This window comes from Tyto alba, unplaced genomic scaffold (genome assembly GCF_018691265.1).
Source record: "Tyto alba isolate M040663 unplaced genomic scaffold, T.alba_DEE_v4.0 Super-Scaffold_38, whole genome shotgun sequence".
Lineage (NCBI taxonomy): Eukaryota > Metazoa > Chordata > Aves > Strigiformes > Tytonidae > Tyto > Tyto alba.
This window is the reverse complement of record NW_024881313.1, coordinates 11,914,107-12,202,464: the sequence shown is the minus strand read 5'-3', so window position 1 is coordinate 12,202,464 and position 288,358 is coordinate 11,914,107. Positions and strand designations below refer to the sequence as shown.

The 288,358-nt window shown below is 36.0% G+C and overlaps 2 protein-coding genes across 8 annotated transcripts; one reads left to right on the top strand and one right to left on the bottom strand.

The window, feature by feature from the left end:
* Window positions 1–86,227: 86,227 nt before the first annotated feature.
* On the bottom strand, window positions 86,228–89,828 carry NDUFA4 (NDUFA4 mitochondrial complex associated). The gene is made up of 4 exons (XM_032991716.2): window positions 89,632–89,828; window positions 88,861–88,949; window positions 88,474–88,534; window positions 86,228–86,449 (listed from the first exon to the last, which is right to left on the bottom strand). Exons 1-4 carry the CDS (start codon window positions 89,671–89,673, stop codon window positions 86,393–86,395), a joined length of 249 nt encoding a protein of 82 aa, XP_032847607.2. The 5' UTR covers window positions 89,674–89,828; the 3' UTR covers window positions 86,228–86,392.
* Window positions 89,829–110,828: 21,000 nt separating this feature from the next.
* On the top strand, window positions 110,829–284,546 carry PHF14 (PHD finger protein 14). Of its 7 annotated transcripts, XM_032991475.2 has the most exons (20): window positions 110,829–110,984; window positions 111,571–111,681; window positions 122,163–122,809; window positions 127,648–127,792; window positions 138,384–138,543; window positions 147,166–147,277; window positions 149,483–149,620; window positions 151,482–151,628; window positions 153,790–154,060; window positions 154,632–154,738; window positions 156,213–156,308; window positions 157,876–157,979; window positions 159,437–159,568; window positions 167,888–168,056; window positions 183,799–183,849; window positions 184,033–184,154; window positions 226,380–226,497; window positions 248,867–248,980; window positions 250,638–250,720; window positions 283,701–284,546. In XM_032991475.2, coding segments are annotated over exons 1-19 (2,817 nt in total). In that variant the 5' UTR covers window positions 110,829–110,983; the 3' UTR covers window positions 250,710–250,720; window positions 283,701–284,546. The 7 variants fall into 7 exon arrangements, with proteins under 7 accessions (XP_032847366.1, XP_032847365.1, XP_032847367.1 ...); XM_032991474.2 differs by lacking the exon at window positions 250,638–250,720; XM_032991476.2 differs by lacking the exons at window positions 250,638–250,720; window positions 283,701–284,546 and adding an exon at window positions 249,977–250,019.
* Window positions 284,547–288,358: the final 3,812 nt, after the last annotated feature.

The window sequence follows — 288,358 nt, the reverse complement described above, 5'->3', positions numbered from 1 at the left end:
CAGGTCGTTATAGTAGGTTTTGAATAGACACGGAGCTAGGAAGCTAGTCTCTCTTCTCAAGAACTCTCAACTGCAGCATACATTTCAAAACATATAAAAATACAATTCAAAAAATACAAAGTAGAATTAAGAGTGTTGGGAGGATGAAATATTTGTGTACACCGGCTACACCACTGACTTCTGCAAATGGTAGTCTGCATAAGGACTTGTAGGTAGAAGTAAGAACCTGGAGTTTTTTAATAGGGATTACTTTTCCAAGACTGTAAAAACAAAGCTGATCAAAGAGTGGAAAGAAAAAGAATACTGCATAAATTAACCTTCAGTTTTTATAAATACACAAATAGTAATTATCCATCCACAGAGTGTACTGTATTGGCACATGTTACCCATGAATATAGCATTTCAACAAATCACCAATAATAACATCTTTACCATATCACTGAGAGATAAGAATGTGTCTCTGTACACATTAGAAATCAAAAGCTTAAATCCAGAGAAAAGCAAATTGTTCAAGGTCACACAAGGAGTTGGGGGCAAAGCTAGACTTTTTTTCTAGCCTTAGATATGAAACCCTGCTTCTTGAACAAATATTGTATAAATTATTGGCTCAGTTAAGAATTAATGAAATAAAAAGTTATTAAAAACTATTCTAAAAATTTAAGTTTCATTGTCTAAAAGAAATACGAGTTTTGATAGCAAGTTCCTATTTCTTAGTCATTCATCAGACTTCACTTCAATCATGTTTCTTTTTCTATGGTGTTTTCTCAGTTTTCCTGAATGCTACACATCAGATCTCTTCTACTATTAACGTATGGCCTGGTCCTCATTTCCCTTTCCTTTCACACTTACATAAATGTTTAAGTTGTCAATAACACAAACCCCTTCATAAAAGATTCCATTATAATTCTTTCATCAGAACATTTTGATAGTCCTTGCGCCATATTTCTTACATTTGCATTGTAAATTCATATATCTCTAAATGACAGGTTTTCCATTTTGTACAATTTTATATCCTTTCTCCTGATTATATATTAGCAAAACTCCAGAACCAATTATAAAGCATTTCTTTAATTTGGAAGTAAGTAGTGCTCTCAAATTTCCAAAGCAGTCTCTGTAAAAGCTTGGACAAAAAAGGTTGGAATTTTTTAATTCTTCTGTGTTTTGTACACCTGTGGTGTACATGAGAGTTCCATAATATCATCTGGGAAACCAGTCACACTTTTACTCCATGGGCTACCAGATTAGATGAAGTATATCTTTAAAAGTAATAACAAAGTTGTTCAGAAAAAAAAAAAAAAATCATTGTGTGATTTATGCAAAGATTTCAAATATTTTCAGTTATCAGTGGTTCTCCACTCTTCTGCATACTATTCAGATGTAGAAGCTGAAAGGTCCTTCATCCCTGGTACTCAACATTATTCACATGTCTTTCATATCAGTAAGACTTACACTAGGTGCCTAAAAGAAGTCAAAGAAGCATGGTCAGCAAGCTCATGAAACGGATGCACCAGTCCAGGAAAAAATCATGCTCTTCCTGAGCCAAGCAATTACCAAGATCTCGCACTGTTAAATGTAAACATTCTTCCCAATCAATTGTCACTGCAGGGAAGTTATGCAATTTGTTTCACACATGATATAATCCATGGGTCCCACAAACATAGCAGAGAGGATTAAATGTTACTGGTAACCAGGCAAGTAAACTGATAACTAAGGGATGGGCTATGAAAAATTTAAAAAAAAAAAAAAAAAAAAAAAAAAAAAAAGAATAATTGTAAATACAAAGCTGCTAGCTGCTTTGCCTGTCTGTATTATTTAAGAATGTACCACGAGTTTCAATCCATTATACTTATAATAAAACATTGTCTCTCTACAGTTAAAAATGACACTGGGAAATATTTCTCCTCTTTTTTCACCTTCTTCAACCATGTGACATCGTTAATGCAGGGGAAAAATAAATTCCAGAAACCAAAGTCATGCTTTGTAGTCTATTAAAGCCCAGCTGTCTGCCAGAGTTAAGGAAATGATTGTGCTGTTTGTGCCATTTCTAATTAATAATAACTAAGGATTAATAAAGCAATTTGGAAAAAGAATGTACCAGGTAAGGATTTATAGGCAGATGAAAGTCATTTTATTGTAAATAATCATGGATAAAATTAAATGGGAGCTAAGACATTTTATGGTGCAGCAGAAAATGTTTAACACATTTTTTAAGCTCTGCTTCTCTTGGAAGCATGTTAATGGAGGTGGAGGTACTGAAAAGTCACAGTTTCATCCCTGACAAATAGATAGTTAGCTCAGAGACATTTGCAATGTTTAGCTGCTTTCTTCGTTATTGCAAAAAGCATGAAAACTGGTCTTATAACGGGACTTTTCCCTGTCCATTGTGCATTAAGTCCCTTAGAGGTTTCACAGCATGATGGGCAACTTCTAACTACACCGCTGAGAGAGAAATGGTTTGGGCCTTTCCAGAACTACCCTCAGGAGCTGCCATAAGGAATTCCTCTTGGCCTACTACAGGTTTATTAGGTCTTCTACCAAAAAAAAAAAAAAAAAGTATAGTTACATTGGTCATGAGTTCTTCTGAAAGAGCAATTCCCCGTTTACCTCCTAAGGCAGCTCAACATGCACGACTATGAAAATATTCAGACATAGGTCAGTGTGCCACAGCTGCCCCAACTAGAGCCCATCCTGCTCCATGGACCTTCTGCAGGCTGCTGATTTTTACATCCATACTCTAAACATGTGTCCAAACCCACTGTTTAGTCCTGGCCTACCCATCCGTATGGCTTACATACAGCATCAGCTCAGCTTGGGTGCTTAAATTAAACTCACCTCACACACATCACAGGCAGACAGACCGTGGCTTCTCTCCAAGGTAACTCGCAGCTGGGCCTTCATGAGCTGCTTCTCAACCACCCCGACGGATACTGCCCTCCCACACAGCTGGGCACAGCCAGTGGGCCATGATCATGGAGGGGTTGTGGGGTGCCCCATCTAGGAGGAAGGCCATGAACCTCCCAGCCAGCTCTGACACCAATGTGAGTGCCCCATTGCCTGCCAAAACCACCACCAGATGAGGAACACTTGGTGCCGCTCTGCAAACAGGTGGGAGACAGAGTCCAAGGAGACCCACAAGGAGTCTTCCTGTGTGGGAAGGTGATTGGGAAGAGTTGGACCAGCTCTTGCTCCAAACCCCTGTGCCGGAGCAGCAGCCAGCAGCTGGAGGAGCTGCCCTGGGTGCGTTGCTGCTGGGCCTCAGCTGCCAGTGGAGCAGCCGCTGAGCTGGGAGTGACAGCCCCAGCGTGGGGACCTGACCCCTCAGGTGAAGAAACTGAGGGCTTCGGGGTTGTTGGAGAGTGACATTTTAATGTCACAGAAATTAGGAGCCTATACTGATAATGTGTATAATACTTTGAGCCCAGCCATGGACACAGTCTGCACTATGAACAGAGAGCACAAGTGTAACACCCTTAGGGCTTGTTCTTAACCTCTTTTCAATCTCAGGCCACAGATGCAGCCCAAGTCTAGTCATTCACTCCCTTGTCAGACCCCAGGTTCTTCTCTCTTATGGATGGTCTCTGGCTTACCAGAACAGCTATGGAATAGTTAAGGAGCCAGAAATTTATTTGTAGTCACTCAAAAACCTGCAAATTTTGTTTGCAGTAATGTGTACTGATCAGAACTGGTAAAACGTAGTAGTGCCCTCAGAACCCTGACAGTTATATTGTGGCCAGGAGTTTGGGCTGAATTAATCCCTCTTTTACAACTCTTACATAGAGTATTTCATTAGATCTTGTTGTCTTACATGGCAGATACTGGCTTAATCACCTATTGCCCTATTGGAAAAAACTCAGATAATTATTTGATGAGAAAAATGCAAAACATGCAATAACGTTTGTAGAATAGACTGCATGACATTATGGAGCTGCATCCGGTCAAAATCTTGTGAGTCTGCATCAGGGCCCTAATTTCCTTCTGAATGTACAGTTCTATACCTTTCAGAGCATCACTGCTACATATAGCTTTTAGATCAGTGTCTGAGATCCTGAAAATACATTTTGCAGACATCTATGCATTTCTCTGCCAAGGTTTGGAAATGGTATCATATCATCCAGTCAGTTAAATTGTTTGTTTTAAAAACCTCTAATTTATTTTTAAAAAATAAAATAATAATAATAATAATAATAATAATAATAATAATAATAATAATAATAATAATAATAATAATAATAATAATAATAATAATAATAATAATGATAATTAATAATCATCATAATGCTCATAATGCTCATAATAATCATAATAATCATAATAATCATAATAATCATAATAACAACAACAACAACAACAACAACAATAAATAAATAAAAAAACCCACACAGATTCTGGTCCACTGTCTGCCAAGGAGTTTTGGAAGATTTAGTCCCTGGAACAGTTAGTCCTGGTTTATTCTATGGTTTACTTATATATTTATATATGTATGCAAACCCACATGTATGCAGAGAATAATAGAGCCTTGCAGCTAGGAGACTGCACAGTTCCAGTTTGAATAATAAAACCACAATGCCACAGGAAGGATTAGCAGAAGAGTTCAGATTGGCTTTATCAGTATCTATTTATATGTCCATTCTGTAGTAGTGGGACACAGATATTCATTGCTACTAGTGTCAATTTTCTGGAATTACTTTCACCAAGAAGAGAAGCTTTATATCATTTAAAGGTGAATTTTTACACATGTGATAAATCTTGACCATGAGCTGATAACAAAGAGCACTGATAAATCTGTCGAGCTGTAAATCTTTTCTTTTTAACCTTGAAACCTGCACTGAGGAAACAAATTGTTATTTTTCCTTCTTTCATTTTCATGGGCAGTTGTAATTGTGCTATGGGTGATTTCTGCTTTTTTCTGTTTCCTTGATTTCTCTATTCACAAGGTAAATGCTTAGACTGTCAGCTGGTCAGGTTAATACTTTGCAGGACAATAGGATAAGAATCAAAGCAAACAATTTATTTCTTTCATTAGCCATATACCAAACACAGCTGTAGTTCTACCTTCTGATTATATATTTTTGTCTTTTAGAAATAGCTACTAATTCTTAACATAAAACTATCCAAATATAAGATTATAGGGTAGATTAGAAGGGAATAGTGTGGTCAGTTTAAATAAAACCAATATTTGTCTCAGCAAATTTATCATCCTGTACCCCATCTTAAGAATATTTTAAAATGTAGGTCAAAAAACTTCATCATGTGTCAGTTCACATAATCTCAGAATTGTAGAATCACAAAATGGTTGAGGTTGGAAGGGACCTTTGGAGGTGATCTTATCTAACCGCACTGTTTAAGCAGTTGCACCTAGACTGTGTCTAGATGGCTTTTGAGTATATCCGAAAATGGGTATATTCAGTCTCTCAGGGCAACTTGTTCCAGTGCTCAGTCACCCCGACAGTACTTGGAGGAGGTTACTTTTTAATATTAACCAACTTTCTTGGTCCCCTCTTCCCTCTAGGGCCTTATTCCATGGGACTCTTCCAAGCAGATCCTTAAGGACACCAAAGTCTGCTCTCTGAAGTCTAGGGTTATGATCTTGCTTATTGCCCTACTCTACTCCCTCCTCTCAGAATCCTGAAGTCCACCATCTCACAAGCACTGCAGCCAAGGCTGCCTTCAACCTTTGTGTCTCCAATGAGCCTTTCCTTGTTTATGAGTATGAGATCCAGCAGAGCACCTCTCCTCATTGACCATCTATCACTTGGGTCAGGAAGTTGTCACTGATCCTTGCCAGGAACTTCCTTGATTGCTTATGCCCTGCTGTGTTGTTCCTCCAGCAGATAACAGGGTGGCTGAAGTCCCCCAGGAGGACAAAGGCCTGTGAATGTGAGCCTACTCATATTTGTCTGTAGACAGCCTCATCCGCTTATTCTTTCTCATCAGGTGGCCTTTAGCAGACACTACAATGTCACTCGTACTGATCTGCTCTTTAATCCTTACCCATAAGCTTGCAGTTGGTTCATCATCAATCCTGAGGCAGAGCACCATACATTCCAACTGTTTTCTCATATAAAGGCCAGCTTCCCATCATCTTCCTGGCCTGTTTCTCCTGAAAGCCTGTATCCCTCCATTGCAACACTCCAGTCACAGGAGCCATTCCACTAAGCCTCCATGATCCCAAAGGGATTATTACCCTACAACTGCACACAGATCTCCTCATGTTTATTCCCCATGTTGTGTGCATTAGTGTACATGCACTTCAGAAAGGCACCCCAGCATGCTGATTTCCCAGAGAGGGTTGGGGGAAGAGTTGCCCCAAAAAAGGCACTGTTTTGCTTACATGGAAATGACGGAGGTGGCCACAATTAAGCTCCATGTTGCTGATTTTGTGTTCACCTCACTCCAGGTCCTTTGCTTGTCAGCCCAGTCCTTCACCCCCTCACAAGGCCGCTGTTAACTCACTCTTGGTTATACCACCCTGCATATTTAGAGAAACAAATTTGTAAAATTACATACACAGAGAGGTTAGAACTACCTGGAATTTTTGTTTACTCATTTTGTTATTTGTTTGTAATTTAACTAATTCTAATGAAAAGTGTACTTATCTGTACAGAGTGACTTTTAAAAGCAGTTACTAACATTAATTCAGCCTAACCTTGTTTCAAAAAGCATTAAGAAAACACAAATGGTAATAAAAGAAGCACTATTAACCAGTCATTTCTCTTAAAAAACAAAATCTTGGACCGGATAGGCAAAGCAGATGAACTATTCTGCTTATTTTATCTAGATAATTGTACCCATGGGCAGCAGTAGAGCTCCACAAATTTACACCAGCCAAAGACTGATCTGGTTTTCCTGCCTCTTTCACCCTAAGATTCTCATTATTTCTCTGTCAGGGTATAGACTATTTAGACAAATTTTGTCCAGCTCTTTAAAAAGTGAATAAAGTCAGATGCTGATAGACTAATGGCTGGTGCAGAAAAATGGAGAGGGGTGCATGCTGTTTGCTCCATTAGGAAAACTCACAGGCCAAGTTCCAGCTTTGGGATGATTCTCCAAGCAGCAGCAACAGGTAAAGTAGTAAGGGTGTCCCATCCAGTAGGAGCTCAGGGTCACTTCAGCTCAGGACACAGGCTAACAAAATTCAGAATTTAAAACAGAAAATACATAGGAGAGTTATAATTTTGCCATTCCTCTGTTGCTGTCAATATGAATACACTTGCAAGTACCAGTAGATTAATTCCACATATGTCTACTGCTGACTCTTGTGATGAGGAAACATTAGACTTGGAGTAAGAAAGAAAACTGAGAACATTATAAAAACAGGGTATTTGTTTTTCATATTTACTTAATCCTTAAATTGTCAGAATTTCACTATCAGTAATGTGTTAAATATACTAGGCATTGTAGAAATGCAACTTTTCTGCAAGAATGTGACCTGAATTGAAAATGATACTACAACAAGCTAATTGTTTTAGCAGTAGAGAATACTTTTTGACAAAGAATAACGGAAAAATCCAGGTACAAATCACATTTTTCTGTGAGGAAACTGGTTCATACTAATATATAGGTAAATAAGAAGCATATTAAAAACTAATGTCGTGATACGAGCTCAGAGGGCAACTGAGCACCACACAGCCACTTACTTCCCTTTTTTCTCCCTGTGTTGGGAAAAAGAAAGTAATGCAAAAGGCTCAGGGTTCAAGATAAGGACAGGGATGGATGACTCACCCATTACCTTCATGGGCAAAAGACAGGCTCATTAAAGGAAGAAGAAAGAGCATAAATATAATAAGGACACTAACAACAACAACACTTAGCAGACAGAGTAGGACAGTGAGAAGTATTACCACATATTGAAAACACCTTCCCCCATCCCTCCCTTCTTCCCGGGCTCAGCTTTGCTTCCAATATCTCTACCTCCTCTGCCCCAGTGGCACAGGGGAAGGTATGGGTGTTATGGTGAGTCCTGACACTTCTTTCTCCTGAGGGGGTTGTAGGGGGGAACACCTTATATTTTTCCCCTGCCCCAGCATGGTCACCCTCTCACAGGAGAGAGTCTTCCACAAACATTCTCCAACATGAGTCTCTCCCACAGCTCTCAGCGTTTCCCAAGCTGCTACAGCATGAGACACCCCCATGTTTTCCAATCCTCTCAGAGCTGAACTACAACAGTGGAAGCTGATTCTTCCCTCAGAATCCTGGCCTCCTTGGGGTTCACTCATCTGCTCCAGTGAGTGTGAGGTCCTCCACAGACTGCAGGTCGGCCTCTGCTCCACTTCAGACCTCCATGGATGGCAGAAGGGCAGCCCTGCTGTCTCACCATGGGGTACAAGGGAGTTCTGCACCAGCATACCTCCCTCCACTTCCTCCTCCTTTCTTCCACTGACCTCAATGTTTGCATAGGTGTCCTCCTCACAACTCCTCCTCACAAATCCCAGGTCCTCCTCCCAGATTCCCCTTCTTAAATACGTTATCGCAGAGGCACAGCCACCATCACTAATTGACTTGGCCTTGGCCAGTGGCAGGTCTGACTTGGAGCTGGGGGCGCTTTGAGAAGCTTCTCACAGGACCCACTACTGTAGCCCCCTCCCCTGCTACCAAAAACCCCATCACACTCAAAGCCAGCACAACTCTTCATGTGGGATTTTTAGAATGTCACTACAGTTGTTAATTGCTACGAACATGCACTTCAGTGTGAAGGTAAAATACTGTTTGCTACAAGAAACAGGGGAACAAGGGACAGAAATTAGGAATTTGAACCTTAACAGTCTGTTCTTGAAGAAAAATTTAAAATTAGGTCTTTATGATCTTTCCAATCTTGCCTACATTCAAAGTATCCAACTCTTGGAGTAAAAATTCTGGGCTTTGTTGACATGTTTACTTACATAAGATCTACTACACATGACCAAAGGAAGTAAAATCCTCTTCATAATTTGCCACGTACATGAGGCCCTGGATAATTAATATAATATAACTCCATAAAGAGTGTAATTTGAATTGTTAAAGATGAATTATTTTCAAAGCTAAGTAAATTTCCCTAGAGTATCCTTTCGCATCATGCTGCTATTCTATAAGTGGGTTACCAAAAAAATGAATCCTTCCAGGTATTGCATGGCTTGTCAGTGGCATGCAGTATGCTTTCAAGATAAGCATTTTTCAGATACAGCATTAGCAGTAAGGTCTGTGCTAAATTTATGCTGTTGGCCCAATTTCTACAAAGGTTTATTTTACAAAAACTAGAACTCAGGTGCTGCTGTTCTTCAGCACTTTTATAACATTAATGTGGGTCACTGACATGATGACAGAAAACTATGATTTCATGTCAGCAGGGTTAAAAATTAAGGCTTGAATAAAATGTTTCATTTAGAAGGGACAATACTGTCAATGAACAAAAGACATTTCCATTTATCTTATCTGATGATAGAAAATATGCAGTGTAAGGAAGTACTACAGGAGCACTTGCTAGCACCATTACAACTAAAGAGGACTTTCACACCAGGGAATGTTTTAAGTATTTTACTTATAATATGGATTAATTTCCCTTGCAATTACCTTTAAGGTGATCTATCAGTTTATCTGCTTCCAATATCTACTTCTACTGATGTATGCCCTCTGTTTCTCTTAGTCTATCTTGCAATTACATTAAAATATAAGTTTTATTGGCATCAGAGACAGTACTTGATGTACTCTGATGTCAGAATTAAGCCTTTATTCTATAAAAAAATAAATAAAATAATAATATAATAATATGCGATTAGAAATTATATTAATATATAATGATTATAGTAATATGCAATCTATAATTCTATTATTAATAATAATATGAATAAAAAGTACTTGAACAGGTTTTCCATTCTGAAATGAAAAAAAAAAAATAGTTAGTAACATAGTATATCTTTGCTGAAGATCCAAAACAGAAAAAAAATGTGATCTATAGGTAAATTGTACAGAATTTTTAAACTTCCCTCAGTGAAATTACTCCCAAGTAAATCTTCATATATTCACCCTTAACACCAAAATGGACAATACTTTTTTTACTGTATTATCTCTATCCCAGTCTGGTGGAGATTTTTGCAGGTGACTCCATTGTTTCCAATTAAGAGATGATACAAAGCTCAGCTTTCTACTTTGTTACTCCTTATTTACGCTCACAAATTCACAGTCATTTAATAAAAACTAAAATAACACAGTGAAGAATGAGGTAGAAAGAAAATGCTGGTAAAAATTAGGAACACAAACCTTAAACTGTGTTTAGTTTTTCCAATTAAAATATGATGGAAAAGTTTCCTGGAGTCTATGTCTAGCAGCCATATATTAGTGTCCCCTCACATATGCATCATAAGCTGCTAATTCACCCAAAATAATTTAGTGTGGCATACTTCTGCCCCTAACTAGAAATTTATCATGGGCTGCTGAAAATAATAATAACATTGATAACCCAAACCTTCACAAATCATGTAAGAATTGCATGGACTGTTTTTTTTTTTAATTATTATTATTCATTATTGGCTTTTGAGAATTAGTACAACTTTCCTTCAATTATTTATATATTGTCAGTTTGTCTTTGCTGTGCCTGCCATGCCCTCTCCCACCAGAGAAATTGTTCTTGGCTTATATACAGACTCAAACCATGAAAGGAGAGAGACAGCCTGCCAGGGCTAGATATTCTGAGTTCCCAGGTTTTACAGGAGAGCTTGGTCCAATTTGCTTTACTGCTTTAGGAAAGAACTTAGATTTGAACCTGACCTTGCACAAAGCTACAGTGATGATAATACTAATACCAATATTAGTGATGTTGGTGATGACGGAAGGCAGAAGTTACTTTGCCTTCTTTTTGTAGAGAGATGATGATGGCAGGTATGTAAGTTAGCTTGGCCAAATTGAAATCTGACATATGCAACCTTTCTGTGGCATTTACTACTGGTTTTCACAGGACAGAAAAGAAAATCTACAGAAATGTGCAAAAGACAAGTTTCAGCAGGACAGAGTTTCTGCTGATAAATACTTGATCCTGCTTTCACCTACACTCAGAGACATTTCTGTGGAGCTGTCAGAGTATGACTGAAAGAGATTCACAATTCAGTACAAGTTCATTTTTGATACCTACAGTAGGTTACAGGAAATGCTAGAAATGTCTTATTAACAGATCTGATAGTTGCCAGTGACACCATTAAATCTCTTGTACAAATGAAAAACTGCGGACTTAAATGCAGCAAGCTCAGGTATGAATGGCAGTGAAGCCATTCAAGCTTGGCTTTAAGCCATGGCAATTCAGGATTCAGCTGCTGGGTAAGTACAAGCAGCCTCTTGTGTCAACTCTGCTGAAATTGCACCTGGTGAAGGGAAAAATGCTGTCAAACAATATCAAAACAACTCATGAAAAATTAGAACATTTCCTTGTGAAATGTTCTCATTTCAGCTGTTCCTAACTTTGTATTAAATAAAATGTTACAAAACTGAAAATAATTAAGTTCAAGACAAAGTTCTGGTTGACTTCAGATGACCAGGTCCTCTCTAAAAGCTTCCAAACCAAAATATAGCATTAACCACTTAACAGTTTGAAAAAAAATATCACTTCCAAGGTCAGTTCTATATGCTGATTTTTACTGTAAAGGGTCACACTTTAACAAATTCTCACTTTATGAAAAAAGTCTTTAGCACATCCCACAGAGCAGGTAAGAGACATGCTCCAGCTGTTCTGACAAGGTTATGTATTCATGAATTGCTGAGTCACATCCAAAGATAAACCCCAATTCCCTGAAATCTGTAATTGAAGAGCTAACATGAGATCCATAGCAAGTAAGGAAAGACCGGACAGAACAATAAAGAAATAAACTGTAAACCTAATGCCATTATATGCAGCATAAATACTCAGCTATTTTAAGATAGGTAAAGTGTCTTTTGTATATATTATAAAGTATATACTTGGAGAAGCTAAAGGGAAACAGTGTAGCTATCAGTGCTAAACAACCATATAAATTCTGGAGAGCTAGCACCAGCTAAACCATGGCCAGCCCATCTGTAACATCTTTGTTGTCATGACTTAATTCACGTAACATCATGACATTTTAGATTAGCTTCATATGTCAATCTACTAACCATTTACATGCCTGATCATGTCAAATAGTTACAGTCAAGTTATCTGTCAAAAGTGAATAAATTGAAGACATTCATTCCTTTGTTCTGAAAAGAAACTGAAGGAAACTGTCATGGTAATTCCATATTTGTTCTGATAGAAATACTACTAGTGAAAAATGAGAGGTTGTTTAGTCCTGTGCTCCACAACAGAAGCAAAACTATTCTATTTTTGCTGTTGTTGATTTTTCAGCAGAAACACAATGCAGATTGCAAACTTCCAGCCAGATTCTGGAAATATTCTGGAAAAGGTATGATCTCCAACCACTTTTCTTCTCAGCGTGGAAATGTCCTATGCCTTGGATCACCACTGACAGTTACAGGGTCTTGGAGCCACAGGGCGTGCTTTCTGATTACTTTGAGCACAGTCCATGTGGCAGCATGGCCTCTGTCACTCTGTAACTGCTTGCATCAGTCTCAGCTGTTTTGGCAGCATCTGGCAGTTGGAGAAGGTGAGATGGAAGCTGTGGGAGTGCAGGTAGTAGTCTTGTCTGACTATTGTCCCTGTGTAAGACTTCTACACTGCTTGGGCAAGGCTGATTTTCTCACACAAAACCTGGTCTCAGATGGGGTCACTGACCACTGACAAAGTAATAGTAGTCTAAATAAGTTTCAGGAATCTGAACAATTAAAGGATGTGCTAATTAGAGACTACTCATTTGTGACATGACCCATAAGTGGTTTAAAGCTAGCTAGTAGAAATAAATGGATTTTTGAAGGGCTAATATTGTATTTTGCAGAAAAGCAAACAATCAGAGAAGGAACTCAAGAGCATATAATTACAAGTGTCATAAAGACAAAATACAAGAGTAAACAAAAATTGAGATTAGATAGGTTTGCAATAAGCGTTGAACTAATCGCAGCACAAAATAAAGGTACAAGAGGTTCAGAGTTGTTTATTCAATAGAATTTCTTCTGATGTACTTGAAAGCACAAACACACAGATTAGTTGTAATGTACTCCGGTGCACATGTGCAGAACCACTTTCACTTTGTCACAGCCACAGAATACATCACCAAGCCTCACTGAACCCCAAAAGCCTAATGTGTTGGTGACTCTGCAGTGACTCACCGGCACTTTTTAAAAATGTCTTCTCCTATGATTGTGCAAATTCAAATTGCTCAAGTCCTTCACTCATGTTTCTCCCTTACAACTTTCCCCTCAGACTTATATCCTTATATGTTTTATTCTTCACTTTTTCACATTAATTCTGCTCCACTTAATTTCCTTCCAGCATGCTCTGGTACTGCAGTCGCTTGTCATTTTAAAGAACCAGATTTCCTCTCTTACCTTGCCTCTTAATGCTTCCAAATGATCCCAATAAGAGTGGTTTCCTTAAAGGCTGTGTCAAATAGCCTCCAATTTAATTTGTGAAGTAGAAGCCTTGTCTTTGGGATTTTGACTGGCATGTTCTTTCAGATGTTAAGATTTTCCTCAGCAATAGTCTTGTATCAGTCTTAGCATTAGTCTTATAGGTAACAATTTCCTACAGAAAATCATTGAGTAACTGTGCCTTCATTTTGATATGACAATAAGAGACAATATATTGTAAGCTTCAGCTCAATTTTTTTGTCAGGGTTAACCTTAAATGAAGCTTAGTGACTAAAACCTCACTTTTGAGAGGTCAGAAGCATAAGCACTATTAACATATAGAAGATGTTGCTTCTCTTTACACGGGCACAACTCAATGGCTTCTGCCAGGTGAATGAAAAAATTTGGTCTATTTCATTCATTTTATACTTACTGATTGAATTCAATTGTTAAGCCTATATAAAGTGGTAGATTTTCCATTTTCGGGACAAGTACATGCAGTAAGTGTGCTCTTCATTTAGTAAAATGTATCATTAACAATTGATGTGAAGTGGCATAATAGGTATTACTGTTGTTCTTTTGCATCTAGTGCTGGGTTCAACTGGGGAATAAATTGCCTCATGTCCCACATATTAATAATTGCTAAGGCTGACATTTATGAGTGTAGCATGAAAGATATTTCAGGCTTTCAGAAGAATGTCATTTCAGAGACTGTGGATTATATGTTTACATGCTCAAATGGCTGCTAATAATTAAAATGAACTTCAATTATTGGATGTACAAATATCACACCTTTCTTGACAAATATTAATAAGGTATATGCAATGCATATATTAGATATATATAGTATCAGTTAGGGCAGTTTTTCAGCAATAAACAAGATATTTCTATACTCAAGTGCAAAGTCATATTAGGCAAAAATATTATCTGCTACTTAGTTTAATATTTTTTAAAACACAGTCAATCCCAGTTTCTTCATACAGAGGGGATACAGTTTTTCTGCTTTCATAATGGAATGGAAAGTAATGATGCATTCCAACAAAGACATAATTCTTTCTTTTGGTGTTTATGATCAACTTCCATAAATACAGCAAAGCACTAAGATCAGAGTCTAATACATGAATCCTGTAGTAGCAGAGATGGAAGTGATTATGCCTAAAGAGATATTAGCAAGTAAAAATATATTGCCTGTAAAATTATTTCTTCATGCTGTAAAGCTGTGTGTTACGATGATCAACTTTTTCCATTTCTGCTGACATCCATAATGTTATGTACCTATGTTGCAGACTTTGGATGAAGTATTTCCCTTTCTGCCATTACCTTGGTGGACCAGAGTTTAAAATTCACTTTGTTCCAGTTTCATTTTCCACCTTCTCTGCCCATCTAACATTGGCCTGCTCCTTGTATTGATCAAGCAACTCCATGGCCTGGTGCATTTACTTTTCCTTCCAGCATTCCTGGTGTAGCAACTCAGAAAAAGGAGTTTTGATTTCAGAGCAGGTCAGTGTAAGTGGTTTAGCTGTAATCTTGCCTTTGGATATGCTGGGATTAAGACTAGACCTCCTGAGTACTCAGAGTCCCAGTTCTGCATTGCAAAACTTGAAGTGAAGCTGAGCTGCCGTGGATTCATTTTCTATGCTTAAACAAGCTAGATTAGAACTGTCTCTGGTGTAACACTTCTGCTGATATTTCTTAAAGACTGTGCACCTGCTTGATGGCAGCTGGGCAAAAAGCTGCCCTCTTTAAATAGGAATTTTCTAGCTCATTGTAAGTGATGCAGTATTTTTTTCATCACTATTTGTTCTCTTTTTCCTTCTGAGATTGATGGACTCTGGATTTACAACACTGAAACTGAGGATACTGCATATGAAGAGTTGCACTGCATTACTCCAGTCACTTGATATGGAAACAAATCTTGTCACTTGAACATATTAATGTAAAGCAGAAACAGGAAAAAAACTAAATGTGGTCAGTAAATTTTATGTATATAGTGAGAAGAATATCAATCATATCTCATGAAAGAAAGGAGGACATGTGAGATTTTAAGAGTCTGCTTATATAAAACAACCCAACTAAAATAGTAGTTTCTTAACACCCTCCAAGTGACAAACTGACCAGACTTATTTTTAAAAAGGACAATCAGGAACTGAAAAATATCAGAGAGAAACATGTTTCCAGTTCCATGCTCTACTACACCTAAAGTATACACTCATTTACTCTAAATTTAGAGGTAACTCCAAAATTCCTAAAGAGATGAGTATAGCTATAGGGGAGATAAAACTCAAATAGACCTTCCTTAGAACAGTTTTTTTAAGTCTTTAAAAACTAACAGTGCCATCTTGAAATTATTCTACTGTTATGGGTAGCCAACTTAGAGAATACTGGAAGGGGGTCATGGTATCAGAGTTGCTCAGACAAATAAACAAATACATTTCTGCATTCCAAGAAGCTGCAGAGAACAGAAAACCCTGCATAAGCTATTAGATAAGTAAACATGCCTTTTGGTCACAAGGGCACATATTGCTGTTGTGAAGTTAAGCACAACAGAAATAAATCCAAAGTAGGTTTTTTAAAACTGTCCAGTTGGGGACTTTTTTCTTTTTCCTACTAGAACTGATACACTGTTTTCCATGAGAGGAGTTTGTTTATAAACAATGCTGAGGTTTTTGGCAGTTTGGCACAGCATACTTTCACTACCACGTTTTCCCTGTGGTAGTTGTTCTCACAGGTGCCGACAATGATATAGGCCAGGCAACATGTGGCACATTATGAACAGATAACACCATCTTCAACTGTAAAGGTTTCATTGTAAGTGTAGTCACAAGCAGTGGTTTTTTACAGGCCTGTTGTCTGAAGTCGTGTGAGGGTTCTAGATTTTATCTTCTTTGACAAACAAATAATCTAAAACTACTTTTCCACTCCTTGTGTCTATGGGGAAGAACTTTACGATTTAACGATTCAAAAAACAGAGAAGTACTAACAAAAAGTATGGATTTTTATCATGATTTTTATCTATTCCTATGATTTTTTTAAAGCTTGGGATTTTATGCTATTAATGTATCAACACAGAAAAACCTGCAATTACTATTCAAAAGGTACAAATAGGAAACAGAAGTCCAGACAGTTCAATGGACTTGTTCAGATCTTCACAGAAAGCTGTAGTCTGGCCCTAAATCTGAATCTTTTAAACCACAAATCATTTATATATGAGACTATCTTTACAACTTGTGTAATGTTTACTTAAAAACAAAACTAAGAAGAATAACTCACTGATGAAACCAAAGTTTCTGGGGATAAGTATTTTATATTAAAATTACTTACAGATATCTATGCAGTGAAATAAAGAGTCAATAATAACCTGTTGATCCCCAAGAATAACAAGAGAAAAGCTTGTAGAGGAAATCTCAGTAACATTTCCCATGATTTTATCTAATTTTAATATCTGAAGTATTTCTTCTTATTCACCCCAAAGCTAAAACAAAGTGCTCTTCATTTTTTCAAGCTTCTTTGTTACAGAAGACAGATAGAAAAGATAGAAATCGTATTAACAAAGAGTTTAATTTTGTTGAGATTAAAAATTTCAGTGAACTTGCACTGTTAACACCTACATTTGAACCACATGAGGGTGATTTGGGGAAAATCAGTGTACAGACCATGGCATGTAGACTTATTTTGTAGTACTACATATGGAAACCAAACGTAACTGTAGCAGAAAATGGACAATCTTGCAGTGATTATGTAAATGTATTGAAAGTCCCTATGTTAATGAATGTTTGCTAAGCCCTCTTTTATATCTTCTCTCTAAATATCTTCACAAGGAACTGTCTTTACTGATTACTACTACCACAACCACTACTGTGGGTAAATTGGTGAAAGGCATATTACATACAGCAAGTATTGAAAGGGATGAATTTAGGAATAAAAGTAGGTTTACATAGCATGTACTTCAGGATTTATAGCACAATTGTCTTTTCAAGGGTCACTTTGCAATACAATAGTTGTTTCATTTATCTTGTGCTGAGTTACAATTGAGAGTGGACTCAACGTTGATTTAAAATTAAAATGGACTTTATTCAACATAATGGTAAAGGATGCTACATAAATTGAACTGACTTTTCCATTCTTTTCATCACACTCTGCTCTCTGGTTTCTTTTCACATACTGATATTCTTAAATGCCGGACATTTTCTAAGAATTTAAATGTTAGAGATTAGAAGAGCTAATTGCTCCCAGGGCTAATGGCCATTATTACATGGAGCATGACTGGAACATTCTTCTGCTTCATTTGGTTCTCTGATATTCCTTTCTTGTACAGTGAGGAGGTCACCTGTTATATTTGTATGGTATAAAAATACAATGAAAGTATTTCTTACTCCATAAATTTCATAAAAATATACAATAGAAATATATTTGTATTACATAGAAATGTGATGGGTCTCAGCACATGAAAATTTACAGAGTTGGACTTCACAATGAATTCATCCTTAATGCTAGCAATAATTTTATTTGCTAATAAAAACAACCTCCATTTTTTTGTCCTCCAATTACTTCTTAACATTTTACAGTGTAATCACAATTACACAAGGTCCAGCAAGTCATTGATAAGTGAAGACGACAACTAAGACCATTTTCTCAGAGGATTAGGTAAGCAATGTAATTTCTCAGATGTAAACTTCTCAAAACTCCAGATGATTTTGTCAGCCCTACCCTTACATTCAGTTTCTTTGATAGTCCTATTCATTCTAGGTAATTAAAGCACTTAGTTGGAATTTTTATCCACAACACCTGTAAAGATCTAACTCCAGAGGCATTTTTTTCTAATACATCCTTATCTTCTGGAAATGTGACTGCGTTATTTTGAATATGGTTTAAGTTTCTCCTGTCCCAATTTTCCTAAACTATTATTAAATATTATCATCAGATCTACTGTCTGTACTGTCTTGTTACATAAAACAGCTTATTGCCAGTAAGAAACTTCACGTGCCTTTGATTTTTGAATCATTATTTTTTTCTCATAGTGTGGTATCTACTACCTACCTTCAGAATCTTCTTACTAAACATCATTAACATTTCACCATTTTGAGTTTTCTACTTCACACTATTACTATTTTTTTATATGTTCTATGGAAAATGAAGCTGTTGATATTGATTTGTTGTTAATATTTATGTCTATATCAAAATAAAAGATACCGATAGGTGCTTTTATTGCTTTCCTGTGAGGCTCTTTATCACTAGAAATCATGTCATGAAACACAGTAATTTCCAGATAGCAAAGGAACTACTCAAAATAGTTCACATTAGAATACCCTAAGGTCCCAGAATATTCATGGTTATCCCTCTTTATACTTCCCTTTTCACAAGGCCTTGGATTTCAGGTCAGCCATGTGCAACAGTTTTTAAGGTCAAAAAACTTGTTAGGTTATTAAATTGAAACAGCTTCAAAGTGGAAAGGCCTGAAAATCACCCTTCTTCAGCATAGCCTCTGTTAAAAAAAATCCCTTATAAAGTCGGAACTTTATAACAGAGTGGAGTAGAAGAGAGAAAGAAAGAATTACACATAACAGATCCCAAAATCCTCACTTAGTGCATGTCATAGCAGAGATCTGAAAATCACCAGAAACCACAAGTATAGATAAGCATAAATATCATAAAACAATAAAATTAGGCTTGAGTCTGATTAGAGTGAGTGGATGTCGTGGTTTGAGCCTGGTCAGCAGCCAACCACTATGCAGCCACTCTCTCTCCCTTCTCTTCTGGCAAGAAGAAGGGACAGAGAGCCAGGCTTGGGGTTCAAGGTAGGACTGTGATGGGGAAAAATTCCCCTTTATGGTCACAAGCAAAAGGCAGACTCATTAGGGGAAATAAAAAAGAACATACATTTATTACAGACATTAACAACACGTAACAGAGTAGGACAGTGAGAAGCATTGCCACACCTTGAGAACACCTTCCCCCTTCTTCCCAGGCTCAGCTCTGCTCCTGATATCTCTACCTCCTCCCCCAGCTGCGCAGGGGCAGGGAATGGGTGGTGCAGTCAGTGCTGTCATTTCTTCCATCTTCGTTGGGGGGAGCTTCCAGAACTTGTTCCCCCTGCTCCATCGTGGTCCACCTCTCACAGGAGACATTCCTCCACAAACTTTCTCCAACATGAATTCCTCCCACGGGTGGCAGCATTCCCCACACTGCTCTGTCGTGGGTCACCAACTTTCTCTGACTGGATTCCCTCCCATGGCTGCAGCCCTTCCTGAGCTGCTCCAGCATGGGACACCCCTCCTCCCCCATGCTGCAATCCTCCCAGCGCTGAATTACAGCAGCGGGGCTACCTTTTCGCACAAGACCCTGACCTTCTCTGAGCACAGCACCATGATCATTCAGGCGGAAACCACAGGCCATAAATCAGTCTGTTCCACTGTAGATCTTCATGGGTGGCAGGGGGGGCTGCCTTGCCATCTCACCACAGGATACAGAGGTCTCTGCTCTGGCACACCTCCCCCCTCCTTTCTTCCTCCGTTCCTCCACTGACCTTTGTAATCACGTAGCTGCCGCAGCTCCTCCTCACAAGTCCCACTCCTCCTCACCACGTCCCTTCTTAAATATGTTATCACAGAGGCACAGCTGATTGGTTCAGTTTTGGTGCAGAGGTGGAGCTGACTTGGAGCTGGGGGAACTTCAAGAAGCTTCTCACAGGGGGCTGCCCCTATAGCCCCCTCCCCTGCTACCAAAAAAAAACCCACCACTCACTCAACCCAGGACAGTGGAAAATGTAGACGACAGAGCTACAAGCAAAAAAAAAAAAAAAAAAAACAGACTCAACAGTGTGGGTCCTTACATATACTGGAGTCAACTCATATCAACATTATTTTGTGTGATTCTCTTTTATACATTATATAGCTGCAAATTCGACTTTGAAGCCTCTCTACTTCTCATATTCTTTGCACTGTAGCTTATTTCCAACACGTAGTTCTTCCTCCCCATGCAGCTTCCCATTGTATGTACAAAGTATTATGTTTCGGATCGACCTATCTTTGCCTTGACTCTGGGATTCTCTTGGATGGGCTTTAGGCTTCTCAGGTGCTTTCACCTGCTCCTTTTACAGCTTAGCAGACTGTGCCATTTGGAAGGATTTCTCTAATTTATTTGGAGGTATCTGCATGAAAATAAGGTAGGGCATAAATAATAATTTATTGTTAATTTTTTGTATATTTTCAAAATTTTGCATGTGGGCCATGGTGATCACTGCCATCTGCCTAATGGTTCAATTTTTCTGCCAAAGACTTCATATAAAGAAGTATTTCATTGTTTTGTCCTCTTGTTTAGGATCATAGTATATTCATGACATCTTTGGCACTTCTTATGGTGACTGTGCAGAATTTGCGCTGTTCATTCTTTAGTTCTTCCACTTTTTTCCTCATTTTGAACAGTAAAGTCTTGATTTCTTTTCTTGCAATCTTTTTTTCACCCTTGATTTGTTCTGTGTAACAGTTCAGTTCTTAATTTCACCTTTTAAAACCAAATTAAAATCCAGCTTTTTTAGTGACCGTTCTTTATGTCTCTTTGCTCTTCATTTAATTCCAAATAGTGAGGAGTGTGTTTTGAAGTCATCAGCCTCCTCATTAATGCCTCTTTATTACATGACATGGTCAAAGCCACAGAGTCACTGAGCATCTGGCCCCATCAAACTCCATTATCACTGGGTAAGAGCTGCCTTGTCGTATGTTTAGTCTCACAGAGGAATACGGATTCAGACCACTGTGGGTACAAAAGTGTGCAGACATTAGATAACACATAGCAACTGCAGCCACAGAAGGGTTACTGTTAGACAATAAAGGAGGTGTTTACATCAGGGACCTGATATTGGGCACAAGTGCAGAGGTCTGCCCAACAGGAGACCAGGGAACAGTGAAGAATGTGACAGGGCGAGGAGGAAAAGGAGAACTGTAAAACTAAGATATGAAAAAAAGAAGAAAAAAAAAAAAAAAGTGAAAAGAGTCAGGGGACCTATATGAGACAAACTATCTGGTGTTTAAGTCCCCAGAAAAGGAGAATGAATTTCTCTAAAATAGACTTCAGGTTGGAGCTTGTCAGTTCTGCTTATCTAACGTTGATGCTTAACTCGTCTGGAACTATACTAAAGAAATCAAACTTAAAGGAACTTATTCTTAAGCTTTCCAAAACCATGTTAACCTTCCCAAATCAATAAACATACGTTCTCATTTGAAAGCTTCCTAAATAGTTCTCTACCTCAGATAACTTAGACTACAGCACTATAAAGTGGAATTTGCAGAGATCTGTGAATAGAATAACAGTGGAAGGCAATGTATACTGTATGGAGTGCTGCCATCTTTTGGTTATAACAAATTAAGATTGTTACAAAAGAGATCTGAATATGTTTAAGGAAGTGAATACAGTCTGAAAGCATAATATATAAGCTAAGTATTATTAAATACAATTACTATTGTTACTAAAATGACTAAATTTGTTATTATAATCTCACTCTGAAATATAAGATTACTACTTAATTTGTCATTTCATTTAGACTAATTTTATTTTTTTAAACATTTTTCTCTTTCAAATATCTGTATAAGTAGAGCAATTAAAGTTTTCTTCTCTTGTTGAACAGGAAGTTAAAGCAGCATTTAAAGTGTATAAGAAATTACGTTAGTTAATCATTTCTGCAAGTCCTTCTATTGAAACCAGTAGATTGAAAGATAATATTGTAGTATCCGTAAGTAGGCCTAATTTTACTTAGCTAATGATTTGCAATTGTTTTCAAGATTTTTAAAACAAGAATCTCTCCTTAAAATATGACATTTTGTTATGTTTTAGAGATATTATATATTTCCATAGTCCCATAGCAGAACATTAGGCAGTCATTTTCAGCTATTTTTATGGTAACCAATAGTGATTTCATTTATTAACGGTAATTGACAAAGAAATAACCATCCATTTGAAGGAGATTTCTAGCAGTTTGTTTTTACTTTTTTATTTCATGTAAGGATGTAACATCATTTTCTTTCTGTGCATAATTCTTTTGAATTATTGGTAAACCCAAGTTTCATTCTCATCAGAGACATGTCTGCACAAATTACTATCATATAGTTACTTTCCTTTTGTATAATTTCCACAGGTGAAAAACTGTATGCATAGAGCATCTGTTCAGCTTTAGTAGAGCTTAGAGATGGAGGGAGTTGTTTCATTTTAAAAGAAGTGAGCCACTCGCCCTTGAGCAAAGTAGTCTTATTTTGATTTTTCTTTCAAATCTTTAATGTTTCTTTTTAGTTAAGTTTATTTATTTAAGTTTCTGGTTTCATGGCTAATAGTGAAAGGTTGAAAATGTGACTTGAAAGGCAGGAAAATCAATAGCCAAATAAGATTTAAAAACAGATTATTTTCTCTGGACACTTTTGAATATTCAGGTTTATAAATTTAAGATTTTAATTAATCTGGAAATGTATATATTTTCCCTCAGATTTCTTTGCTTTTTCACTGTAGGCTGACAGCTACAATGGAAAAAGAACAAAAAACAGCCACCAAACCAAAACCTATTACTCATTGTATTGGCTTTTTGTGTTGTTTTCTGTGCAAAGCAAGTGTTTACTGTACCTAATACTGATATTTCTCACTTTTTCAAAGTGTTTTATTTACCTATTAGAGAACCAATGGAACATCTCCTTGGTTTAGGCTGTTTCTCTGGCGCACTTTACAAGCTTCCAGCTGATTCAGTTTTGTTTTTCTTATATGTGTGTGTTTTCTTAGTGCAAAGACATTGGCATTCACTCTTCCACATTGTGTATGTTTTGTCATTTTCTGGTTCTGCTGATGCAGTGATATGTTTTCTGTCAAAGGCACTTTACAGGCACGTTACCTTGCTTGACAGGAACAGCAAGCTACAAGGATTTCCTGAGGAGAAACTTCCAGATGCAATGTGTGAGATTTCTCATCTCCCTACTACATTAATTGCATTATCTCCCTTAAACATTCTAAATGAAATCATTCACTGAAAGTCTTACACATAGTCCAGCTGCCTGGACTTCTCTAATGCTTCTGTCATCTATAAATAATTCACAGAAAGCCAACTGGGAGTCTGCATACTCATTTTCTGCTCTCTCAATATCTGCCAGTCATGGGTAAGAAAAGATTTTCAACCTAGCAGCTGTGGGGAGATAGAAGTTTACCAATTCCAAGTCTTCAAAAAATCTCTAGTCTGGTTTTAATAAAAAATAAAACTGGCCTTAAATAAATAAATGAATATTTTTAAATAGATTTTTTAAAATATTTTAGGTTTTTTTTTTTAATTTATTTTGAAGTTCACTCAGGTCATATTTTGACAAGCTTTATTATAACCAAGAGGACAAGAATTTTACTTTAAAAGGAAAAAATCAGGTGATTTTTATATAGTCACACATCTCTGTAAGCTGGAGTTTTCAGAAAAAACTGTAAGATGAAAAACATGAGAGCTGGAGTAAAATCATGAGAATTAACAACACTGATACAGAAAAGTTCTTAACTTGAAAATACAGAGCAGTCTATTAGAACAGAACAATATAATTCCTTCCATAGGCAGAAAGATCATATATATTGCTGCCCTCAGTAGTTAAATAACATGGATGAAATGTGATATATACACACCCTGAAACTATATCTAAAAGGACTGGTTATTTAATTTTATATGTGTTTTCTTTCCACATTAATGTTATGGAGGAAAAATTAATTATGTCATCATTAATAATATAATTCCAGTGAAAAGATGAGGAGGCTAAACTCAGGTGTGGTGTAATTGAATTTGTACTTACACCAGTTTCAGATTTGGCTCTTTATTTGTATTTTCATGTTGTGTCAAGTGGCAAAAATACTTTCTGACCTTGTGATCAAAGAGAAACAAAAACACTCACAATTTCCCTTTGAAAGACAAATGGGACATGCAGCGCCCTGAGTTATCTTTTTTTTATAGTTCCATCCTACAAACTTTGATTATAATAATGGGAATTTTGACTGAAGATTATAGTATTAGAACAATCATAGACCTAATTTAGCTCCAAATTGATACAACTCATTGAAAATAATTGGTTGCATCTATTTACACCCAAACTGATTTTGGATCAGTTCCTTTGAGAGACTGTATTTCCCTTCAGCTATTAGAATCTTGTCTCCCAAAGGCAGAGACATTATCATATTATTTGCACAAAGGATCAACATGAAATGCTGTATATATAAGAATGGAAAATTAAGTTTTAAGAGGGCTTCATGCTTCTTTCTTTAAGGACTTTGAGAAAGAAAGTATACAAGCATGACCCTATATTCCAGTATCTATGGGATGCTCCATGGAATGGAGAGTCCCAGATTCCAGTTTGCACATTTTTGCTTTGCTTACTGTAGACAGTCTCTCCAAAAATCTTCATTTAAAACATTTAAAGACAGGAAACTGGTAACACCTGTAGTGATAGAAGTACTTCAATATGTTCTTAAAATTGCTGCAGAAAAAAAAAAAAATAAAAATGCCTTGATACCCTTTTGGAAAATACACAATATTTGCTGTTACCATCACATCATGGTAAGTGTTCTTTCTGTATCTTGAAGTTGTGTTGTGATTTTTTTCTCTCTTCATTGTCTTGCTGTAGGTATTGTTTTCCTGTTTCCTGTGGAGCTGAAATGAATAAAATGCACAAAAGAATGACGGTTAATGAGAGTAAGAGTGAGAATGTGGCAATAATAGGAGTAATAAAAGGTGAATTTCAGCTCAGAGAAAACATAAGTATCTCTTTGTAGTATTCTTGAGGATAGAATTGAAGAAACAAGACTCATTCAGAGGCTTGACAGGATTAACTTGCTAACAAATATCACCTTTTAGTGCCTCAGTACTTTTATGAGTCTCAGAACCAGCACTTACGGTGCCTGAATCAGTGATCAGTTTCTGCATATACAGAAGTATTATTGCTTTGGAGTCTTGCATGGGAAAGTCTAACAATTGATATAAAGTTAAGATTTTAATTCCTTAAATTATTATGAGACTTGTATTTAGACACAAAATGTTGTGAATACGCCACCCAAATACTCTTTGATGGAGCTTTATACTCTGTGGCGCATCCCCTTTAGAATATAAGGTCAGATTTGTATGTTTTCTCTCTCCTGAAAGCAGGAGTTTCTACTTTAGAAGTAACACGCATGCTCATCAGACAATTGAAGAATGAAGACCTGAGATTTTTTGTCAAATATTTTTAAAGGATAATTTCAAATGCTTTATTAAGGTTTAAAAAGGTGTTTGTTGTTTTTGTTTGTTTGCTTGCTAGTTTTTTCTCAAGGGGAGGGGAAAAAGGAAGCTCATTAATATAACTATGTATAGCTTTAATAACATACTTTAAGAATTGTTGCATTTCATAGTATGAAGAACATCTCAAGTAATGACTACTTATATACTCTTTCAAACAATTATTCCCTCTTCTAAAATGTGATATATGGAAAAGTAATTTTTCTTAATTTTTCTCAGGATCTGGATACCAGCCTGATCTTTCAGCTAGGGAAAATGATCTGTTCTTACAAGAACTAACCATGTCTTTTATAATCTCTTAGCCACTTGGTTGTTAGAGTATGTCTACATTCACTGGAGGCAGGGTTCAATGCACCAAATGTAGGCTTATCTATTTAAGAGACTCCTAAAGCAGCTATCTAAAAAAAGCCAGAAGAATCAGTTGTGACCATCTGTCCATAAATAAGTCTGAAATCTGCAGAGTTGGATAAGAGGGATAATATTGGTACCACAAAATTTTTATCTGTATAGGTACCATAAACATGTTTCCATCATTTTTATTTAAAGCCATTACAAAGATTTTGTCTACGAGATAAATTTTATTTCCGTCAATTATTCAGAATCGCTAAACAAAACATGATTTCAATCAAAAATTCACATAACTAATACCTATTTGAAACCACAAGATTATATGCAGTATTATGCCACATAATTGACAGATTCATTCTTAATCATATTATTTTTATGATAAAATTTCTCAAACAAGTTTTCATAATGGATTGTTGAGCAGTCGTCAAAATGTCACAGGTTCTACATATAGTGATTTCTTTAAAAAATGTAAGTGTTGGACTTAAGGAGAAAATAAAGATTTGTCTACTAGGACTGACAAATTAAGGCTAGTGTTTGTCATGTGAGGTGAATTGTGGCACTGTTCCTTTCTCTGTCAGAATTTATGGATCTCTTCTTCTGTTGTCTCTGTTTAAGTTAAAATTCTGAAGATCTGTAAGCAGTTTGTGAAAGGAGCATTTTCCATTCTTTTTGATACATGATGTGTATTTAGGGCAACTAGAACATGATGCACAGTGATCTCACAGCTAAAAAAAAGCAATTATAAAGATTTCCACAGAAACAATACCAAACACATTTAGTATAGTTGTCAAACATAAAATCTCTTTCCTCTTGCTATTTCAATCTTCATTTCATCATCATGCTTAAATATCTAAATCTGGATAACCAAGTCTATGAAATTCCAGGTAGTATAGATGCTGGATGAAATTTTGATAACTGATAAAGTTGCTGATCTAGAAAGAAGACTTTGACTCTGATAATAGTCATAAGATGCACTTCTTGACCATGTCCCAGAATTATGTTTCTAAAACTTTTGTTTAACACCTTTCCATCTCAGATGGTCCCCAGATTTCACTAAGCAACTGGTTAGATTAGAAAGTTCACTGAAGAGTGTGATTCTGATTTTGCATTTGCTTAAAGTTTTTCTAGTGTGGGCATCTAGATCTTTTAAAAAGCCAAAGCTAGAAGTTACACAGAATGGCAGCGGTGTACTTAGAGGTTTCAAGCCCATGGAAATATTCAAGGGAGACCTACCATATGGGTAAAACTGGTGCCAAAATACAATAGTATTTTGTTAAGCTTCTTGTTAAAATACACACACTAAAAAAGAGTAAGAATAAATGGACAATTTTTGTATCAGCAGTCATTATCAGTGGAGTTAAGAATGACCCTGTGCTATTCAGCAGACTCATAAATTACTCAGAAAATGATGAACACAATAAAAGTTTGACAATGACATATAATAAACACAAAAAAACAACCAAACATACAGACTTCTAAGGAGGACAGTGGTTAACAGTGGCAACAGTTTCCTACCCTATTCCTTTGTGTGAACAATTTTCCCTATGAAATCTGAAATACAAGTTTATTTCAGGTTAACCCTCATGAATTGCATCAGGCCCAATTCTTTCCTTCAAGACTTTGAAGTCTTAATGAACCTAAATAATATTGTCTCCAATCCTGCAGTATTCAACTCTTTATTGAATAATATTAAAAAATTGTACTGAGCCTCAGTCCAAGGACTAACCTCTAGGACAACAGACATTTAATATCTCATTCTGCTAAGGATGACCATTTATCCTTATTCTTGTTCTTTCCTGTCTTTCAACAAAATCAGAATAATTTCTCCTTTTATGTCATGGCATCAAAGATAACGAATGTCTACATGGGGTCTTTTCAGTTTTATTTTCTCTCTCTTTTCTCTCCAATCTCTAAATTAACCTGAATAATTTATTTTACTTCACTTTCTTTCTACCATCTGATTACATTGCCTACTAATCTACATTTTCTCTTCTTTACAAGAGATTAGTACTTCCCATTTTGAGAGCATCAACCAAAACCTCTGTCTGTATAGGAGTAACAGCAACAGGCTACATAAGTCATATGTAGATGACATAATACAGTGTACTCACTACATCAAAGAGAGAAAATTCATCTATTATGCATGAGATGTATTTGTTTGAGTTCTTCATGCATAAAGATGTATCATCATGATATTAGCTGCAGTAAATGGTTTGGACACAGTGCATCACTGACAGGGACACTGATCACGGCCCCAATTTGAGTCAGCAGTGCTTGGTATCTTCCCATCATGTCAAAGAGCTACATAACATGCCCATAGCTGTGGGCCTAGACAGTTTCTGGTCCCAAGCTACTCCCCAAGTAAGGCCTATGATAGTCATCCTTTGTGCTGCATTATATAAGGTCAAATATGACCCATGAATTCTCTGGAAGTGATCTGATGCTAGACATTCTTTTGCCACATTAATATTGCAATTTAAAAGAGCATCACCTGCTGGCCATGTAGACATATTAGCTTACATTAAATTAAATGATATTATGTGAAGTAAAAAACTCTCTTTAGAAAGACAAAATAAATAAAAGTAAATTATTTAAGTCCTTCAAAAAACAGAGGGTGACACATTTCTGAGATATTAGAGACAGTCTTAGAAATAGTTTAATAGTTTTATCTCTTTACATTCTGAAATGATTTTTCATGTCTTCTGAATCTCTCCCTTCTTCTGTCTCTTTTTTCTCCTTCATTCTGTTTATTCATAATTTAGATCCAGCAAAATATAGATCCAGAAATTATATACATGTGTTTATCTATATTTTTCTCTTTTAGTTCATCACTACTGACCTATTACATAAAGCAGTGCCTTTTCTACCAGTGACTTCTTTTCCTTTGTTTCTGACTTTGGATGTCGTGAATGGCTATGTAATTTCCTTTGCTATATTAAAACTAGCCTTTTTTTTTTCCTCTTAATGCAGCACAACCAAACAAAGGACAGTACAAGGACATAGAAAACATCATGAAATGCCTTTTATTTCACAGCTCTTTTCATCTATTCAACAAATAACAGAAACCATGGTTAATCATTGCATACTTCTGGTTCCCTGGGCACTCATGGAGCTCTCCATATGGTCTGTTCAAAATGGAGGCACTTGCATATATCAGATCTAAATTATGCAAAGAAATATGATCATATAGTGGAACAGAGTAATAATAGAAAAGATACCTGCTCAACAAAAACAGAAACCTAGCTAATAATCACTCTACATTTGCAACTCCCAGGGTAGGAGAACATTGTACTAAATACATAAATCTCCATTCTGACATTAATTTCATAATATTTAAGACATACTCGATCTTCAGTTTTAAATATTGTTCCTTCTTGCAAGAAGCCCAATAGCACAATGAATAATTATTTTTCTTCATTCCTGTCTTCTTTTTGTCTTTTTTTTTCACCTCACTCTTGATACAACAAAGCTCCTCTAACTCATCTTCTTTTTCTTTACTATTTAGTTTGTTTTCCATTCTTATTATTATTTTCTTCATCCTTTATTGTTTTACTACTTGTTTTTAATTTGCATCCCCTAAGATAAGCAAGGTTTCTAAGCAAATGCAGTGTATTATTGTTTTCTACAGAGAAAAGTTTAAAATAATTTTATTCAGGTACTATAGGCATCACATCGAACAACCTATGGAGAAGGTTACAAATAAATGTTACCAGTGAACAAAAGTAGTCTTGATTAAACTTTTTTGCTTCAGCAGGTTTTGAGATGGTACATTAGTATTATGAACCAGGGGTACTATTAAGCAAAGAAGGCAGGTCAGAGGAAATAAATGAGTCCATTCCTAGTTGGCAATAGTATGCCAGACTCTCGGCTGGTGTAAACTAGCATCAAGAAGGTGATCAGATCACTCACTGTGCAGCTACACACCTGGGTGTCAGGTGTTGTTATCAAGGGCAATGAATAAATGCAACAGCTGCTGCAGATTAGCCCATTCAGTTAACGGGAAATTATTCAAAAAATGTTAAATTTTGACACAAACACAGACACAACAGAAAAAAAAAAAAAAAAAAAAAAAAAAAAAAGAAATGTAAAAGAATATTCTGACTGAAAATTCAGAAATCAAGAAATGCCAAAACTACTTCCCTGTTAATTCAGCCTGTATGTGCTGTGGGCCTAAGCCTTATCCTGATTAGTGTCAGTGGAGGACACTTAGCAAGCTGAAGAGATGTGCAGGAAAATTATATGTGCCTTAATTTGAAAAGTAGTACAGATGGTATTTTACATCTAACAGGGAGTAAATAAGAAAATAAATAATAAACTTTCTTTTGTTTGGGTTCAGGTTTTGCTTGCTGCAGCTTGTAACTGGCACATTAATCACATATTAGCACATTTAACAAAGTTCATCAGATCAGTTAAAAATGACTGGAATGAAAGTTTGGAACAGTGAGTTAATTAAAAACTTTGGGGAGCTATGGGTATGATGTGAAGTGGAGGTGATAAAAAGAATACACACACAATCTAAGACACTAGTATTTGCTTGGACCTTGGCAAGAGATCCCCAATCATCCATCTAATAAACATTTAGGTAACGAGCATTAAGTCTTGCCAGATCCCTCTTCTCCACTAAATAAAGTTTTTCCTTGACAGCTATACTGTAGTGTTTCTTCAAAGCAAAAGGACTTCATTTTCTTATAGAGGTAGCGGAAAACGTGTTATTACACATAGTCTTAAATTAGGTCATGGGACCTAAGCCTTTTTCAGCACATAAGATGGGCAGATACCTGGACATGAACCCGAGTTGTGCAGTGGGAAGAAGAAAAAGTAAGTAAATACAACTAAACCTTGTGCCAAACCCAGCAGATCAGCTGGTGCTCTAAGATTTAAAGATCTAGAACAAACAAGGAGGATAATAGTAGCTGTGCAACTACAAACTTAGAATCAGCAATGTTAGACTGAGCCACCTGCATCAGTGGGTTACTAAAGCATACTAAAGGAGACAAGCCAAATTCCTTGTGTTTCATTCCTGTGACTTTACAACGAGGTGCCAATCACTTTCTGAATGGTAATAATAGTTTATACTGTTCTACCCACTTACAAGAACTGTGAAGGAATTTTCTGAAACACCTCTTAATTTAAATTTAATGTAGTTTTAATAGAAAATATATACTAAATTTTGTACACTTTTTTGCAATATTCATAGCGTTGCTTTTGTTTTTAAAATTCTATGTTAAAAAGGTAGACTTATGGGTTTTTTAAATAAGTTGATTTGGGATTTGAAGCTCTGAATCATAGGATGAATTTTCTCAAAACCAGAGTTTCTTATTAATGGAAGATATCAGCTATCAACTTAGGGTTATGTACTGTTAAATATATAGTAGATCTGAGCCCTTTTTTAGGGTACCACCTTTATTCAGAACAGACCCAGGTAAACATACTTTTTCTTAGACATGTTTTAATGTGAAACTGATCTTGGTACTGCCAGATAAAAATCTACCTAATTGTATGCATTAATGCATTGGTCTATGTGCTGACGGGGACTAATGCTCTGGGAGCTAGAATCAGTTCTGAGACTCTCCCACAGTATCCCTTTTGCTACTAGGGAGTGGAAGCCAGAGTTGTCCTATTTTGGATACATCCTGCAGTTCAGCCTTGCAGTGCAGATTCACTCCACTGGAATATACTTTCAGCAGCTGCACCTGTATAATGTGTCCCCTGTTTAATATGTCCAAATAATTTTGGACATGTTTAATTTCAAGCTTAATTGTCTCTGGCACTAAGCACAGGTAAGACAAATTGGCTAAGACTTTAACATAACAGATCTAAACATGCAAGGGACTTAAACAGTGTTTTCATCTCGGTTTGGTTCTTCAGCATTCAAATGAAGATTTGAATTCCATGTCCTGTGCTTGGTACAATGCATCTTTCACCCCAGGGAAGTTAGGATTACCACAATTAAATGAAAACTGTATTTTATGAACATCACAATAATGTTGTCACATTGTTCCAGTCCTAAAAGTGACATATAAAGAAAAATCCTGCCTCCTGCTGGCTCTACCAGATATATTATTAGTAGAGCCTGATAAAGGCAGTTCTTTCTCTAGGACAAGGGACTGTCATTTAGATTAACCAGAAGCTAGCCCTTTGCCTTACAAGAAGTGTCTAATTCAACTGTATCCAGTACTTTGTAGATTGTTTTCCCTTCCATTTTCCTTATACACAACTATCACAGTTTGGTCAGTGAGCAGAGTGACAGTATTCCCATGAGTGTCTTCTCACACATGCACACACAGAGGCAAATACACACACCTGCTTCATAATACCAACATGAATGTAGGAGCAGAGAGAGATTATGCTACTCCACAGCAGTTCCTCACCTCCTCTTGCTGGCTAGAACTGAAGCCCTCTTACAACACTAGATTTCCACTTATCTTCCTTCTTTCCCACTTGCAAATCTCTATCTGTCTGAGAGGCTGGTTTCTTCTCAGCTATTTAAAGAAATCTTTTTTTTTTTTTTTTTTTTTTTTTTACCAATAACTTTCTATGTGGAATTAGTTTTTATCCCTTTTTTAAATGTTCTTCTGTCCCAACATAGTGAGCAAATGTATATTGCTTTCTACCTGATTTTAAGCCTGTGGCTCTATTTTAGGGCATCAGATGTTTCTCTGCATGAAAATAGTCTCAGGAGGTCACTGATTTCCAAGTTATTCCATTCATTTTGTTTCAAAGTTCTGAACTGGACATGGCAATACTCAAGAATCAGCATGGAGTGGAATTCATTAGAGATATGCTGATGTATACTGACTTGGACTGCAAATTGCTGCAAAATAACTGAGCATGCATTTTAACCACAAATGTATTTAGAAGTGTTTCAATGTAGATAATTTTTAATATTTTGTTAATAATAGAGGGAAAAAAAAAGTCTAAGGTTTTCAGATATGAGTTTTAAGAAAGGCTACAGGTAGATGGTGGAGAAAACACAAAGAGATAATTCAAGGTGAAAAAACTCGGGCATATGGAGCCATATGGGGGATGGCCTAGATAAGAACAAGAGAAAAATTCAAAGCAATTAGTTGCGAAGCTCTGGGAGACCAGCATGGATATGAATTTATGAATGTTGCTTGTCTCAGTCTTGATTTGAATTCAATTTATCCCTTATCCCCTTCTCTTCTTACTTGCTTTAGTAATGCAGAATAATAAAAAGAAATAAATCTTCCTACTCTTTTTCTATTTTGAATAGGAATTAATCAAATCGACTAGTTGTTCTGCATAATACATTTTGTTGTGACAGTTTTTGCCAACACATGCAGATTTGATGCACTGTGTGATTACTGTTTCTGCAAATCTCAGACACCTAATAATTTCTTTTCTCAAATATAGTGAGAACAGATAAGATTCAACTAGACTACTAAGAAAAGTATGTGAACTTATAGACATTTGGTGCAATGCTTCAATATTATACATATCCATCCGTATACAAATAGTGAGCTGCTTCACTGGAAAATGGACCTGAAACTTCTTGTACTGTTAAACTGATGTCAGGGAAAGTTTTGGTTAAACTGAATTTGAGAGAGATGTCAAAAGTTGCTGTCCTGGGTTTTTCTAGAATAGAGTTAATTTTCACAAGAAGCTGGGAGGGGACACAAGGGAACTAGCAAAGAGGGTGTTCAATAGCATATGACATCATGCTCAGTATATATACTGGGGGACCTGGCTGGGGGGAGGAGGGATCAAGGCTCAGGATTGAGCTGGGCATCGGGTTCAGGTGGTGAGCAATTGCATTGCACATCATTCACTTTGTATATTATTTTATTAGTATTATTATTATTATTTCTTCTCTCCTTGTGTTGTCCTATTTAACTGTCTTTACCTCAGCCCATGAGTTTTACCTTTTTCTTCCAATTGTCCTCCCCGTCCCACTGTGGGAGGGAGGAGTGAGGGAGCAGCTGCATGGTGCTTAATTGATGGCTGGGCCTAAACCATGACACTTGGCTGTGGGTTATCAAAATATTATAGTGAAATGATACATGTCCTAATAAGGTTATAATTCTTCATATTGGCTTGACAAACCCAATATTGATTGAAGAAAATAAAATCTATACAGATTTTCATTAAAACAATGAGATCAGTTTGAATTCACAATCTTTGAAATTTCCATCATGAGTTTGAAAAGCTCTAAATCTAACTATGACAAGAGTCAGGATAAAGTAAGTGGAATACTGGCAGAAAAGGGTACAAGTACTTTTTCCATGTATGTTAGAATTTGATTGTGTGGTCTCAAAAATATGCAGAACTGTATGGTACTTTCTCAGTCAGTCCCTGGCTACGCCAGGCAGCTGTGTCATTTAGTGCCTCTCACAGACTGATCATTTCTGCTTGTAATATTATCTACCTATAAACTGGAATATCTGTCTACAAACATGTTAAAAGGTTTAAATAATATTTGAAAATGTTTTGAGATCCACAGATTACAGATACTAAGGAAGTCCAGAACATTTAGGAGTTGTAACAGTGTTGTATTTATCAGTGTCTTTCTCTCGTACTTTGATCCTCTCAGTCACTTTCCATTTCAAAGCAATAAAGTACTGAACAATTCTCTCAGATGTGGTTTCTGCATAAGAATTCTCAGTTATTTCTGAGACACCCTGCATGACAGCCCTGGGATAACAAATGGACATATGGCTGAATTGTGAAGAATATGAATTATATAAAAGCAATTAAAAATATGATATCTGATTTCCTTATTTGCTCTGGATAAAGTCACTGTTAAGCAAACAGTTTGCATTTTTCCTTACTTAAAATGTGTTTTAACCAGGGGTGTAAAGCTAAAGGTATGCTTAATTGCTTGGTTAATCAAGGCCTTATGTATACATCACCATAAAAAAAGAGTAAGGCTGTATGACAACATGTTTACATTTCCCTTTGTATTTATTAGCCATCATATGATCTTACAGTTTATCAAAGATCCCACTGGTTTTGATTCCCAGCCAATGGTTGCAAGGCATTGACTAAAAGACCAAATGCCACTCACATTTATTACCTGTGTGGCTCCATTAATTTAAATGGACCCACTTACATATGTAAGGTGAGAAGCATTTGGCCCATAAACTGTATAACTTCAGTACAACAACTCCTTAATTTTCCAGAAGTGGCTCTGCTAACCCACAGAAAAAGGAGAATTGTATTCAGATCCAATATTCACGTACTATGTAATTTATTTGTATATGCTCATTTATAACTGCATAGATAGCAAAAATGAAGATACATGTTGTCATAACACAAACAGTATTAGAATGCTTCTCTGGCCTGCTCCAGTGTCTACATTAAAATGCAGAGGAGAAATGTCGTAAGTACACTTCTTGAAATAGAATAGCACATCAGTAAGAGTGTTTAAAGAGACTCTGTTCCAGAAATGAAATGTTCATTTCATTTACACTGAACCTGAGGTGGGTTTTTTTTCATGAGTGAGGGGGAGAGAAGATGGAATGTTGCCAAGTGAGCAAAGATGGGGACAGTTGCAAAGAAACATTTAGTCAGTAAAACACCACGCTTTCTCATAATGTCATGCATCTCACTCACAATAATTCTTTCTTATTAACTGCTTGGGAACAATTTATTTTCCTCTTAGGCTATGAAGGCAAGTGCAAGTGTAGCAGACTCTGGCTGGAGCTGATAAGCCATCCTATAGAAGGAACACTGCTGGCATGATGAGATTTGTTAAGAGGACAATATCCCATTGGCTCAGACAAACCATGCTGTATATCAAACCTATCAACAATAATATCTGCAAAATAATGCCTTTATGTATCTGCCAGCTGCCACAGAAAGCTCTCTGGTATTCCTTTGGAAATGTGGTTTTAAATTTTTTTTTTTTTTTTTTAATTTTTGGGTTGACATACACATCAGTTGAAGGCTTACCCAGTCTCATTTATATTTTACAGTATTTTTAAACTCAGCTTCTAAAAACACTAAGCATAAAATTGCATTAATTAAAATATAAAATTATCAGTCACTGCTGTGAAAGATAAATCAGCCTTTTCTTTTCAACATAAACAAAATTTAAAAAAATCAATATATTTGCATTGTTAAAATATTGTTATATCGTTGTTTAAAATGTTTTAACTGAACTGTATGATCCTAAAAGAGCATAAAAAAAGCAAAAAACTTCTAATCTCATTATTAAAACTATATCTCCATTATCTTCAACAATGTTTTTGAAATACTCTTTTTTTTCAAATGATTCTGTTTACTATTTATAAAACTGTTTCAGATAAACACTGAGGGAAAAATTCCGCTTAGATTTCTTTTATATTAAAAAAGAAAGTTCAACTGTTTCTAATGAAAATTTATGTTGGTCAAGGTCAGCAGGGAAATCTAGTTTTAGTTTGAGAAAACTACTATCAAAGACAATAGAAGTTTGATCATAGGAAGAAAATTTGCATGTCAAAGAGTTATAAAAGACAAAAAATAAATGTGAAAGTTATTTAAAACTACAGGCTGAAGCTTACTTTTATGTACTTAATATTCATATTCTGGTAGGAAGAATAAATATGTCATAAAATTTCCAGAAGAGTATTTCCTGCCAAATCTGTTGGTAAGTCTCAAGTTAAGCAGTTCAATAATAGTTTCAGTGGCAATATCATGAACAACTCGGACAGAAATTCTATTTTTCTCTCTACTCATTTCATTACAAATATTTCTGGGAAATCAGTACTTATTTGAGTGGACTGCTCAGCTTAGATCATAAATGCTGGACTCCCTGAAGAGCTTAATTTTTTAAAAAATAAATTTCTTGCTGCAAATTTTGCAAGTATCTCACATTTCAGTGTAAAACACAGCTTTCATATCTGTAAAATGGGAACATGAGTATTTCTGCACTGGAGGATAGGGAGGCTGGATGTGAGAATTCATGTGTTGAGTATAGGAAGCATTCCTCTCACCATTCACCAGAGCAATGTAAGAGCAACGTGTAGGCAGATGGACAAGCAGACAGGCATCTCCTATTACAGTGAAAATTAACATAATATTTCATTCTTCAAATACTATTTTCCTGGGGTGGGCAGGAGTCTCTCCTGCTCAATAGCTCCTGTCTGTCACTCCTGCTGCAGTCTTAATATCTAAATCCTACCTACTGTGCTGCAGCTCCTCTCCAGTTCCCAGAACCTACCTGCCAAATTTAATCAACCAGAGTGAAGCTTCAATCAGTTGGATCTATGTAAACAGGGGATGGGGAGGCTAGGATTAACAAAGAAGTAGGACTAAACCCACTCCACAGCTGAAATCCCATGTTGCTGACTGTTACAACCCAGACTGGGTAGCCCAGAGAGTTGTAAAAGGTTTTGTGATCCCCTTGGGCTAAATTAAGTTGAAACACCACCAAATGAACAGTTAAAATGTTTAATTTGAGATAGAAACAACTTAAACTTGGAAAAAATAGTAAGTGATCTGGACTCTTATTGAAAAATCTATAAGAAAAAATAAAGGAAATAAAAGGAAAAGAGAGGAGAAAAAGAGAGTCAAAGAATCTGGATCACTACCTCGGGTTCCAGCATTGTCTCAGGTACGATAACTTTGGGTGGTGGGTGCACACCCAGTAGTTTTCTGTCACCTCTTACTGTTTGTCTTATCTGGTGATCCCCATACTAGACAAAGAGGGGTGGGATCTTCACAAACTCATTTGCATGAGAGATGAGGAAAAGGTGGAACATGGGTTCTGTGCATGCATTGAGAAGGGATGGAGTGCATTAACCCTTTCACCCAGTTGAGTCAGTGGTCATGATCTCCCCCTGCCACTTTTACCCTTCCCACAGTTTTTGCTTCTTGGTCAATCATCCAGCCTTGGGCTCCTTCTGGGGCAGCATGTTTCCCTCTTAATAATTTTAAAGCTCTTCGTCAAGGGTATAGTTGTTAGCAAGGCCTGCATTGCTTATACAAAGTATCAGGCTTACACAATGGAGCCAATGTCTAGCAGTCCTCCTTAGAAGATCAGTGCAGTACATTCAATAACTTGGCAATACATCCACAATAAAGTCTGTTCTTTTCAGTGGTCCCAGACAACAGGTTTTGACCATGAGCTCAGATGGTCCATTTAATCATGATGGACAAGGTCTGAGGCTCACAGCTCTAGCCCCATTGTCTGAAAAATTACAGAAGAAACAATGTTTCATGAAGTTCAACCGTTATGCTGCTGGTTGAAAGCCTGTTTTCCCCTGCTTCCCACAGATATCCAACAACCAACACATAATGGAGCATTAGGCAGCTCCACCTCCTCCTGGTGAGATCTACTGGTTGGAAACATTCAATAAGGAGCTTTTAACTCCCCTCAATATTTGGGCTGTGATCTGTCATCCTCTTTACATGGGTCACTCAGGTGGAAGAGGCTTTTTCTAATTTAATAAATGAATGCAACCTTTTCCAAAATGAATCTTATTTACTAATTAACATTTTCCAATTAATGCAAGCAATTTATGAAGATTATACTCACAGTGTTCAGTTCAACAAAGCACTTAAACTCATGTCAAACTTTAAATTCATCTCTAGTAAAACACGTTAAGAACATAATTTCCTTACTGTTGTAGAGCTGATACCAAGAAACAAAAGCAAAACTCTCTCTGTTAAAGGATACTTCACACTACTGAAACTCTATCAATAGCAAGCAAACAATCCATAAGCAGGTTGAAATTTATCTGTATAAAGAGATAACAAAATATATGACTAGCAAAGTAACTTCTAACAATCCCAGCTTGATACCACTTTTGCACTGCAGCTTAAGTTCTCAGCTGCACTAAATGGCAGAGAGCTAGTCTGGAATATTTGTAGCTGAAATTGTGAAATTCCTTTTATAATAGTATATTGTCTGTATTCAGCCTCTAAAGAAAGTATTCTGTATACTCCTGGATCTCAAAGTTTGTGTTTTACATTGCTTACAGTCTTAAAGAATCTTTCACACTGTCTACGAAATGCAAATTGTCCTTCTGGCAGCTACTGCTCCCAAAGCCTTTCTTAGTTTTCTCTCCTTGTCTATAATGTCTTTGGGATTTCTGTCAGTAAGTAAAAATAAACAAGAAGAGTCAGGCATTGGCATCTTCATACCATCATCCAAGCAGTGAATCCTACAGAAGAGATTATATATAGTGTCATGCTCAAGCTTCCCACATAAGTGTATCTCTAGTTTATCCCAAGACCTGAAAAACTGGCATATAGCACTGTTAACCGGCATACTGCCATACTGACAGATGGGCATGAGTTTAAGCAGCCAAGAGAAGGAATATGATATTTAATGTGTATTTCAATTGTTGCCTTCCCAGCCAGGAATGTCACATCTGCAGCTTGTTCCCAGTGCTTATCCCTATGGCTAAGGGGATATACCATCACTAGTTCAGCTCTGAGGCATATTCATTTAGAAAACTAATGTCTGTTGTGCCTGGCATGAGACATGGTTTCAGAGATTTAGGATTAGCTGTCTACGGAGGAGTTCCTTTATCTTTGACTCTCTACCAGTGACTTCCATGTAAAACCCACAGTATGTCAACTGAGAGGGTGAGGAAGGTGTCCAGAAGTATTAGCAAGATAAAATTAAGTTTTGAAGCAACTGTTATTACTGATCAATAGCACTGAATGTATTATGCAATGCAAAATCTTTAACATGTCAACAAATTGCAAAGAATCACACAGAATCATTTGGGTTGGAAGGGACCTCTTGAGATCATTTCGTTCAACCTGCCTCCATGTACTGGGGAGCCCAGAACAGGAACCAGCACTTCAGGTGTTCCCCACCAGCCCTGAGTAGAAGGGAAGGATCACCTCTCTTGGCTTGCTGGCAACACTCCTGCTAATGCAGTCTAGGATGCTGTTAGCCTGCTCTCCCATGAGGGTGCACTGCTGGCTCATGGACAGCTTGTCATCTACCACGACCCCAAGGTCCTACTCTGTGGTGCTGCTTTCCATCTGGGTGGCCCCAGCATCCTCCCCAGATGCAGGAATTTGCATTTCTCTTTGTTGAAGTTCAAGAAGCAACTGTCGGCACAGTTCTCCAGCCTGCTAAGGTCCCTCTGGATGGCAGCCCAGTCCCCAGATGTATCAGTCACTCCTTCCAGTTTTGTATCATCTACTAACTTGCTGAGGGTGCACTCTGTCCTGTCCTCAAGATCATTGATAAGGATGTCAAACAGCATTGGTCCCAGTATCAGTCCCTGTGGTATACCACAAGTGACTAGCCTCCTTGGGCCTGACCATTCAGCTAGTTTTCATGTCTAACACTTGCATATTTCCAATGACCATTTTCAGAAGCAAGCTTCTACACTATACGTAGAAATGTACACAGCTTTTTTTCTGGCTGCAGTACACATCCCCAGAAGCTAAACTATACTACTGAGTCCAAGCAATGCAGAACAACATGATGGTGCCAAGATGTATCCTTCTAGAAAGAATTCATTTCATTCTTATTGGGTAGTTATGCTAATTCTGGTCCTTCTGTTCATATACAATTGTACTAAAGTAAGTGATAACTGAATGTGATTTAACTTTTCATCCACACATGACAGTAAACCAGAGCAATAAATTTCATCCCAGAGAATTTGGATTCAGCTGCCAAACACAAGCAGAAAATTGTGAAATGTGATTTGCTAAAAGAATTTCAGTAGAAAAATATTTATAACATGCAAAATGAAAGGTCTGATGGTTCCCACTAATTAAGTCTCAACCAAAGTATTATTGTAGCTCCCATTAACTTGTCATCTTTCTCTTTCAAATTTAAACTGAAGTAGATAATTTGTGTGAATTTTAAGAAATTTTTTTTTTTTACCAGGTGAATCATAGTTTAATTATAAGGATAATATGCTCTCAGCTATGCTGTCATCCATATCAATAATTTTTATGTGACCCATCAAAAGATAAAATTTAATGTTGCTATTCTATTCTTTGGCCATATTAATTTTTTTTCCTGAAGATGAATTCGTGAATGCTCTCTGAAATGGCACTGTGTGGTTTTGACTCTCTGCAAATCTGGATCACTACTTTAATACTCTGTGCTGCCTTAAAAGGAATCCACATCAAAGTGGTAGGAAGCCTACCTTCTGCTACACCAGACAATAGAGTTGCTAAAGGATAACAATGCCCCCTGGGAAGGAAGTGAAAATGCATTCCTAAACTCTTGCAACTCAGACCATAATGGTAATATTTTCTCTATTTAGAGGCAGAATAACATCAAGAAAAACTATTGGAAAGGGACTTGTCAGATACCAAGCACAAAGTGCAAGTTATCAGGATCAGAAAAAGTTTTATTTCTATTTGTCACAGTTTCAAAGCAAATAGCTCCACAGAATTAAAAAAAAAAAAAAAAAAAGCAGTAACTTTTAAGTGGGAGAAGAAGACCTTGTATCTGGAGAATTAGTGTATTATTATGCTCTGTAATCCATTTGTATATGCAGAGATATAAACATATATATCAAAGCAGCCAAAATAGTCCTCCACATAGGTTTATAAAATGATAACACATCATAGAGCTATGATATTTATTGAATATAACAAAAGTGACTTTTGAGTATTTTTTATCTGCTATACTTTTTACTGAATGATCAGCTTTTAATATTAAGAGGAAAGTCTTACAGAAGACAAAGCTGTAAGAGGAGTCATAGATTCCAATAACCCTTTGTCCATCTAGAAGCTTTCAACCCTGTATTTCTTTTATTTCCCAGATGAAATGAAATGCATCAAATCCAGTTCAGTTTCTGCCTTTTAAAATACTGAAGGTGAAAAACAGGGAAACTGTGGACAATGTGGTAAGCAAAAAAAAAAAAAAAAAAAAAAAAACCTAATCTCTATGAGAAAGGAATCTTTGTTCTATATCAGCCATTGTCCGAAAAGGAAATTGGCTGTTGAAAAGAGAAACGAGAGACTACATTTTCTTTTTAAAAATAAGGGATAATAAGTTCTGCAAAATTACATGTGCGATATGTAGATCTCCACTGAAAAAGTACTGTAACAGAAGTAGGGGGTAGGGGTGATGATGGTTATGGTATTACAACAAAGGCAGAAATATTGCACAAGGATATCCATATGAATATCAGTTGATTTGTGTCATGGTTTGAGATCAGAGGGCAACTGAGCACCACACAGCTGCTCACTCCCCTCTTCCCCCCCCTGCCTCCCCTGGGGGCTGGGAAGTAGAAATTAAGCAAAGGCTCAGGATTCCAGAAAAGGATGGGGAGAGATGACTCACCCATTACGGTCATGTGCAAAAGACTCATTAGGGAAAGTAAAAACAGAACATAGATTTAATACAGACACTAACAACAACACTTAACAGACAAAGACAGTGAGAAGCATTACTACATCTTGAGAACACCTTTCTCTACCCCTCCCCTCTTCCTGGGCTCAGCTCTGCTCCCAATATCTCTACCTCCACCCCCCAGCAGCACAGGGGGCAGAGAATGGGGGGTGCAGAGAATGGCTGCTGCTTCTGTCATCTTGTGGGGGGGAACATCTGGAACTTCTTTCCCCTGCTCCAGCATGGTCCCCCTCCTACTGGATCCTCCACAAACTTTCTCCAACTCAAGTCCCTCCCATGGGATGAAGTGTTGCCCGAGCTGCTCTGGCATAGGATATCCCCACATGCTGCAATCTTCCCAGAACTGAACTACAACAGCAGGAGCTGCTTCTTCCCACAGGATCCTGGCCTCCTTCAGGTACAGTCACCTGAGACAACATAGGAACCCCCCACAGGCCACATGTCAGCCTCTGCTCCACCACAGACCTCCATGGGTGGCAGCGGGGGCTGCCCTGCCATCTCACCACAGGTTACAGGGGGGTCTCTGCTCCAGCACACCCCTCCACCCTTTCCTCCTCTGTTTATCCATAGGCCTCAGTGTTCACATAGATGTCATAACTCCTCCTCACAACTCCAACTCCTCCTCCCAGGTCCCTTCTTAAATACGCTATCACAGAGGCTCAGCTGATTGGCTCGGCCTTGGTACAGAGGTGTGTCCAACTTGGAGTCGGGGGAGCTTCAAGAAGTTTCTCACAGGGGCCACTGCTGTAGCCCCCTCTTCTGCTATCCAAAAACCCCACCACTCACTCAAACCCAGGACAACTGGATAGTACCAAAAATACTTCCAAACAACTTCTGAGGATATAAAAAACATGGATATTTCACTAAGCAGTTAGCAAAATTGAAGTCAATGGCCAGATTTTTGCTAAGATCAGCTCTTCTGTGTTTAGCTGCTATACTCATAATTATTTATCATCTCAAGAAATTTCCCTTACCAGAGAAGGCTTCCCATACGAGTCAGGGCATTTGCTGCAGCCCTCTCATCAGCTTGACCTTCAGTTCGTTGCAGGCACACATAGAGAAAATGTATATACCATTCCTGAGGCTTACTGAAATTCATGTCTTACTGGGGACCTGACTGTAGTCCTTACATGATCTCTCCCACAGACTGACCTTATCTTTTTCTAGAATGCTTTGGGATATTCTTCTTGTTGGTCATTCATATTCTCTGCTTTTGGATACTGTCTTGCCCTCCATCCTTCTTTCCAATAGACATGGGATCAAATACCATCACAGGAGCCTTCCTACAGGCACTCATCTATTCTCTCTTCATTATTGAGGCCGAGCTGGGTTCTGCTTTTTTGGCTATATGTGGACTTGTACAGACTTCCTATCACTTCTTATTAGAGCTTTCTCTCCCTATATTACTTTTTTGGACACAAAAAATCAAGTGCCTTTTTTTCATGTACTTTTCTTCCCTAGCAAAGTGACCAAGTTCATGTTCATATGGAAGACTTGGCCTGGTACAACTAAAACAGGGTCTTTTTTAGTAGCTAAATAGAGGTATAATTCTCCACATGTGGAAAAGAGAAGAATTCAAGCTCTTTGTCCATGCATAAACTTACTCCCTCACAACTTTTTGTTAGTAATTAATGGCCCTAGGTAGCAAATTATCTCAGTACTGAAATTGGGGGTTATAACTATCTATTTAGACTCATCCAAAATCTGACAGCCAGCCATCAAATAAAACAAAAATGCTTTTCCTTGGTTTTGCAGCTTTTTTTTTGAGCTAAGGATCACAACCAAGACAATGTAACCACTTTATTAAGAGCTTCTAAATTATTTTTTTATATCTCACAAGTCATTGCATGGGACCTTATTAGCTGTTTCTGAAAATTATATAATAATATGTGTATATTCTGGTTGTATTTCTTACTTCTCTCAAGTAGTAAATCAATTTTAACATCTTCAGCTAGAATTCATATAGGTTCTATGATTATCTGAATTATATTGTCTTTCTAGGATGAATTAGTCAATGTAAAAGGACCTCAGAGATAGGCTGTTGTCAAACATAAACAATAACAGAATACCTTCACACTTCTTCCATTTATCTTCCTTTTTCAAAACTGTATATATAGCCCCTTATATTTGAAAAGCTCTCTGGTTTCTTTTCAAACCTCCAAATAAATTAAATGAATGTGTAGAGAGTTTGTTTGACTTCTCAATCCGTGTGTTTAGTACTTCAGTGGAATTCAGTAGGTTGATACCAGAAGCTTTGTTGTTTGAACATTCCTGATGCTTCTTGGAGCTTGTCAAAATTCAGTTCCTCAACAGTGAGTTCAACCAATGGCTGTTCATATTTACTGAGCTCTTCATTAAAGCATTCATCAAAATATCTCACCATCTACTTACAACTGTATTCTATGCAAATGTATATTTTATTCATGTGATAATTCCATTTTTGTCCTTTATTGATCTTTGTTGTTGTTAATATTCTTGCTTCCATACGGTGATATCCTCATAGAATGACCTCACCTTACTAGTATTTCTATCCTGTTCCATCTGTCCTACTAAGCTAGGCAAGTATTTCCATTTGCATTGTTTTATCAGTCTCTTGGCATTTGTTTTATCTTGATCATATTCCTCAGCAGGAGTCTGACTCCCATTCTGAACACATGCTGTTCTTACACTGCTGGCAGACAGTGTAAATAATTAACCTTTTTACCATTCAGTTTTGTCCGCAAATATGGCTTTAAAAGGCACTTACTCTACCCTCCTTTACACTTGCCCAGAGCAAGAAATCACAGACTGAGTCTCTCTGTTGACCTTATCGCACAGTGGTACCAGACACGCTGGAATTAACCAGAATTTCAACCATTGGCCTGATCACAGAGTAGAAATTACATGTGCTTCATGATGGGACCCAGAATCCAGGAAATACTGAGTGTGAGTTTTATCCCTCTTTCTATTTTCACATTTAAGCAGAGAAGCAGCTGACTTATTTTTGGCCAACTGTACCTTTCACAAGTATACTTCTCTTTAACTACAGCAAACTCTAGAGCACTGATGGCAGGTGATAAATCCTTCATCTGCTCAGACGTAGACTTATTAAATAACACATTTTTCTGTTCTTCCCCCGTATTCCCAGATAATTAGATTCTTGAACCAAGGATGCAACATGGCTTTCCCTAAATAAAATGTGATCTTCACCTGGGATATTAAAGCAGCACAGCTCTGCTGACATCACTTTATAGCAGCTGAGGATCTGGCCTATTGAGTCTTTATTGAGACTTGAGTATAATCAGTACCATTAATATCTTGCCAGAAGGCACTAATCCTACTTTTACAGCTTATTGTTTTTTGTAATTTTTTCAATTGTCCTTGCTGATGATTGAAAGAGGATGTTTGTATTACTGATTTCAATGAGGCTTAGAGGAATAAGAATGAAAAAAAAACAGGCTTGCATGTAGAGACACTTCTGAATTTATAGTATATTTGTTGGTTTATCTAGACTACATTTGGGACAATGAATTGGTGCGTAATTTGGGGCAATTCTATGAGCTGTTTTGTGTCATGCATAATTTTATCAGCAGATAAAATTGTTCTATATAAAAGTAGAAAGCCTCACACTCTTCACCACTTATTTAACAGTCAAAAGTAGGCAAACTGTGAAAGAAAAAGCAAGTGAAATAATGTTTTTTTTTGAAAAAAACAGGGTATTATTCAATAAACAAGCTAACAGATGAACATTGTCCAATCATAAATATTGTAGGACAACAGAAAGATACTGCTGAATAAAAAACAATTATTTTACAGAGATAGTTGTTTTCTGTGTTGTTCTGCACTCTTCTGTTCTTAATTTTCCTTTTTTTCCTTCCTGCTTCTAATTTGACTTTCCCTCTGTATGGGGTGAATAAGACCTTCATTGTTTTTTCCTTTTTCTTCCCTTTTTTCTCTACTTTTTCTTTTCTTCCAGCTACAACTGGATTTATCTTCATTACATGATCAGTTTTCAACTGTAAGAATATTTTTAAATGCCTAGTTTAGAGGCATTTTCTGTCTTGAACAAATGCAGCTCCAATTGCATTACATGGCCACTATGTGAAGTAGAAGGAAACCAAATATGACAAGTCCTAAGAGCAAGTTAGGAAATCCTGCAGTCTTTCACAGACTCAATTGCCCTCGGAAGAGGTGAAATATCTGGATTTACTGAGTCAGTATAAAAATGAGGTCTCTGAGCGTGCATATTTCCCTTCCCACATCCTACAGCACACATGCTTAGAAAACATGGGACACATTTCTAATGCAGTGATACGTAATGTTCCCACTAACAAGGTCAACAAGTTTCTATCAGTTTGAGCTCTGGGTGTCCCACACTGCATCCATGACATGCAGACTGCCAACCAGGATCAGGAAATACTTTTTCCCTACTGAGGACTGGAGCAGGGTTTTCAGTCTTCCTCAGCTGGTGTTCAAACTGTACATAGTAATATCCAGCACAAACCAACTGTCTGTCACTGGGTACCTTATTAGTGTTAAACTGGTAGGGAAAGCAACAAGTTATCTAGCCCACTTTCTTGAGGAATGTTGTGAATTCCTGAGGAAGGCAGTGAGGACCTCTACTAGTATTTAATTAATTTCCTGGCTTGGTAAAATGTGGCAAAAGGCAGACTTTTCGGCTGTAATGCCTTTGGTGGCTGCAAAGGATGCCATGTGGGACACTTACAGTATTTCATGAATAGGTTCCTTCCCAGTCAGCATGGTGCTGCATGTGGCCAGCTCTGAAACTAGAGAATGCATACATCACCTTTGGGTATGGCCGGGTTTTATTCCCAGCAGCATCCTGGCAGTAGGACATTGTACAAGTTCTGCCAAAACAGTTTTTCACAGACATGTGGTGGGACTCAGCAGAAAGAAAGATGGTTGCATATTATCAGTTGAGGCCCACTGGGAAAGCAGCTACATAGACACCAGCCAAAACAAAATATAAATTCTATATAAAATGCCCAAGTATTTTGATAGCCTAGCTTAAAATGAGAAAAAACAATGAAAGGCAGGGTTTAAGCTGCCACTTAATTTTTCATTAATATTTTTGTACCAGTCCAGGTGTCTTTGCCTAGAAGTTTGCACAATAGTAGACTAATGGAAATAAACTAATGATGGAGCATGAAGTATGACCAGCATTTTCTTAAAAAAAAAAAAAAAAAAAAGAAAGAAAAAAGCAAAAACCATGTGGCATTTTAACAAAAGTAGGTAAACCAAACCTGATGTATTTTATTACCTCCTTTGTCATAGTATAATCAGGTAAATTAAGACAGTATTTACTGACTTAAAGGTATTTCAGTGAAGCATTAGGATTTCTGGGGTTTTTGTTTAAGGACTGGATGGCAGATTCTTCAATATATTTCCAATGTCATTACAAATGAAGTGGGAGAGATATCTGTTGATTTATCTCAGATGTTTATGATGTAAAATTGTGGAGAAGTTTTTTGAAATCATATACACAAATATATATGATACAATAAATGGCACCTGCCTAATACAGCCTCTAAGTGCTCCACTAGGAACACTGTGCCTTTCTCCTTTGATTTAATGGAAATTTGTTACATTCAGTAAAGTACAGTGAAGTGGAGACACCCGGTTCTTTCTTAAATGGGGGAAAATACAAGCCCCGTTACCTTTACGTTTTATGAGTTGCTTGCTCTTTCGTGTTTGGCAAGACAAATAGAATTACATACTGTGAGTGACTCAGAACAGAATTTCACTATCAATCACCTGCCTGACTCTGCACAAATTCTGTAGGGCATTCGGGACATTCTGTTGCCTATGAATATTTCAGACAAGATGAATCCCTAAAAGCTTCCTGATGGATTAATACTGGAAAGTAGGACTTTTTCTTGTCTCATAGCTGTTTGTCAAAATACTATTGCCAATACCACTCAGCAGCAGAAGCATGTCTCTAAATGAAGGAACTAACCCAGTGGAATATTGCTGACTCCCTTTATCACAAGTCATTTGAAAGTAATGATATTTAATATATTAATATTGTATAAAATATGACAGCAGAAAATGGAGAGCTTATTAGTTTCTAAGCCTTTAATATGTCACTAATGAAAGTGAACTACAATGGATGCTTTAATAAAACCACATCAACAGCTAGAGTCATCCAAAGGTACAGGCTATGGGCCTGGGCCTGTTGTGAATCTCCAAAGGTTTCCCGGCAAGCGCTATGGGAGGAGAGTTCCACACACTCTACAGGAAGATTGTCTAATCCCAATAAAACTGTGTGGTTGTTGACTGTCTTTTCATAATGACAAGCCACTTTTCTCGAAAGCTTTCACTTCCAGAAACTCTGGAAAGGGATTATTCTATATACAGATATGACTCTGATAATTCCTATATACATGCTCATCACTTCCAAAGCACATATGCTGGAGAATTGCTCTGTGTACACACTTATCTGTCCAAAGACCTTCAATAACTATTGCAAATAAGACCTCCAAAATGTCTAAGATACCTCTATTAACAGAGATCTCAAAATATGAAATTATGTTATTTTGACTTTACATTGACATCTTATTAGAGAACTAAAATGACAGCTTTATTTTAAATAAATATTACTTCTGCTCCTCCATGCACCTTCAAGAGACTCTTCCAAAACTAACAGAATAGATTTGCTCTGATTTGTAATGCTTTGCTCACACTGGGGACATCAGAAGTACCATGTGATGCATCATTTTCGTCAAAATACAATTTTGTTTGCATCTGATTCATTTAATTATTTGTGTCCATCTAAGTACAGAGGAGACATTCATTAATAAAGTGTCTTTCTCTGATCAATTTACAACAAACTACTGTAATTATAAGCCAGGCATATGGAATCATTATATAGTCAACAGAACATTTGCCATTATGTCCACCCTTCAACCAACCTTGCATGCAACACCTTTACTACTGAAATTTCCTCTTGCTTTTAGCTCATCTCCAACTTTAAACTGTGCTTCCACCTCCTGTTAAACAGCTGCTACATGCCAGTCCAAGGACAGCTGCATTTCAGTTCTCGTGAAAGAATCCCTTTATCTCCCATGACTACCTCTCCAGGTTGCTATAAGTATTAATTAAATTTTGCAGAAGGCTTAGAGACATTTGGATGCCTGCAAAGTATTATTAATTACAACCTCATGTTAAAAGTAGATATCTTCAGACTTACACAAGTCACAAACAAAGTCATATGTGCCAAAGCATTCTTGAACTTTGCAGGAGTTTTCAGAAAAAGATGAGAAATTTGGAGGTCAAGTATAATTTTAGTCAAAATATGAACCTTTGCAGAACAGAAAGAAAATACACTAACTTTTCTCATTTCAGACTTTGTCAAATGACAGAATATTTTTCTTTATTAGCACAAATATTAAACATGATCTGACTAGTATCACTGCAGTACATCTGTTGTAGTAATGGATATGAATTCGCCAAGCTATTCTCTCACTTTGTTGTAGCAAGAATAAAAAGCCCAGCCCATTAACAAGAACAGGGTAAATGATCTCACTTCATCATTTTCAAAGGGACTGATGGAATATGAAATGAGTTTCATGGCAGTAAAGCATCATGGTATTACAGAAATTGTTTGAAATTACATAGATAAATGGACAGATAGACAGCTGCAAACCAGTCTTTTGCATATTTCTGTGCATAGATATATTTATATATATATGCATATATATACACACATTTTTATTTAGATTTGAATACAAAAATAAGATAGCACTGTTTAACTTTTATTATTTATACTTGTGACATTGTATACACCTTTATCAGACACATACTCATCTTGTGACAAATCAAGTTGGTGTAAGTAGTAACTGCTTTTATCATCAACTGACAATCTGGCATTGCATGTGTGCGTGTGTGTATGTATGTAAGTATATATAGAGATACATGCATCTATATCTGCCTGTACTAACATATATCATAAGGAAACTTGGAGTGAGAGCAGTTTAAGAGGGGTTTTTTTGCATTATTAAATATTCTATGCCCTTTTTATGTCTTCTACCTTCTTTGATGTATCAGGCAAAAATCAAGAAAGCAGAGAAAACATTGATGGAAAAAAAAGAAATGGCTTCGCAATTATGTCAATGTTTAGCTGGGGGTTTATTTATTTATTAAACGTGGTTAAAATCATGGTTTTTCCTGCAGTGGCTAGTTTCCTCAAAAAAGTTTTGGCCATTTTCCCAACACATACATAGTCCAAGGTTGCTCCCCTCATGATATGCTATACCAGACATGCCACAAACTGCTAGAAGTTGAACAGTGTTTCTGGACATAAACCCAGGTTTGCCATCCTTTTGGAAAAAAAAAAAATATTTATCTTTAAAGCGCTAAAAGAGACCTATTAAGGTTTTGGCTATCCTAACATATTCCCTATAAAATACCGTGAAATACCAACTTTCTCTTGGCACGTTGTTAAAATGCTGAAACTCATCACAAATGTGTTATAAGTTTAAAGCCCACAGCCAAATGAGAAAAAATAGGATTGTGGAGTTCTGTGCTTTCTTTCTTTTAAGAAAACTAAGAAATAACACTTTAATTTCTGCTGTAAACACTGGGTGGTTAGTTTTCACAATAACAGTTTCATGTTTAAAAAGGGTTAACAATGTTTTCCCCAACACTGGACATCTTTAAGATTTAGCTGGACAGGGTGCTGGGCCATCTTCTCCAGATCATGCTTTTGCCAGAAAAGGTTGGACCAGATGATCCTTCAGGTCTTTTCCAACATGATATTCTATGATTCTATAAATATGTGCTTTCTGCTTCTTGATGTAAAAATCTTATAATGGCTTAACTGATTATACACTATTTTTACATAATACTTTGGCCTCTTAGTGCATCCTAATTTCTGTGAACATAATTTTACAACCTAAATAATATTTATTTTTTTTTCTCCTACTCTTACATGTTCCATAACATAAATGCCTCTCGCATCATGACTTGCTTCCATCTCCCTGTCCCTCAGGGAGCAGAGGACCCTCACTGCGTCCTGACAGAAGGGTATTGATAGCTGCAAAACAGGAATGGCTGCCCCTGGCAAAAACCGCACTGAGTTATGAAGGTCATCAAAGAAGAATTATGTTCAGATTTTCTTATTTGCTAATCAAGCAAGAATACTTTGCATTTAAGCAATAAAAATATTTTACAGTCAAATCTGTTATCTTTGTTCACCTAAGATTCCCACAGAATTCAGCAAAAATATGGAGATGTTCAATAAATATGGCCCAGAAAAAAAATAAATTAAAAAGAAGTGTCATCAATAACAAATGATAATCAACATCTTAATGTTAAAATACAAATGTAACAAATTTAGTAAGCAGCTTCGGACAGATAGACAATAATATTAATATTTTAGACATGTAGGCCCCAATTTTCAAGATGCAGACTATCATCTTCCAGGCATAAATGTGAAATGATCCCCTATTTCCTAAGAAACCTACCTATTCAAAGCAGCATATTTCATCCCACATAATATATTTTCTAATATTTTGTAAATTAAATGTATGAATAGGTATTTCAAGTTTTAGTGTTGGAGGTGTGAAATTAGTTCCGTACTCACACGTGTTTTCAATTGTTGGGGATTTAGAACATCCAGAAGCTTAGCCAGGAAAAAATTGCTCCAGTTATTTTATACTAAAGTTAAAGTGATCCATACAGAACAAGAATGAAATCAGAATAGATTTTTTACAGAACATGCCATGTAAAATTAAACAGTGATATTTTTAATACTGTTTTGGGTATTCAATGGAATTTAAAGAAACCCTTGTTTTAGGCACTAAACATGGTAGTGTGCCTCATTTCACATAGCCTCTGAGCTTCCTTCACATTGCAGTTAGCACAAATTCTCTGTAATAACAAGATCATTTGTTTACAAAACCATAATGTTGCAAAACATTTGCATCACTAATGTAATTAAGTACTTGTGCACATGCTAATGTGTTCTACCTAATCTTAGGTTAGCAAATTTTCAATTCTGTGTAAGGGATAGAATTATAATTTTTTCCTTTTTGTAAATGCTTCAGGGTTTAATGACAAAAATTAACTGGATAGCATTAGTATATTCCAAGAGACAAAGAAAACTAGGCTGCAGGAAATTATCCTGCCACAAACAAACAAAAAAGTCTTTCCATGTAAATTTTACATGACTAATTCTATGTGCTGAGCTTTTAGGAAATAAAATTGTTGTGCTATGTTGAACCATCATTTCATGCTCCAAACTCAGATAAAGTGAATAACTGCTAATCAAGTACTCCTAATCTAAAACTCATTGTTGTCAGTAGGAGATATTATACTTGTTTGGCAGTCTATTAAAATGTAACTAGTACTCTAGAAGCACGAGCTAAAACACAACTCTGCCTGAAATGTTCTGAATTGAGACTGGGTGCTGTCTGTTAAAACAAATTACTTTTAGGCATCTATGCTATACCCTAAGGTGGAATACCTACTCATTGTTATATTAAAAGCTCATGATTCCTAAATAGACCCTTCATTAATTACTACCTAAGAAAACAATTGGCCCGAGCTAGACAAAATGCAGAATAATTATCACTGTCAAAGTCCTCAGTCTCTTGTAGGACTGGATCCTCAATATGGCTATATAATACACTGCTGATGAGGCTTCATTAGAAAGCACCCTTTCATTCCAAATAATTTCTGCATTCACATTTATCAAAATTAAATACAGGTTTGTTTGGTTTTCTGAATAAGCCCTTTCCATGTTTTTATCTACAAAAGTCCTAAATCTGATTACTTATTTCTTCGTGTTAACCTGCATGTAATACTTAAAATAGTTGGCATTTACCACACAGTCATTGAGAAGAAATAGGCCATATATTCTTTGCCTTAGAAGCAAGAGTTTCCAGGGTAGAGACAACAGTCAGATAAATAAAACATGATAAACATATTGTCAGAATAGCACAAAGAAGAAGACTCAACTCTTCAAGTATGGCCAAACAGTAATCCATGCAAGGAATGAAGAAACAGGATTTTAAGAATAATAAACAAAAATTTAAGCCCCCTCTAGAATTTCCTTTTAAATGACCTAATCAGAAATATGTCTCAGTTAGAATCCTTCCCCAATGCTCAGCTGAACTGTGCTGGAGACCAAAGAACCGGGTTTATGTATGCTTTTATCTCCTCAAGATGTTCAAAGTATTTGAGTGGCCAGAAGGTGACTTGGATATCCTATCTTCTCATGCACCTAAGGTCTTTTATTTGTGCAGTTATAGTTACAGTCACTGCAGCATTTGCTGTTTCTGAACATTTTTAGTGTCAGGTCCTAGGTGAGCAGGCTCCTACTGATTTAGTGTTTCTGAAGATGAAAAGATTATTTAACGGTTAGACTTAGAGATTAAATATTACAAAAACAATATTCATAAGAATTTTTCAAGATTTTAAAAGTCCTGAACATAACATTTGTCTTTCATTAGTTACTAGTAGTGAACACTTTGTGAACAATTTCTTCTCCTAGAGTGTTTGCCTGCTCTTGGTACAAAGCCTCAGATTTACATTCAGATACCATTAATGAACTAGAACAGTCTCTTAATTAGTTATTACTCATTACCTGAACCTGTTTTCTTTCTTCTCCTGTTTAAAATACTGCCTAATTCAGACACAAATGCACTATCATGTTAGCTGAAGGATCAGCTAAACTTCAAGAACAAATACTAACAGTGGACATGACTGAATTTTGTTCAGTTTATTGCTAATTATTTTTATTTCCAGGGACTGCTCAAGCAATAGGTCACAACACCACTGCTCACAGAAGCACAGATCTTATTAGAAAAGGGGGCTACTCAGTTGCTTAATAAATGACTAACAGCAGAAGGAGTGATAAATTCTGCTGCACACTGGAGAGTCTTTATTTTCAAACACTTGGCTTTATAACCTTAGCATTGTTGTCTTAACATCTTTTTTTTCTGTGGTTTTATAATGAAGATACTTACTGAATATTTAGAGCTTCTCATATCCGTTTAGAGTGTACTTAAGTATACTTCAGGCTACAGTGAAGCTATATTCATCACACTCTAGAAGTGGAAGACAAGTAGTAAAAATACAGTAAAGGCAAAGCATTATAAAACTATAACTTTTATGAAGTCCATATGAAACAAACAAAAAAATAATTTATAACTTAATAAAAGCTGTTTTAATAAAACATGTATCTATACTTATGAGCTTTGTATTAATACATAAAATAAATGATATTGCAAAATTATTTAATACTGATGTAGAAAAATAACTGTCAAATAAGAAATAAAAAATATACTACTATACCACTAACATCAGCATTTTACTGTTGTGAAAAACATGGGTCCAGTTTCTCACATACTGAAGTTAATAAAGACTGGATTTTTGTTTAGAGTAAATTTCAACCTTTCTTTTGTTTCTCTGAGGCATATAGTTAACAAACAGTGCCAAATTAAGATAAGCTTCTAACCCTTTTTTTCCACTGATTCCTGGAAGCCAAGTCTGTTTTCTTTCACTGCTTTGCACTATTCACCATATTAACAATTTTCCTATTTGTATCTTCACAAAAGCCGTATCAGAAAAAAAGCTCATGTAAATTTATAATGTTTACAAAACGAAACTTCAGTGTCCAAGTTCATAATTGCTGTCCTCCCTCCTGATGGTTTCCTTTACGCTCTTCCCTGTCACCAAAGACTTTGTCAACCTGGCTGATGTGATCTCCTGTCTGGTTTTCTCTTACAGCCTTTGGAAAATCTTTCATCCCCTTGCATAAAGGAAAGGGCGTCTAACTATGACAGACAGAGCAAACCAGCTGGTTCCTACAGGGTCTTGGGCAAGGAGGGAGCAACGTACAAGAAGAGTAAGGCTGCGTACCAAAGCGCTCACACAGAAGCAGCTCGGACAGGAAACTCACACCTGCGCCGAGCAGGGCTGAGGAGGGCTGACTGCTACGCTGATCCTGGAAGCTCTTCTTGAATCAGGCATTTAACAACACAATGGGTGGAAAAAAATGACAAGTCCCACAGATTAATGTAGGTTGCTTGTGTATTTTTTGAGAGCAGAAGCATGTTAAAGATGCTCAGATCATTTGCTTTATACCTCTGCTGTTATGTTTTTCATTATTCATTGCAGCTTGCAGTACCTATGTCAATCCCTTCAGGATTGTCTCCTCCTTTTAGAGAAAAGAAAAAGCAGTACAAGTTGTAAAAACCCTGGTTATTCAGACGTGCATGCAGAAGCTGATTTATTTTTAATAGAACTGCAGTACTTTAGGTTTAAATCATATTAATGTAAAAGCATGTTTCCTAGCCCATTAAAGCTTAAATTGTGCAGATTAATATACTTCCTCTACTACTGCTCTAGTTTGGAAAGCAACCAAATTGAAAATTCAGTTCAGTCTGAAACAAACATATTTTTATTATTATCCTTGCTATAACTGGTCCTGTTACTAACAATATATATTGCCAGTGTAATTTGAGGCAATTGAAACAAATGAGGGTATAGTTATACCAGATAAAATATAAGACCATTTCATTTCCTCTGTGAAATGTCAAAGTTTATGATTCTGGTGTCTAGAATAGAATAGAGTTGAGATAACCACAACCCACACACCAGTTTCATTTGTGGGTTGCAGACACTCCTTGATCTGTGCCAATAGATTACAGTAGCATGCTTTTAAAGAGCTCATCATTTATATAAGAAGACAAGAGTTAAAATGAAAATGTGTAGAGGAAAACAGCCCTCATAAAGTGAAAGAAGCCCAAGATAGCTGTAAGGTGACATAACATCTATCAGTGAAATGAAACAGCTGTCTCAAGCAAGACAGATAAAAAGTAAATGACTTCAAAGCAGAAGAGAAGAGTCAGAACCAACCCTGGATTCCTCAGTCTTAAGGCATGTCAATAATGAAGAAAGGGGTTTGAATATTAAACATTAAGATTTTTAAAACCACTCCTCATCTAGAAGCTGCTGGACAAGTATTGGAGTAGATGGTACATTGCTGGGATTCAGTATGGTAATTTTTGTTATTCTTTGTAATCTTGGTATGCATATGAAAAAACAGATTTTTTTTTTTAGAGACAATTTAGAGATTTTTGAAAACATCACTCAATGACATTTTAAAAATTTCTGAAGGTATTTTTTTCTAGAAACACCACACTAAGACAGAGTGATATATATAAAAAAAAATCAGTATCTGTCTTAAACACAAGAAGTCATTATGAAAAGTTGAAAATCACTGCTGAATGCTGAAATGTTGAAGTACTTTAGAGTTGAAAATATTGGCATTCCAATTAAATGAGAATTAGTGCCTGTTTCCTTAAAGATTCCCATTAAATTAAGCAAGTGAACAAGAACTAATGTAGTCTAGCCTGGAAGAAAATATAATTTTTAATGCCCTGCAGCAGATCAAGCAAAATAATCCTATTTCAAACATGATGTCATTAGAGTTGAACAGGATGATTAGTTCTGATTGGGCAAAAAATAGCCTAGCACCAAAGTAAATTATCTGTTCAGATGGAATAATGGAGAGCTTTAAAATTGTTGTTGGCTGCTCGGTATTATTATTATGCAAAGTGAAAATTGTGCACTTATAACCATGTTTTATGTTCCTCATTATCAGAAGTCTCACTTCCCTACATTTGCATGTGAACTTAAATTTCTGACATAGTTCTGAACACCTATCAGTGAACAGGTCCATCATAGCATGCATAAATAGAAGTGAAGGTGCTTGAACTCTTCATAAAGCTAAGAAAGATACAATTAGAACTGCTAATTAACACCCAGGAGGTGTCTGATTGACTGTGAGGTAACAACACAAGTATTTCTCCTGTCATCAGCCCACCAGATCACTGTAAATAGTAGCAAAAGGTGCAAGACTTTGTTTATTCTCTTCTTTGTTTGTATTTGTGCTGGAGGTGGGTTTTGCCAATTATATTGGCCCACAAGCTATTCATAAATACAAATGTAATTTGTGATATTCAAGCAGTGTGATATATTCATATGATGGATATTTACTAAAATAATGCTAAAAAAAAATTTCAATTATAGGCTAATATAAAAATAATTATTAGGTGCAGTAGTAGCATAGCCCATTTTGCTAAATATTGAAAATAAAAAACAGTCTTACATATGAAGAAATTATTAAGACGACACAGCAGTAGAAAACCATGTCTACAAACCAAACAGGGCCAGAACTTATGGTCTAGCACATGTTAGTGCTGTCACATTGCCAGTGAAGTCCAAGGGGCAGTTTCAGCTCAGCACCATCCCAGGCCATGTCTAGGCATGGAACTGGTTTTAACTCAGGCCAGGGAACAGTCCCATCAGATAGTGTAGATGCAGTCAGACTATTCTGAAATGTTAGTTTAGTTGTAACGATGTGACCCATAAGCTGACAACTGGCCTGAATTTGGAGATGTGTTCATGGTCTGCTTCATTTACGGGCATGTTTTGCTGCCTATCATGCACTTACTGCTGAAAAATTCAATGGTTACTGATATAGTGTCCTCCAAAGCAAATTATCCCTTAAGTATTATTGTAAGAGAGAAGGGGTGCATGCTGTGTCTTCAGAAACATTTACCACTGGAGCATAGCACGTTTTGAGAATGGAAAGCAAAAGCATGAGGATTCTCGAATAGGGAGATATTGGGTTTTTAGAGGCTGACTTTGAGGTGTGTGTCTCTGCTGTGGAAGAACTGTGCTGCTTCATCAATGAGAATGGCACCAGACAACTACGGCTTTTTTCCAGCCTCCACCCTTGATTGACCTGATTAGTCTTTCACTCATCTAAGGAGGGTGGTGATGATGATGATGATTAAAATGCAACTGTTCAAAAAAGAGGCAGCAAGAGAGCTCACTGTAAAAGGTTTACTTTGGGAAGCATCTTTTATAGACTGATCAGCTGCTCTGATCCACACAGCCAGCTTCCAAAAATTCCATTGACAATCCTGCTGATGCTACTCCAGCTTTGCCATTCTCTGTGAGGTATACTGTCCCCATCAGATAAAAGACTATATATTTGCCAACATGTTGTTTGCTAGTGTCTTTGATATCCTGAAGGACAATTCATTGTTTTAATGCATGATGTAATGTAATTCATCATTCAGCAAGAACAATACTAATCACCCTCCCTGTTTGCATCAGCCATCACTCTTCAGCCCCTATTGTATCTGAATCAATCTGAGCTCGTTTATATTAATCATGAGTTGTTTGTATAGAAGAAAGCCAGTTGCAAATTTTATGCATAGGTACCATACTGCAGAGAAATATAGAGAAAGTTGAATATTAGAGAAGATAAAAATAGGAAATGAGAAGGATGTTTTCTTTTCTTAGGTTTATAAAGCAAATAAATAGATTAAACAAACAGCATATAACCAAATGTTGCAGAGAGAAAAAATACATTCAGTTACATAAAAATTACATTCAGGAAATGTAATGTGAAAATCCAGATAAGCTCATTTAAAAGAAATTGAAGAAGTACTTTCAAACTATCAGAAGACCTAAAAATTCCTTTCCAATTTGCACTCTTGAGGAACTGCAATACAAACACTATGAAATGTTGCATATACCTTTTCAATGGCAGTCTCTAAGATATAGCTCTGTGTCAAGCTCAATGCATTTGCACTGAAATTTTTCAACCTCCTCTCCTAAGCGTGCAAGCTGGACATTTATTTATTTTCTCTTCCATTATTAAGTGTTTCATACATTATACATCAGCTACTGGCATGAATATGGTATTCTATTGCTTATAAAAAAACATCAGCTTTGACTCTTTGGTTTACAAATAAACCAAAATGTAAAATCTTCTTGCATTTATTTGTTACAAAATATATATGCTTAATTTTAAGTAAAAAAATAATTTTACATTCAAAATAGTAACACTGAAATTAAGTGTGCCATCAGAAGTGAACTATATCCTTAAATAATTCTCTGACTCATGGCTATTATAGTTTTTCCATGGACACAATATGTCATAAACTAGTGTATTTTAAAGATGACAGAACAAAATAACCCTACATAATATTTCATATAAATATTTCCCAAGGCACAGTATAAAACCAGGGTGTAAAAGGTATTATATCATTTAGAATTAACTGAGTCAAGAATTCTTATTTTTCTCTTTAGCTTTTAATATTTATTAACTTGTCAACTTGGATGTAAGCCAAAGCTGATTTCCATATTTCTACTAATGACTAAGAAATTCTCTTTTCTAGTCTTAAACCTTATAATGGAATAGCTCATAGAGAGCATTTTCAGACAAAAATAAGAGTAGTCTAAAAATACAGTTCAGCTACAGCCATACTTTTTACATCCTCAATCCCATTTCAAAGGGTCAGTTCCCCCAGAGTATTCATAAAAACCCTTGTAAGGTTAATGTCCATTAGATATTAGGAAACCAAGAGGAGAACATAAGCAATACTGATCTCAAGACAATATTTATCAATAAGTTAGTTTAATGTATAGTAAAATATTAGCATTAAAATAATCTCAGGGAACAGAAGAAAGAAAATACACTATTTTGAGCCAAGTCATTGGCTGATATTTTGGAAACTAGATCTGGTAATGGTACCACTTAAGTGCCTTGAAGATGACTTAATTCTCTTCATTTATTTATTCACCACATGCTCACAAGATACAGCTCCTTCAAAGATAGTCAAGTCGTACATTTCTACCTGCTAATGACCAAATATATGATGTAACCAAGATAAGGACTTAGACTGGGGAAACAATCAGAACCTATTCACACTGAAAAATTCCTAGTACTGCAAGGCTTGTATTTTTGTTTAAACTATTCAATTAATTTTTCATGGGTTTTTTTTTGGTTGTTTTCAGTCTTTTTTAACACAGAGAGAAAATAAGAGGCTGTCCCATTACTGTGGTATGTGAGAAACTGAAGAAATTACATTGGCAGCTGCCCTCAAAATGAGGTATCAGTCTAGGAGTGTGGTTACACTGGACGTGGATCTTGGACTGAAAGTTTCAGGAAAGCAGTAATAAAGGCATCTAAGGCATAACAAGTCTCACCTACAGGTTTCCAGACATGACTTATGGTATATATCACACTGTTAAGAGCACTGGGTTTTTTAAGGAATAGTAAAAACAAAATTTCATGAAGGTTCAAATGAGAAAGGTTTGTCCTGAGTGGTATTATTGAGCAGATAACAGCAAACCATCAGATTATTACAAGATACAAAAATGTCCTTAGAGGATTCATCCATCTGAAACAGGATTGGGAAAATATTACCGAAGACATACTTTTTGAGCTGGATATATGTTCTGCAATGTGATTTATGAGATAGGAATTCCATCATGCTCTTTATTGTTCTGCTAGCTAAAAAGAAGACTTTGAAATGGCAGTTTTCTTCTAAAATTAAGATTTATTGAAGTGATAATCAGAAAGATTAGACTTGTCAATGTCTGCTGGATGTATGGTCTGAAGAACTAATTTTTCATTTTGTCAAACAATTCTTTAAGCTCAAAACATGTTTTTTAAAAAACACTCTTCTTTGCATGAAACCTTATTTTGGTAACTTTTTTAAAGAGAGTAACGCGGTAACCACCAGATTTCTCAGACATCAGAAGTAATTCAAGACTCCTAGCCATTCTTATGTTGCTTCCAGGACTATAAGGTGAAAAATTTGTGCCTTATTCAGTTTTATTTCAATTTTTTCCTTTCTTCAATAGCTTTATATAAATATATGTAGAAGAAGCCTTGATAAAAGCTCATATTATATTTATCAAGTAGAAGGAAATTCTACTGGTATCCCCGCTATTTGATTCATTGTATTAATTAATAAGTCTAGTCACATAGTAGCAGCCCTGAAACATGACAGGGAGGTAAATTGTCCATATTACAAGTGGTAGGGTATTTACATATTTGTCCAATTTTTCCACTGATCTACAAACATATTAGTACTTTACACAAATTTTTTACTTTACAAGTTGAGCATAACATATCTGCCTGAATATCAGATAAAAGCTTAGAGAAAGGCTTGGTGGTTTAAAGGAAAACTCTTTTCTCACTTAGCAACAATTCATCATCCAAGCCTAGGGCCTCCTGAAAGCAACTGCAAAGAAAAGAGTGGATGTTCTGTTTTTTCACTTGCTTTCTGGCTGTCATTTATTTTATTAGCAACACTACAGGGGACCAATTATAACAAGAATAAACAAGATATCTATTTGGGTTTTTCATTATTTGACTTCTGCAGTGCCTTTTCCTCCATTAGAGCTTTTCAGCTGAAAACACCCCATGGTTTTGCCTATAAACAGGATTTTGGAAACATACTTAGAATAATGGTATTCACTGGTGCAGAATAAACTCAATCATAATGTTAAAATGAAGTCTCTGGGTTTGTTTCTGCACAACTGCAAGCTTCAGTGTGTATTTCAGTCTGGCTGCACCTTATGCTACCTTTAAAACAGTAATTGCAGTGCTGCCCTGTTCCAAAGTCTTTGTCAGAAAAGAACAGCTTTAGTCAGTGATCCCCTGCAGAGCTTTCAGGAGATGTACTTAAATTAAGTAATAGTTGTGCCCATGTGTCTAGGTCAATGTGGTCAAATTTACAACTTCTGTCAAAGGCAAGGCCAAGTCTTGCCCTTGTTGGCTCATATAACTTATGACTTACCTTGTATACCCTTATGTCTTACAGTATTTGCCCTACTAAAAGAACCTTGGAGAAGTAGAAAAGCATACACTATAAACAGAAAATTTTGACTGTGCTACAGCCATTTAGTATTGATTCACTGACATATTTAAGACTTAAGTCTGTTGGTTCTTTTGAGTCAGCATGGAGGATGTTTGTGCATTTTAAAAAAATGTAAAGATGTTACGCTCAGCCTGCCGAAGAAAGTTTATACCACAAGTCACTGGCTAGTGGCTAGGCATGAAAGTTTGGTGAAAAGACCATAAAAATTAATTTAAGATGTTTGTTCCTTTGATACTCCAAACACAGGCTGGATGCAACCCTGAGGTTTGCCCCTGACAGAGTTATTTTTGATGATTTTGATTCTAGATATATTTTTCTACTAAAGCCCAAATATTTAATACCATATGGACAAGAACTCAGAATAAGGGAAACTATACAAACATCTGTTCACACTAATTAACACTTACAAGATCTCTGCATGTCTTTGTGTAAAACTTTGCATTCTTACTTTCATCTTTGTTTTTATTTTATATGAAGTTTTCCTGTCTTTAATGCTTATATGCTTCCCAAGTTAATGTCTCACAGCTGCCCTATGCTTCTCTGTAAAATACCTTCCTTGCACCATATGTAGACTTATTTCTTCTAGAAGACCAAAAAACACCAGCCTACCTATTATCTAAATATCAAAAACCAATGACAACATTCATATTAATTATCAATAATCGTGTGAGCAATAGGATGAGTTACACTCCTTGTTAAATATAATTTCTTATCCCTCATATAGACTATAAATATTCTGGGCAATAACCCTTCCTCTGTCTGGAAAAGGATGAAGAGTTGTAGCTGCATTTTTTTGGATAAAAGTAGGGCAAGGATAACAGTGAAGATGGTGCTGTGGATGTGGACTGCACATCACAGTTTTTGAGTATAACTTGATGGCTGCTGTTTTTGTGATGGTGTGTATGTTATTCTGGAGGCTGCATGCACACAGTGTTACTAATATAAGTTGCCAGATTCTGTGCTGAAAATGATATATGGAATGATGATGGCCTTGGAGTATTTCAGCATATTTAGCTACTATTGAACTTTGCACTTGCTTGAAAATACCTGTTTCCAACTTATTACAGTCTAATAAAAAATACTATTTCTTCATACAAGCTTCAGTATAAACAAGCATTTCTGTATTATGCTTTTTTGTTAGGTAGGCTTCACATTTATATTGCACAGGCAGTATCTCTACACTTGACAAAAAGCATAAGAGTACTACGATTCTGTTTCAAATTATCATTAATACTATTTTACTTCCCTAGAGAATGAAGTGCAAAGAAATTTATGAACTGTGTTCCAGGTTCAGAAAAAATAGAAGGAAGATCTTCACCTGGTGAATTTATCAGATCTATGATGATTAACTGTAAGTGAAGTTCTGGCTTCCAGTGTTGGAGCAGAAGGTAAGAAATATACCATTTGAATTTCAATTTGGCTTTGGATTTCACCCAATATCACTTATTAAGTTTATGAGTGTGCTTAGGGAGTTAAAAACAATCTGATTGTGGCATCACAACACATGTTTGTGAAGCCCTATTCTTCATAACTGACTAAAACTAGTGGAGAAACATGAGTTTCTTATTTATGAGATTGATACTAATGTTTCTCAAGAAGATAAGCTGCCAGTCCTACATAAACAAGCAGAAATTTTTGCTAAATAAATCTTCCTCAGATATTAACAATCTCACCAGCTGTTACTCTTTCTTGAACTTGGCAGGAACATAGAAAGGCAGTCACAAGGTCCCCCTTTAGCTACATTTTTATTACACACATTTCTGTTTTTTCTCTTAATATAAGTTTGTAACTTCATAAAAGATTTCAATGATTACAGTTATTTATGACTAATAATTTATTAGTAGTCATGAATAAGAGATATCTATGAAAATCTATGCAAGTTGTACTGTTGCCTACAATCAATACACTGCAAGACTTTACAGAAGTAAATAGAAAGGCTCATTAATGAGTTCATTCTTCACTCTCCAAAAGGCCCTGAGGTTAATATTGTGGAACTGCTTTTCTTCATCTGGTTCTGTGTGTGCTATACCCTGTATGAGTCCATCTTCTCATCTTTCTCCTTCAGTACAAAGATGAATCCTACATATTGCTCTCAGAAACCTTTCCAAGTGCCTTACAAAGAGAAGAAGCTAGATTAAAATAGCTATAAGAATTTTAACAAAACACAGAAATACCAGTTAATACAATAAATATATACTATACCCTGAGGATATCACAATGGTTATAGTTCAAATCCATTAGACCTATTGCAAAACCTAGATTCACACCACCTGTAGTTTACAGGGTATGTGGCTTCCTGGGAGATGATGTCTGTCCAATGAATACCTCACAGTGACCATCTATATCTCTGTCACACAGAAACTCCTCACCAGAATGAGCCGAGTATTTTGAAATTTGATTTGTAGGCCCATGTCAAGCAGCACTGATATGACCATCACTTAAATTACATTAATTTGTAATGCATCTATTCAACAGCTATCTGTTGGACTTCCTGTTTATTCTTGCTTTGCTCTATGCATTTAGCTGTCATCTTTAAAGCCCCTAAGTTTCAGTGAAGAATATGTGCTTTTCTAAAGAAGAGCAGAAGGCTTGGGATAGATGACGTGTTGAGTTTTGGGCCCTTCGCTACAAGAAAGTCACTGAGGTGCTGGAGCATATCCAAAGAAGAACAATAAAGCTGGTGAAGGGTTGTATTGGGTTTGTGTGACAAGATTTTGGTAGTGAAGGGGTACAGCAGTGATTTCTCTGAGAAGCTGCTAGAAACTTCCCCTTTGTTTGACAGAGCCAATGCCAGCTGGCTCCAAGGTGGACCCACTGCTGGCCAAGGCCAAGCCCATCAGCAACGGTGGTAGCGCCTCTGGAATAACATATTTAAGAAGGGGAAAAAAACCCTGTGCAATTGCAGCCAGAGAGAGGAGTGAGAATATGTGAGAGAACAACTCTGCAGACACCAAGGTCGGTGAAGAAGGAGAGGGAGGAGGTGCTCCAAAAGCCCGAGCAGAGATTCACCTGCAGCCCATGGTGAAGACCATGGTGAAGCAGGCTGTGCCCCTGCAGCCCAGGGAGGTTAATGGTGGAGTAGATATCCACCTGCAGCCCATGGAGGACCCCACGCTGGAGCAGGTGGATACACCCAAAGGAGGCTGTGACCCCATGGGAATCCCACACTGGAGAAGGCTCCTGGCAGGACCTGTGGCCCTGTGGAGAGAGGAGCCCACACTGGAGCAGGTTTTCTGTCAGGACTTGTGACCCAAGGGGGGAGCCACGCTGGAGCAGCCTGTTCCTGAAGGACTGCACCCCATGAAAGAGACCCACACTGGAGCAGTTCACAAAGAACTGTAGCCCATGGGAAGGACTCATGCTGGAGAATATTATAGAGGACTGTCTCCCATGCGAGAGACCCCACAGTGGAGCAGGGAAAGAGAGTTAGGAGTCCTCCCCCTGAGGAGGAAGGAGTGACAGAGACAATGTGTGATGAACTGACCACAACCTCCATTCCCCATCCCCCTGCACTGCTGTGGACGAGGAGGTAGAGAAAATCAGAAGTAAAGTTAAGCTTGGGAAGAAGGGAGGGGTGAAGGGAAGGTGTTTTTAAGATCTGGTTTTATTTCTCATTATCCTACTCTGATTTGATTGGTAATAAATGAAACTTATTTCCCCAAGTTGAGTCTGTTTTGCCCGGGATGGTAATTGCTGAAGGATCTTTCCTGGTCCTTGTCTCATTCCACCAGCCTTTCATCATATTTTCTCTCCCCTGTCCAGTTGAGGAGGGGGAGGTGATAGAGAGGCTTTGGTGGGCACCTGGCATCATGCCTGGGTCAACCCACCACAAGGGTCTAGAGCACAGTCCTTCTGAGGAGAGGCTGAGGGAACTGGGGTTGTTTAGCCTGGAGAAAAGGAGGTTCAGGGAGACCTTGTTGCTCTCTACAAGTACTTGAAAGGAGGTTGTAACGAGGTGGGTGTTAGACTCTTTTCCCAGGTAATAAATGATAGGACAAGAGGAAATGGCCTCAAGTTGTGCCAGAGGAGGTGTAGATTGGATATTAGGAAAAATATCTTCATTGAAAGGATTGTCAATCATTGGAAAAGGCTGCCCAGGGAAGTGGTTGAGTCACCATCCCTGGAGGTATTTAAGACTTGTAAATGTGGTGCTTAGGGAATGGTTTAGTAGAACTTTGTAATGTTAGGCTTACGGTTGGACACAATGATCTCAAAACCTAAATGATTCTATGATTCTATGAAATTTTCACATTCCTTGGCTGACTTCAATTACTCCTTTAGCTGAGGGCTCCTACCTCTGAAAATGGATTTATTAGAAGACTGTGAGGCCCTCATATAGACACTCAGGCTTTATGCAAAATGTTTATTTCATTTAGCATTTAATGCTTTTGTTTCTGTAATTCCTATACTTCTTATTGCTTTCATACTTGACAACAATTGCTACAGAAAAGGCGAATATACAGTGATTTCATTGACAAACTGCAATACCTGAGTCTTATCATTCACAATTCAAGAGCAACTCATCCAACCAAAGCTGCTTCTTTTCAACATATTTCATTAGAAGCTCCATATGGAGCCCTTACCCTCAGCGCAAGGGTTTATCCAGATAATAATGAAAGGAAGAGAAAGTCTTCATTGGTTTTTGGTCTATTTTTGGACAGCTTTTGTCAACATTGTTTTACAGAGAAGGATCAGTTGTTCTCAGGATATGGAGGTCAAAGGCAGCAAAGGCTGCAATGCACTGGTGGAAAGCTAGCAAAAAAAGCCACTATAAAGAACTAAAGACAGTGAATGCTAATTAATTAATCTAGATTCATTGATCTATTCAGACCACAACTCTATCAACTTCTTTGACTTGATTTTGCCAAGCTTCCTGGGTCTACATTATTTTTCTCTTATTCTGTGTACTGAGTTCCCACTGCTCTACATGGAAGCCTAACTGTAGAAGTAATGACAGAGTCATCCTCATTTTATTTTATCCTGATTTAGTGTTTAGGAAGAAAGTTTCACATGATTCATATAATAGATCCAAAATGCTACAGATATAAATTGCACTTCTTCCCAATGTTTTTCAGTATTTCTTGAAAGAAGGAGGAGGATTGAAAGTTCTATGCTGCCATGACAATGAGATTTTGCAGTTCTTTGTTCTGCAAGGCTCCAGAAGGGGTATTTTTTACACTGTACTGAAAAAAGAAACCTTTACAGGAAAAAATAATAAAGAAAATACCTGAACAACAACAACAAATCTGTATTAGTTTGGGCATAGGCTAAATATTGATATTTTGGTAAAGGAATTAAAGTAATTAAAATAATAATTATCTCTACAACTTTGACATTGAATAGAGCACTCGGTAATAATGAGCCATCAGAAGCCAACAAAGAGAACTTTGCTTTTGTAAGAACTATTTTTCTCTGACATAACTCTTCCAAATTTATTGGTCTGATGCTTCATATACAGCAGTAATTAGAAGCAGTGATCTCCAGGCAAATATCTAATAGGTTATGTACAATATAATGCTACACCTAATCCTGAAAGCTGAATGAATGACATAAACAGTTCCAGGTAAATGTTCATTGGGGTGAAGAACTCTGTGAAACACAGAGTTATCCTCCAGTAAAGCCAATTTCACACAGCAATAGGCTCTTAATATTACTCCCACTTTATAATCCAAATCTAGTACTCTCCCCACTGCTGAGAAACATTTTGATATGTTTACAATGCCTAAGAAGTACCATCATGATCGATTAAATTTAAACTGTGCCAAAATAAATAAAATCTATCTGGTAATTGATTGTACTTTCTTTTCTAATTAGCTTTTGAAAGGAAATTAAGGTTTCTTATGCAAAACAAATTAAGACTTTGCTTCTATACCTGCTCATCTCCTTCCCTACCAACATGTAAATCTGTTGATCCACTTTTACAGGACAGAAGGCAGTGGTTTAGGTTTCTTCAATTATTAGATTACTACAAGCTTCACAAAAATTAGCAACTGGAAGGAGGATACCCAAATATGCATCTCTGATGTGAAAGGAGACAGAAATTCAGAAGTTATTGACTGTGTTTGAAATTGGCCAAATGGCCATGCAGGCACACATGTAGCACCCTGGCTAGCCACAGCACATGCGTCTGGTAATAGAAAACTTGGGCTTACTTTTCTTGAAAGAATTAGGGGACAACATTAAAATCTGTAGGCGATGAGGCATTAATAATTATGCTACTCACAAAATAACTTGTTCTTATTGTGTTTATTCATGTACTTGATAGTTCAAAAAAGTTAGGGAGTTTTTTATTTAAATGTGTATATTTATTAGTAATGTATAGCAAACAAAAAAATTGCTCCTGGAATAAGTGGACTTTAATGGAGTACTTTCAGAATCACAGAAAATGTCATTTCTAACAGTGAGTAGAAAATTATATTAGAGAAAGGAAGATGTAATTTTCCCAGAAACTAATTCTCCATCTTCTTGACTCACTGCAGAGCTTCTAACTGTAACCTTTCCCACACCCCCTTCTCCTTAGTTCCTTGCAACAATCTTAACAGTCTGGCTGCTCCTATTGTTTGACATGAAAATCTTCTGAAATACTACATTTGAGAGAAAAAAGAGAAATCTTTTTTGTAGCAAGCTTGCTTGGTTTTTATCATTATTACTACTATTATTACTCTAAGAGCTGCATCATGCTATTTAAAATAATTTCTAGGGAGATGGGATAGCTGGAGAAGCACTGAGAAAATATTCAGCATTGCATATTTAAAGTTTTTTTCAAATTACTATACCATTCCTTACATGGCTTTAATGTCAATACATATAGAATGTCTATCTTCTTATACAGAACCCTGGAATTCTTCTGTATGTTGCAGTTTCTTCCTTCCAAAATGCTGAGATTTGCTATGAAGCTACTACTGTCTCCCCAATGTGTTCCAGTCCAATCATCATTACCAAAAATTGAGGATTTCTGACATAACTGCTGAACTTCCAAGTGGTTGCTTGGGATTTAGAAACACTGCTCTCATTGACTTTAACGAGATTAGTGAGACTGACTCTACTGCATACAAAGCTTTGAAAATTTAGGTTGAACCATTAAACATTAATGACTACAATGGTTAGACTCAAATAAATTAAAACAATTGAACTAATAATACCATAGGGCCTCACCAGAATTTTATGATACTTTCTCATAAAATAAATAGTAATTCATCAAGCAATTTTATTTTGTCCTCCCTTCAAATATTCCTTTTTGATATCTTCTGTCAGCCATGACAAATAATTCCCACAGTAATACTGTTTACTCTATCGGCGCTGTAGAACTGGGTAAACTCTTTTTTTGTTTTCTGTTGTTTATAGACAATTACAAGTATTTTAGAGCTTTTATAAGCTATTGCTTAAGCATTTGACATTGTGGTATTATAGTCAGTTCCAGAATCAATCTATCTATCTATCTATCTATCTATCTATCTATCTATCTATCTATCTATCTATCTATCTATCTATCTATCTATCTACCTACATACCTACACAAACACACACACAATAAAAAAAAAAGAACAAATTAAGGGTGAAAATCCACAGTGTACAAAAATTAACAAATGAATGGCAGCCTTTACTATGATAACTGAGGGAAGAAAGGACCATAGCCACTAGGAAGTCTGGAATCAGAGATTTTGTATGCAGCGGAATGTGAGTTCTGCAGCGAGATGCATACATCCACCTGCATGACTGAAGGGAGTAGTGTGGACCCCAACACACAGAGCTAGTGAGGGAAACATAAAAACAGAGTACGTGCCCATCTTTTTTTCTGCTCATCTTTTCCTGCTCTTCTATGTCCTGTCCCTAATATCTCTCTCTAATAGCCCACCTGCAGATACTTCCCAAGAAATCTGTAGCTATCTGCTGGAAGCCTTCAGAAGTGGAGAACAGGAAGGCTGCTGTGATTTCTCAGTGGAAAAGGGATGTGTATGGTGTTGAGGGAATGCCAACTACGGAAGAAGACCATGACTGTTGTGTTGGTGTTTGCTCAGGTCTCTACTCTCTGCTGGAAGTATCACGAGCTCCAAAGTGTTGCTCCTCCAGAAGACTTCATAGAACAGGACTGACTTGTCTGGGACACCAGACAAATATGAGCAAGCACAGCTTCATGTGCCACTGAACGATGGGACTGTGAATTTCACATGCGAAGTACCTGGGAGAGTATGCCGTTAAAGTAAATTTTCTTGGTCAGCTGCTGAGACATCTGGAAGCAGAAAAAACCTGCACATTGTGTTCTCACCCAAATAAATCATGTATCTTTTGTTTTCTGAGCTCTCTTAGGAAGGCATCTTATTAACATCAGCTTTTAAAATAGCCATAGCATGTGACACAATAAAGCGCTTAAAGTCCATGTCTTATGGGGGGTACAATGATAGGCAGTTAGAGAACATAATTTTGGGTGAGCAGCAAGAGTGAATTCCACTCCATTTCAATGTTTCCATACTCAATAATGATGTTCCCTAGTCTGTAATTCACCACAAACCTCTACAAATACTCAGGCCACTGCTGATTTGCCACTGGGATTTATAGAGTGAATGGTAGGATTCATGGACTACACTGTGCTTCATGGTAAAAGACATCTTTTGTCAAATAGACACATTAAATTTGTAGCTTTTTGTCAAATAGACACATTAAATTTGTACCTGGAAGTAGCTGCATAGTGGCTTGACTTAAAGGGTTTCATCCTGTGAAAACATCCAAAGCAAGGAACTTGCCTATTGACATACGGATGCATGTTTTGGTTTCAGAGAGGTTAGTCGTATAAGCAAAGCTGTGCATGCTGTTTTGCACATATTAAGTTGGATCACGTTATCTCAGTTATTTCTCTCTTCATGTAATATATTTATTATTCTTAAGTAATCCTCCTGGTTATACAAGCAGAAAAAAAGTTACTTTAGACAATAAAGTTTTCCACATATATTTTTATAATTCACCTAATTTTAAAGGTAAATGTACCTCTTTTGCATTTGTCATTTAAATACATACACAAACTAACAAACAGAAAGTATTGCTTCTGGACGTAAATTTTCTGTCATTATTCATCTTGAGACAAATTTTTTACAAATGAGTTAAAAGGTCCTCAAAGGTCTTCTAACAAAAGTGCTGATTCAGTTTGGTAAGAGGTTGGGTAGGAGGATACTCTAATTGGTGCAGATAGATAGCTACAAAACTATCAGTTTACCTCCACATCAATCACTAAATAAAGGAGTTTATACATAAACTATAATGTTTCCTCCTGAGTTAGTTTCATTCTGACATTTATTTCCATTTGTACTCATTTTGTTTCTCACTGATTAAATTATTTCCCAAATCACCTTGCTTTTTCCATAATTCCTTATAGTTAAGCACTACTACCAAATTGGTTTTGCTCAATTTACATATTAAATGCAGTAAAATGTGTTACCACAGAAGTACATGCCTCAGAATGTGACAACCTGAAAACATATAATTTTGTGTGTTAAAGTGGATTCAAACACTGTGGAATGTTTCTTTTTTTTTTGCTTTTTTTTCTTGCCAGGCTGCTAAATTTGCTCTATTTCTACTTTGACCTGATCAGTTCTTAAAGTAATTTCTAATCATTTAGCTCACAGTAGGAGAATTGCTTTATTTCCTAAAACATAAATTTATATTTTTAAATTCAAATGCACATCTTGGCCTAATTAAGTGGTTAAGTAAGACAAAACAACTATGCTTTAATTTGGTCAGAAAGAGTAGCTTCACTGTAGAACTTAATGCAAGCTTTGATCTTTAAGTAAAAATTCCCAATGTTTCAGTGCGAGTTAGCTAATTTGAGTTAATTAAATCTGTGTAAAAATGAATAGAGATTACAGTCCTGTTGTTAGTGTATGTGTACCTAAGTTGCTGGAGACCACTGGCCTCCTTAGGTCACTCCTCACTCCATTTTTAGGCTGCTCATTGTCAGTCCTTCTCTGTCACCCTTTGTGCCTGCTCCCACTTGGTTACAAACTGTGATGCAGGAGACTTTTAGGGCTTAACAACATCTCTGAACCTTTTACGCTGACCCTTAACAGCACACCGATCCCTCTGGATCTGTGTTAAGCTTAACAAAAGGAAGATCTGAGTGTATCTGGGCAGCATAAGAATTTGCTGCAGTTGGCAAGGAATTGAAATTGTACCGAGATAGAACCAAGATGCAGAAGGATGGGGACTTGCATTAATCTAAGTACCTAAGTTAGAAAAGGGAAATAACATTTCATATTCAATAGCTACCAACTTGTTTAATTTAAGGACATGCTTTCCCTTTAGACAATAATGCTGCTAGCTCTATCCATTGCTAGAACAGAGGCTCACGTGAATCTCAGCCACCTGCACTTATCCAGGATCCAAAATGTTGTATACACACTATATCCATTAATAGCAATATATCTATACACATCTCCCATGGGAGCATTTTGAAATGAAAGTTAACAGAATACATTTGCTATATCCATAAATGATATTCCTAATATCAGAATGGAAATTAATAAATATAATTCCTTTCACTGATTCCACTGACCTCAGAGGTATTTGGTAGATCAACAAGTTTTACTGTTTTAAGCCAAGTAATATGTTATTGAGCCACACATAACTACAAAAGCATATAGTGAACTAAATGATGCTAATAAAACCTGATCCTGGCAGACACTGATCACAGTATACTCATATACTCAAGTAATAAATATTGGTAAGTGCTGGCAACTAAAAAGAATCAAAATATTGAGTTCCTTAATATATTGATTTACAATTATTGGTTACATTTTAGTGTAACTACCATTTAAAAAAAAAAAAAAATTCAAATCAAACCAAAACAAAAAAACAGAAACCAAAACCCACAATTATTTTTAGTATCTAACTATTTTGTGATGAATCACATTTAAAACAACACATTTTGGACAATTTTGTAAGGTTGTGTGCTAAGGTTCTCTTAGTTCCTGTTTTATCTTATGCATGGTATAAAAACGAGTGCTTTAAGATATCAAAAGAAATTCTCAGAAGTTTAAGTTTTATATTTCTTTAAACAAGTGTTCTTAAGTTTATCAGGAAGAAGCATACCTAAAAGCATTGCTTAATTAAAATTCAGTATATGATTCCTTGGGGTTTCACTTAAAGGACTGAAAACTCACCAAGCAGCTTTCAGCTTTTCCATTTCTCTCACAAAGAGAAAGAGTCACTGAAAAAAAAATTATCGCATTTTTTACTTCCCCACCTTGGCAGCCAAAGGAGATGGAAAGCAAGCCCTTGAGCCTGGCCAGGTATCCAACAGCATGCCTTATCCTGCAGTTTTCTTCTTAGTTCCCCCTTCTAACAATGGATAAGGGCAAAGACTATCTGCATGCAATTACCGAGTTCTGGGATTTCTTACAGTGACTTTGGTTTTACATACCTTGGTTAAAGTACATAAGGCTAATGGAAAAATAATCAACCTCTATTTCTGTTGGACCCTTGACAAATGATTCTCTGCTTTTCCCACAGTTTATAAGCTACTCCAGTTTATACCCAGTAGATGGTACAGATGCTACAAGAAATGTTTTGAATCTCTTTCTTAGCCAGAACAGTTTCATAAAACTTCATATTCAAGGATCATGGTTTTTAATTTTTCTGCAATAGTAATTACATTGCTATATATATAACAGTGCTCAGAAGGAAAATGAAATTCTTGTTAGTGCCTGAACATTTAGTGCTGAACTACATGTAATAGTTTTGGTTTTCCTCACAGAATGACTTCCTCGGGAAAGGAAATGATACAATGCAGAAGTGAGTCTATAAGAATTTTGGGGGTAGATATTCATGCAATCCTTGATACGGGATGATGGCTGTATGGTCAGATATCTCTGGCTAAAAAAATGTTTGCCCTTTTTTGACCTTCCATTTTATTAGGTCAATTCTTTACATTTATTTTACAAAGTAGTCAACTTTGGGTTCCCTCATTAATAACACCACCAGTAGTTAATCCCACTTAATGAGACAGGGAGATAAGAATTCTAGCAACATGCAAACCTTTCTATTGAATTATGTGGTTAGTCTTCAGTTTGTCAGTGACATCTTCACAGAGATGTCCATGTTTTCTCCCATTCTCTTCAGTATTTTCAGAGGAAAAACCATTTTGAGTGTTAATGGGTTAATAAAGAAATGAAATGAGCTTTCCCTGCCTCAATCTTGATTATGCTTCACTGAACCAGGAAAACAGGAATAGGGGTCATGTCTGCATGTTTCTGAGCACATCTGCACTTACTTTGCCTCAGGACTCACTTACGGTACATGTGGGTCCTATGCAGATATGTGTCTGAATGGTGTATATGACACATGAATCAGACAGGACTTAGCACTGGATAGGGTTGGTGGTGAGTCTAGCTTTCATGCGAAAGTTCTCTACACAGTCCTGGTTTCTTAAATAGCATCCCTTTTTATTCCTCCACTGGCCTAGAAACATTGTTCAACATCTATGCTCTCTGTTAGATTTTGGTTATCTGATAAGTCTGAAACTGCTTAAAATCAAGTACAAAACAATCAAATACTTACTGGGTCCTTCCATTTTTTTTTTTTCTTCCCTTCACCACCCTGGTCTGTATATAAATCAACTGAATGTATCTTTTCTATCCTTTTTATCTCCAGTGTGGCCACATTCCTGAGTTTAGGGTTGAGGTAATTTTACAAATGTTTATCAGTTCCAGTGTTAAAAATAAATTGGACCGACTTGGTGTTTTCAGCTCTCAGAGTTCAAGAGTGAGCATTATAACCAGCTGTGCTGGGAATCAGAGATTCAGTGAGCTCTAAGCTTTTCTTCGGGCAGAGGAAGCTACACTCATGCTTGTCAAGGAGATTAACAAGAAATCTGATTGAGTCTGGAAGACTATTGCTGCAGTGGATTACAAGTTTGATCTTCTCTTTTTTTCAGGGATAAACAACCTCAAGGGCTAGGACACCGGCACAGAAAAGCAGATAATATAATTGGCTGTGAAGAAAGTGTGGCCATATGGCAGGCGCAATAAATGAAAGTAAATGGAAGTAAAGCAATCCATTCAATAAAAATATGGGTTTGTACTGTTGTACAAAATTGTTACTTTTATTTTTCTATTTATAGATTAACATGTACCCTTTCTCTAACTCCTTCCTATCTTATTTCTTCAGACTCCATGTTCTTTGTGAAAGGCCAATCTAGTATTAGGAGTATGTACTGGATCCTGAAGCTATCGTAGTGCAAATGTTTAAAATCAAGTCTTTGAATAATCAGATTAGAATAAACACAGGGATAAAGATTTATAGCTGCTGGTGCAGTGTGGAATTTCTAAAACTGCATAGTACACTACATAATAACAAGGGAAATTCAGTAGAATTTAACAGCTGATAAAAGAGATGTTTCCTCCAACTCTTTGATCTCAAGACCACAAGAATATTCAGAGAATATTTACCAAATTAAAAAAAATATATAAAAAATAGACTCTTACAACTGGTGATTTCCCTTCAGACTGCAATGTGTTACCATTTCATAAACAGGCAATATTCCTGAATATAAAAAGAAAAAAAAAAAAAAAACAACCAAAAAACCCCCAAGAGAATGATAAGCCATATTTCAAAATCTTCCTTCAGAATATTTTGTTATATTCAAAAGCTATCACAAGACAAATCACTCTATATATTCTATATATACTTATTAGCAAAAATAGGTCTGTCTACCTACCCTAGAATAGCACACAAAAAGTAAATCACAGCAACACCCAAAAGCATTAATTTCAGAGATAGCACATCTGCACTAAATGCAGCTTTCTCACTTCCCAGTGAATGCTTTCTGAGTAAGATCAAGAAAAGGATTCTGATGGTTTTAACTCTATCCTAAAGCAAGATGATCACTGAATCAGATAAACTATTAATCTGTTTAAAGCTTGTTACTTCTATTTTGCCAAGGCTGAGATGTTTTGCAGCGAAAGCAGCCAGGATGCTTCCTGCCAAGAACCAGACATCTCATGCATGTTTCATAAATATGTTTCTCCACTGAAAACACAAGGATTAAGCAAACACTAGTTCAGTTTGCAAAAGCTTCCACTAATGATTTTTAAATAACTCCAAAAGAAATCTTGGCTCTATTTAAATCAACAGTAAATTCTCATTGCATTCAGTATGTCCAAGATTTTACCTCTAATTTTTAGCGACAATACAAACACTTTTAATTTTAAATTAGGGTAACAATAAGTCATACAAGTGCACTGAATATGATGATGCATTTTTAATTATACTTGTTAAACTTCTAAATACCCAGAGATGCCTTTACACTATTAAGTAAAATCTCCTTAAAATTTGAATAGATAGATTAAACCAAGCTTATGCCTGCATTAAGTGTTCATAGTAAATATTAACTGAAAGAAGCCAAGATTTTATAATAAAGCTCTGCCATTTGTAACAACATCATCACACACCAAAATCTTGTGTGAAATAGATCAGTTCTCAAAGAAGCACCTTTTATAAAAAGATGAAAGGTATTTCCACAAAATAGCAATGCTATGTTTAAAAGGGTGATGAAAAAGAGTCCTCCTTTACTTAGAAAATCATGAACTTTATGCAAGAACAGAGATATAAATACAAACACTAGCAAGGTTTGATTTTCAAACATGCTGGGATACCAACATGGAATATTAAAACATGCTAAGAAATAGGCTCATTGCCTGATAGGCATTATGAGTGTAATCAGTACCATAGAACCTCACACACCTGGGAAGCCAGTAGAGGGAAGATAAAGAGAAATTTTCCTTTCCAGGCAGTAAAATGGTAAGAGAGCTGGTAAAACAGCCACTGGGTGACTGCAGTAGCCTCCGCTGCTCTAATGATGCACAGATGTGAGTGCAGCTGGAAGGGCTGGGAGGGTTGGCACCGTGCACCATTCCATGGCCTGCTTCCAACCCGGGCCACACAGAACTCAGCCCTAGAAATCCTGCCTGCTGCTTGACCAACGTGACTGCCTCTCTTTCAAGAACTGAAGTCCCCATCCAGATTCAGCTGCAAAAGGACACACCATGCTCATGAAGGAGAGAAGAGCATATGCCATTTAAATATCATGGGAGATGAGTGCTCTATAGTGGCTGCATGCATGTCACCATATTAATATGTAACATATCACCTGAAGTGCAAATATTTTAAAATACTTCTTCTGTGTATACTATATCAATATATAAGCCATTTATTATGTGTGCATATATGTGCACACTTTAGTAGAAAATATATTATACTCACAGCTGTACAAAAATCACTTCTTATTTATAACATACATTCTTTGTCCTGTTTGTATTTTGCTGTGTGCAAACATATAAAAAAAAGAATTCCCACGACCCATTTTTTTGTTCCAGTCCAAAAAACATCATGGAAACAGTCTAAATCATTCAGTCTTGCCCTTTAAAATCATCAAGTATGTTGTAGCCTGCACAAATTCACAAGGCAGAGGGCAGTGCTGCACAGCAATTATTGAGATGGCTCTTAAGCTGGCCTGGGGACTGGCAGCCGGGGCCTTATGGTAGCATTAGGTAGCTCTGCTAGCCTGAGAAGATGCAGGGTGCCATGCTCATGTGGCAAGAATGCTACTAGCGTGAAAGAATAGGCTTGTCTGTCTGAAGTCATACTGCTGAATAAGCTTCCTGAAGGCTTGGGTCATACTTGAAAGCAAACCGTATGGTCCCTTAACTGACGGTGTTAGCCAGAACATATAAGCACAGCTCTCATCAGAAATCAGCAGTTAATTTTTCTTCTCTGTTGGAAGTTGCATGCGCTAATTAGTCCTAAGAAAATTAATATAGTCAAAATTTCTTAAAAAAATAAAAGTTTATTTGGCTTAGGAAGCAGAGATAAGATCCAAAATAGTATGCAATCTACACAATTAATGTCGTTGTGTCAAAAAATTATGTAAAACCTGACCTTTCTAAAGTTAAATGTATTTGTACGTATATACAAAATAGTAAATATACAAAGTATCTCTAAGTCATCTCTGAAACCTTAGGTTGATAAAGTGGCTTTTGTGAACCATCTCTACCCAACTGAAAATCCAATCCTAAAGGGAAGTATTTATCTTATTAAAGCAATCACAAAAATCCATTTGACTACAGTGACATGAAAATATCACACTGGATGCTCCTTCCTTCCCCACTGACCCTAAAATAGTCAATAGGCTCTTGATATAAAGCCTGCTGTAGCATATGGGGAACTCTCTTTTAATTTCAAAAGGTTTTGTAACAGTCCTTGTACAATATGACACAAAACTTGTTAGAAGCAAGTAACGTCATATACCTCACTTCTGAATCTACAAAGATCTCTACCTGGTGTTTCTGCAGTCTTTCATTAGAAAATAAAATACAGAATACAAATAAATACCTTTGTGTCCTTTACAAGGCACTTTTAAGTCAAATATATATTTTATTATATTCTTTGTTTCAAGGTACCAAATCACATACTCATAAAATCTTCAAACAGTTAATAATCTTCTAGATATTTAATGTACAATGAATTCACTTTTTCAGATATTCTTGTGGCCACAATGTGATATCCCTTCTTTTTCAGAGAAGTCAGGCTTCCATCAATGATCCTCAGTTTGTTGGTAGATATTTTTGTATCAAAGCAAAGTTATACTTGGAACACTTAACTTTCCTGCTTACTTAGAAAGCTGGTGTCACAGCTCTAATCAGATGTTGATGAGAAAAGGTGCTATTTCTTCTTAGCATAAAAGTAGCCAGTGATTCTAGCATGTCAGGAAATAACATAGCCTAACAGAAGGAAAGCTCCTGACAAGCAGAAGATATATGACTGAAGAGGATTTCTCAGGCTAGTAAGCAGAAACTCTGGCTATCTAGCTGAGGAAAGGATGAGAGAATAAAGACTGAAGACAAGAAAAATGGAGACCTTAGGCAATGTATCTGTACACATTTATATACTGCTGTCACTGAGCTTTTTTCATTTTCAATAAATGCAACATACAAACAAACAAAAAATCCATCCAATTTTCTATGTCAAAATTCATGTACAAAAACATTTCCCTGTGACAATAATTTGTAATGGAGGAATTCATTATGCTTCCACTGTGCATTTTACATCCTCTGCTTTCCTATGCCTGAGTGAGTAGGCCACTTGTTTCTGTCGCTTCATTCTCCTTGCTTTGGATGTAACAAATCTCTCTTTTTGGAGTCTCAAAAAGCTCATTCTTCTTTCCCATAAAAGCTCTCTGTAATGACCGAGAAACACAGCAAAATACATCCAAGTAGAATTTCAGGTAAACTACTGGACTGTTTATTTTGCATTTGATGTGCACACAGGTAGATAATGGAATATTAAGCTTCATCCCGAAGAGCTCCACTGCTTCTGAAGCATACTGTTTAAGCTCCATGAGCCGGTAACTGCAGCTACATGACTCATTTGGCTGCTGGGGCAAGCACGTAGACTTCAGGATTAGGAGGTCTATTGCTATGTACAGTATAAATCATATCTACCTGCCTGACCACTGCATGCTGTGCTCCATGGTGGAAATATTTCCTTGGCAATATACTCTAGATTCAAGGATCCTGTTTTAATTTTGTCTATTGTCCTCTATTCATTAACACCTCAAGCTCGGGCTATTAAATTGCAGAATTTGTAAAAACTCAACTAATCTTTACACCAGCTACCAGGCCAGCTGTGAAAGATTTGATTTGATATAAGAAACAGGTAAGGTTTGAGTGACCTTTTTTATCCTCACCACGTAAATATTGCATGGCAGTCTAGATTACCTTTAAACACCCAGCTGCTGTAGCCTGGGCCATCGGTCAACTCCTGACCTTATTCCTCTCTACCAGGGGTTGATAAAAGCAAACAATTGACAGGGCCCTGGATAAAGAGCAGGTCAGGTGGTGGTTCTTCACTACCTGTCCATCCATCCATGCAAAAGAGTTGTTTCATACTTAGATGTTGAGACACCGGCATAAAACAGCACCTGGAAATTTTGCCGCTCCTTATTTTGGGGGTATGTACAACTACTTACTTTGTTACACTGCATTACAGAAAAAGGGATGGGGTACATTCTCTGATGCTGAATAACAATTTGCTGAACAACTCTTTCCAGTGATGCAGCTGTTTAATTTTTTATACATACAAATAAAATTAGATTTAAGATGGGAGATCTTCTGAAATCTTTTCCTTGTCAGACAAATTTTGTTCGGGTAGAATAATCAAGGGTGGGATATACAATACTACAATCTTATATAAACAGTTATTGACATTGAAATCATTAAGAGAAAGCATATCAAAATAAAATGCATACAGTTCAGACAGGATTCATATATGGATTTTACATTATTCGAATGTTTTAGAAATAAGTTAATATTTAAAGAATGCCATTATGAGGCTATGCAGAAAGAATGCTGTTTTCAAAATTAATCATAAACTTGTTTTTGTTTCACACTACTGCATTAATACAAATTTGTCATTAGTAGTCTAAATTCAGAACAGGGTACACCAGAGCTGCTTCTGCAGTTATTCTGCTACTGCTTTTTTATTTTGAGTAAAAATTCAAACCCATTGGAATGTCGTGCTTTTGTTTTTACTCTCAACCTAATTCTCACTGCATCCTAATAGGTCAAGCAGTCACAGTATTTGTAATGAACGACTTCTGCATTTGTCAAATACATGTAAAAATTGATGGACAGAGACAGAGAAAGCTCCGGCACTAAAACCAGGAACTTGTAATTAATGTAAAAACTGATGCAGCTCCATATGCCTATTCTGTCACATGTATATTACTCCTTTTTTTTTTCTGGAATAATTCCTGAATTTACCTGGGCTTTTATAAAGGGGAGGGAGAGATATCATTTGCACATGCTGAAAACCACTTCAATGACCCCTGGTCATTTTAAGCATGTTGTCTCTATTGCATGGATGAATTTTCTACCCCTAAGCTTCCAAAATGCTAGGAAGCTGAATTTGTTTGACACATGATGAAGACAAGAACAACATCTGAAATAAATTGTCCCTTTAACATTGTACCAAAATCCCATAGATTATCATGAGATGCAAGTGCTACTGGGATGGGAAGTTTGAAATTGGGATGAAAATCCATTTTCTTCCTGTTGATAATGTGTTCTGCTATTTTCCTGCTTTCAGTCTGGCAAAAAAAAAAAAAAAAAAGAAAAAAGAAAACGTTATCCATACTGAGGAACTCTTATTAGATTCAACCTGTTTTTAAATAGCTAGGACCAAAATCTTCATTCTGACACACTGGTGCCACCCCATTAAATTCCAGCAGTGGCACCACTGGTACAGAAAGAATGGCACTCAGATTTTTCAACATTAAGTAATCTGTTTTCATTACCTTCTCAGCAGTTTGTTTCATTTGCCTGCAGTAGGGAAACTAAAATTAGAAAGCATTTCATGTTCATACTTAGTTTGCTTCCAATGTGAAAAAAACAAGTCTATAAATTTGCCTATTGGGTTATGACTTGTGCAGTTCTACTAAAAAAGTTGTCTTTACATTATAGTGATGAACTATAAATGGTGTAGTGCATTATTTTGTCCAAAGTAATTCAAATTAATGACCCTAGAAATATTATTTGAGGTGTCTAAGTTATAAAACATTGCCAATAGTCATGAACATTACCAGCAGAATTTCTATTCTCCTTTGTAATTTATGCATTGCCAAGTGTTAATAAACTATTTTCCAATCATCTTCAGAACTTGCTGTCTCTTGCAGGAGTTTCACATGCCAGTCTTGTATCAGTTCTAGTAGCAAATCAATGTCAGGTAAATGCTGATAGCAAACTATCAAAAGTTTGAATGCATTGTTCTTGCCCTGACTTGCATGTTTAATTTCTCGTTTCACATTACCTAAAGTAATACTGATTCTGACTGAAAACTAGAAAAAAAACTTGAGCAAGTTGAAATGTGATCTCATAAGCTCTTCAGCTGGTAACTGAGGATAACATTAGCTTAGAGAGTGTAAAAATTACTTTTTATTTTTATTTACATGAATCTTTAAAAGCAGAGAAAGAAAAAAATGTAGAATACTTTTCTGGTTTAGATAAATGTTACTCTGGATGTTAAAAATAGATTTTCTTCTCAAGAATGAAAGGGGTGTGTATTTTCTTGCATTGTACTGGTTCATGTCATTCTTACTAAGAAAGTATTAAGTCTTAACCAACTGTAGATAATAATATTTTGAAATTATTAAAAAAAAAAAAAAAACAAAGTTCATCCAAGCTGCATGGCACCGGAATTAACACACATTTGGGAAATGTGCCATCATAGTAGTATCCAGAGACACTTTTAAGAAGCTTAAAGATCCGAGGAGGTGAAACAATTTGAGCTTCATAGGAACTTCTCATGGCTAAATACTGATGCTAAGACCGCTTCTAAGAAAAAAGTGAAGCATGAAGTCAGCCAGCTTCTGGATTTCAAAAGGGAGGACTGGAGAGTATGCTTTTCTATGAAGTAATATAAAAAACCTCCTGTGGCAATGATGCAAGAGAACACCTATTTTTTGGAGTTCTCACAGACCTGCTGTGCTTCACTTTGCCCTGGAGAAAGGGTTTTCTAGCTCATACAGTTCCTTTCTTAGTAAGGCTGGCCAATGAGTAGAAACAATAACTTTGTGTGCACTTGCACGTATCTAATTTTTTTTTCAGTAACTCATTTTCTGTTCTAAATACCTTTTTAGAATTCTTGTAATACCTTTTCAACCTTTCTTTCTGACAAAGCATTACAGTCCAATCAGCATTAAACATACACTTGCTTAGTTTTAAAGGTCATTCAATACTCACATACCAAACTATCTTTAAAGGTAAAGCAGGGCTTGAAAGCAGAACTGAGATGTATTTCCTCAGATGCCATTTGGCTAGAAATCCTATGCAAAATTTAAATTATTCTTTTAGTATCAGGCACACTCTTCTAATTTCTTAGAGGCAGTTAGGTATTTTATGCTCATGAGGAACCTTCCTTACTGCAGGCAAGTAACAAATCCTACTTACTGACTATATTAAAAATACAACCAAGGGAAATTACATGCTGCATGGAGCATGTGTCCATATGCCAAAACTATGGAAACCTGTAATTCTTTCTATCCTAGGTGGGTAGAATTCAGATTCAATCACCCTGTTGCATATCAGCATCACTGATAAGGAGGCGCAGAAGAACTGTGTTAACAGGAACCTGACAGTGGCAGGCCCAATGTTGTACCGCAAAAATAACAGACAAATCATCTGTACGTGGCTCATTAGCTAGACATACAGACCAGGCCCACACTGATCATTCCAAAAAAAAACTACCGCAAACTGGAACTTAGCAGCTTTATCCATTTTAGTCAAAACATAAGACAGCAGAATATCAGCTTCTTTCAGATAACACAATATCTGCTCAAGCAAAATTATCAATCAAGGATAATTAATCAAGGACCTCGGCTTTCCTATTAATGATAGGATTTAGTCATTTCATTAAAGTTAATAGCCAAATATGAACATTAGAAGCTAGAATCCTAAAAATCTTTATTACAATCATTTCTTCATGCTGTCTTCAGGGAACACCACCACTTAACTTCATGAAGAAGAAAGAGGTAGGAGATGGCTTTAGAGAAGCTTTAAAGACAACGGTTGAATATTTTAATACAGATAGAATACTGCCAAGCTGTGAAAATAGTTCTCTTTCAAAAACAGTACACCATAAAAATGCAAAGAAATGTACTGGATATTGAGAGACCACTACCAAGCAATTATAAACCAGGGTGAAGCACGTGCTTTGGTTTTACATGGAATAAATGGTTCTGTCCCTAAGGAAAACTCACCGTGGAAAAAGGCAATCGGAGATTTAAGGCCTTGCAGGGCTGCAATTTTAAGAATAAAAATAATATATGAAATAACCAAAAAAGGGAACCAGGGACTAATGAAGCACATTTGTATGTTAAAAATACAAAACAAAACAAAAAACATAACCCCCCCAAACTACTGTGGAAATAGTAACAAATCACAGAGCTGAATTACTGGGACAGATATATCAATCCATAAATTAATTATAAAATATAAAGTAGAACTTTTCTTTTAGGTATTTGAAGAACGCATATTGTCATACTGCCAATAAAGGTGGTGAATTTCAATGCTTCTATGTCCCAAAGGTGAATTTAAGCAAGTGCTTAATTTCTGCCCACAGAATAATTTAAAACAGACTTACAGTAAGTAGTGTGGCCTAAAGTCTCTATAGGTGTGTGGGTTCAATGATAAGAAAAACATTTGCAGTGATAAATTAGTCCCATGGAACCAAAAAAAACAGCATAGTACACTTATATGAAAATAATGTGTTGCTGGTTGAGCTGACAAGTCACACAAAATATGCAACAGTCCCCATTTGACTGCTTCTTTTTGGAAATCATGTAACATTTTTCAATTAGTATTTCCTGCATTAAAGATTGAAAAGCAAAATTCTTATGATGTTTATTAAGTTTGGCAGATAATGGTGGCTATTGCTTGTTACCCTTTAAAATAGGACAGAAGCATAACCCCAAAGGAAAAGGGAGCAAGTGTTCCCTCAGAATAATGGCCTTTAGAATGAAATATGATGGTTTTAACTTAAAAGACTTCAAGTTTGGGTAGTTTCATCAAGTATGCTGTTATAAGGAAAGAGGAAGCAGCATTGAATGAAATGCTTGTTTTCTAGCCAATCCATATTTAAAGCTTTAAAGAGCTTAAGTTCTTGTTAAATATATTTTGAAATATGTCAAAGGGGCAGACAATTTATTTTAAGTGCCTTTATTAAGAAAAACATGAGCCTATACCCTCTTCAGCAGTGTCCAAAAGGAACAACCTTGTCTCACCTTACTAAGAATCAGGTTTCCTTCCTGGATATTGGCCGTTCTTAATGTCCAGAGAAACAATCTGCATTTGAAGACCATGGTAGTATGAGTGAAATCCAAAAGGACTACCAACTAGCAAGTTATAGGAACATTTCCCATTTTTACATGTCACACACTTTTAAAACTGGAGAACGAAAAGTGTTGCAACAGAATGTTCTAATACCTAAAAATATTTGGATTGAGCTAGCAACCACAGTCCCCAAGGACACTTACAGACTTTGCCCACCACTGTAAACACCATCTCTGTCCCAACACTCATTTTCTTCTTCAGACTCCGTGACAGCCTCTCAAACAAGCAAGTGAAAACGGCAAGCAAATCCACCATTTTAGTATTTAATGAAAAGGAAGATAATCTGAACTGCTACCAAATAAACCATATCCCATTGGCCTTTAAGATTTTTCCATAGAAAATACAAAGCCTGTGCAAATATTTGTTATTTTGCAGTCAATTACCACAGAATAGTTTTTCTCTGCCAGTAAGTTCTTGCTTAGTTTCTTTGAATCTATCCTTATTTGTAATAGCAGCTATGGTTATCTACATTCTGAGTCCACTTTAAATGGACTGAAATGTAAGATAAAAACAGCTGTACTCTATCATAGTCCAGAATTATATCCCTTATCCAAGGAAATACCAGATGTTCACAGAAAACTGCAAAGAATCTACCATGAGTTACAGACTTGCAAAGATAGTGTCTTCCCACAGGAAGACTCAGCTAAGTACTGAAGTATCAAAACTTGCCCTTGTTGAAAGGTATTATTGTTCTTACATGAGATTAATTCTCAAATCTTGTACCCTCTTCTGCTGTGTGCTTCCTTTCCTTATAAACACAAGCCACAGGAAATCTCAAATAGGCTTCTATAATTTTACTTTTTAAATATTTAAGATTGTCTTCTTGTCTATCAGCAAACTGCTTATGACATAAAAAAGAAAATAAATTTTTGCAGAGCGCTTGGACTTTTTTTTTTTTCTTTCTTCCAGCAACATATGGCAACATCTGTTGCCTCCCTGCTGAACAATGACTTGTTAGCATTGACTTGTCTGCTACCAAAACTTCTTAAAGTGCCAAGTAAAAAAACTCAGGTGCAATTAAAATAAATATATATATATATGCTCACACATATAAATATGTGCTTTCAAGTTCCTGCAGTTTGGTATACTGCATAAACATGCAATTATTTCTCTAAAGTCAACAGACTGAGTATAAAGCCCATGAGGACCACTTTGCTTTCTTGCTGAGGAAACATGAATTGGCTTTTGCTTACTATTTGACTGATCATATAACAAACTGTTAATAGGCGGATAATCTCATTTTGCAAAATTAAAGAGTAGACACTTCAAGTTTCAGACTTTTATTAAGCCTCATCTAGACACTTTCAAACATATGACCAAGTGCAGTGTGAGGCAAGCTTGATTATTTCCTGGATGATTAAGCATGGTAATTGTGCGGACGGCTTCCGGAAGACCTTTCTGTGCAGCCTATGGAGATGAGTGTGATTGTTCAGAAGTCAGGACGATCCTTTTTCAGTTTACTGTAGTCTACATTAACCGAGTAGAACTAGGAAAGAGAGGGGAAAAAAAGTGAGTAAGAAGCTCGGCTATCCATTTTCCATAGTATATACTAAAAACCATGCATCATTTGAACTCATGTCAAGCAACTAAAATCATAGTTTGAGTCTGTACACTAGACAATAATAAATGAATAAAAACTTTTAAGAGCAGTGATTTTTTAATATTATCTTCATTCTGTATATAGTATCAGAAGCTCTGCATTTAAAATGAGGCAGTTCTTGTGTTTACAACTGGAGAAAACCCACTGTATCTCTTCTTTGATCCCCAGAATTAAAAGGCCATTCACAGGAAGTTATTGCAGTACTGCTGAGTTTAACCTTTTTGCCCCAAATCTACATGCTCCTGTATACTGAAGGCAACACCTAGCTTACCAAGTGGCACAAAGCATGGTACATGTGAACAGATAGTGTCACAAGGGAACAGTGCTGCAAAAGCCAAGTTTGGTTAAAGTAGCTGCATCTAGAACTGCAAGGTATGACAAGGAGGAAGCAAAGTAATAATACATCCTTTCACACTCTCAGCTTACGTTAATAAAGTTGTATATATTAGTAAAGTTGTATCCCATTACAAGCAATTCAAAACACACCAAATAGGCACTGAGGACAATGAATTTACAGACTGAAAACATATTTTGGCATCCTAGCCTGACTTGGTATCAAGCATATTATGCTATAGTTTTTCTAAAAAAAAAAAAAAAAAAGAGAAATAAATATTTATCTATTAGATTATTTTTAGTTATGCCCAATTTTTTTTTTTTTTTTTAACTTCATCAGAGAAAACAAAACAGCCTACAGCACATTCAAATTACAGCTTTCTGCGGAGCTCCTACAGTAATGATCAGGTCTTAAACTCTTTTCTTTGGGAAGGCTGAAGAAGTTGCTGACAAAAAGAAGTCTACAAAAGAAAAACAATTTCATCAAAAGCTCAAACTTGTTATATCAGAGCTTTTTACTAAACAGTCATCCTCAATTTAGAGTATCTGCCTTTCCATTTCCCACAGTGCAGATTTGGAAAAAAAAATACCCAATGATACACACACCCAAATATGGTAAACCCTGAGGCTGTGTTTGCATGCTAAGACAGAAGGGGAATGCTACACAAGGCATGTACTCTTTAAAAAGAATTTGTGCTGTGCACTATGTTGAATTTGCATCTTTCTGATATTTAAGAACAGCAACATTCCAGAAGCAGCAATGAAAACAAAGTAGTACATACTTCCTGGACCTTTAAGGGAACTGCAACATATTTTATTTTGGACTGTGGCGATTTCTTTGCTTATTTTGATGATGGGAATAGTAAGATACAGTACTGAACAGACACTAGCTTTGAAAACACGGTAGGTTTGCTTTTTTAGTAGCTGGAGGATAATCTTAAAATATTCTTAACAGGAATCTACTAAAATATCACTTCAATAAAACATGATAAAAAACAAAATTTCGGTAAACCACCAGATGTTTTGCACATCTTTGCATGCCTTCTCATTAGTTCAATTAAATAACTTCAGTATAGGTTACTAAAAGAACATTTCTATGGCAACCAGTTAGTTACAGACAATTGTTTTGTTTTCAAACAATCAATTGTAGAACTGACTTAGTGTTTATGTTAAACACTGAAGTTTTTGTCATTTGCTTCTTGTGAGTAAAGGCCAACAGTTCAGAGCTTCGTAAGTTTCAGTTGAGAAAGCATGAGGTTTTGTCCTTCGCCCTGTAGTTTATTTCCAAACATTATAAGCTAGTATATTCTTCCTCTCACATTTAATTCCTTTTTTTTCTTACAGTGCAATATATATGACTGCTTCCATATAGACTCCTTTCACCCCATTATCAACCAACTCTAGGAAAACTTTAAATCTCAAACTCATCTCTCTCTGCTCTGAGTTCTAGAGACAAACAAATGCTTCAAACAAAGGAAATACATCCCTCGTTCAGCTACTTTCCAATATACTCAAACATCCTGAAACAGCAGGCCATGCCCTTGATATGATGTTTCTCTCTGTATTTTTCATTTTACCTTGTACTGGTCATTAGGAGCGAGTTTGTTCCAAGGTTCTGGATTATTCTTCTTGTCCCAGCTATTGAAAGGAATTCAAGATACAAGAACATATAAGAGAAACACACAGCCTTCAAAATAAATAAAAGTTGTATGTGTACTGTGGTTATTAGGCCACAGAGAGTCACCCATCCAAGTAAGTTTCCACAGAAAAACACATAGCCCTTTGTCAGCAGTCTCTAAATATCATATGGTAAACAAACCTCCAACTAAAGGAAATCTCCACACACTTAGTGCCAGTGATGTTAGAGCAAGTCATTAAGGCCTCTAGAAAGAGCAAGGCTAAGGCAGTGAAGTTTACTTATATGCAGCAAGAGGACTGGGTGCTGTGAATTATTTTATACATACCAGACATCAGGGTTGAACACTGCCAAACGCATGAGATACAGGCCTGCACCAACGCCTCCAGATCCAATGATCAAAAACAGAGGGATCAACTAGAACAACAAAAAGAAACAAGTTAAATGCCATACCACAATATAACAAAATAGTATTATTACAGAGCATTTCTGACTACAGCAATGACAAACCAAAGAACAAGCTCGCACACTTTGAACCATAATGCATGGCCCTCTAAAACCCTGACAGAAGCTCCCTGTGTGCAGGGCATCCCCAGGGTCTGAGAAGAACTGGCAGCTACGAAGGGGCAGGCATGAAAAAAAACCACTGCTACATGCAGAACAACCAAATGTCCCGTAACAGCACATTTCCGAGAACCAAACATCAGTCCCTGCACTGACCAGAACAGCCCCTACCATATGTGCTGCTGATCACAGTGCCAGAAAACGGGAGTAGGAGGGTGTAGGAAAACAGAGAAACATTAAGAATAGGAAAACCACCTTACGCGCTGCCGCTGCAGCGTGAGAAAGGCCCACAGGTACTGAAGGAAAGAAGGGACCTGACACCCCAGCTCGGAGCCGCCCACACGCCGCCGGCCCCGGCCCACCCGAAGGGCCAGGCACCCCGAGGGAAAAGAGACGGAATGGTGAGAGGAGAGAGGGGGGGGAAAGACCGGGGGGGCAGCGACCGCCAGCAAGGGAGGGGGCAGGGAGGGGGCGGCGGCCCGCCGGGGCCGGGGCCGGGGCCGGGGCCGGGGCCGAGGCGCCGCCGGGTACTCACGCTGGGGTGTTTCTTGGCGTGGCTGACGATAAGGCGGAACATGGCGGCAGCGGGCGCAGGCGAAGGGCTCGCTCTCTGCCAGGCTCCGCGGCCCGTCCTCCCCCTTGCCCCGCCGAGGCCCAATGTCACCCGAGGCCCCCGGCGCGGCAGGTGCCCCGCGCCGCAGCCCGGATGTAGCAGCTCTGGCGTTTGCCTGTTCGCCCTCCGCCGCGACGCGACGCGACGCAGCCCCGGACAAGCGGCCCCCGCCGAGCGCCCTCGGGCTTCCGCAAGAGCGACGGATGGCGCAGCCCCCGGCCACCCAAACGGGCCGGCGGCACCCCCCGGGGAGCAGGCACCAGCCCGGGCACCCCGCGCCCCCCGGTGGGCAGCCGAGCAGGCGCCAACGCCGTCGCGCTGCGCCCCGCCCCGCCCCGCCGCGCGCGCTGCCGGTGGGCGCGAGGGGCTTCCCTCAGCGCCGCCGCCTCTCTCCCGCCGCTGCCGGGCGAACGGGGTCCAAAATCCGTCGCAGACGCCCCCTCTCCCCTTCGTCTTCACCGCTGCGAGGCACAGCTGGCCGTGGGGGTCTGTCTTTACTGTTACCCCCGTTAAAAGTTGAGGGGGATGGTTTAAAGGCGAGGCGAGAGAGTCAGGGTTTCATTGTCTTCAAAAAGATAAAGGAGTGACTCTCGTCGTAAAACTGCCAGGTTAATTATTCTGCTACAGTCAGAGTGGCAAACGTTGGGTGCGTGTGCAAGCGCTGAGAGAGAACTTTGATTTTCAAATTTAATGTACACACAATTTAAAAACCATCTTTGGCTGAGATATTTATAATGAAATGTTACGTATTTTGGCCAAGGTTGGATTTCATTATTTTCTTGTTAGGCAATTCTAAATGAACAGCAGGGCTACTTAGGGGATAATGCTAAGTGTGTCCAAGTGCTGCCTGGTCTCTACTGCTGTGCATCTTATTTTACACAATATTGGAAACCTAATGCCTATCTTTGGGTAGGATCACCGGCCAATTTGATGTATGATTTCTTTCACAAAAGGTAACCCAAAAGGTAAGTTTGCACCCAGTCATTAAATTAAATTTTAGGTAGTGTGAATACCTAAGACGAGTGCCTTTCCTAGGTTAGAAGCAGAATGACTTTACATGAACAGTGATGGTTTGTGTGGATGTATATCAAAGTAAAAATTTGAAGTAAAAAATAAATGTCAGAGAATAAGTGTATTTAAGCAAACAGATATCTTTTATTCCACTTACTAGTTCCACAGACTGGCATCGGCTTACTTTCAAGAACTGTCTTAAATTGTCCCTGTCACAATAAAGTCTGAATAACCCATATTCCTTGCTTATCATTCTGTAATTCAAACTTTTTCAGTTCGCAAGAGTCAGTTTAATTTGGCTATTGGATAACCATGGACAAGACAAAAAGGCTAACAGTTGGCCATATTCAGTAACCTGTACAGATAAGTTGGACAAGTCATTGGATGACACCAGAAAAACTGTGACAATGTTTTCCTGGGAGCAATGCAATCCTGTTACTTGTCTCCCTTATTTGTTTCGGAGTTGATAAATAGAAAAGGAGCATAGTTAGTGTGCTCCAAGAGTCTGTTTCAGTATACCTTATGTGGTGGGGACAGTATTTTTGCATTTTTCCAAATGAAAAGAACAATTTGGCCATGCAGTTAAAAGTATTGAAAACAATAGTACCGGTGCTATTTTGCAAGAGAGAAATACCTGAAACCTCCTAGAGTAACTTTGGAGGTTACACTGCTCACCCTCTAGTACAGTAGTTGAACTTTCCACCGTGTATTTGGATCACAGGAGATACCAGTTGCTGAAGCAGCTGCAGGATAACGAGGGAAGAGACCAAAGGGTAAATGGATAGATAGCCAGTAACCATGAGAGGCTGTTCAGCAAAACTCACCTCAGATTGAAACAGTCTGCTTCTGCACAGCTGACATAATGCTAAATGGCAGAAATTCAGAGACTTTGAGTAGTCTATTTCTAAGCTACTAGGGGAAGACCAGCAGGGATATGTTATTTCCACTAGGCATATGTTGGGCACCTATTTTTAGAAAATACATTAGGGTTTTTATATGTTTCTAAGTATGTGTTTTTTTCCCCAATGATTGATACTTTTGCTGGATTTTTGTGTTTTTGTGAATTTAAACAGAGGCATAGTGCCTGATAAATTTGCAAAATTTGTCATGCATTTTATGGGCTTTCATAAATTTTAACCATTGTGTACATCAGATTTTATTACCTGGGCCTGTATGGCTCAGCTGGTTCATTGTTCATATACATATCTTATTATTTATGTTACTTGGACTTTTGTGTATGTTAATTAATTTTACAGACAAAAAAAATTAAAGTGTAAAAGGAACCAGAAAACAGATGTGTTTCATTATAATTTTAGAAATCGTCAGTTAATGTTCTTAAAGTACATCCATCACTAAAAGTGATCTTAAAGTGCAAGCATCACTAAAAATGCAATCTCTTAACTGCTTGGCTTGGTGAAATTCTGAGTATAAACTCAAGCCACCTCACAGCATCTTGATGATGGGTCTGTGGTTCCTAGAAATACCTACTTAGCCGCCATGTTTGTGTGCTTGAACTGTGCTATTGTTATATAAATTGCATGCGTTAATTTATAGTAATGCTGTCAACATATTGGCCATACTTGAAGACTAACAATTTTCTACTGCTCATCAAGAATCCATCCATTCCCTTAAAGAGAGTGAACACAAGATAAAGGTAGAGAATTTTACCACTCTTCATCTGTCACTTAGCTACCCAAGCTGAAAGTAAACACATTTATTTCTTCTTAAAGTTCAGTATCTTGGTGTTCACACCTGACAAATTTATGATGCTTTAGTTAGACTAGTCACTTCCTTTATTCTGAGTAAAGTTATTTTTGTGTAGGTTTCTGCTTTTTAAATAAGTGAATCCATAAATCCTTCAGGTATTTTGGCAAGGTTTTGTGATGAACCGTCCATTAAGAACTAAGGGGCTAGATTTGCAGTAGTGCTCGGCACTGCTGAAAATCAAGTCCTTGGGTTATTCCAGTGCTTTATCATTTATTTTTTCCTCTTTTCTTTTGTTCTCCTGTACAGCTTCACCTCATGCCTTCTGTCTCTGACTTGTCTTTCTTTGATTACTATCATATCTTGTTCCTATCCTTAGGCTCATTTGAACTTCTAGTTTCAAAAACTTTTCTATTCCAGATGCTTTGTTTTAATATTTGGTGGCCTTCCTGATGCTAAAGCCTTTCTTCCCTAAACCTCACCTTTTATTATGAATCATATATCCACAAATTTCTCCTCTCTTTAATATCAGTTATGGTATGCTTCATATTTTTATATTAAAAGGAATCTATTTTAGCCACAGATATAATCATGTCTGATCTCCTGAAGAATGGGAATATGAAGTCATAATAAAATCAGAGGTTATGTGAAGAATTGCACTCTTAAGGTTTGACAGATGTGGTTGATTAAAAAAAAAAAATCAACATAGTCACTTTGAAGTTGCATATTTTAATTGGAGGAAAACAGGAAGAAAAGACTACTAGATTTTGAGATGTTCCAGCTGGTCACAGACCAAGAAACTAAATTCATTGTGAGTCATCCTATATCATCAGGACATTTCTCTATTAATCAGAACAGTGTATAAACAGAGGGTTTTCTGTAGGACATAGCAGATTTGGTAAAAAGGCAAAGACTTAAAAATAATTCTTAGCAGAGAAAAGGAATTCCAGGAGAGCAAGAAAAATATATGTAAAAATGTAAATATAAAAGCTGGTTTACATGCAACAAAAACACAGGGATTTTTGTGATTTTTTTTTTTTTTTTGCGGTTTTTGATTTTTCTGTCTTGTTCTCATTTGTATGTCTGTTGCCTCTGTTGCAAGTACTTCTGTTCCTTTCTCTGCACTGAGTGGGGGGCAACAGCAGAACAGGATATATGTATGCACGCCTCTGCCAAACCCATTTGGAGTAGTGTTTTTACATTTTCCTTAAAGTCTGACTTACATTTGGTCTTAACACTGAAGGGGAGGGGCCGCATATTCTATCCTTGCATCCCTGACCTATGGGCAGTAAGGGAATTTAGGGGGTTGAGGTGGGTGTGTGAGGGCATTAACACTGCAATATAGCATCTTGTGACAAAAATCCTTCATTACCTGTAAACTTTGTAAATGTAACAGTTCTGCAAAAGAAGCCTAAGAATTTCTGTATGTTACAGTTAGTTAATTCAAATATGTTTACAAAGAAAAAAATTACACCTATAGATTAGATTTGTTTTTTAAACTGCAGCAAAAATATGTGTAGCATTTAAGAGAACTATGGTGAAAGGAAAACAGCTACTGGTAATCTTGAGCACTAACAGAATAACACAAGGGTTATATCTAAATGGTACTGAAATGTATGGTACAGAAATATTCTACACCTCGTTTATGTATGTCTAAAGTATGGGTTGATAAAGCTTGACTCCATACATCCATTAAATGTACACAATAATCTTAGCATTGTAAATAATTATTTTCTTTAAAAAAAATCTGGTTTCAGTTAGAATGAGTTTATATAAAGACGTGCTACACAGCATAACCTGCTAATAACCATGTAAGCAAAATTTCCGTTAAGTAGGGGTGCTAGAGATCTGGAAAAGAAAAAGCTTAGTGATAGTGGGTTTATGTTCTATTACTAAGGGAAGAATAGTTTTCTAGAGTTTATAATCTACTCAGCAAGTCAAAGAATAATACTAAGACAGGAAAACTTTTTTAGTTCTTTTGCATTTATGTATATAACTTATGATTATTCATTTATATTACAAATACAAATTGTGTCCTGGATTTTTACAGTGCTATTTGTAAACTAAAAGATATTAGCCCTAATATACAGCAATCTGTAATATTACACTTTTATTAAGTGTACAGCTATATAGACTGATGTAGCATAAAAGTAATTATAATTACTTTGAAGCAAGTAAATCCTTACTTTAAAGGCTTTTATTTTAAAATGGAAATAAATGCACTCTTTACACAAAGAGAGTGAATATGTAAATATAGCTATTTAGCAAATTGAAATTACCAGTAATAAAATTAAGGGAGGATTTCCTTACTCTTTCTTTCCTGAACTCAAGAATCTTCTGGCAAAATGTTGATGTATTTACTAGTATTTAAAATGTTGTCCTTGAACAGAATTTTTATAAAAACCCAGTTCTTCAGCTGTTAAAAATTGTTATTGGTGAAAATGCATAAAAAATCTAGAGGGAAGTTCTTTCTTTATCCATACAGAGTGTAAAAGGAATCACTGGGCAGGACATTTCTCAGCATAAAAATGCTCTTATCCATTCCTTGCATGAAACACCTATTACAGTGTATCTTTCACAGGGAATGAGGTGGCTATATGGGTTGTACCTAATGGAATATTGAGGTTTTTCACCTGTCAGTGGATAGATTCAAACCTGGCTCAATTCAGTCTCTCAGGATTTAGGAGCAGCACAGACAGAGTCAGTGGGAAGAACCTCAGGTAACAGATCCCGCAGGAGCAAACAGGTTAAAGTACCTGTCACCAACCAGAGTTCTTAGCCTACTGAAAATAAAGCATTTCAGTTTAAAGACTTTGGTAGTTATGGGAGAAAAACAGAAATATAGATGTGTAAGTAATAGCACGTACCAAAATGGATGAAAATTCACATTTTAAATACCAATATTTATAAAATGTATGGGTTTTTTTAAATGCAGCATCATTCTGTGACTATCAGGAAGAGAAAGCAAGAAAGAGAACGACATGGCAGAAGCAGAACAGCTAAGAATCAAATACATAAAATGAACTAAACTGCAGTCCCTGCTCACTCTCCGGGTTCAAGAGAGCAAACAGAACAGCTGGTCTTTATATTTAAATATATTTTGTTTTAAATTATATAATCTGCCAAAAGTTAAGATGTAAAAGTACAGGCCCCACACAGCTTGCACCTGATTGAGAGGCTTGAACCTGACCAGGAGACCACAAGAAGTTATTGGAATGATCCCCCTAAAAACTATGCTGATTCAGTGCCCTTTTACAGATAATCTTATCCTGCGTTTGCATCCAACGATGTTATTTCCCCGTAAGCTGCTCTTGTGTTTGATTTGAAAAGACATCTGAACTCTATAAATAAAAGACAAGCTTGATTCTTCGACAGAAAGTCAAAATCTTTACTAAAAATGTGAAAAGGACTGGTACCTGGTACTGTTTTTAACTAGGTGCTACTTCAACTATTTAACAATTTATGAGAGAAAAATTAAAACAACTTCTGTTTCTAATGCCTGTAGTTATCTTAAGGTTTTTGATCTTTCATCTTAATAAAGGAGGTTAAAGGATGGTTTTTGGTTTCTGCTATGGTGTAAGGAGAAGCACACTTGAGTAATGCTGCCAGGACTGTTCTGTGCCATTTCTTTTACATATCCTGGGGAAGAAATAGATAGTCCTTAAAAGTCCTCTGCTCTGATGTTCAAAATTTAAGTTTGCCTTTGATTAATCATTTGTTTGTTTATAGCTTTATCAAAATTTACTCAAATCTCAGCTGATTTTTTTTTTTTTTGTGCTGGGAATCTACACTGACTGTCTCAACAAGTCATGGATTTCCAGGGCTGGCATGACAGTCAGGTTCATGCTACCAAAACCTATTGTATTTCGTCAGCTATTGGCTATTTATTTCTAAAAATATGATCAGAGTTTGCTCTCTTAATAAAGCTGTTCTCCTTTTCCAGAAAATAATAATTTGCTATTGACAGCCCTTTCCAGGACATACTGCTGCTCAGGAGAAACTGATGCAGCTGCCACAGCAGTGATTCGAGGAGACAGTCTGGGAACAGAGCGAGCTGCTTATAAGCACCTTCTGAAATGTAAAAGTACCACCCCACCTCCCCCCCAAAAAAGTGTAATTGGCTGTGCAACAGCTGTAAGGAATGATATATGAGACCTCATGTTCACTGTGTATTCCAAACATTAAAGAGAACAATATAATGTTAACAAAGAAACATGAAAATGGCATATGTTTACAAAGTATAGTCTTATTGCTGTGGCATTATCTGCACAAACTGTGCTGACAAAGGATAACACAGTTAGAAAAGTATAAATAGATTTTGTATTCTAATTTATTTTTCTGTATTTTTTTCTTTTATGGAGGATGTCTGTATTTTAATGGAAACACAATTTATAAAAAGAATGAGGCTCCCAAATCTTAACAGTTTCAATAAACCAGAACTTGCTCTCATTTAAGACAGTGATAGAGCCTTTACAGGACAGGATGAGACATAATTCTGATCAAGTTATTTTCCCCAAGCCTAGGCTGGAGAAAATCTCATCTATCCTCCACTAACTTGAATCATATGCTTTTTGTTTTCTTTATGGAAAGGGTAAAGAGGGATTCTAGCAAATTATGAGCAGGACAGATACTGCTATTTTGGAAGTAAGAACGTTATTCATGTACTTCCAGAGAAAACATTATTTGCCTCTCTTTTCTGCTGTAGTTTTTAGAGGAGGGTTAATGTTTGCAAAGTAGAAAGGTTTACTGAATAGTTTTGTAGGTAGTTTAGAAATCCGGTATGTTTTATGCATTGCAGGAAGAAGAGACATGTCAATCCAGCTGCTAATACAAGATGACAGAACTATTATTACTTTAGGAGTCTTTGAATTATGTTGCAGCTCCTGACACATGGGTAACACAGATTCATATGAAAAGCATGAATGTGGAGCGTGTTTTGCTTGCGTTTCAGTAAATGACTGCTGTGTGAGCAATACGTTTCACAAAACCTTAGAAAAGTGAAAGTTAGGGCTTTAGTTTAAGCAAGTCTCCCTTCTGAAATCAGCAGAAAGATACAGGAGGCTCCCAGAGTCAATCTAAAGTAGGGCTTGAATAAATCACTCTTGCAGGATGTCATCCTTGGCCCTTGCCCAAATCACTGGAGACACAAGCTGATGCACAGGGATAGACTTCTGTTGCATTTCAGAAGATGTTCCTGGATAAGCCTCATGCTTTCATTACCCTTCAAAGCAAACCCAAGATAACTGCAGTATCCTGGTGTGAACCTGGTAAGACCTGGATCGCTTGTGCAGAACATGTAATAATAGCCGTTTCTTGTTACTCTCACATGGTTCACACTATGCAAAAACATTAGTCTTGGGCTTCCTCCTACAAGGGCTATGGTGTCAGACACTGCAAGGGCTAATCAGTTTTGTAAGCAGCCTGATTTTGCAGACAGTGGCATTTATAACTGAGGATAATGTATTGTTATCTTGGCAGTGGTTTAAACCTTTTCCTGGCTTTGCCACCTGAAGTACAATTTAGACATAAACAAAATCTGCATGGAAGGGCATAGTGCCAGGTCTTGTAAAGAGGCAAGTAGTAGACCTCCAAGATATTGCCCTCTTACATTATCACCAATTAACACATTCACTTGAACCGTTATGCAGATAATTTCTAGCATATCAGAATACGAAATCCAGTCCCATCTTGCCTCCTTTCTGGGTATTAGCCACTAAACAAATATACTGTACTCACCCTACTTGGGAGAAAGGAAATAGACCATGTTTCAGCCTGGATGCAGACTGAAGGGCTGCGTTGTACTCTAACTCATCTGCCACAGATTTTGGGAAATTATGTTTTTTGTCTGTATATGCATTTATCTAGATTAGTACAAACCTCAGCATTCTGTTTCTAAGAATACAAGGTACCCTGTGATCTCTAATAAATCACAAAAGCTTTGTGAAAAAATGCATGAAAGTAATTGCTTTGGCTACTCTTGAGTTTCACTTGTGGTTTTTTGGAAACTTCTACTCTGTTAAAAGTTGTGTGATGGGCCACTTACCAAGTAGTATTCCCTTATTATCCTTCCTTTAAATTGTTTCATTTAAATGTAGGGAATTGTATTATATTTATGGGAAAAGGATAATAACATGTTTTGATCTGTGACTGAGCGCATCCTCCTCCTTTGAAGGATATATACAGCATATCTGTAAAATTCACATTGTGTGATTTTATGAAATACATACCTTTAATAAGACAAGCAGGAATTTCTTACTTTATTTGAACAGCAGAGTCTAGACTGAAATGAAAATTCTGTGAAGGGGAAAACTACAGCATATCTTTTTTTCTTATATGTACTAAGACATCAAAAATTTTTTTGAGAACAGGCAGAGTTAGCAAATTTAATTAAAAAGGAATTTCATACAGTACTTCCATTTTTTTTCTGTGAAATGCTGTTTTCATTTTACATCACACAAGAAATCAGATTAAAGACAACAGAATGCTCTGTTTGTTTACTTGCCTGTTTCAGAACATCGTTGGTCCAAAAAAGTTGACTCCTGTCTTTCTCTAACCCATTTGCTGACTAAAAACAAGCTTGCATACATTGAGATGTTACTCCATGAATGTCTCTGCCCATCTGATTTTCCTTTTGGGGACCTGCTGTTAAACAACACGTCCTTCAGGCTGCCATCCCTATTTACTAAGACATAAGCACAACACTAACACTTGTGCAAAAGCGCTGTCTTAACAAATACGTGTAGTACTCCTGAAGTGTTCAGGCACCCAATACTGTAGTCTTTTCTCCATGGAATGCAGAACAGATGTGGCTGAAATGAATGAATTTTAAAATCGGTATCTTCTGTGAGCATAATTTAAAATAATGGAGCTCTGAAAAGCAATAATCATGACAAAAATCTGTATCATGGGAAATACATTTTATGCAACCTCTCCACAGCAGAATCACTGCTAATTTAAAAAAAAAAAAAAAAAAAATCATATAAGGAGGGCAGTCTAGAGATGAAATATTTTTTTTCTAAAATATAATAAATAAATCTTTAAGGGAACAGTCTGTCTTATCAAACTTGGATTCAGTATATTTGTAGGGTAAAATAAACTTTGACTAAAACTTGGCCAAACTGAAATGGCGCATGTGATTTAAAATAAAAAAATTCTAGTGCAATGAGTTTTAAAAGAAGTAATCCACACTGCATCTTCTAAAGAAACAAATCAGGACAGGGGGAATTTTCACTCCCTGTCTCTCCCTCTCCGCTCCCCCGTTTGATCTGGGAAGGGAGGAAGCATGATCTTCAAAGTCGTAGTTCTTTTAGATCAACATGCTGGTATACCATTTCATGACTGTGGAATCAGGAGGAGAAAGAAGAGTCATTTGAGGGGCAACAGAAGGACTATTCCCCAAATCTTTTTTCTTCAGAGCCCACCTGAAGTCACAGAATACAAATAAATAATACTGAGAACACAGACAAGTATGGTTTTATTACATGGAGCAGTAAAGGATGTAGTGAATCACTAAGGCCAAGGTTACACTGTCATTTTAATTCACAGTAAGTCACAGGTGCTACTCAGGGACAGTTTTATCCATCCTTTGCCCTTGGCTACTCATGTGCCAGCACTAGTTCACATAAGGCTGTGCAGAAGAAACGAAACAAAAAGTTTTTCTCTGGATCAAGGCCAGCTCACTGCTAATGCTGGCATAAAGGATGTGATTGTTAAAAGCGTGCAGGAGAAGCAGACAGGACTGAGGGATCGCATAGCTGCCACTGCCTGCGTGTGCCACAGCTGACTTAACGCGGGCGGCTGGTGAGCCGGGCAGCCGTGCCCGCTTTCCTCTCTCCCCACGTGTTCCTCCTCTCCCTCTGTCCCTGCCCCTGGCTTGCACTGGATCAGTTGGTTTTGGAGCCACAGGGCTTCTTGGTAGGGCAGATTTTTGTCAGATCAGAATCTGGCTCATTGTATGGCTGGATAATTGCAAAATTTGATACAGGCATTGAGAATGGAAGATGGCAGATTTTATGTGAAACTTCACCCTACCATCATTGTGACTAGGGAGACATCATTATGGTTGGAGATTCTATTAAAAAAAAAGAAAAAAAAAGTTATAATCATGTGGGAGTAATTGAAAATAACTTTTATATTTTAATTTCTACAGCATTTCCCAAATTTGACAAATATTTAAAGCAATCTATAAACTGATTCCATTCTGTATTTAATCAGAAAAATCCCGATGGCCTCATGTTTTTTGTATGTGTTTTTTTTCCCTTTCCAGTAGAAGTACTGAAGAGGAAGAGTTTAATCCAGGATCTCTTGTTTGTCCCCTTCTCCTCTTCTAGGAATGGGAAGAGGAGGGGAATGAGGAAGGGGGATAGCAATCCTTTTACAATTAATTAAAAAAAAAAAAAAAAAAAAAAAGGTAAGGCTTTTATAACATGGAAGAGGACAAAGAAAGGTACGTCTTCAACATCAGAATGTTGTTACTGCTAAATTTCAAAGACTGTAACAAACAAGAGCTTCTCAAAGCTCCTCTTGTTTTCTAAAATTAGTCTATTTTCTGTTAAATAATTTCAGTACAGTGTTTCTGCTATTTCTTCCTACAACCATCACAGTGCAATACTTAAATCTGTATAAGCATAATGATGGAGTGGAATCTTCTAGCTAGAAGTCTTGCCCATGTTTGGGATTGGAGATGTTCAAGCCTCTTGAGAATCTCTGGTTATTTAATCATCACAATTACAGTTGATTCCCTCTCTGTTCACTACCACTAATCCCTCCAAAACTGAATACTGCCCAAAAAAAAAGGCAGTGTTTCTCTTTTTCACATGGAACAGGTCATCACTCTGAATGCCTGGCTCAGCAATACGACAGTATGGAAGAAAATCTGCTGGTTTTGCAGAAGTTCTGTAGCTGCAGGATTTCATCCCAGTTCTCAACAAATACTTGCAATTGAGACTGACCTGTAAAATATGAAATTGGTACTATAATTTCTTAAACATTTATACCTTTAAATCTTTATTTCACAGTTGCATATAAAACACAATTACACAGAGACTTCTGAAGGTCTGGATCTAACAGACTCTTGTGGGGGCTTTACTATCACTTAGGAAGGTAAAATCTCTTTCACTGACTTGCAAAATCAGGTCACCTTCCCACATCTGTTTTCAGGAACTCGTGCTTGTAGCCAAGCAATCGATGGTCGTAGGCCATAAGACTGGCCTTCACTGTAGTCTGTTTTCTCCCCAGCCACAGAATGAGATCAGATCTATCAGTTCTTGCTGCACTTTCCAGGCAAGGTGCCAGTATTTTTGCCATATGCCGCCAGCAGGGTACCTTAACAAAGACATGTCTTGGTGATTTTCTTTTTTAAAAAACAAAGAAAACTGTGTTTATATGTCTTGATGAAGTGGAGCTCTACCATAACTGAATGCCTTTTCTTTTGCAGTAAAATGGATCTTATATCAGTTCAAATCCTTAAAGTATGATTTTTCAAGAAAAACCTGCATAATTTGACAAAACCAGATTAAAACCAGATTAGTTGCTATAAAATCTGTGATGATAAAAGACTTCATGTGTCTGCTACACATTGTGCTAATCAGTGAAATAATGAATATTAGAAAAAGAAGCAAATTGATTCCTAAATGTCACAATTACATTTAACAGAGAACATTAAAAGCAGTTATTTCCTTTCTTTATTGCTTACTGGGTTTATTATTTCATTATAATTTTTCATACAAATCCAAACCAGGCCAGCTCAGCTTCTTTTGTTTAGAGATAATAACTAAATAGAATTTACAAGGAAGCTATAGAAACCCCTTCAGTAGAATTTATTGTATGGCAATTCACAAAGATTTTTGTCGGTATAGCTGATGCATCTTTTGTCCTCGGTGTGACCAAAACAAGATTGTATTGGAAAAGCTTTATGTGAGAAGGGTCATTGGCACTCACGTTCAAAGTTATTAATCTTGTAAAATTAATTAACTTTTTTTTTTTTTTTTTAAATCCAACCCCTTAGAATGCTTCCCATTAGTAACAGCAGGTCTGTGCTTTTTATGTTTGTTGTGGCAGATGTTCTTTACATCCCAGATTTTTTCAGAACAACAGAATGGTTTGATGGATGAAAGACTGCATCTGGAAAAAGTGTAACAGTCAGTGTCATTAGAAGTCTGAGCCAGAGCCCACTGAAATCAGTGGGAATCACCGGCTTATGTTCACATTTCTCATATCTTGTTAAGAGGGAGTAAGCTTTGTTTATTAAAAAACAATGGAATGACATTCTTTACTTCTATTGCACGTAATTTATTTCTCAAACGTTGAGGAAGAGCAAGGTTATATTGGTAAAAGAATCTGTCATTGCACATAGAGATGGCTGGTTGTGTGAACCCATGAGGCTTGCACCAGGTGACAAACCCTCTTGAGGACTCTGGATAGGCTCCTCAGAAGTGTTGGGAAGGGGTAACTGATTGTGGTGCACCAGTACTACTGACAAAGGGAAGATCATTTAAGCAAACAAGGAAGCCAAATACTAAGATTTCTAAGATAGTATTTTGTAAAATGCTTCCTGCCCTCCTTGGGACCCTGGGAAGAGGTGGAAAGGCAGAGTTTTTACTACCTTGACTGGATAATATAAGTAGAAAGAATGCATATTCAACATGAATGGAGAACAGTTTCAGAATAAAGGGAGTACTTTATCTGAAATTAATCCAAAGGAGGTGTCAGGGAGCTGCAAGAGGGAGTTGGTTTGTAAGAGGTGAAGGAGGAGCTGGTGCTGACAGCAAGGCAGAGAGGGCACAGTGGCAAGGCCCAAAGAGGAAGAGGAGATCGGGTCTGGTGATGGTAACCAGAGTCAGCCAGCGGTTTGATGGCTGACGGCCAGGTACATAGCGATGAGGCAAGTCTATGGCCAAGCCAGGATCAGGCAAGATCCTGGTAAGATCAGGCAAGGCAATACAATGTTGTTCAGGAAGGTACCATGGGTAAGATCTGAGTTTAAATCCAGCTGTAGAGCTGCAAAGCCCGCCCAGCAAGGCTTCTCCTGGCTCTTTCTCACACAGTTCTTTCTCCAGAGTCTAATCCAACGTCGCAGGGCTGCATCATACCACTGCTGGCCTTGAGCACTGGCAGCCAAACTGCCCTAGGAGGGTGAAAGGCCTCTTGGTGGAGGTCCCTAACAAAGAGTGACACTGTGATTTTGATGCTTAAAATCTAGAAAGTCATAAATGAGCACTTAAATAGGAGACTGTGAAAGAGCTCGCAAATGCATAAACACACATGGCTCTGAAATGGTGATGCAGCTGAAAAGATAAACTTGGAAGTTCTATATCCTCCGGTAAAGGATTAGGCAAAAAATGTAAATACTCCGGTAGGAAATGGGAAACTGAATGTTAATGTAAATGAATTCCCAAGATGGGAAAAAAACAGAGGTACACATGCTTATAGGAAAATGCTAGAAGTTTAAGAAATAAGATGGAGGAACAGGAATGTCCTTCCTTACTTAAAAGAATGACATAGCAGACATTGGAAACTTGGTGGGAAGAAAACAATTGATGGCATACCGTAATATCAAGACAGAAAATAAATGTGAGATGATTGAAAAAACTGTGCCCACAGCAAAGATGTAATATACATCAAATAAAATCAACAAATTAGTCACCTCACTGAATTGGACAGAGGTAGTACTAGATCCTTCTTAAAGACCACTCAGAAAGGATGGCAATGCAGACTGCAATATTCTGAGAAAAATCAGGAAGGTAGCAGTTGTACTGAGGGACTTGTTACCTCCCTTCAGACTGGTTGAACATGATACTGAGATACAAGCAGAGATGAAAACATTATACATTACAAATGACTCTCATAGAATAAGTGGTTAGTGAGTCCCCATCCAAAAATACAAAAGTTGACTTTGTACTGAATAACTAGCAGGATGTAATAAAAATCTTACTGCTGAATTGCTCTTCTCTAACAGTGACCATGTACTTATTCAGCATTCCTACAAAGGCAGCAAATCTTAAAAACCCCATACTTCTTGTGCTTTACTTCAAAAGGGACATACAGAAAATGAGGACGCTTCTTATCTGAAAGATATAGTCCAAGGAAATAAATTTTCATAGGCATGTAAGCTACTGGAGAACACTATACTGGAATCGCAGCATTAGTGCTTATCACCTATGGAAATGGCAGAGAAAATATAAAAGGAAGCTGAAATCACTTCCCAGCAAAGTCAAGGAGACTACTATAAACAGGAAGGAATCCTTCAAATTGTATTTAAAACAAGAAAATAAAAAGTATCATAAACTCTAATAGATTAAATGTAAAAATATGATAAATTAGGCAGAATGGAAAAAGAATTTGAGAATCAACAAGATAAACGAATCAAAAAAGCCTAAGTCATATTTCAAACACAGCAAAAAATCTGCCAGTGTCCACTGGGCCAGTGGATGGTGTGTATGAAACGTGTACTCAGGGAGATGATTCTTTCCATCAGTATTTTCTGTGGAAAAGAAATGAAGATTCTCCAACACTAGAGTATATTCTCTGGGGGAAGAGGGCTCAGCAGACAGTCTGTCTGAATTTGAATTTATTGTGGAAGCAACTACAGATAAAATGTTAAGGAAAAAAGATAAAATGATCCGATAAAATACTAGGAATACACCACTCTGAAAGAACTCAGGTGTGAAACAGCTCAACTACTAATGGTGTAAACTCTTATTCAGCTGGGCAGTAAATAAAATAGCAGATGAAATTCAATCTAAATAAATGCAAAGAAAGTGAAATGCAGTGCAGATAAATGTAAAGAAAACAATGATTCTGATGAAAAGCAGTTCCAGCTTCACAAATAAAATGATGGACTCAGCATTGACTGTTTCCACTTAGGAACAAGACCTGGGTTTATGATAATTTTATGGAAGTGTCAGTTCAGTGCAGTCAATTCTCACAGCTTGTCCCAAGGGGGGAAAAAAAAAATATCTTAAAAATGACTAGGAAAGGAATAGAGAACAGAATAGAAAACACTATTATTCAACTGAGTAAATGTACTATTTGCCTGCATTTCAGTGCTGTCCTTGCAGTACAGAAAGGCTATATATAAAGATTGCAACAGATTCATGGAAGGAAAACAAGGGTCATTGGAGAAATGGAAGTCTGTCTCAGTTGCGCTATCAGAAGTGACTGTGTTGTCTGCAATTCTTCAGCTTGGGAAAGAGGTGACTTGGGAGGTATAGCAGATGACAGGAACAAGGTTCAAAACAAGCAAAACAAGGTTGTTTTAATACATAAGATAGTAGATCTGTGGAATTGTGTGCCAAATAATGTTGTGACAATAAATAACTCAATGTGGGTTACAAGGGAGAATCGACAAGTCCTTAGAAGACAAATTCTTAGAAGTAAGACCCATTACAGGCCACTAAATGGACAAAACACATCAGGATCAATAAATTCTCAAAGCCGAAAGTATTTGGAAGTTGGAAAATCAGTAGATAGTATCATATAAACTTGCTCTGTTCCTGCTTTTCTCTGACTGTCCAGTTAGGATAGATAGACCCTTAATTTGAACCAGTACATCATCTCTGTAGTCTAATGCCTTCATAATTCTTTATTAAGTATTTCTTTATACAGTGGCCCAAATTATATGTACCTTACAAACAAAAAGAACACAGTTTATCTGATATGCTCACCATCTGATAGTCACATGATAGAAAATACTAATATTCCTTCTATACCTTTTATGTCTAGGAGCTTTAATCATGGCTCAAAATTCTGCTACAACTGACATAAATCGTAGACAGAAAAAAGATTACAAAATTGAAATAATAAGTTTGCCCCAAATGGATTGGAAATAAAAGCACAGAACAACAAATAGAAAGAGACAGCTATAGCAGGGAAGCACAGGTATACTGTGAGACAACATGAGAGACAGTATCCACTGGACCGTACAACATTTTTTGGGAGCATGGTGGTGGAAGGGTATTTTGAGAGGAAAAATTAACTGAGTCTGCAGGTATTTACATGGAACACATTTTAGGTGTTTTTCCCATTTAAGACTGAGAAAAAACCCCACACACTTGTTTGAGAATTTAACAGAGAACAGGAGGCTAATACAGTGTGTTAAACAAATTTGTACGGCAAATGTCATTTGCTATAAAGAAATGGCAGATGAAGGAGAGAGAAATCTGTGAAGTGTACTGAAATAAAACCCAAGAAATTTATGACTGATGCAGCAGAGGCGGATTCACTGGAGGGATAAAAATGGAAAATGAACATGGTAGAAGCTGAGAAGAATCATTACAATATATATGGCAACATCAGAACTGCATTTTTGAAAACCAGAGAAAGGAATATTGATGTAAATGAGAAAGGAGATGAGCCTAGACAAGAATTTTAGCTGAATGGGCAGATAGGAAAGCTGCACGTGAGGTATGTTTTGCATTGAATCTTTCAGACATAACTTCAGTGGCAGGATCTGCAGCAAGGTCCGAGTTGAGGATGATGTCCTCTGTATGGGGATGAGTGACAGGGGGTGGTCTCATAGTTGCTGAAAAGGAGGTAGGCATACAGAGCCAGGGTAAAGGTGTGAAGATCTCTCTTCCAGCTCTGTCAAGCTTATGCTGACAAAAATCTACAAAATTACGTTTTTTTTAAGTTAAAAAAGCTGTTTGATTAAGGGGTTGCAGGACAAGCTGTTTGATTAAGGAGTGCAATAAACATCTTAATTATCTGATAGGAACACTCCTTGGCAGCATTTGACTGCAACAGACCTTGTAGCTTATTATTTCAAAGTCTTCTTGTTCAGAGACTACTGATGCTGAATTTCTTCTCTTTTTTATTTTAAACAGCAAGAACATATAATTCAGTCTTTTTCTCTTTATAATTTACCATATAGTACTAGACAAAAGAGCAGAGATCACTGAGAGAGGTGCTTGCTGTAATGGTACAGCTAAAGAGTGAAAGCTGGAACAATTCTCTTTGGAAAGATACTTGAAGAGGTCAGTCTCACTACTACAGATGGTGATGTTTTGATGGACAAAAAAAGAGTCTGCTGTTTGGATTCAGACAGGGAGGTCATGGCTTTAACTGTCTGTTCACTGACAGGAAAAAAAAAAAAAGATACAAGATTTCATACTATTATTTGATGGATAAGTTAAAAATATACTCTTGAGTTTATTCCCTAGGTGAGGAAATGTTGTATTATTGTATTTCTTTCTTTGAAAACTCAACGCTTTCATTAAAGTAAGAATGATATTTTTAAGGTAATTTATGTGAGTGTGAATGTGTTCTCTGCTGACTTGCTATTGTGTAACTCCTTCTAAAATGGTCTTTACAGAACCACAACAAAGATTCTTTCTTAGGTCAAAAGTAGAGTCAGAGATATTATTTTCTCTCCTTCTCCAGCAGCTGAAGAACAGCACTGAAATGGAGATTCAGGCACCTACTCTTGCAACAGGCTGTGCACTGAAGGCTCGACCTGAGAACCACTGGAATACTGAGATAATTGAAAGACCTGATGTGTTTGACATGAACTGATATACTGAAATATTTCTAGGCATCTTTTTAGGTATTATGTTAGTGATGGAGCTGCCATGACATTTTAATACTAGCTGTACTATTTAATCTCTTCATAATTTTGCTCTAAAAATGACCTTTTAAGGTAATTTTTTGTATGTGTATGAGGGTAGTACTTAAAGTTGCTAAACTGACAACACTTATAAGCTATTTAATGGATATAGCAATGTCAGTACAGTACCCAGCTCCCAGCAGTGTGCCAGCAATACCTCATTTCTTCAACCAAAAAGGCAACTGAAGATTTCAACATCCTTGATTATCTGCTGAGATGGGCAAAGGCCTTGCAGAAATAAGGGGATCAGACATTCTTTCTGACGGCTTCTTTCATTTGGAGCATGAATTCTCTCTTCCCCTTATTTGAAATAGTCTGACTCTACTAAAGGAGGTTAGCATCTACTAAGGAGGACTTATCTTTTAATAGATGCTTTAATAGCCAGAAACTTCCAAAGACTGATGATCAAACAATGAACTGGTTGTTCTAGTTAATTTCTACGCTGTATGTTTTATTTACTTCTAATTACTAAATTTGGAGGATTTGTTGGTAAGCCCTATGCTTGTAGTGCCCAGAAGTTTAGGGAGACAGTGAATAAATTTTAGGTACTTCACAGTTCATTTTATTGATGTGGTTTTTCTCTGTTGAAAGGGCAAAGTATGCAAGCTGACTACAGAAGATAACAAAGAACGCGTGCATACTATTTTCAGAGATAAAAGTGTGAATATTCCTTTGGAAAGGGAAAAAAGTAGAGGAAGAATAAAAAGAAAGATTTAGGATGAGAAAGAGTAAGACAGAAGGGCTGAGAGGGCTTGAGTCATGGGACAGAGTACAAAGACGGAAGGAGGAAGGAACGGCTGGGCAATGTGAGGTGCTGATGATGAGCAGGGGCAGGCAGCCATTAATTAACTTCTGCTTGATCACCTGTTCTTGCCAGGGCTTTGTAGGTAGAAGCTGGAATAATCCTAGCATTGCCGGCTGCCTCAGAGGGCTGAACTGAAGCCAGACAGTCCATACATCTGCTCTGACTTTCATGTTTAAAGGAATTGCAAACTCATCCACTGCTCTATAAGACTCTCCCCTCCCCTTGTCTGTGTTACATGCTGTAAGCTCTCATTCCTTGAAGCTGTCTGTGTCCCTCAGTCTGCTTTTCTACATAAAGCCGAATTTGTGTCGGTTCTGTTTACTTTTCCTCCTCTTACATGTGATTTGAGTTGTCCGGTCAGTCACCATGTATGGGACAGGATCAGGGGCTTGTCCATTGGCAGGCAGGGGATTCTGCAGAACTTGTTGCTGCACATGTCAGCATGGATCTGCAGAGTCCAAACGAAGGAATCTGAGCCCCACTACTCGTCCTATTAAGACTGAAATTGTATGTGAAGTAGGATGGGGATGTCAGTTAAAGGGAAAAAAAACCCCTTAAGGAGTGAAAAGCTAAGACATATGCAACTCCTACTGGAACAAAGAAGCTGATCAGCGTTTTGAAGGAAAGACTAGACTGCATGGGCAATGGCATATTTAGGTAGGGCTGGCAAAACCAGATTAAGGAAGGGAGTTCATTGTGCAGTCAGGCCACCTATGTAGTCAAAGAATTGGTGGAGGAAACAGGAGGTGCCGGTGTGAACACATCAACTATGGATGTGATAATGTGCTACAAAAAAACTAGAAAATTCAAGCACAGAATGAACATGGATTTCACATTTTCCTTTGGAATTTTCTGCCCTTCCAAAATACTAAAAATCTAAACCACATAGAATTCTTACTGAAAGTATTTCAGATGCATAATTACATCATGCACCAACTGGCCAACTCCATGCTCTAAAAAATGAGACTAATACAGCCATTAATACACTACCTCTCTTTGCAATACCAGGAGGAGTTTTGGCTCTGCTAAGGCTTTCATGGCTGATACACGCAGAGCTGTGCTAAATGCAGCGCAGGCTCTTGTCACAGACTAGTTTTACGTTCCAAACTTTGTGTTTCCTCCACACTCCATCATAGTACTAGTTTGACCCTACTTGCATTTATCTATTGTCAAACACACGTCTTCCAATAACGCTCTTACAATTCTGTTGCAAGTTTTTATGTTTAGCACTGTTCTTGATCCTCAATATCTTGAAATCATACCAGTATGTCAGAGCATAAGTTCTTTAAGACATCTCTGTTCTAATTACAAGTTTGAGGGAAGAGCCAAACCCCAGATTATTCCCGCAGTTTTTTAAAACACCTCATAAAGGTTTTGTGCAGCTAGCTCACTTTACGTGGGGGACCGGCAGTACCGCATGTACCAGGGGCTGACTGAGGCAGCCTTGGGACTCTCCTTTGCCATCCATCTCTCACCAGCAGGCTTTGCGCTTAGCTCCTGGACTTGTGTGATGCAGCCAATCAAAAATCCTTGGATTATTTTTTTTTTTTTTCCCCTCCAAATGCAATGTTTTGCCGTTTTTCAAGACTGCAAAAATGAGCTTGACAATGCATCGAAGTCCACAAGGAGCTCAGCTCTTAGAGGAGGGGTTAAATAAAAGCAGTTTGATAACGCTTCGCTTCCACAGCAGGCAACAGAGGAGGTGCCAGACTGGATTTTGCGCGGTTTTCCCCAATACATGAGATTTTGAACAACCACCCCGCTGAGAACGAACGGGTCTGTACTGTGGCTTTGTGTTAAGTGCCCCTGACTCCCGGGACCACCCGTGTCTCTCCCCACCGGAGAACCGAGCGCTGGCGGGGCCGCTCGCTCCGCCGCCGCGCCCCGCTCCTCGCCCGCGGGAGGAGAACGGGCACTGCCCCCTCCTCAGCTTCACCGCTCCGACCGCGCATGCGCCGCGGGGCCGGCGGCGGGCAGGTGCGCAGGCGCAGTGGCGGGACCGGCCGCCGCGGGCGGGCGGGCGGGAGGGCGCGCGGGCGCGGGTCTGCATCCGGGTCGCCGCCGTGCCCATTGTCTGGGGAAGGGGCCCGGCGGCTCCGCGGCGCTATACCCGAGGGCCCCTGCCCGCCCGCCGCCTCACCTCCGCAGGCTTTAGTAAGTGATCCGCGGCAGCTCTTCCCGCCCCCGCCCCGGGCAGATGCCGGGGTGCCCGCGGAGCCCCCCCGGACGGGCTCCCCGCCGCCCCTCAGCCGCCCCGCCTGCCCCTTCCCCGTGCTGCGCGCCGCTGGTGCCGCCGGATCCTGCCGAGGCGCCGCGCCTGGAATTCCTGCTGGATCCTGGGGTCTCAGGCGACCCCAGTGTCCGCCCAGCCCCCCTCTGCCCCCCGCCCCGGCCCCCCGCCCCCCAGCCGGGGTTCCTGCCGGTGCCCGGGCTGCCGGCGCGGTGCCGTGCCGGCCCCCGGCGCCCGAAGGGAGCAGCGCCGCTCCGCCGGGCGGGCAGCTCCGGGCTGGGCAGCGGTGGGGAGCCCTGCCCGGGGTGCCTGCCGCCGCTCCCCTCCCTCGCCGGTGGGAAGGAAGGGCTCCGGGACCCCGGAGCCGGCTGCTCCTCGGGCGTTGTGGCGGAGGCTGCCCCCGCCGCTCGCGGCCGTTCTGCCTTGCCTTCTCATTTAAATACCTTTAGCGGTGTTGAACTCTCACCGTGCCACCTAGTAACAATACTGTGTTTTTTTTTTTTCCTGCAGTGGACCGCAGTTCGAAGAGGAGACAAGTGAAGCCTTTGGCAGCTTCGCTGCTGGAAGCTTTAGATTATGATAGCTCTGATGACAGTGATTTTAAAGTTGGAGATGCTTCAGGTAAATATGCTTCCTCATCTCCTCGGTTCAGAATTATCTCATTTCTGTTTTATGGTTGCTCATTTAATATATGGGAGACAGAATGCTATTAGTGAACTGTTGGGACTTGGAACCACTTGAAGTTAAGTGACTCGATTGGATAACTGGAAGTTCTTATGCTGCAGATAAGAAACAACTGATTAAACAAAGCAACCATACAGTACTTCAATTGCAATTAATATTTTCTCAACAGAAAACTCATGATTATCAAAACAGCTTTTGGCAAAACCATTTGAGTAGCTTATGCGACGACTGCCTTAGCTATATTTCTTGCTTTTTACTTCTTCAATGTAGAGATAATTTTTGAAATACATAGTGCCTTTAATATTGAAATAAGAATGTTCTAAAGCCATTTTGTTTTAAATAACTGTGGATAATATTTTGTTGTGGACTTAAGAACTTGCTTATTTCTGAAGGTTAGCTCTAGTAGGTGAGTGAAAACCTTAAGCAGAAAGATAATCTGTTCAGGTTTTTGTTATTTTTTACAAGACAAACTTAAAGTGTCCATTCAGATAGCTATGCAGAAAGGTGTATGTATTTCATACTAGAAGGAAGTCCTTGCCTCAAAGTGTTTTTGTTCTGCAGTCTTTTCTTCATATGCAGATTCCTACATCTGCAGTGAACATCCACAGAAACTGAAAGTAAACAAGGTGCAAAAATAAGATGGATAAAAAGTACTTTGGAAGGAAGGGAAAGAAGGAGTGGGACCATGTTTGTGAATAAACTGCACATTGGATGTTCTGGGGCATATGCTGAGAGAAATAAGCAAGGAGATGCAGGATGTGTAAGATGTAAGGAAAGCATTATGACAGCTTGTCAAATAACTTCACTTTGTTATTTCTGCATTGAGGGGTGCTGATCTGTGTTTTTCATTTGAATGTGTTGTACAAAAATATTCCCCATCTCCATTTAAAGGCTTATGTTTTTAACATCTGGAAAGCTCCTCATTAATGAAATTAAAAATGTTTAATAATCATTTTTTCAGCACCAGTTTTAAGATATGCCTTAATGCTCCTTGTTTTCTCGCCTCCCCCCCAGGATTAGATATATTTCCCTTGGTTGGTCTGATAGAAGCAGGCTGCAGTGACTTGAGAGAGTAAAACTGATGTCGTCTTACCAATTTCATGCTGAGATTTTTGGGGGCTTGCTTCATTTGCTTCTTTAATCTTGTTTTGGGGAATTTTTGATTCTTTTTTTTAGAGTAAGGGCACTGCCTTTTGTAAAGATAATTTGCCATGGAAGGAAATTATTTTTAGTTCCCAAAGAAAATCTTCCTATTCTGGAACAATAGAGTAGGCAGGATTTAAGGGAAAAGGAGAATTGGAAATGGACCATAGGAGATGAACACATAATTCAGAGCAATATATTATTTGACAATAATTAATTAAATTAATGAATAAAGCTTCCTGACTCAACTATGTCTAAATGCAGAGTATTCATTTGTAATTGATACCCTCTTTGACTTTTAGGGTATCCTATGTACACGTAGTGGGGTGTGCGTCAGTGTCTAGCCTTAAGTGTATTTCAATCTCAGTTTCATTTTGAGGAAGTTGGATGGGTTTGCCCTTAAAAAAGCAACACTATATTGAAACAAGCATATGAGAAAAACTCAAGTTCTACTTATAAAATGTTTTTCTAAATACTGTTTTGTGTTTGTATATCTCATATAGAGTTGTTTTAAAATTTCAGAACCTATATCTGTCACTTGTAGTAGAAATTAGTGTTCTGTTTAATAAAATCTAAAATTTAGTGAAAACTTTGAAACAGCAGCAGAGTTTGATGTTTTACACTTTATTCAAATATTTTTAATGTGAGGGAAAAAGTTGTGAGGGTTTGGAGAAGTTAGGGAGTAGAAAAGTATTAAACATATAACCCCTTAAGTTGAAAGAAAAACATTTCTTGTGTCATACAGGTTAAGTGAATAGTTGCAGGGTATTTGAAACAGAACATCTGTGGTGATTTAAAATAAATCTTCTATAATATAGCCTTAATTTTGGTTGTACCTAGTTCATTTAGATTCAGTGAAGGAAGTATAAAAAGGGGACTTTTTTACATACACACATATATATAAATAACATTGATAATTTCAAAGTTATATATATATGTAAAGAATATGTGTGTATACAAACAAGCAACTCTACTAGACAAATCCTGGATTGTTGCTAATAGGAAACAAGTTTTTCTTTTTCTTTTTTTTTTTTTTTTTTTTTACTGGACTCAGCCTTCAAAGCTTAATGTGTGTTTTTCCAGTACAGTCAGGACTGTTGTTCTTTTTCTTCTTCCAATGACCATAGAGGTCTCTCCATGTTTAGCCTGTTGTAAATCAGTATTTAGTATTTGTCTGAATTCAGAATTTCATTGCGTAGTTTGCTTACAAAGGGAAATGAATGTGACAGAAGGAAGAAACAATCTTTCAACATTGAAAATGATGTTAAATTCTACTCATGCACTTGGAAAAATCCCGTAAGTATGGTAATTCCACGGCTCTGCATTGTATGTTTATTTGGTTCACAAATGCACATGTAAGTGTTTAAAAACACAAAACAAATTTGAAAGTTAAAAGTTAAAGGACTATTTAAATACTGAATTGAAAGTATTCTGAAGTTGTTTACTCCCTGTTGATTATGTGGCATCCATATGTATGAGCTTTAGGATGTTGAGTGATACGTGCTAGTAGATGATACTGTGCAAGTCTAGGAGAAATGAGCCCTGAATGTTTAAGGTTTTGCATATGCTCATCGTTCTATCAGATTTCTGGGAATACGTGATGCAGCAAGGATTTGAGAAGTTGGTATTAAATACTTTGAGGAAGGAATTGGCATTTCTGAATTTTTTTATTCAGAGTCCTGATGCTGTGGTAAATTTTTTTTATTACAGAAAATATTTCTAATCACCTAACCTTCATTTCCACCTAAATAAATCCATAGGAGATATGGCCTTTATTTACAGTGTAGTTAATTTATTTTCTTTTGGATTTAGGTCACACCAGCAGGCAGTTACTGCCTTTTTCACTTTAAAGATCTCATCATTCTGACATCTTTTTAGGGAAACTGATTTTAGAACTGTTGCATTCTTGTAAATTTACTTAATGTAAATATTTTTCAGGCCTGTGGGCTTTTTCTTTATGATAATATTGAATAAAGTATTTATTTAGTGGCTTCTTTGTTTCTATGTAATAGAAAGTAGTAATACCATATTTTAAAGTACTGTATTTTTCTGTTTCTTACAAACATCTTGAAAAATTTGTTCCTTAAATAACAATGTTGTATGTAATCTTAATGTGGGATCAGTCAAAAAAACTGACCCTCTGGAGTCAGAGCATACAAATATGTAACTTGAAATGATGGTACTGTAATATACTCAACTGTTTTTTTAATAATGTGTTTCACAATACAGATCAGTTTTTTGAAGTTATGATTTTAAGTTTACAAGAGCATACTGTATTTTTTTGTTGTTGGTGTTTTGTTTTCATTTAATGAGAACAACTGGAGATATACTTATGTCAGAAATTGGTGTATAGTTGTAGAGTGATTCCCAGTAGAATTCCAAAGCAAGGATTTACCATTTCTCTCATAAGTGAAGTCATTCAGTTTTGGCAGCTCATATACTGAAATTGCTATGATGCAGAGAAATGTAGTGTGGTTCCTGATCAAGGAAGATGTGTGAATTTAAGGGCTGGCTCACTATCTCAGTGTAGATAAGAAGAGCATAGTTGAATGCTGCCTTGAACTGGATTCTGTCACTAGTTCTGCTACAAGTCTCGTAGACTCAAATTTTGGACACGTTTGTAAATGTTTTTTTTTTGGTGTTGAGCATGGAGACTGGCTTGCATAAATATTATATACTATTATTGCCGTTGAGGTCAGTAGGAGCTCTGTTTAAATTGTGTGATGATCTATATAAATGCATATATTTGGTATTCTGAAAAACCTGTGACTTGATCTAGAAATAAAAAGTTGCAAATATCTTTATCTTTCTGTAATTCATTTTCTCTTAGCACAATGGAGATTCCACTCTTGCTTTCCTCTCTAGGATATTGTAATATAAAGAAATGTTTGTGAAGCACCAAAATGCTGTAGTGATAAACACTACTGAAATACTGATGAAGAAACTAATACATCTGTTTTTGAGAAAAAACGTAAATGATGTGCAGCCGAAAAGTTGTAGGGTGTTTCAGTAGACAGTGAAGAAGAGAAAATATTGAATAACTAGTCACTAGTAAATTGCCACATAATTGCACAGTCTTAATTATTACAATCATTTCAAGGCTTGACTTTGCAACTGTAACGTGTAGTCCCTCAGAGTGGAGTTCTCAAGAGCTTTTTCCCGTTGAAAAAATGGAAAATACAGGCATCATGTTCTCTTGGGTTATCTTCATCCCACATGAGATCTTTTATCCATACAGATGTCTGCCACTTGAAGTAACATTTTGGAGTGACTGATGAGCATTTTGAACTTGCACTCTATTCAGAGACACTGAGATTCCTGTTCTTTCATGTGTTTACTGACAGCAGAGGATTAATGTAGCAGAAATCTAGGCTTTCATTCCAATGTCTGGGCAGGGTGGATTTAGTGATGGGATGACACTGTTTGTTTTCCCTCTACTGTGACTCTTTGTGCCTCATCTTTCCATTCTGTCTGTTAAGGAACCCTTGCTCATCAGTCCAGTGTCATTCTATTTGTTCACTCAGTCTTGAACAGGGTTTTCATTGTTTCTTACTTTACTTTCTCTTGCATCTCCTCTTTTCTGTGCATACGTTCATCTCTTGTATATTTCCTGCCACATGGAGAAGGTTCTTCTGTGCTTTATTAACTCCAGCTTGGTGGGATGGTCTGTTTGCAGCCTGGCCACCTCTGGGAGTCTAGACATGTGCAGTGAGGATGGAATGTTTCAATCACTTCTTGAGCGTATACTTGTTACCATGCCTTATATAATTAGACTTAGCATATCTCAGACACATGTTCAACTTTCTCCCAGATGTCACTTCACTTGTACAAGATGTGAAACTTCTAGGTGTTGTAAAAATACATATTCTAGGTCACTATTCAATGATTTCTGTTGGAATCCAATTTTATGGATTATTTAGGACTGCAAATTTGCTGAGGGAAGTCATGGGGTATGCAGTACTTCATTCCAAACAGGTAAAGTTTGATGATGTTAAAGACAGGGAAACTGGGAAATATCAAGCAAATCCGGGATGTAGGGTAGCCAATGCCATCTGTGTTATAACACTGTAAATAAGGCAGTTCCCAATGACTCAAGTCAAAGTTGGCAACCTTTAGTTTTGAGTGCTTTTATGACTTGAATAGACATCTACTGAAATTCTAAGTGATATAGTTACTGCTAGTGTAGAAGTGAGGAAACTGCTTGCTAAACTTTCATTTATGCTCCTCTTGCACCCTTTTTCCTATTAAACTAAATACTTGTCTTCTGAAGCAAGTGTGATTGTGGGTCAATGATGAGTTTAATTTCCTAATCTGCCCAGTCTATATGTGCAGTTAATACAGATTAGATGCTTTTTTTTAAAGCATGATTTGAGAAATGAATTTCTCTCCTTAGAGCAGTAATATCTTGACCTATGTTGGTTTTGTTTTGTATGTTCTTAGTCATATTACTTTGGACAGTTTAATTTTTTTAACTGCCAGCATTACCAGTGTTGAATTGCTAGTAGTCTACCAATGTTTAATCACCATACTTGGCAAAATAGAAATAGAAAGCCAGTGGCATATATCTAACTGATGTTAGATTATCATTTTTGAAGTTACATTGAAAGTGAAGTATTAAGCCTTTTCAATTCTTGCTTTCAGTATAGTTATATCAGTCTTAGTATAATGGACCTCTCTGGCCCTACTCTAATAGACAAATGTGATCAGGATTTTACTAGTTGCACAGTTCTGCCTTTGGCAATTTAAAAGTTCATATTTTCCATATATTAGGAATATATCCAGGTTTTCCTGCCTTATTTTTACATCCAGTTATTAATATCTAGTTAGCTTAAGCATTTTCTTAAGGTATTTTTGAGTCTGTAAATATCTTTAAAATTTTTTGCAATTTCTATATCAGTTGTAAAGGAAGTACAGCTGCTTTTACACATGTTTGGAATAGCAAATGTGCAGAGGAGTTTTCGTGACTCTGGAACTGTTCCTGTAAGGAAGTTTGTGGGCAGAGGCTGTTGTCAAGAAACACTTTTTGCGGTGCTTTCCACTTGGTGCAGGCAACCTGGGTGAGGGATTATACATGGTGTGTAGCATGGTATTTTAGCGGAGATACCCAGGTAGTTTCATGTCATCATGTCAAAGATTTGTTGTCCACTTTGTGATTGGGAGGAGGCGGCTAAGGGACCACTAGACAGGGTGATGGAGTGGCTTTAACCTCCAAAATAATTAACCTCACCTGTGTAGCCTGTTTTTTGTTACCGCCTGTGAAAAGAGGGTATTGTGAAGTACACTGGGGGCTGGTTGACTTCTCCCACCATGACTGTAGGTTGTTATTGAATAATATTATTTAGTAGGAGTAACTTCAGATGTGGTAGATGTTTTCTGTATTGCATGCTCAGTTTTACAGGTTTTTCACTCATTTTCAGTGTTCCAGGATCTTGGACTGTATTCTTTGTATGTAGCTGTGAGAACCTGGGTATGACACTCAACCAGACAGGACTCAATGCTAAAAAAACCCAAAACCAAAAACAAACAAACAAACAAACAAAAAAAAACCAACCCCAAACAAATAAAAAAAAACCCCAACAAAAAAAACAAACAAAAAAAAACCCCAAAGAACTTTCAAAAATTATTCCAGATGGTGTTCTTCTGCTATCTGGAGTTTGTTAGGCTTTGATAGTGGAAGGGGCAAACCCAAAATCAAGTCCATGATTTCCTTTAATTTGCTTATCCTTCAGACTTCACTTAAAAACAAGTAATAAAGCTGTTTTTTACAGAGCTGCTTGTTAAGCTACATACTGCACTGAATAATCAGCCTGTCTTCTGTGAATGGGTGGCCATATACGTACTTATATACTTACATAGTGTATCACTCCCTCTGTAAATGGATTTTCTTAGAATGTTAAAAAAAAAAAAAAAAAATCATGGGGAACCATGTTTAAAGTTGTTTGTAAAATGGTCTTGCAAAACCCTGGGAGGATTTTTTTTAACTACTGTAGAAATTTCAGTAGCTTGCCCCTGAAGTCTTGTGCATGGTAGGTATTATACAAGATTCCACTGCTGATGTGGACATCAGTAGTCACTTTTGTTCATCTTTATTACAATTTTTTGTATGTTAATTCTGGAGCATAATGTTCTGTCCTGGAGAATTCCTCTCAGAATTATCCTCTTTGGATTTGCCTGACACCTGCTGTTGTGTACAGTAGAGCTAAAGATACAAGGTGTACAGGAATGATGCCTTTCTCACGACTGCTATCTTTCATATTTGTTCTCAGTGGAACTATATATTCTTCACTGTTTGATGGTGTATCTGGCCCCATCTTTCACTGAGAGTAGCTTGACTTCTCTCCCATAGGGAATGACATGATATGGTTGCCAATTTGAAAGAGCCATTCTTTAAGAATTTCTTTCAAGGAGAAAATTGTATACTACAACCTCTTCCTAACTGAAAGTGCATCTGGCAGAACACCTGCAGAAATAGCTGTTATCACAGAATAGCTCTTTCTAGAAAAGCACCTATCACGGTGGATGCATTCAGACAGAAGGATATCCCTTACTGTAGGTATCTCTGGTGTGTACATGCATGCAGAAAGGAAAGTACAAAGCATAATGTGCAGGCAGAAGGCAAAGAGAATTTGAAGGAAAGAAGTGAATGAAACTAATGTTTATTTGTTCTCTGCTTTATATTGTTTGCATGGCATAAAGCAGCTAGAGAGTATTCTCAGTGCTGTAGCATTGATGTAGAAAACTGTCATAATTTAGAGTGCAGTTAAAGATCAAACTATACCCAGACTAAGATTCCCACCCCCAAAATTAAGTTGAAGCCTATTTAGAAATGGAACAGCACAATTAAAGCATCCAAACAAATTACTGTCTTGGAATTACTATGGGGAGATAAAACATAAGAAAATAATATAAGGTAACTTAAAAATACAGTTAATTTTAATATGGCTAAATCCCACGCTACTTTATTTACAGTGAGACAAGTAGTGCCCATTGGCACTCAGAATCTGTGAAATGAAATACAAAAATACATTTTGCTTTTAAACATGCATATGGCATTTAATCTGTAATATAAATGTCTAATATGGGAGCATACCTTTAGAGTTGTAAAGTGTTTGTGAGAGCTGGTAAATGTCATAGAATGGTTTGGATTGGAAGGGACCTTTAAAGATCATCCAGTGCCAACCCCCTGCCCCGGGCAGGGACACCTTCTACTAGACCAGGTTGCTCAAAGCCCCGTCCAACCTGGCCTTGAACATTTTCAGTGATGGGGCATCTACAACTTCTCTGTTGTTTGCAACCTGTTCTAGGGTCTCACCACACTTACTGTAAAAAGTTTCTTCCTTATGTCCAATCTAAACCCCACCCTCTTTCAGTTTAAAAAAGGTCCTCTTTTCCTGTTGCTACATGCCTCGGTAAAAAGTCTCTTTCTTATAAGCTCCCTCTATATATCGAAAGGCTGCTATGAGGTCTCCCCAGAGCCTTCTATTCTCCAGGCTGAACAACCTTAATTCTCTTGGCCTGTCCTCATACGGGAAGTGTTTTGGACCTCTGGCCATTTTCATGGCCCTTTGCTGGGCCTGCTCTAACAGGTTCATGAATATGTATCCAAAGCAAGCTACTGTAATTTAAAAATTATTTTTTAGATTGCATATTACTTAATATTGTTTTTTTTTTCTTAGGCATGTCTGAAGAGTGTTCTACCATTTCTGAACTTCAGTTAATTATGTTGTACTTCCATTACTACCGTTAACGCTGGTAGGCACAGGGAAATGATTGAATTACTCTTTTCTCAAAAGACCGCAATAACTTGACTTAATGCATTCTCATTTTTTTTTTTTTTCTGACCTGCTGAAGGTTAAAATGTTTGCAGGAAACTTCTACTTTCTACAGTCTTGTAAGGCGATTGATAACATCAGCGTCCTGATCAGTAGTAGCAGTGATGATGGATTTTTTCTTTTTTTTGTTGATAATTATATAATCTCATCAAATATTTCCACATACAGGTATATGCAGAAAAGCCCCAAACTGAGCATTATATTGAAGTAACGACTGAGTTACTGGCTAGTCATAGACACTGTTCAGTGGGGTAGAAATAAATGCCACATGAAGTGTGTAGCACACAGGCCCCACTGCTAGTTTATTTGTCTTTATATAGAGATGGAAATGCACAGAAATTATCTGTGTAAGGTCATATTGAATGTTTTTTGGTTTTTTTTTTTTTTTTTTTTTGTGGTAACTAAAGTGGTTAAGGATTATTATTTTTTTTTTTTAATTTGCAAGCATTAGCACATTTCTTTGCATCTGTGTGACAGTGCATCAGGAACTTGGTGATGGCTCTGAACAAACTGAAAACTGTAGCCATTGCCTAATTGATCCCTGTGCTGGATCAAGTAACTATATTTTCTTGTTAATTTGAAAAAATATTTTCTGACTTGTTCGTCATTAAAACTAATACTGTAAATGAAAAGCAGTAGGTGAATATAAGATGAGAGATAGTCAAGGTGGATGATGTTTATAAAATTTAAGAAGTCATCTTTTTCAGTGTTCTTTACATGTACTTTATAATACAGATGCTGTTTTTTTTTTTCATACAAATCCTATTCTATTCTTTTCTGTTGCACAGATTGGCCTGTGTTAATTAATGGAAATAGTGACTACACACAGAACAATGCCATATGAGTGGTATAAAGTTAGAATTTATGCATTGTTGTGCAACTGCAACACTGAATGAGGCATAGTTTGTGGGATTAATAAGTTAAATAAATACTGGAAATTAAAAGAGCCCCCAAACCCAAAAAAACAAACGTACTAAAAATGAAGGTGTGGGTTTATCCATACTGTTGTTAGTATGTTATGTAAACTCTTCATTTTGTAATTTTAAACCTCTACTATTGGATAGCTATTTTATTTTGAAGATTAGAAAACGCCTCCAGAAATTAAAAACTGGAATGCTTTTTCTTTAAGATGTGCCTTCACATGGAAATTATTCTGTGCTACTGCTTATTGGTAATATGAGCTGCAGTTCAAAGGAACATTTAATGTTCATTTAATAAATTCCACCATCTTTTTTTTCCATCTTAAAATGCAGTCATGTTTAACAGATTCTCAACATACCACTCGAAATAGCAGTATTTGGACACCAGCTGAAAAAATAGGTGGAGTACCTTATGAGGGAGGAACATGCATCATTCTTTTGTTTAACAACTTGCTTCAACAGATTTTATTTTTGGGGGTACATTTGTGTCGGAACCTTTTTTAAATTTTCATATGCTCAACAGATTCTGAAGGAAGTGGTCATGGGAGTGAAGATGCATCAAAGGACAGTGGTGAAGGTTCCTGTACTGAATCAGAAGAAAATATCTTGGAGGAGGAACCGGCAGAAGAGAAAGTAGAAGAACAGCCCAAAAGCTCCGCTGAAGAAGAGGTGCCAACAGCCGACAAAGAGGTAATTAAAACCGAAAAGAAAGAGCAAGAGGATGAAGAAGAAAAGCCAAAAAAGAAGAAAGAAAAAGAAAAAGCAGCTGAACCTGATGCTGTGGCTGATGAGCAAACAAATGAACCAAAAAAATGGAACTTGCGCAGGAACCGACCTTTGCTGGATTTTGTATCGATGGAAGAATTAAATGATATGGATGACTATGATAGTGAAGATGACAATGACTGGCGGCCTACTGCTGAGAAAAAAAAAGGAAAAAACTCACTGCGAAAAGAGGGAAGTGATGGAGATAATGAGGATGATGAAGATGATGGGAGTGGAAGTGATGAGGATGACAATGATGAGGAAGGTAATGAAGAAGATAATAGCAGCACAGCTAGTGATGGAGGATCCAAGAAGAAGAAGAGTAAAGTTCTTAACAGGAATAATGCAGATGATGAGGAATTGACAAATGATAGCCTGGCTCTTTCACAAAGCAAGAGTAATGAGGTAGTGCAACCAACTTTCTATAATATATCTGTTGACAAATGGAAACTACTCCCCTGTATCTATTCTGTTAATTTGAAAAGTTAAACTGATTGGCTGGAACTGTGTTTACAGGAACAGGTGAAGCAGCAAAATTGTGCTAAATAGGCACTGCATATTAAATAACCTTGCTTGGACCATTTGGCCAATCTAATGCCACTAAAGTCAATAGAAGGACTTCTCTTGGCTTTAGGGGGGGGGGGGTTTGGATTAGTTCTAAAGCAAATAGGAGGTCCAGTATGCAAATCAGCATGTATTAGTGAGACTTCTAGTTCTGTTTTAGCATAAACGTTGCATATCTGTAATGATCTAAAAGTTAAAAGCATCTATGACATATAAAGTAGCCAAATGGTAGGTTAGTCTTTATCCTGGCCCTTCTTTGTGACAAACATCAAAGTGTGAACACTCAAGTTCACTGATAGAGGAATTCTAAGTAAAGAAATATTCACACTGCATTTAAAATCAAATAGGATAATCATAATTTATGTCGGGCTTACTTACAGTGCTCACAAATTAAGTAATTTCTTGCAGTACTAAAAAGCATTTGGGGAACTAATTATATTAAATATTTTCCGATTGCAGAATGTAAACATTATATAAATGTTTAATAATGCCACTTTGTTTTCCTGTGCACAATTACAGTTTCCTTGAAGGTTGTGCCTGTGGAAAAACTGAGATATTAGGTTGTCAGGGTGGTTGACTTAATGTCCTGCAGTAGCAGAATTTTGAACGGAGGAAAAAGAGTTGCTGTAAAATCTACATTCAATTTTTAGGAAATAATTGTAATGTCAAAATAACATTTGATAATGATAGTGGTATGACACTATTTAAAGTTCTGCTGTTCCGTTTAATCTTTATTTTAATGTGTAAAATGACAGGGAACTAAACAGTATTTGGAAGAATCAGTTGTCTCCATTTAAGATACTTTGTTATGTATTTTATATATATATAATTGCAAATGAGCTGTGCTGTTTTAATTACTAGTAATAATTGTGATTGGGGAAAAAAAAACCAACATAATTTTGTTTGTTTTTTACTTTTTGCATAGGCATCTTCTTTCATTCTAGCTCTGTAATTCTAGTGGTGTTACCTGTATTCCCTTGGCTTAGGAGCTGAGTATGTTCTAACAATACTTGATGATCAGAACTTCAAATAGAGATAGGCAATTTTCTTTCAGACTTGTTTCCCATATCAGAATGGAGATGTGAGTCTACATTCTTAGGGATATATTCTCGGATATGTCCATAGTTTCCATTGACTTAAAAATTACTTCTGTTTCAGAAACCCAGAGCTGTCTCTGCATCTTTTGTGAAGCTTCTTAATATGCATGGACCTTCAGATTCTGTTCTTGCCTTGGATTTAGGGCATCGCTCAAAAGCTAAAGTCAAAATTGGAAGTTCAAATTATAATTTTGTAACTGGTAATTTATCTTTACTGCATGTAAAGCGAAGTACAGTTTATGAATAGGTCTTTAACAAGAAGTCTTACAGCAGCGAGTATCTGTAGACTGGATTGTAGACTAATTTTTAGACTGCTACTCAATGGTATTATAACAGTATACTCTTTACTACTACAATATTTTAAAACAGTAAAAAATAGTAAAAAAAAAAGGTAAAAAATCCTATATAGCAGACAAATCTAGCAAAATCTCATTACACTGCAGAAGCTAAGTTCTTAGAAAACCAGATGTCTGAATGCGTAATTAATTTATGAAAGTAAGTTCAGGTAATTAACACTGAAAACACTGTAGTGTCTTTAATATGCATTCTTCCTTTCTTTTACTTACTTTTGGGGGGGCTGGATGGGTGTGTTGGGAGTAGGTTGTTTGGGTTTTGTTTCTGTGATTTTTATTTTTTTTTCTACATTTTACAGAAGTATTTTGAGGTCTGCATATACAGTATTTTAAGCTGTTTTGTAATGAAATACTATGTGCTTTTCTAGTGTATTAAGCACAGAATACAAACTTAGCTTTCCTTTCTAGGGCCAAGCATCTTTAGTAGATAAATGGTGCTTTTCTGTTTTTATAATTGCTACACCTTTGTGGGATTCTTCTCTTCTCAGTGAGGTGGTTATTTTTTTTTTTTTTCATTCCTTTAAAAGTTAGAAATATATAGGCATATAGTTTGAAATGCTCACTTTCTTCATTAACATCACAGAAATGGGAATTTCAGCTGATTCAGGTGAAATCGTTTCACTTGCATAGGGAACAGGACTTGTTCAGGAGTTGGCAGCAATTACCATCTCTACATAAAAGGTCCCATGCTTTTTAGGCAAGTAGGGTCAGCTTCTGGGATGGGGTCTTTCAGGTGCTTATATGGACTAAGCAGGGGAGAGCAGCATATGTTCCAGATCACTGCCTCTCTGTGTCTGCATAGAAAATTATATTTTTTTGCTGTTCTCTTTGACCTGTTGGTTCTCTTCACACAAGGTAAACTATAATGGATGGGGATCCTAACATTAAATCCAAATTTGATGCCCTTCCATCTTTGCTTGTTCCTTTTTTTTTAGGCCCATGCTTGCATATGTTCTCACTGCTTGATAGCTAAACAGCCAGTGTTATTTCAGTGTTGCTTTTACAGTACAATTATGTTTATTTAATTTAAAGCAATAGTTTCTTTTTTGTTTTTTTTTTTTTTTTTTCTTTTTTTAATTACCCGACCTTAGGCTTCCATAACAGTAGAGATCACAAATTTCTTTTAAACTTCTGTGAGTGAAGCCAAATAACAGTTTAAATCAAAGGTACTGCCAGAAAAAGCTGATTTCTGTAAAGTTGCAAGATGCATCTAAGAAGCCTGTACCATTGCACAATTAATCTTCCAAAGTTAGAGAGTATCTGCTGCCATTTTCCTATCTATAATGTGAATGGTAAGCTAAACATGAGTATTTTGAGTAATGATGTGCCACAGTATTTTTGAAAAAATATGTGCAAGTTCCTTGCTTTCCTCAAAATGCTTTGCAAGTTTGTTCTAAAAGGAGGATATTGAAAGAAATGCTTCTTAAGTCAGAGCTCTGTAGCAGGGACTCTTGTATTTCTCACACCAAGTTGCCTTTCCTTTAAGGAAGCATGACCCTGTGAATGGTTGTATAATCTTTCATTTTTACTTCTAGATGAAGGCTTATTTTGTTCTGTGTTTTTTTTTGTTGTTGTTTTTTTTTTTTTTTTAATAGGTCATGTTTCTTTATGTTGTTTAGAGAAAATGGATGGGAGATCCAGAAGCCTGTCCTAACTGCTAGAAGTATGTGTTTGACCTTTCCTAGGTCAAAACATTTTAACAAGACACCTCTATTACTTGGGGTAAATTATTTGAACCTAGCTTTAGGTGGTAAGGTTATTTTACCGCTTTATCTTGCTTTAAAATTAAGCAAATCTTTCCTTTCTTACCCTCCAAATACTTGCCCAGGTTAACCTAAAGTACAAAGAGACTTAATGATTCACTGAAAATTTTGTGTGGAGACCCACTGTATCAGATTGAGAGGCTATCATGAAATAATTGCATAGATTAGTGTGAGAGTTTAAGATCCTTGAGGAAGAATACCAATTTAAGTAGCATTCATGATAGTTTTTATCTGCTTAGGCTACACAGGCACAGTATTGGTGCTGTGGTTTATATCATAAATGGGAGATTGGAATGAGAACAAAATGTTTGAGAGCATGTTCTACCTTAACTTTTTTTTTTTTTCTGGTAGGATAACAGAGCAGTTCTGGAATATTCTCAGATCCCTGATCATTTGAATGGATGCCATTTAGACTTGAATTGTCAGCCTCTGCTCTGAAACTATTGCTATTTCTTTATACTGCAATGTTTATTTTTTACTGGTGTGCCTAATTTCACACTTCCCTATATGCCTTCATATCACCAATGAAGGTAGTTCAAGCTCAATGTTTGCTTTTAGTATACAAATAAAATATATGGAAGCCATGAAACTTTGCAGAAGAGACAGTGTCTGTATCTCACTGTGTGAAAATAATAAGTAGTCTAGATGATGTTTATGAAAAAATTTACATACAGCTTTATTTGGTTTGTGAAGCACTCCTTTGTGTTTCCTTAGAGAAATTCCATATTAAAAGCCACATTCTTTTTAAGTGGTATAGTTTGCATTGAAGGTTGCCAAAACAGAACAGTGTAATTGTTCCACAAATCCTTACTCCTGTATATAATCAGAAGAAAATAAGTTGTTATAGTTTTAATAATTCATATGGTTTTACATAGAGACATAAATTTGCATTACAACAAAATACAACAGGGTTGATTTTTTTTTTTTTTTTTTTTTTATATATTTTATGTAAGTGAAAACTTGGCAGGCTTGTGTTAGCTGTTTCCGTATTTTTTTGGGGGGGCGGGGAAGGTGCAAATTTTAACAAAATGAAGCAACTTTTCTGAATATTGGAACATTTGAAGGTCACCTTTGGCCTTGGTCTTTTTTTTTTTTTTTTTTCCAGTGTGTTTGCTTTCAAATGGTTTCTTCGTGTGTGTGTGTGTGTTCCTTTTTGTAGAACATAAATGGTTTAAAGACATACATGTTTCTGTCTGAGGAAATAAGAGCCTTCTCTGGCCTTTGGATCTTAACAGGTCTGTAGGTATATTGAGATCAAATTGTATCCATCCTTTCTCCCAGCTCTTCTATTTGTGGATAAAGTATTTGAATGTTTTGACAACAAAGAGGCTTTCAGTCTTGTGAAAATAATTTGTCATCTTTTTTGTTTGTTGTTCAAAAATTGAGCAAAGAACAGATCTTTTGTTTGTTTTAAATAAAATTGAAGTTCCTAGCATAATCTATGTGTCTTCATTTTTCAATATTAGGACTCATTGATCCTTGAGAAGTCTCAAAATTGGAGTTCCCAGAAAATGGACCATATTTTGATTTGTTGCGTTTGTCTTGGAGATAACAGTGAAGATGCTGATGAAATAATCCAGTGTGACAACTGTGGAATAACAGTGCATGAAGGTAACGCAACCCTTCGTTGTCATTGTGGGAGGAAAGCCTATGCTTTGCTTTTAATGAAATTTTGACTTGCTTTATTCAAAAAAACTGAAGCCTTTGAACTTTGGCAGGTGATTTTTTGTAGTACTACATGGATTCTTTTTAGTGGTGAAACATCCATCTTCTACTTTAGCAAAGCAAATATAAACAACTATGGGAGAGGACATGGTCTTACAGATGCCTAGATGATGAATCACAGTCTCCAGATACTGGAGCTATACGTTGTATTTTCAGGGCTTTAGTATGCTATATTAAATGTATGTTTGTCTTACCTATTTCAGTATAGAAATTTGATGACATAACTGGGATATAAAACCGTGAGAATAGGAAGTTTTCTAAAAGGAAAGAGTTTTTTACGTATATTTTTGCTGTACCAAAAAGGAAGAGAGATGGCTAGGAAGAAAGGAAGGAATTGTCCATGAATTTAGTTATTATTGAAAACATCTAGCCTTGAACTTTCTCATAATTTTCACTAACTTGAAATGGGGGAATTTTACAGTTAAAACGTACTCAAATCACTCTTTTGCTAATTCCTTCAAAAATCTAGTCTATATATGATTATAAATGTGGGAGGTCTGATTTTAAAGAAATGCTTCTGGAATGCTTCTGAGGTGAGTGTATAAAATTTTAACAGCCTTACACAGAAGGTGAGGATGTACTGTCCGTTGTTGCTCTTTCTCTTGAAGATGGAAGGTAGAATAGAGGCACAGAGTCCACTCTCTAACACAGAGAGGCAAACCTGCTTTTTCTTTATTAATCAGGTTTCCTTTTTGTTTTGTTTCAGCATTTCTGATATCCTGTACCTTTTTAGGGCTTCACTTATTTTTAAGGTTTCTCAGGAAAATTAGATAGCCTATTTCAATCCTTGAAATTAAAAGAAGGTAGACTTTCATTCTTCAAAAGCTCAAAAGGCATTTATTTTGTTTATGTGACTCCATTTTAAAAATTTTTGGAGCTGGCTAGCATGCCTTTTCAGGTAGGAAGTGCTTTTATTAATCCCTTACTTCCCTTTTGCTTTCTCATACTAGATTGAGAATTGTTTCAAAACAGTATTTTTCATGCATTGAGCTCTAGTACAGTTCTTTGATTAACGTCAGTTAAGAAACTGAGGATGGAGTTTCTGTCCTCAGGTTCAGGTGCCTTATGTTAAATGTCAACATGTACTCTAGCTCCTGAACTCCTGCTGCGGTCCTTTGAAGAGCTAATCAGTACTGTCAGTGGCGTTTGGAGAGCAATTTAGTTGACAAATTTATTTATGATGAGCTGAATCACACTCTAGGTGCCTTTGAGGGCATTAGTCAGGTCTTCATTGACTATAACGTGTTAGGTTCCTGAATTTAGGTGTCTTGGTGTGCTTGCAGAATTCCTTCCTCTGTGTCTGAAGTTTTTGGAAAGTAATGTTCAATTTGAGATGCAGTAAGCTAATAAAAGTTAGTTTTATAGAATCTTGAGAGATTTTTTAACTTTAGCTTTTTAAACTATCTAATATTAACTCATGAAGAAAAATCTAATGAAAGTGTCTTTTGCTGATAGTTATTAATGCCTATTTGAGAATTCCCCAAACATTACATACAGTCAATACATCTAAACCCTAAAGCTGTGGAACTCCCTGCAAATGCTTCTGTAAGGTTGATTTAATGATTGTACAGTTGGTCTTGTTAAAGTGAAGAATGACTGTGATAGAAACATGATCTGCCTTTTTGGAACAAAATGATGGCAAATTTGTTTTTTATTCCGGAGGAGTGCCTTAAAAATCCCCAAAAGATCACTTCTTCATTTTTAGTTTAGTAAACCTCTGTTGCTACAAAAGGTAAGATTATAGCTGACTTTCTTCCACAGGAAAATAGTTCCATAGTTCAAAAGTCACTTGAATTTTAGTAGTTCCAAATCTGTCTAAAAGTAATTGCTGCCGTTGTTCTTTTTAAAACATTACAGGAAAAGATTCCCTATAGTCCCAGTGATATAAAGAGTACAATGTGTATATGTTTCTTTTGTTGTTACTGCAACAAAGTAAATTAGATTCATTCAGAAGATTTAAATTGCTGGTTTGTTCTCATAAGCTCTACAGTCTGTACAAGCTAATTGACTACGGATGTTGGTTAATTTTTCATACTTATGGTTGAATGTTTAGCTCTTTACAACTTATTTTAATAATAAATACTCAAAAGTATATGTAAAGCAGTTAAAGTTCTGTTTGATTAGGTGAAGTTTTAGAAAAAAATAAGCAGGCTGCGTAGGTGAAGGTAATTGCTGGCTGCGATAAAAATGTAAGTTTCCCCAGCAGCAAGCTGAACTTCCAACCAATAGTAAATGCAATTTAGAAGTTTATTTGATGTTTTATGTGTGTATTTCATTGCTAGATATGTATATCAGTTTTTAAATACGTTAATAGTTTTTTAAGTAGAAATAAAAATTTGATTTTGGTGTATTTTTTCTGTACTTTGATATTTTATAATGATAAGAGCAGGTACTATTTTATATTAGAGCTTGTTTCAGTAATTTGTTTAAATAATTGCAACAAATCAACATTTTATGAAAAAATTTGGAACTTTTGAAGCTTTAGTTTGATTTAATGATCTTATATATAAATATGTTCAAATAGATTGGAGATTTCTGCCCTCCTGCCCGGTGGTCACTGACTCACTGTATTACTTTTGAATGCAGGAATAATAAATGAAGACAGAGAGTATAATAAAGTTGCAGTCAAAACTAAAATGCAATGCAACAAATAATTTTTGTCCCTATTGGCTTAATCATTCAACTCATGTGATTTCCAAAAATAAATTAAGAAGTATTTGAGGAAATAATTACTGTCTAATCACATAAACATTGCTTGTAAACTTGAAGATTTTTTTTTTTTTCTTAATGTTAACAGAGGCAAGGTTTACTGTTCAATATCAGTGGCTTTAATCTGTACCTCATAACTGTGTGCCCAGATCATGGACAGAGGCTGTATTATAAGAAGTCCTTCATGCTCTTATATCTATCTGCTTTTCAGTTTGAAAAATGTGTTCTAATAATAAGTGAGTCTGTTTTGTAAACACATTGGAATCCAAGAATTTGTTCTTATTTTTGCAGGTTTCCTTTAGTAGGTAGATTGCCTTGGCTGCAGATGCCATGCTGTGTCCTGAAATTTGTTCTATTGTTTGAGCTTCCGAGTTTTTCAGAAAATGCTGTTTCTAGCACAGTGTTGAATTAAGAGGCTCCTATTTATGTATTGGATAGAAATCGACGCAGTGATGTTTATCTGTGTGTGCCTGCAATTGAGAAGGATAATATGTCCATTTCCTGTGAACTGATTTTGATACTTAGCAGTTGTCTTTTCCCTAGCATTTCAAAGCCAGGATGCCTGTTACTCTGAAAGGCCCAGACAAAGCTGCTGGAGTACAGCAGGATTTTTCTTCATAGTTTTTGAACGCAATTTCAAGTTGTGTTTTCAATTGATATTTTTTCTCTACTGTTCTATAGCACTGTAGATACTTACTTGGAAGGAAGGGCACTCCTTTCACGTCCTACTGGTGTCCCACCCAGGGACCCACATAATGATGATATTGGTGATTTGACTGTTCTTTCCCTGAAGACCTTATTTTCTTTCTCCTTGTTGACTGTTACAGAAACTGTTTTACTTCACAGGGAGGGTCTTACACCCTTGGCTTTTGCTTTTGGGCTCGGCTGAAGTGGAAATTTTCTGTCTAGCACATAATCTTTCTGGTGACTGGAAGAGGTTTTTCTATGGTGGCTGCCTCTGTGTTTAATACAAAGTTATTCACTAGCTGTGAAAATGCTGCCCTTGAGTCAAACCTTCTTCTGCTGGACACCAGGACTCCCTGGGGTGGGGCACACACTTGCTCTGGAAGGTCAGCCTTCCAGTTGCCATCCCAGAGTGGCTGCATGCCAGCACAGCTGTTGGCAGGAATCTGTTACCCTCTTTCAGAGGGTAAGCTAATGCTACCTTGTGTTTTATGTCATGGAGGGTCTAGATCTCCATTCTCCTTTGCTCCGGTAAGTTTTGGCTTTTCTAGCACAAGGTAGCTTACCGCTGTGCATGCTGCTCCATTACTCATGCGCCTGGGTACTTGATATTTTCACCTTTTACTTTTGAGAACCTGGTGGAGAGGCTGCCTGTTCAGTCATGATTTGTATTCCTTTTGGTTTGCTCACTTGTGTTAACGAACTTTTACATGAGGTATTCCATCGGAAAGCCAGGGTGATAACTCATCTGGGAGCAACTCTGCCAGTGCTCATGTGGAACACAGCAACATGGCCCAGAGTTAGAGGGGGATTCTGATTCAGACCTAGAGCCATGGACCATAAATAAATACTTTTACTTGCCTTACTGACGAGTTTTGAGATTGCTAGAAATTCAGTTTCCTTTCCAATACAACTGTGCTGTGTGATGTTCATACCACCTGCATGGCCTGCATCACTTGTCCAAAAGCTGTCTTTGCTCTGCAGACACATTTCCAAAAATCTATAAACTTCGTGGAGCAAATAACTGGTTCAAAATGACAGAAATCTGTAACTGCCTCTAAAACCATGTAAGTAGCATAAGTGTAATGCTCATTCAATACCCGCTCTTATCCTTTGCATTCATCTTTTATGTCTAAGCAGCCTGTAAGTCCATCAATTAAAAATTGATCTCATTTCACATATCTTCCAAATTTTCAAAAAAACCCCCACATTTTTCCCCCCCAAAAACCCAGAATTCAAACATTAAAAAAAAAAAAATAGGGAAAATGTTTACATTGATTGGGAAAAGGTCTGTCTTACTGAATTTGTAGTGTACAGTTGCTTTCTGGAGTGTTTACTTCTGAGTGGAGGTAATTCTCATTTCTCTTTATAAAAATCTTCTTTAGGCACTAATCTGTCATTTTGGATAAACGCTTCTGTGGTAAGATCTTGTAATAACAGGACACCCCCAACTGTGGTGTCGGGTTTTTCTGACATTGATTGCAGCGTGTCTGAAGAAAATGTCTGGTGCATCTCATATCATGTGCCATAACTGTAGGTAGTACACTTGCCAGCTATTGCCCTTGGGGTAGTTGCTGTGAATTAAATGAGAGAAGTTCTACATTTTCCAGCTGTTACTTTTCCAGCCCTTGTATTTGTTTCTTACTTCACTGTGATGTGATGGCAGAGAGTAAAATTTCTCTTACTAAAAGCAATAGTGTAGTCGCCATATACTTTACACTGTAGTAAAACATCTTTGCATTTTAATTTTGCTGCTTACCCTGGTCTACTGCTGTCTGGTAGAAAAATTCTTTTTGCGAAATCATGTACTTTAGTACTCTCTGTTTACTAAATAAAAATACTATTCTGAATTTATGGTGCATGAATTAATTGATGTCTTTAAACTGTTGGTCCAATTAAGGATTGAATGTAACCTATTTTGAATACTGTGATCTCAAATCATTTAATTTTGCAAATCTACAGTTCACCTTAAAGTTCATGTTTTCATGATCTTTATAATAAGATCATGTTTCAGAGTATACGTAGATATAGTTAGCGTATGCAGATGTTCTGTTTGACTGGCAAAAAGTTATTCTCCCAGAGAAATGGAGAAACAGATGCAGCCAAGGCAAGAATTAAATCGCTTTTCCCATTTCACTCAGTGATATAAATTTCAGAACAATTGTTTAATGGTAGCATTTTAAAGTGTTTGCAACTTCATCTTAATGACAATCACATAAAAAATAAGCTATTGACAGAGTACAGTGACTTTAAAATCAGGGAATAAAAATGTTTGTTTTCTGTATAAAATGGCATACATTCAATAGACAACTTGGCCATAATCATAACATATAGATGCCAGTTGTGGAACAGTAAATGTGAGAGTTTTAACTTCTTGTCTTTTATGTGTTTAAATTCATACGTTAATATCATATGGAGCCAGTTTTATTGTTTAGTGCAAGAAGCATTCAAGGAGGTGGCAGACATGGAGCTGTGATACAGTAATTAAGAATATACAAACATGAGGATTTAATGAACTTTAGTTGAAAAGGGGCTCTTAGGTATTCTAAAGATCCAAAATTCAGGATTTTTGTGAACATTAAGGAAAAGCAGAGTGCATTTTAAGCAAAGTGTTTAAAAGCTGTTTTATTTTCTTTGACATATCTTCCAGTCAAAGGGGCGGGTGGTTGACTTAATGCTGAACAGGTCACAGGTACAGTGGTAATAACTGAAACCAAGCATGCCCTTTACAAGTTGTGAATCCTTTCCTCTGCTGTACTTTCAGTCTTGAAGTAGTCACACTACCTACAAAACTGCAGTGTTTTTAGAAAGAACCTAAAGATGTTATTCAGGAGATTTACTTGTAGCGAGCCCTTGCATTGACATAAGCAATTCCCAACAATTCATATGGGAAAGTTGGATTGCACAACTTTTTCTTGATCATCAGATTAACTTTAATACTAGAATGGAGTGATTTATCAAGCATCAGCTTCATATCTGCATGTTTATGCATTTTAAACAGTAATAAAAATAATGGTTTTAAAAATTTTTGTTAATAGGACCAAAATAATTCCTTCAGCACAGCAAAAGAAGGCAGAGAATAGTAAGTTGAACCTTGTTGTACTCGAAAGTTTTAAGGATCCTAAAATGATATATTTAAAGAGGTAATTGTCCGTTACAGATAAAAGAATATTCCTGTGGTGAAAATACAGCAGCTTTTAAAAACTGTGAACTCTTGATCTATGTATTGTAACTCTTCAGACACATTTGGACAAAAGTGCATTTAGATTTTTTTATCATGTGCATTTTGTAATGTAGGTCTGATTTAATACAAAAAAAATTCAATTATAGCCATGGACTAGAAAACACTTTTTTTTCCTCAGTTTCAATTTAAGGGAAATATGAGTCGCTTAGCATGACTATTATAAAGTTACTTGAAATTGGAAAGTGAAAGCCGCCGAAAGTGTGGTCTAGAACTGCAAGTTCATCTCTTTTGTTCTTTTTCATTAGTGTTAATTAATTGCATCTGTTTGCTTGAATGTATTTGATAATCCGTTTATCTCCAATTCTAAATTTTGACAAGATGTGCATAGCACTCTTTTGTTTAAAAACATGTTGTTAATCTGACCAAATTAGTTTGTTTTTTTTTGTTTTTTTTTTTTTTTTTTTGTTGGCAGGTAGTATTGCAAATTGTGATAACAAAAGAAGAAATAAGGGCAATATATTGAGAAATTTTGAATATTTTTTAAATTTTGACACTACAGATGCTTACTAGATGAGCAGCATTCCTCAGATTTGCCAGGGTTTTCGTTATGGTTGATAGTTAATGATCAGAAAATAGATTTCCAGTTCTTGAGGAACTGTAAATTACATACGTTTTTTTGTTTCTCAATATGTTGGAACAAAGAATTAGCAAACATCTAGTACAAGAAATATTGTAATGTCTATATATAGAAGTGGAGCAACTCACAGAAGAGACTGAGGTACTTATTCTGGAATAACTATCACGTGATCAGAGCACTGGTTATGGGAGAATAGATTAATATCCTTGCTCTGCTTTGGACTGGGCAAAGACTTGAGACGTTTTCACAGACAGGTGAATGCTACAATGATCTTAGCTTTTCATTGTTCCATATATACTTACTTGGACTAAAAATAAAAGTTTTAGCGAAATTGATACATTTCTACAAAAGGGGTTTTGATCTAAAACTGCTTTTGCCTTCATATCTCAATTGAAGTGAAATAAAGTGGTTTTTTGTTCCTTGTACATTTGAAAAACAAACATTACATCTGCTGCTGTACACATCTGGCATCTTAAAGTCAAATGACATCATAATTCTGTTATTTTCACTCTTTAAATTAGGACAAATATATTTTTTTCATTGCTTATTTTTGGTTCTGAGTTATTTCACTGTTTTTGAATCATGGAAGTTTTATTATTTAAAAATTGAGCTAATAGTAATTTTTTTCTTCACTATATATTTTTGGCCTGCAAGGAACTTTCTCTGCTAGATTTTTATTTTATTTTTTTTTTAAAGGAATTAAATTCTTTTCATATACATACCGATTTTTGGTGTCAAAACCACATGCAAGATTTGTCATCTTGTATTTTGTAGCTTTACAGACATTTCATGGATACAGCTGTTCAACAGATTTGTATTATCCATACGTAGCTTTATTTGGCAGTGTACACCAAGTCTTATGGGCTGTATTTCCTTTTCTTCAGCTCTGTTGTGGACAAGATTGTTTTGATGTGTTTATTACCAATGATCAATGCTAATCTAGCCTTATTTTCTCCAGCTAATGACCATCCCTTTTGCTGGTTGTAACACTATGGTGTTTAGCTTTTGCTAAATGGTGGTTAGGGAAAAGAGTAAATAAATGCCTCCTTGTATATCAGGGATCTCAAACTCTTTAAAATTGTCACTAAGACTTATGTACAAATTGGGACAAAAAAATACGGGTTAAAAATCCAGACTTTTTTTTATCTACTTGAAAAAAAGACCTAGGTTTGTATTCTTATAGAAATAATGTTTAACGTCAACACATATGGTAAGTATGGAAATAATTACAGCACATATGTGTAATTTTCTAGAAAGAAGGATAAAAAAATAATCAGGTATAAGTGACTGGTAAGTATAAGGCAGCAACTATTTTAGAATGAAGGTAAAATAGTTTGGGGAAGTCACCATTCTAATTTTAGCATGTTGATCGCACTTAGATTAGAAGAGCAAATCTAATTACCTTCAGTAGTGAAGAAGTATTAGTGTTTGAAAAACTGATTTTATTTTGCCATATGGGTTGATGACAGTATTACTCCTTCTACAGCATTAGGTAATTTTTAATAAGTACATTTAGGAAAAGGTTAATATGTTTAAATGTCTGGAGGAATTATTAAAAACTTAATTATTCATCAACTCTATGATATCAGTGGGTTGTGTGTTTGTACATTAATGTAATTGCTTAAGAGTAGCTTTACTGGCATGTATTCAAGATTGTTATTAGAACTTAAAAAATGAGTTTTTGGATTACTACTTAAAGCTGGTATCACATTATAAAGAAAATGGAGTTACTTTGTGTGAGTTATATGATCTTTTATATACACCTAATGAAACTTGTCTGTGAATGCACTTCTGCGCATTCCTTTGATTCTGGAATACTTTTATAATGAAAAGAAACGTTCTTATTTTAATTCTTATTGATGAGCCTCATTCTGTAATGGAGGACTGTATTTCTTGAACGGTTCCTACAGTGTTACTGCTTATTTCGTGAATGTAGTTTCAGTCTATAATGCAGACCTCTGTTTTTGTCACAAGGGGAGTTAGAGTACTGTTGCTATTTTATTACAGTCACTGTGTAACGAACCAAATTAACAAATTGTGTTGTTATTTAATTGCAGAATTCAATAATTTAACTGTTCTGCAATCACAGATGTTGACTTGATCACTGTATTTGACAAATAGCTGAATTTAATCTTTTAGTAAAGTCTCTACTGTGTTTTAAGTGTTGATAATGTAATTGTATTTTTCTCTTAATGAAAAATGGCTATATGTTCAAAATGTGGAATATGCAGAGATACAGTTTTGTGATGATAAGCTATAAGATCTTCCTTTTTGTCATTTGCGGTAGTAATAGTACTACTCTTCTGCAAAATCTAAATAACAGGTTTCGAAATCACTTTATAAGTACTGTTTTCCTAAATTTGTGGTGATTAAGCATGCATAGACACCTTAATCATAAAGAATGTAGTGGATATACCAAAGAACAGAGAAGCTGCATGGTTGAGACTAGTCATAATTTAAAACCAGGTAAAAATGAAAATGCTTAAAAAAAAAGCCTAATATGCTTCATCAGTCCCCAGTGTGGTATCTCAAAACTGTCAGTCTGTGCTCTGCAAACTATACGTTAGTTTTGAAGTTATAGGAGGTCTTCTAAGCTCAGTCCTACAACCCCTAAGATGCAAATAGTATTTTTTTATCTAAAGTGTATATTCTCTTTTAAGTTGATTTGGATGCTGAATGCAAACTGGAAGAGTGGAGTGCATATTTGTTGACTGAATACTACTGGCATAATCAACATCTAAAAAAAAAAAAAATTCAACTCCTCACCCCTTCCTCCCTGCTTCCCCTCTCCGATAACGTTCATTTTCAGAGTAGGGAGAGGGAGAAAGATAGGAATATCCGAGATAATTCTACAGATGTTCACAGGTTCTTTAGCTTGCTGCATTTCACTTGAAGGCTATTTCTTTATTTGAAAAAAATGCTTTGAGTTATTCTCAGTGTTTGTTGGTTGCTTTAAGTCTTGTTTACTTACTTTACAATTGTTGCTAAAAGAATAAAGTAAACCAGCCTGTTTCTTCTTGTTTTTCAGTTGTAATCTAAGACAGTCACATAAAATAGATCACTTAGAATTAGAAACTCTTTAAAATGTAAATTTTGCACTAAAGAGAATTTTTGCAAAAATATTGTAAGCTTTCTTGAGAATCTTAGTATCATTCCTCTGAATGTACATGTGTGTATATTTCCTGCTGAAATCATAACTGATAACTGTCTACTTCTACAATTGTCTTTTCTTATATTGCTGTTTCATTTTTTCATGTGTGTAGGTTGCTATGGTGTTGATGGAGAGAGTGACTCTATCATGAGCTCTGCTTCAGAAAATTCCACAGAACCTTGGTTTTGTGATGCATGCAAGTGTGGTGTCACACCTAGTTGTGAATTGTGTCCTAACCAGGATGGGATCTTCAAGGAGACTGATGCAGGCAGGTAAGACTGAAGAAGAGGTGTTTTGAATTCGATGTCATCTTACATTTAAAAGATTGGGTTTTACCCTAGTCCATTCCTGTATGAGACAATGTCATAAATTAAACTTGGTTGTTTATATCCTCTCTCTCTCTAACCTCACTTTTGAGTTGGGTGCTCTTTGGATAATATTTTCATGACTGTTTTAATATTAGGAAGATGATGTTATCTAAAGGTGAATTAGAGCATGAAGATTTATGGATGTATGAGGAGAAGATGTACCTATGTAAAACAAAGATTATCATTTGCTTCGGGGAACTGATAAATCTTGTTCTTCAGTACGAAGTCACCATGTATTGCTATATGTACATATATGTCTTACTGGATATACTAGAAGACCTTTCTTTGTTCCCTTGAACTACTTGTGTGATGGATCTTTTTTAACCAAAAATACACCAGTGAAGATGATGAGAGTCTTTAAGAAGGAACTTTTTTTTCTTTTTATGTCAGGAATTCGGTTTACATTTAAACAAAAAGGTTTCCTGTGTAGAGAAAGTTAATATCCTGTAAACTCTTACACCGTATTCAGGCATCTGCAAGGATAATAGCATGAAAGGCTACTCTTGCTTTACCAGTGGCTTGAAGTACTGACAGCAGGGACTGGGGATCAGAAACTTAGAGAAAAATTGTGTAGTTGTTTTGGGTTTGCTCAAGCTTGGAGGTTGCAGTGAGAAAAGTAGGGTTTGAGTCCCGTGAGCCTCACTGCTGAATAGTGGTATTATATTCTAGCAAGGACAGCTGGTGTGGCTAGTCACAGTGGTTCTCTGATGGTGGCTGAACTTGTAGTGTTCAGTATCTGTCGTCAATCACTGTAGAATCTGAGCATTCTACATTCTATCTGATAGAATCATCTCTCTTCTATCATTCATTCTATCTGAGCATCTAAGTGTTCTACTAGTTCAGCAGGGAAGAAAAAGAGAACATACATTTATTACAGACATTAACAACACTTAACAGAGTAGGACAGTGAGAAGCATTGCCACATCTTGAGAACACCTTCCCCCTACCCCTCCCTTCTTCCCGGGCTCAGTTCTGCTCCCGATATCTCTACCTCCTCCCCCAGCAGCTCAGGGGCAAGGAATGGGGGGTGCAGTCAGTGCTGCTGCTTCTTCCATATTCAGTGGGGGGGGCTTCTGGAACTTGTTCCTCCTGCTCCATTGTGGTCCCCCTCTCACAGGAGGCAGTCCTCCACAAACTTTCTTCGACCTGAGTTCCTCCCACGGGCCGCAGTGTTCCCCACACTGCTCCATCATGGGTCACCAACTTTCTCCAACTGGAGTCCCTCCCATGGCTGCAGCCCTTCCCGAGCTGTTCTGGCGTGGGACACCCCCGCATGCTGCAATCCTCCCAGCACTGAATTACAGCAGTGGGGCTGCCTTTTCCCACAAGATCCCGGCCTTCTTCTGGCACAGCACCTTGATCATCGAAGCGAAAAAGAACAGGCCATAAATCAATGTCTGCTCCATCATAGATCTCCATGGGTGGCAGGGAGGGGCTGCCCTGCTGTCTCACCACAAGATACAGGGGGGTCTCTGCTCCGGCACCTCCCCCCTCCTTTCTTCCTCCGTTCCTCCACTGACCTTGGTGTTTACGCAGCTGCAACAACTCCTCCTCGCAAGTCCGACTCCTCCTCACCACATCCCTTCTTAAATATGTTATCGCAGAGGCGCTGATTGGCTCAGTTTTGGTGCAGAGGTGGAGCTGACTTGGAGCTGGGGGAGCTTCGAGGAGCTTCTAACAGGAGGCTGCCCCTATAGCCCCCTCCCCTGCTACCAAAAAACCCCACCACTCACTCAACCCAGGACACCTTGCTAGTATTGTGCTGCTTTTGTGGGTAATCCTGAAGAGTAGCAAAACACTGAAGTGCCCTTCTGTAGTTAACAACACAAGAAAAAAAAAAAAAAAAAGATAGTCTGCATCAGAGGGGGAAAACACCTCCCAGACTTCTTGTCATAATATATTGGGAGAAATATGTGCTCCATTTCAAGAAAGGAAAAGTAGAATTTATCCTTTCTGTAGTATTCTGCTTTGCGCAAGATAACTTCACTAATTCCTTGTACAGACTCCACTTGAGTCTGCTGACTTTCAAGTATGATGGAAGTAGGAGGAGAAATCCGTACTACTTTTTAGTAGAGCTAAGGACTGGGTGTTGCTAATGTCAGGTAATGGTAAAAAGTAACAAAATTATTATATTGAAGTTGTGCTAAAGGTGTTCAGACCGACCTAGCATATAATGATTATTTTGAGTGATGAAAATTATATTCTCGATTTTTGAGAGTATGCTTCACTTCTGATAATTTCTAGCCAGAGGTGAGCTTTTCAGGGTGCAGTTCAGGTCTAATTTGAGAATAAGCAGATTAATTCTCATCTCATGTTTTCCATTCCTGTCACATTTGGAAAACAAAGATATTAATGGTAGCTAATTTCTGTAATAAAGGACAGAGCTGTATTATCAGTGATGTCCAATTTATGGCTAGTGTTACTGTTTTGGGGTGGGTGGTTGGTAGTGTGTGGGGTTTTGGGTTTTGTTTTGTTTTTTTGTTTGGTTGGTTTTTGTTTTGTTTTTTGTTTGTTTGTTTCTTCTTGTTTTTTAGACCATGACACGTTATTTTGCCATACATTTTACAGTTATATAAATTGCAGGTGTGTGGTAATACGCAAAGCTTTCAGATGCTGGGCCTGTCATAAGCTTTACATTGATCATGTCTCAATGGAAAGGCAATAATTCACTGTTATGGCTGCTCAGAGGAAAGAGAAGCTTTCTTAATCCTGTTTGAACGTATCTGTTTGAGACATAGGAATATAGAAGTCTGCAGGCATATCTTACTGATGATAATGGATGAGTTTGAAAGAATCTAGTTAAATATTCAATATTAGTACAGATACTTTAACTACTCTAAAATAGAGAAATGTCAACATTTGTAACTGTAAAACTTTTTGTGTTTTTTTTATATGAATTCATAGACACATTATTTACAGTTAGCTATATACTGTAGAACAGCATCTTTTGTATTACCAAATCGCAAAATACAACAGCGTCCTCACTCTTTCTTCACTCATTGGTTTGTAGTCATCTTCATGGTTTTTTTTTCTACTCATTGTGAAGAGTTCCCTAGTTATACTTGCACAAAAGCTAGGAAGTGAGTTAAAATGAAGTAATTGTTTAATCTTATCATCTGTGTTAATAAGCATTTGTATATGTTATCACTTAAGTATACAGCTGTCTTATAGTGGATGCATAAGCATATCTGTATTGTCTTTTTTTTTTTTTCCCCTTTTTTTCCCCCAGTTACTTGGTCTTCTCTGTATATATATATTTATTTATTTATTTATTATATTTTTTTATTATTTTCCAGTCTTACACAGACTTTACTGTTGCTAATACTGTAATGATCTGGTCCTGCCATTATTAAAAGCTCAGCAGAGCTCAGAATGATGCTTTGGAAATCTTTTTTTAACATATTGTCTGTCTTCAGAAAAGTAAATATGGTATTAAAATGTCATAAATTGATTCAGGTTTTGTGGATTAAATTCCAGATGCCCTTTCATTTCTCCCTTAGTTTATATTTTTTTCCTGATACCAAAACCAATTTGAGTTTGTGTTGGGAATAGAGAGATGAGGGTATTCGTAACACTGAGCTTTGACCATTGGTTATAGATGCTAGCAATAACCTTTGGAGGAATCTACCTTTCTCCATAGAATATACATTGAGCTCAACTTCTGAATTTGTAGCTGAGATGAATTTTAAAGATATACATACAGCGTGTAAAAGAAATTGTTTTCCCTTCATGTTTCCCCTTTATAAGATGCATGTGGAAGACATTGACAGTAGAAGAAAATACTGTGCTATATTTAAAAAAAAGTTACACAAGTGAGTCAGGATGTCTAGTGAATTATTTTGACCTTATAGAAGCAGCTGTGCTCCTTTTTAACTGCTTTTGTGGTTCAGATCCTCAGTTTCTAGTCTGTTGTAGGCTCAACAGCATTTGTGAGTCTCCCTTACAAAGCTGTTATACAATTAAACAAATTGTACTTTCCTGTTTTCTATTTTAATAATGGTACTGCTATATAGAAAAAATGTTTTTTGAAGACTAAAGTCAATTGTCTATCAGGAAATGCGTGAATGAGCATTACCTGACAAACTGTATTTTAACCTTTTTATTCCTGTGTTCTGTAGGGTGGTTCAAGCAGTGTTTATGTTGTTTCCTATAAAACCATAATAGAAACTACAGTCAACATTTTTAAAATTGCCTATATTTCTTCTTGTAAAATGGTGTTATGCTTTTGGTTAAGGTGGAAGTGTTCATGACTGGTTCTCTGTGCAGAAGCATATGCCTGCTTTGGTGATTGTGGACATTAACACAATAACTTATCATTATTACTGCATTTTTACCTGCTAGATAATGGAATATAGCTATTGTGAATAAGTATAAGTTTATTCTCCCAGATGAACAGAGTTTATGTACTAGAAGAAACAAATACTAACTACCATGTGAAAATTCCCATGTTCTCTTTCTTTATTATTTATTTACAAATTTGAATTCTAAAAGGTAATGGGGCACTACAGGTTAAGGGTAAGGTCTTGGGGCAGACAGTGTATGTTATGTTCTCACTGTACTTGGTAAACTGCAACCCAATTCAGTTATTTTCTCTAAATACTACCAGAGAGAGACTACAGAATCCTTTAACTCACCATTGCTCTCCATCTCCTTACAACCTTTTTAAAATAAATTCTTCATATGCTTCAGTGCTGGAAATTACACAAACTTATTCAGTTTCTCTTCATAATCAAGTTAGAATAATTTACTTGTTCCTATGTGAAAGGTGAATCATTAGAATAATGAAGTGCTTAATTTCTTAGCAGAAGCCTTTTCACATTAACCTCTCTGTTCTACAAGCATAAATGTGAATTTATGAAATTTTATTTCTCAAAATGCTATTATCCAGGAATATGAATTCTATCCTTGTTTCTGTATGGAATTTTTCTTCTTCTCTAATCAACATCTGTCATCGTTGCTCCAAGCTAAATGGATGGTGAAGTAACAAGGAAGATTATTCTTCTTTGATTACCCAATTTGTCTTAATTACAAGCTTCTAAAACATGTGCAGCTAAACAAATGGGCAGGAAAATATTTAGAACTGGTATTAAAAGCAGCTGAAATTGCTTCAGCTGTGAACTTGACTGATTTGTGTATGTTTTTTAATAAAGATTCAGGTCTGAGTTCACATATAGGTGGTTAAAGAAATGAGGCACTTGTGTGCCAATCACACTGAAATGGCAGTTTGAATCTGTAATACTGTAATACTTGGGTGACACGTACTAAAACATTTTGAGAAGGTCAGTATGAAGCAAGCAGCCAGCTGTTGGGTTTATCATAGATAAACTCCTACAGAGTGCAGCAGCATTTAATACACCAGTGGAGCATGAAAAAACTGTGCAAATTAAATTGAGAAGCAGCTGCTTGTAGAAGATGTGTATCTTTATTGAACTTTGGAGGATACATTTAGGAGGCTGTATTAAAACTTATTATCAAAAATCTCCAACTAGAACCTTGGCTTTTTGTTAAGAATAGTAATTGTGGAGATATGTAGCTTGTGTTTATACAAATTTGTTCAATATAACACATCTTAAATCAACGGAAGACTATAGAAAAGAAGACCAGAATTCAGGTAGTTTTTATTTAGAAACAAGATGTCTCTTTATCTCAGTGTTACAGATCTTGTTCTGCATGTGGTATTTTGCTTTGAAAAGAAAGGTGTTTAGATTCCTTTTGAAAATGAGTAGAATATGCTCATTTAAATGAGTTATTTTAGTAAATGAATAATATTTACTGAAATACACATTTATGCACACACATATGCTTTCTTGTAGAAGATTTCATAAAGATATGGTAGTGATTTAGGCCAAACTATTGACACTTCTGGATACAGTGTGGAAGGTCAGAGGTGGTAACGGGTGCTCCATTGCTCCCCTGCACAGAGACCTTGTGCCTCCCTTGCTTTTGTGGGGATGCAGACAGAAGATGCACTTTTCATATACTAATGAGAAGAATCTTATTTTTTGCATGTAACTTTGTATTAAGTTAGGGGGGGTTGTGTTGGCATGCTGGAGTATTTATACTGTAATAAAACCAGAGATGAGCTTTGCTCCCTATCTGAGCAACAAGAGTTTGGCAGAACACTCGAGTATCTCAGCTTGTTCTCTGGCAGCTGTCATGCTGTCATATTTGTACCATGTTATTTAAACACAAGGTTGTAACTCATCTTTAAATTTTCTTTGAGTCTTCTAATAGTTACAGTGCTGTGACCAAACCAATTTATGAATGTGGAGAACTCTAGTAAAATCTCTAAAGACAAAGCAATGCAGTTGTTTTAAAGTGAATTTACCACTTAGTATCTCAAACCTGAGTGATTTGGCAGTAAGGTAAAAATGTGCTTTCAAATACACAGGTGCAAAGAGTCTTGTCAGATATGACACTATGGTTCATTCAGTGTTGTGGGTTATATTAGAGAAATTTTGTAGAAGCCATTAACTCCACTCTGTAAGTAGTTTCTTACTGTTACTGGGATTTTTCTGTTATCCAGTTATTACCATGGACTATTTTTGGGGAAAATGCTAAATAAATAGTCTGCCCACCAATTTTGTACATTGCAAGATCATTATTTTCTGTTGTAAAGACTTGAATGTATATGTATTTTTTGAGCTTGCTACTGAACCTTTCATATCTTGCTTTTTTTGAATTTCTTTTTGGGTACATGAGTCATATATAATTAACGTGAAATTTAAGAATTATTAATGTGATAAATTACAGCATTATAGGTCTAAAGACCACTGATGAGAAACGTGCTGATTTGGGAAACAATGGGAAGTCAGGGTTACATGTAGCTCCTGACTAGTATAACCATCAGCTTCAGTATTTCTCTTGTGTAGATGGCCAGTTAATAACAGGTTAATAAACATGCTGTTTAAGTGCAGCTAAAACCAGGATCTTATTGCTCTGGTCCCAGCTGAATTTTTTTAATGGACACACAAAACAAAGAAGAAGAGATCGGCTAAACAGTGGTAGAAGATTGGGAAAAGAGAGCACAATAGCATGGATGCAGATTTAAGTAGGTGATAACAGGTCTGTATGGAACCCCTGGTATTTAAAGAAATTGGAAAATTGCATTATGTGGGTAATGAAAGAGCCAAGGGAGAAAATGGTTTTGGCACCATCATGAGTCTTCTTGAATACGGGGAGTAGATTCTGTGATTTTATTAGAACAGAACAGAAGTTTTAGTCTTCACTAGAGATGTATTGCTGTTAAACGTTAATGACTGGGAAGATCATAAAGTGCCGAATTAATGTACTTGCTAAGGGTCAAACACAGCATATTTCAGCTTGATTACATCTGAAGTCTCTAATAGTATCCCATGTCATCTGGGAAGCCCGTAGGTTCAAAGCGGTAGCTACACACCTCTGCAATTTTAAGACTGTTTCCTTGAATATTTTAAGATAACAGAAAGTAGCAATCTTGACTTTCTGTCTATGACAGTTTGCTCACAGTTAGTGAATTAGCAAGGGATAGAAAATAGTTTCTGGAATTTTGATAAAACAGAGATTATTTTGGGGAGGAATACCTTGGGTTTTGGAGTAGTTTGTCTCAGTTGATTTGTCATGCATACTGTGTAGAACAGATTTTGAGTTTGCCATTAACTGATGGTTTGTGACAATGAAAGTTGGATCTTTTAGAAAGTGTTCATTACGTAAGAAGATGTGTCTTCTGCTTCAAGGCTGTCTTGGTAACAGAGTTTCAGGAGATTATGTCTGTCAAAGACAGGCTTGAGGCTGAAGCCTTTACCATTGTGTTGTCTTTAATCACTGGACACTGAGGTCTAGATTCATCTCATTTTATGCCCCTCAGGGCTGAAGATTTAGACCTATTACCCTCCAGTTTGTTTATGGTCAGTGAAGAAGAGTACATCTAAGTAACAGTCTGCTCATCTGAGTTTCAGATAGGCATTTCTGTAATACAACTCAAGTGTGTTTATAACTGAATTCAGCTACTGTGTTGCTTAAAACTAGTTAGTTTTGGTGATAGCAACAGTTGTAACTGTAGCAATGCAAAGTCTGACTGATGTGGTGGTATAGGTACTTCATAGCTATATACCTAGAGCTCAGTGTTTCTGTGACTACATGTATAATTTTGTTCATCCCCTGCCCATCCTCTGCCCCTTCATGAAAGTATGTCTGCCTTAGCTTTACAAGTAATATCAAAGTCGTCATATACATTTCATGTTGCATGAAAAGCAGTGTGGAGCTCCACGCGAGAGCCATCAGATCAGAAAGGAGATGGTAGCCCAGCCCTTGTTCCAGACAGGCAGAGCAATTCCAGTGGCTTTGTAAAGCCTTACTCTGTGGTTTGGTGTGTGAGCTGCTGAATTCCAAACATGCATTCTGTCCCTGCTTCTAATGTACTTTCCTTCAAACACATTTCTTCTATCATCTGTAGCATTTATGAAGCACTTGGAAATCTGCAAATGGTAAGTATAATATAGGATCAAAATGTTGATAACAGTAATCTAATTTTATCTGCTGTTTTAGGTGGGTCCATATTGTTTGTGCCCTCTATGTTCCAGGAGTGGCATTTGGAGATATTGACAAACTGCGGCCAGTAACGCTTACAGAAATGAATTATTCAAAGTACGGTGCCAAAGTAAGTTCTAAGAGACATACTGCCAATGAGTATTTTTTTTTTTTCGCATTTTTCCATATAATAGAATAACAGTCGTCTTCCTAACTTCATTTTTCCTGTTTATAACAATTGCAGTGATGTTCAGGACTAAAAGTGAGATGAAATTTTTTCATGGTTGTTATACCATTGCTCTTCCCTCCCTCTTTCTGTTTTCCTTACCACTGTTCTCCATAATTTCTGTCAGTGTTTTTCCCCTAATTTGCCTTATTTTTTACACAGGTGCTAATTACTTTCTTTTAAAGTCAGTGAGTGGCAGATTGCCAAAATGTGGGTGGAAAGTAAAGAGGATTTATGGGATGCAAAATGGAGAAATGGAAGGTTAGGTTGATTAAGAAAGCGACAGATGTACATTCAGTAAAAAATACTTTAGGGTCTATATAATTATAAGCTAGAATACATACAAAAAGGTTGCTGCAAAGCAGTATTTAAAAAAATCCACAACAACATGGGGCCCTCAACTTGAACCGAAAAATGGCTCTAAAATGGTTTTGCATGTAAATATTTTCAATCTAGATCAAAAGGGATCATGCACACACCATACAGTAAACCATTGTAATGGGCAGAGAAGGGCATTCAGTAATTTGCTAAATACTGTTTCTGTAGCTAATGGAGACAGTGGGGAGAAGCTGTATCTGTCAGGCTAATGTGAGGGAAGCTAGCTATACTCCTGCTTCTCTAAAGCTTAATTTTTGCATAGCCAGTTGAATTTTCTGGAATATCAACTTGTTGAGTTGAATACTAAATGAAAATATATAGTACATTTTAAAAAATACTTATAATGTATAAAATAAATTAAACTGCTTTGGACTGCCTGTGTATAACATAACTGTATCAGGAGCATGTTCAGCATGGGCCTGCTGAGGCATTTAGCATTGTTTAGAAACGTTTGTATAAAAAAAGTTGGAGTGATTTCCCAAGCCCCACAAACTCTTATTGCAATGTTGCAATGAATAATGCTTTTTTTTTTAACATGAGTGATGTATAGGAACAGGGCTAAGACTTTTGGCATATTTTCTTACTGTGAGTAAGGTGAAAGTGAGCTGCATGAAAGAGGACTCATTATTCTCACAGAGCTGTAAACAAACGCTGTTTGCTGTATCGTGTGGAATTTACAGCTTACTTAGCTAAATTTCACCCTGCAAAGTCAGCTTAATATAATATTCTTTTTCACTTTATTTCTTACCTGTTACGTGTTGCTGTTACACAGCTAAAGGGTGCTCTTCTAGTGTAGTGTATGCAGTGTTTTGAGATTCTTCAATCACTGAGTTTTCTTTGCTATTACTTTCTGTTGTTTCAACTTCTGCATGGAGGTGTTTTCTGTAGGTGATACAAGGCTTTGCTCTGTATTCAGCATGGGAGAGATTAAGAAATGCACACCTGTGTAATTTTAGATCATAGTCATGCACTGGATAGCAGCACTGCTTAAGTAGCCCATGTTCCCATTTGCTTGCTCCTGGTTATGTGCTCACCACCCTAATTTGCTGGCACAGCTTTTTGGTGTGAATTTCTGGTGAAACAGACTGAGGAATTGATCTGGCTGAAAAATAAGATTGTTTTTTTTCCAGGTCACATTAGGGGATGTCAGTTGCAGCTGAAGTGCAGTAATTAAGTGAATCACAACCTTCTTTACTGATACTTGTGATTCTTGAGTATTTCTTTCTGCATTGTCACACATTTACTTCTCAGTCATTCCTCATCGAAGGGCATCTATGAAATTATCTTACGGTTTTCAGTCATCCAGAGCACTGCTCTTTTTTTATTGTTTGGCTTCTGAACTTGTTGAACAATTAAACATTTGCTGAGCGGTAATGTTGTTTTATGATACCATACTTATATAATTAGCTGTGTATGAATTGCTTGGGTGGTGTTTAGTTGCTTTTCTGAAGGGGGATAGAAGACGTGGAAGTTTGTATGAAACTTCATCCAATGTACTGTTTAGGTTGTTTAAGCACTTTTCCACTGCTTGTTGAAAATGAAATCAATAGTGGGGGCTGGGAGGAGGTGAAGTTTTAAGTAGTGTCAACTGTCAGCAGCATACGTGTTTTCTGTACCTCACAGGACTAAACCTGCCCATTAGGTTTTTATATATAAAATGTAAATTATAAAATACTAGGCAAAATGTATCTGAAATATTTATTGTGGCATTTTCCACTCTTCTTTATAAAGGAATGCAGTTTTTGTGAAGATCCTCGCTTTGCCAGAACTGGTGTATGCATTAGTTGTGATGCTGGGATGTGCAGAGCTTATTTCCATGTGACCTGCGCTCAGAAAGAAGGCCTCCTTTCAGAAGCAGCAGCAGAAGAGGTAGCTATGGAAAGGATAGAAAAAAAAGAGTTGTATTGAAATCTTGTGAAGCCGACCTGAAATTGTGCCTTTTTTGCTCATTAACCCTGAGCAAAGTTTTTGTAAACAGGTATCAAGTTATAGGCCAAGTAAAGGGACTGTCCAGTGAGGGCTTTTTGTTAACCAAATTGTCCAACTCTGAACACCTTTCGAAATGACCTGGAAAAAGGGATAGAGAAGGTTAACACAGAAATTGGCTTAATAGACTATCAGTCAATACAGACATGAATTCTAACTCTAATTCTTGAACTTCACCTAGGGTGAAATACTTACCTAGCTGTTCATGTAGTATAGTAATCCGTTTCATACCAGATAAGACTGTCTTGAGAAATTAACTACATTTCTAATGCCATTTTTCCATGCATGTTTTCCAGTGTTTTCTTCAAATTGCAGTACAAGTATATGACTTTCCTTGTCGTAACATTAATCTTAGGAATGAGAATGAAAACCAAACATTTATAACCTACTGATAACTTTCTATTATCTGTTCTTACCAGTTTTCTCTCTGTAATGCAATTAAAGCAGTCTAGATGTGAAGCTCCTACTTCCAAATTCATTCTTATGATATAAGTAGTTTTAGGTTGCCAAATTTCATCCTGATATCTATCATTTGCATTAAGCCCATCGTATTCATAGCTGCACAATTTAATGTCTTACTGGTTTTGGAAGTACCACAGCAAACATATAAACAAGTATTACTTGCACTGTTGACACTTACACTTCTGTTTCTGAAAACAGTGGACCACTAAGTGATTCTTAAAAGAATCACAAAATACTTTTCTTCTATGAGACTGATAAATAGGAAGATCACATAAGTACCTCACTTTTGTTGTCCCTAATAAATTATGTGTAATTGTTGATTCTTCAAACACTGTGAATTTCTTCCAGGCATATGTGTTTACTTCCTTTCCACCTTAGAATTTTGTTACATGTTTTCTGTAACCACAATATTTTTAATCGATGCCTCACAAAATCTAATTTTAGGGCGCTGCCAATTTTTGCAAGTTGTCACACACTTTGAAAATCTAAATAAAAATAAAATTCTGTTTGCAAGGAAAGCCTGTGTAGATTTTATTAATCTGTTTGTTTTATAAGTGTTGTAAAGGAAAATTTGATAGACAAATTATTTATTAATATTACTTTATGAAGGAAGACTGATTTAAGTTTTTCTTCTTAGTCTATAGATTTATGATGATTTTTCTACACTGAAATAAAATATAAATCTGAAACCATATCTCCTCATGGCTTACCTACTTGTAGTCTGCTTGGAAAGTCTGCAAGTGCTAAAAGTTGCTATAAACTTACAGCCTTGATAATGTGTAGATCTGATGGGGTGAAGAATTAAAAACAGAAAAAAAAAAGTCATCTGAGAGATGATAAATCACATGGGGGTATATCCACCAAAAACATTTTGAAAATTGTTTGAGAAAACCAAATATATTGCCTTTTTTATTATTCAGAATTTTTAATCCCTTATAGGATATAATGGAAAAGACAGTGAAGCAACAGAAACTTAACAATACATGTTAAAGAGCTTTGTTCATAGGAATTTCATCTGCTGTTTTTTCTAGGAATGAGAAAAAAGAAAAGAGATTGAACAGTAGTAGGGTCATGCAATGAAAACAATGGAAAAAACATTGTGTGGTAAATTACATCAGCATAACAAAATTGATTTAGAAACATATGTATTAGTTGTTTTTAAAAACATATGTCTATTTGAACATGTGAACTGATTGCCAGAATGTTTGTGCTGTTTAGACCCTTTTGGCCTTGTATGTCTTACTTTATTTTTGTTCCTTCTCCTTTGTTTTCTTTGAAACAGGATATAGCTGACCCTTTTTTTGCTTATTGTAAACAGCATGCGGACAGGTTAGACAGAAAATGGAAGCGGAAGAACTACTTGGCATTACAATCTTACTGTAAAATGTCCTTGCAGGAAAGAGAAAAACAGCTCTCACCAGAAGCTCAGGTATTCATGACACAAATGCATCAGTATTAATCATCCATGTTAAACAAGAAAGAAATTAAGAGGATGGGAAATTGTTATTATAATAGGAAATGAAATGTGAAACATATTGTTAGTGCATGGTCATTTAATAAAGCAATGAATTATTTCTAGGTTTTGGTCTCTAAGATCAATTCTCAATAATTATCAAATAGGGATATCTATGCTTATCTGAATTGAAAAATCTGACTTTGGCTTTGTTGCAAAAAGCTGGTAATTGCATTTTCATTGTAATTCACAGATTTTGTTTAACATTATCTTCAGGATTCTTAACAGCAGAAGCCAGACAAGAAATTAGACACATTTTTACATCCAAGTTCAGTAAAAATTCACTTTTTCTCTTAGTAATATTTTGAACTTGGCAGAATAGTTTAGCTTGCCTAACGTTTTTTCTTGTTAGTTCCTTCTTCACTTTTTGTAGGCCTAAGTAGAATTCTATATGCTGTTTTTTTTTCACAGTAAAGATTTCCTTAAAAAATAAAAAAAAAAAGTAGGTAGGGAAACTGAGTCTGTGCTGCTGAGTGGGAGTTGTCTGAAAATCTTAGACAATGTCTATCTCTCTGTCTAGTGGCAGATCCATGTAAAAATATCCTTCTGAGGGAATCTGTGTACTTTGATATGTTTAAATGTGTGTACTTCATTAATTTTTCTGATTCTGAGGAATTTATGGCATACTTTGCTTTCACAGCTTAGGCTGAACTGCATTCTGTGGCAAGATCATACCTGTGTAAAAAAGAAGCTTGCTATCTGAATGAATCCTGCTTAATTTGTTGTAGAAAGTAGCACATGCTGAAAATATCTGAAGGGAGAACTGTAGTGTAATGATCAGAAAATCAATCTTCATACCATCAAACTTTTTATTTAAAAAAATTACAACTTTCTAGTTCTTGAAAGGTCTTTGAATAGGAGAAGAGAATGTTAATTTAAAATTATCTGTGCAGTTCTGAAAGAGTTTGCTTATATTCAATTGTAGAAGAATTTTGAATAAAAAATTTCTGTGGGGTATTGAACTTCATGTAGCTTGATTTAAAACTGGTTACATAATTCTGGCTGAATACAGTCAGCTCTCAATTATGTGAAATACACCTGTGTAGTGGAAAAATCACAATAATATGAAGACTACCTGATGTAATGGTAAGTGCCAGTTGTGCAAAATCCGTTTGGATCCAACAGGGCTTCTTAGCTTTGTTTTTGTGCATTTGTTATGTAGTGCTGATAATGCTTACCTTCAGTGATTCTATTTGTAATCAGAGATGTTCCTTAACCATAGCATGTGTATATATGCACACTTTTTTGCTTTTGTCTCAGGAGTATCTCATACCATATGGTGGGGCAGTTGGATTAGTTCAGTTTCTTCTTTCTGTAGGCAAGTAAACAACTTCTGAGTGATAGTCAGCTGGAGTTTTGCCTCTCAAGGTTTGTATGTTGATGCCATTTTCTGCCAGAATTGCTGCTACATAGAGTTCCCGCAAGACAGTGTTTTACAACTGTCAGTAACAACTTGATCTTCTGGGGTAGATCTCCCAGATGGTCACAAATTACAGATATCATCAACAATATATATTGTGAGCTTCTTTTGCCTACTTCACTTCTGTTTGGGTTGGGGTTTTGGCACATTATAATCAGCTAGTTTAACGTTTATAAAGAGATGGCATTGATAAAGGCTTTCCTATGAAAGGATGTCAAGTATGGCAACTTTTATTGCTCACATAGATACCAATTTAAAGGGTATCTAAATGTATTTTTGATAGGTCAGCCAAGGCTTTTCCCAGTAGTGAGTTTTCACAGTCCCATCAAATTATCATTATTAGAAAGGATTGTCTGAAAGCCAGCAATCATTTGTGTTACATTCATTGGTGCGGAAATCTCATCAAGAAACCTGTGCATAGCTCCAAAACTGAGTGAAAGGATAATATTATTAGTGTATGCGTTGTGAAGTAAAATGAAATGTCTGTATCAGTGGCTGTTCCTTGAGCTGTAGAGTTCTGGAACAAAAATGGCATTGATTAGATGGTGTGGCTTTAAAAATTAAAATAAAATGCAGATGTGTTCCAAAAGGATATAACTCAAAACCAATTTTGAATTGTTCCTTTATGTTTTTAATTTATGGAATTCTTTATTGCAGGCTCGAATCAATGCCAGGCTACAGCAGTATCGTGCCAAGGCGGAGCTGGCCCGTACTACCAGGCCTCAGGCCTGGGTTCCAAGGGAGAAGCTACCACGACCGCTTACTAGCAGTGCTTCAGCCATACGTAAGCTTATGCGCAAAGCTGAATTAATGGGAATTAGTACAGACATTTTTCCAGTGGATACTTCAGATACTAGTTCCAGTGTTGATGGAAGAAGAAAACATAAGCAACCAGCTCTCACTGCTGATTTTGTGAATTATTACCTTGGTAAGGATGAAAATTGCATATTTTCTCAATGAAAAATTATCACTTTGCTGTATTTGTACTGTGCTAATTTGTTGGCTTTTAAATTTTACTTGTATTTTATTGTTATTAATAGAGAAATATGAATTATGACTACCTTAGGTCACGTATACTATTGCTTGGTATCTCTATTTACACAGAAAGTTATTTTTCTAAAAAGACATTTCAGAAGAAAATCTTCCAGATAGATATAAACTGGAGGCTAAACTGTCTTTGCTAAGAAGGGAGTGGGAACTTTAGGTACCTTTTGGTATAATTTTTTTTTTCTTACATTTTCTTCCATTTCTGTGTGGAATAGCATGACTTTGGGACTGTTTGCTAAGTGGCTGATCAAAGCTAACCATTTAAATAACATATTTATGCAGCAGAACATAAATGTTATGACTGTTCACTCTACTCGGTCTGTGTAATAAACCTATAGGCTATAGTTTTGATTTGGTGTGGTTTTATACTTTTCATTGCTTCCCTTTTTTCAGTGCATAAAGTTTGAAAATATATCCAGTGATACAAAATAATGCAATTTTCTTTTAAATAGAGAGAAATATGCGCATGATTCAAATCCAGGAGAATATGGCTGAACAGAAGAATATCAAGGATAAATTAGAAAATGAGCAAGAAAAGCTTCATGTGGAGTATAATAAGGTGAAGAAAAAGGGATAATAAACTGCTGTACTGTTTTATTAGTGCTGCTGTTAACTTTGATAGCATTTTGGTTTCCAAACAAAATGACTTGGAAAGATACAAACCACTCTTTCTTTAAAAGTAATATTTAAAAATATATTTCTTCTTGTAAAAATGTTCTGTGGTCTGTCTCCCCTGTACAAGTAGAATTACCTTCTGAAATGGACATTTCATATATTCTTTAACTGACCCCAATGAGAGCTCCAGTAACAAATTGCACATGGACAGACAGGTCCCTCTCATCAGTGAACAGTTCTTAAGGCCCTTCTTTTTTTCATTCTTTGTAAGCATTTCATTTGAGACTTTGAGAGAAGAGTCAAACTCTGTTTTCTCTCTCCGTGCTTGTTTTGTTTTGCTTGTGTGTAGTTCTAGGTTCTTTTTGAACCTGCTTGGTTCTCTGCTTGGAACCCTATTTGATAATTGGGAGTCTAGGATTGTTGAGAGTGTCGTCATTTATTTATTTATGTCAACTACAATTCCAGTTGTGCTCATTCTAGATTTAATGACTTGGCTAAATTTTCAGGCTGAAATAATCAGTATTCACACATCCGTAGTGACCTCTGCATGTTTTATTTGAGTATAGGAAATTTGTTACTGTTGGAAAATGTTGCTAATGAAATTTTTTATTAACTCATCATCATGGTTAAAAAAGTATTTTGTGTTTTAATTGAATTTCTACTAAATAATTATTGATTTTAAATTTTTTTAAATGGAACACAGAAATACTGTATCTTTCATGACAGATGACATGCTGCAATTCTTGCTGAATTGAGCAACGTATCAAGTGATGGTTAGTGATGACAAAAAATAGTGTTGCTGTTAATTCTTAAACTGTTGGGTGTGTTTTAAATGAGAACATATGGAAATGAAGGAGCAGGTCCTTGTAAACTGCCTGAAGATGATAAAAGGGAAGGAGTTTGTATGTGGGGCTTTTAACCAAATTAATAGTTTTTTTATGCTGGGTGGTAAGTAACAGTTACTTCCAGAAAACAAACCAAACACTTTTTCTCTGTTTGCATCCTTTAATAAATTGTATCTCTTGCTGTGAGAGCGAGTGTTCTTTGGTATAGCAGTATAAAGCTTTAATCCATTTATGTGTTTACTTGTTATAATCTTGCTTCTTAAATAGTATGGACAACATATACAAGATGTTGTATTTTAGTTTTGCTTTCTAATTGACTTTACAAAATCTTCTTTTCATGTTGAAATGCTTCAGATCTTCTTTACAAAACAGGTGGCAGCCCAGGTTTTCATCTTAGTTCTGTTAAATTGCTGAATGAACGCACTGGTCTCAGCTATATTGACATGAATTCCATTGTTTTTTAAATCACACAATAAAGTAATGCACCCTAGATAGGTAAGAGGTTGAATAAATTTTATTAAATAACTCTTAATGGATTTTCATTCCTGCTGATTTTTTTCTTTAACTTTTCAGCTGTGTGAGTCCTTGGAAGAGCTACAAAATATGAATGGAAAACTGCGAAACGAAGGGCAAGGCATTTGGGCTCTGCTGGGTAGAATCATTGGTCAGGTTGGTTGTTTTTTCCCCTTCTTTAGAGTTCATAGGCAGACCTAGTTTTCCAAGAATAGGTCTTTCTGTTTCTGTCTGTCACCTCTATGGCTGAATAAATTGATTTGATCAGACCCAGGCTTTGCTCTGGGGATAATGTTTCATGATTGAAATACCTAGACTTCTGCAAACTGCCACTGGGAACCTGTAGCTTAATTTTGTTGATGTAATAGTGATCTTGTTTGCAAAATTCTTTCATTTGGTATAACTGATTGACCTGTCACTTGTGATGAACCTTAATGTGAAGCATGAGTTAATCCTACCATTTTTTGTCTCCACATTGTCTTTAGTTACTGTAGGCCTCAGATGATAGGGTGACTCTTTATGGCTTTTATAAGATATAAATCTTTAAAACCGCAGTGTCCGTGTGATGCTTTTTAACTGGACAGAGCAGAATATATTGGTCAAATGAATACCAAAGTTTAGGAGAAGAGAATATTTGGATTAATTCCTGTTGACAGCAGTTATCTTTGTCCTCAGGGATAGGAGGAGAAGAGAGGAGTGTAGATACCTGCGGTGTTTTAGTATATGTTTTATGTCAGCGGTATTAAATGGCAATGGACATTTTAGATGTCAGAGAGATTTAAAATATTTTCAATTATGATTTTAAGGAAGATTGAAGAAACTGTTCAATGTGAAAATGCAGACATACAATTAGGTCACAATTTTGTCATGCCCTTTGGTACTGCTGAGTTTGTGCAGCTTTTTAGAAAATGAAGCTTACTGTTTCCTTATGCAGTAGTAGTTTTTCAGCCATGCTGGCTTTTTCTAGATTTATCTTTCTTACTTGTGATGAAGGATTCTTGCGTAACATGTCTTGAATCAGGATTATTTTTTTCCCTCCTTTTTAAGGTGGCTTTGAGTAAATATTCACAAATATATTTTCTGGTGCAAATGTTACTAAAGTAAAATATAAAAAAAGAAGAAGAAAAGTTGAGTAGAATTCATTTACACAGCTTGCATGACGTTTTTTTTTCCCGTGGTTGAACAGATGCAGACCCACGGGGCTGCTGAGAAACGACTTTGATAGATGATTGCTGTCTGAGAAGCTAGCATACTGGAGATTAGTAGAAACCCGAAGAGAATCTTGTCTGCTTTGTGGAGGGCTTGGTCCAATAAGATAATTTTTCTAATTAACCTATTGAGCACCAACATAGCAGGGATGTTGGGGAAAATAAACTGCCTCAGTATTCTGTCAGTTTCGTGAATTTGCCTTTGCTTCTTTCAGCTGCCTAGACAAATGCATCCTTGTCCATCCCTTAATTTGAAGCTTGAAGAAAAAATTTTAAAGCTAATATTTTGATGTGTTTTTTTTATTCATGGAATTGAAAAAATTAGAGTATAATATTTTTTTTATATTACAAAATCATACTGAGATAAACATCTGTAGTTGCTCTTGTCTGTAAAATAGCTATCTAAGCAATTTCCCACTCATAATTTGAGTCTTGTTCTTCATGTATTGAGATTGAAATGGTATTCTTTAAAAATCTCAAGACTCATGTGTACTGTGTTTGTTCAAATCCAATAGAAATTGAACATACCAGCAATTTTACGTGCTCCTAAGGAAAGGAAACCAAGTAAAAAGGAAGGAGGAACACAAAAGACATCTACGCTTCCAGCTGTACTTTATAGGCAAGTAATGAAGTCTTGACAGAATAGACACAATATCTAGTAAGTTATAGTTTCACAAAAGTGTTGAGAGAAAATTATTTGCTTTGGTTTTGAGTAACAAAATGCTTCTGAGTTGTCTCTATGTTTTACTTCTTGAGGCTAAGATGAATAGTAGTCAATTCTTCATCTTACCACACATCAGTAAGGTTTTTTGTTTTTTTTGTTCTTTTTTTTCTAATTTGACAGCAGTGCTTTAGGGACAAAGGTAACTCTTTACAGCTGAAATAGAAGGGTCCGTTGTGATGTGCAGATTTTTAGCTGGTTATCTTGTTTTTTGAATGCAATCATATGCGGTGGTGATTTTGTGAACAGTGCTGCTGCTATTTAGTCACAGTGGCTGCGTGCATAAAACACTTGTCATACAACAATTTTTACTTTTTGCTCAAGGGTTGTCAAATGCTTTGGGATATCTTGTGTTTTAAATTTCCCTACTTCTCTAATTCACAAGAAAATAAAATTAATTCACTTACTCTGTTACTGTTCTGTCTTTTCTCCTCTTCTATAAGTGGGGAAGCTACTGACTGGATTTTAACCAAGCCTAACAGTGGAACATACACTAGGATTCCAGAGCATGACTGTACAAAATACACATACCATCTTGTATCTTCTTCTCTTCCCACCAGCTGAGAAGTGGCATGGTCTGTCACATATAGAGAGCAGCAGCCAGGCCTTCAGCCACAGCTAGTGGGGCAGTATCTTGCCCAGCTAGCAGGCTAAATGAAGGCAGTGGGTTACATAAGCAAAAGTTAATTCTGGTGCTGTGAGAGATGGAGTTCTTGGATACATCACAGTGTCCTGAGGATTTGGCAATTTAGATGTATACACAAGCAAATAATAGGAGTCATGCTTTACTCGTTCTGTTTCATTCAAATCCAGTCATTTATTTCCTTCTATTTTATAATGGAATCAAGGAACACCTGATCTTTTTGAAATAACTAAAATTTAAATGCCAATAAAATAATAATAAAAAAGAAATGTAATTTCTTATGAGTTGATACATTGCCCAACATAATAGCAGCACAAACCTATTTCAGGGTGCTTATATTATTTAAATAAGCATATGATTGTTAAGACTGATAATAGCAGTATAAATTTCTGTTTAAGCATTTGGATGGCACAGGTAGTATTTGCCACTGGTACATTTTGTTGAAGTATCAAGTGGTTACTTTCTCGTTAGAAGTCCTCAAAACATTAGATTGAAAGCTGTTTTGTTTTTAAGTTAACTATATGGGGTGCCTTTTATGCTTTATTGCATATAGGTAGAAGCTCCTTATAAAGTAATTATGCACTTAAATGATGCATTCAAATTGAAGTTGCCACATGTTTGTATTGAAACTGGGAAATGTGCTGGGATGTATTGTTTATTCTTTATGACTTCAAATGTAATTATAATACTTTTCTCCTACCTACATTAAAAGTTGTGGAATTTGCAAGAAGAACCATGATCAACACCTACTGCTACTGTGTGATACTTGTAAACTCCATTATCATCTTGGTTGCTTGGATCCACCTCTTACAAGGATGCCAAGGAAGACCAAGAACAGTTACTGGTAAGAATGCAGTTGATATGTTGTCTTGTGCTCTCTCTATACTTAAAGTAGGACATAAATGTGAGTATACTTGCAAATTCCAAGTGTTTTAGACATTGCTATAGTGCAGTCTGAACTGCATTATTTTCAGGTTATTAGCAGTGATATGTCAAGGTAAAAAAAAAGTTGTAAAGATTTTCTCATTATTAGCCACTGTGTAGAAATAGATTATAGCTTCAATTTTCTTAGCTTTTGAGTTCATTTGTGATTATTAATGCTGCTACATAATAATGGTAGGAAACTATAGGCTGCCTTCAGGAAATGAAAGGCTTGGTCTTCTGTTTATCTTAGCACCCAGATATTCAACTCTCTGTCCAGATTTTTAGGAAAATACTTGTAAATACATAAAAATAAACTTTTTAGTAGATAGTCCATTACAATATGGGAAATTAGTTGGGTTTACTTCTGTCTTACGGCTCAGATCTGCAATGGCAGAAGCATATGCATAACCATGCTTACTGCAGTTACATTTCCATGAATTAAAATTCTTTTTGTGCCAGTGGAGCAGAACAAAAGCTAACTGGTACAATGGAGAACTGATAAGTGGTAAAGGTGCTGATTTCCAAACTGTCATAAAATTAGTGTGCCACTATGTTGTGTTAGCAATCTGCATGTTTTTAAGCTGTTCTGAAATGTGTTAGAAGCAGTTTTTCAGAAGCAGTTTTTTTCTGGCAAGAAGTTAATGTGCAGCACCTTCAGGAATCATCACCTTGTCTGAATGTTAAGGTACCAAATTAGAATAGTATAAGAAATCCTTCAAAAAATACAGTAAAACTATTTTAAGCAAGAAAACTTAGTTTCTGTTTTTCTTCATCTCTTATTTTTTTTATTTTTTTAATCTCTTCAAAACTTCCATAAAAGATTTATGTAAGTCATCCTTCTGTGTAGTTTTGATGATTGTGTGCAGAGCAAGATAGTTGGTACATGAAATGGGTAGGAGGTCTTTCTTTTTTTATACCTTAACTTGACAAAACCTGGATTTATCCCAGTAAATTTAGTTAGTAAGTTAATAAAGGTTTTCTTTAGAAGCTGAAAATCTCGGAAGGGTTTTCACCATCATTAATATTTTTCTGAACTTAATTTTCTTTTAATTATTTAATGTAGTCTATGATTTTGGACTTTTCATTATTTCAAGGGCATTTGAGCTCTTCGGTCAAATTTACTGAGTAGTTATGTTACATGGAAGCATTTTTTTTTTTTTTTTTGGTAGCTTTTGCATTTGCACAGGAGGATCTTGATTTTTATTCTGCTTTTTAACAAAGTTGAAAAGGCACACTAAAAGCCATCAGTCCGAAAGATGTAAGACTACAATTCTCAGTAGGTGTTAAAGGCAGAATAGGTCAGGTTAGGTAGTAAAATGCTTTAATTTCAAAGCTATGACTTATCTTTGTTGTGAATTTCATGCTTCAATTATATCTCAGATCACAAACTTCACTTTTACTTCTAATTAGCTAAGGCATATTCTGGAGTGTGAGATTATAGCAGACGGATGGAGCTGTATTGATTGCATTCTTTTCATCACTGAACATGCCTTCATGTATTCTTTGCAGGATCAGTAGAGAGCATATAGAACAGACCCTTAATCTAAGTTTGAGTTCAGGAGGCTTGTCCCCCCTGCTGTTTTGAATACAATTTTAAACTTTTCTTCATAGCTTAATCAAAAGTACTTTTTTTTTTTTTTTTTTTTTTTTTTTTATATGGGGGCAGTGTGCTTTTCATATATTTGTATAGGATATAATGGGAACTTACACAAAAAGATAAAGAAAATAGGTATAGTGGGAAATTCCTTGAAATGTTAGGCAGGTTGAAATAAAGTAGTTAAAAATGTTGGCTTTAGTCCTCTTTTAAAATACTAAGCAGGAAGCAGTTAAAAAGAATTGCTGCTTAATTTTTACTTTGTTATCACTGCTAATCATTTACTTATAGTTGCTAACTTGAACCTTTGCAAAAGGTTTGATGATTAGAGTCTTATGCTTTATCAATACATACGTAAACATTGGGTAGTTCAGCGTGAGTTTATTCCATATGCTTCATATTTCATACTGTGTTTGAGGATGCCAAATGATGCAGTTTATTTATGTGAAGATACATAATTAGTTGTTATACGTTTGTCCATTTCATGCTCTGCATTTAAATAGAAATTAAAGCTACAGTATAGAAAAAAGGATCTTGAAACCGCTCAACTAAATCCACTATTATATGAAATTGTAAGGAAAAAAAATATTTTTTTTTATATTTAAAAGCTAATTAGCTAAAGCAAAAATTACAATTATTTATCTCAGTGTTTCTAAACATTAAAAGGAGGCAATGATTTTAACCTTAGTAAAATCATAGTAAGAGTTTAGACCTGGTAAGCACCAGTGTCTCACATTTTATTAGAAACTGGCTTTAAGCACTTAAGAATTTCTGTCGTTCAGAGGCCTGACAGTTTTCTCCAAGGTAACATTTATACATCTTGAATATTTTAGAAAGAAATTTGTTTGTAACATAGTAAGTTCAGAGCCTCACCTCATTTCAAGGTGGTTTATTTTGAGAGGAAGAGCATAACTATTTTACTTAATAAAACACAAAAGCATTAATTTCTATCTGTTTTGATGTGGTGCTTTCAAAGTAGACCAGAAGTTCTAATCATATAGTAAAATGCTGTAGCATACCTTCGTTTAAAAATTTGGAAATTTTCAGTTTCTTAGAAATCCTGTTGATTAAACACTAGAATATTCTTTTGAGTCACGTTACAGTAAAATTAAGTCATGTCATTCTCTCTGACAACTTATGTGCTTTTATGCTCCTGCCCATTCTGAATGGACTGGGAGCTGTATGTTTTCCTGGTAGCGTATGAAATTCTGGGGACTGAGATGATCCAAACAAAGACTAATGATCATATTAGGCTTGTTAATTTTTATTTTTGTTCTGGAATTCCAAGTTATTTTAGTGGTAACTCTGCTGTGGGGTGTATTGGTCACAGGACAGAATGAGCTATGGAACTCCTGACCAGTAGTCCCATGAACACTCATTCAGTACGTGGACATTCATTCATATTCCTGACCCCACTCATTCAGTACCGATCCAGCGCATCTCTGTTGTTTCTTCATCCTGAGTCTTTGAATAATAATGTAAAATTGTTAGCTTATATAAGTGTGAGTGCAGTATAATATTACATATAACACATACATTTTTATGTATCTGTCACTTGTCCTAATTGAAGGATGTTTGGGTCGTTGCAAATGGCAAATTTTCAGTAGCTTTACTGTCTGACAAATGTTCTTTGAAGCTCTTTGACAGACTACTTTTGGTTCATATATGCTGTCTTTTATCTCCAGAAAAAAGAGCAGTCCTCCTTTTTTCCACTTTGAGTATATCATTCAACATGTGTGATTTGTTTAGATTGCCAAAGCATAGGTGTCATCTTAAAGCTATGGTCTATGTTTCTCAAGTTCAAAGTGGTTTAGTTACTTGTAAACATTGCAAGAAGAAATTTACCACAGAATATATCTATGAGACCTGTTTCCTCCTAATTAAAAACCAACCAAGCTCTAACTAATAACTGTACAGTTTTCCCTTTTAAACACTGAGGGCAGAACTGTTTCCTGGAAGCATTGTAGTGTTCCCTTATCCCAGAAGATTTAAATTTACTCTTTTCACAGTAAGCACTGGGTGCAGAGCATGCAGGTTTTCAAATCCTATTCCAGTGTAATGCCTAGTCTGAATTATAAGAACCACTCTGTTGTTCAGACTGAGTCCTTTGTATTTTCATCACAGAATGCACTCTGAAACAATGTACCATAACACAGTTAAGGTAGTCTAGTTCATCTGTCATCTGATAATCGAACAAAACCTCAATTTTTTCCTGATTTTTGTAGTGTTACATTTTCAATAAAACATTTTAATATATTTTTATCTGTTTTTCTGTCTCATACAGAGAAAATGTTTGCTTCGTTATTAAAATTTCAAAAATAAGAACAGATTGATGTTAGGTTTGCCAGTATATTGGCTTTGAGTCCTGTTTGAGATCTTCAACTCTGTGGCCTTTCATGTATAAAGGAATGGGGCCCAGTGTTTTTTCGGCTTTTCTCATCTTGATTTCACAAATTGCCATGTGCCAGACCCTTCAGTTAAAGTGCATTTAGATTTTTTTCATGTGTAAAACTACAGCATAAGGAAGCATCATAAATATCATTGTTTGCACTATATTTTGGGGGAGCAACAGGGGTTTTTCTCTATGGTTTTCATTGCCACTTCACCAAAAATACACCCCATCTGCAAACTATCCCTCCCCTCCTTGCTTTCTCAGTGATGTAGATGTTCCCGTCTTCACTTTGTAAATTTCTAGGTTAAAGGCCCTATGCAATCAGTTTCTAGAACTTCATAAACAGAAAGCACTCTGAGTGCTTACTGAAGCCCCAAAGTAAAATGCTATTACAGATTCACATGTTTCTTGAAGCTGTACTTGCTCAAAAATCTGTTTACCACAAGGCAATGCGGAAACGTTTGCATCATGGAGTTACACAAAAACAGTGTTTCAGTGTTAGCCTAGACCATTAATAGTTTTTGAACATTAATAATGTGTGTTCCTTTTCACTTGCTGTTCTTGTCTTTTGCTAGTAAGTTGAGTAGATCCATTTGCTTTGTGAGATGGGAAGGTATCTCTGGTACCATTGGTTCTTGTACAAAGTCAGACTGAAAATACAACAAAACCGTGCAACTTTTTTCTTCTGTAGGTTGTTAGGGCTTAATCAGTGACTTTCTGTATGATTAAAAGGTAATAATCAGATGATCACTGAGATTTCTTTGATGGATCAAACATTTCCAGTAATTTTTAGTAGTAGGCACATTTTAGTAGTAGGCATATTATGGCCTATGGCTGATTGTGAGTCTGGAGTAAGCAAGTCCAGACTGAAAGCAAAACAAAACCTGTGTACGGAAGCTGAATCTTTGGCACCATTTCTCCTGTTAATTTGCTTTTGCTGAACAGTAATGCTTGCTAATTTAGAGGTAGTTGAAGATTGTTGGAATAGTTGGAAAGGTGACCTGTTGTGGTAGGTTCTCTATACACTGTTTGCCCTCGAAGTGAACTGAAATGAACATGGCTTTAGCATAACCAAAAGGAAAGGGAGTCATATGTCTGCTTTCTATGAACATATTGGGATTAAACAGCAGAATGGGGAAAGAGTTCTTTAAATTCAGGAACCATGTTGAAATAAACCGTAATAGGAACTGAAAGTTAGGAGATTGTTTCTAGGTCAGAGGACTGTGTGTCTGTAATAGCTTTTCTGTGCACCCTATGGGAGCTAACAACTAAACTACTTTATAGTTGAAGCTTGACTGCTTTATAATAGGGTTGATAAGATGTGGTTGCCTGTGATGGTAGAGGCTATTCCAGTAAATCAAGAGGTTGCTTTTAAGTTCATGTTTCCTTTTTTCCTCTCACTTTCAGTGTATTTGTGAAGTTTTGTTCTGTGATTCGCATACCACACGCCCACCCCATGATACTATGATTTTGCAGCTTTCTTTTTGTAGACCTAACTTTTTTTCTAATTTTGATTGTTGTGGCACTTGCACCAGCTGTTTCAGAGCAAGCTCAGTCACAAAAACGGAATTTCAGGAACTTGCATGCAGTGTCTGATCTGTTGACAGAGATGCTTCTTGTCTTCCTCACTAACATCAAAGTTAAAATGCTTCATTGATTTATATTAAATAGGGCCATAATGAAGATAAATTATTTTACTGATCTGCATAGTAATTTTCTGTACAACTGTCTGAACTTATGTAGCAGAAAAACAGTCTAATAGTGCAGCGCTAAAGAACACAAATGATTTAAATCATAGGTGCAGTGTGGTAGATCCAAGAGACTGGGTTCCTAAATCATAGTGCTGCAAAATCATGCTACTATTTTTTTGTCTTATAAAAGCTTCAGTTTTTTAATGCAGCTCTTTAGTTGTGGAATGCTTATTTTTAAACATTTATCCATAGTACATACTTTTCACATAATAATGGGGAAAGTCAAATTTTTGTAAGAATTGCTTGTCACGGTATTTTTGAAAACTTTCATAGCTATTGCTTATATCTGCATAAGCAGATCATAGTAAGTACTTTTAGTTGTGCTTTCCATTACATAAATTAATTACATGACTGATGCTGCAGTATTATAGAGGCCTATGCTCTCAGATGCTTACCAAATAGAAAATCTTCTTAGAGTTTTGAGTTGGACAACTTGAAGACAATGCATCATATAAAAGTAAAGAAGACAAAGTAACCTTCAGCTAAGGAGGCACACAAAATTTTGAGGCAATGCTGTTACCTCTAAAGCTTCTCTCTCCTGTTACAGCATTGTAAAGCATTTCTCCATAAAATCTTACAATAGTAGCATTTTGGTCTATGTGCCTTTTGTTTATTTACTAAAGTGCATGTGTATACCTATTTCTGTGTGTATATGCACACAGATTTATGTAAACCTATAACTGTAAAAAGTAGCATTTTGTGAAGGTTATTATTCCTTATATTTTTCTATTGGTTTTATATTTTGGTGTCCTAAAGACCTAGAAATGTTAACAGGTATTGTGTCCGTAGCAAACTGAGGTTTGTAAAGAGGAATAATAGAGTATTACACATTTGTATGCTGATCTAAAACTGTTTGCAAAGTATAAAAAAAATGCATAAACTGACTTCCTTGTGTTTTGGCTACTAATAAAGTCCCCATACATATATGAGGGCGGGGAGAGACTGTTATCTTTGCTGCAATCTACCCTGTAGTACTTCTAATTTTCTAGACCAGGAAATACTACTCATACTAGCATGTGTCATGTTACCTGTGGTCTCAAGTGCTTTAGAGATAAGAAGTGATTCATCATCATAACATTATAATGTAGCCACAAATACCGTAATTTTACATATGGAGAAACTGAAGGAGAAAGGTGTCGACTTAGCCAATGTTGCACTGGTAAGTCACCCATTCCAGGATTAGATTCCCTCTATTTTGACTTGAGAGCCACTGATCTGTTTAGCAGACCATGATGACTCTGGTTGTCTTCTGGTGTAGCCAGAAGAGATCTGAAATTATACTACTGGAATTAGTCTGAACGAATTAGAAAAACATGAAAAGCTGATGGAGTTGATATTGTGTTAGCTCTTACTGAAGTTCGTAGGAGAAAAACTATTCCTGTTGAACACGTACATTTGAAGAAATCAGCTCAGGCACAACGTACATACCTGACTTTGTGCTTTTGTTTAAATATGGGATGGGTATGCCTTCTTGTCATAAGTGTATTAACATTTAACTTCAATTAAATACATGGGTTTTGTTTGTCTCCTTCCAAAGCAAATTTGTACCATTTAGATAATTTTTAATGTGTGTATTCCTGTTAATGCCTATTAACAGCAGAACATAATGTTGATTTTTTTTTTTTTTTTTTTTTTTATTTGGTATTTTAAAAAGAACTTGCTTGGTATGAGAAGATGAATTGGAATTTGTTTGAAAGGAATTATGTTGTTTTTTTGAATTGGGAGTGTAATGGGAGAAGGAATTAAAAAACCATCTCTTATACAGTGTCTCTTATCAGTGCGTATAATTTTTCAGTTTCTGTTAACATCCACATTTATGACTTTGCATAAGATGAGTATTTTCTGTAAATAAGAACTTGATGAATTCACATCTTGTTAATTCTATCATGGAGCTTGTTAATAGCATTACCTTCACATATGTTCACTTTTGAAGTTCTGATTGTGATTTTGTACTTAAAAAGTTCATCAGGCCATTTTCAACTTGGTGTTCAAAGTTTGTTAATGTATGTCTCCAGCTTCTATATCTTTAATTGTCTCTTAATTTTTTTCAGATTTAAAACCCACTACCTTAGAAAATACATATTCAAATTGATTTTCATAACAGACATGTCTTCTAAATCCCTGCCACTAAAGAGTGCTCTCATCAGAATGAATTCAGCAGTGTATCATTGTAAAGAGTAAACTGCAGCAGCAGTTAGAATAATGAATAGATGGGGATATGGTAAGATGCAAATAGTGAAACAGGGTGCATTTTGAAGATTAAATCCTGCTTTCAAAATCTTGGTTTTCAAAATTTAAATACTTTCAGAAGAAAACCCAGCAATAAGAACATCCTGCTCATTTTTTGCTTAGTTGCTTAAAATATCATATGTTTGAGGAACTTCTTTAGGTGCCCACTGGATTTCTTGAATTCTGAATTTATTTTAAACCTGAACACTTTAATGTGCTTCTTTTTCTGCTTTTGTAACTGCAGTTTTAAATAGAAAATCTTCCACTTTTCAGGCAGTGCTCAGAGTGTGACCAGGCAGGTAGCAGTGACATGGAGGCTGATATTGCCATGGAAACCTTACCAGATGGGACCAAAAGATCAAGGAGACAGATTAAGGAACCAGTGAAATTTGTTCCTCAGGATGTGCCACCAGAACCGAAGAAAATTCCAATGAGAAACACGGTAAATAATGGTTGAGTAGTTGTTATGCAGCTCATATTCGTAATAATTTTATTTAAGATAACTTACATTTTCAACGTTTTGAATTGTTTGATTTCAGTTTGATGGTCTATTTCTGTTATAAATTCCCCTTCCTCTGTTTAATGCTTTATTACTTAAGTTAAATATATAGTTTTGCTAATGTAAATATCTGGGAAACGCAGTACTGAACTAAATAGCCGTATAAGCTTTTCCTTTTACATGAGTCACAAAGTCCTCTGTTAATTGCAGAAAAAGGGAAAAATCAGTTTGCACTTAGCCTTTAGAACTGTTCTTCACCTTCGTAGTAAGGACACTTTGTTCTTACATGCTAAGATTTAAATATATAGGCAACCGACTGACTGGCTGCAGGTCTTGTAGCTATCACAAGACCCTGTTATTTCAGTTTGTCTAGCTTCCTAGTTTTATTAGTCACTGTATGTTTTCTCAAACTTTCCTGGTGGATAGTTTTTGAAGAGAAGCAAAGGCTCTTGCTTCCTGTACTGATGAAATATTTAGCATCTTTTTTTCTTTTGAAGGTTGAACTTTTTTGTTATTCACTGTGCTCTAATCTGTAAAGTTTGCTCTCCTAGTTGCTCATAAAACAAGGTTTTTCATGTGTGATATCACATCACATATAAAATGTACATGAAAGTATCAGAGGGTTTTTAGTTCCAGTTTAAAGAATGAGTAGCGTTCTATGACCCTTTGGACATGAGTAGTAATTGTATATGTACTAGTGGTTCATCTTCCAATATACTTCTTAATATAAGGAAATATTTAAACCCTTTCATGTTAGGGTTAGACATACTTCATCTCTCGTGCAGCACAACTTTATTTTTCTCATAGAGCTTTCCAGACTTTTTATGCTTGTACTAGCAGTTACCATGCTTAATTCTTCTGAGTATACACTGATAGGATTAAACAAATATTTTCCTGACCTAACCTTCAATGTTTGCTTTAATTACATTTCAGTATATTTGGATTGTTTGGGCCACAGCTTTGATTGACCTGATGTCATCCTTTTTCCTGGTTGATGACTAAGAAGAACTTTAAGAATGACTCAGGCCAAACTGATTAATTTAGCTCAGACTTTTAGGAGTATGAATAACTCAAAATTAAACTTTGTGAATAACGGAGAACTTCTCTGCAGTGTAGAAACTTTTTTTTTTTTCCTTTTCTCATTGAGGGAAAGTTTCCTTCTTCCCTATGTGTAAGAACACATAGGTTCTTACAGCTGTCTGGGTAGGTTGAACTGGCTGACTGTCATCATGCTGTTGGTAATGGAGAACGAAGACTTAACTGGTGTTCTGCTTACTGAACGCTTTACATCTCCTTTCCCCTTTTTCTTCTATCTTTCTCATCCCTCTTTTTATACCTAAGCAGTGGTATTTGGGAGTGGGGATTCATGATTATGGTACTAAAGAGAACTAAAAGTATTGCATGAAAGACATTCATAGAAGTAATGGACAAAAGATTGAAATAAGGCATTGTACGGGAATCTATAGGAAGACAAGATTCATTTGTTCTAAGGCCCATATAATAACTACCAAGCTTCTTCTGTACTAAATGGAGAGAAGTCTGCACTGAAGTATTCCCCTCATGCTGTGACACTGATGTGCTGTATTGGTGATTTGGCACTTCATGTGTTACAGAGAATATTTACACACATTGTGATATGTAATATGGAGATTAAATTTACTTTGAATGTACTAGTATGTTGGCAAGGTATAGCATTGCACTGTGGGAAAAATACTGCTACCAGTGTAAGAAAAACTTTATTCCTCTGCTTGAATTTTTAGACTGTTTCAGTTCTCGTCAGGTCTCTGCTTTTCTAAAACATACAGATTTGCAAGATAACATCTTTGGTGCCTTGTGGGCAGGGCTCCTCTGTCAAAGTTACCACCATTCTTCTAGCTTTCCCATAGCTGACAGGTTGGGTTTTTTTCGTTTGTTTTTCATTTGGTTGGTTGGTTGGGTGGGTTTTGTGTGTGTGTGGTTTTGTTTTAGTTGTTTTTTTTCTACTTGTTGTAAATTTTCTACTGTCTTCTACTTAACTATGGGAGAGAAGGTTCACACTCTTGACACCTCCTAGATTTCTTTCTCTGAACTAGGCTGAATTCCTTAGTTTCAGCTCATTCTTGAGCTTGGTGAATTTACGCTGCATAACAAAACGAACATTATAGACCTCTGAAGACTTAATAAATACTTCCTGGCAGTATGGGATTTCCACTCACCTTTGCTATGAACCCAGGAAAGTTAGTGTTAAGTTTTTATTGCCTGTTTTGGTTTGGTTTTTTTTTTAGGAAGAGAGTACTTTTAAATTCATTATGTCTGGGATTGTGTATTTGAGGGGAAAAAACTTGACTTTTGAACAACTTCTCATATGAAGTTGAGTCTGACTACACACAGAACATCTATGTGGTGCATTTCAACAACGTTGACCAGATACTCGTTCTGTCCTTTGTGTCCTCACTGCTCAAATCCTTTTAATTCTTTATTTGAACTATTTTAAAAATAACAATTTGAAAATGTGCTTTTTCACAGTCTTCTCTTTTCATTGTACTTGGTATCTCTGGACATGTTTTATTCAAACTGGTTTTATTTTGGAAGGAATTGGCAAGCCTGCTTACCTAACTGTGTAATCAGCCTTGCTTACAGTTATAATCAACAAGTGCAATTATAAGACTGCTGAATTGTGTATCTGTTGCTCTTAAGGGAATTTCCATTTGTTTTGCATAAATCTATCTCGATTTGATATAATTGAAAGAAGGGGGTTTTGCCATATACCTAAGAGTGCAGAATGTATCTTACATATTTGGGTTTCATTGTAGTGGTTTATCATAGTTAACTCTTCATTACTTTGTTGACAGAAATAGTGAGTAAGCCCTAATATTTGATGAAGTTGCATTAGGTGTTACTGATGACAATAATAGCTGGTGTTTATAAGACATGTTACACAAATTCATATGATTAAGCATATATGATAACTGTATGAAAAAAATATTTCATGTTAAATTTTACTTTCAGAATTGATACTTTACGATCAGCTTGTCTTGCAGCTCCTCTTTGGCAACAGTGATTTCAGAGATTATAAAGGATAACCCCTTTCATGAAAAACTGTTTTTTTTCCTTATTTGTAGGATTTTTTTTTTTTCTAATTTCTGCCTGCCTGGGGCGTACTATGAATAGTAAAAGAACCTTTTAGAAGTATTTATAATTTTACCATTGTTTCTCATCCAGTCTAATTATGGATGTGTTCTTAAGTCCTGCAAATTTTATTTATTTTTATTTATTTTTGTTATCCTTTGAAGTGCCTGAAATCATTGATGTTGTGGACTTTTGTTTCCAGGGATAAATCATTTTTTAAAGAAAGTAGTGGTGGTTTTTTTCTGCTTTAAATGTAACCTTACAATTTCTTTTTGTTTTGCATTATTGTAAGAAATAGTAAGGACATCTAATTTTATCTTCTGCAACCTGTACTAATTGTCCTCCTTTTCCTTTATGTGCTTAACGGTTCTTTTCAGGTTTTTCTAATCTAAAGTCTCTTGAGTACTTAGCCTTACATCTGTTTCAGGGTACTGTTAGCAGAGGTTAGAGTGGGATGCTCTGCATTATTTTGAATGAGGTGACTTTTCTTCATATACTCAGTCTGCTTGTGCAAAAAGCTTGGCTCATGACTACTGGTGGGGAAAAGCTGTGAGGAATATTCATTTTCCAACTGTTTGAGAGGAAGATGAGACTGTTTAATGATGAAAACTCAAGTTTTCTCCTAGTGACTGCATTGTTCAAATCTGAATTGAGTCTAATCTTGCATCAGAACAGTGATGCCAGAGAGCTGTGGTGATTGGAGTACACTAGTGTTCACACCTTCGATGTCCTATTGGTGACTTAAGTTTCCTTCTATAATTTGGAAGTGTGAGAGCAGTAAGAATGAAGCAGGTTATTCAGAGTCAGGATAGTGCTTCTCCCTTGTACAGTTCTCTGCATCAGTTGTGTGTCAGGACAATATTTCGCATCCTAATGCTGTATGAGTTTTTCAAGACAACTCTGTGAATGCTTTCTAGTATTTCTGTCTCTTATGTTTCAAATACTTTGGAGAATATTTATATCAAGAAGAGCAGCTGTTTCAAAGAAAATGTGAGGACAGAGAGAAAGTCCAGCCATTTGGACTGCATTGTTTCAGAGAGAGTGCTTATTATATTGTACATTAAAATGTAACGAAAGTTTACAATACCTTTCTGATTTTAAGCTTCCTAATAAGGACCATGTGAGAGAATATACCTAATATTACACATGGGTAGATTTAAATACATCAGAATTCGACTCTGAGTAAGGTTCTATGCAAATTGTAAATGACAGTAAATAGACAAGATATTAGGCCTTTATACTTTATCTGTTGTATAAGGACTGTGTTTGTGGACAGAATTTAATCCATTGCTCATGCTTATACGTTTCAAGCCATATGTAGAGATCTTTTAAACTATTTTCTGAATTTCAGTACATAACTATTTAAGCTAGCTTTATTTGCAATTAGTAATCTTTATAATTCCAATTTCATACTTGTATAAGCTTCACAAATCATTCCTGCTGCTAGATAATTTCAGAAAAATTAATAGCTGATGATTAGCTAATAGCTCATAGAAATCAATAGCCAGTCTGTGTAATCCAGATATCTATACACATTGTTTTTATATTTGTTAAAAATCTGAAGGTGTTTTTTAACATCTGCTTTTCAGAACTGTACAGTTTTTTCATATTGGCTATTTGCATTAGATTAAAAGCATACAACAGTTTATTTGGAAAAAAATCTTTAGACAGATTCGGATAGTACTTTACAGTTAAGAGATAAATGCTTTTCATCTACTCAATTATGCATGTTCAGGTTTTCACAGTCTTTGAGATGATCCATATTTACAAAAAACAGCTTTTAAAAAATTGCCAACTTCATTTGCTGTCATTGAATTAAAAAGAACACACAGGTTATTTTTTATCCAAGGTATCATTGCTAAAATAATTCTATAATTCTGTGTTGTGGTTTGAGCCTGGTCAGCAGCTAAACACCCTGCAGTCACTTGCCCACCCTCCCCCCACTTGGGAATGGGGAGGGAATCAGAGGGGCAAAGGGAGACTCGCGGGTTGAGATGAAAACAGTTTAACAACAGTAACAAAACAATACGCTGACAGCAGTAACAGCAGGTAATGTACAATACAGCTGCTCACCACCCGCCAACTGACACCCACCTGCTCTCAGCCAGCGATCCCCAACACAGAGGCCCCACAGCCACACTCCCAGAAATGAGAGCCCCTCCCAGCCCACTCCTGCCTTTATATAGTGAGCACAATGTCACATGACATGGACTATCGGCCAATCGGGGCCCAGCCCTCCAGCTGTGCTCCCCCCGCCCCCGCACACAGGTGAGGGCACTGGGACCTGGGGAGCCCCTGGGGTCTCAGGGGGCTGCAGCTCCTCCCGCTGCCAGACCAACGGGAGCTCTAGGCCAGCCCCAACCAGGACAGTCTGGTGTCATATTCTCGCAAAATAAGTGTTGCTCTGTCCCATGAAAAAATTCTCTTATTTCAGTGAGTATCTTTACTTTAAAATTTCATGAAGTATGCTTTATATACTGTATGTGCTGTTGCCTAGAAGTGTAAAGAAGTTTCTGTAAGAAATGTCATATGCATGCTCATCTTCTGAAGAAATATTACTCAGCAGGGGCTAGCTGTGTGCTGTAAGAGGTGGTAGGGGATGCTCTTTCCTGTAATTCTGGTGTGTCCTCTGTAGCTAAGAAGTGTTTGTGTTGTTGAATATTCCATCCTCCAACAAATACTGTCAGATCCTGGTGCTCTTAATGAGTGGCTGGTATGGTTTTATTGTAGAGAAATATTAGAGGGTGGTATGTTGGGTTTTTTTTGTGTGTGTGTGTAAGTTCCATTTCTGTTTCCTTTTTATTGAAAAGGAAGTATCTACACAGTGTTACAAAGGTGAAGAAGGCTTTTTGTAAAGACATTTGCGGAACTGAATAGTTTGTTGAGGAGTTTAAATAAAACCTTCTGATCTTCTGATACCAAACTTACTTTTGTTATCTGAAACCTGAAAATCTGATAGCGTTTTTTCCTATAATTACATTGCATAAAATCTGAATGAACAGGCAGTGATTATTCTGTTTGGCAGTAAAAGGTCTGTGTTTTGGGGAAATAATTATTAGACAACACTATGCTCTTTGTTCTTCAGAACATGGAAGAAAACAAATCTGTGCCGGAGGGGCTATAGTCTAAGTAGATTAGTTTTAAAAAATAATACTAAAAAAAATACTGACAAAGCACCTACAAACTGTTCTTAGCACGGGGAGTTTTTGTGTATAATGTGTTTGTTTTACAAATAAATACTGCTATTTAGAATAGTTTATTGTTTCTTGCTTTTGTTTCAAATAGGAAAAGATAGCAGAGGAGTGATAATTTTTTTTTTTCTTACCCAAGTATATTAAAAGATAAACAGGATTGTTATCTTGTATTTAACTGAAGCATTTCCACCAAAGTGGCTTCCAAACATCTATTGTGTAACTTAATTATGTGATGTCATATATATACAAGTTTTGAATAAAAGGTGGCAACAGGAGGAAAACAGGACATCAATTCTAATTTGAGTGTAAGTATCAGTGCTTTATAAAGCATCAAACAATTTTAAAACACTTATCTGTACTTATCAGTCATCACTGTAATTAACTTTGTCAGTGACTGGTCAAGTCATTGAAATATTACTTCTAAATAAGTATCTGGAAGGCCTTTTAAAGCAACTATCTAATAGTAGTGGTTTTGACATATTCAACTTAAAAGAGATTGCTGTCAACTGAACATTAATGCTCTAGTAAAAAATAATTAGGAATTACTCAGCTTTCTGGAGCTTAAGGTTTTGATTATAAAGAACATTGTAAACTACTACTTTTTTTTCTTCAGCAGTGAATGTAAAAGCTCAACGGAGTGTATGACATGTCAATGCAAACAAAAACTAGATCAATCAGCTTGCCAAATACATGGATACATGGTAGTATAGGAATCTTTCTTTTGACTTAAGGTCAAATTTAGAAGGGAGGGAAGGAAGGTAAGTTGATACAGCTCTTCCACAATGCTTGAAATGGTGTATATCAGAGTATTGCAGGGTTTTCTTGTTTTGTTTGGGTTTGGGGGATTGCTTGGTTTCGTTTTTAAGAAAGCAGGGGAAAAAATACAGATGAAAGATCACTTCTTTTTGATGTAACAAAGGCATGAAGAGGTGAACATATTCCACATGGTATTCCGATGGTGTAAATATCGATATCTCTAACTTAACTGGCATATCTATCACTTGTGCAAACAAGTGCTTTTAATTTCAGTTTTCGAGAAAAGAATTGTGCTTTGGAGGAAATTAATGTTAAAAAGGATAGAAAACAATCCTGCTAGTTATGAAATTGTGGCATACGTTTAAGTCTTAGAAACAGTAGTTTCAAGTTAATTGCCAAATTCGGTGGTAGTGTATCTTGACAGCAGGAATGTTGCAAAATTTTGCTTTTCTAGAAAAAGCAAGAGAACGGAAACTAAAAACTTCTCTCAAGAGAACAGACACTAAAAAAAAAAAAAGCGAAAATTGTAATTCTGTGTAATTAAGCTTCATGGTCGACTTGTTTCTCTTTATAATCATATTTTGAGTCATTACTGTTTCTTTTTGTCTGGAAGTTCCCTTTATTATTGCCAGCTTTGTGGAAAAATAAATAATTATTTCAGAGATATATTTTGAATAGTAGTGATATGTACCATGTAAGGTATTCACTTTGATCGGTATTGAGCGAGTGTGCCATCTGGTGTCCATAGAGCTGTCCTTACCTTTATTTAAAATAAGTTTATGCCTTTGTGATGCCATTAATAGAATATTTTTTCTGCCTTTTAACAAAGCAAAGGAAGTCAAAGGGAATTTTCTGCAACTGGCTTGATTGTAACTTTTTAATTGGTAAAGAATGTTTATAATAAGAAGGAATGTGTGACATCATGGATTAAAAATTACTATTTTAGCAAAATGGTCATGGTTTTGGTTTAACAGGACAGAGATCAAGTTATCTGTGCAGTTTCAACCTGTGTGTTTTTTTCCTCAGGCTTCTTAAAATCTGTAATTTGATTTATGCATGCTCTTGATATTTAGTGCAGTGATTTCATTAGGTTGCTTTTTTGATAGTAATGGAAGTTTTCCCAATTCTGTTTTCCAAAAGTGTTCTGCTCTGTGTATGTTTCATATCAGAGTCATCTTCTGTTGTGTAGTAATGAAATGACTCCTTGCTGTGACCTCTTTGATTGGAATGATTCCATAGCATTCTGATATTTACTATTTCTTTTATTTGTTTGTCTTTCAATTCTCATTAACAAGCATATGTTAAAGGCTGCATGAGTGAGAGGGTTAGGGTTAGAAAGTTTTTTGTATGTATGATATGTATCAATGAACTATAGTTTGATAAAAGGTAAAACTGTGGAAGTATATAATTAATATTAGTTTGTCAGCTGTAAGGTGACATAAGATAAAACTGAAAATGCCTGAAGAATTTAGATAGGAAAAAGAATTAAAATGTGGATGTAATCTTATACTGGCCATCTTCACTGTGTGTTTCATGTAGCTACGTGTCTTTCTAGAGCAGTCACCTTAGCTGCAGGTCAGTCAGGGAAACAAAAATCGAATATGTGCTGTTTCAGAGAAGAAATGTGATATTTACAGATCTACCAAAATCAAAGCATGTTACATTCTTCACATTTGGCCATGTAATAATTACAACACAAAAGAACATCTGCAGACTTTTTACATAGTAAGGAAATTATCATAGTACCAATAAATTTAAGTCAGGTGTGTCTTTAGTAATTTAATATTTTTTTTAATGTAAAATCTGTGACTAGTTTTAAATTATTCATATGAAATTCTGAAATGAAAATGCACACCTTCCTAATAATATCGTGTGCCTTCAAACTCCAGGAGCACTTGGAGTACTGACTGAATTTCGTGTGCTCACCTTTATGAAGAAGAGTACTTCACAGTGCCAGCACTATTAGTGGCATCAGAAACTCATTGCTGAAAAGAGCCCTGTGTATATGACAGTATTGTTTCTGTACATCCAGGAAGCAACAGCAGCACCAGCATGAAGATCATCTTTCCTGTCTGTTAGCAGAAGCAGTACATATTAATGTAGTGAAGTCCCTGAATTTACACAGATACAATGGCATAACCAGGTGTTCTGGGCCTCTTCTGCCTTCATGTGCATATGCAAACAATTAAACGAAATTCTAACCAGTTAACATATTAAGCAGAGGAGAAACTGGGAGCAGTGCTTTCTACTGTGATGTTTGAAATAATTGGCAGAATTAAAATGGCTTTTTTAAATTACTGGGAATCTCTTCTGTTAAATGTCATTGTGTTCTAACACCTCTTGGGTTTATGTTTACTTTCTCAAATCAATTTTTGAAATTGCCATGCAGAAATCACCACTGATTTTCTGAAAAATAGTGACTGAGCAGATCAAATCCAGAGCCATGCTAGTTCACTTTGTGGAGTGGACTTGAACCATTGTCAATGACCATAGATGCTTTCAATATTTTGTATTCTTTTCCATTTCTTTGTAATAATGATAACTCCTGTATATCTTCTTGTGTAGAAGAAGAAATTAAATAGGTAACAGGATAAAATTTTACCCTTCAGGAGCACTTCAGTAAATGCTCAGTATTTAACAGGAGCCTATATTTGTGACGCTTGGGAATTGCCTCCTTCATTTTGGTCAGTTAACGAGTTCTGGATCATACTGGTTTTCCTTTCCTTCCAGCTGAGAAAGCAAAACTGCTCCAAGAGAACGTTCTACCTTCTGCTGCTGTCTTTTTGGATTAACTGGTTTAAAGCATTTGTCTTCCAGAGGCGTAACAGTGAGGTTTGGTGACAGCCATAGTGGGTTTGGGTCATGTGGGCACCCATTCTGTCCAGTTCATGATTCTGTTTTCATGCTTGGAAACTAACACATCAGATGGTCACATCTGTGAGTGATGGCACACACACTGTTTCCTTTGCGGCTTTGCTTTGCTGCTTTGTTTCCTTTGCTGTTTTGCAAACAGTCCGTTTCCTTTCAAAGGGTGTAGGATTCATCCTAAGCTTTATTCGTCTTTACAGATGTTTCTCATTTGTCTTGTGTGGAATTTATTTTTCCGAGAATATTCAAAATTTTACAGTCAATGCATTATCTAATCTTTTTAATTTTACATGTGTTTCATATTGTTGACCGGTTGTTACTGGGTTGCTTGTAAACAACTGTAATGCTTAAATTTCATGCTCACTTCTAGCTTTTCCAAGTCCAAAATGGAGACTCCCACTTCAGTCTTTTTTTCTCCCGCGTTTGGGTTGACAGTTTGATCCCATTGTTGATTACATTTTTCCTCAACACTTTTCATTTTGTTTTGGGCTGTTTTTTTTAACTGATTTTTTTTTTTAAAGTGTCTTGAGTACACTACTCCCTTCCAGGGGTTGAAATCACGTTATCCCCACCCCCCTACTGCTTTTTGTTTTTTTGTCCATATATCTTCTAAAAATGTGACCCCCAATCATGCATGCATTTGATCTGCATCATGTTGTATCATTTATTGCTTCATCATTCATTATTTATTTCTTACATCAGTATTCTGGATTTCTGTCATTTATGTCCTGATTCTTTTAATTCCCGAAGCTGATACGCAAGTTTCCACACCATAACAGTAGAATGCTGCACAATAGAGATGGATACTTTCGTGACCCAAAACATGATGGGTGAAAGAAACCCATTTTTTATTTATCTGCTGTGTAAGTGTATGCCCTAGTTCTCCTAATTTCTTCTTTTTTTTTTTTTTTTTAAGAGATGTTCTCTGACTTTCTTTACTGTATTTTATTACTTACATTATATATTATAGAATACCGTATATTTTATGGAATATTTTAATACCTGTCAGCTTAGATCATTAGAAATTAGATTAGACAGGGGGCAAACAAATGTTGGGGTTTTTTTTTTGCTCCTCTCTTTCTTGTCAGCTTTGATAGCTGTTAACATGTTGTGTCCATCACTGTCTCTCTGTAGGTGGACTTGTAATTTTTAAAATGTTTGAGAAGGAAGAGGCAAAGTTTTTCTTTTTTTCCAAATTTTGAATGCGAAGTCAGAAGTTAATGAAATAATTCAGTAGAACGATGTGTGCTTTAATACTGTGGGATGGTTCTCCAGCTTCCACAGATGATAAACTTTGAACTAAAAGACTAGAAGAAACATTGTTAATCTTTAGGTTTTATTTACCCAAAGCATTACTCTTTTCTGAGCAAGGGCATTAAGATTTCTATGAAGACAAAACTTTAAGATATTCTTGAAAAAGATGGCTTGCTTTCACTTTGATTATTTCACTGCATCAAATGGCTCAGTCTCTTTACCTGAGGAACATCTTATGGGATTTTAAAGAGTTTAATTCGAAGTCTGTTTGCTGACGTATGCGGGCGGGGTTTTTTCCCTTCAAAATATTATGCTAAAAATGACTCATAGGAAGAAATTAATCTATTTTTTTATATTTTAGTATTTTAAACTTTTTCATTGATTTTCTTTTTTTCCTTTTTTCTTGTTTAAAAATTCTTCAATTTTATGCTTGCATTTTAATTTCAATTCAGGGATCTTTTATGGTCTGCTCAGACTATTTTGGGATATATTGCTAATGAAATTAGACATTCTGTTTTTCTGTTCAGTATAAGGTATATTATTTGTGACTCAGCAGCTAGATCTCTTGACTTTATTTCAAAAAAGAATAGCTTTTAACTTGATTTTCTAATGAAAATAAGTTATGCAGTTGTCTGCCATTCTGGTAGCATTGCCTCTAGTAACCTGTTGACCCATTATTGCAAGATTTGGTGGAGAGAGGTATGTATGCCTAAGGTAATTAAGTTCTTGAGTAATTTTTAGAGCACCTGGATGTGAAGGAGTGCTCTGTAAGGAAGATGCTCGGTTATCCTTTGCGTGTGGTCTCTTGCTGGCTGGTGTAGAACACAGATAGTTTGGAACCTGTCCTAGTGTGTCCTCACTTTAGCTGGGGAACACAGGGAGAACTTGGGGATATGGTGGGAGCCGCAGTTTGAATGTAGTAGAAAAGGAGAGGTTAAGACAACAGAGGAGAGGTTAAGAAGTCACTAGAGAAAAAGAGAAATAGGAATATTGTGGTACAGATTTAGGAAGTCAAATTTGACTACTTTTGTTTATTTATTTATTTTTATTGTTTAATGGCCCTAATTGTGAAGGGATATGAAATGAAAAATTGCCAATCAGCTGTCACTAAATGTTAACATTTAAAATAATTTTTTACAGAAATGTTTTACTTCTACATAAAGAAAACTATATAGTTACATCTTTTGAACCACATTCCATTGTTGAGTTTATTTTATTCCTGCCCTAAGGTATCATCTTGTGATGGTTGTTATGTATGGGTTGCATCTGTCTAATCCAGATCTAGCTGTGTTTTGTTCTGGAATGAGCTGTCCGTTCCAAATGGTAGATATTTTAGAGCATATCTACCTTTTGCAGAGAAACAAAAAACCTGCTGGGATACCACTGGCATTAATGGAGTGCTGATAACATGATATTTTGCTTTCCTGACTTACTGTTTGAGCACTTTCTGGAAAGGTAGGGACAAATTTCACAAATCTGGCTTGCTCCGTTTTATGATATAGGGAAGTCCTAAATTGAAGGTATCTCTAGAGTATTGAATTGCCAAGTGTTTTCATTAGAAGATCACTGCCTTTATATGCATCTTATACTGGATTAACATCTCTGTTTCCAAATAAATTCTGAATATGAACAAGTTTATCTCAGTGGTACTGTTTACCACTGGGCATATATAATAACATTGTTCCTTTAAGCTTTTCTTTTATAAGAAATCTTAAAATTTAAGTTGTTTATGGCAAGTACGTGCAGCTCTAATATTTATAATCTCTGAAGTTCTGATTCTGAGCCCTTTAATGACAGAAATAATTCAAAGCATTTTGAAATGCAAATACAGCACTTTGAGGCAAACAGCAATGAAAAGTACTGGACAAAGCAATCCAGGTTTATCTGATTATTTTCTGTGAACCTGTAAGTTAACTTCAGTGAATGCCTATGTAAAATTACAAATGCTTAATTATTGGCAAGATATTGCTGAAAATCACAGAATATTCAGTTTTCAGTTATGAATTTGATGTTATTTTCCATTGTGAATGCTGGCAATACTATAATGATTCTGAGCAGAAGTTAGCATTGCAAATATGTTTAAGTGTGGAAATCAGTTTGGAAAAACATGAATGTAAAATTATGTTACTTAAAAATCATTTAAAATATTCTACAAAGCGTATATTAAAGGCATTGATTTTAATGTTTGTTTTCTAGTGATTTTCAAACATATTCAAGTATGTTTGAAGGTTTAGAAATCTAATGGAAGTATAATGCAAGTATAATTTTGTGTGACATTCCTTGCCATATACTTCACACATTATATAGCAGACAGAGGAAAACCAACATTTTCTTGACAAGGGTGACTAAATTATTTATAAATTCAATATCTCCATTTTGCTGAAGTTTAAATATCATTCATCGCTTCTTAAAATATAGTTATTAACTTGTAATCTTTTCCACTGAGTTAACAATGAAATTATTTTTTTACCCTATATTTACAAATTATTGATCAGTTTTCAAGATGGCATTACTCTGAGTGTACAAAGCATGTATTATTGTCTCTTGCTGCTTAAACATGGAGAATGAGGACTGTAAGAATGCATGTATTGGCATGCACCTTTACACCTACTTCTTTTTAATGTTTATATAGCTGCATTCAGCAGGGCCTAGATGGCTTAAAATTGTCAAAGTTTGTAAGTGTTCTTAGGATTAATGCTAGAGCATGAAAGTAGTAAAATTGGCAGTTAACGTGCTGATGTCTGATCAAACTTTTTTTTGTCTAGTTTTAATTTACATTGACCGTGGGATGTGTAACATGTAGTTGACATGTAGCCCATGTTACATTAATACCTCTAATACTGCATTGATAAATTCAGTTACCTGTAATAAATTGGTTCTTCCAAATTTGGACACTTAGGTATGTACTGTGTGGCTTGTGGCAGGTAGAACACCTCAATTATGACTGTATTATTAAATGTATATTAAATATTTATATGTATTAAATGGATAAGTTTTTACAATTTTTTTATAAATCATCTTTAGGGAAATGGGAAAAGAATCTCAGTGGTAATTAAAGGGTGCTAAAGAGGCACAAAATAGACTAGTGTTTTCCATTCTATTTACATGCTTTTCTACTACAGAGTTAACTCTTGCCTAAAAACAAAAAAACCTTCCCAAACAGTGTGTTATTCACATGCACAGATCAAAATCTGCAGAGGTAGAAAGGTATATATGTGTTGGAGTGGCAGGTTTATTTACAGTATAACTATATTTAAATATGTAAAGCAGTTTAAAATAGTGATCAGTCTTAATTTGAAACTAGTATAGATCCCCTTCAAAGAGGACACCAAACAGGAGAAACATGATATTACTAGCTTCTTTGGAATTGGATTTATGGTTGATTGTGATTCTAAACTGGTTTAAGATTTTTTTGATCAGCTGGTTTTTACTTTTTCTGAGGTGAACACTAACTGCTTAAAAAAAAGTTTTAAGAAATCGTAAAGTAGGCAGTGGCATTTTTACCAAATGACAAATGACTTACGAAAGTGATTATTTCCTCCCAGAAAAACAAGCATTTTAAAGTTTATTTGTTTGTTTATTTATTTTATTGGTGTCAACGAATTGGATATTGTGGGTTAGTAGAATAGTCTATGATGTTTTTCATTTCCTTCCACATCCCTTCTAATTTTCGTTCCTTGTTAAACAAGGAGGACAGAGTGTGATACTGTCAGCTTGTGGCAGTTACTTAACATATTCAGGTTATAATGCTCCTATTTCAGAGATAAAACATAGTGACTGAAACTGGGCTCCTGTGAGTTGCACGTAGCTAGAGCTGCTTGTAAACCTTTGTTTGCTGTTACAGTCCATGGAAACATCTTTTCCTCTACACTGTTGATATTTAGAATTTTTGGTCAACTGCAATACTGAAATAATTTCCACTCCATCTGTTGTGTACCAGTCATATGTTGGTATATGATAAAGGTTTGTGAGCATCTGTCATACACCCATTGTATTAAGCTTCAGTTTGAAAGCTTTAATTCTTGCTTACTTCTCAAGAGCTATAAGAATTATTTTCTGTTTCTTTTTAGATGAGGTTTTTTAATATTGATTTTTTTAAATACAGTTCCTTGGCTTACAAACAGAGCATTTCTAAGTGCTTGAGGAATTTACTGAAATGTACTGTTCATATCACTTTTCAAATTATGCATTTTAGTATTACGAAGCTTGTGCAAAGTCTGTGAGAGATTTGTAATTCTAGTGGCAGCCTTTTTTAAGATAAGATTCCACATAGTCAGGTCAACAAAGGTATTTATATTAACTTTTTGGCGAGTTCTGTAGATTTATATCCAGAATCTGAAGCTGTTGTTCCTATATGGATTATTGTAGTTGTCTTGCAGTAGTTCTGTAGTTACCGCAGGAAATAATTTAAAGCATTATGTTTTTGTTATTGTTATGACTAATAGGTAAATAGAAAAAAAACATTCTGTTACCTAATACTGAATTTTAAATATATTTTCTTCTAGAGAACTAGAGGACGAAAACGAAGCTTTGTGCCTGAAGAAGAAAAACCCGAGGTTGGAATATAGTGTTTTGTTTTTTGTTTGTTTGTTGTTTGTTTGTTTGGTTGTTTTTTTTATCAGTTTCACAAAAAAATTAACTTTGGGCTGAAGTGTTACTTTCAGTGCTATAATTGAAAATATTTGCTTTCCTTCTCTCCTTTCCCCCCCATTCCTTTCTTTTGCCTTCTGCTATGACAGGAACGGATTCCCAGAGAAAGAAGACAACGACAGTCTGTTCTACAAAAGAAGCCCAAATCTGAGGATTTAAGGACTGAATGTGCTACCTGCAAAGGGACTGGAGACAATGAAAATCTAGTCAGGTAGGTTTGATGCTCTGACCTTATGAGGAATTAAAGTTCCATCTCCATCACTTCGTCATCACGATTATAATGAAGAAAATGTACTTTTTAAAAATACAAACAAAAACTTATTTAGGGGAAACATGACATCAGAAATATTGATTTGATTCACTTACTGACCTGCCAAACACATTTACACTGTTCATTAAGATGTAAATAAACAAGATAATCTGTTTTTATAACATGAAAATTAATTTTTCTCTTGTCAGGGTGAATTGTCAGTGTTTTAGAGCAGGTCAGAAAGATAAACAAACCAGCGATTTCATGATACTAAAGCTACAGAAGCATCCTAAAAGTAATTAAATTAGCATCATTAACAATTTTATGAACTGAAATGTGGATTATGAAGAATTTATGTTTTTAAAAATCCTACCTTCATTAATGCAGATCATGAAGGGATTTGATAATCATGTTTCTTATCTGAAACAGAAGTGATTAAAAAAAAAAAAATCTGTTCAATAGTATTTCAGTAGGTGCAGAAAACTAATTAAAGCATAGAATAGCTGCCATTGAATAGCTACTGTTGACCACAACTTCTGCTGATTTTGACTTTATGGCTGGCATTGTGGCCTCTGCAAAGCTGTAGAAACTGCTCACAGTTCTTGAAAGGAGAATAATGGGGCTTAGCAACCAGAAAGTGGATTTTAATTGAATCTACTGAGCTTTTATTAAAATGATCTCATAATAAGTTCAGATAAAAAATAGGGCTGCATTTAGGTCCTGTATGCTTCAACTAGATTTTTCTGGACAAGATATTCTCTTTAGCTCAGATATGTATTTTGGAATAATCAATTATCTTTTAATTTATTTCAAGTAATCAGAATTATTAAAAAGGTCAGAATCAGTGATATATACAAGCAACACATAGCTTTAGAATTGGAATGTGTCCCAGGTTACAGATGTCTTGTACTCAGAATAGCTGATTTTAATTACAGCATATGATTTACTTGAGAAGTTGATACAGTTTTAGGGGTTGTGTGCCAGACTGTATTTTTATTCCCAAATTGGAGGCAGAGTGCCTGTTGGAGCTAATTAGTAACTGTGTGACTGTCTTATAGGAAGACAAGATACTATTGCTAGGTACTGCTAGATCCTGCTCAGTACCAGACTTTGAAATAGAGGTGGGATGTTACAGTGATTGCTGATGCAGTTATACTGATGAGAACTGATGGCAACAGTTTTTTACACTGCCCATGACAAGATAAAGGGCTTTCTTCAGCACTGTTGTTTGCAAGAAATAGAAAATACAGGAAGATGGTTTTGTTGTGGGAAGGAATCCTGGGAAAACATGTACTGTGCCTTACTGCGAAAAAGGCAGTGAACTAGTTTTCTTCAGGCTTTTTCTAGATGTGTTAAAATCCATTTGAGAACATAGAAGATGAGATGAGAAAATGCTGCAAAGAACTATTTAAGTTGCAATTAGAAAATATGGTGGAAAATTAGTATGTCTTGTTTACTACATGAAAAAAATTTTAGTAGTAATTTAGATGGGCCAAAAATAAACACACTACGTGCCAAAACTGAAGAAATTCTCTTATAAACCATCCTCATAATTAAGCTTGGTAACAGAATAGTAATCCTGCAGGGGAGGAGAGAAGGAGATTCTTATGTTCTAATCCTTGTTTCATAATTCTCTGAAATATATTTTCTTAAATCTTCTGTTTTATTTTCTGCATTATTTTTAAAAAGAAATTATGAATTTAAAGCTTCATTTTCTTCAGATAATTCTTACAAAAACTGCAATTTTATCCAAGTTAGGTAACCACTGCTTCTAAAGTACTGGAGAGGCTTATTTTTGATAATTACTAAATGATGATAAAGTATTTAGTAAATACGATTTTTTTTTTTAGTAGTATGATTTTTTTGGTTGTTAGAGCCGTATGTCTTTTGATGAGCGTAAATTCAGGGACTGTAATAAGATGTTAGCTACCATATAGGCTTTCTGCTATGCCAAAGCTGTGTAGGGGTGTGATCCACAAAGCCTTGCTATGTCAGAGAAATTTTTCAGAATCCTTTTTTCTCTTATGCTGTCACAAAGTAGGAGAAGTGACCTTCTGCCTCTGTACTGCTTCTGTCTTCTGCCTGTACCATCATGCAGGACTCCTTTTTGGCAGTAGAAATGTCGTGCTACTTTATATGCAAGTTGGTAGGCCTCCTCGTAAGCAAGAAATGTTTAGCAGGGAAAACAAAGTCTTTTTTCAATATCCATTTTGTTTGGCACTGTCTGTTATTAAAGCCAAAACTTTCTCAGAAAACTAGTGATCTTTGTCATCATCTTTGCTCTTCACTCAATAAATGATTTGTAATTACTGAATTTTATTTTCACCCTTTCTTTCCCATCTGCAACTAAAAGGGAGGTTTGTGGGGATGTTATAGAAGAGATTTTTCTGAATGCAAAAGTTGATGACTAAGTTAAATGGAAATATGTAACTGCTGAAACAGCAGATTTAAGGAATAATCCTGATGGGCTTTTTCTGCTGTGTGTTACCTCAAACAGGGCTGACTGCTGAACAATCTGCTTTTAAAAATTGTAGGTTTTTCTAAAATTTATATGGTGCATTCACTTTGGGGTTGCTAAGTGAGAAAGGATTAGAAGTTAAGCAATTGTTTCTTATTTCAAAGAATGCAAAAGAGTAAAGAATATGGAATAAAAGAATATTAAATTGTTTAACTAGTTATTACTGTTCGACTAATGGAGATTTATTTTTTTTAAATCTCCATTTTAGGTGCTTGTGTGTAGCGTTGGATGGCTGAGGGATTATTTTTTATATGTGCAGTATCTTTACATAACCTGTTGACATAGTTTAAAATCTTCAAATAATTGTGACAGGATTTGAAATTCTTCCTAAGAAAGTATGTTTCATTTTGATGAATTAAAATGGCTCATTAATTGGCTGAAGTTTGCCTTATTGACTATAGTTTTGTAGCAAAAATGTGATTAAAATTAGAATATCTTTAAATATTAGATTTTGTCTAAAACATATTGGCATGTTCCCTAATTTTTATGTGTTCTAAAATTTGCCATATGTAGATATTAGAGACAGGCCAAGACAGTGCTTTTTTAATCACTAATGTTAGATTATATAGATAGACCATTTCAGTATAGTAGCATACACTAGAACTGAAAGCTTAGGTTTTGTGGTTTTGTCCACAAAAAAATATCAATCTTGTGATCCTTTTATGATACGCTTTTTTTTTTTTAATTTGCAATGAATTTATTTTATAAATTCTTTTATATACATATGTGTAAATTTTATTGAACCAAATACTTCTGCAATTTTTACCTTTTACAAGATTAGTGACTGGCACAGTCAAGATTTACAAATTAGTCAAACAGTGAAAAGTTAATTGAAAACACTTACTCACAGATCAGGCTTTGCCTCATTTAATATGATAAATGTTAGTGAGGAAACTATATCTGTAATTCGGGGGAAGTGTGGATTTTTTAATATTCTACTAAAATGTTTTGAGAGGAATAGTAAAATATGAAGTGTTTTTAATATTTTATATTTGATGCTGATAGGTTTGATGTAAGACATGGAGACATGGCACTTTTTAAAAGAATTCGGCAAAAGGTATTATAACATGTACTTGAAACTAAAGTACTGTGAAACCTATAACAATATACTGCTCAATCTTAAGGAGTAATCAGATATTGAAAATGTTTTCTCGAAATTGAAGACACATTTTGAAATATGGGAGTTTCTAAAGCCTGATATAAAAGATACATTTTTCTCACAGACTCAGAAAATGATTTTAAAGGATATTTGTTTTTAGAGGTGACCTCTACTGTTTGATTTAAAAAACATTGATATAATGATGGGGGGTTTTTTGTTTCACTTTGTGAATTTTTTAAAGTTGTATATAATTTAGACATTTAATAGGTTTCCTGAGTGCCTTATTACAGTCTTGCATGAATCACTTAGAATGATAGATCTTGCAAAGGAATTGCTTGATTCATAAGTGTGTCCTTTTTTTGTGAGGCCATAACTCGCTAATGCAAGTCTTTGGAAATAGCTGCCTAATAGCTCCCTTTAGAACTTAACCATATTTAGTAGAAACATGGATAAGGAAGTATATTTCGGGGGGGCTCAATATGTAATAAGTAAAGCTTGCCCTCCATCTTGCGCCATACTCTGAAGTAAGTAATTGTACCACTGTACACACAAAGTGCTTCTAGCACAGTATTACTGTCTGTTCCATTTTGATAAAGGAAGAAATTAAGATTAATTTTGTATTTTATTTTAATATGTAGAACGGTTTTCTAAAGAAGAATCCACGGGCCAATCTAGTTTAAAATCTTCCAAGGCAAGACTTCTGAATTACTTCACTTCTAAAGAAGTGGCCTCTTCTCAAAAAATAATCCAGCTCTCAACTGCTGCTATGTATAATAATATTATAGCTGCAGTTGTTGGCTTTAAGTTGTTCTTGGGTAATATTTAGGAATATAGTGCATTAGATAAAATTGATACCTCACTACTAGATTTGAGAAAAGCAGGGTAAAGTTAGAATATCGTTTATGTATGGGGCAAAATCGTATTTGACTAGGTTGAAGAAATCTCTGAAAAATCATTATATTTCTTCATCCCACAATTTAGAGAAAACATGTAGTAATACATTCTTTCATAGTTCAATGTATTGAATTTTTATGCTTTATTGTCAGTTAAGTTAGAATTTTCCATTTCATTTCATTTGCAACAACTGAGGCAAAATTATTACATCAGCATTACAGAGGATAAAATGGGCCAAGGTTGTGTATTTGAAATAATATCGAATAGAATTTTTTGAAAACATAGATTTGAAAATTAGTTATAAGGTATTCAAAAAACATAAATCTGCAAAGCAGATTATTAAGCATGTATATATTATTTATTTTTAATGCAGGTGTTTACTAGGAAATAAGCTAAATATGAAAGTATTTATTTTTCCCAGTATACCAATTCTCATGTGTCAAGCAAGTGTGAAGTTCTGTGTGCAACCACTGTATCAAGGCAGGCCTAAAAGGGAAGAGTGAAGAGTAGGAAGGGAGGAATTAGTAAATATGACACAGTATATGTTTTCTTAAGAAAAAAAACTCTTGAGTAAAATTGACTATAACATCTGGTATAACTTTTTGAGTTGTCAAATCATACTATAACTGAAAATCTTTAAAATGTATGCGACATCTGTAATTCTGGTGCTACAAATGTATATATCAAATTTAGGATAATAATTCATATCATATAAAGGATTGAATCCTTAGCTGCACAAAGTGATCTACTCCTGGTTTTGACAGCAAGTGTGTTCTAGACAGGCTCTTCTGAATCCTCTGGAAATTTTCTCTCTGAAACTGTTACTCACCATATTTCCTTAATTGCATTTGTCTTTATAGGTTCATCTTTGAGTTTTTATTTCTTACATTCCCATGCAGAGGGGCATGCCAGCCTTCAAGTAAAGGATTTTTCTTTGTCTGTTATCTGCTAGTTTTGAAGCTCTGCAGGAGCTGAAGTTTATTCCGGAACAAGCACATTAATTATTAATTGCTTTAGATGCACTTCAACAAAATTAAAAATCCATCATAGTAAGTGAAAGCCCATGATTTGCAGTAGTTTTAGAAATTTAATGCTGCTAATGTAGTGATTCATCATAAGGAAAATGTTACTTAATTCAGCCAGAATTTGCAACAATCTTATGTTTTACAGAGGATTACAAATGCATTATTTTATTGGAATGAACTACTTGAATGAAAGGAAACATAACAGTCAGTTGTGTAGTTTATTTCAGCTATATCATTTACATGGATTAATTTTGTATATTAACTTTTCTAATTGCTTAAGCTACCTGTTACATATTTTTTCTTCTGCCATTTACCTCATTTTATTGCCTTCTAAAAAGTGTTTCTTTTTATGCTAGCTAGCGGGATGATACATATAATGCCAAATGCACATTTTTATTCACAAAGGATTTGATTCAAACTGAATTGCCTGTGCTGCATTGCATTTTACTGTAAAATACCAGAGATTTTTCATTTTCAGTAAATTCATGTGCTAGGGCAGACATTCAAAAAAAAGCTGTAGTCATTGTGAAGCTCTCTTGCAAAATACCTAAAAGTCAGGCATAGGTCTGGTGGCAAGATTCACACTGCTGTCGTTCAGGACTTCTCTAGGAGCAGAGTGCTGGGCACATTTGCATTTGGGCTACCCCACTACCTAAAGCTGCACGTGCCTGAAACATTTGAAGTTGTACTGCAGAAAGTCCGTGGCAGACTGTTGAATTCTCTGTTAATTAGGAACCGGACAGCAGAAACTGAATTGAAGCCCAGATTATTTTTGCCCCTGATATTTTTGCTGGTTGACTCTTACAGGACTTTAAGCCATCTAAAGAATAGAATCTCAGGACTTTGGATACTGATTTTGTGTTCCATCTCTGTTTTGATTCTTGATGCTGTATGATCTTGAAGGAACTATCTTAGAGGTAGTCTGTGTATGAGTGATTCAAAACTGAAATTTTGGAGATATTACCATGATTAAAAGACTTGTTTCCATTCAATTCTGCATTATCAGAATTGTTGGGAAATACGCACAGGACCACCTAATGTTATTTTTGTGTAAACCTTAGCATTGAGCCTTCATTTTGAAAAAGAGGGCAAAACTGCACAAAAGGTTATTCTGCCTACCTGTACTTTTTGATCAAGTGCAGATACAGCAAAGAATGATTCCCCCAGTCCCGTTCCCCTGTCCCCCGCCCCCCCCCCCCCCCCCCCCCCGAAAAAAGGATTTCTGTGAATTTCCTTTTTTATTTAATGCAATTTCCTGTTAAAACATTGGAAAGAACTGTAATTTTTTTAAAGTATCTAGAACAGATGAAAACAAATGTTTGTGTCTCTTTGGTGTTACGAAAGTTCTAAAACCCTGTTGGAGTATTACTGTGATATTTGTCAAGGTTTATTAGTGTTTCCCCTACAAGGTGATTGGGGGGAGTGGGGGGGAGTGGTATGTGCATCCCCCAAATGTTTTTCTTTACATTATTTCTTGGACTGTTTAGTGATTTGTCAGTCAAGTCTCCTTGAAGTTCAACGTTAAACCTTTTTATGATTGTAGAACACTGACTCTCAAGCTGTTGTATACTGGACTTTCATCTGTAGAACCTTTCTGAACAGTAGAAGTTTATGAAATCTTCAGTTAGAAGTTTGTTCCAGGTGGTTAGTTGTCAAAAGTTCTTAATGTTGATATTTAAAGTCTGCTGATCCAAAAAGCTTGTATACCAGTGTCATAAACTTTAGAAGTATGTCACAAGATAACCACTTGTAGATAAGAGTTTCAGGCAATTCTTTCTACAGGATTACTTTGTTTTCTACTAACAAGTAGTATTTTAGCTTTTTTTGATCAGTGCATTTTTAAAAATATAGTTACTCTTTTTTCTCCTTCACTTACAGCTGCTTGGTCAAGTCTGGTTCTGCAGTCATGAATTTGTACTTTACAGCTTGAAACTATATTTGGCAGTTGTCATCTGTACAACTGTATTGTAGGATTTATATATTTTTTCAGTTGCCTTAGGAAATACATGCATCAGAGACCTTTGTACCTCTTTGACTTTTGTAACTCTTTGGATTTGGGAGAATTCATAAAATAAAATAATATAATCCAAGGATATCCTAATTATCTTTGCTATAAGTAATGAGTGAATTCTTTAGATAAAGCAGTCACTGAGTGAGGTGCCTCTTCAGAAGATTAAAATTGTTTTAATGAAACAGGATGCAGAGAATATGAAATCACATTACCTATGATGGCAGAGGGGAGGCTAATGACATATCAAATTATTTCTCAGTCTGGTTACCGGTAATAGGTTATGGTTGCAAAAATATCTATCTTGATGGGGTCAATGGCTTTGTAGTTTTGTGGACATTCTTAAGAACTTTTTCTTACACCATCAAAATTGCATCAAGTAATTCAATTCAATTGGAATTTGCATGTGTCACATACTCCAGCATTCTGGCCAAACTGTTTCAGTCCCTTTCAGTGCAGCAAGGATATCGCATCAGAGCATTTTATAGTATAGGATGCTTGGAAAACAAATCTCAAATTCTTTAGAAATTCAGTTGTTTTGCATCATTAAGATGAGCCATTGCTACAGGAGCCATGAAATGGAGATTTATACTTAGGAAATTTAAAATTTGAGAATGTTTGTGTTCAGGTATTAAAATAATGTAGAAGACAGCATCAGGAGACAGTAATCATTTAAATGCTGTATTGCAGCATCAGTTTTGACTTGTCACAATTAGTGTTAAGTGAGCATCTGTGAAGTTTTCTGAATTAAATCCACTGAACTGTAATGTAAATTAAGGATTATTTGAGTAAGAAATCCTAATATCCAAACTGATGATTCTTACTGTTACATACATATTTTTTTTCTCATTTTTCTTACTGCTGCCTAACACTTTTATAAGTCTTTGATCTGTAGTTAGTTAATATGTGTGTGGTTTTGATAGTAGGAGGCCTGAGCTTTGGGTACAAAACTTCATCTACACTACTCAAATTTTATCTTGGAGTAATGTGAGAGTATGCTTTACGTTACCAAAGAAGCCCATACATGAAAAGCAGGTGCAAGGAGCTTAAGGATTTTGAGTCACTTTTCTCAGTGTTGACTAGAGTAATTCTTCACGTGACTAAAATGGCATATAGCACAGGTTTCCATTAATAAAACAATGAAGTAAAGTTGCATGCAAGTGGTTGCTAATTTTGGACTAAATAAAAAATTTCACATATGGTATTATTTTCTCAGAGGCTGTAGATAATGTACATGTGTAGGGGATATTATTGTTCTTTTTAGATTAATAGGTCTATAACCTAAGATATTTCAGAGCTACTTACTGGAGAACATACTTTTAAAAGCATAAACAACAGAAAAATGAAGAAAAAGCTCTTGTCATAATGCATCTTCACCATGAAGGTATATTTGGTAAAGATCACTTTTTTTTTCTTTTGCAGCATATGTACAGGAGAAAGTCCTATACTATTGAACTTTATTTTGAGGTAGCTGAAATAATTTTTCATAATAACATCTAAATAGATAATTTGAAAATAATGAAAGTTAATATTAATCTTTTTATAGAATGTCTTTGTTGTTTTGGGAAAAGAATAGTGTTGTCAGTTTTATTTGTTGTTCCTGTACTTCAGCATAATTTTGAAGTCCACTGGATTTTTTCATTTTGTCTACCAACACTTGTCTTACTTTAGTTCCCTATTGGTGTGGCCATTGAAATTGTAGATTGAATTTCTGTAAGCAAATCTTAGGAATTTGTAAAACGGAATTATGTTGTTTTAATTTATTTTTCTTCATTATTAATTTTATTATGTTCTTTTGCATTATTTTTAAATTTTTGTTTCTTTCTGTTTTATTTTTACTCATTTTTGGTTTTAATGTTTGTTATTTGTACCATATCCAAGGCTAAATTCAAATTTTGCTTTGCCTTACAATTCATAAAACTGGATGCTTCTTTACAGTAGTTAAGATTGTTATTATTACTTATACTTTGTGTGATTCCATTATGTTCTCATCTCAATTAAATTTAATTTTTGTATCTGATTTGCTTCAGGCCATTTAAATGCTAAAGACCAGATTCTGTATTAAGACAGGAATTCAGTATCACTGAATGTTTCAGGTAGCACTTCATTACTTTAACAACCTCATTCTTCTTCAGATTTTTTTTCTAAACATTTAGCCTTGAATGAATTATTTTAATACCTGCTCTTTGCCTTTAAGTGTCTTCCTTTTTTTTTTTTTTAATCTTGTCATTTGAACAAATGTTCTTTGGATGTTGCTGTCTTGTGGAGATGAGAAACATTCAATTTACGAAATTTTGCCATGCTGCCTCGAACAAGGTTACAGCTAGATTTTTAAGCCTGTCTCTGACTTCATCTTGAGGAGGGCCTAGTAACATAACTTAGTTTTGGGAATAAAGGCGGTGGAAAGGATATGCAAGGAAAAAAAATGCTTATGTTCTGTTCAAGAATATGTAAAAGCTTTTAGCAGTGACTAATATTGGTCTGTTGCCTTCTTTATATCACCAGTTGTAACAATGCAAAGGGCAAGTGTAAATTAATTTACAGTTCTTTGATTAACTGTCTGAACTGATTTTTTTTATTTCCCCCCCTGAATTGTCAGTTAAACTAAGAATAGTAATGCTATTGTATTGCATGTGTACTTACTGTTGAGGAGCAGGAACAATAAATCCCTCTAATTCTGACTTTGAGATCTGATGTGATGCCATATTAGGCAAATATGCAGTAAAGTATAAGCTGACATTGGAATATGGTGTAGTAACTGACTTTTACCGTTGCACATAAACAGAGTAATTATTCTAAATCATACCATCACTTTCAGCTGGATAACCACTAAAATCACTGCACTGTGGTTTCCTGAAAATGCCACAATCCTTCAACTGCCAAATTAAGCCCAGGGAGAACAACCATCAGTAGTGCCGGCACAGTTATGTAGAGGGATGAGCCCTGAACCAAGTAAAAAGATGTTCTGGAAGAACAGTAACCTTTCCCATGATGTGCACATTTTCCATTACATTTCTGACACAAAATGCTGTGAAATGATTTAATGGCGACATTTTGTTTTGCTGACTTTCCCTTTTCTTATTAAAAAGAAACAAAAGTTAGGTTAGGAAAGTAGAAGAAGGGTGGCCAAGCATACAGAAATCTCTCTTCTCTGTTCAAGTCAAAAACAGAGCCATTCTAGATATACATTGTTTCTGACACTGGATTTTACTGGGATTGGGTATGGGAAATGTACATATCTGCAGCATCAATATTGAATGCCTTGTTCTGTAAGGTTAATTTATGTTGTTGCTTGGCATAGCAAGTATGATAATTCAGTAAAGCATCCTTTCTAATTAGCAATCACAGAGACCTTACACATCAGCTATACAGCACAGCATACACAGTACACTTATTTTTGCATGTCATTTTCGATGTATATTACTAGAAACAATTGGAGAAGGAAGCAAAGCATGAGCAGACATAGTACACTGAAAGGTCAGCACTTGTCACTTGGAAAAGGTTAAGTTTTTATGGAGTGAGAAAATAGAAAGCTGCTACCCATTGATGTCATACAGGAGCTTGTCTGCATCTAAAGTAATACATGTAAGAATTCTTGGACAGAAAAATTACTTGTCTAAAGTGTGGTTCATGCATCCTTTGGCAGCTTTCGATTTCCTTTTAGAACTGATGAAAAGCCTTCCTTGTTTCTAGCACAGCATACAATTTTATCTTTTAAACCCAGGTTTTGCTTTTGTTTTCTTAGGGTTGTATGAAGTTTTCTTGGCACCTCATTTATTTTATCTTTCTCCCATCCAGTTTTAATGTATTGGATGATGGTTGCTGTAAGTCATTCTGTTTCCCTGAGGGGGCATCTAAATATGAATAAAATGTTTGGAGTCACTTGAAATAAACATTGTTTCAGTTGTACAGTAACTTACTTGAGAGAAAATATATGTTGGAACATGTTTGCCATCACATTATTTATTGGCTGGCCAAGAAGACTTGCTGGTTTTGACAAATTCAAAATAATCTTAAATTCTGGGCAGAGAACCTCAGACTGTTTTGAAATCTAAAACCAAAACCATGTATGTAGTTTAAATATCAGTAGCTAAAAGTGAACACTGACAACTAACTCCCTACTCTTCCTGAAAGGTAATATGTACAATTGGGTTTTAAGGATAGGATGTGTCTTAGGAAAACTGTGGCATGTGATAACACCTTCAGGGCTTCATGAAAGTTTCATCATCCCAGAAATGCTAAAACAGTTTTGAGAAGTTGTTTGTGTTTTTGAAAGGAAGCTGAAATGGTAGCAATAGACAAAGGTGGATACGGTACCAATACTTAAAAGTTGAAGTATCACTCAGTTTTAGCTTGAGTAGATAGAAGTAATTACAAGTATAATTCAGTGATAGTAGTGGACTGATAGCTTAGTAAATTCTAAAAAATAATGTTCTAATAAAAGTTAAAACAATTGTAGAAATCCTAATGGCAGGAACCTAAATGATACAATTTGTTGGCTTTTATTTGACCATAATATGTAAACAATAATTTCAGAGCTGTTTCTTACAAAAGGCTATTAAAAATGAAATAGATGTGATTAAATTGTTTTGGCAGCCTTTAGCTGTTTGCTAACAATTTAATACAGCAATAAAAGCTAGCAATAGCAGCACCAAAATTGCATAGCAGAAACCTGATTATAATTTGGTAAGAAAATATTGTGTGAATAAAAGTGCACACTTCGGTGTAAACTGCAGGCAAGGTTTATCCTTGGGTTTAAAAATCTCATAAATTTGAAGAGCTTTCTAATGTGTTCTTATTACTAGAAGTCAGAGACAAATTATGCCTTGTGCTGATGTCGCTACCTAGGGAAATAGAGAAGATGAGTTAAATCTTCTGTTCTATATGTATGCCTGTATTAAGCCTTCCCAGGCCTCAATCTGGAAGTCTCTTTGGACCTTGTGATATGGACTGCTTATTTAAGTATTCTCATCTCTGCTCAGCGATCCAGGTGAATAAAATACAGAATGAATGAGACTGCTGCCCGCATTTTTGCGGAGAGCATGCCAGTTATCACAGACTTGGGGTTTCTGCCTGGTGAAAGGCAATCACAATTAAAAAAATTAATCTTTAAACTCTGTCCTTGTGAAATCCATTGAAATTTGGTATTTCCTTTTTAGGGCCATTTTTGAGGTAATGGAGTCTATATGCATTTCAGAATTGGCAGTCCTTTAACTTGTGTGTAGAAGCTCAGACTACACGAGGAGGTGCTGGAAGAATTTTCTGGAAATAAAGTGTGTTTTATTATAAATGCTTATTGAACTAGACATTAAGTATGTGCATCAGAATATATAGCTGGTTTAATTGGCAAGAATCCGTGCAAGTCCAGAGCAATTTTTATTTGAGAACATCAACTGATTTTGAGATGTTTAGGATATTTAAATTATATTTCAGTTTTAATTATATATTTTAAAGTATTTTGAGAAAAAGGTGAACATACAGAAATGCTGCTCAAGAGGGAGCTTCTGGAAAACAGAAAAAACTGAGACAAAAGAAGGGGTAAGTAGGCAGAGAGGAATGTAAATGAGTAATGAATAGAGGAGATACCAGCTTTCAAATTCTGCAAACCTTGAAGTAGTCAACAAAGATCTGAAATTTTATATAGATGCTAGAAGAAATCCATTAGAAACTGTTGGGGACATAACTTGCTGACAGCATTACCATTTGATGATGTGGAAATTGAGAAGAGGAAAGATGAAGTGATTGGAGGATTGTACAAAATGTGACCAAAAAATCAGCGCTGAAAAGGAATGGTTGATTTCTGAAGATGTTCAGAAAGAATTAGAAATGGGATTCAGTAACAGCATGAGAAATTGTCAGGGATAACCTTATTTATAAAGCTGTTTGTTTCAGTACTGGAGACCATTTTGTAATAAAAGACAGAAAAAGAGAGCAACTTTTACATTTTTCTGGCTTTATGAAGACTATTTGTAACTGCCCATGTATGAGTCTTTGGAGGGATGCTAAGAAAAACACTTGAGGAAAAAATGTCTTTTTTTGAAAGCCAATGTAATATCTGTTAAGATTTTAGGTTTGCATGAGTACAATTAGTACTTCTAGTTTTAATAGTCCGATTGTGTGATGTGAATCAATCCAGTAGTATTTAACTGAAGTTTTTCTACATTTTAAAGAGATTGTACAAGTTCAGTATGTAAAAAGTGAGGAAAAAAAGCAGTTTAATATCTTAAAATGCAGAGCGGATGAAAAGGGGGAAAAAAGTTACTTTGTAACCAGTCAAAATAAAAATTGTTTAAATTTACATGAAAACAGTCTGTTGTCTGCTGGTACCTACTGACAGTTCTTTTAATAACACTTGCTGTGAGAAAGAGATAAGAAAAACAGCAGGCTTTTAAAACTCCAGTGGTAATCTTAGTTTTTCACATTAAAGAACAATAAGTAAACTGCAGGACTTTAATTTTCTTTAATTCTGGAAGGTTTGACTAAACCATTTCTGCTTATATTTAAAACAGAATCAGAGTAGTTGAGATCGGAAGAGACCTCTAGAGCTGGTCTAGTCCCCAGCTCCCTTATTCAAAAGAAGGTCAGATAGAGCATGTTACTCAGAGCAGTGTCTGGCTGGGTTTTGGATATCTCAAAGGATAGAGTCACTCTCTGGGCAGCTTGTTCCATTTGGCCCCCCTCACAGTGAAAAGAAGAATCTTCTTAAGTTTAAAAAAAAATATACTTCAGTTTTTGCCTATTGCCTTTTGTCCTTTCACTGGGCACCACTAAGAAGTCTGGCTTTGTTTTTTTTTCCCCCCATCAGGTATACGAACTGAGATGATTTCCACTGAGCCTTCTCTTCTCCAGACTAAATAATGCCAGCCCTCTAAGCCTCTCCTTGTATGACAGATACTCCAGCCCCTTAATCCTCTTCATGGTCTCTTTGCTGGACTTGCTCCAGTAATACAGTTACCTTTTTTGTACTGGGGAGCCCAGAATTGGACATAGTGTTCCACATGTGGTTTCATCATTGCTGAGTGGAGGGAAAAAGCATATTTGTTGTCCATAAAAGTAAACCATTAAAAGAAAAAAAAATCTTCTGTTGTTTATAACAGACAAAATTTTGTTTGTTATAAAGTCTTCCTGTAGTCAATACATTGAGTCATTAAGAACATTACTTAAGGATAAGAAAGTGGTTCAGTTATTTTGCTTATTAAATCCATGTCTTGGGAAAAACATGCTGTAGTTGTAGTTTGTAGTTATAGTTCAAAAGGTTACTTCACAGCAACATACTGGAGAACTACCAGTGCTAATGCTTACAGCTTTCCATTGAAAGATACATCTTTTAGTGGAGGGCTTCGCTCTGTAAATTGAGGTAAGACATCCACACTTCCAGCCCCTTTGTCTGCTCTCTTTGAAAAGTGCCTTTTCCAAATGCATTTCCGAATTCATTGTGTTCTCATTTAACAGTAGCTTTCAGTGGGCAACTGCATTAAGAGAGCTGTATCATCTAAACTAGCAGTGCACTGAGAGACAGACACCAATACTCGGCTGTGAAGGGCTGCTTGCTAGTGCCTTTGAACCCCAGAAAATAACAAACAACAATATCATAGCTAAAATGCCACACTTTTTCTTGGCTATGAAGGAGGAGTTAGCAGATAGAGGTACTAGGAGAGAAGGTCTAGCCGCGTTACACTAGAGGGGTAATGTCCCTTTCCTGAGGGACAGAGAACATGAGGGCAGGAGGATTGTTAGCCTGCAAGTTATCCTTTGCATCCCCTCCAGTGCGTTGTGAGGTACCCTACAAAGTGGGGTGGTGGGTGCAGTTTGTACAGATGCTGAGAGTTAAGATGCACGCTCCCCTGCCCGCCCCCTTCATTCCAGATAAAAATGGGAATGCACGAGCTGGCTTTCTGCGGGGTGACAGAAGAGTGCTAACAGTGAGGCTTTTTTCTGATACAGATCCTAGTTCCTTGAAGACTTGATCTGAACAGTTTGTGCAAGTTAGCCATTCATTTCTAAGCTATACCAAAAACATTGTGGCCTCTTTTTCACTTTGTAGGTAGTAGCCCATATTTGTGTATAAATTGTTTGTAAGTGTATCTGTGTGTGCACACATGTGTGTTTGGAGTGGTTAATGTAAGTGATAGCAAGCAGTGTTGGGCATGTCCTATGTTCCTGCTTACTGTTTTTGCCTCCAGATTCTTCTCTGAAAGATAATGACACCTTACAAAAAAAAAAAAAAAAAAATTAGCAGGTGCTGGCCCATTTGATTGCTGGGTATTTATGAGTATACGTTTTGTATCTTGTGGAGAAGGAAGATTGGATTAAGTTTACAGTATATAATACTTGGTACCTAAATATTTTTCCTTTTTTCAATTGGTGCTGCTTACCATAGAAAATACATAAGTTTATATTTTTAAAATACTTGAGACTTCTGTTTTGAAACTTCACTTAATAGTGTATGTACTTTGTTCTAATTAAATACCTACTGTCTCATTCCAATTACGAAAATACCTTAATACTTCATTCAAAATTAGTTTCACTGTTCCATGGGACAATTCGAAAAAATTGCTATGCTTCCTTATTTTTGCATTTTAAATTTTACGTTAAGCCATGTGTATGAGGTGATAATTAACTTTTTTAGTAAGGAAGATTGATAAAATTCTAAAATTAAGCAGCACAGAATTTTCAGTATAGATTAATTTGTATTATTAATTTTTGAAGTACATTGTCTCTGACAAATATATGTAGAAATATTTATCTGAAGGTGGTGAGTTTTATAAGTTAGTGATAAGGTTCAAAACTATCTCTTGTCACCTTAAGCAAAATGTTTCAATTGACAATGAGCTTAATGCATGTAATTAACAAGTTACTTGAAGAAAAGGAAGAACTGCATTTCTAGTTAAATGTTGCTGCAGTTGCTTTTTTCAGCAGCTTGAGTGTATTTAATGTTCTCTGCCAGCCCCAGAAAAGGGAATGTTTTTAGGGTGTTATTTTTCATTTTGCTATTTTGTAAGACATATGTAACGTTTTCATTGTTCAAACAGACAAAAGAGTTCCATCTGTCTTGGACACCAAGAGCTTTGGGAAAAATAGTGCTTCAGCTTCTGTTGGTCATTGTATTTGAGGCTTTCTGTGTCTCTGTTATTGTCAACAAGGGGGGAAAAAAAATTCTGGAACTCATTAGAGAAGTCTTTGCTGAATGAGCTAGAAGTAATGCTTGATTACTTTTTTCTTTTTTTTCCAGAAGCATTTTCTTATGAAATTTTGGTTGTTCTTTTAGAATGTTTGCTTCTATTCATTTATTTCAAACTGATACTGTTGTTTTTGTTTCTGAAATAATGAAAGCTAACCACTCCATCAAGAATCATGAATGATGTGCATTCTATACAATGATTGTATTACAAAATGCTGACTTATAGACAGTGGAAGGAGAAGTGTTGAAATGATCAAACAAAACGTCTATGACTGAAACTTAGCAAAGCTTACTCTCTGAACGTTAACTGACATGGGTACAGATGAAAGTTAGATATGCAAGGCAGTGGTAATAATTGCAGTACCAGACCCCATTTTCAGTTTCTTATTACTTGTAAAACTTTAATCATTTGTACTTAAAAATTCTCCATATCTCTTGTGTATCTGTATCAGACTGGATGTTTTCAGGCAAAATTCTTAATCTGAGATTCGGGCAAGAGAATTGTCCAGACAAGACAATGATGTCCCCCCCTCGCCCCCCCAACACATACACACATAGGCCTTTAAGAAGAAAAGTAAATTGATGTCTTTGATCGGTAAATTGAATTTTGCAAAGACCTCCCTTTCTTTCTTAAGGACAGAGAAGAATTAGATCCATGTCAATATGATGAAATCTGGGAAATTGGAAGCCTTTAAGAATATTGTGAGGGGAATGGTTTCCTCATAACTACCAGACTCATGGTTCGGAAGTGTTTGGATCTTTTGTCATCTGTGCTTTGAGCATGCTGTGGGCCAGCTGACCACGCTTATCCCTGCAGTTGGAGTGCTAAATTGCTACAGGGAGTGCAAAGAAAAGAAATGTGTATTGAGAACAAAGACCTCAACGATGGTGTCAGTGACTGGTAATCTGAAGTCTGTGTGATTCAGGTGCAGAGTGGACGAGTGCTACACTAGATAGAAAAATAAAATGGGGCAGTGAATGTGGGCAGGTGTGTAACTCTCCTTCTGGGTCACTTCTGTCATCTTTTGTCATTCACAGAGAGGTGCGAGCAGGACGTACATAACTCAAGAATACACAGCAGTTACATATTCACCTATGGTGAGGACTGGCATGTTGCTAGGCTAAGCTTTAGTATGAGTATCACACCCGGTGCAGATGTCTGATGAATCTTTGCTTGTCAGGCAATCATTGATAAGGTGAAGGTGTTTCAGCCTCTGTTGTTCCTTGAAGCAGGCTGGTCCTGATCTTGCTGAATTGCCATCTTCAGATTCTCCATTGTATTTTCAGGGTTTTTAATGTTAATGGTGTTTTTTGTTTTGTGTTTTCTTTGAGTCACTACTGTATACCATTTCAAATCAACAGACACAATGAAATTTTTTAATCGTCTAGTAGAGTTTGGCTTTTGTACTGTATTACATCTTAACTTGTTTCCTTGGTAAAGCTAAGCCAAAGTCATGCAGATGTGTTGTATGAAACTTTGGTTTATAGCAGACAAACCCCTGAGCTGTGGTTGTCTGGGCAAAAAGAGTGGTACTTCACAGCCGAGTACAGACATCATGGTGCGACTGAGACTGGTGGTGTGGAGAAGGACCTGAGTTTGGATGGTAAATGTGCAGAAACAGAATTGAGAGACAGTGGTAAGCTCATGTGGAGAGGCAGCAAAATCCAGGCTTTTCAAGCTCCAGGATTTGAAGTAAGGAAGTTGGGCTGATTAGAGAAAGACATGAGAACAAGAAAACCATATGGATGGTAGTCAGAGGAGGGGAGATACTGAAAGTATTCAAAAAGCTGGGGAGGGAGAGTTGTGGGTAGGAAGCCTATGTGGAAGGGAGAAGTTTGTTAGGGTCAAGGTAAGGCAGTGAAGCTGAGACGGGGAGTGGGTGACTGGAAAATTACATCTTAGTAAATTTTCAGCTACTTTATTGGTATAGATGGCAGAGGCTATTACATATTATGATTGTGAAATTTCTCTTTGGTACTGGTAAGTTATTTTGAAAATACTGAAGGTACATGGATAGAAGACCTCTGTCGTTCCCAATCCTTCCTCAAGGTGTTTTGGTGGGTTCTTTTTCCCTTCCTGTTAGCTTCCTGGTGGTACATTTGAGCATCAGCATATGCAGTGTCACAGGAGATAAACTGTTCTTTAAAACAGCTTCTGTCAAAATTGCTTACAAGTTGAAAGACACAGAACACAGGCTAGACAAAGTGGCCTCTAAGGTGTCTGTTTATCTTCATATACATCACTGTGACATACAAAAATCTCTTAACACAAGTGCACCAAACAGATGAAAGCTGATTCTATTGTTTATTTTTTTGCTGATTAATCAAAATATTAATAAAGCTTCTAACTGAAGAAGGAAGTATTTATTTAAAAAAACAAAAAAAAAAGTATGAACAGGGAGCATTAATACAAAAACAGTGCTAAACCATAATTTAGCATTGCTTATAAAGTTACAGTGTATTCATTTTGCATACTTAGAAGCTCTTTATTCTAAATGCAGAAAATGTTTGGTATATGATTTAACTAATCAGATATATATTGATTAGTGATCCTCCATAAACAAGTTGGTTTTGGCTGAAATTTTGTGTTTTAATTTTTTATGTATTTTCTTTGATGTTAGATGCTATCTTTAAGCTATCTTGGCCAGTTAATTAAAAAACAGATAAAATAGAAAAGGCGTCATTTAGAATAGTTTAGCTTTCCTCTGTACTCCAGAAATATGGGAAAGGGGAGATTTCAGAAATTGGTTAATCACAGTCACAGATTCAAGCACTTTGCAATTTTCTTGAAATCAAATTCTTTAACTTGGTGTCCGTAATTTTTAACTTCTGTATGCCTGTCATTTCAATGGGTCAATACATTCACATTCTGCATTTTCTTCTTGAGAGGAAAAAAATAGTGAATAGAAATAGGGGGTACAAGGACATTTCACAATGACTATTAATAAGGCAAAATGCCAGTTCAACTCTCTGTAGTTCCAAAGTCATGCAGAGTGACATACTGTCTTCTTTTATGTCATATTTTTCTCTCCAAATTCATGTTCTTAAGACATAAATTTATATCTGAGCATTGTTTGAAATGCATTTAAGCCTGTTACTGATTGTTTTTAAAAGCAGTTTTATTTCTGCCTGGACTAAATGCTAGGTTGTTGACACATTGCAGAGGGAAGTGTACTATGGAATAGATCTGGCTGAAAGTGCCCAACATCAGCAGTATCAAAAGTTTAGGAAACTGGTAAAATTGAAAAATAATTAGACTCACCTTACACCCAGCATGGCATAGGGTGAGGCATCAGTTCACCCTAGTGGTTTGTATTGTTTTGGGTTTGTTTCATATAGTTGTAACTGCCAAGTTGTAATATAATGAGAATATGTATTACAAATAAAATACTATTTTCCTATCTAAAAATGCTACTACATATCTTTATTCAGTTGAAACAAACCACACTTCATACTTCCATCTACGCTATGTTACTGACGTACCTGCTGAAAGCAGTATTCAAGAATACACTTACGTGGTAATGACGTTGCAAAACATCTGCAAAAGCTCTCATAAGTGACTTCCATTTTTGTCATAATGATTTTGTTGAGGGCTCTTTTGATGTTATTTGAGAAAAATCTCAAGGAAGTATTACAGTGTGCATCATGGTATTATTTCACTGATTTTTTTTTTTTTTTTTTTTTTTTTTTTTTTCCTCTTGGAAATTATTTATATAATACTTAGCACAGAGTTCCACAAATAGAACATCATCTTCATTTACTTTTATCAAACTTCTGGCATTGTCTCAAATGCCATTAATTAATAGACTTTTGTGTCTAATACAACTAGTCTTTGTCATTGCTTTTAAGTTTTATGTATGATATCTGAATTTTATTTGCATACATACTTTCAGCCATGTCATAGAACAACCATGTTATATCAACTGTTGTTCTAAATGCTTTGTCTAAATAGTTATTTTCAGAAGTTCTAAAATGTATGATACTTTTTGTATGTAGCTTGATTATGATATAAATGTAAATGTGTCTGTTGTTTCTACATATTGGTTAACTTGTGGCTTCATTTGAAAAAAAAAAAAAAAAAAACCTATTCTAAATATTGCATGTTCCAGAGCTAGTTTGAATGAAAACCGTGATTCCTGGTTTTGTGTATTTCAGATTTATTCTATTCTTAGTCCTTTTCCACTTACGGACCTGTCATTTTTGATTTAGAAAGTTTTAAAAATGAAGACTGAAAATGAATGATTAAATTATACTGGAGGATATGAAATGTTTGCCTTGTAATTTAAGCAAATACATTTTGAAACACATCTTTCCAGCCTTTCTATACCTATCAATCAGTTTGAAAAACTTCCTGGCCTTTAAAAAAAAGGTTATTATTAAGATTTGTATTTTAAAATGCAGGGATGTGTATGTACTGTGCAAGTGAATGCATTACATTTTCCATACTTTTCTGACTTTATTTTGTTATTATGTTTGTAAACACATCTGGGAACTCTTTACTCAGGCCATTTTGTGTGTAAAGTTTTTTACTGTGGAGTTGTAAATATACATGAATAATACTAGTTTTCTGTTTGGTTTTGTTTGGGTTTGTTTTTTTTTTTTATTATTATTTTTTTTATGTTGATGACTACAACTACACTTTCAGTATGCTCACAGTTATAAAACTTATCCACATAACCTCCTGGCGTTTACTTGGTGAAATGTTTAAAGTAACTAGGTTTCAGTAGAATATAAAATCACCTTTCAATCAAAGAAAAGGGCCTTTACTGTGACAAATACCATTTAATTTTAGGATGGCATCAGGGGAGCAATATTTTACTATTTTTGCACAGTGAGGCTGATAATAAATCAGTCTCGGACACCTCTTAGAAATCTGGTATTGGCATGTCAGAGACAGTCTATGAGAGGGCTGGGAAGCAAATTTCTTATTCCTTGTAACTGACAGAAAGGCACTACTGACCCGGGCAATGCACACTGCAGGGGATTTTTTTTCAGTGTAGCTGGTTCCCATCCTAATCACAGGAATCAGCAATACTTGAAAATAATGGCTGCTGTAGGCATTTCTAATTAAAGGTTTAAAATATCAAGAACAAATTATCATAACTTCTTACTTGACTATTCCCATACAGCTGAGTCCCAAGAGCCCCCTGAGCTCGCTTGTAACAAAAGAGCATCTGCTAACGTCCACTCTGCACCTCCCAAGCTGCAGGTTGTGGCTGTGAGCCCGTGTGATGTTGTCGGTCATGAGTGGGGAGATTTTGGCTGTGCTGTCTGTGTAACTGCCTTTCAGGTGGTTGTGGGTTGCAGCTCAGTCCTCCTGCCTCACCCCTTAGTGTCTTCTTTCCCAGATTAAATAAAGCCATCTCCCTCAGCCTCTCCTTGTAGATTATATGCTGCAGGCCCCCAGCCATCTTGCTAGTTGTTAAGTGGACTCTGTTTTCTCATCTCTTTTGAATTGGCTGGCCTGAAGTGGGTTATGACGTTTTAAGCACACTGTCATTAGCTCTGAGATGAATAATAACCTCCTTTGATTTGCTGGTACTGCTTTCATTCAATCATACTGAGCCTGACATTCATTTTAACCTCCCCCAGTGTCATTTTAGCAGGGCCGTTGGAAGTCTGCACTGATCCATGGAGTTATTCCCCCTCCATGCAAAATTTCACTCTCCTTCTTGATAAATTTCACGATTATCTGCTGGTCTAGTCCTTGAGTTTCTCAAGCAAATTTTGGATTGGAGTTTTACTGTTCAATGTGTCAGCCACCCTTCCTAACTTAGCATTTTTCTGAAAATTGCAGAGGGTGAATTTTGTCCCATTATCATGATTTTCCATGAACTCTCGTAGCCCCAAAATCACCCCTATGTGGTAATTTGTCTATCATTGGACAGAATCTAGATCTCAAGCTATTGTGTACTGCTCTTTGAGTCCAGCTGGCTTTCAACCCATTCATGCAGCCTTGTACTTAGCTTGATAAGGAAAATGTTGTACGAGACTGTTTGAAGACCTTTATGCTGAATATACTTTGGTATGTTACCACCGCTGTTCTTGCCTCTTTCACATAGATAGTCATTTCATTGTGGTCATTTTAAATATGGCAAACTAGTCTACCCTTGTTAAGTCTTCGCTGAGTGCTCTGCATTACTTTCTTGTCATTCATGTGTTTGAAAATATATCCCGAGAGGACTTGCTCCATGGTCTTTCCTGGGCCAGGGGTGAGGCTGACCAGCCTGTGATTTCCTAGGTCCTACTTACTACCTTTTTTTTAATGGGCATGTTTTAACTCTTTAAGATGAGCTTGTTTTAGGATTTTTCATTTGTCAGAGTCCTGCCTTCGTTGTCATGATGTTTCTTAGATATTACGCAGGAGCCTGACGGAGGCAGCAAGCATCCCTTTCAGCACCACTGGATCCCCATGGATTGGAATATATTCAAGTGGAGTAGACCCTGACTTCTTACTTTCCTGCTGTTGGCTGTCATTTTCGGGTAGGCATAGAAGTCTGAGAGCAAGTTTTCACTGTGCAGACTGAGGCATTGAGCACAAAGGCATCAAGTGCATCAGCCCCTTCTGCATTGCCCGTTGAAATCCAATCCATATTTTCTCAACTTCCTTTCACTGCTAACATTCTTGTAGAACTATTTTCTGTTTCTCATTGGATCCATCTAGGGTTTTGCCTTCTGAATTTTACCAACATTCATTTTGCATATTTAGTTCAGTAGGAAGCTTCTAGCTTAACCAAACAGACCTTCTGTATTTCCTCATCTCTTGTACAATGGGATGACGTGTTTCTCTGAGATCTTGAGTAAATTTTCTTTTAAAAGTCATCCCTCTCTCACTTGATAACCTTCCCATTCATGACAGCCACCTGCAGGATTCTGCCTAGCAGTTCCTTTGACGAGCCAAGATTTCATCTTCCAAAGCCATGATACAGCGTTTTGTAATCTTCATTATGAAATAGTAGTAAAGTCTTCTGTAATTTTTGAACCGTAACAGTGATAAGAGACTTAGACCTCCTTTTGTTCTCTGGACACAATGTTCTAATAAGCAATAACGACTGAGAAGATTAATGGGCCTGCTGAATTGGAACTATAAATAAAATCTGATCCTAATTGGTTTATCAGTTTCTCAGTCAGAGCAGCAAGTGCGTCACAGACTTTGACCTGGGCTGCAATATACAGCAGTTTGGTAAAGAGGTTCCATGTGATGTTGTAGATATTTGAATGGTTCACAGTAGAACTGTTACAGTTTTAAGGTTTCTAGGAGTGGAAGTTTTGTGAGGGAAAAAAATCCTATAAATGTCTCGGAGAAGAAATTATTTTAAAAAGGAAGAAAAAGTACCCATCTGTTAGCCCTGAACCTGTGTGTTAGACTGAGCAGACTAATACAGTTACATGAAGCCTGTTTCCTACAGCGGGACGGCTCACACTTACTATTAGACATGTGCTTGATAGAGCAGCTGAGCGGGAAACCAGAATTCCTCCTCGGGCTCATTTTATGTTGCTCTGTGATAGTCATGCTTAGATTCTACCATACTGAGGTCACACGGGAAGTTCTAAATGCTTCACAGATATCAATAAACCCTTAATAACTGATGGCTGCCTTAGTGGCTTAGGCCTGCATTTTCGTTAACAGCAGCATGAAAACCATGCAGTCCAGTAACTTTGCAACTCCTTTCAACCCTGGTAGTGACTGTTGAGTCTTAGACACTGGAGTGAAAGTTAGATTTTCCTGTCAGAACTCATCTATCCCCAGTGATAAAGAGCCAACCCACAAAAATTACTTCATCTACTTTTCTGTGAAAAAATAAACAAAATAACAATAATAATCGTAATAATAATAACAACAAACAACAGTAGACTTTGTTTAATATACTGAAGTGGAAGAATATACTTCCCACCATTTTTGGATTACAAAAGGACTCCTCTATTCAGTTTTTTTAATGTCAATTTAATCTTACAATCAAATTTATTATATAAGTGCTAATTAAAATTTTTCTCATGGTATTTCTTAATAATAATAAAAAAAATAAGCAATCGAAGCCCATTCTGTATTTGAAAGAAGTTTAAATTTTTATTTCCAGTAAAAGATTTGATCTTGAAAGATTAATGGTATATTTATATAGCATTTAAGAGGGGAGTACAGAGTTCTCACAGTGACAGTACTTACAATAAAAAGAAACTGTGTGATATATAAAAAGTAAACATTTATATGAGTTACATTGAGTTTATGCTGTTGACTTACTTTATTGATTGATTAAGTCTTTAATTACAGTTTATGCCAGATATCATTTCACTGGGAAGATGCTCTATAACTGTTATAGTCAACAGAATCTGAAGCCCTTTTACCCTGCTTTGGGATCAGGCAGGCAAAGTGGTTGATGCTGAGGGTCGGGTTGTGGCTTCCCTGCAAATGTTTCTACAGGTATGTCTGGGGTGCAGGCTGCTTCAGAGCAGCCTGAATGTTCCTGCTGCCATGAATGCCTCAAAGCTCTTAAAATTTTTAATTTTATAGATTAGACATAAAAAACCTGAATTACAGCAGAACTCATTGTCTTCTGTGATACAAAACTTTGGGAAGGCACTGAAGAACTGGCAGTTATTTGCTCTATTTTCGTTGCTAGTTAGGTTATCAGAGGAAAGCTCACAGTTTTGTCTTTAAGCCAGCTAGCCATGTTTAGATGGTCAGTCATGTTTTGTGTGTGCAGACAGCCTAACTAAGGCTGGATATGTAAAGTCTAACTTAGTTTTGCCGTGAAAATGTTTTCCTAACTTCTTGTTTCACTTCATGAAATAAAAACAAAACCAAGGGGGAAATAAACCCCATTCTTTGTGAGGAAATACCAAATGTCTGTCTTGCAGGGCAAAGTTTTACTTTTCAAACCATATGTATACTTATGTAGGGGATCAGAAGTATTTTGAAAATGACATCTCAGTTGTTTACATAATACAAAGTTTTGCTTTAAAAGACCAGCTTTCACACAATTCAAAATTAAAACATTCTGTCTTTAAATCAGTGTGTACTTCTGTAGATAAAATCGCTTCTTTAATTTCTGTGCCTTTCCCTTTTTTCTTTTGTTGCTCTGACATTTTTGCATGTTGTATCCATCTTGTTGGGTGAAATAATTAAACATAATGTGTAACTTTGCTGTCAGGAGAGATATGCATTTAATAAGACTTCCCATCTGTTCGCTTTCAAAACCAAGACAACATACAAACAGAAAAACTAACCATGTGGTAAAGGCATTACATTGGAGGTGGTGTATTAAGGTGCTGAGCTCCAGTGTTTCAGGTCAATTTTAGTTGTATTACTGACTTTATCACATGGTTACTTTTGGCATATTTGTACTACTGTTCCATTGATAAATTTGCCCTGCATTGCAGTATGATAAGGAAGATGACTCAATCATTTAAACAGGAGAGTGAACAACAGTTCAGTACATTAAAATATTTTTTAAAACAAAATTCTGTTTTATATTAAAACCGAAGGCTCCATTTCTTTGCTGAACCTCCACACAAGGCTTCTTTTTGAAGCAACGCCTTTTTTTCATGCAGCAGTTAGGCCTAACATTTAGAATTTATATTCCAGTACTAGTCCTTCATTCATTAAACTTAGAGACCTTTCATGAAATACTGTTTTGTAATCTTAAAAAAGTTGACCTGCCAGCTACATCTTGCTGGTAACATCTATTACCACATCCTGATTCAGCTATAGTGTCATTATCATATAATGATGATTACATTATTCAGCAGTTATCCAAGTATCTGAAAAAGATCACTTTCTGAATGAGAGACAAAATGTCTCAAGTTGAAAAAATTGTACTGAATTTTGGAGAAAATATCTTTGTTAAAACGTACGCTGATACACATAAAACACTCAGAGTTTGAAGTGCAAATCAGTGTCAGTGTTCCCCGAAATTCTGGTGAAATGTCCCATGTTTAACAGCGCAGCAGCCTACATGAACAGGATCCATGGATAGCAGCCCACTCCTTTCCCCTCAAGGCTTTGTTAACTCTCCATCTGTACCAAAATTTTTTTTCTTTGAATTACGCTGTTTAAAATTAATTGTGAAGTTCCTACTGGTACACCTCTTTTCTGTTAAAACTGTTGTAAACCAAACTTGTATGGGAAGATGTAATTTCATACATACCATATCCATGTTTATAAATTATTATGCTCATTGCATACAAAGTAGGGTTTTTTTTCTTTTGAACGCATCCTAGTATTCAGCTAAGTACAATCTGTTGCAGTGTAGTTTATGTGATATTGTGCAATTGGGATTGAGAATTAGTTTTGTACTATTGTATGACCTTGTATTATACAAGCCCTAACTCAGTATTTTGGTTAATAATAATAAAAATTATGTTCTACAACCTGTTTTTCTAACCACATAATGAATATGCTAGCAGTCACGAGATTTGGTTAAATTCATGAGTTGGCATTCTGCTGAATATATTTTTTCTTATAGGGAGTACAGAGATTAAACTTGAAAATGCTCTCATGTGCTTTTTCAAAATAATAGCAGGAGGAAGGAAGAATTTTGCTTTAAGTGGAAAGGGATAGTCACTCCTTGCACTTGCACACTGAATCAGATAGAGACAGCTGCAGAGGGAAGATATGCATTGCAAAAACCAGTTCAATTGGATTCAGTCACATCCAAATGAAATTACATCAGTCAATAACCTTCCTTTCAAGTTACTGAAATCTTCCTGGCCCAAATTTCTCTTGTCAAGTTACTGAGTTTTGGCAGTGATTAAAGTATCTTGAAATTGCTTCGATAACATCAAACATCTTGTTGTGACAAGTTCTGTAAATGCAGTCTCTTAAAAGAGAAAGCTGGGTTTCATGTAGAGTATTGAGTGTATTGACTGAAATTTTTTTATGGGTTCTCAGAAGCTTCTATTCACAAAGACAGTGTAGACAGAAGGCAAATGACACTTTTATTACTGAATGAAACCATTTCACATATATGATACCAATATTTTTTTAAATCTTTTGTATAGGATATGTCATTCCTTCTAGGCTTTCAAATAGTTTGAAAATGTATTCTTGTTTTGAAGTGGGCACAGTAGTACTTGGAGAACATAATTCTGTAAATCAAGACTACTGTTAGTCTTATTTGTTTACCTCAGTCAACATGTTTGTGCAGTAAACAGCTCTAAATGTCGCTATTTGTGCTCCAGTGTGACACTTATTAAAATGAACGAGAGCTTTTCTATTCCAGCGGTAGCTCAGATGCTGTGATGTTTTGTCCTGCAGATAACTTTTTTACAGGCTAATCAGTGTGTATATTAGCAAATACAAATCTGTAACCATTCAGGAAGCATTTATAACTTGATCAGTAGTGAGAAGATTTGAAATAATTGACAGTGTCTAGAAGATACATTGTTCATCGTTTGGGTGTCTGTTTCTTTTTTTTAGCTAACTAGCTCTGTAACTCTCATCCACTTAATGGGGCTGTGGGTGCACATTAATTCCAGGATCAAGAGGTGTAGCTTGAGCAGCCTGAATTTTAAAAATGCATATTACTTATGTCACCTTCAGATGGTTTGGTGTTTACTGCAGATATGGTTCCTTGCCTTCTAAAATTGATCTTTGTCAGCACTTCCTCTATAATTAAATGGCTGGCTCCATTTTCCTCTATCTCTCATTACCATCTTAGCTCATTAAAGTTTTTCCCAAACACCCCAAATGCCTCTTTAGGCTTGCCAGACTTACCTGGTGGGCGAGTCTTAATGTTTGAGAATTGGCAAGGTATGCTGAAGCAGCTTCCTACCTTCAGACCTTTGAAGAGAAACTGAGCTTGCATTATGGTTGCAATTGTATTTTGCCTGTGCCCAGTTAACAGCCAGAAATGTTGTTCTCACAACAGATGTTTAACCTGGTGAAAGCAGGTGTTAAAATGGCTATAAAAGAACAAGGATCAAAACTACTAACATAAGCATTACGTTTGTCTGCAATTTGCACTTTTCAGTTACTGTTACACAAATGAAGAGGGCCTTTGGAAATTCTAGTAAAAAGTATTGAAATAATTTGTGGGGTTTCTTGTGCTGAAAATTCCTTTGAAAATGAAATGTGTATATATTCACAGGCCCCGCTGTTACATCGTATTTACCTAACTGAGAAAGCAGATTACAGCTGTGTGGTTAAGGAGAAGAGTGAGAGGGGTTTACGTATTTCTCTCCCTTTGGACCACAACTTTAAAGAAAGTGCTTTTATAGTTATTTTTGTCCTGGAATGGAGGAGACCTGGGAGAGAAAAACTGTTCGAAAGGACCAGATATGCAATTGAGAACCTTCCTGTTGAAAGCATCTATTACAGCATTACCTGTGATGCTTTTTTCTATCTGATATTGGTTCCATTTACTGGTGAGAAAGGAGAGCTGTTCATTTTCCCTCCCTGTCCTTATTTCAGACTTTTATGTTCAATAAATCGTTCTCCCAACTAAGGCTGAAAATGCAAGTTCAGATATGACAGGCAGCTGTGATAGGAGTGGGAGAAAATCCAAAGCAGAGAATAGAACAGGAGAAATGTCATCACTGTGGGAGGTGCCACAAAAAATTTTTAGTAAGTAGTTCTCCAAAATCAGTAGTCAGTTATCAGATGAGTTTGTGGGTTACAAGCTTAAAAAAAAAACTTTTGTATTTATCCATTTATATTCCTTTGTCTTTTACCCATCTGTTGCAGGTTAGAACTGTGTTTAAACAAAGTCAGTAGTGATTCCTTAACTAAATACTACTTGGGAGATAAGAGTGAAGATAACCCTAAATCATGTAAATTAAATTATATCAAGTCAGATTTTAAAAACAGTAGAAATGGAAAAATTGTCCAACCATTTTAAAAGTAAATTCCATTCAATGTATCAGTAAATATTATAATATTATTTAAAATTTCTTGTTATGTTGTTATCACTAAAAATGCAGTACATAGAAATATTATAGGAATCACTAGTACAGGTATGGTTTACTTACACTTCCTGCTTGATGACTGTGTTCTTACAGCCTCACCTAAAGTACTGCAAAAAATTAGGATCTTGGGTGCTCTATAGTTACAGATTTCTTCTGTGAACTTTGTTTGTCTTTTATTATTTTGATTTGTGAGCTTATTGTTAAATTTTAACAAGTTCAACTTTGAAGTTTGTTTGCATAAATATATATAAAAATTTATAAGTATAAATTTATATAAGTACAATTATGGATACAATATGTATATATGTGAGTACATATGCATACATATATATATACACACACATTTATTTTGAGAAACAGAAATAATAATTTGTATTAAAAGTATGAACCGCTGTATTCATGTCCAAACCTTGCTAGCCCAGATAGGGCATAGCCCAGCACATTCTGATGATCTGACTCCAAGGGTACAGCTGCAGCTACTCATACAGTTGCTGAGAAGATAGAGGTGGCACAGAGACCTTGAGCTTATCTTGAATTATTTGCTGATTCTACCCTTCATGTTTCTACACTTGAATGCGTACCCATGTCAACATCACCCACTCTGAGGTGATCAGAACAAAACCAGTTGCACTCACTAAGGGAAGGGAATTGTAATAAGATAGCTGTTAAAGGTATTTTTATTTTACAACGCAGCTTTTCTTCATTTTTCTTAAAAAGTTCAAAATTGGACTGTAGCATTGCAGATCAAGACACCTGATTTAGAATTCTAATCATGCCCCCAGTAAGACATGAAGTGGGAATTGAAATGGATTTACATATACTACTTCCTTGCTGCCCCTCTAATTCTTAGGCTCAAAATCCTTACACTCAAAATTAAGATTGGTTTGCAAAGAACTGTTGTTGGAACATGCAGCAACGTTATGGCTCCTGTTCTTCAGATTGTTATTATTTTAGGAAAGTATGACAGCAGTTTAAAATTCCTTTTTATTTACAATTCTACTTTAATAAATTTCAAAGTAGAAAACAAAACAAATGGAGTGGAGACTTTATATTGGTCTGTCTTTGAAAACTGATGTGTATTTGATATACCAGCACAGCTAAAGACAACATGGATTTTTTTCTACTTAAAAATCTCAGAATACTATCAGATGCATTAATGTGCTGTATTGCAAGTAGTTTTTAAAAGTTTAAATGTAGAGTCAGCACTTTAAAATTTTATTTCTTTTTTTATAAAAAAGCATCCTTGAAAAGTATGTATGTCATGAGAGAGTCAAAAGACAGGAAGTACAAGTAGGAAAAAAAAGCTGTGAAGATTTTTAAATTATTTCTTCAAAGACATTGTTTCAGAAATTTGTAAAGCTTTCAATGTTCTGAATTATGACATTGCATCATGAAAGAAACAGTCCCTTACTTCATGCTTCCTAAATCCTAAGACTTATTTTCTTCCAATTGCTATTCTAGAAAACAAGCTTTTTTAAAAGTTATAACACAGTACCTATGTTGTTTGTGCTTGTCATGTAGTCAGTCTCATAGCTGTATTTCAGCCTACTTGTATTAAATTGTTGCTTTTATGATTGCAAAAAAAAATCTTCTCTATCTTATGGTGGACTGCCTTTATTCTTTGACCTGTATTGAGAAAAAGTTAAAAGGATGCTATACTTAGTTTAATGTTTTGACACTTAGAGACTCTTGGAAGTTTCATATGAGTGTCTTAAACTATTTGGATCTGAGCATACACAGTGCGTGAATTTAGTGTGATGTTAAAATGTTTCATAAGACAGAGCAGAGCTGCTATGATCTGTCAATGTTAATATTTTTTTCTTATCACTTTACTGTGTAGATACCCTTCATGAGACACAACTCTGCCACAACTCATCCTCGGAGGCAATCGTGGAAACCTTTTATAATATGATTTTTAAATGTGGATAAAGCTCTCAATAGAGTACCTAAAGTAAAGGAGAACAGCTACCTTGTCTCGACTATAAGCTTATTATGAGAAAAAGTTGAGTTTGCTTGTCAGGCTTGGATAGAATGTAATTGATTGGTTTGTTATTTGGACTGACAAGGTAGTTAACTTGCCTGCATTTTTTTGCACTAATCAGGAACATTTCGTATGTGCATTGTTGAAAAATCCCGGATAAATGTCTTGTCAGAATTGTCCTATTAAGTAATGTCTTTTTCCCCTGTGCTTCGTTGGCAAATGATGTTATACAATGCTTGGATTCACTGAAGAGTGACAGAAGCCTGTGGGACTTAAATATTGTGCATTCCTCTATGGTGATACCGAATGAAATAAGCAACAGTTTGCCATCCGCCTGCCGCTCTACTTATATGCAGTTTAATAAGAACATTTCTATATAGAACACCATGTTGTACATAGATCTTACTGTAAAAAGGATTGTTTCAAAAAAAAAAAAATGTTGAGTGATGAGACCTGTAAAACACTTGAGTCTTACTATTCTGAAGGAATTGATTTGCCACAGAAAAATTGATTTTATGCTTATTAGTATGACCTAATTGATTCTGACTTCAGACACTCAAGTGAATAGAACTATATCTATATTGCTTTCTGAAAAATTTTTAAGAAAAAGAAAAATTTGAGTATATGCAGACATTTGTTTTATTTGGCTTACTTCTCTGCCAGTGTTCAGGACAAGCTTTCCTCCTCACAATACAAATATGAAATTGTTATGTAAGTTGGGGAAGGAATGAAGAACTGATCACACAGCGTGACAGCTGAGATCTTCGTCTTCGTCCATATATATCCTGGTAGATGCAGACATATTATTTTGATCTACAAATGGTACTGATCCAGTTCTTAAATCTACAGTAGCAGTGTGTTGACATCTTCATCGTTTTCATCTTGAACTTGCTCGGAAAAATTCTGCTCAAATGCAATCACACTTGTAACTTTATGACATATAATCTTTGAATTTCTTGAGAAATGGTGGTTTTTGTCATCTAACAAGGCACATTTCCATTTGAAAATATTTTTTAAACTTAAGAAAGAAATTAAATGCTGTAATAAATAATAGGAGAAATATACAAATTTATGTATACTTATCGACAAGTCATATCTTACCAGGGCATTTCATGTTTGGATATTATATTAAATAAAATTAACCTGATGTCTAATACGTCGTTTTGTTTTAAAAAGGGGGTGGGAAGATATCAGAGGAAGATTTTTGTCTGAACCATCAGAAAGGCTTTGGCAAGGCACACGGACACCTTAAAAATAAAGAAATTTACACTAGGAAATAGACATATAATGCAGAAATCTGATCTTTAAGAATCCATTAATCCATTTTACAAAGGACGGTCTAAGTTTAGTGACCACTTGTCCAGAATTCTGGAAGTGAAAAGCTATATCCAAACACTGTGCTAATGAGGGGGGAAAAAATTATGTTGGCCCATATGGCATGCTGAGTTTAAGAAAAAAAAAAAAAAAGTAATTTTTGCTGAGATTTATGATCAATTATTAAACTAACACAATCTAGGTATTGTGAATAGGAGAGCATGATAAATGTAGCATATCTTGTACTTAGTTAGACTTTTAAAATACTTTTGTGTGTGACATTCTGCTAAATAAGCTACTCTTATTGCATACTCTGTTAATTAAGCTGCAATAAAATATATAGCTGCTCAGAAAAGTAGAGTAGTGTTATCATGGACTCACTGTCAAATGAAATTCCACTCACTGAATTCCACTCAGGACTCTCCTGGATTGAGTATTATTATATTTTTGTTAGTTTTTGCTTTAGTGTATGGGGTGCTGGAATAAAGCGTTTGGTTACATTTGCAGGTGATGGCAGTATGACATGAGAGACTACAGTGTTAGAATTAAAAATGAAATTTTAAGAAAACATCCAGAAAAAGCATGCAGTGCCATAAAGGAAAAGGCAAATCACTATTTAGTGCATCAAGTATCATACAAAGAATAACTAGCTGGAAGGTATCTCTTCAGAAAAGAAGATACGGGGGCTCTAGATCACAAACTGATCATGAATTGAACTGATGATACCTGAGAGGTATTGAGGGGTGGTACATTTAACACATGAAAGTACTTCTCCTGAATATTCAGAAGACTGGTATCTCACTCTCATGAAGAGCCTCAGCTAGCACATTCTGTCCACTATGGGCAAGAATTATGTAGAAAAAGTCCAGAGCAAACTGAATTGAATCATATGAAGACTACAGGAGACATAAATGAATAAAAAAGTTTACAATAGTTGGATTTCTTTAATTTAGAGAGGACTGGGCAATCTGTCTTCAAACAGCCTAAATTAATACAAAGATCATGAAGAGAGAAGTTACTGCAAAGAAGGATAAAATGAAGTTGTTCAAATCTGGTCAGACCAGATTAAGTTAAATTGTAGCAAGATAATTTTGGTTAGGCAATAGAAAGTTTATTTCTGACAAGAAGAATAATTGTGCTAGAGAAGTTTGTTAGGGAAGTTGAGTAATCTCTGCTATTGGAGGATTTTAAGAACAGACTAATGTGTGTTAAAAACTGTTTGAGTATTGTTGATACTCCCCTGGGCATGCTTGATATCCTGAGGTGGTTTCCTGCTGTATTTTGTATGTTTGTTCCCCAGTACAGTTTTGTTGTGGGATTTTTTTCCTTCCTTGGCACTTCTTTTTGACATTGAGTATTAGTTTAGCTTTCAGTCTCTCATTCCTATGAATCATTTTGTCGCTTGCCTCTCTTTTTCTGGATAGCCAGATGTTAACACTTGATATTTCACCTTTTGAAAGTAAGTTGATAGCAATATTCAGAACTATAATGGACTTATCTAGTAGTTCACAATCAATACACTATTCAGTATAGTTCTTACTCTGAACACCTGAGAGTTGCACTACAGATGCAATCATGTATTACGAATAGAATGTTCTTCAGAAAAACTAATGCAGCATTTGCTGAAAGCTTTCTCAAATTTTATACTCTTCAGTTTGTCAAGGGGCTTATGCTGGTTCATTTAGAATTTCCTGTTTTTCCCAAGAAAGAAAATATTTTAGACTTCTTTGTGGGCTGTAATTTCTGTAGCATTATCTTAATACATGTCTTGGAGGCATTGTCTTCACAGAAAAACTTAGAAATATGGTAAATATGAGTTCTATACAGTAGCTGTATAATAGTAACAAGAGCAAACACATTTGACATAGCGTTTACATCAATATATTCCCCTTGTATATGTGGGCCCTTAATGAATTTTGCAAAATAATTTATCAAAGCTATGTGTTTTACAGTTTTGAAGTACTATGAGAGAGAGAGAAGTGAACGCTTCTTGCTGAAAGGAAGCTGTTCACGTACAGGTATAGTAAATAAAATTTCTTTACAGTGTTCTTATAACTCATTGAGTACATACAAACTTAAGTTTCATAAAACAGATGAGTTCAAAAAAATTCTGGATTACATAGGAATGTCCCATACCGATAGCCAATTTAGATTTTTCCTTACCCATACATAATTAGTGTTTGGTTTTTGGATTTGGGGGTTGGTTGGTTGTTTTTGTATTAAAAAGCATGAATTAAATCAAGTAGGAGAGGTGGTAGTATTTGGTTTAGCATAATAAATTTAGCTACACAGATGTCTGCCAGATTAATGCTTATTTTCTTTTGCTCATTTGTGGTATAATCGATTGACACTGTTTGGCAGTTTTGCTAAAATGAAGTATTCAGTGTTTGGGTTACGTGATGATAAGCATCTGGGGGTTGGAGAATAAAAGCTACACAAAATGTTTTCTTCCTATTGAATTAATAGATAGAATGCTTTGTTTACTGTTCTTGCTTTAAAGTCGAACTTCCTAGAGGTCAAAGCCATAGAAATTTATGCTGTTATGTATTATAACTAGTGCTATAGTACAGGTAAAAAACTTCCCTCACGTAGCAGATGCTGAAAAGTGTAGCGCAGATCCTCTTGAGTGAAGGCTTTTTCCACAAGATTATTGTACAGTAAAGAGAAAAAAATAGTATTTTATTGAATGCCCTTCTGTTTGTGCAGAAATTTGAGTAATTTAGAGATTATGCATCCAAAACTGTATAGATACTTTATTGTGAAACTACTGTTAGCTGAAGATCAGTAAGCTCATCCTACTTTTTCAGGCCATATGTCCATCTTGCCCATACACTGTCTTCATCAGTAGTAAGCAGATATAAAAAACAGAATATAATAATCATCCTGCGTCTGGTGTATTCTCTCATCTTCAAGCAAAAGCCATGCCCTTCTCTCTTCCAGGCATAACAGAAGAGAATAATAGTCTACTGTCTCATATAACTTTATAAACTGTGGAAGTCAGGGACTTCCTTTTGTATGCTTGCATTGTATCTGGCATAATAGAAATTTGAATGTGGCTTTTAATTACTTTGTGTAATACCATAAGCATTATATTTCCCAGAAAGAGCATTTCTATACTTAAATCAAAATTATAAAAATATTAGAATCCAGAAAGTTATAGGTTGGAAGGAGCCTCTGGAGGACATCTGTTCCAGCCACCCACTCAAAACAGGACTAACTGCAAAAGTAGATCTAACTGTGAAACCAGATCAAGTTCCTTAGAGTTATAGGCAGTTGAATTTCGAGCATCTTTGGAGATAGAGAGCCTTTCAGGATAACCAGTGCTTGTGTTTGAAGAGGCTATATAATTGGTCTATATCCTGGTTTATATTCAATATTGTATGCATGTGCAGTTGCATAAGAATTTTAGTGCTGGAATCTGCCACACCTCTGATGGTGAAGTCACCTAAAACTTGGCTGGCCTATGTGAGAAGATTTTTAAATTATCTTGGTGCTAATAGTTTCTTAAAACTGTTCTGTGGAACAGAACCTGCAAGATGACCATCCATTTTTAGTTGTTATGCCACTTACAGACAAAGGAAAAAGTGTAGAACTCAGGAAGAGGAAAAGCAACTTCTTTTTTTCCATTGTATACTTAATATGTTTTACCCTTTGGACAATATTCTGCCTAAAAACAAGAGTTGCTAAGGATCTAGACCTTATATTTTTAATTAGAGTCTAAATACAGCACTGCATCGCTTCTGTTTTGTCCTTGGGCTATGACATATCGCAGCAAAATTAAAGCAATTTCTGTTGGAATCCATGGGGCTGAATTGAAGAGTGTTGGTGTAGAATGGACGGGTAATATATGAAGCTGTATCTTCATTTACCTTCCCTTTGTTTCAAGAGATGTCAGAAGAGAAAGCTAAAAAGAAGAATGTTTTCTACATATTTTGTAATGAAAAGTATTATTGTTTTGGACTTCTCCCTCAGTAAGTAGAATAAATGTACTTTTTGGACAGCATTAATAACAGTGCACTAAATAAACGATTATACAGTTATTTCACCACTTGATCTTTAATTAAATTTATTCTTTAAATAAGGGCACAGGAGGGGGCCTTCTTTGACATTACATCTAAGAGTTGCTGATGTAACCCATCCCACAGTATTAATTCCTATATCCCAGAATTTATCACTTCCATGGTATGTTTGCAACTAAGGTGTCACAGAGCACTCCTCACCTGCCCCAGTCCAAAGTCAGTCATCTTGGTTCTACGGTTTGAAGTCGCTTGATCTATATCAGCTTACTCTGTTTTTTTGGGGAATGCTTACATGCTCTTTTCCATTGGATCTATCATGCAGCCACTAAAAAGAAACAAAATTATGGCAGTGCCTTACACTGTAATAGCTGGGTTTAATTTGTTCATCTGAACCCAAGAATGTTCTGCAATTTAAAATGAACCCCTGTGCATGTCTCCAGTTGTTTGCAGTTTCAGACTGGCCCAGTGCTTAGGCACAGGGATTAAAGGGGAGAGAGATCAGTGCCTGAGAAGAAACATCTCTTCCTCAAGTGTTAGGAGTCTTTAGTTAGAAAGAGGGTCCGGAACAAGCCAACAGTGCATATCAATAGTTAAATCCACACAGGTGCTGGAATAGCCATTGTGTTGCATCCCCCGAGCTGGTGGGTGAGTGACTGCACACCCATCCCACTGCAGGTGTCCGAGAGTTTAAAATTTCTGGATTAGATTACTTCTAATTTTGTTCTAATCAGTTCTAAATTTGCCAGATTAAGGTTCATATCACAAGTTCTCTAATTTTACTGGTGATGATAGTTTGTCAATATGTATCAAAGATTTACTTTAATGGAAAAAAGATAAAACTTTCTAATCTGTTGTGATTAATAGAAAGTAGTACGTATATATTTTGTAATTTCGTATTTTGTTCAACATGGTACTTTTTGGCATGACACTGTAGACGATGTGCAATGATGTGTACATAAGTGAGAGATTTTCTGTAGTCTCTGAAGCATATTTGGAAAGTTGTATTTAAAGATTAGCTTATTAATGTTGTGTTTCAGGGACATGTAAGTAATTACTTTTACAGCTATAGATGGGTGATGCTGTCTTGTGAATGCGAAATAGGTTTCTTCACTCTGGCTGAATCAGCTCTTTGTGGTTTTCAGTGATACTAACCAGTGACTTACAAATGTGCCACTGATGGGCAGGTTTTGCATTCCCTGTTCCTCTGTAAAAGCACAGGTCTTTTTCCCCAGTGCTCACAGGACGACTTCTGCAGGCCAACTGATAAGGCTCCCTCCTGTGCAGGTAGATGCAATGTAATGAAATTGGATGTGTGTGCCGGGCTTTGCAAATAGAATGAGATTGACCCCAGCCATTGTCTCATTTATCTCATTTACATTGTAAAATCAGTATCTACACTATTGATTAGAGAATAATTAGTTAATTATAAGTAGGAAAATGCAGAGTTATGTAGGGCTTGAGCACAGCCAGCTGTACTGGTAGAAATCTTATAAAAACAATCCAAGGGCATGAGCAGATGAAGATCACTTTATTAAAGAACAAAACATATTTCAGGTATGGAAATGCCTAATCAAGCTTCCTTGCTGTGAAGATGTAGCTGACCTGCTTTCTATACTTTTATAAGTGAAAAATGTTTTCTTTCATTATTTTTTAATTTATTAACCTAACTCCTTCAGAATTCATATTTCTTCTTCACACCCCGATTTCTTGGTATATGATGGGCATATATCTATCCTCATTAATTGCTGGAATGAGGAACCCAGCAATTTCTAATTTTATGCATAAAGTAATTTCAGGTTTGTTAAAACATTGATAGTAAGCTATTACCTGTCAGTTAGAGGTAATTTAGGAGGTTAGGTTATCTTGTTGTTATGTGGAGCTCTTGTTATTTTCACAAAGTTTTCAGTACAACTGCTAGGCAGGCCACTGAAGATGGCTGTGCCCTTAATTGTATTTGTAAATCATGTACTTAACCACAAAAAGAGTTATCCACAAATGATAGCAAGGCAAAATATTTGCTAGTTTAAGGGCTGCTTTGAAGGTGTGACTTTGAATACACATGGGTAAAAATTTTAACCGGACCTTTAAAATGGAGGAAGGGGGGTCTTTTCCCTTTTTCTCCCCACTAGCCCAATAGTTTAACTTGTACTATTAAGCCATCTTTGGGATGGAAGTGGGTGGTATTTGTAAATGACAATGCCATTTGGCTACTTTGCTCTGTAGATGTCCATATTGTGATTGATCTGTGAATGCATTTACTGAAAGGCAGCAGGACTGTCAGCATGACACCTTTTGTGACCAACAATCTCATTCTCTAATTAAGTTGAAAGTACTCCTTATTTTGTGTTGCTTTTTTGTTTTCTGAATCCAACAGTGAATTTTTTATCATTTTATGTTGCTAGACAAAAGGACACAAATAATAGTATACACTTGAGGGCTTAATCTCATTTTACTAGTGCCATTTTAACCTAGGTATAAGGTTTTTTATCTCAGAATTAGGAATTAAGAATGCCAATTTTGTTTTCTGTACTGTGATGTGTGTAAGCTTCACCTTTGTCTCAAGTCAGTCTCAGCAGACAAGAGAGTTGCCAGACATAAAGAAGATGCCAGTTAGGGCATCTTCTTTAACCAAGGTACAGAGTGTATTCACCTGTTTTCTCAGCATCATGCTCTGGGAACTTCATCATCAGTGAATTTGTGTGCCACCATACAGAATTTTTATTTGAAAAAAAAGCAGTACGAAGGAAGTTTTAAAAAATATTTGGTATTGTTTCATTTTTATCGCCATACAGCTTTTTATGTTTTGATACATGAAAATATGCTGTTGTTATTTGCATTTTCTCAGCTGTGCAGATGCAGATAGAAGCTATTAGTATCTGAAAACTTTGTGTAGATGTTTTTAATTCATTCTAGGAAAATGCAATTTTTCTTCTGCCAAACTAAACAGCTTTGAAGTGATAAAAATTAATTACAATAAATATTAAAAACATTCAGCTTTAGAATGGCGCCTCCAGATCTGTATTTAATTTTATAACGTTCTGGTTATTTCAACCCAGCCTTGCTAACTCCCTCAGCGTGCTTCTGAAATGTGTCTGAAGGTGCCATCAGGAAATACCACATTCTAGATACAAAATGGAAGAGATGTGAGAGGAGATGGCAAAGCATAATTTTAAAGGGGAAACATTTTCTTTTGAACGTATGAACACTTGTGTTTGTAGACAATCTTTTCAGAAAAAAATAATACTGTTTGCAGTCAGATGTAGATTTTAGGATTAAGCTCTGAAAACACACTGAATCAGTTAGAAATAGTGTGATGCTTTATTTTACGTTGCTTAGAGGATCCCAAACAGTTTACAAGAAGGAAGTTCTGATAAGCACTGCTCAAATGGAAGCACTTATGTGCGTAAGATTCTAGATATAGAAATAGGTTAGTAAAATTATATTCCTTTACAGATGAGAACATTGAGGCTCAAAGGGAGGCTTAATCTTTTGTTGAAGGTCACATACGTTGTTGGGATGTAGGAGTGTAACCTATCTCATCTCCCACTCTCAACCTTTTTGTTATTTTAATATGCCTTTCACAAGAAGTAAAACTGCTTATATTCCTGATTGTGAGTAATGTATTTCTACATTAGAACTCTTGTGTCTTTAAAAATTGAAAATGGTTTCCTGTTTTACGTTTTTTTATTGTCATGGAATTAGATTGAGTTATTACTAAACAATTCTAAGTGTATAGATTGTAATAAGATATAACCCATTTTATAAAAATATCTAAATCAAATCAGTCCAGTGTTGCATAAGGTGGATAGGTAGATTATTGCTTTCAATTTCTACTTAACAGTACATGCAATACCCTTACCAGTGCTCACGTCTTACATGTAACTCCTAAAAAGAGAAGGCTTCCCTAGCAAGCAAGGATAAAAGTATTTACTTAGGTTAAACAATCATAATCAGAAAACTGTTACTTCTATTTATTTGGAGACTAATCCTTGGACAAAAGTCACATGAACATTTTCTTCTGTTAATACAGCAGTACGTTCTGTTAGTTGAATCCTCTTTCTGTGATGCACTGGGTGTTCTGTTGATAAATTATATCCCTCTGTCTTTAATCTGATAATGCCTATGCCATGCTATTATTGCAATTTGTAGAGATTTTTGTGTTTCCATGTTTTGTAGAGGAGAAAATGAGTGGCCAGGAAAGCAGAGAAAGAAAGTGTAGGCAATTTCTTAGAAAATTTGATATTTAAAGATTTACACTATTTCCTATTTTTGGAACATTTACATTGGCTTTAATTCAGAGTTTAAGGGCATTTAATGAAGAGAATATTGCAAAGTAAATATGAAAAAAGTTTTCTTTTCATACAAAAAAATAGAGGGCTATGCAAATAAAGTGGAATTCAGTAGGACATATGAAAATCTGTTTGCTTTTAAAAATATCTTTCTCATTTTGAGCATATTATTGTACTGATTTAAAATCCTTTTATGAAACACTTGTACTGTAGCATTCTTCAATGCTGGTATACTAAGAATAAGTGAACAATAGCTGTGCTACATGTTTGGAGCTTTTTTTGTGGACCATACATAGTACAAAGCACTAATTAAAGGTTTATTAAAAAAAAGAACAGGAATTTTTTGTGTGTACATAGGGCAGTTTTATAAGTGAAAGATCACAGTGAAATCCTTTTAAATTAATGTCCATTTCCAGAAAATTCAAAGCAAATCAGAAAATATATTGTGCATTTATTTATCAGACACATAATCCTAGTGTAAAAAATATTTCATAGCTGTAAATTATAATGAATTGCTGAATATGTGAGAAAGCATTTCAGGGTTTGCTTAAAAAGTAGATTTGTAGAATGGTGTCTTAAAACTGAAGAAACAATATTGTCACTGTCTAAACAAATCACAAATTTCTGAAAATAAATGGCAGTGAATGACATAGTAGTATCTAAAAAATTGAGCTGGTTATACAATTTGTTCTTTAATTCACAAGTCTCTGAAATAATGTCACTTATATAAGATGATGACAAAGGTAATGTATGAGTGTCTGCATCAGAGTATTCCAAATTAGGCAGAAGCTACTTGAAGTGATTGTGTTTGAAAATACCCTTTATAGAAAATGGATCTTCTGCATCATGATAATGGATCAGGAAATCTTATGCTGAGAATTGCAGGGAAGCTCAATCTAAAATAGTATAGAAGTACCATTTACATATAAATATGTATTTTGCTTTTCTCTTGCAGGTGTGATGAATGCAGGCTTTGCTACCATTTTGGCTGTCTAGACCCTCCCTTGAAAAAATCTCCTAAACAGACTGGTTATGGATGGATTTGTCAGGAATGTGACTCTACATCCTCCAAAGTAAGTTAATTCATCGTGTGAAATAGTTGCATTATTCTGATTTTAACAGTGTTACTTAATATCTGATTTTTTTTGTTGAAATGCTGTACATAATTCTGCTATGAAAAACAGTAGAAGGTCATAAAATGATTTGAGATTCTCTGTAAAACAGGTAAAAAGTGATGTATGCAAAATGGAAATATTCTTAATCAATAAAGAGAATTTAATTATCCCAGTTAAATGCTTTCTTTTCACATTATGTTCTCTCTGACAAAGGAGTTCGTGCGGATACCATGTCAGGATTGGTAACATTATTGACAAGGGAGAGTATTTCAGGTGTAGAACAGAATACAAACCTCTAAGGACAGAGTTAGGAAATGCATGTTTTTCTAAATAGGCAAAGATTATTTGAATTATTAAACCTGGTTTTTTTTTTCACTGGAAAATCTTATGAAGGTTGTTAATACTTTATATTGATCGGTATGGCTTGATCAAATATTACATTGTAAAACTAGAACCAATTTTTTTACACGGATTAACTCTCTTTAATAATATTGGAAGAAATAGTATGCTTCTGTAGTACCAACATTTTAAAAATAATAAAGATTTTGATTCTTTGTCTGCACAGAAGCTTCTTTACTACTGGCATGCTTTTCTATCATCACCATAACCTCTGAAGAGACATTTTTCAGTTGTTTTTCAAACTTGGATTTATAAATGCGTCAGATACCTCAACATTAAAATAACAGGGCACTCTAAAAATCTTTAAAATTTTGCAGACTATTCTACCCCTTTCTTTGTATTTCCCAGAATTTTTTAAATAGTAAGGAGGTGACTTGGTATTTAGATACACAGGGACAGAGCTGTGCAGAGTTGCTGTCACAAGTTACCTGTTAGCATACTTGGATGCTTAAACTCTTTCATGATGTTACTCTTAAGAATGGAAGATACAAAATGTTCAGAGAGGTGTCTGATTTTTTGTCTTGCTAGTGTCCCTTTCCACCTGAAAAGTATGATACTCAGTTTCACCCCAGGGGGTTTATCAAATCATTCTCCTACAAGGAGATATGAAGGCAGACATTGGAAATTAGCTGTCCACTACAGTTTGGACATCAGGTAATCTTTGCTGAATACCACTTACATGCAACAGACGTTCCAAGAGTGAATTAAAATTGTTATTGAATTTCTGTCACCTGCTTAAACTAAAAGGGTTTCTTGATAATGTTAGTTAAAGTCTTCTGTCTCCTCTTTTCTTGGCTTCTTCTGAGTAAACAAAAAAACAGAATTTGTATTTTCTATATGTGTTTTCTAGGAGATTAGCACACTGTGTACTAGATAAAATGTTAAAAATACTTTATCATGTAAATCAAGTATGTTTGACTTCGCTTAGTGCAGGGTGTGTATTAATTTTAAGGTGTGTGTTGAAAAATAGTGTTCTGAAGAGTAAACAAAGTTTATCATTAGAATGTTGGTATATTTTGTGTTATCTTAGTGATTATTACAAATTTTAAAAATGCTTGTTATTGTGTCTAATTTTCTTTTTCATTCATAAAGATTTTTAACGAGTAAATTTATATGAAGTATTTTGTACTTTCAGGCACAGGCAATTTGAATTGTATTTGAGTGAATATATAATGAATATGAAAGCTACTGAAAAATTGTCTTATGGGGACTCCTTGTGGTTTTGTTTAGTCACTTTCCCATAGCTCTTCCACAGAGCTGTGCAAACGAATTTCTCTGAAAAAGCTATATTGTTTTCTATGTTTTAAAAAGTCATATTTTGTAGCTTTTGGATTGTTCTCCACTGTGTAACAAATTCAGACAATATGGTGTTGAGTTAAACTCTTTGCAGCCTCAATGTGAGTGTATTTTTAAAAGGATTAGGGCTTTGCTTATGTACTTAATCATTTTCAAATTCAATATTCTGCATGGCTTTCGGATTGTGTATTATATATCCATAATTTTACACAGCTTTTCACAGCCGGGAGGTCCTGATATGATAAGGCTTTTTCTACCCTTCACTAGGGGGGGTAATCTCTCAAATGTGTACTTAGAGCTCAGAGGAGGAAGACTGTAGAGGAAGTTGCTTTGTTTGCTGCACTCTGCCTGACCTGTGAATGAATTGCAAACCTGAGCTACCAGCAATTTCAATCCCAGTCATTCTCTAAATCCAATTTTTGGTGTGTCACTATGAAGTTCCTTGTACGGATTATAGCAGCAAAATGGGATTAAATTTCTAGCTTTGTCCAAGGAGACTATTGTTTAGTTTTCATTATTTCAACTTAATTCATCTGTTTTGATCCAATTTAAATCACTGTTGTAGTATACATTTTTAAATTCCCCAACATCTTCTGTAGCAGCGTTTGGCCTTGAAAACAATTGGTAGGTAAATTACACTATTTCAGTGACAAGAGAGATTATAGTGCATAGCATATAATGGTTCAGTTAGTTTTTATTTCTAATTATTAATTTCAATTTTAGATGTTCAGGAAAAGTTGCATACTGCTGACAACGAATAATGTGATTTTATTTTTGGATTTTGCTAAGCACTTGCAGGTGTCAGCAGTACAAGGGATGTAATTTAGTGGTAATAAACATACGCTTCAAATTGCTGTCTCTCACAAGTGTTGGACATGCTGCTTCCATTTTGCTCATACTAGTCAGAGGACTCTCCAGCAATGGTGTCAGTTTTTCCACCAGCGTAACATATTCCCATATTACCCTGCCTGTCAAATAATAAACAGACAGGGACTTTGCTGGAGGGCATGAGGGCAACAGCTTCTCTGCTAGTAATACTTGCTGTCACTTTTATGGAATGGGTGATGCTCACTACTAAGGTCTGACAAGCTCTCTCATCTCAAAAATATTGTAGATTTTGTTATATCACATGAAAGCTGAAGTAAACCTATAAGCTCTCCATTTCTATAACATTATCCATCTACCCTGCCAAAGGATTATGATGCGCTTTCAGGATTGCCAAGCAGCTCTCTAAATCATAAATTTCCCGATATTTTGAAATAGTGATATTCAGAATGAGTATAGACATTGTTTTAGTTGAATTTAATAAAAATAAAATATAAAACAAATTATTCAATATTATGATGTGGTAATATTCAATAGGAATAAATGGGGCCTGTCTGTTTGTTCATTATGTGCGATAAGGGTCTCATTATTACTAGAAGTGGATTCCTTTCTGTTGTCTTCCATTTAAAAAGTACTGTTTAAAGTGTCTCCTCTAATTTTAAAATTTTGCAAAGGACCAAGACAGCAAAGAGTTTAAACATATATCGTGGTTGTTACAATGACTGTGCTCATTAGGTTTCTATCTGCTCATCTTTGAATACAATGTATTTTGCAAAACACTGCAGAGTGTACATGTCAGGTCATTATTTGAGTGCTGCAAGATCAGCTGCCTTTTTTCTCTAGACTTCTGTGTAGTTTGCTTTTATTTCATCTTTTTACTGTATTGCATTTTTTCAGTGGAAGTAAATTGTCAGTATATATGCATAGAATTCTCATCTAAACCCCTCAGGAAATATTTTCTGGAACTACAAATACATGACACACCAACCCTGGCAAGTAACATATTTTTGTACACCTTTTGTGTTGGAAAGCAAACATGGATGATTTTGCTTATTAGCCAGGTAGAAGCATTTCTTTGGGTATATCTCTCTTTCACATAGTGAATAAGCAAATGTAATTGGACACTGTAATATTAAAACTTTGACTGTAATGTTTGAGATAGTATTTTAAATTAAAAATAATTTTGAAAATGTAAAATGTATTTCAAACCTCTTAATTTGGTCAGATAAAAAGAAAAAAAGTGAGCAACTCCATTTAATTCCTATAGTCCATGGAATTTTATTCTAGTAAAAAATAAACTTGATGGTTGGGAAGGAGTGTAGAAGTTTCTGATCTAAGCATGAGTTGTGCAGGTGACAATCTCATTATGTTGTATGGTGTTTAATCTTTTTCTTTATGCCTTTTTTCAAACTCAGGGAGTATTTCATCACACGTGTAGTTTCACATGAGTATGTTAAAAAAATAAACAATGAACCCAAAAAGTCCTGTTGTCAAGCACTCAGAATTTAGGAAAAATTAAAATTAAGGTGGCATGCAGCGCTTTATGTCCCTTTGTGATTATGTGTGAATTTGCAGCCTTTAATCACTTCATATTGTGTTATTGCTTTTTTTTAATAGGACCCCTGCCTTCTCTGATTTATCTGTCATGGATCACAAAGAGGGATTAATTTGGGTTGAGTCTTAGAAGAGGCTGTCTTTAGGTTTTGCAAGGCATGAAAACTGAAGTGATGATTTCAAGAATAGGAAAAAAAAAGGAAGCTTGACCTTATGTTTGAAGTAGTTGAGCTGTGACCAGAAAATTGAATTTTACCTTTGTTTTGTCCCAGAACTCCCATGAGTGCTAGACAAATTAATATTATCATATGTTTAGTAATTTTTTCTCCTTGTTTGCTGTTGTCGAGATTGGATCCCTTGGCCCAACATGCAAAAATGCTGAATTCTCTGAGCTACAGTGGATGATAGTGTAAGCTGTGTTTTGAAAGTACTAAATCTCCATAATGAAGTGGTAGGGACTATTGCAGATTGAATAACAATTTTATGAATAATTTTAATTCGTACTCTCTCTGTGTCTTGGATTCTGTTTTGCAAAATGTCGATACTGCTCCCTTATTTTGGACATTTTCCGTAGATTTGGATGAGTTGTTCTCTGGAGCTGCCATTTTCCTGTCCATTGACTATATGAGGGAGCCAAGACAGCTAGTTTAGAGCGAGGGTGGTTATAGTTTAGGTGAGATTCTCCTTGCCTTGACTACACACTGAAGATAATTGAATCAGCATTGCATGGGCAGACTTTATCTGGTCATTTACTAAACATTCGGAACAAAACATTTTCAGTATAGCCAAATTCTTTAACATTTTATGTACACATAAAACCCTATTTGAATATATGAGATTGGCATGTGCTGGTAGTATATATGCATACTTAATCATGTCTTAAATATGTTTTATATATGATATATTTTATCATTCCAATACAATGTGATTTTAAGTAGTTATATTTACACGTCTTTCAAAAAAATAAAACATCCTTCAAGATCTTTTGTATTAATGCAAACTTGTTTCAGTTATATATTCTGACAAAGGGTGACTGCAACTGTAATGAAACTGTGACCCTAATTTAGTCAGCTTACATCAGAGGAACTGTTGCATCAGAGCACCTTCTTTTGAGGACACAACATTCACGTGAATATACTGCCACCATGACAAACAGCATTGCAGCTGAAAAATTATAAAAGAATGCTGCTAATAAATCTGCTTGCCTGATACAAGCAGAACATAATATAGTGGAAAAAAGTTCAAGTTTTATGCAACATTTTTCAGCCAGAATTTAGGAGTATTTCAAAGTGGTTTACAGAATAATAAATTGCATACTGTAGTTCACTGACTGCATTTGTGAAAGTAGAATCTGTCTTTACTTTTAGTTGGTGTGGACATTATGATCGATGTTATTATATGGTCATCAAAAATGATAGAGTTAAATGTTTTTGTGTGTGTTTATTTTAAAGTTGGTTGAGGAGAGTTTAATTATGCTACATAAATCAGATTAGGACTGGTTTCTTCTGTGACATGGAACAAAAAATGGTTTTTATATAGCAACTGGAAAATATGTTGCTATTTTGAAATCACTGTTGTCTTCCTAGGTTTATCAGGAGCAGTCAAACACTGGCACTCGAATGATTTCCTTAAAATTGAACAAGGGGAAATTATCCAAATCTGTTAGATTAAGAACTTCAGTAATGCCAAACCTTGGCACAGAAATTAATTTCACTATCAAGACGGTAAAAAGAAGAAGTGTGAAATTGCAGTGTACAGTAGTTCTTATCAGTTGGCTGAAATATTGCCAACCGTGTTTTAATATTTGCTCTCCAGGTATCATATTTAAAAAAATTAGTTGGCACAGTCTCTGTTATATTCTGGCAAACAGGTATAATACGTCTATGTAATGAATAATTTATACCATAAATGTTCCAAAAATAATCAGCCTTGAAATTAACTTAAGATGGGACTTGATTTATGAATAGCGGATAAGCTCAGCATAAAGTTAGTGGATATTAAATCCCCAAATTAATCCAAATAATCAGATACACTTAGTTGGCAGAAGATTCCCATAGTGTAGGTGGGAAGCTTGGGTTTTAATGAAAAATAAGGTTAAGCACTGTAAACTATTTCTGGAACAGATGCTTATTTTAAATATTTTAATTCTTCTCCACATCAAAATCAATTCTACCAGTTCTAACATGATGGACTTCTAGTGCTTGTACTTATTTTAAGTGCATCTTAATTGTATCAAAAAAGTATAGTAAAAAATGGACAATACAGTACAGCATTGTTTTTCTCATAACATTGTCTGAACGAGTATCTTTTTGACTGGTTAATCAGATGATGGTACATCTCATAACAGCCATAAGTTTAAGGAAATTGGGATACAGGATTCTTTTTCTTAATGAGGTATTTTTGTTCCAAATACAAAATCAGATTTCTCATTTTGAAGGACAACACTGGGATAGATCAAAGAGTATTAATTAAAATGTTTTAAAAATAAAGTCCCAATTAGGAGTGAAAAGTGAAATACATACTTTTTTCTTGCAGTAAACTTTGTCAATAAACAGCAGTTATAATAAACTTGACAGTAGTCTGTTTTCCAAGTGGTATATTTTTAGAAAATTAAGATGTAAACTATGCACAGTAGTTTTAAATTAGTATTTTTGTAAATAAAAAGCCCCATTGTAATGGTACTTGGTCCAAAAATTGTTTGGTTTCCAAGATTAATTTTCTTCTTCCCCATGTTTTTCCTTATCCAAGTGACTGAAGAAATCACTCACTGCTTAACTTCATTCACTCTTTTTCATAAACAACCCAACAACGCAGAATTTTTTCCAAAGCTGAAACTTTGCACACTATTATAACTTCTTTGTCTTAATGGGAGAGCAGTAATATCATTTAATACCTTTCAAAATGCTGAATGTTTTATGACAAAAGCAGAAGGAAAAGATGTTTTGAATACTACTGAAAAGAGTGATTGATTCTGATGTCATTATACACACACATACACGTTATATTACCTTTAAAATTAAGCAAATTATTCTTTCAGGACGCTTTGTGAGTGTCTCACAAATCAAATCGTTACTGAAGTAGTCCTGCTTTTCATAAGTTGTCGTGACAGTTTTGCTTTTGTGACTAAAAATATATTACTGAAGTAAAAACAAACAAGGATGGCTGAAATTAGAAACAAGCTTGGTCATTAATTGTCACTTTGGTTAAAATACACAGCCATGTCTAATTTCCATTGGAACAGTTAAGAGGTACCCGATTAGTAAAGTACTAGACTTTAAAAAATTTAAATCACAAACACAGCGTAGTGATTATACATTTTTAATGCATCTAGTCTGAATATATGCAAGCTAGTATTTAAAAGTCTAAACCTCTGGTTTAGATGTGGTTTAGTTCGGATAGAGTGATTATTACTCACTCTAAGGTACTGGGTAAGGAAGAAAAATCTCTTTGTGGGCAGCTGTTAGAAACGCCAGTGCTATTCTTTACCTTCTTCAGGTTATGCTTCTAGCTAAATACGCTTACAATTAACAGTTTATCTGGCAAATTGCTCTTCTACTGAATTACGATTTACACATCCTAAGCCATGACAAAAGGAATTTACCGCCTATGTTGCCTGCTACTGTAGTGCTGAGTGGCAAGGAATCTCTGCTGGGACCTATCTGCAATTGGGAAAAATCCAAAAAGCAGCTAGCATAGTGTTTGAAGTAAAGCCACTAAAACTGGTTTTATGCTAACGCAGTGTGAGAGAGGACTTTTTCAGCCCTGAGCAGCACCCTGCAACAGGAAGATTTTATACCTCCTCTTTGGTATGCAGCTATGTGTACTCAAAGGATGTAAGAAGGCTGAAAGAGGAGTAATGTCTGGGAAGGACAGGAGGAATGCTTACTACTTAAAGGACTGGAAGCTTTCTCTTTCTTGCTTTTGAAAATCAATTTCTAGATATTTACAATATTAAGCAGCATTGTGACTGTGAATTTTACATATTGAAGATGCAATATTGAAATGTAAAAGACATGGAGATAGTCGTTTTAACCAGATTTTTTTCAGTTCCTTTTTGAGTGAAGTTGCAAAAGGAAGATGTGTGTGAAAGTCACTAAATTGTAGCTGCCAAAGTATCATAGCTTACACCACTGATAGACATTCAGAACTACTTCATCAATTCAGTTGTCTTTCTGCTTCTAGAGTTCCTAAAATAATGAGCCTATTGAGTATTGATAATTAGGTTCTTCATGCTGGCGGTGGAGCCATAAACAAATTTACCAGTAAATGGTAATTGACCATTACTATGTTCTATTAGCAACCCTATTGGAAATTTTGACTGTTATTTACTTAATTAGTAGGACACGTGTTGATTTTGAAAGCGTCTGAAAAAAGTCTGAATAAAAAGCTTGTAAGTGACTTTTTAATTTTTTAACCTTTAAAGCCTTGATTAAATTCTTGGTTTAGATTATATAAGATGCCAGGAGGACAGTATTAAAAACATGTACATTGTGTGTAATGATTTCTAATTTGGAAATTCATGAAGGTTTGAAGAGTCAACAGAACATAGCAAAAGGTGTGTGCTTTGCAGTGACATAAATGAAGGGAATCCTGAGAGATGAAAGTTTTATCTGGAGTCTGACGGCTTCCCATTCCACTCTTAATTTTGAAAAGTAGTGTTCTGTTGCTACCAAATTCCTGAGATAAATTTCTTTACCTGGAAATATATTTCTTGCCTTATGTTTAATATAGAACTGAAAGGTATGTAATTAAAGGAGAAATATATTTCTTAATTCTACACTAGTCCAACTTTATTACCCTGCAAATTATTTTAACACATCACCTGTAATCATATTCTATATGATGGGTGAAGAATTAAGATCTTTAATTGTTAGTCTCTGGATAGGATCTGAACACATTATCAGAGGTGCCTAATTACCTGCTCAAGTTTACTCTCCAGGTTGATTTTACTTTAAAACCCTTCAAAGAAATGCAACCATATATGTCACTTCAAGTAATGTGTCGGTCATCAGTATAAATTATGAATACTGCCTGGGCAAAATCTAATCATACTGAACCAGGAGAGGGAAAGGAGAGGGGGGAAGAAACCAAAAAAGTGCCTTTCTATGAAGTGCTAAGCAAGTAATGAATTATAGCAGAGTCAAGATTTGCTTTTCGTCTTAGTATTAGATAGTGGTAGTGAGGTTTAGTCGCCATTCTCAGAGATTCTCTTAGTGCCAGCCACATTTAATCACATTTTGCAGAAGACAGCTGGGCATTGCCGATTTGTGCTGTGTCAGCCACTTTCTCTGCAAAGGAGCGTCTCATCTCTTGAATTTTAGCATTCTGTAGCAGAAAAGTTCCCTCTTCTTAAAATTGACTCAGCAAATAGCTTGTGTGGGAATATAACTGTGAGTGCATTACAATCAGCTCTACCAAGGAAAAGCACAAATATTAGGTGGAATTTTAAGATGGCTTTTGAAAAGATTTTTATAAGACCTTTAAAATGTATAGTGCATTGTTAAATTCTGGTAGCGATTAAATTTATCTTAGATTTTTTAGTAAATGTGGCTTTGGAAATGGTTGAAAATTAGTATCTGGTTCAGTGGTTTGAAACACCTTTGGGCGTGTTTGAAAATTCTTAAATGTGTTTCAGCTGCGTCAGACTACCCAAAGATTTCATATATAGAGAGCCTTCAAATGTGCAGATATCAAGATTTCTTTTAGCTACTAATTCCATGAAGACTGAAGGGCAGATGGTGTCCTTTTAGATGTGGTATAAATATCCAAAGAAAAGAAGTGTCAAAAAGGAAATAGCAAGATAACTGAGTATTTATGGAAGATGCACACAAGTGTACTTAGAGTGAGTTAATCACATCACATATTTATTTTTGTAAAAAGAATGTCGTCAGTACATTGATACAGTCACTGACATAATGAATATTAAATGTGTAACCCATCCCATGCAATAAATGAGAATACATATAAGGTACTAATATTTGCAAGTATATTGTGTATTAAATTAATATGCAGTTTGCCCTACCATTTTCTTGTAGTACCTAATATCTACACTGCTTGTTATAGGTCAAAATTATTGCAGAAGGCAGAGGAACTTCAGAACAAAATGATATTCTAAATACCTTTTTTTTTAACTGCTCATGGTAAGGAACTTCTGAAGGTTTTTTTAAGATGTATGTATTCATATAAGTATACCTTCAAGAATCTTACAGTTAAAAGGCAGCTATGAGAAAATACAGAAAGTTTGAGATTTGGGAAGTATGATTTATTAATCTGTTATTAATTCTGTCCCTGGAATGACTTACAGACCTGTTGTTGTTTATGTGCTTTCTGGGTGCAGCATAGAGAGAGACTGAAAAGCTCCTTAATAAAAAATAGTAAAATATTCAGAGACAAATATTCAAAGACAATTTGTAACCTTTCTCAGGTACCCTGTTTAATATACAATGAATCATTTTACCCAGAAACTCATTCTTCCATTCAAAACAACCTGTTTCAGCTAAAGAATAGTAAGATGGCTTAAACAATCCTTTGGGAAATGTGAATTTGAACCTTGTAAAGAGGAGGAAGAGGGAAGTGAACCAGGATCTTCCCTATAATGGCTGAATGTGTTCATCAGTTAATTTAGGGCAACAATGAAGCCATCGTCTAAAAGTAAGGCATTGAGTCTGTCTGTATCTCTTTTTTTTTTTTTTTTTTTTTTTTTTTTAATTTGAAAAAAGGAGGCGGGGGGAGTTATTAGACCACAAAGAACTTTCAGTGTAGTGAATCTCAGGAGGAAGGGAACTGTTGATAATCCAGAGTAAGACTACTGAATTCTGAATAAAGCTGGTATTTAAAATACCCTGTTATTTTGAACATTTGTTATTGATAAACTAGATTCCAATATGCTCGTTTTCATGGATCTTAATCAGAGGTATTTTAAGTGTATATTTATTTTAGCATAACTAATATTTATTTTAGTTAAGATCGGGAATGCATTTTTGAAAGGAGTCACCCAGTTGCCACCAATTGCTATGCTGTGTTTGACATTATGGAGTAGTCTCAAGAGCGTGTAAACTGTATTCCTGTCCAGGCACACTAAAGCTAAGGATGTATGCTGACTGCTAATGGGCAGGCCATCTCTGTGACCAAACTAGTCGTATCTTTGAAACAAGTATAGCACATCTGGCTGATCCTCAACACTGACTGCTTTGCTCTACGAAACTCTTCCTGTCACGCCACAATAGTTACTGCTATGAATTGACTGTTGAAACCACTTTTATGTTTGCTGTATGAAGGGTATATTTGTAGTTTAGTTTCATTGACTACAAAAGTTATTTAATTTCTATTTTGATAAGAGAAATGGTGGAATTCATATGTTGGTAGTCTCAAGGTTGAAAGCCTAAAAATTAATACACTGATATATGCTGTTAGGGTATTAAATTTTATCATTTTCATCTTTCTATAAGCACTGTATATGTATGCTTTGAACTGAAAGAATCTGGTCTACAATGCTGTTGATCAACAATATTTAAAAGTAAGGGACCTGCTGTGTGTTTTCTAATACAAGATAAACATAAAAAGGAATTTTGTCTGGTAGATGCAATCTTTAGGAAAAAAAAAAAAAACACAGTGAAAAAATTCATGCCTCCTAAAACAAAGCAGTAAAGTTGACATTTTGGGTGAACTTAGCCTCATCATTCCATATATCATTTTCAGCGTTCTTAATTAGGAAACAATGAGGAATTTCCAGCCCTCTTCAAGAATGCTTTAAAACAGCAGCACTAGTTGTGACCTTTCAGTTCCTGTGGACTCAGCAAAAGATGGCTGAATAATGTCACATCTTAAACTGTGTCAACTGGGCTGTTCATTTTCTTTTTAGTAAACAGCCCATTGTCAATTTAGCTCAGTTTGAAAGAATAAAATATCCTTATGTTTTAGCTGGCTATATTAAGAGTATGTACCTCTATTTAGTAGTATAAAGTTTTATGGAAATTTTCTTTAATTAGTCTAGTGACTAGTGTGAACTATTAAGTCAGGGTCACCCACAAAATACTGTTCCTAACATTTGTTTGAAATTTCATAGAGGATATCCAAGAGATTTTATAACTTGGCACGTTCAGATGTTAGAGAGGTCTGAAAAGGAGGCTATAAGAAACATTTTTATAGAAAACTTTTCTATAGATAGATGCATTGTTTTAAAATATTTTTACAGCCTTGAATTATATTTTTCTACTTTATCAGTTGAAAATAAATGGTGGTACTTTTTAAGAAGAGAGAAAGGGAAAGGGAGAGAGAGAAAAGCAGCATGGGAAAAAATGATGGGACTGCAAGAAGCACCCTTGGCATAGAAGGGGAAATGTGAGCACATCCACACACATTTGTAAGATTGAGAAAATTCCATTTGGAGAAACACACAAAAACCCTTATGGGGAGAATTAAGAAATAGGACTGTGTCAAAGTGGAAAGATGTGAAGGGCACACAGAGAGTCTTCCTTCAGAGCAGGGTAGAGCGTTTATAGAAAACACCTCAAGAACAGGCAGGTAAGTGGGTGCTATATATCATAGCATCACAGAATAACGGGTTGGAAGACACCTCGACAATCATCTTGTCCAAACATTCTTGTCAAAAGCACAGTCTAGACAAGGCGGCCCAGCGCCCTGTCCACCTGAATCTTAAAAGTGTCCAGTGTTGGGGAATCCACCACTTCCCTGGGGAGATTATTCCAGTGCCTGATTGTTCTCATGGTGAAAAATTTTCCTATGTCTGATTGGAATCCCCCCCAGGAGTAACTTGCACACATTACGTCTTTTCCGTGTAACTCCTTGTGAAAAGGGAGTCTCCATCTTCTTTGTAGCCACCTTTTAGATACTGGAACATGGTGATGAGGTTTCCCCTCAGTCTTCTCTTCTCAAGGCTGAGCAAACCCGGTTCTCTCAGCCTTTCCTCATATAGAAAGTTTAGGGAGCTATAAAACTTGCGTAATAAACTTAGACTACAAAGAAAATATATACTGTGCAATCCCTTTCTTTATTTCATCTTGTTACTGGAAAAAAATTCTGGAAGTGGATAGATAAAAAACAGTCTTGATTTAATAAGTAGCCTTTGACAATTTTGTGATGCTTTTGGTGATCACACATTTTAATATCACTCTGTTTTGCATTATGTTGGGAAAATCTGGACTTCAAAGAGTTGAAAAGCAAGAATCAGTGCTGATGAAGCTGTAAGGAGCTAAATACGTATTCCTTAAAGGACTTCTTAAAGGGGGAAAAAAAAAAAAAAAACAACCGTATGAATGTGCTGACCCTGTCTTGAGAATTAAGTTAGATGGTACAATTTAAAGCTTTGTTCCAACATCTGACAGACACACTCTGCATGCTGATGCATAATATCTGAAGATCATGTGCTTGAAAGAAAGCCTTTTCTGAGCTACATTCTATTTTTGTTAGAATAAAGCAGCTGCTTTTGGAGCACAGATCTTCTCAAGTGCTCAGTCTTCTAGTTCAAGTTAAGTATTAGCCAAGTATTGTGAGCAAATATTGTGTATGCTTTCTCCCAAGCTGCTGAAGTGGAGTAAAACAAAATACTTCAACCATAAATTGTGCAAATATGCAGCTTGACCCTGAGAGATGGAAGTAAGTTTGCTGTTGTACCTTACTCCCAAGTTGTCACTGCCTCAGCAATCCAAGAGCATGGATGTTCTGGGGCAATTTAACCATGACTTGATAAGTAATACAGGTGGAATAAAGCTATCTTTTAGAGATACTATATGGATGGATTGCTGTGGTCTGCCCCGGATCATTTCTAAAGGAAAAAAAAAGCATTGCGTAAACAAACAGACAACTGCAAACCTAAATGTAGCCTTACTAAGGGAGCAATTGTAGCTGCAGCACTGCCTTCCACAAGTAGTGGCTGGTGGCTTTGTACATTTGTTGTTTAGAAAGTCTTGTTTTAAATTTAGGGGTAAGGTGCCCGTACCATTCTGTACTTACATTGAAGTCAACAATTGTAGTTATATGAAACATACATACAGCTACACAGTCAGAGCCACAATTACTGTGGCCATAGATGCTTGTGATGTGTTTGAGAATTTGTTTTGCGACTTCTGATTGCTTTTTATATTTTTAGATGGGGGGCGGGGGGGAAGGATCAGGTCGATCAGAGCTGTACAACACAGACACAGGGAAGATGAAATATCCTGATCCATCAGTAATAAGTTATGTGTGTGTTGTCTTAAAGAGCTTTCTAGGCTCTAGTATATACTTGTAACCTAATTCATAACAAATATAAATAGCAGAACAAAATATAGGAAGAAAGCAATGTGGGCAAAACAAGGAAAGAGTATTCAGTTACTCTTACATGCAGTGATAATGGTACAGTACAGCAGTCTTCCCAGTATGTTAATATACTGCATATAAAATGTGCACCAGATAATTACCAAATTATGCAAGACAGGCGATTTAGCACAAAAAATATAGATACTGGCATTTTCTCTTTATTGAAGAAATTCTAAAATTTTCTGGTGATGAAGTTCATGTTCATACAGACATTTTTGCCACTAGTTTGAGACATACTGTGGTAAGTGGATTTATTCCATAATAATGACAGGAAGGTTGTATTCCTTTGCATTATACATATGAAATTAGTGTGGTGAATCTGTATTTTGAAGTTTAATTCCAGTTTTTGTATTCTATTGTGGTTTTATTAATTACAGTGTTTTAAGAGTTGATTTTTGAATATTGGAATTCTGGGGTCAGAAAAAGCAGCTATTGAAAGGGGGTAGCTAAAAGAACAGCTTTTGAATGTTGGGAAATAATTAATGATGAGAAAGTAAAAGGGAAATACAAGAATCTAGGAGAGTTTGATTTGAAAAGTGGAGAATTCGGTCCAGAGAGGTAGAATTAGTACACTGAGTAACGGAAATGTAGAAAATATGTGAGTTAGAAAGGGGAAACTAATTTAGGTTCCAGAGGTCAGTGAATGATAATACCTTCAAATGGTAAAATGTTCTCCTGTTTGCTGTTTCTATTTGCATGTGATAAAGTTGGAAGAATAAATATGAAAAATTTTGAGAGTGCTCTTTCTAGCTTTAAATATGTGTCATTTTTTTTTTTTTTTCCACTTAAAGAAGGCATCTGGAGAAAATGCATGACCCTCTTTCCTTTCATAGTTTGTTCAAGCACTTCTAGTAAAATATTAGCAATGCTAGCATCCTTTATTTTAAAACAACTGTAAAGGTGGGAATTCACCCTTTGACACTTGGAAATGTAGGTAGATTTCAAAGATGCAAGCTTGCTTTGTCAGTGCTGTAGTTTATTGAAACAGGGATAATAAATTGAAACAGATGGGTATTTACTGGAAACTTCTTGTAACTATTAGTTCCTTCATATTGCACAGTGTATTTGAAGAAAAAAAAATAGTGCAAGGCTAAAGAATGTATTTGGAAAACAGAGAATTATAAAAGGATTTTCTTTTGTTTCTGTCTTTAAAAGAAATCAGAGGTCTTAGAGCTAGGTTATTGTTTATTACCTGAACCAAGGTAGATTCAGAGTCAGCTGACAATGAGACCCGGTTGTGTTAACAGTGTATAAACATGGAAGTCATCATCCCCTTCTCAAGAGAGAGAAAAAATAGCCAAGGACAGAACAACGACATTATCTCTGTGGCTGGCAGCGCAAGAGGTTAGGACACGTACATTAAAGGTTGCATTTGTAATTTCCTATCTTTGGAGAGGGCACAGGAAGAGAGGAGATTGTCACTCTCCTCACGCTGATTTTATTTAACATCCGATAAAGGCAGAATAAAAAGTGGAAGGGAAATTTTACAGTTCTGGAAGATGACTTAAAAGTTTAAAGACCATGTTCTTACCTCATTAACTAACTCAGGTTAAAATCCGAGGAATGGTAGAATGATTGATCTCATGTGTAAGTAGATTGACATAAATTCTACATTTCTCCTGGGGATTTACTTTGGCCACCTGTGAAATGTGGAGAACTACAGATATCTCGTCTTCACTGGATTTTACCAAATTTTGAGTAAGATGTTGTGAATACTTTCAAAGTATGTCCCTGGGGCATAAGAGAGAATAAGGACAGGTAGGAGTGGTCAGTTCCCTGATGGAGGGATGCTCTGTGGTCTGGGCTAAATAGGCACCTTCAGTCTGACCCAGGAATGCTTTTCCTGTGCAGCACTGAAAATGATACTCTGTGAGGCTACAAGCAATTTAGCACTTCAACAGAAATGTGCTAATTTCTTCCCACAGTCCTTCAGCTTTAAGAAGCTGGCTTCATGTTTCAGAAATGTTTTTTGTTTGTTTGTTTGTTTGGGGTTTTTTTCCCTTTTATAAGTCTAAAAGGGGACAAATATTTCTACTTTGCTACTGTTAAAAGTCTTTGTTAGTAACTTTGGCTTCCAATTCATTACTGCAGTCATGTTTTCGGAGCCTGGTGTGCGAGATAAACCCTTTGCAAATGAAGACAGCATCCATTTTCTTTCTACCTCAGGCCACACAGAATTGATTGGGGTAATAAAATGACAGTACCATGTAATATACTGACGGCTCTTTAATTTGAAAACTAGTTGCAGGCTGATTCAAAACTTGTTTAAAGCTAATTTATGACTTCTGTAATTTTCAACTGGACCAAGGTAAAAGATGATACATGAAAACTAATGCAGAGTTAACATAATATATTCAAACCTGTCATCTTGAAATCATCTATAAAGGGTTTGTGGGTTTATGTGTTGATTTGTTTTGATTTTTTATTTTAGTTTTGTTTTGAAGTAGCAATGGCAGAAAAAATAGTGGATGCTTGGCTGGTGTAAATACCATTTTAAGACACTGTTTTTTCCATCATCTTGTTTCAAATACAATTTCTTATATTTTCTAGTGAAGTATTTTATGCATAGTTTTTCATATACATCAGTTCTCAATTCTCTTCAAAATCAGAAGCTGTGTAGAGTTTCTCTTTCATTTAAGTCAACATCTGTGCTGATGGTAACATGGGCTGATAAACAAAGTATTTTATTACCATAATGTTCACTGTGAACTCCCTATGAATATACATGTCTGTATATACATATCTGTATCATATTTACATATACAATACTTACCTGTACCTGTGTACTAATCTTGTATTTAATAGTCTGTTTTTTAAAAAATAAAAAGTAAAAATAGTCAAATCCTCAAATTAAGCCACAACATCAGCATAGCATAAAATGTAAATATTTTCCTCTGAAATCTATCACTTTTGTGTAGTTCACAGATGAAATCCACACCTGTTCTGTATGCACTATTGATTTTTCAGCATACTGTATTGGTTATACTTCTGCACAGAAAAGGATAAAACTAAAGCACACTGTTTGCTTTTATTGCAGTAGATGCAAATACCAAATACGCCAAGTGGGATGAAGGGGAGAAAAGAACTGAATGCTTTGAGGGAGGTGCTACAGTTGGATGCAGCTTTGATTTCTCACCTCTTACCAGTCATTGTCACCTTTGATCTCTGCTGACCTGAATTTAAAAAATATTTAAAAATGCTGAAGTTCCAAGACTCAGAATTTAACCAGCTACACTGTGTGTCTGCTGTCAAGAATGTTCTAACTGGTGCCAACACTAGCAAGCAAGTTCCATCCCAGGACTAGAATATCTGATTTGTTATGTATTTGTGTCAACATGTAATTCAAATGCTGTTTTTTTTTCCCAGAACTTTGATTGATCCAAGCCACTGCTGCTGTGGTATCTTAAACTGCATGAACATTTAGGGCATATGAAAAGAGACATAGTTCAAAGCAGGGCTGTCTTTTTTGCATAAACATAGTAGCATGTCTATACATTTCATGTTTCCTCTTGAAGGTTTCATAAGTCCAGGAAGGATCATGTTCTGAGGAGCTTTGATCAAAATCAATATTTTGCAGGAAAAATGTGATTACTTCAGAATTTATTGGTTTGTGATGCATTTATATTTTGATAAAGATTTTCTGTATTTTCAGGAAACTGGAAGTACCACTTAATAGTGGTTTTCTCACATAATTAATTAATTAATATAATTATATATTGTGATTAATTAGAAAGCTATGTCTTGTTCTGTCCAACTTGAAAGTGCATATATGTGAGCTTTCATATGTAGGTTGGAAAATATAATAATATTTTAATTAAATGGGAAGGGCTTAAGCACTAGAAAAGATGTATACCAAATTACTTACTGTGTAGGTCCATGAACAGTCATGTCCATCACTGCCACAGTCAAGGCTCACAGATCAATGAGAAGTGCCATTGACATGATTTTCATCATACAAGCCCTTGAAAAAAGAAAGAAGTGACTTTTCGCAAAGTCACGTCAGTATATTAAGATTTATATAATGATTAGGAAGGACAAGAATCTAGTTTTAATTATTTTTTAAATAAATTTTTCATTTTAACACTTCAATAAACATGTTGCTTCAGGTCAGAAACATAGATTTTTTTGCTTTTCTTTACAAAAGTAAACAATGCTAATACTTTGTCGTGTTGTTTTATTTGCTGAGTACAAGTCAAGGTACCAGGATTTGTTACCAGAACTGTTGCTCATTTGGCTACGTACTTATAACACACTGAGAATCTTTATGAAAGTTCTCACTTGCACCTTGCAGCATTTTTATCATTGTACCTTCCATGAAAGGATTGCATTCTGCCTACTGAATGTGTTTATTTCTGAAAGCTTTACTTCACATGCTTCAATCTAGTACAGGGTGACATATATTGCCTTTCTTGTATATGTTCAGGCTTTATACAGTTTTCCTAAGAAGTAACAGCAATGTGAAAAGAAATAATAAAACTAGTGTAAACTGGAAAGGGAGATGCCTTTTCTTGGATTTGTTTCTGACTAAAGTGAATTTGATTTCCATCAATCTCCTTAAAAATGCAAGTATTATATTAGCTAGCTGGGTTTTAAGAAAACTGTTGAGAAGGATGGCCAGGCTGCTTGGAAAGAAGATATTCAAGACTTGATGGGAGAAGAGAATCCATGACATGCTGGTGCTGCTGAGGCAAGAGGAATGGAACAGGAATATATATTTACCAAACTGCAGTTGCTCAGACCATTTTTGAAAACTATTGTTTATTACTTTCAAAAATCAAAAGTAACAAAAAAATGTTGCTACCATTATCTCACCACAGGTAATAGCAGCATAATGAAAGTTTGTTCAGACACAAAAGACAGGCAGAATTCAAGGAGAGAAATCACTGAAGCAAAGAATTCAGAAAATACATAATTTTCTTCCAGCAGATGTGCTTGTTACTTTTGTTTTTGTAAGTAGTGCAGAAGCACTTCTGGAAACATATTGAGCTGATAAATTGCATGGCGATGATTTAATGTTCCAGTTCTCAAGGAGAAAACAAAACAGTACTGTTCAGTACTCAGTCAGTTCATGTCTAATTGGGTCAACAAGAAGAGATAATATCATCATAGTTTAGTGAGAACCAAACTAAGGTGGCCTTTGAGGGAGAGGATGTCTGCCTGTGCAAGTCTAGATCTGCTAGGGAAAACAGCGAGCTATCAGAATGAACATGATGCAAAGTTTATTTTGATGGCATATAGAGCATGTGGCTTTCATACAGTGGTAGAGGAAATTCAGACTTTTATTATCAGAATGCTAGAGATGTTTCTCCTTGTAGTTCACTGGGTTTAGCTGTGGTATTGATACTCTTATGAGGAACTGAGCTGAAAAACAGTGGTTTATTATTCCTGTGATGGAATTATTTGGGATGGTAGCTTTACCAAGGTATCTTGTTTTTCCTTTTGATCCACAGAACCAGTGCTTTTGCCCATAAAGCAGTTCAGTGAAATAGCAGTTGGACTTCATTGTTAACATTTTAATCAATAGTATTCTTTAGCCATCGCTGAAAGATGTTTTTTCCTAAAATATCTTCCTCATACCAAACCTTAAACTTAAGGTGGTAAGGCACAGAATGGGCCAGAATATCCTTTTTCTACATCACAGAGGTGGTGCAATGAGAAAGGCATAAAAAGCTTTATTTGAAATATTTAAGCTCTTTGTTGTGGTTTAGGTCTGATTGGCAGCCAACCACAATGCAGCACCTCTCTCTCCCTTCCCCTCCAGCAATGAGAAGGGACAGAGAGCCAGGCTTGGGGTTCAAGATAGGACTGGGATGGGGAAAAATCCCCCTTTTATGATCAGGAGCAAAGGCAGACTCGTTAGGGGAAGAAAAAAAGAACTTACATTTATTACAGACACTAACAACACATAACAGAGTAGGACAGTGAGAAGCATTGCCACATCTTGAGAACACCTTCCCCCCACCCCTCCCTTCTTCCCGGGCTCAGCTCTGCTCCCGATATCTCTACCTCCTCCCCCAGTGGCGCAGGGGCAGGGAATGGGGGGTGCAGTCAGTGCTGCCTCTTCTTCCATCTTCAGTGAGGGAAGCTTCCAGAACTTGTTCCTCCTGCTCCATCATGGTCCCCCTCTCACAGGAGACAGTCCTCCACAAACTTTCTCTGACATGAATTCCTCCCATGGGCTGCAGCGTTCCCCACACTGCTCCATCATGGGTCACTAACTTTCTCTGACCGGATTCCCTCCCACGGCTGCAGCCCTTCCCGAGCTGCTCCGGCATGGGACACCCCAGCATGCTGCAATCCTCCCAGCACTGAATTACAGCAGCGGGGCTACCTTTTCCCATGAGACCCCGGCCTTCTTCAGGCACAAAACCTTGATCAGCTGAGCAGGAGCAACCAGCCATAAATCAATGTCTGCTCCTCCGTAGATCTTCATGGGTGGCAGGGGGGGCCGCCCTGCCGTCTCACCACAGGATACAGGGGGGTCTCTGCTCCGGCACACCTCCCCCCTCCTTTCTTCCTCCGTTCCCCCACTGACCTTGGTGTTCATGCAGATGCAGCAACTCCTCCTCACAAGTCCTACTGCCCGTCACCACGTCCCTTCTTAAATACATTATCGCAGAGGCGCAGCTGATTGGCTCAATTTCCCAAACAGAAGTGGAGCTGACGTGGAGCTGGGGGAGCTTCGAGAAGCTTCTCACAGGGGGCTGCCCCGATAGCCCCCTCCCCTGCCACCAAAAAACTCCACCACTCACTCAACCCAGGACACTCTTTTAAAGGGATTGACCTGAAAAGGTGTATGAAATAGAGATACTAGAGCATTCCCCCTTCAGGCCAAAAGAGATTTTTCCAACTTCCTAGCCTCCAGCAATCACCATCATTTATTAATTCTTTTACAATACCTGGTCTTACCTGTGATTCTTCATATGAGTCAGTGACCGGTGTTGGACCATATTGTTAATTTTTGCCCTTCCAGTAGTCCAAACATTGGGCTGAACTGCAAATGCTGAACATTATCATTATGAAAGTTTAATTTACTTTTTAGAGGTTGTTAGGTTGAAAACCTTAATAATGAGCTTTGCATCTTTCAGTTTCCAAAAGTATAATCTTGATTTCCTTGCATTTAATGACTATAGAGAGAAAGTGATAAATCGAAAGCACATATTCTGCTTGCTAAGCGATGACATCTAAAATATCTTCTGTAATGAGCATTACAATAGGCACGGTAGAGATAGTACTGATTAATGGATTTTTTTTTTTTTTCTGGAGTAAAATATCTCAATCTGTGCAGTTATGAAAACCACTCTGTGAAACAGTGGAAGTATTAAAGTAGGGGTTTTTTGACTGATCTAGACGTTGCATTGCAAAGTCAAGGTAATTTGGAAAGTAGAATGTAAACTACTTAATTTTTATTTTATTTATTTTACTGTAGTGTTGCAGTTACTAATAAACAGCCAACTCTACTAACTTTTCTAACTTTACCAGGTTGTATGCTATATTGATTTGCAGTGATTGATAAAATATATTTGTGTGGAGTTGTTCTAGCATGGTCCCAGCTGTTTTGAAGGAAACTCCATCTTGAGTAAGGGGATGAAATGTAACATTCCCTTCCTTGCAGTTCAGGTGCAGGGGTAGGTATGAGCAAAACAAATATGCTCATTCAGAACTTTGCAATTCTGAAATGCTATATATCTATTTAATAAGTCTTACAATGCTCTTGTGAAGAAAGTATTACTATTTTAAGGGAAAATATATGACAGATGTTTTTGCCTCTGGGGTAGAAGAAGTGACGCAGGGTAAAAAGAGTAGAGTTTTAGACCTCAAGTATTTTTCATTTCTCTGTCTGTGCTTAGAGCACAGTTCCTCAGAAAAGTCTCATTTTCTTGGCGTGCCAAGTCAACACGCTGCTGAGGGGTCTATTTGTCTCTGTTGCCCTCAGGACTCCGAGCCGTCAAATGAGGTGGTCTCAGAGGCCCCAGGTAATGTGGTACCCTCTACCTCAAGAAGTAGCTCTGAAGAGCTGGTATCGGTGGCACAGAAACGTCCAGAAGAGGTAGGACATTCTGTGTCTATTCTTTTCCAAGATTAACTGTTGGGGGATACACGTTTGCCTCTGTTTTTCATGCCTAGTGTTGTTTTACTCATAGCAGAGACTTTTTAAAGCTAAAGCTCAATTTTATCCTCCCATACCATCAACCTACAAAGCCAGTGTAAATCTCAGGACCTTGATTAACAGTAACTATAAGCCAGGTATATTCCATCTGCTACCTTTTTAATACTGTTTCTTAGTTATTGGGAAAATATTTTTTCTTGTTCCTGTCTTTCATGCCATGACAGGCATCCCATTAGAGTCTGGCAAATTAAACTTTATGACACTAAAGAGTCAAAAGTGAAATCTGTACATAGGTATATAGGTAGATGTAAAGCTTTTGTCATCTTTCATGCCAATTTAAATATGGCTAACTGATGGGTTGTGCAAAGGAAAGACCCTTACTAATCCTATGCCTTGCTTTCCAAAAAATGATGCTAGATGCTAATGATGTAGTATGATCATAAATCCATACTCCCTGTTGTTGTAAGAAGAGGTGCCAGCTTGCAAGGTACTTCCATATAGTAGCCAATGACTTGGGGTTTTTTCTGTCCCTACAATGCATGCTTGTCAGTACACCATAGCTGAAGGAGGTTGTCTGCAGAATTCAGACTAACAACTTCATTTTATGGTGGCAATCACCCTTTCAGAGGACCATTATTATCCTTAAATTAACCCTTCCTGTGAAAAGGAGATCCTTCATTTGAAGTAGCCTTAACTATATTAATCTTGGCTTCCTCAAACAGTTTTGTTATTAGAATTATTATTCAAGGTATTTTAAGTACCAGGTAATATAAAGACTAGTCTTTCCTGCTTTTTTCTCAGATTTCTTTTGACTATAATCTCAATAAAGGAGAGTATGAAATAGCCATAGGAAATACAGTGCCGTTTATTAGTTTTTTAGTGCAGCCTTTAGGTAATTATCAAATACCTTCCTGAATTTCTCCTTTCCTCTGATAGTCTTGTCACTTTGTCTGAAGAAGAGGGAAGTCCGAGGTACAGGGCCAGGACAATTCTTAAGAGTGTCTTCTGGATTAAGACCAAATAGGTACTTCACTTATTTTGGAGTATCACCACATATTCTAAGATAGAAAGTCAGGTTATTACATCTAAGCAGTCCTGAGGATAGAATAAGATTTTAGTAATAATTTTGTTTATATTCTCAAGTAGCAAAGAGGCCTCTAGTCTCTGGAGGGCCATGGGTTCTGTCTCTTAAATCTCAGCTTTGCCAATTTATCTCACTCCACTGGAGAAATTAAAATCAAGAGCACAGATGATATTTAAAAATAAAAATAGAGGAAAAGTGCTGAAGAAGGAGGAATTAAATGGGGTTAGTTAGTAAAAGATGACCAAGAGGAAGATTTCTGTACCGTTTTTGCCTTTGTGGAATAAAAACCAGTAAAACTGGGGGGGAGAGGAAACTTCATAGACTAGAAATATGAAAGTATAACTTTTGAATTTTACTAAATATCTCAGTAATGTTGAAGCTGTTTTACTGAATGTGGGGTCATAAAGTATTATGTGTGTTTTATAAGGGATTGAGACTCTCCAATCATATTTACTGGAGTTTATATAAAAACAGAGAGTTGAGTCAGAAAGAGTTTTGTGGTTGGATTTGCAGGGAGCCTTGAGAGGGGAGAACCAGTATGCTGAATTTTCAAATTCAGAACCCACCATGAAACCGCCCATCTAAGTTACGCATGGGTAAGTCAGCACAGTAAAGAAACATTTGTGAATTATACCCTAAAAAACAGGTCAAAAAAAGTGTTTGCAGAGCTTTACTTTAACTAATGCCTTTTTTAATTTATCATTTTATTTGAAGTCTCCTGGTATATCACTCCCTTATATTATTTTAGTATCTGCTTAATGATTTAATATTTGGAATTATCTACAGCTGCTAACTGATGTATTATTTGTATAATAATTTAAGTCTCATCTGAATTCAACCCATCAGTATTGGTGAGAAAGCAGTTGTTAAGGAAAAGCTCAAAGGCAACCATGGAAAATAGAAATAGGAGAAAAGCTTTAAGAAGGCAAAATGGCTGGTAGCTAAGGATTTCAGGAAGGTGGGGAAGAATTGAGAAGGATGTGGAAAGTGATGTTCAAAAAGAGTCTTGGACTGGCAAATGTGAGATGAGACAACTTCTAATAAGAGAATGTAAGGAAAATCCCATGAGTTGCCACATTAATTTGTATAAAGGATAGGCTTTTCCTGTTTACAATTTGTTTTCCTCTTAGACAGGCCAGTCTAAATCTTACTTGTGTCATCAGTTTTAACTTTGTGGGGTGTCATTTGATCACTCCGATTAGTCTTTGTTTTGCTTGTCCAGTCATTCCTCCTAGTAGAAATGATGGCTGAATTTTGAGTTCTACTCAGCAGGAGGGCAGGATGGCATCCGCTCCTCTTACTGCCTCCCTTCTTCCCAGCCTCTTTTCACGCTCTAAAATCAAATTTAACTCCGTGTGGGATAGGGACAGTGGCCAACTATGTGGCATGTGACAAAAGCCACTGCAGAAATAATTAACATGTCAGGTGTTTAGATTTAGATATAAGTGAAATTTTTGTACCTGTAAAGGATTCGGGAAAGCATGTGTCTATTCATCAATGTATTTCAGATGCAGAAGCACTTTGGGTTGTAAAATAACCAAACTGTGTTTAAAGTTAAAAAGACACCTTGAATGCTTGAATGGCTTTAATTACTATTCATACTAAAACAAGGAATTTTCCTGTGTGACTGGTGAGTTAATATTATACATATGTATTGTCTTTTTTACAAATTGGAATTTAAAAGTGGAATTGAAAGGAAGTTTCAATGCATTTCAAAGGGGACAGATGTGTGCCATCCTACTTTGAGTGCCATTTCATTAGATCTTCTTAGCAGTTTCTTAGGAAACTGTAGAATAACACTGTTTTTCTGTAGAATGCTATACTAAATTGTATAGTTTTAGTGGTTTCCCTCCAACAGTAATGCTTAAAATGGGGATTTTGTCCCCACAACCATTTAAAAATTCAAAACTGCACTATTGTTAGTATGCCCTGAGTCAATAGTTTGAATTTTGTCTCTGATATCATACATTCTTTGTCATGAATTGATGAAAGAAAATTCTCTGGACATGTTGATTCAGAGCTTTTAAAATGTGTTAAATGTACAAAAAGACTTGCTTGAATAACCTGTAATGGTTTGATAAAATTGAAAGGCTGATGAATTAGATTTCGTGACCCTTACTCTGCTTTCTATGGTTGCTTTCATTGTGCATCTGGCAGTTGCAATATATTGAGTAAATATATAGTTTTTAGATTAATATACAGTGGCATTGAAGAAGGTGAAGGTTTGTTGTTAAAGTAGTTTTACTTTCCCTTTTTCATGTAGTGTGTAAAGAGCAAGACAGGTGGGCTGTATCTTGATACCATTTCTCATAAACAGCACTTTAATCCATGGGGTGTGATGGTGTCAGTGATTGGTTATCTAAGTAAGAACAGACTAGTTTTGACAGTTCCCTTAAACGTGAGTGTCACAAGAGACATATCCTCTTCTTTAATTAGAAGTAAAATAGAAATACATGAGTTATGTATGTTAATTTCCTTTGCTGATGCTGTGGCAAATCAATTAATCATGTTTTAATAATCTGAGCCGAGAGGCTAACAGAGCCATTTTTTCTGAATGGCTGCATTGCCAGAGCAGTACAGATACACATGAAAAGCTGTGCGATTCTCTCTCTTGCATAAGTAAATGAATTAACCAACCAACCAACCAGCCCCTTACTTCCCTCCCCTGCACCTCCAACCCCCCTCTCCGCAAAAAAAAATCATGTATATATGTTCCACAGTATTTTAGGGTAAAATATGAATGACGTGATGGTAGCACGTGAACATGAATAGGTTATGTATCTGTGGTGCTTTCTGAATATGGCATTAAAACTAGAAGAGCTGTGCAAAGTGTTGTGGTTCTCAACTAAAGATAGATTAAGATAGGTACCCATTAATCTGTTCTTGAACTATTAAACATTCAGTGCTTGCAGTTTATCTGGATAAAGCACAGACTTTTTTCCATTAGTAATGCACAACTGAAGTATAGCATTTTGCTATATAGAAAAAGATGTGTCCCACACTTAAGTCATCTGCATTAGTCATAAGTATGGTACAAGCAGCTTAAAAGGATTATAGAATTCAGTGTTAAAATCATTACATTATTCCTGGAAAATCTGGAGACAGCATCTGCATTATTCCGTATATGAGCAAAGGGTACGTTTCTTAATTTTTATGAATGCAAGTGGCAGCTGATACTATATTTTGTTTCTTAAGTTATCTTCCTTCCTTGATCTCTGGATAAAATCTTTCATAACGTTTCCCAATGCCTTTTCAAGTTAGTACGAAAAGAGGGTTTTTTTTTAAAAAAACCCGAAGCTATGAACTTAATCAGCAGAGCATCAAATCCATCCTTATTCTATTTTATTACACTGAGATGTTTGCTTTTTAACCAAAGTATGATGAAGCATGTTCTGAAAGGATTGAATAAAAAATAATTCCATGGCAGAGCTTGTAATAATGCTCGTGTGGTATTTTCTAGATCTTCTATTATTAGAAGACTGTTAAATAACTTGATTTCCATCACTGACATCTTTCATTCTTTCATCATTGCCATCATCATGTAGATTTTGTGCATGTTTGTGCTTGTGAAAAGGCTGTGCATTCTTTTCTGAATTTCATAGACATAACAGTATTTTCCTCTGTTCTGTGTAGCTGGTAGCTTGAACTCATTTAACAGAAGAATTCTGTCAGACTGTTTTTGCTATAAATATGTTGTTCTTCCTGACACACTGTTAATTGAAAAAAAAAAAAAACAGCTACTCACATAGAGAGGGTTGGACTGCATGTTTACTCTTGAACAGTACATTTTTTGTTTAATTTCTGAAGAGCTTTCCTGCTAAGAGAAGTAATTGGAAATTTCCATGCTGTATGGAAACAGCAGACTGTTTTCTGATAAAGAATCATAAGTGATAATTTACTAGTTATTCTGTATCATAGATAAATAATCCCCCTTTATCAGAAATTGTAGGACTGTGAGTTTGTAACAGAGGTTGATTTGTACCCTGAACCTGCTGTTACACTGAGTTCAGGATGATACACCACAAACACTATATGTCATACTTTAACAAAGAGAAGAAAACATTAGGTCAGCTGTGTCAACCATCCCTAAGTAGACATAGGATTGATCCCTCTGGAGCATTTGTTAGTATTTCTTTCTGTTTTTAAAACTTCCGGGCAATGAAGTTTTTCACAGTTTTAGAGCCTTTTCCTTTACACTCCTGTTCAAAGCACCTTACAGAATATTTATTGCACCCCTCCTCTTTGTTTTCTTTGAGTGGCAACAAAGAGTTGCATCAGATTGCAGATCTGGAATTGCTATGTGTTTAGAATGTTTTCTGGACCTAAATCTGATTCATGGTCAAGAAGACTGAAATTTGGTTACTTGGCTGAAATTCGGTGATTTGGCCCATAATCCAAGTGCTTATGTCAGTGTGGGTTACAACCGAAAGATTTATTTGTCAAAACAGAGGAGTTGGGTGACCTATTCAGATCATTTGGCACTCGGGAGATTTGTTTGATTTTACTTTTTATGCTTCTACAAGTAATTATTATGATTATTGTAGTTCCTATTAATATTTCATAACAAAAGTGCTAAGCCACATGCCTAAAAAGCCTTAGGGTCTAACTGTGTTAGAAGTGAATTAATAATCTACAGAGAAGAGAACATAATACCTTTGACTACTGAAGTGATTCCTCTGTAAAATAAACTGGGAAATACAGTAAGCATGGAAATGCTCTGGAGTTAAGAATTCATATTTTCCATCTAATCTCTTCACATGGCTGTTTTATGTAATATTCTTAATAACAAAACATAAAGGTCGCAAGATGGCTGGAAAATGCTGTCATGCAGTTCTGCATTTGAAGTAAAAATGTATTTATGTATATTTAAGCTGTAAATGGCCTTATGGAATGAGGGCTCCTCTTAGAAGAACATTATTAATTTAAAAAATGAATTAGGTCTGTTTAAAATTTCCACAAATCCAAGACATTTTTCTTTATTTAACCTTTTCACAGTCTCTGCCCTTCTTTAAAGTACGTTCAGTCCTATATCATCTGTTACTCAGGAAGGTATTTAATACATGACTTGGCATCATTTGCATTATACAAGAAGATTAACTTTACAAGCTCTGCTATTAATCTGAGTAGCTCTACATATTGACCTATGAAAGAACATAATTAAGTTAGCTTAATTAAGTTAATTAATTGTTACACTCTGATGAACTTACTATTGAGAGGAAATTAAAGGCAAATAGAAAATGGCATTCATTCGTTTGAAATCATATTTTAAAGGATTTTACAAAGATACATTATATTTACATGATGAAAATATCTATTGTGTCATAGCCTAAGCAGAGGCAATTAAAAATGTCAAAAGCTAAGAATCCCTGCAGTATTCTGTTTTATTGCCTGACATTCAGCCATATTTCTAAAAGAAATATAAGAAGTGTGCTAGAAATTTAGAAAATAACTGTTGTGGGATTTTTTTCCTAATACTCAAAGAACTGAATTCAGAAATTGACACCACTGTCTACACATGGACTAAAGAGAAAAACACACTATATAAAAGTTAGATAAGGGTTATAATTTGATATCAGGCTGTCCTTTGGGGGAGAGAAAAGGGAGAAGGATTGAAAGACAGTGCAGGGCAGCAAGCAGTACCCAGTCAAAAGTATATACTCGCACGTCAGCATAAGAATGTCTTTTTCATGCAGTGATGGAGGGGAAAGGAGAGATGCTCCTGGAATCTCCTCCATCAGCTGCATTTCTGTTGTCAGGAGTGCCTGCAAGTTCACTGCAGGAAAACATCCAGGGTTACAGCACAGATCCTGTGCGTGGACAGACCCTCTGCGTGGCTCCAGCATCTGGGGCACGTTCATCAGTCTGGATATGCACTGATGCACACCCTGGAGATCATCAATTCCAAGTAGCCATAATTAATAAAAAATAAGAGAAAAATGGTGAAACATGAACAAATGTGCCACAAGAAATGCTGCCAAATGAGCAGTTTATTAATCTGTGAGATTCATTAATTTTACCATGGCTTCAGTTTGAAATTAATTTGTCTGAACAATTATTAGTTCTCTACTTTTTTTTTTTTCCCTAGATATATAGATTTACTGGATGACATCTTCAGTGATTTTAGGATTTCATGCTTTCTTTATGTTGTAAAAATAAGTATTGTAGCTCAAGTGAAAACAGTATTTTCCCTGAGATATTATTCTTTGGCATTTCCAGATCACATGAAAGGCTCATTGATCTGTGGATACATTCTCTGGAAAAATAGCAGCATTGAAAACGGGAAGCCAGTGGCATTTAGAATCACTTGTGTACAAATTTGTGTTCATATTCTGAATACAGATAAGTTGGAATTTCATTTCTTCAAAGAGAAAAAAAAAATTCCTTGAATGATACTAGTTTCTTTTTATTTGAAAAGAAAATCTGAAACATTCTCTAAAATGGATGGAATCAGACAAAACAATGAAATTACAGCTTCTGTATATTTAATAAAACATATTGTTTTTCTTTAACACCTTGCCCACAAAAAAAAAAAAAAATTAGTTTAATTTTTGTAAATTCAATTTGAAATGAACATGTTATATTTGGCCACTTTAAATTTTTATAGAGCATTAAAAAAACAGTTATATTCTAAGAAGAAAGAGCAGCTTTGATTTCAGCTAAAACTACATGCCTTAAATCATGCAGTTATTTTTTTTTTTAGCTAGAGGAAGAGAGTGGAATGTGGAATGAAAAGTTAGAATTAAGCAAGCTTTAGATGGGAAAATAGCAGCAAGTTGTACAAGTTGAAGGCAGTTTGCCACCTGCTGTTTATTTTGATAGCTGTATTGATGTCAGTGAACTTCAGTGTACCCGTGTGCACTATCTGGTCAGCTCTGACTGGATTGGTTTGAGATATTCATGCTGTGGCATGATACAATGTCATGTAAGCTACTGTTGTCATTTGCTATGTGGCATATGTGATACACAATGGAAATTCTTTCCTGGATGAAAGTAAACGTAACTCCTTCCTTCAATATGTTATGTACACACTTTTTGTATTCTTTCTTCCTTCTTTTCTGAGGGGTTTGTTATCTTCTCTCTTATCTGTAATATTTGAATGAAAAATTATGCAAATATGTTCTCTGGTCATTGTGTGAAGTGTAAATATTAGACTTAACATTGTACTATGTGAACAAAGCAATGATCCTTTTCTAGGTGATGTATAATATCAGAAATTTTCTGTTTTATTTTAATATGACAGGTTGAAAATATCATCAGAACCCTTTTAAGTTATTATAGTTTAGATTTCAGATAATAAAGCATGAGCAGAAGTGAAAATTTCAACATCATCTTTAAGGTAGTGAAGATAAGCAGAGGTCAGTCAGTAGTCATTAATAACATAGGTTATATAGATTTTTCCCTACCCAGTTGTTTCAGGGTTATCTCTGAACTGCAGTGCAATCCCAGTAGTGTCACAGTGCTGCTTCATCAAAGTATTGTTTCTGTAAATTTCTCTCACTGTTAAGCAGAATATTTAGACACTGAGGAGTTTGTAGTACCTAAATATTTTAGCACAGTAGCATCAGTGATGTATTATTTATTAGAACAGCTCTTTTTACTTTTAATGTGTATTTTTGTGATAGACATATATACATTGGTCTACCCTAATTAACAGTAAATTAAAATTAAAATTATGTTGACGCCAAGTATGTATTTTGTGAAGACTATGAAGTAGATTAACACACACCATTATCTTTCATAGCCCTCTTTGTCCTGCTAAATCCTTCTTAGGTGAACAGTTTTCCTATAATTAATTTTTTATTTATTAAAAGTAGCTACTCAGCTATCTTAGTCTCCCAAAACCTCTAGATTACCTGGGATACTCAGAACTACATATACTAAGCTATAGTTATGGTTTTTGTTTTATTTAGAAACTGTGAAAATGTTACTGAAAATACAGAGTTAAATTCAGAGAGACTTAGACTGTGATGAGGAGTGGTATTTTTGGGAAGTTGGTTCTCCGTTATCCAGCCCTGGTGTATTTTACTCTGGCAAGATTCTTGTTTAAATTGATTGAAGTCAGCACGTGAAATTAGCACACACCTCCTGTCAATAAAGACACCTTTGTGTCCTCTCACGGGGACTGCTTTGGTATTAATCTGTATTCTTCCTATACACAAAAGAGGGGGGGATATGCCTATCCCACAATCTAGCTGGCTAAAGTTAATTGTCTAAACCTCCACAGATTGTGCCAGAGTTCACCGAGAAAGATGTTACAGGGGGCTTTTCAGGGCACCCAGAGTAGGCTTTAACCTAGGGGAATGTGTTTCACTGCTGGCTAAGGCTGCAGTCTGGAGATGCTCTGCAATTCAGTGGCCAGCGGAGCAAGGCCTCAGTCAGTTTTCACCAGCCCAAGCCCCAGCTGCTGCTGAAAGGGTGGTCTGTTCCCACAGCCTGCAGGGTGGTCTTGGACCAGAAGATGAGTGAGCTGGGTTGGTGGGCTGATCTGACATCCATGGGGCAGGAAGGAAGGCATAGCTGTGGACCACAACCTCCCTCTTCAGTGGCAAACTAGTTAAACGGTCCATGACAGACAGTGAGACTGCATTGTGATTTCGGTGCTCTGGAGAAATTAAATATAAAATAACCCTGAAAATACCCGTTAGTGTTTTTGGCTTTAGTGTATTGGCCAGTTCGTCTTCATTTATCCATCCAAAAGGAGCACTTCTTCCTCATTTTACAACTTTCCTCTCAGTTTAGCCCACAAGAGTAGGCTTGCCATATTTGGGTTGTTCAGGAGATTGACTAAAATTAAGAGCCACTGCTTAATGTTGTAAGTAATGAAAATCCTGCTCTTCTTTCTGTAAATTAGGATCAATTACTACTTGTAGGTTTTTCAGACAGGTGATTAGTTACACAAAATTTAGACTGTGATTTAGAATCAAGAACTGCAGGCACTGGAATGAACAGAAAGTGGTATACGTGTGCTTATATTCTTCTCACTTTTTTTGTAATCCTTATCAGAAGAAACCTTTTCAGAGCACAGAGGTGTATGCACACCTTGTTTTTGGAAATCTGTTACTGTTGGTTTGGATTCGACAAGTTACAGGGAACCATGTTCAAATCTAGGACTGTAACCTGAGCATCCTCTCTCCAAAACCAGAGTAAATTTAAGTAGTAGGTTCTGATTTGGGGGTAGATTTACAACTGAAATTCCAAAATGAGCATTCAGTGTAGGAAGTTGCCTTAAATCTGTACAGGTGAATGCCAGTATAAGTGTTCCCTGTATCCTTGGTTAGTTGTTTGGGGTTTTTTAAGTGTGTAAATATTAGTGATAATTTCAGTTTTATTAATTAGTAGCCTGGTTTTGTTCTTTAAGATTCATAGACTAGAAGGCCAGGAGAGATTACTATCAGTTAGTTTAATTTATTATGTAGTATGTGCCATAGTACTTCTCTTCTAAATTTTGTGTGGATAAAAGCATATTTTTGAAAAAAGGATATCCATCTTCATTAAAAACATTTTGAATGATGTAGAGTTGTCATGGTGTAAACCCAGCCGGCAGTCAAACACCACGCAGCAACTCAGTCACCCTCCCTCCACTCGGAGGATAGATGAGGGAATTGGAGGGGTAAAGGGAAACTAGTTGATTGAGAAAAAACAGTTTTATAATTGTAATAAAATATACAAACATTACAGTAATAGGAAGTACAACAGGTAACTCACGATGCGATTGCTCACCACTTGCCAACTGATACCCAGCCCATTCCCAGCTACTGGTCCCAAAATACCAAGATCCTGCAATCACAGTCCTGGAAGTGAGAGAGAACCCCCTCCTTCCTGGCCACCCCTCCCTTATACACTGAGCATGACGTTACATGATATGGGATAATTCATTGGCCAGTCTGGGTCTGGTGCTCTGGCCATGCTCCCACCCAGCTTCTTGTGCATCTGCACACGGGAAGGACAGGGGGAGTTGAAAAGTCCTCTCAGCAACAACTGAAAACATTAGTGTATTATCAACATCCTTCTCATACCAAATCCCACACTGAATCCAAAACACATCACTGTTCTAGCTACTAAGAAGAAAAATTAACTCTATCCCAGCCAAAACAAGGACAGGAGTGAACATAAACCCCTGGATAATAATTTACTTCATGTGCTAATGATCTCCAGTGTTAAATATTAGTTTGATTTCTAGTCTGGATTTGTCTTAGTTCAGCTTCTACCTTTGTCAGCTAGATCAGAGTCTCATTTGTTTTGGATTTTCTTTTCCCTGTATAAGCCTTTATGGACTGTGAGCTACTAGTCTTCCACTATGACATATGTTTTCCAAACCTTTGGCTGTACTTGACTCCATTTTTCTCCAAATTTTCAATAGACTTTTTGCATGTAGGCACTCACTACTGGTAAATTCAGTTAATTTAATATTGGTCAGACAGGATGGGTATTATGAAGATAAATGTCCATTGTTTAGGAGGATAAAGACATACCTTTAGAAAATAACTTCTTAGAGAATTGTAGAAAATTAAACACAAAGTCAAGAATAAGGGCATATTTGTTCCAATATAGCTCTGAATCTGGGAGGTATAATACTCAAAATGGAAGACAAGATACAAAAAAGTAGAAAGCATGCAGAAAGAGAACATAAAGGAGCAGAGAATTTTTTCTGCATTTTAGATGCTTATTTTTATTCTCATTTTCTGCCAGTCTTTATGTATATAGTTAGCTCTGGGAAAAAGATCTCAGTAAGTCAGCATTTAAAAATGGTGTCACCCATAGAATATAATTAATGTGTGTGTGTATGCATGCTGTGCAAAATTTTAGATGTTTGTTTCGGCAAAATGTTGCTTGTTTTAACAACCTCTTTATAGTTTCAAGGGTGGTATTTGAAATGGGGGTAGAGGCAAAAATGATGCAGAGTCTTTCAGAGCCTGTAGATAATCCAGAAGTCACCATTGTTCATATTTTAGCTTGATAAGCAGCAAAGTAAAAATAACCCAATTTTGAAGTCATGTTGTTACTTGAAAAAGCTTTCAGTGTCTGCAGAGGCACTAAATTATTCAAAAAGGGGAAGCACATTAAAAACTTACAAAAAAACAAACCCAACCCTTTTCCTGTAAGAAAGATTGAGTAGAGGAAACTTCCTCCTTCACCACAGGTGTGACACCCTGCAAGATCTGTCCTTACGGCATGGAGATTTTATCCCTCCATCCCTGCCTCAAAATCTCATGTAGAATCACTGAACACTTAGAGAAAATGTGAAAATAAACTTTTGTTTGAATTATTTTATCTCAGATCGAAAGGTGGAAGAATTTAGTGTTCTTTACAAAAATATTACTATGCCTAAAGTCTACATTTTCTAAATTCCTCCTATGATACTAAGTATTGCGGGTCTAATTTCTTTATCTCAAATTTCATCGTATTTAGTAAATAACATTTAATTTGGGAAACTAATAGGGATAGATTTGAGTTGTTCTTGCCTTCATCTTTCAGTCTTACCTGCGCATCTGCCTGTGGCCATTGAAGACAACAAGAAACTGGGCTAGATAAACATTTGTTGCTCCCCAATGCAGCTCCTTATTTCTTTATGCCAAAAGTTAACCTGCCACTGTCTTGGTGGAGTGATGAAGCCAACAAATAGTCTCAAAAATTAAAACTTTTCAGATACGATATTACATTTGTGATGTGAGTTCAGTTTTGTTTTATTTTGTTTTGTTTTTCCTGCTAAGTTAGATCTATGAATTGTGTTTTATAGTTCACTGTTTAATACAAATGTATCACATTCAGAAGGTGGTTTAGCCAATTCTTCTAGAGTATTATAACTAAAGATCCTCCTGATTTTTATTTACTGAATTAATGCTAGTTTATTTTCATTTAAATCAATATGAATTTTAATTTTAAATTAATAAGTAAAGGGTCTTTATCTTACATTCTGTGAAGCTTCCATAACACAAACCAGGAAATATTTCTGTGCGATTATATATTATACTTTTCTCATGACAGTCTTACCCCAAGAGCTTGTCATTTTGAGTATTTATTTTTAACTCCATAATTTCTATTGTAAATATATTTCAATTTTACAGGCAGGGCTGTATGGTTAAAAGCACTGAATCAAGAAAAATCATCCTTACCTCAGAGAGCTTCCATTTCTAGTATAAAACCAAACTTTGTGGATAATTTTTTTTTTTTTTTAAAATCAAGTTGTATTAGTTCTGTTTACTACATTTTGGCTAGTAGAGGTTTTCTTTTTTAAAAGGAAAGATTAATAATAAGACTGATAGTATTGTTTCAAAGATTTGCAAATTTCACTGTTTTTTTTTTTTTCCTACACAGTTTATTATTTAGCCAGGTTATAATAGCCTCTACTTCTCTGCATAATATAGAAACGGAAGTTAGTAATGGAAGCAAGATTAAAGACAGTGAACAGATCACATAATGTAACAAATGGATTCCTAGTCTTATTAATTGGTAAACTTAAGTTAGAGAAGTATTGCAAATATAGAGTGGGAAAATGGAAGGGTGTTTGCATAAATATTTTTCCACTGTTAAAGCATGCCATTAATAGACTTTATCAAATCAGACCAAGGATCTCTATCAAGCAGCTTCATCATCCATGTAGTCATGAAGTGAATGTCATCAGAAATCACTGGGCTTAAACACTTATCAGCTCAATATGATAAAATGACTGCATTTTTATTTACACAATAACCTCAAATCCTCATATTAAAAAGTGGCAAATTTTTTTGCCCTTTGCTGTTCTAAGTGTGACACATGTAACAATTATTCATCATTCCATAATGGATCATTTTTATCAGAGTCCTGTGTCTCTTCTGTATATAGAATAAATATTTATGTTTTCTCATTTTTCCGAACTAGAAGATACTGATAGAATAGGTTTGAAGTGTCAACTATAATTCATTGCCTGCAAAGAAAAGCTTTATACTGATACTGTGTGAAAGGAAAAGAATATCTAAATCATTTCAGCAGCGAGCTTATAACTAAGATAATATCAGCATTTTCCTTCTTGAAAATATATCTGCCATAAATTAAAGGAGGTCTTCAGTATTTTATTAAAACGCTTCTGACAAGTTTAACCCCATCTTCAACAGGAATGTATGTATGAATACGAAAACCTTTTTGTTTTTTTTTTTTTTTTTAAAGTGAAGGTCAAATGAAAGTTAAAACAAGCTTGCAGTAAACTTCATACTACTTCTTCAAATATTTTTTGTAGAGCACAATCACAATTATGATGCTTATTTAGTATCAATCTAAAGGTACACATTTTATAGTTATAGAAAGCTTAAGATATATGTAGCACTTTGCTGTTTTGTACTATAGTTTTCAAAAAAAGCCACACTATATGTGTATACTGAGTATATTTAAATTAACTCTTCATTTAGTTAAAATTAGCCTTAGCAGAAAACATGAGGAGAGGTCCATATCACAGTATATAATTATATTTAAATATATACATAACAAAGTAATTGGAATCATATGAATTTAATTGGAATTCAGATATGTTTGTAATGAAGCATTTTATACACAAATACTGTGGTTCAGTATCTTAACACACTTTCAGCTATGCTTCCAGTTTCTTTAACAAGAAAATGCAGGAAAGTGTTGGTATTATTTGTCATAAAGTAATAGCACAAGAGAAAAGTTGTGTGATGAACCCCTGCACCTGTTTTGCAGAATTCGTAGCTGTCCCTTCACTACTGTTTGAAACTGTTTGGTTTGAAGTACTGTAAAGGGTCATACACAGTCTTTGTTAGAACAAGGGGAGTTACGCACCCGCTTCCCGTTGAAGGGCGAGTGGCTGATCGGTGCGGTGGCGGGGAGTGCTCCTTCCTCCCACCCGCGCTGCGGCCGCGCCAGCACCTCCCACGCTGACCGCCACCGGCTCCCTCACGCCGGCGGCAGCTGGAGCGTGCCCGTCTTCCCAGAGAGGCTCTCCCCAAGGCACCTGCTCAGAACAGACGTTTCTTTTCCGGAGCCTGTCCTATCCACAAAAGACCCAGAGCATCCGTCACAGGCTGGAACGGCTGTTTGCAAATAGGGAGAAAGTTGAAATGAAGTCTCAGTGTTTCTGATGGGGATGAGGATTTTACTTTGAACTCCAAGTGGTTTTTTTTCCTGCAATAAATTTAACTTTTATCACTCGTTAGTATCGCATCACACTGATATTGAAACAAGCTGAAAGGTTTTATAAGGTCATGTATTTAATAGAAAACTTAAGAAAATAGGATTTTGTGAGGTATACCCAACATTTCAGCTTAGAACTGCTGGCTAGAAACTTGATAATTGTTTTCTTTAAAAAATCGGATTTAAAAGACAATGTGAGAATTAATCTTTCTTTTCCATGACAAAAATGCAGAAGCAGTCCTTCATTTTAGAAGCAGTTATTATGTTAGGAAGGTCATTATTGTAAAGCTATGCATTTGTCCCTGCTAGTGACATGAATGAGCTAAGTGATCTTATGGTATTTGCTGTTGTCAAATTGCATTAGCATCTTAGACGTGATAAGAATGTCATTAATGTGAAACAAAAATTAATTACTATGATAAGGCAATAAAACTTGTTTAATACTCCATGATCAGTAGCTTGAAAAAAAGTTGCAATTTCAATTTTAATTCCTTCTGTAAATATTTCCAGTTCCTACAGACTCTGGATCTTTACTTTTTGTGGTTATTTACACAGTGGAATTTACTCTTGGATGGGCACTCTGCAGAAACAAAGTGTTAAGGGTGACTCCATTTGCTTGCCATCTGTCCTTGCCATAATGTTTTTAGCATATGTATTAAGGAATTGTTGCACTATCTCATCCGAAAATCAATGTGAAAGATAAGGGCGAAGAGTTATGTTCTGGTCATTCCTTCTGCTGTCCACTGAGTGCATCTTGTGGACGCAAATTGTCTAAGTTTCAGAGAGATCAAATGCAGGAAAGATGAATCTGAGACACAGTCATTGAAATTAAGTGTGGTTTTATATCAAACCACATAGAAATTAACTGATTAGCTTTGGTCATACTTCATTCAAGTTCTTAGACATATCTTAAGATTATGCTGTTTGTGTATGCTGAATGTTGGCCAGACACCTCATGAAGCCTCAGAATAACAGAGTACGTCAACCCAAACAGCTACATGCATGCGAAATGAGAACCTCCTTTAACTGGTAGGCTCCACTGCTTATTAGAGAGAAGCAATGGCATTGATTGCATTTGTATCTTTCATTTCTACACACTTGATTGATAAGAAGCATCATACTAGAGATATTGTTATTTTCTGGACAGCAGACAACCATTTATACTTGGTCTTGTTCTGCAGCTTCACTGGGTCCTCTAACCTTATGAAGAATCTGAGTAAATTAATAGTAATAAAGGCAGAAAGTCAATTGAACTGTTTTCTACCAAGTACCCCAAGTGCGACTGTAAACTTTTTTTAGGGTAAAAGCTTTTCTCTCAATGTTGTTCTAATCAAAGTGAAGATATTTAGTGCTGAAAATAAACCTTGACTAAGTGGACAACACACAATTCAGAATCAATAAAACTCAGCATTTAATTCAAAAGAATCAATATGTATGCAGCTGTATGGGTCTGCTTCTGGAGAACTATCTAGAGTTTTCAGTTGCTTGCATACAATCAAATGCACACTAAGAACATAGAGTTCACAACAGCCCATTGTTCTTTCCTTTAAAATAGATATTTTTGTTTCAGTATAAGAGAGATACTATATGAGGGTATGTCTGTATTGAAGTATGAAGTCATACCTGTTGGAAGTCAGGCACTGATGTTAGGCTGGCACATGCATTTGGGTTTTGGCTAGGAAGAGGCGTGCTAGCAACTTATCATTCACAGTACATCTTTCAAAGAACTGGCTTCTGGTACACTGTGGGACAAGTTCATCAGACAAAAACAGTATTAGGCTAGCAGTACATGTAGTTGCACATAGCAGAGGCTTTCCTCGCTGGAAAAGCCTCAGTATCTTCTGTTCCAGGAAGGTGGATGCATTAGATGAATTGATTTCATTACAAGTCAGTTTTTTCTACTTTGAAATGGAAGTAGTGAGAAGTACTTGGTCATCTTCATTCCTTCCTGAACCACAGGAGCCTACCTATATTGCAGAACAAGTATGATGCCTTCATGGCAGGTTGATCAGGCAGATAGACTGCTACTTCCTTCATACTTTTCAAACATACAACAATATTTCTGAGGCAGCAAGCTTCAGGATCATATAATCTGATAGACTTTGATTGACTGGTGGTGACTTCTGAATTTCAGCATGAGAATTCACATCTTCACAATACTCTATGAGGAGCTTGCTTCACATCTTCCAGCACCAAAAAACTTCATTAAGGAAGCCTACCGTTAGTCAGAATTAAAGTCATACTGCTTTTTTCATAATAGCTTTCCAGCTATCTGTGTGTGGCTTAGAAATTTCAGCAAGTCGGGCAATGTTATGCTTGAAGGTGGTATTTCAGTGGAGACAGTCAGGAGATATATATCTAGGGCTTTATGAAGTGCTAATTTCTTAGACCACGTATGCTTGAGTGTGCCTCTTGGAGGGCATGAAAACAATGGTTAACTGTAGAATAGCTACTTGATTTTGCAGGGCTTGATAGATCTCTGGTTCATAAACATTAATGTAGAAAGCAGAACAAACAGTGCACACGCCATGGAGGAGATCTGACCTTTTATGTGTTTGGACAGCCATGACATTTTGTTGTCAATTGACTCTTCTTATGCTTTCCTGCCCTGAGTTATGAAATCATATGCCCTGAGGAAAGAAAATTCAATTATGCATTTAACATTTTTGGATTAGTGTGCAATATGCATCTGGCATGGTGAAGCAGGATGGTTTTATCTATAAAAGTCAGTTACAGAAATTATCTCAGTTGACATCAGTATGATCACAACCTGCTGTATTCCTCAGAAAATCTGCAACACTTGAGACAAAGCCTGCTATTATCACTGTTAGAATCTAAATCTTTTTTCAGAGTGATGGAACATTAATGTGATGGGAGTTCTAAAATATTAAAAAATTTGGATTATGAAAGTGATGATAGAAACCTGTCACTGTGTCCAAAATGGATTTAGGGGCAACGGCTGACCTAAGAAGCTCACCAGCAAATAGACCAGTATAATGCAACTTGAGTTCTCCACTCCACCCCCATCCCACTAAAATTTTTCAGTTTTTGACAATTCCTTTTCCATGAAAAGACTGGAAGTTTAATTTTCCAGTTACAGAAGAAAAAGAAAATAAAATAAAATACTAGAATGAGTAGTGACTGGATGCTGCTAAGCAAGGATTAGTGATTTACTCATGGACTAGTTCTCTTCCCAAAGGAGAGAATAAGGACTGAAGTCTGGCAACTGCTGTTATTGGCTATGGAATAGACAGGTGGACTGTCATTTAAAACAAACAAACAAACAAACACACAAGCTGAAGACATAGGCAGTTGGAAAATTAATTCTGTTTTGTATCCTTTCATCTGAAATGTCTAATTTTTAGACACCCTGTCATTCCTGGTAAGGTGGATAAAGTGTGTTGCTCAACATAATAAACCTGAGGTTAAATATTGCTTCATATATTCCCTCTCAGAAAACAGGACTCCTGGTTTGAAAGGTCTTTTTGACAGATGAATGAGTTGAAAGTTACATTTATCAGTGAAATATTCAGTGCCTATGTCAACCATTACAAAATGGACACCATAGGTGGTGATTTTCTAGTTGGAACACATTGCCATAGTCCCCAAACATGTTTCTAATTTTTTAGAGAGACTGGCACCTGTTTCAGTTTTTCCTTTTGGATTCCTTTAAATATCAGATTGGAGAAAAAAAAATATGATTCAGAATTTAAAAAGTGCATAAAGGATACTTCCTTTCTAGGAAAATCTCCCCATTCCCCTCACCTTAAACATATCGATAAGTGGTAAGATGTTATTTCTACCTTATCCTTGTACCAAGAGAAAATACTCTTCTAAGGAAGTAGGCAGAGAACAGCAACATAGAATAAAAGCTTGTGTCTAAAGGAAAGGATGCCAAGAAGATTTTAAGCATTATCCTAAGGATCTTCAGGAACTTTACTGGTTAAAAAGATGAGAATTTTGTGAAGCAGACTGTAAAATCTAGAAGGAAACAAGCCTGAAGATAATGAAACATCCATCAAAGGGTGAAGTTCTACACATGTCGAGAAGGCAGCAAAAGAAAATAGTTAGTGGGAGGAAGGTGGCACGGCCTTGAGTCATGTTATTTTCACCTGCTTTTGTCTAAAGCTATCAACTCAAAACAAAACAACCAAATGGGCATGGAGAAAATTCCCTTTTATTCTTTGTATCAATTTGTAAGACCTTGAAAATGAAAAAAATATATTTGGGATTTTACCCTAGAAGTACGGGAGGGCTGTGTTGCATTTAATGAAACTATTCAGACAAAATAAAAGTCTTAGCTCTCACCTCAATCACTCAGAAACAACAGGAAAAAGAGAATCACAGATACAGCCTGTATTTTTACATAGGCCAGGAATGCAAATCCTTTTCATTAGGCAAGGATACTATCTTACTGCTGAGAGCCAGTGCAAGCAAAGTGCAGTTCAAATCACCTTGGAAAGAATATTGCCAGGAAATGTATTTTCCATTTTCTTAGGTCTTCTTCCTCCTTCCTGCACACTTTTGTGCTTCTACCAGCTTAACTTTGAAATATCCTATAGAAACAAAATCCCTATATTTTATGAGAAATTGTAGAAATTATTAAGGAACAATTTACCTTTCTGTGGAGAAATGTGTAAAACTGACAAGTTTGTATATGCAAAAGAAACTACATTAAGAAAATGTTTGCTTCAAAAATGGTAGAAAATGCCATTTCTTTTTTGTCCGCTTTAGCCAGTTGAGAATTTAGCATGGATGCCCAGACTACCGAATTAACTTGAATTTCCTACCCCTGGCTAATATTTGTCATGTTTTCTCACTGTGAAGGGAGGTGGGAGTCCTTCACTCCAGTACTGAAGGTTGTTGCTGTGAGCTGCCAGTGAGCTCTGGCTCTCAATTAACTTGCTTTGTACTTTCTGCAAATTCTGAGTTGTAGGACTGTAATCTGTTAGTTTACTGAAATCTGCTTTTAATTTGTGTGGGTACCATTTTCTTTCTCCTGCTTCTGCTTAAGGCATGAGTTAAAGATAGACACCTCTATGAATAGATACTAGTTTGGCTAGGATAAAAAAAGTGTGTGGCACTGAATATTGTGACAGAAATATTTTAGTGGTATGTTTTTATCGTGTTTAAGTTGCTTAAAGATTGTTAGGTTTTTATTTTGGATTTAAATACCTGGTGAATCTCACTGTGCTGACAGAAAGTCCGACATCATACCCACAAGCAATGAGCAGCAAGGTTGTGTTGTCTTTGAGTCATCAGTGGACCCAGAGCTTCTGCAAGGGAGACATGGTGATCATGTTTTTCTGGCCCTTCTTTGCCAGGACACATAGATGGCCAGCTGCTGGCGTTCACAGGGGCCTGTCATTTTCAGGACATTGTCCAAGTTGCTTCCTGTGGTTAATCAGTGTAAGAAAGAAAAAAAAAAAAAAAAAAAGTAGCAATGTTCATTGACTGGGAAATTATTGTTTTCTGCGACAGTAAAATATGAATAAGGGTTTTCTGAATGGGCTCCTGTCTGCTGCGAGGCGGCGGTTTAAGATACACATGGGTGCTTTGGCCTATAGAAAAGAAGAGATAATACCTGCTAATGAGGAAGCTCTTGCTGAATAGGGTAGCTTATACACTTATGGGCTGCACCAGCAAAGTACCTCATACTGTACTAACCTACAAATCCAAGCTATTCAAGTTGGGATAAATGTTACAATCAATTACTGTGGCTTTCAGTAGAGTGCCTGTTCCTCTTCTTTTTGTCAGACTTAGCCTCTTATCATCTGCCTTGTTGAGTCATGTCTTGATGTGTGATAATTATATCTGGTCATAGGTAGTTCTGAATGCTGGTTTGTATGGAGCTATCTGTGGGTTAAACTTCTCAGTTAATGAGGAGCTGACTGTGTGGGATTGGATTACTGCCTGGATTAGATTTCTAACGCAATTCATTTCCAGGCATCCTCTTTCAGTATTTTCACTACACTTTAGTCTATATTAAGGTGTAAATTGGATTAAAAGGACAAAGCGTGAAGTCATTTGCTGAAGCAAACAGAGTGTCAGTGCCAAATTTCTTATAAAAGGATGCCACTGAAAGGACTGCGGGTCTCTCTTCTAATCCATGGAGAATCCCTCCGCCTCTGAGTTTAAGGACTTCATTTCCAAATACAATGCACAGGGGGTACATAAACCCCTGTTAAACAGTTCATTTTGTGCATTCATCTCTTGTTTGTTTACGGTATTAAATATGTTGTTTTCAGTCTGGAACAATCCCATTCATGCAGAAATCACTTTGTAAATGTAAATACTGTATTAGTGGCAGCTCTGTTCAGAGCAAGTATTTTAACCTGTTGAGCAGTACCAACAGCTGTTCTCCTGTAATTAAAGTTTTAAATATACAAAAGAAAATTCTGCCTTTTATTTTTCTCAATGAAATCAAGATTTCCAAGAGGAAAAAATAGTTATATGTGGAGGCTATGCTCACTGTATCTGAAAATGTTGTGTTGCTAGGGCAAATTAATTATTACTGGTTTTGGATGAAGGGAATGCTGTGTGTGAAACTTCCACTGTCCATTGAGTAAACAGCAAGGTTTGAATTGTAAGCACTAGACAGGACATAAATGATACATTTTAAAAATCCAAAATGAGAAACTAAATATCTGAAAGTTTGTGCACCCAAAGATATAATTCTGGGCCACAGGCTTAACAATTATCATCACACAATGCAAGACAGCCTAAACATGGAAGTATATTCACATAGAAAAAACTGATCACAGCTGACCACTGCAGCTTTCACAGAGAGAATATTGACTACCACTAAAATGCTATTAGGATGTGATCTTCCTTGGAGAGCAGGTACTTGGCCTTCTGAAAAAGAGGAATAGACACATCAATTTCATTTGATCCTGCTGGCTGATGTACTAGTGCTGACTTGGTAGTTACTTCCTTATTTCATTACGTTTTAAAAATTGACTCCATTCTCTTTTCATCATTCCAAACCAGACACCTTCTTTATGCATTGCCTTCTGATTGCTCTCAAAGCATCTTTCCAATTAAATAATTTCCTGATGAAAAACAAGTTTATATAAAGTTGAACTGATTTTCATATGCTTTATAGCTTGCTGCATAATATATCATATCGTGTATCATAAAATTCCTGCTATTAATGGTTGTTTACTTTTCCTAGAGACAAAAAATATGCATCAGAATTTAAAACCAGACAATTTCTTGCAATAACTGCACTCATTTTATGTCTTCTTTGCTGGTTTCAGAAAGAACAGGTGATGTTCTACACTAGAAAAGTTAATGCTTTTAAAGCCTTCTGTACTTTCTGAACGTAATAACAATGACAGCACTTAGCACTTATATAAATCTTTTCATGCATAGAGTTCCATCCTGACATTGAAAGTATTATTACTCACATTTTACGGATAAGGTCTTTAATGTAGCAGCAAGTTCCATTTCCACGCCCTCCAGGCCCAGTATGTATTATAGTAAGGGGACAAGTATCAGAGTTTTTAGCTGAGAAATTCCTCATCTGAGTCTCAGACCTTGCTTTACTATGGAAGCATGCATTAGTTTTGTCCTGGCTTCTGCTAGTGACCCTCCTCTAGATTATAAATCCTGTTACATACCACTCCTCCATTTCTTCCTCTTCTCCAGTGACATTTTCCAGCTCACTATCCAGAGATTTTCTCAGCTTTCTCCACACACCACGCTTCCTACGGGGAGTTCTCACCTTGACCTCAACTCTCCTCCACAGAAACATACCTCTACAGTCTGACTCCTCAAGGCCCAGTACTGTTTTGATAAAATATCTACAATAACTGTCTGATTTTTTTATGTCTGTCCTGTATAGTCAGTATATTTGTTTTATAAAGAAATATAAAATATTTCTATTTGAAATAGTTTTATACACATTTTGATGATAGTCACTTTTTAATCATTCTTCATTTATTAGTTATATGTGACACAAAAATGTGATTGAGATACACGCCCATTATCCAAACGCACTTAACTTTTATGATGTTTTACTTCTTGTCCTTCTTGTCTTTCATTTTTTTTTTCATAAATGATTTTAGACTCTGCAAGATCAGACTCTCCAGATGTGTTTGTACAGTATGTGGCATGATATGACTTGACCAAGATTTGGATTATCGATTCATATTATAGTTAAAGAAATATTACATTGTTATATTACTGTTTATCAAATGGAAATGCAAAATCTTTAAAGGAGCTAGAGACCTTTCTATATCTAAATCTTAAAAGGCATCATTTGGGGGTTTTGGAATGGACAGGGGAAGCAACAGCTAACAATATTTTTCAGGTTTTGCTTTTTTTCTTACCCCCTGAGAGGTTTCCTTGAATTTAAATGGATTGAAAGTACTTCAGTCCACTTCAAGTCACAAATGCTTAATGCCAGTAGCTGTCACAGACGTTAAGGAGAGTACTGACAGACAAAGGGAAGCATCAATTAATGTAGGAAGAGTAAGATCCTTAATTTGTTGTTTACCAAAGTAGACAGCAGTTGTTGTATTTTCTTCATAGTCTTCATATTCCTAATAATCATATTTTAAAATTACATTATCAGATGAACTAGTATAGTTACATGGTTGTTTCTAAATTTAAATGCTGATTTAAATGGCAGTGCTACAGACTTCTGTAATTCTTGCTGAGTTGCATTGTCTTAAGGTACATGTAGATGAGAGGAAGCAGGCAAAATGAGTTGTATCAAATACTAGGTAGTATTTGCCACAGCAGAACATGAGCCTGTTTTTTCTACATAGCCTTTTTTTTTTTTTACTACCTGTTCATTTTTGTGAATAAAGGAGACATATGATGATTATCTTAAATCATCAGTAAACAGAAAATAATGCAATAGTTACTGGCTGTTAACTCTTAGAATTGTGATATCCAATTCCTGGAGCTCCTGTATGTGCAGAAAGAGAAAAAACAGTGCATAAAAACAGACCAATAGATTGCAACTAAGTAAAATGAATGAATATGTAAGGTTTTGCTTGATATTGTTAGCTAACACTGACAGTTACGGGAGCAGTTGTTGTACAGGAGCAGAGAGCAGCAACTACCGAATGTCACTGTGGAGCTATTGCTGACCCTGCATAAGGTGCTGGGCAAAACCTCTTTAGAGGCAGCTGACTGACAGCACTAGGATTTCAGGAAAAAATAGCCTTCTGAAAATAGCTTCAACTTCCTCTTAAATGCCTGTAATTTAAATGCCATGCTTGTTCCAGGGATTGTTTATATTCAGTGTTCTATTCCAGAAGAGCCTTGTTCTACAGTATATTTCACACATAACCCCAGTAAATAGTACTGATCAGGTCAGTGATCAGTGAGCTGAATGTAACGATGCATGTATACATATTTGCAAGTTGTGGCCCTAATGGTTGTGAAGAATACTATGTCTTGGAAGCACTGTGATAAAATGTAATGGGAGACAAAAAGCCCTCTGAGTGAGTAGTCTTCTGAGGAATGGAGTTTAGTGAGCTTCAAAAGGAGTTTCAATGAATGATACTAAGTGGCTTCAGTGTTTTAAGGAAAAAGTAGATAAATAATGATTTATAATGTGAGCTCGGTAATGAGCTCTTCTACTATAAATATGCAAAACACTAATTAGTTATAGCCAAATTTCACTAGCTTTGGGAATCTTTTAGAATACAGCTTTTCAGTAATTGAATCACATCAAAGTATTTTTTTCTTCTGCTCTTCTAACAAAGTTATGTGTGATTTGTTGGAGGGCAGGCAGAGATGGGAAACAAGCTGCTGACAAACCAAAAGATCACTTTGATGTAGCATAATGAAACAGTAAATTCTAAATTTATCAGAAACAAGTGCACCATGACCCTGTAAGAAACCTTGTTTGTGGTGACTACCGACACCAAAGTGAGGTCTGTCAATTAATTTGATTCTAAGTTTCTGAAAGGCAACTAATCATTAGTTTTTAGAAAGTGTATAAATATTGTTAGAGAAACAGTTTGGGGAGTATATCAGAGTGTGTTTGGAGGCATATGCTGCTTTTTGTAAAGTTCCTTTTGATGATAGTATTACCTTAAATGGTTAGACGTTGCATTATTTCCAGTTGAGAGAGTTTCTTCAGATTCTGATTTCAAAAAATTACAGTAAAGCAACATCGCTATCATGACAAATTACCAAAACACCCCTCAGTATACTCACTGAATTAAATAAGATTTGTCTTTAGAACCTCAATTGGAAATGCAAAGATGAGTAGAGGTGGAAGAGAATTCATTCTGCTGTTAAACCTAATACATTCATGTTTTAATTTAGAAACTGATCAGCTTGAAACTATTGAAACCTTGGTATATTAAATGTTACATTTTTGACTCAAAATTGACCGTGTTTATTACCAATACACCCTTGATGCTTCAAGTACAGCTGATTTGATCTATTGTATGAAACAGGACTGTTCAGGCATCATTGCAGGATCAGAACAGTAAGTGCTATCTTCAAATACAGAAATAAAGCCAAAATATGAACCCAAGCAAATCTGCAAGCCTTCCTTTTCCATCAAACCAACTGAGTTCCAACTTCTAAAGCCATAGATTTCTTGTCTTATCTGCTTGAAGGTCCATAGCCAAATGTTTGGGTTATATTGTCAGATTAAAAGTATGTTTATACAGCTTGTAAAGGAATGATTTTGACTTCTGGGTAGGTCTGCAATGGTAGTGTTAATTTAGATTAAATGAATTATAACTGTAGGGAAGGTGGAGGTCTTCCATGAAAGATGGTACCCGGGTTATTAGCATGAAGATGTGGATCTGGTCCTAGCTCTTTTGGGGATTTTATTAAATGGATGTTGAAATCACTGAAAAGTCTGTCTAACTATAGTTGTTGGATTCTGAATTTAAATGTGAGTATGTGTTTGGGGGGACCTACTGAAAGGAATTGTGGGGGGTTTTTTAAAACAAAAATCTCTTCCATCTCTGATTTCTTCATCAGTAGCACAGGTTCTATTTGCTGTCATAGTCTATCCTCCACCTACTTCTACATCTTTGTCCATTTCTATCAGTTTCGTTTTCAGCTTCATGGATTATGACTATATATATTCATTCAGTGTTACAACAAACATAAAGCTATTTTTACAGCATTTACTTACATCACATTTTGGAAAATAGGTGACTAAAATAAAGGCCTTTTCTGTGTTGTTCAGACTCCTATGTCATCATATTAACTCCATGGAAAGATCCATCTTTTATGCCTTGAGCTTGAACAGAACTTCATGGCTGTACTCAGGTGAAATGTTCTGATGAAATACAAAAGAAAGGAGAATAAAGCTTTCTGAATTGTTAGCTGTCACATTATAGCAATATTTTCATGAATTCCCAAGTTATTAAATTTATAATACTGCAGTTGACTTTTTCTAATTAAGTGTGCATTTTCTTTTGTCATAAGGAAAGAAAAAACTTTGGTTATGCTTTTTACAGTAATTTAATTAAGCATTTCCTATAAATTAATTTCAGTATCTATCATGGCTCACTAAAGTTGGAATTCAGTATAGAATGGTAGGTTAATTGCCCTTTGTCTTAGATGAAATAAGAATCCTAAATATGCAGAGTCATGAAATTTAATTTTGTTCCTCAATTGCTTATTCAATGCTTTGGAAACCTGAATCAAGAATACTGAAGAAGAGGGCCAAAGGTTGTTAAATGTAGCGAGTAACACAGATTTTGAACTTTACTTAATGAACCGAGTGTTTATTACTATGAAATAAATGCACCATTTAAAGAATTATGGTGGAAATGTAAAACATTAAAGCTCTAATTAATTTTGGTTAGAAGCATGCAATGCACTCATTTTTTCTAAAATGTTTTCATTAGGGTCTAGATTTTTTCTGTTATTGAGATAAATCTATTCCTTTCATATGGTAGTGCTATCTTTTTCTATTAAAGACATGTGCTTCAGTGATGTTTAGAGTGATGTCTTTCAGCTGCCTTTGACTGTAGGTAGCATGTCTTCATTGTAGATTACAGAAGCATTTTTCCATAAATCAGTTGTGCCTACTTTTCTATTTAATTTTGTTAATAATTTTGGAAACAAAGGATATTTAGACCTCTTGGCTGTCTATAGCCAAGCTTACCTGTGAAAACAGTTAAAGCATGAAAATAAATCTTCAGCTGTCATTTAGTAACTACTATGATACATGTATAGCCTAAGAATTGAGCAGTTAAAAAATAGCTTCTTTTATTTATTTATTTATTAAACAGTACATAGAAATAAAATTTCTTAAAATATCTATTAATTTCTTATTGTTGGCCTGAGCATCTTTTGTGTTCATGTAACTATTGTAAAAAGAAGCCATTTTATTTCTTAGTATCAAGAATACAAAACATGACTTTTTGCTTCTTAAACTCTAGTAAATGTATAGTGTAAATATGGTGGAAGTATAACTATGAATATTTAAAATTATCTTTATTTGATTAGAATATGCATTTCTAGGCAGCGGAATATTATTCGGTAGTAGTATTATGAGTATATACGATGTGGAACTCTGTTTTAATTTATAATTCATAAAAATAATTATTATATTGCCACATAAATAGAAAAATAGAAAATGCTATTGTGGTTTCCTTATGTATGTTTATATATCCACAAATGTAAATATTATAATGGAGTGACAAATTTTCCTTAAAAAGGATCTTAATCAGGAGAGTGTCTGTCTTGAAGTCTTGAAAATTAATCTAAGTGTGCACTCTGAGACCGGAGTGGAAATTAAGGAGGCCTGTGCCATACAGGCACAGGTACAATCCCATTAAAGTTGTTTTTCATCTATTTCTTAGTTGATGTTTCAGGTTTGTGATATCTAAGCATTTGTAGATACAGTCTGAAGTTTATAAAACTAAACCTTTAAAGACTCAAATTGTTAAAGAGGAAATTTTTCCTCTACTTTCTTCAAGGAGAGCCAGCTGAACTTGTAAAACAATGGTTGGGTTTCAAGCACCACCTGCCCTGAAGAGCATCCCAACTGTAGTGGCAGTCAGCCAAAAGGGCCACTCAGTGGAATGGTTGCCTCCTGAAAAAGAGAGAAACAGATGGAAGGTTTTGAATCTGGCATGAAATTCCACTTCTGTACCAAGCATTAAATGAAATTCCACAGTAAGGGCTCTTGTGATGGTACGTTTATCTCTATAATCAGAATTAGAAACAAGGAAATAGAAAATACAGAACACTGACAAACATTTCAAAAAGACTTAAAGTTCTTGTACCATTGCAAGTTTAAGGAAAGTGTTTGTGATAAACATGCAGCTGCTTGTGGCTTCTTAGAGAAGCTTTGGTATAAAACCAATTCTCCTGGTCTTTCATTGCCACCTAGAGCACGATGCCATGTACTGCATCGGTGAAGGAAACCAACAGTTAAACGTTGCTCTTTCTACTGAACAAAATGGGGTGGAGAGCTGCTTCCAGTTAATTGATGTCATGTTTACTTACATTATAATGGTTAGTTCATTCATAGCCTCCATTTTTTTAATGTACCAGATCAGCAGAGATTTCGTTGTAGGAATTTGGTGGGCTTTGACAGTAAAAATTAATGCAGATGCACATTAAAAGGTATGACTGTCAGCTTGCCAGTGGTCCCAGAGGGGGCATTTTCTTGATGGCTGCTTCAGAATACTTCATGAAGCAAATGTCAAACTTGTCAAGGCTGTCACTATGAAAATGATCCATGTAGCAAGGGTCTTCTTTTCTTGGGAAACAAACAGCTGCCTTATCACTGCAGAGCCACAGTGACAGAAAACTGTCATCTCTCACAATAAATTTATATTTGCTTCTAATATCCATCGGTAAAGAACTGTTCCAATTGAACTCTGTATTTTTGCACCACTCTTTATTATAAGTGTTGCCAGGAATACATTTGAAGAAGATAGCACAGGCTTTGGAAGAAAAATAACTTCTGAATTTTATTGCTGGATGCTCACCTTTTGCTGATTTAACTCCCAATTTTTGCCTGAAACTCATTTTCCTCCAAATTTGGCCTATGACATTGGAAAGCTAGACTTTTAACATACAGAAAGAAAAGCTCTCACAGTTTCTAAAGTCCCTTTTTCCTGATATATGTTTGTAGAGTGTTAAAAATATTTTTACCTACCCAAATGTCATTTTGCTAGCTAGAATCTGTAAGGCAGGAGATGAAATACCAGCTGGACACCTTCACTGGAGCTTAGTATATTAGTCACGTTGCAGCTCTTCTGGGTTAAGATACTATGAAAAGTAATAGTATATGAATTTGGTCCTGAGTGTTTTTGAGATATTTCTAGATTATATGATAGCATAGAGAACCCTTTAGTCATTCCCTATTGTAGTAGGATATTTTTGCGTTTTGCATACTTTCTTATTATTCAGATGTTCATTTACATCATACTGTAATATATAGCTGCTTATTAAGTTCATAATAGCGGTTACAGTTCATAAAGCACACAACAGCAAGTTTATTTTATTAAGTAATTTTTTTGTAATGCAACTTCAGAAATTACAGGCGTGGCGTTAATGCACAAATCTGTGAATTGGTGCATTTCCTAGTACAGTTAATTGAGGTTTGATCTGTTCTACATACAGAGTAGTGTCAGATTCCCTGTAGAGTTAAGAATTATCTAATTCACTGTTACCTTCCAGATTTCATTTCATTAACTAATAGAATAAACAGAAATTCTCAGAAATTTTGAATTAAATTGGTTGGAAGGGGAAAAAAGAGAAAGAGACACCCAAAATCCTATTTGTAGGCTTTTCTTTTTTTTTTTTTTTTTTCATGCCAGAATTTGTCGATAGGGGAATATTCTGGAATAATTGCTACAGAATTAACTTTTCATGTGGGACCTGCTATTCTCTGCTTGAAGCACTATTTGTAGTTGACCTTAAACATCTTTTCAAAGGGGATGAAGTTATAAAACAGTCTCTCAACTGTCAGATCAAAATTTTCAGAAATAGTGTCTTAAGAGTCAGCTTCTTACCTTTATTTTTTGGCACATAAAGATAACTAAATATTGAAGCATTCCCATTAACTTCAGCAACGCTACTGAATGCTTCATACTTTAATAATAATTCACAACACTTATTTAGGTGACAGACTGTAGGGTCTCAGTTTTAAATTCTTGGCCCTGTTCTGCTGTTGTGACCCATAAATGCTCAGCTACCAAGTGTAAACTAAATAATTTGAAGGAAGAGATGTCTTTAGGACATTTGAAGACATCCATAGAGCATCCAAAGGACCCTTTAATCCAGTACCTTCTTTCCATCAGGGAAAAGGAGGGATGCCTAGGGAAAGGGTATAGGAAAAAAGCTGTTGTGGAAGGTCCATCAGTCCATCAGTGTCACCGGGACGCTGATGAAGTGTCCAGTCATTAGTGGCTTAAGGAGCTCCTGAGCTGACATTTTAATTCAGGCTGTTGGGTTTAACAGCACTTTATAAAGCCCTTTGTACTTTTCCTTATCACTGTCAGTTTTGTAAATCTGAAAGAACAACAATTTCAGACTAATAAATTTAATTTATTTCAACATGAAAATAATATTTGGGCTGTTAAATGCACCTTTTCAGTATGAGCACTAATACAGTCTTGAGGGATTCACTTCCCTTTGCTATTCCTACAAGTCATTAGATCTGTGCTGAGGCATCATTTAGGTGTGTTCAAAATTCACTGTATAATATTTGAGTCTATGGTTTTCTGTAGTCAGAAAAGATACTGAGAGAACTTTGATTTGTTACATCTGCTAGCAAAACCTACTACGTTGAACATTTTAACACCAAAATGACTGTTCTCTTAGGATTTTTAGGACAGAAGGCACTAGGCAGTAGAGTCTTAGGTGGCTGGAAGCAAAATAAATAGTAACATAAAATAGAGATGTAAGACACTAATAGAAATAATGCAAACTGAATTTCTGTGAAACAGAGACTGGAATTCAGTATTTCGTCTGCTGTGTAGCCACTGGACTGTTTTTTAACAGATAACATGAAAATAAAAGGTTTTCCTTTGCTGTCCATCAGAATTAAAAGCATTATAATGATGATAATGATAGGTGGTAATTAGCAAAACAAATGTATTAAATACGTTTAATCTGCAGTCTGTTTGACATAATTTCTTGATAATTAGGCTATATAGGCTAGTTAGCTGAAAATTCAAACATTATTAATGACAGTAGAAACTCTAACCAATTCTGTATTCTATGTGCAATCATCGGGATGCCTCCTGGGCTATTAAAAAAAATTTAAAACATTTCATCGAAATTTTGCCTTGTTATCAAACTGAAGGAATATTGAGACGTCACGTCTTGGAGTATGATTAATAAGTGTGCTCTAAATTGCCAGTTCAAATCTTTTTCAAGTATACTGGCAGTGATATTGCACTCCTTAAAATTTATAGGAGTTCACATCTCAATATTTTCTGATAATTTTTAGTCATTAGTACGTTTGCCAATCTCAGGCCACTGCTGTCACTTCTTTTCTGACAGAAAGCTGCATGAGTGTCAGAACGGGTGGTTCATACTTTCCAGTGTCCCCTGGCAGTTATTTCTGCCATCCCTTTTGTGCTGGCATTGCTGTTCATGTGGCAGTGCACAGGTCTGGGAACTGATCTGGCTGAAGACATATCTGACAAAGAAAAAGTTTTATGCCCTTGATAATTCGTACCATGAGAAAGACCAACCATCATTACTCTGTGTTTTGCACAGCAGTCACCCATGGTCAGAGATACTAAACTTATATTTCTGTTTCAAAATGAAATGTGTGTTTCTGTTCTTGAAAAACAGAGATGGAGTAAAAGCGCCTCTACAAAATTAAGATGTCCTGTGTGAAGCATGGTTTAATACAATACTATACAGAAAGCTTTTGTGCATAAAAATATCAAAATGCAAAAAAATAACAAAGCATCAGTCAGGGACCTGGATGACTTGTGTGTGGGAATCTGCCCGCATAAGTCCAATTTATACTCTCTTGGTAGATTTTACCCATTTACCTGGTTCAAGCAAGAGGAGATGAATAAATGAAAGAGTATTAGTACTGCAAAATATCCCAGAGCAGATACTTCCATCTTGAGTATTCACACAGACCAAATCCTGGACATGCCGTAGCCACTCAGCCATCCTTTTTCCATCTCAGAAAATACTGATCACTGCAGCTGCTGCTGTAAAACCTAGGAAATCTGCCAGAGAGCAAGCATGACCTTATGAGCACAGAGCTACAACATTTTAAGTCTACACAAAGCCAGAAGATTCTGTTACAAAACCTCTTTCATAGGATAAAACATTTTTGTCTGCCAAAAATAAACTCAGGAAGCTGATGTTCAGCATTAAGCCTGATACCCCTTCACTCTCTTGTAGTCCTCAGTGAAGGTATGGCCCTGCAGTCTCTGAAATTCCTGCATGCTCTCTCTATTAGGAGAGGAAGCCCTAAGCAGTGTCAAGTATGCTGGGAAAAGAATGATTGTGTAAGATTTATATTCCCTGTATGAGGAAGTACAAGTCAGAACATTGGAATAATGGCAAGTTGTGTGCTAGGGAGGTGGATTAGTTGGCACTGAGGTCAGTAAGAATATAACTTCTGTAAGTAAGGACCTTCAGAAACATGCAGATTTGCTGTTCTTTTATTAACATTTTTTTTTATGAAAGAACCTGGCTGGTTTTCTATAGCAGCCAAAATTTCTGTGGGTGGCTTTTTTATTCAGTGATATTCTTTGTCACCTGTAAGCAGTATATCTAAGCTTAGTTACACACTGCTCCTTTGTTGTTTCCTCTTCTGCCTTGACTTTATTTTCTTTAGAAGTTTGACCTTTGTATGTGTGCTATACTTTACACTCTTGAAAACAGGCTATACTTGTAATTCCTACAAATCAACAATCTTTGGTTTCACACACATGCACAGACATGTTTTCTCACCTGAACTAAAAGAGCAACAGGGCACACTAAATGTTTTAAAGGTAATTGAAGAGATGACCATCCAGAAAGATAAGAAAAAAAGGCTTTTAGCCTTTAGTGGTCAGTCATGCAAATATTTCTTAGTGCCTAGCCTACCCCCAGAAGGGGGGAGGATTCAGAAGCAAAATGGTTTTGGAGTATATGTTTCTTCAATAGAACAACTAGCTTTTCCATTTTATTTTGTCATTGTGTAGCATAATGCAAGACTGTATTTTTTTAATGAGATGTTTCCATTGCTGTTCTACTTTGTGCTGCCCATGTGATCTTCCTATGTATTTTGTACCTCTAAATATTTGTTATAATTATCCTTACAAAACACCCTTTGATGGTAAAAGGAGGTCTAGGATGCAAAAAAGTAAAGTTATTTTCCTAGAAGAATGAAAGTGCTGTTTTAAAGCAGGAAACTGCACCCTGTGTTTCTGGGTCCCACCTAATCTCTCTGACATTTCCTTTCTTTCAACTGTTGACTTGTTATGAGTGGTGTTACAGCATCCAGGATGCTTCTTCATTCCCAAATGTCTATTCATTTCTTCTCCTTTATGTTTTTGGAATGAGGAAAATTCTCTGTGTATTGAATTAAAATGCAGTCAGGAAAACTCTCCATACTTTGAATGTGTGATGAAGACTGTTCAGGATGTGGTGGGTTGCAAGTTGCCTTATAAAACTGTTTTTTCGGTCTTTCATATTTTATACTTTGGAGGTCATGATTTTGTACTGGACACAAAATAGTATCCATTCCTATTGAAACAGGCATTGTGATGTCACTTCATTTTTTCAGTGAGATCCAGAGGAGCCCATAGTGAATTATGAGCCCCACTCTTGGAGCTGAAGCTGTAGAATATTGTAAGCATGCTGCTGCCTGACATGCTCATGTTTCCTATTTTAGACCTGACTGATCTTCAGATAACATATGGTGGTACAAGTAATTGGAAAATTGGCAGACCTGTCAAGAAAATATGCTAGATGGGACAAAAATACGATGCTGCAGCACATAAAGTGTCTCTGAAGTTAAATTTATTGTCTTTTATCAAATGGTGAAGTAAACGTATCTGGTCTCAAAAAAATGAAATATTTTTCAATGGCAGATGCTTTTCAAAAGTAATTTTTAGAACAATGATGAAAGTTCTTGCATTTGAAAGTAATTTAGTGGAAACCTCTGGTCAAGAGCAAAGGAAAGGTGTGTAATACTGTCTGCTGCAGACGTTTGAATATTTTGTAATCCGTGTATGGTTTAGTAATTTCTTTATGTAACCATCCAGTAAGTTGGTCAATGAAATATTTCCTCATTAAATTATTATTCTACTATAAAGGTAGGTAATTAGACTTGTTTAAATTTCTTACCATTTTTATTTCAACTCCTGAGCAAAATCAAACGCTTGAATAAATTACATTTTTTTGCTTATTTTTGTGCTTATTGGTCAAGCAAAAGATGGCAAAAGTCTGTACAGAATTCTATACGTATGCCTAAATACAAAAAATATACTTCTTCAGTAAGTTGATTAATGTTCAGGATTTCATTTTCTTTTACAGGAAGATGAAAACGAAGCTGATGCAGAAAATCCATCTCAGGAGCTGAATTTGGAACAGAAAAAATCAAAAAAATAGGAAATTGCTGTCTTGTTTGAAATATTTGCAAGTTGTGTAACAGTGATTATAGTTTCTCATTGTAAAATTAACAAAAATGTTCTCAATAAAGTCATTGAAAATTAAATTCATGCTGCACTGGGGAATTAATTAAGTAGCTCCTGGTGATATTCTTGATTGCGTTAAAAGCTGAATTATCAGAACTGAGCACCATACCAATGAAATTCTAAAAGCTTTTTGAACACTGTATAGAAAGCTGATGGGTTTTTCATTACTAATAGCATTTACTAAGCAAACAGGTCAATTTTTTTTTATTCTACAAAGTAATGTTATCCTTAAAGGATAGTTATAACTCATACATATTTTAGCATTTCTGAGCAAGAGCTTTGATTCTTAAAAGTTAGATAAATGTGTTCTATTAAATGAGTTCTGAAATTTCTTATGATCAGTGATTAAAATAAATGTTGCTGAGGACTGGGTGGAGGCAAGGATTTTTTGGTATGTACAGTGTGTTTTCATGCATAATTAGTTTTACATGTTTGTATCTCATGATTTTTAATTGTTTTCATGTTGCATTATCATTTTCTTCCATGTAAACATTTTCCATCTTCACATGATCATTGTCTTTTAATGTATGTCAAGTTTTTGTCTTGATTAGGCCATCCTACCCAGGTCTAATTCCTTCATGCCAGTCTTTTTAATCTAACAGAGTAAAATAAGTTCCTGCTGTTTCATTAGACCCTTAAATTGTGAGTAGAGTAAATCTGAAATAAAAAACCTTTTCTTCTTATACTTATCATTTTGACTTCCAATTTATGTCTGCTTTTTAGCCTGTGCAGGACAGTAAATGGGAAGGTTTGTACAAGAAACTCGGATGTAGATTTATAGCCCAATAGTTTCACAGATTGCAATGAAAAAAACAAAAATCTTACTGATTCTGTTTTAGGATTAAAGCAACACTCACTGAAGTCCCTTGAGGGAAGTTTATCTTGCTCTAGGAGAAATAAATCATCTTCAATTGAAAAAGTTCACCTCTTGTCCCACACTTCTATATTTTTACTGTTATTCTGTATATTGAGTGTTAAATCAGATTGTAAATAGTATTAATCCTCAAGTTTATCCTGTCTGTAAGAAATATGGTTTCATATATTTTAAAAACAACATGCCTGTGCTTAAGCAATATCTTTTATAAATTCTTTTCTGGTTCATGAGGTTCAAATGTGTGTAGCTTGTGGACAAATTTCAATCACAATTACTCTACAGGAGTTTAATAACACTAGATCTCATTTTAACGAATGCAGCTATCATGTAAATTAGCATATAAAATAAATTCAGAATTGGTCCGTTTGGTGCAGATCAACCACTATAACCATCTCAGAAAGGAGGGGGAGTATGATTTTGACTTCACTGCAGTGCAAGAGACAGCCTTAGGGAAGAGAGAAGCACAGATTTACCACACGGGACCTTTTGGACTGTTCTCTGCACTGCAGTGTGTAGGATCACAAGGGAGATGGGAACAACGTGAACATTTTTCCTTTTTTTCAGGCCAGCCCAGAAAGCCAAGGTCAGTTCTCAGAGGTTAGTACTCATCAGAGTCTGAAGAAGGGGCAGGGTTGCCATTGGAAAGGGCTGAAAGGCCTCTGAATTTTGAAGGACGGAACAAGTAACTTACAAGAAAAGGTGAGAGAATGAGGTTCCCCATGGGGCTTACCAAAGGTAGGATAATGTCAGGGGGAGTTACTGGCTGAGATGGATTATGGCCATGTCTTAGCCTGTCTTCCTGCCTCTATCCCCCGTGCACTTGGTTTACCCATCCAAATTATACTATCTGAAATTTGTAGGTAGGACCTAATTCGCACAAAATAATCTATTTTTACTCCATCTGCGGCAGCAGGTTTGTCCTTTTGCTGTGAGTTTAAGCTCTGTGACAGCCTGGGACTGTACGGGTGCATAAGATGAGAAAGGTGGTTATTCGGTGTTCGGGTTGTTTATGGAAATATATTACTTGGCTCTCAAACACCTGAGTGAGAAAAATGGTACATACATTGAAAGATATAGAAGCTTCCATTTGATGCATAATGCTGATGAGCTTATAAGAAGTGTCCTATATCTTCCCTAAACTCTTAAAAATGTAATGTGCAAGTACAATTACATAAATCATACTTTTAGTTAACTCCTTTTTCAGAAATCCAACATATGTCATCAGAAGTCTCCAGTCAGGGTTGATAAACAGAAACCAAGCCCTTGGTTAAGTTATTTATGTTCAAAATTCAAACACCAGAATTTAGAATTTTTTACTGCAGAATAATAATAATCAGCACTGCATCATAATCATCTGAGTTTGAGATGAAGTGAGACAAATGTGACTGAATCAAAATGAAGTTCTAACTTCATCCCTTCCAGAAAAATGGAGGACACCTATTTCTACTTCTGTGTAGACATGTACTTCTTCATAGACATTTTTACTAAACAGATAAAGATCAAATAAAGTCTATACAAAATAGGTGACTTTTTTCCTTTGTCTTGGTTCTGTTCTAACTAAATTTGCAGCTGAATTGGTTTTTTATATTTTCTTGAGTTTTCAGACTACCAGCAAGAATTTAATTTTCATCATATTTTGGATACAACACACTGGGTAAAGCAGATGGCTGCAACAGTCTTACATGACTATGACATGATGCTTCTGAGTGTCACTCTTTGTCAGAACTAAGTGGAAAACCTGATGCATAATATTGTGGCTTTTATTAAAGGTGTGTCCACACTGCAGTCAAATACCAGCCAGCTTGGATACTGAAAGCAGCCTAGCTCCTGTAGGGCGAAGCTCAAACCATTCCTGAAGATGCTCAAAGGCTAGCATAGAGATGGGATAAGCAGATATTCCTTGTACGTAAATATACACAGACACCCCTATGTACATGTGCCCAAGCAGCTAGTTATAATGTTTTTTTTATGTTCTCTCTCCCTCTGTGCAGTTATTCAATAGTAAGAATCACATGCTTCTCTGAAAGTCTAGATGGAAAACTATTTGTTTCCTACTCCATCCCTCTCATGCTTGGCAGTGGTGGTGCCCCCCAGTTGGGAATTGCAGTTTTCTGGTTTTCTCCAGCAATAGCTATTGTAGGGTGGCTTAGGGGATAATTACATTTTCCATGCTTGAAGAGAAACTGTCATTTTCCTCATATTAAAGCAAATTTACTACTTTTACTGCGGTTTATGATGGATTACTGTTAGTTTTTGTTCAGTCCTCCATGTTTGCTCTGCTCCTCCCTGTGGAACAGTGGGCTATTGAGGATTTTGTGGACTCTGACACTGTGTTTTCTATTACAGACAATCACTTGACCCTCAGATAAGAGCAAATTTACCTATTACTATAATTTTTTGTATAGAAAATAATTTCTGACATTTCCTCTCCCTGTTAGGCTCCTGCACTGCTCCCTCATATGGGGGTCAGCAACCTGAGGTGCAGGAGTTCTTGTCAATCACCCATAGAATAATGTTTCTGATTTATGAGAGTATGATTTATGTTGTAACATAGATAGAGATGAAATAGTCTGCTCTTGGTTAAAATTAATTTCCTTAGTATATTACCTAATTGTTGTTATCATGCAAGGATTCTTATTCTGGTTGCTACATTCTCATGTTAAAGATAGGAGTCCACATGATTGGCATGAGCCAAAAAAGCAAAACTACTTTTGACACATGCTGTTAATCTCCTGTTTGTAGTCCACAGGCATTGAAATAGTTGGATGGAAAATGTTGTGCAATCGTAAGTACACACACCAGATATATCTAGGTATTTTAATCCCAATAAATGTGTAACTTACTGGTTAAAATGACAAGTCACAGTATTTTTTTATCAATATATCGAAATGTGCTGCTAAAGTGTTCTGGGCTAACGGCCAGGTGGTGTGGGCTAATGGCCGAGGGGGCGGGGCAAACGGCCAGGTGGTATGTTCTAACGGCTGAGGGGGGAGTGGCTAACGGTCGAGGGGGGCGGGGCCAATGGTCACGTGCTCTTGGCTAACGGCCGAGGGGGCGGGGCTAACGGCCGAGGGGGGCTGGGCAAACGGCCAGCTGGTGTGTTCTAACCGCCGAGGGGGGAGGGGCTAACGGTCATGGGGGCGGGGCCAGCGGTCAGGTGGTCTGGGCAAACAGCCGAGGGGGCGGGGCTAACAGTCGAGGGGGGCATTTGGGGCTCATTTATGGTTTTTCTCCCAAACAGCACTAGTCATTGAGCATTATATGCATGAGATGTGACATACAACAGCTAATCCTAACACAACATTCATTTTCTGCTTGTCAGAAAGCATTTTCATACCTTTAAATTAAGAAAATGATTTAAACATGATTATTCATCTCAGTCACTTCAATGTTTGCACAGTCAGAACTGTTAAAGGGAAAAAAACGTATTGACAGAGAAATACATCACTTCATTGCTTCTTTGTTATTTCAGTCCCATAAGCTGTCTACCTCTTGGTTGGTTGCTCTGCATCACACTACAGAAACTAACTCTCCCTGACATTAGGCTGGATAGGTTTTACTCTGTGAAAAGTGAAGGTTGATTAGAAACTGACTCTATTTCACATGACCTAAAGAAAACAATT

Bases quoted from the DNA above. Each gene is read 5' to 3' on its own strand.
- PHF14 (XM_032991474.2), top strand. The intron at 122,810-127,647 runs GTAGTGCAACCA...TTTCAATATTAG, and splicing joins CACAAAGCAAGAGTAATGAG to GACTCATTGATCCTTGAGAA. The intron at 156,309-157,875 runs GTTGGTTGTTTT...CAAATCCAATAG, and splicing joins TGGGTAGAATCATTGGTCAG to AAATTGAACATACCAGCAAT.
- NDUFA4 (XM_032991716.2), bottom strand. From the start codon at position 89,673: ATGTTCCGCCTTATCGTCAGCCACGCCAAGAAACACCCCAGC. The intron at 88,950-89,631 runs GTGAGTACCCGG...TTGTTGTTCTAG, and splicing joins ACGCCAAGAAACACCCCAGC to TTGATCCCTCTGTTTTTGAT. The intron at 86,450-88,473 runs GTAAAATGAAAA...TCTCTTTCCTAG, and splicing joins CTCCTAATGACCAGTACAAG to TTCTACTCGGTTAATGTAGA.